This window comes from Vicugna pacos, chromosome 16, assembly GCF_048564905.1.
Source record: "Vicugna pacos chromosome 16, VicPac4, whole genome shotgun sequence".
Taxonomy (NCBI): Eukaryota; Metazoa; Chordata; class Mammalia; order Artiodactyla; family Camelidae; genus Vicugna; species Vicugna pacos.
Window position 1 is genome coordinate 40,880,061 of NC_133002.1, and position 271,550 is coordinate 41,151,610.

A 271,550-nucleotide genomic window follows, 5' to 3' on the forward strand; every position below is an offset into this window, starting at 1 on the left:
GTTCACTAGGATACAGAATATGAAAGATGGAGCAGCTTTGGGAGAGAGAAGGATGTTTTCAGTTTTCACACGTCAAGCTTTACTGTAAATATTTGAATATGTAACTTTGAAGCACAAGAGAGAAGTTAGGTCTGGACTTCAGAGTCTTCACGTAGAGCTGGCGGTTAAACTCCAAAGAGAGGTTATCACCCAGGGAGAGCATGGAAGGAGAAAAAAAGTTGTGGAAAATCTCAGCTTTATGGGACAGGCAGGGGATAAGACAGCCATTCAAATTTGACATTAAAATAGCAAATATAGGTATGAAATGCCAGGTATATATTTGCTTCTCAAGCTAGGGTTCTTTTATGGGAGACAAGGCAGCACAGAAGTAGGGGAGAGCAGTCAGACAAGTTTGGGTGCAAACCTAGAACTTTGTCACTTAGGAGCTCTGTGACTATTGTCAAGTTACTGTCTTTAAAACATGAATGATTAACACACAACTCATACTGCTGTGGGTGTTAAACGAGTTCATCCACAAAAGCACTTATATGGCACAGTGCCCAACGTAGCATGGACCCAATAAATATTAGATATGATCACTAAAGAGCACACAAATATAAAATATTTTTCATTCCATTGTCATATTTTGCCAATTGAGAAAACGGTCAGGAAGTCTGCTGGCTAGCAGTAATAAACTACAATGGAATTAAACAATTGTATGAAAAAGCCACCAAAATAATTCACCCTCAAGTACTGGTATTTTCCGTGAATCTGTATCGCATCGTACACGTAAACAGAGGTAACAGCGGCTGGTTGTAAGAATCAACACAGACTGATAGAAATGTTGGTATTTGAGCTACAAGACTGCAATCAAAATTCTTTTGTTTTACCCTAAATATTCAACAACTAGCCCCAGTGGATGGCACAGAATAAGCCATCAATAACTATGTTGACTTAAGGTAACAAAACGATTTCAAAAAAGGGGGGGGGATGATTTCTTGTACCTGCTATGAAACATTTCACTATCGGAAGAATTATCACTCAGGCAAAGATGAAGCAGCCACGCCGTACTTGTCATTTGAGAGCTCTCAAAGGAGTTTGGCTATGCAATTCCTCTCCCATCAGTATCTGCTGCATATTTGAAATTCCCAGTCTTAGATGTCCTCCCTTGGAATAAGGCTTAGAGTCCACAGAAGAGCCCATTAAAATGTAAATATGTTATCAGTTAAGAACCAACTTGGCTTCTGGCAGACCCTGATACGTTTATCAGCCCTGCTGTGTGATGAGCTAGCTGCCTCCCAGAGGCCTAGACCTCGGTTGGGTGCAGGAAGGGCTGCTTCTGAGCAGATACGGTGGGGTCCGCCTTGGCTAGGGGCCGGGACACTGCTGACCGCCAGGCAGGACAAAAGCAGCCCCGGGAGGTCTTGTGGTGGGGCCGGGCCGGACGCCATCATGCCCGGGTCTCCCTGTTCCTCACGCCGGGTCACCTCGGCCCTTCCAAAAACCGGCTGGCTCACGTCAAAACTACCGCGGCCGGACGTGTGGAGCATAGCAATGTCCATTGTTATCTCATTGTTTTCATCAGCGAATCCACCAGTTCCCCAGCACGGAGTGTGGGGAGATGGCCACATCGAGTTCAAATTTGAAATGTCTTTTTTGTTCTTTTTAGTTCAGTCAGTTTAAATTCCATGCACTCTTTGCTGTGGGCTAATGTGTATTGTACAATTCTCCGCTTGCCTTTTCAAAGGCTGCTTCAACTTATAAACACCATGCCTGGGCCCCGGTCGGGAAAACGAGACGGAGTTCAATGCACAGTCAGTAGGTTCCAACCCAGCGTTCCGGCCAGAGCTGGGCTGGGCTGGGCTGGGCTGGGCTGGGCTGGGGCTGCAGCCCTCCTCCTCCGCCCCCGCGCTCTTCCTGCTCTGGCGGGTCGAGTCCCCAGGACAACGCCCTCGCGCCCCCGGCGGGAGGGCGGGGCGCGAGCTGAGCCCGTCACGTCCCGAGCGTCGGGAGGCGGGGTATCGAGCGTGACGTCCGTGACGTCACGATGCCCCGCCCCTCGGCCCTGATATTCACGGCGCGGCCCGCCATTTTGTCTCCAGTGTCTCGTTTGCCGTCTGCAGTGTGGAGGGAAGTGTCTTGGTCCGTAGGCGTGAAGCAAGGAACAGAGTCCATTGTCTGTGTTTGGCTCCGTAGTTTGGTCCGAGGCCTCTCGGAGCTTTCCCGGGGCAGTCGGCAGAAGCCGCCGCGACCGCCCCGCCCCTCCCCTCCGTCCCCGGGATCGGGAGGGACCCAGCCCGCGTCACGCCCCTCGGTGCTCGCCGTTCCCTTCTCGGTCGTTGCGTCCGCATCGCACCCCCGGAATCAGACGGTGCCCCATAGATGGCCAGCTTTCCCCCGAGGGTCAACGAGAAAGAGATCGGTGAGGAATGGGACGGTGGGTGAGGGGTGCTGGTGAGCGGGCGGGGTCTGCGGTGAGGCAGGGACTTCCCCGGGGAGGCTCGGGGGGAAGAGCGTCTCTGAGTCTGAGGGAAGAACAGCCGGGGCTAAGCCCGGGAGCGAAGAGGAAGGAAGCGGCTCCGCGGGGGGGTGTCGCCAACGGGTAAATGGGATCACCGTAGATGGGGTTCCTACTGTACGCCTGGCACGGAGGGAGGCAGTGCGCGGATCTTAGGGGCAAAGAGAACCTGTGCGCCTAGTGGCGAGGGCTCCAGTGATCGTGTGGCCGAGGATGGACACGCACCCCTGAGGACTCGAGTTCCCTCTTCGGAGATCCGCGCAGGGCCATTCTCTTGGGATTCTCTTGGTTCAGGGGCTGAGGTGTCGAGTGGCCAGCGGAGGGCTGGGCAAGTCTCTAGGACTCTTAAAGTTTACGATCGGGAAAAGTAAATTTGTGTGTTCTGAGCTGTAATGAAAGGATGAGTTTTATTGTATACCAACCAGTCAAAGGAGAAATGCAGCCGAAGAGGTGCCATCAGCCTGGAAAAAGCAAGATTAAAAAAAATAGGCGTTAAAGGCAGCGGTTCTGGGGCGGAGACTCAAGTTATCTTTACTACGCTTAGGAGCAGGGAGGAGCAGGGTAGCTGGGTGGAGTGACCGAAGAAAAGCTGAAGCTGAAGCTGAAAGGCTGTCTAGAAACTGGTTTAGTGGCCAGCCCTGCCACGCTGAAGACAGGCCAATAGATAGATATTGAAGGACCTGCTTCAGGACCTACTCAGTGGCTCAGTTGAAAGCGCCTCACGTTATTTAAATCCTCTCTCAAGGTAAAATAACTGGAACAGCTTTTGGGGGAGTTGGAGTTGCTGCGCATTCGTTGATATGCTTAGTAAAACGTTGAACTTATCAAGTCATGCTATACACTTTATTTACATATATACAGTTTTTATTTTTAAAAAACCGATTTAGCATCTCCCCACTCCTCCCCAAAGCCCAGCACTGAACTTACTGTTTTAATTAGATGAAAATTGGAGGTAGCTACTGAGCTACCTGAGCAGAGAGCCTTTGCATTTCCTTGTTCTTCAGCCAAATGTGTCCCTTTGTTAAATACACTTGAAAGAGGTATTTCTAGAGAAAGTAAGAGGCTGAAGTAGCCAAAAGGCCATCTATCCAGTATGTGGGTGAATTTTTATATCTAGAGACAGCTATCATAGAATTCTGGACTTTTGTTAGAATTCTGTTAAATGGCACATTAGGATGGGGACTTTAACCATGGTTTTATTTAACTGTGGAGCATAAAACTCAAAAGTTCTTATTTTCAGCCCAGTGGATTATTTTTCCTTCTCAGTAATATCACAGATGAGTGATCTGCCTTTCATTGATATGTATTTTACTTCATCTTTATGAACCATTTTGAAAACTTTCCAGGCCCCTTCTAAGGGCTGGATAGAGCTTAGCATACCTGCATAAGGTAGAGCCATCCCCCAAGTAGCCTTTAAATTTTTTCTTTTTTGCATATTTAGATTCCAGTGTTATTTCCTGGATATGGTATAAAGTCACTAGTTACTTGCCAAATATCTAAAAGAACTTTGGCCTTTTGTAAGCTTTTTAAAAACCCCAGGTTTTTGTTTGTTTCTTTTTTAAAGATATTATTTGGATACACAGTTAAACACTAATATCTCTTTAGCTTTGTATCTATCAGTAAGGACTTCCCTTTTTTCTTAGGTATTAATAATAGCTGTTTGGTTTCTCAAGTACTGACTGAAAGAGGAGGCAAGATTCCATGAGTGATTAAAGAAGTCTGTGACTGGGAGTTACTACCTAGAGCTACTGCCCTTTTTCACAAGGCACTGCCACAGATCCTCCCTTCCCAGTTATGAAATTGCAGGGAAGAATGTGAAGAAGGAGCTAAATCTGGTTTGCTTGGTTGAGCAGTGACTCAGATGATGTGTTACTACTGTCTGGATATTAATAATGTAGTTCTTTGTCTTATGGCCAAGTTCCCATGGCAGGCAGCTTTTCCCTTATACAAGGTCATTAAATCATGCATTTCTTAGGACACTAACCGTAAGCAGTTGCAAGTAGTATAATAAAGATTCAATTAAATTTTTTTATTTATTATAAGCCTTGTGCTAGTTTATGATATTGTACCAGTATTCAAGTGAGTGTGTAAATCATTTGATTAAAATGTGAGGGTCCTTTACTATGCCTGTTAAAAAACAAAGAAACACAAGGTAATTATAAATGCAATACTTGTATTTATTTATTTGCCAAATTTTTTAGGGTGACCCTATTTCTTAAAAATATATGTATATTCAAGAATAAATTAGCTTAAAAAAAGAATAAACTGGTTTATTATTTCATGGTCTTTGTTATCTGAACCAGTTTTTTTTTTTTTTATGTTAATTTATTACCACCCTTTACACAAGAGGAGTTTTGTGATTGTGGCCAAGGTAAAAGAAGAAAAATACAAAGTGATCCTGAAATACATATGAAAAAATGAGTCTTCTGTAGGAAAGTTAGTCTTAGTTATGCTTACTAAAGGAGAAATGAATTCTTGTCTAATTTACCAGGTGTTTTAGAAGTTGAATGCAAGGGCCAGTCCTTTTTTGAGATAGAAGTTAACATAGTATACTCATCTAGTTTAACCAGGGGCTTTCTCTTTTTGAGATAATGTTTGCATTTTTCAATTGAATTTAAGACTTACTTTCCTTATTTGTGAACTTTGGTTCTTTTTTTCCTCCTAAAATTTGTGGATTTTTAAAAATAGATGTGGTGAAACAGAAACCCGTGTTTAAAAAAAAAAAAAAAGGTAGGCAGAGCTTGCGAATTCAGGGGCCAGGCACATAAAATTACCTTAGTGAAATGACCATGTAAGACTGGGCTTGGAGGAATGTAAGGAAACATGGAGCAGCAAGCCCTTTCAAAAATCATTTGCATATTTAAAAAATCATTCTACAGGAGTAAGAGGGTCACCGGTTTGTGAACTTTTAATGTCATGTTACTGCCAGTAAAGTTAATGTCACTTTAAGCTGTATTAGTACAAGTAGGGCAGGGGGAGGTAGGGGGTTCTACTGCTTTGATTAAACCACACTTGAAGTGTCTTGTTTAGTTCTAGGTGCCTCTTTTATGAGGGTCAGTACTAACTGGAGTTTGTCCAGAAAAGTACGGTGAAGGTAGAACACATAATCTAAGGAATGATTGAGAATTCACCAGATTTTATCCTGGTGAAAAGATTTAGTCGCTCATGTCATGGCCATCTTCAATAAATGAATGCCATGTGAGAGCAGGATTAGGCTTATTCTCTTAGATCAGACTCAGGACTGAATGGGTAGACAGGCAAGGGGGAAGATTTTGAGTCATCAGAAGGAAAAACTCTGATAATCTCAGCTGTGCCAAAATAGATTATGAACCTATTTTTCATGTTTATGAATATCACAGAAAAAACATTTCAGTTTTGCTTTGTTTTACTTTTAAACCATAGCTCATTTGTTAAAGAATTGGGCGAGGAAATATTTAAATCAGTCAAGAACGGGAGCTTATACATTTTTTTTAAATTTTTTATTTTTGGGGGGGTTAATTAGGTTTAATTATTTTTTAGAGGAGGTACTGGGGATTGAACCTAGGACCTCATGCATGCTAAGCATGCATTCTACCACTTGAGCTATACTCTTCCTCCTACATGTGTTTTCATATTCATTCAATAAGTATTTACTGAATTCTGTCACATGTCAGGTGCTACACTAACAGCACACGAGACTGAAAGTGTCACTGAATAAGTACATTTTGGGGGTTTATGTATGTATATATGTTTGCTCTGGGAATAGGAGTATAAGTGGTTCTCATTTGAACTGCAATATGTAGGATATGTTGAAGTTTAGTTGTTGGAAAGTTTAAGCCAAAAACATAAAAATACACTGTAGAGTTGGCCACAGAACTGACCACAAGCTAGGTAATAGAGAAACTAAACTGAAAGTGACTTACAACTAAAAAGGAAGACTAGAAAAATTTGTAATCAAGACAGACATAAGACAGCAGTGCTGATAGACTGATAAAAGAAGACCCTTTCCCAGAACTGAGGAAGTGCCAGCTGCGTTTGCCTGCGCACATGTACAGTAGGAGCTTGATGATGCTGCTTGTTAAATGCAGGAGAAGAACTCTCTGTACACTTTAATATACCGGGTTTTGTTATGAATGTTAGATTTAGTCACTTAACTAAACTTAAAATGTATGAAATTTGCTTAAAAATAAAAAGAATTACTTCATCTTGGTCAGTTTGTGACCCATTGGGAAGATGCTTGAGGCCCACTAGTCTTCAAGAGTCACAAATATAATGCATTTTAGAGCACTGGTTGGGAAGGTTGGACTAACTAACCTTTAAGTTTTTATGATTTTTGTGATCTGGGCATAAGAAAGATAAGAATATTGGTGTTTGACTAGACTTTTATAGTACTTTCATTGAATAATGATGTAGTACTCTATTTATGGTTTTTGAAAGCTACAAAATTTTTGGAAGACTTTTCTTGCAGACCAACTTTTTAGTTTCTTGCATTTTAAATAGTAGTCATTTGACGAAAACATAAGGTGTTGCAAAAGGCAGGGAGGAATTTAGTAACTGCTAGCCCTGATCGATCATGGATTATTGTTGTTTGACGAAGTTTTTAATTGAAACTTTCTTTAAAAAACTTTTGCTTAAAGGTATTTATTATCAGTAATAGGGGGTCTTCACACCATATATCTTCCCTCAAAGGGTAGAATGCAGAACTCATTATACCTTGTTTGTATAGATAAAGGAGAAACTGGGTGGAGTTGAGGGGATTCCAAAGTAGTATGAATGCAGTCTCAGATTCTTTTTTTTTTTTTTAATTCTTTTGGTGGGGGTTAGTTTATTTACTTTTTTAATGGCTGTACTGGGGATCGAACCCAAGACCTCGTGTATGCTAAGCACTCTCATTCTACTAGTGAGCACTATACCCTCCCCCAAAGACTTTTTTTTTTTTAATTTAGGGTTTTTTGAGGGGGGGAGGGGTAGATAATTGGGTTCATTTACTTATTTATCTTTGGAGGAGGTACTGAGGTATTCTTGGTTATATATGGTATCTTACATTTTTAATTTTTCCTTTTAGTGAGATCACGTACTATAGGTGAACTTTTAGCTCCAGCAGCTCCTTTCGACAAGAAATGTGGTCGTGAAAATTGGACTGTTGCTTTTGCTCCAGATGGTTCGTACTTTGCTTGGTCACAAGGACATCGTACAGTAAAGCTTGTTCCGTGGTCCCAGTGCCTGAAGAACTTGTAAGACTCTTTTTTTTTTAATTTTCTGTCTATCTGTTCATAGAATTTACTTTTTCTTTGTGTAGAATAATAAGATTTTGATATTTAAGTTTTTTCTTTTATGGACTGTTGTAACTATGTTTTAGTCATAAGCTAAATATATTTATTGGAAGGTTTGTGGTAAGAATTATCTGGCCTTTATACATTATAGAATACTTTCTCAGATACTTGGATGTCTTTTAAGTTTCTCCTTTTCCATATATAAAAAGGCAGATTAATTGTACCTTGGTAGTGTATGCATTGTGTTGTGCCAGGTTAGGTGACTTTTGTTACGGGATGCTTTTTGGATTTCACAACATTTTGTTAGGTAACAGTGGTACATAGATCATGTAATTATTTTTTATGTACTTAACAGTCCTTCTGCTTGGGTTTAATTGAGTTTAGATATATGTTGAAAGTTTTTCTAAAATTTATCATCTACTAAATTTAATCTTGCCCTGCTTTTTGTGTCTAGTCCGCCTTCATGGTATTATTCATTAACGTCCTTATTATATACTCCTTTAGGACTACAAAATGTGGGAAACTACTGATTATTATGGGGTGTAAGAGAGTTTTCTGATGTCTATCGTCACAATATCTTGTGTTCTTTGGGTTTTTTGTTTTTGTTTTTTGCTTGTTTTTACTTCTTTTTGGTTAATTAAAGGAGTCCTAGTTGATACAGGCTACCTATATCAATTAGGGTATATTGGAACAAATGTATTTGTTTGAAATTTTGAAATGAATGAATTATAAATTGCTTTATTGTTGAATTTATGTTCTCTTTCTCAGCCACTGAGGATTTCTTTTAGTCTAAATAATAAATCCCTGGATCAAACCAAAATTTTTCTGAAGTTAAAAAAAAAAAAGGAGACATAAACTTACTTACAAACCAGAAATAGACTCACAGACGTAGACAACAAAGTATGGTTACCAAAGGGGAAAGGGGTGGGGGGAAGGGATAAATTAGGAGTTTGGGATTAGCAGATACAAACTACTGTATATAAAATACAATACTGTGTTCAGTATCTTGTGGTGACCTGTGACAGAGGGGAATCTGAAGGAGAGTATTTATGTGTATATGTGTGGCTGAGTCACTGTACACCTGAAATGAACAGAACATTGTGGATCAACTATGCTTCAATAAAAATAAATTTTTAAAAAAAAGTCACTGCCACATAGCTAATAGCAACTTTTCCCTTCCTGTAAGGATTCTGTTATTCATTATATCACTATAATGATATTCAAGATATTTTAACAAACATTTATCATTGTTTATTATCCATAGGAGTTTAGAGTAAATAGTAACTAGATTTCAATCTGACCTTTTATTTCCCACTCAGTCTCTTGCATGGCACCAAGAATATCACCAACTCAAGCAGTTTAAGATTGTCAAGACAAAACAGTGATGGTGGTCAGAAAAATAAGCCTCGTGAACATATTATAGACTGTGGTGATATAGTTTGGAGTCTTGCTTTTGGATCTTCCGTTCCAGAAAAACAAAGTCGCTGTGTAAATATAGAATGGCATCGATTCAAATTTGGACAAGATCAGCTACTCCTTGCCACCGGGTTAAACAATGGGCGTATCAAAATATGGGATGTATATACAGGTATAGAGTCATAGTTTTAAAAGCAAACCTTACAAAATGACTATAACTCAATAAAAAATGTTTAAAAAAAAGCAAACCTGATTATTCTATGATGCAAGCATCGCTCACAGGCGCTAGAATACGTGATTTGAGGATTTTAACTTAATGAAAAGCAAGAATTGATGCTGTGAATGTATCTTTATGATTGGCCTGAATAGCATCTTCAGCTCATAGTTTTATTTAGGAAAATATAGTTCACATTGCCTGATCTTTCTTCAAGGACTATTATAGCAAGAAGGGCATGTCTTAGGAATGCTTAGTTAATTGTCACTTATAAACTAGTAGTTTAGTTTAGTTTATGACTCAGATTGTAAGGTGTTTTACTTTTTCAGTGATTGATAGCTTAGCTTTCAAGGTAAATCTGGTTTTCAGCAATCATTATCTAACCTCTGTAAGGTTTAGTGACATTTTATCTAAAGTTTAACCAGATAGGTTGAGAAGTTAAAATTCTTTGGGCAATAAAAAGTAAATGTGTTCTAAAATTATCTCTGGCTGATAGTATGTACTCAGAAATTTAAAGGGTTTTTAAAAAATGAGCATTAAAACAATATGTAACATTAAAATACAAGTGATACTAACATTAGGGATAATGAGTCAGAAAATTTGAATTTTTCAAAAAAAATTTAAGATAAGCACATAGATTTTCGTAGAAAAACAAAATTTATAATATTAAGTGAATAAAGTACATTTTCTCATTAAGATTATGTTTGAAAATTTAGGCTGTTGTCAGATAACATGTATTTTGGGGGGAATTTGACAGTCTGTTCATTATCTAGGCCAAAGAAAAGGAAAGGAAAAATTTGATTTAAATTTTAAAATCATACTATACAAAAATTTTACAGTGATGTAGATTTTCTTGATATTAAATTGACTTGATCCAAAAATTTGTCCACATTTCAAGAATTCCCTTTTAATTTTTCCAATAAATTTAGGCTCTGCTATCTTGGAAATAATCCATTTTAAAACAACGTAAATAGTGAATCTTTAAAGATAATAGTAAAAGCACTAATAAATAAGTCATTTTATACTTGGTAAACTGAGGAGGTACTCGTATTTCTATTCTTTTTTTTTTTTTTTAAATGGTGAAGAACCTTATTTTTTTTTAAATGGAAGCTGATAAAAATTACTGTCTTTTCTTTTAACCCCCTTTCATTGCATTTAGGAAAACTCCTCCTTAACTTGGTGGATCATACTGAACTGGTCAGAGATTTAACTTTTGCTCCAGATGGGAGCTTGATCCTGGTATCAGCTTCAAGAGACAAAACTCTGAGAGTGTGGGACCTGAAAGATGATGGTATGCCTTTTTTCTTTTCCCAGGCTGTGAAAGAGTTTCTTGATGTTACTACTGAGAGGTATTGTGATCACCTGGGGGCATTTGACATTAAAAGTGGCATGTGATCAAAGTTTCCATGTTTTAGTCCTTTGGTCCCTTTCCCTGTGAAAAGCAAACAAAACCATAAATGTGACCCAGAGTAGGAGCCAGCAGTTACTCTAAGTAAACAATCTGACATTATTCAGAAACTAACCACACAGATCTGTATCGACTGTTAGAGGACAAACTGGATCGTTTACAGGGTTTTATCTGAGCTTGTCTGTGCTGATTTATTTATTCTATATTAGGGAGACTTATTAACTTCCTTCATTTGCTTAGTGAAAATTTAAGTAGATTTTGACATAATGAAATATATAACTTAGTAATTAATACAATGTAAATTAAAACATGATTTATATACCAGAATTTATATTTAAATGCTAATCATAATAAGTTGGAGAGGTTAAGTAAGAAATTATAAAAAATAGGAGATTTGTCCTCCAATATAGTGAAAGGTAAGTCAGTGTCAAGTACTTAGTTTTTTCTGAAACATTCATAATTGTGATGCTCTTAGAAAGTTTTGGAGACTACCTTGTTTGAGAGGACTGAGATGAGCATCTCTTCCCTTCTTAGCCTCTAATGAAAGTGTTTACGTGTTTAAGTAAAACTGTATATTTAATTAGGATTTGCTAGTGCTCTACCAGCCTCAGGCTGGAAGTTGGCAGACTTGTTTGGGGAAATGTAGCTTAAATTAACTATAGTAGGAAAAACTCCTCAGATTTGGAGACTTGTTCCAGCTTATGGGTAGTAACCATTGCCTGATAAAATAATACGCTAATACCGTTACCAAACCATGAGGTACCTCCGTGTTTTGTCAGTTGTCTAATTGCTCAGCTATTGAGGGGTGAAGGAATCCCAACAGTTAAAACAGTTCAATCAGTAAATTTTTGTTTTCACTTGCATATCAAATGGTGCTCACTCTCTGAACGTATTTTCAGTCGTGTGCACATGTTTTAAGAAGGTAGACTCAGGAAAATGTAAGCTCCAACAGTAAGGACTTTGTCTTATTCACAACCATATCTTCAGTGCCAGGCATTTAGTAGATATTCAGTAAGTGTTTGTAAAATTAAGAGTTGAAGTATACTTAGGCACAGTTGTATGCTTTGGGGCCTTGGAGTGAAATGTAAGTTACCAAAAAGGAAAAAGGATGAAAAGGCATTCTGAAGATGTCCATGAGGTCTCAGCCTAGTGGTATTCCAGTTCCTGCATTTGTAGAATAAGAATTAGATAATCTATCATCTGTAAAAGTCAGCTGACTTTTTCTTAAAGGGCCAGGTGGTGAATATTTTAGCCTTGTAGACCATGCTATCTTTGTGGTAGTTACTCAGCTCTGTTGTAGCACAACAGTGGGCATGCTTGCTTCAGTAAAAACTAAGGAACAAAAATAAGTAACTTGTATATTGCCAACCTCTGTAGATAAATTGCTGCCTCTGCAGAAGTTTATTATTCTATGATTCTGCCAGTTTTGAAATGCTACTCATTTGAAGTGGGTTCTAGGGTTAAGACAAGTATTTTCTTTTCCAGGAAACATGATGAAAGTATTGAGGGGCCATCAGAACTGGGTGTACAGCTGTGCGTTCTCTCCTGACTCTTCTATGCTGTGTTCAGTGGGAGCCAGTAAAGCAGTATGTGTCAAAGTTCTTGTACATTTATTGTGAATTGGATTATAATAATGTATGCGTAATCATTTAAAATCTAAGTAACCTATTAAGTATGTGCTCGGTGTCTTGAATATCTTAAATGTTTTATTTCATGATGGGGGAGAATTTGCATGAGGGAAATTAAGTAAATATAGTTATTGATTGTGAAGTGAGAAATTGGATTGCTTTTAGTTAGAGATGATGTTCATAAAATAAGGGGTTTGTCAAATTTATTTTTTCTAAGATCTAGGAAAGTTTATGTGCTATAGAAGAGTTCTGGTCCAAATGTTAAGATATTCCCTTGCTAATTTTCTTCTCTGTTGTTCTATTTTTTTTTGTCCAGTTTGCTGTTTAAAAAGTTTTGAGTCCCAGCTGGTCCTGGACATTTAACTGAAAAAAAGTAACTTAAAAATCTAAGAGGAGTAAAAATAGCAGTCATGTATGACCTGCAGTGAATTAATAGATGAAATTTGATATGATCTGTCTTGCATAGCATACCTGTAGACAGATTAAGTATAAAGTGACTCTTAAGAGGGTTATACTTAGATGACCTCTCCTTCTGTTGTCTACCAGCTCTGAGTTAGTATAGTTAAAGAGATCTTATTAGCTCCAAGTATTTATGAAAATGGTTGAAGTCCAGATACATGTGATGATCACAGTACACTTTGAATTAATGGAGGGGTGGGTGGGAGGCTGGTTAAAATGCATTTTATTTAGCCAAGAAGTATGTTAAAATGATAGTTGCAAATGTTGGCAGTTTAGAAGAAAATACTCAGTTTAGTTCTTTAAAAATCATAAGAAGAGCAAAGCTAGATGTTGACATTGCTATTTTAGGCTGTGTGTTTTCCATATGCTTCTTGCTTTCCCTGTCACAGGTGGTGGCAGCAATATTGGTGTGATTGAGGTTATGCTGGCACCACTCGCACACAGGCGCACAATGGTGTTAGCTGGGCAGAAAGAGTGGCATCTCTGGCTACCGGGCTGGGGGCGACCTTTACCATAGGATGAAGTAACCTTGCATTCGGCTGCAAGGTGTACTGTACGTACACAGGTGCTGGTCGACGTCCACTTTCTGCTTTTCTTTCTTTCTTTTTTTTCTTTTTAAAAATAATTTCCCCTACAGTGAAACCAACTGACTCCACTGAGTAAATTGGTCTTCCAGTCTGGTGGAATTGGGAGTCTTGACATGTGAAACCAATTTAATGTAATACAAATTGACTTTAGAATGGTTTCTCTGTGCTATTTTTTGGAATTCTTTGAGATACTAGAGATACCTTTAAGCCTTTGATCCTATTTAAAATTTGTATTTATTTTTCTTTGGAAATAATATATTGTGTCTGTGCAGAAAAAAAGTAGCAAAAGGATTGCTTTACTCCAAGAGGAGGAGAGATTGTCTTATTAGGACATTTAAAATAACAGACTGAAGTAAACGTTAGAATCCTGTTTAGAGCTATTCTGCACAGTCTTAAGTACTGATCTTTAGAATCTAAAACTATGTGTGAACATGTACTAAAGTAATTTAAATGTTTTATGCTTAAAATGACTAATGATTGTGGTCGGATTGGGAAAAGTAAGATTGGCAAATCTTGATTCACAGAAATGTTGTTAATTATATTATTTTCATAAATGAGCATTTTCATTTTGTAATATGGTTTAACATCCTTGTTTGCCAAAGAAATTTCATTTGGCTGTGAAAATTCTCTTTGCTTGCAGTATCTGTTTCTCTTCCTAGGCTCACGTTGGTGACCCAAGCCTATTGTAAACAAGTGATTATCTCAAAGGGAGATGCCAATGGAGTAACAATTTGTTAACCTTACATTTTCTGTCTGTATATTTTTTAAAAATTCGGTAGTTTCTGGAAAAAAAAAAAAGAAGGGTTTGTAGTACTTAACCCTATTTATTTCTGTATATTATATAGTTAATTAGTTTTTGGAATAAATGAATTTCAGTATAACTTTGTGGTTAAATTGCATTGCCTTTTGTGTTTAGGCTTTTTTTTTAAATTAACATTTAACAGAAACATTTGAAATAGAATTTGCATGTCTACTTTAATTAACTTAAAGACTGATTTTAATCTGACTATGACACTGAGCATATTCTTTTAATTACTCATAATTTATCATGTTTAATTTAATATTATAATTAAATTTAGCAGTTATAGTTTAAGATGTGCCATTTTGTCCTCTGTGTGTCTGAATGAAGCTATAACATTTGCCTTTTTTTGCAGGTTTTTCTTTGGAATATGGATAAATATACCATGATTCGGAAACTAGAAGGACATCACCATGATGTTGTAGCTTGTGACTTTTCTCCTGATGGAGCATTACTGGCTACTGCATCTTATGATACTCGAGTATATATCTGGGATCCACACACTGGAGACATTCTGATGGAATTTGGGTGGGTACAGCATGAATTATTATAGTCTATAATTCATCTCTATCGTCAGCATAGCTTTTAAGAAGTTACAGGAATGATTAGAAATCTAAAATTGAAATCTAAAATTACATGTGAAATCTGAAATTACAGTCTATGATCATTTAAAATTTTGGTATTATTTAGGCCCTTGAATAATGCATATAATTTCTATAAATCACCCTCTTGATAGAGATCATGTTACTGCTATTTAATGACAGTACATGACCCTATAGAAGTGGTCATTATATTTAGGTTTCATGTTAGGGAAGCATAGTTAAAAAGTGAAGTTGGACTTAATCTTAGTGTCATCACCCACTCTGTGAAAAGGAGGTTAGTAATTAGGTGAAATGACTTCATTTAACTTGAGTAGATCAGCTCTACTCAGTCTTCTCAGTTGCATTCATTAAGGCCACTTTAAACGTTATTCAAAGACGGATGTACTTTGTACCTGGGTAGTTTTGTTTCTTGAAGTGACTGATTTCCACATGTCTTTGACCTCAGGCACCTGTTTCCCCCGCCCACTCCAATATTTGCTGGAGGAGCAAATGACCGATGGGTACGATCTGTATCCTTTAGTCATGATGGACTGCATGTTGCAAGCCTTGCTGATGATAAGTAAGTGCATGAATTACAGCTTGACCTATTTATTATTGTCTTTTAAAGATTTCCTTTTATTCTTCCACATAATAAAGACATTCTTAAGGCTGGGGGGAAAAGGCCTTTCTGTAGTTTGGGTTTTAATGTCTCTCTGTCTAGACAAGACCTTGAGAGATGCTGGTGTGTCTTAAAGAATTGTGGCCTGAACAGTATTTATGTAAACTTAAGAAGATAATGCATGCCTTTCCCTGTGTTCTTTGTTTGTTAACTAGTTTAGGCAAACTGGGTAGATTTTTTAGTTAGCTTTCAGCTCAGCTGACAGATTTTTTTTCAGTAATACAAAGAAAGGTTCAAGCAGAAGGACATTTTCAATAATGCTAAAAAATGATCATTTGTATCCACTGAAATTGAGACTTTAAGATGAAATTTTACATAAGAGAGAGATGCTGCTTATTGGTGAGAAGCAGAAATTAGCTGTAGCCATTCCTTTTTCTCATACTTTAAATCATACAGTGTGCATGGATCACGTAAGCAATTTGGTCACATCAATTCAGAAGGCAACTCTTTACTCAGTGTTAGCAAACATGAGGAGAGTTCTTTATTTGCCAGCAATCATTGTTCTCCTGTTTGCTCAGATAGGCTCTGAATATAAGTTCTCTGCTGTTCTTTGACATACTATGTGTAAGTGGAAAGGATTTATAAACATCTGGCAAGGAATCAAAACAGATCAGATAACTGATTTTTAAGTGTAAGAAAGTAAGGAGAAAGCTGGTTGTGAGCATTATAGATCTGAACACTGGGAAGTGAAGGCAACTGTGCCTTGTAGTTTCTTAAGTGTGAGTTGATCCAAATTACCCAGTTGGTATAGACTAGAAAATGTTTTATAAAAGCAAGTTACAGTAATGGCTGCAGTGGTGTGTGTGTGTGTGTGTGTGTGTGTGTGTGTGTTTTGTGACTCAGCATGACGTGGTATTTCTTTCTGAATTTTAAAAGTTGGCTTTTAATTTAAATTTCCTACTAGATATTTACTGGAAAATTTATTTCTTTTCCAGAATGGTGAGGTTCTGGAGAATTGATGAGGATTATCCAGTGCAAGTTGCACCTTTGAGCAATGGTCTTTGCTGTGCCTTTTCTACTGATGGCAGTGTTTTAGCTGCTGGGTAAATGATTTTTCTGTTTTCTTTTAAGAGGCAATTTAAGGTGACTTTTAGTCAAAGCAGCCAGTATTTTATTGTCAGTAAACCGTCCAGAAGGGCTCTTTACAGTACTGTTACTTTGTCAGAGAGGAGATCATTGGGTACGTCTCCTTATTAGGTTTTAATGTGCAGTTTGTGGCTCCACTGCAGAGCCTTGGTGATAGTTGTTTGAACTGTGTGGATGTTGAAATCCATGGATTTGGGTGACTCGGCTTGTGTTTTTTGTTTCTGTTTAGGACACATGATGGAAGTGTATATTTTTGGGCCACTCCAAGGCAAGTCCCTAGCCTTCAACATTTATGTCGCATGTCAATCCGGAGAGTGATGCCCACCCGAGAAGTCCAGGAGCTGCCGATTCCTTCCAAAGTTTTAGAGTTTCTCTCCTACCGCACTTAGAGGACACTGCCTTCCCTAGTAGTAGGGACTGACAACACACCTTTACAAAAACCTCAAGCTTTACTGACTTCAAGGTTTAGGAGATTTATTTAATTTGATACATCCTTCTACTGCATTAGTTGAGCTTTTAAAATATTATTTATAGACTGTAGGAGAAATACTTCTGAACATATCAAATGTAAATGTTTTTCTAAAATTTAACTGTGAAAACATATACATACATGTATATATTTAGATATAAGCTGCTATGTGTTGAATGGACCCTCTTGCTTTTCTAATGATTAGTTCCAACGTGTATATATTGCTTCAGTAGAGCCATGATACTGTATCTTTGCTGTAAAGTGGAAGGACCTTTTTAATTCTGGGACACTGCGTTAGGTGGTAAATACTAACTTAAGAAAGATGAATTGCCTCCTACAAAATGTGTATTTGGTTTAGGGGTGAGGGGTGGTCAGACAACTGACCTACCGGTAAAACACAGTTTTTGTCTAGGGAAGGAAATTTTGTTTTCCTTAGGAGCAGGATCTGAGAGGTAGAATTTGAATGTGACATTATTAAATAAAAAACAACCAGGATATAACTAGAAAAAAGTTTTCCCCTAACTACTGCTGCAAGCCTTAATTTTGGAAAGCAGCTTGCTACTTTAACCTCTGTGGTATAAAGTGTTATGAATTGTAGTCAATTTGAAAAATCCATCTACTGTATTATTGCTAAATATTTTGTTGTTTGTACTAAGGGACAATTATTTTAAGACCATTGGCTTTTTTTTTTTTTTTTGGCTCATTGTTTTACACATACTCTATATTTCTGCAGGGGATAATATTGGTGACTTGCCAAAGAGAAGCAATACAGTATATCTGCTTTTACCTTCTGTTATTTATCTTACCTGCAGATATTAAGAATGTATGCATTATGTAAAATGCTTGATTATATATTTTTGTTGAGTTTTTTAATTAAAGGCTTAAAAAAACAGTATCGCAAATGTTTCATCTCGGAAGGTTTCATGTTTTTTGGTCTATCTCCATTGTAAGATTGATGGAACACCACAAGCAAATTTATAAAGAAGGGTAATGAAATAACACAAGTAAAAGGCACTGCTTTAGAGTGAATGCTTCATGAATGCAGCCACTTACATTGGTTTGTTCTGGGAGAACTGTTACAGAAATGCCCACTTTAAAAGCGTAGGATTGCTTCTCAGCCTTTTGGCTAAGAACAAGCGTAGTATCTGTTCTTACCAGTTTAATATCTGATACGTCCTCTATGCGAGGACAATGTATTAAATGGATTTTTGGAGCAGGGAGTTGGAATAGGTGCTTGCTCCGTCCGCGACACATGTCAGCCTGGTATTGCAGTACTTTCAGGAACGGTGCACCCCTCTGGGGAAATAAAGCTGTTGTTAAAAAAAAAAAAAAAGCATAGGAAAGGAAAATAACAACTGAAGAAAAGAAAATTATGATCTTTTGGGGGAATGGGCTTATAGTAAACCTTTCTGGTTAAAGTAACCGTTAGGAAACAAATGTGGTGTGGGCCTTTTGAGGAGGCAAAATAAGCAAAACTTCTATAAGCCAGGTGCGTCTTGAAGGCTTGTCTCCTCTGAGAAATTCATTTGGAAGTTCTGAGAGTTGGCTCTTTTCAGAGTGTCCAGACAATAAATTTAAAAGTCAGTGGAAAATCTGCCCAAGTTACTTCTTGAGAATCGCCTGTATTTTACAAACAGAATCACAAAAACATCATTTATCTTTAAACCTGTTACTATTTTTTTCATTTTACCTTGTTACATATCTGCTTTATAATTTTGAAATAATAAGATAATACCCTTCATACCATTAAATTATTTACTCTTCAACCAACATGTCCAGTTAAGATTTTGTCTTTGGAAGATACATTCTTTGAGAAGGCCAGAATTGTTTGCTGTCTCCCCATGAAAAACCATAGTGCAAAGTGAAAGGAAGACTGTAGAATATAAGTCAAGTAGAAACATACTTAAATGTTCCATTTATTTAGCAGGAAGAAGGAACAAACAGGATGATCATGCTTTAGACTGATTGACCAAAGGAAGGTAGGGGGAAGACATGGTTGGGATCCTAATGTGGGTCAGATGCTAGCTACATGATTTTGAAATGGTACTGCTGCTTTCATGTCACGTCGTTTGGAGAACAGGCAGGAGATCCTTTATGCTCAGATTTCACTTCCTATTTTAGGACTCCCTAGGGGTACATGTGAACATAAGAAAATACCTCTCATTCTCAGTAGCCAAGCCATCTTTTAACAATTTCTGATGATTTCAAATGTCTTTTAGACCTGTGACTTGACCTTAGGTTAGCAAATCTTAAATTTATGATCCTTGAAATTCCCTGCCTGCTTGTGACTGAGGTAAAGTTGGATTCAACTGGTTTGCACTGCCCTCGGGGCAGCAAGACCAAAAAAGGCCGGACCACAACTGTAGCATGCTTATGGGTTGAGGCAGTGTCTGATGCGTGCAGAGGCCTTGGCTGTTGGCCAGCCGGTAGCAGGGCAAGAAAATACAAAGTACGAGAAGTAAAACATTGTCTCACAAGCCAGAAACCACAGAGACAGTGAATCCAACCTCCAGTCCAAGCTCCAGATTAATCAGAGTAAAGGTTTGTGGTGACAAACATCTTGTGCAAGTAATTTTGACAAGGTTCTGGCCTAAGATGATACATTTGAACTGTAGAATGTATAGATTATAAAACAAGCAATATCTACAGTAGAGTGATTTATGAGTACTGTTGTATGTTGGTTTCAAAATCTTAAGTAAAGCATCAGTTGGTGTATACTGGTTTTTGTTGTAAAATCCTTTCCTCTCAAAAGTGAGCTGTTGGTAGTGAGCAATGAAGTTCAACCAGGAGCAATGGTCATCATAACCATGGCTTAAGTTTACAGTAGGATGTTTGGAAGGAGTGAAGATTAGTTAGCCATCTCTACCTGCTCTTTCCTCTGTAAAGTTTGCCTTTAGCCAAAAGCAAAACGTCTGGTCAAAACCAGGTATAAAGTGACCTATTTGTATTACAGGTGTTTGGGTAGCCTCGTGAGGTTGTGATACGGCATTTTTACAGGTTTATTTCAACAGTTGAAGAATCCAGGGGCGGAAAAAAAGATTGAATGAGGCTAGGATTTGGGCAGGAAAAATGAGCTAATTCAGTTCTGATGAACTCCAGCATCATTTCCCCCTTTAAAGACTGCAACTATGATTATCCTCGTGGTTTCTCTTAGAGATCTTATAGAAAACTAGGAACTTTTCTCCACCTGTGATACCACAGAGAAGTTGCCCTTTTGGTCTCAGTAAACCCTAGACTTTGTTTAGGAAAATCTAATACGGTGATGATGGTGATCTTTGTTGTTTTGTTTTAAAGGAGACTGAAGCACTAATGGCTCTTTAAGAATTGTTCTCCAAAAATAAAGTGTGGATATAGAAATTATCTAGTGTGGGTCAGGAAATAAGAGATGAATGACTTGAAGTGAAGACAGATAAAGTGGTGACTTCAATAAGTTGTTTTCTGTATAAGTTTCCCAATTATTGATTAATAATAAAATGTTCTTACAGGAAAAAAATAAAGATGATGAATATTAAAAGATACCTGAGAAGGGGGGAGGGTGTAACTCAGTGGTAGAGTGCCTGCTTAGCATGCACGAGGTCCTGGGTTCAATCCCTAGTACCTCCAATTAAAAAAATAAATAAACCTAATTACCCCCCACCCCCACAAGAAGAAAAAAAAAAGTCAACTTTTTTGGGGAAAAAGTTAACTAAAAAAAAATACCCGAGAAAGCTGATGCTGTAAAGTAAAGCCAGGAATGAGGCGAATATAAAATGGAAACCATAAAGATGGACATTTGCCCTAGGTGAGTGCACAGATACTCATTTCTATGTCTTCCTCAACTGTCTCCCCACCCCTCAGATCCCTAGATGATTTGGCAGGAATTACATAGGTTTCTCTCTTCAGTGATACCTGTTGAGCTTAGAAAACAACAGGAACTGTGGGCCAACTGTATTGCAGGGTCTGCAGACACCCAAAGGTGTCCCCACCATCCCCTATTTTATGACACGAGCCTGTTTCAGTTGCATGACTTACCCAAATCTTGTAGATACATTAGTTTGTAACCTAGATGGCCTCTTTTTGGTGTCACAGAGAAGCTGCCCCAGCCCAAAGCAGTCTTACCCCTTTCCTGAATTCCACCAGTCTTAACTTCCATAACATTTGCTTGGCCTTTGAAACATGCCTGGTTGCTGGTTGCTCCTCTTGGTGCCCCATTTAGAAGACAGATGCCTCACATGTTGTAGGGTGGAGGGTTGCTCAGCTTTCTCCCACAGGGCTCTGCCCTTGGTTGGCATTTGGGTCACAGTGGCAGGTTGTTGGCCCATGGGATGGAGAGACTGGACCCCGGTCAGCAGGCGTGGAAGTGCCCCTGGATTGGGGAGTTTGGATGAGAGGCCCAGCGCCAGCGCATCCTGCTTGTGCCTGGCAGAGAAAGCAGTTCCCTCAGACTGGGTCATGCTATCAACACCTGGCGAAGACCCAGCCTTCATAGGCTTGGCCCCATTTAGCCTCAGATCAGGAGGATGATCATATAGCAGGTTGGCCTAGTTTCTCCCTCCAGGGCCTGCTGCCCAGAGGACTTCACAGAAGTGCTGGCTGAGGCTGCAACTCAAGAAAGACTTGGGTGATCACTGGCTTGACTGCTTAACAGCCTACAACTTCTGAATCTCTGATATTAAAAAAAAAAAAAGCTGTCATAATACCTCCCCTCCATGAGCGGTGTTTAGCTTCTCTTTGTTGTCTGCACAGTGTTGAGTACATGGCAGGCATCCGGCATGTGTTACTACCATTTGTTGAGCAGTGGCTGTGTGCTCATTGCTATTCCTGGTGCTTCCCAACAACTCAGAAGTATTATTACCCCCGTTTTGTAGCTGTGGAGGTTCAGAGAGACCAACTCACTCCCCAGTGTCATAACAGCTAAGAAATGACATCTGGGACTTAAAAGTCCAGTGACTCTGTCTCCAGAGCCCTGTTTCTCTCCAAAATGGCCATGAATGGGCCCAAGACTTTAGGGAAAGCGCTCACTCGGTCAACCTCAGACTCCTAAGTTAGTCCCTGCCTGTGTCTGCCAACCCCTTGGGGTTATCTCTGAGGTCAAGCTTAACCCTTCCCAACACACTCCTCCTTTCCCTGGATGGTGGAAAACAGTAGAAGGAATGACTCCAAATATAATTTGGTGATTGAAACCCATGCAGACAAGAAAATGACTCTTGAGCTCTGTCCTTTGCCTACTGCTTGGGGATAGTACACTGCACGTTGGTTTGGTTTTACCCCCCACACTGCTCTTCTTAGGAACTTCTCTCAAAACAAATAATTTTTATTGCATGTGGGGACAGTGCAACTCAGACCCAAGCAGGAAGCAGCAAAGCAGTCACTGGATGTGAGAAAGTCAGCTGACCTTGAAGCCGCTGGCTTCAAAGATGCACATCAGGTTGTTACAAACTGCCAAATCCAGGGGAAGCCTGAGCCCCTGTGTGGACACCAGCTGTGTGGACAGAGTTACACTTGCTTGCCTGGAGCCGACCTAGCACGAATACCAGCCTCCAGGGTGGCCCTGGGCCAGATGGAAGAGCTACCCAGCTCAACTGTTACATACAGATGCCATTGAAGGAGCAGGGACAGTTCACAGCCAGAGAGGGCCACGTCAGGAATAAAGGAGCAGATCATTCTTACCGTATTCATAGATTAAAAGCTATGCTTTTATCCCTCCACATTTGAACATCTGAAATTGGGATGTATTTTATTTTAATTTTATTTTTTTCCATTTTTTAAAGGTGGAATTATAAGCAGTTTACAACGTGTCAATTTCTGGTGTACCACGTTTCAGTCGTATATATACATACATATATTCCTTTCCATAGGGATGTATTTTATTTTAATTTTTCATAGGGATGTATTTTAGAATTCATTGTGTCTTTAAATTTTTTTCTTGAGAAGTCCACACTAATGGTACAGATTATAATCAGTGGCATCTAGGATTGAATGAAATACAAGTCAGTGTAATTTACATACAATTAAAAGGTCAGTGGGATGGGACAGATAATGTCAGGAGGAGAAGACACCAGAAACAGGTGGTAAATGAAGTGTGAGACACTGAGACAAGAGGGGAGGGGGCAGGGCCCAACCATTCAAGGAATGACAGCAATTGACACCAAAATGATAGAAGATTCAACTCCCAGTAGGCCTTGAGGATTAAGATAGTGGGAGATTTGACTTCTAGTAGACCTTGAGCTTCATTATACACTCATTGTAATATATTAGCGTGGTAAATAACATGCCCACAGGCACCATGACAGTCCCAAGGGTAACCACAAAAGATCAAAGAGTGGGCAGTGGCCCCATTCCTGGGAATCCCAGCCCCTTACCCAGGGTAGTTGGAATAGTCCTCCCACTTGTAGTCATGTGAAGTTACCATGCCCATAAAAACTGGCAATACCACGCCTGGTGGCCGCCTCTCTGGCTCCCTCCTCTTCAGAGACGGTCCTCACTCTATCTATGGAGTTTGTACCTACTTTTACGTTAACCCGAGCACCCAATTCCCACATCTTTCTCTTGCCTTCTGAAACAACCTTCACTCTATGCAGTAGGTATCTCTCTAAATAAATCTACCTTTACTCAACTGTGGCTCGCTCTTGAATTCTTTCCTGAGTGAAGCCAAGGACCCACACTTGGCGGGGCACGTCCCAGGGGCTCCACCGAGACCTGGGGCACGGCCCTTCTCATGCCCTGCATCCGTTTTTCCTGCATAAACATGACAAGGCAAGTGAAGGTATCTGTGAGTCCTTCCTGAAAAAACAGCATGACAATGAAATCCAGCCGACAAAAATCTACTAAAATCACAAAATAGTGAACATTTATAAACATTTACTATGATCCAGGCACTGTCCTAAGTGCTTAACCTGTATAATTTAATCCTCACAACAACCTGATGAAGGAACTATTCTTGCCTGTGTTTTCTAAGTGGAGAAACTGAGGCACAGAGGAGTCAACTAACTAAAGTCAAGCTATATGGACAAATACAAAAATGACAAAAACTGCATGCTGTTCCTCTTCCCTCCCAGAAACAGTGCGGAAGGGCCTACACTTGGTTTCTCATTTTGTAAAAAGGGAGGAGGGGAGGTACGTGTTAGGGGGGTTGGAGGGAGGGTATCGTGGGTGGGAGGTGTCCATCTGGGACTTTTCTGTGGAAAGTGGTGGTCACAATGGCCCGTTTTCTAGGCTCTAAATAATTACTGAGAGGACAGGGACACATCCCCAGATGAGACCAAGACAGTCTGGTTATAGGGTTATAAGCTTCAGAGTCAGGAAATACTTGATTTAAAATCTTTGCTCTAACTACTACTTAGTTGTGTTACCTTGGGTAAGTCCTTTAATGTCTCTGAACCTCCTCTTCCTCCATGGTGAAATTAGACATCATTATAGTACCTAAGGCCCAGGGTTATCAGGATTAAATCAGAGCAAGCCCCAAAAGCATTCAGCATGGGCCCTGGCCTGAGGTTAATATTATGATTATCTTGACACAGCACTTGTCCACAGCAGGGGAAGAGGGGGCCTTGGTTGTTTAGGGTTAGCCCCTTCCCTCAGGCAAATCAGAGAATTTTTTTTAAGTGTGTTGAGCCATTGTTTTAAGTGTTTTTTTTTCTTTCCTTCTTTTGCCCTGAGAGAAATGCCAAAAGCCTTAAAAGCAGCCACACCCCACACTGGGCCTCGTGTGAATGGTCAGATGATCCGGGGGATGGGACTGGAGGCAGGGAAGTGGAGCTTGGCTTCCTGCGCATGCCCTGGAGCCTGGGGAGGAGCCTCCTTCCACTGGCCCAGGGTTTTGCTGGAACTAGTACTTGGGCTGTGGGCAGAGACTGTCAAGGAGGCAGTTTAGCTGCCCTTGGGTGTGACTGATCAGAGCACAAAAGCCCCCTCTCAGGTAGTGGTTGTCCTACCCTGACCTCTGCATCCCGTGCCTCCTCCTATCCTCACACCTGTCATCCATGTACTCATTCCTTCCTTCCTTTGTGCATTCACTCACTCAGGGTGTTCCGAGCATTTGCCATATGCCAGACCCTGCTGGTGCTGGGGAGACCTAGACCCAATTCTTGCCCTCAAAGCATCCAAGGCTAGAAAGCAGGCTAAAACAAACCTGCCAAACTAAACAGCTGTGGAAACAAAAAACAAACAAAATCCCACCTCATAATGGCTGTAATGGGCCACATGCAGGATCACTATTCAAGGCCTTATTTGCTGGGTTTATCATGGGAAGAAAAAGAGAGTTGATTGACGGCAGAGTCTATAGCCAAACTGCCAGGGCAGGCACCCCAGGGCCACACAGAAGTATGTTCCCAGTTGAAAACCGTGAATCTGGTTCAAACCCCTTAATTTTGCTGAAGTCAGTCAACACGATCAAGACAAAGTGAAGTCAGCAGCAGAGCCCAGACTGGGAAAGTGAGGGGCTGTTTCCTTTCACTCCTGTTATTGGAACCACAGCCCCAGCAGTACCCGTAGCAAATGGGACCCTCAAAAGGAGGGGCTGTGGGGGGACCAGAAAGCAGGGAGGATGGAGGGAGACAGCACGAGGTGGGGGAGGGTGGAGGGGAGGGGGAACTGTGCTGTTGTCCTTCCCATGGCCGCCCTACCTGGCTCGTCTTAAGTTCAAAGAACACTCTGGCCCCCTCCTGCTGTGCACACCTCTCCAGGCTCAGTCCTTAGATGGCAGTGGTGCCTGCCCAAGGGCAGAGACAGCAGCCAGTCAATGGCTAAAGAATGGATGAGAGAGATCAAGGGACCAGAAAGGCTTTGATGGTACAGATCTTCCAATCCACTACCCTCCTGATAAATGCATTGTAAATTGAAAACATTCTAAAGAAAATGCATTTAATACACCTAAACCACTGACATCATGGCTGAATCTAGCCCACCTTAAATGTTCTCAAAACACATCAGCCTACAGTTGGGCAAAATCATCGAACACAGCCTGTTTTATAATAAAATGTTAAATATCTCATGTAATTTATTGAAAACTGTACTAAAAGTGACAAACAGAATGGTTGTCTGGGTTCAGGATGGTTGTAAACATATCAGTTATTGATCTTTTTGATCACATGGCTGACCAGGAGCTGTGGCTGCCCTGCCCAGCATCAAAGGAGAGCATCAGACCTTGTATTGCTAGCCTGGGAAAAGGTCAAAATTCAAAATTCGAAGTACAGTTTCTACTAAATGCATATCGCTTTCACCCCATTGTAAAGTGAAAAACTCTTAAGTGGAACCATACAAGTTGGAGACTGTCTGTATTTGTGTACCTGGCTGGAGTCCAGACCAAGACAGACAGGGCCAGTAGCCTTTTCATTTTTCTCCATCCAACTGTTACCATTCAGAGAGGGGGAGCTAAGGTGTTTCGAGGAAGGAAGGCTTTAGATGCAACGCTAAGTTTGGAGGATAGGTTGGCATTCACCAGACTGGGTGAAGGGGGCTGTAAAGGTGTAGAGGTGTGAAACAGCTTCTAGGCATTTTAGGGGATCTGAAACACAAAAGCCCAGCAGTGTGGTTACAGGGTTAGTTCTGCTTGTCAGCTTTGTGACAGCCATAGAAGAAGGTACCAGAGAGGTCAAGGAGGACAGAGGGAAGCCAATGACATCATTAAGATTTTTTCTGCTTTGCATCATAGAATTCGTTATCGTTTAGTATCACCACAGGATATTTCAGAATGGTTTATCTAGTGATACTAATAATAGCTAATATTTACTCTCACTTACACTTCCTATATTTTACCTTTCTTAATTCTTACAATAATCTTGTGGGAATGGTCCAACTCTCATCATCATTGTTATTTTACAGAAGAGGAAACTGAGGCATGGAGAGGGTCACAACTTTCTCGAGGCAGCACAGCTAGTACATGGCAGAGCTGGGACTTGGGCAGGCAGGCTCTCGGAGCTGCACCTCTGACTGCTGTGCCGCTGGCCCTTTGACGACTTCGGAGGACTAGCTATGAGCTTCAGCATGGGAAGAAGTCCCTGTATCGAGGGAGCTTTCAGTCTAATGGGACATTTAAGGTTGCTCCCTCTTTTCTCCTGTTAAAAATAGCTCCCAGACAAAAAAAGCTGTGATAACCCCAAAGATGGACTGATGGATCAAAATTTTACTTTGCAGCTCTTTTGCATGCTGCCAGCTTGCTTTCCAAAAGTGTCGAGTCCATTTAAATTGCAGCGGCTGCGTGTGTGTGGGTGTGATGACTTCACTGCAGCCTCCCCAGCACTGGGTATGATCTTATGAAAGGAACATTTGGTACCCAGCTTGCTCAACAGGCAGCTGCCTCCTCCTTGTGTTTTACATCCCCAACCCAGGTCTTGAATGAAGGGAAAAGCTGGCGAAACATGGATGAAATATTATGCTGTGGAGAGGACAGAGGACCCAGGCAGGCTTGTCAGGTCAGCTAGGGTCATGGAGTTTTTGCGTTTAGACTGTGAAAGCTACTATCTCTCCTTTGTCTATTAGAAAAGTGTTTCCTTGAGGCAATGGAATTTCAAAAGCCAGAGGTACAGGTAGAGAACATACAATCTCGAATAAAAATGTGCAAGTGAAAAAGGAAAGAAGGTGGATGGACAAATGTCCCATTCCCCCCAAAATATTTCACTGACAGTAAATGTTCCCTGTCATCATTTAGTGCTACCAACCTCCCTCTTTGTACCCACATCTCTTCTGGCATCTGTCTCATTGTATTGTGATTGTTTATGCTTCTGTCTTCGAGAGCAGACCATGAGGCTGGACCAAAGTGCAGGGACACCTTTCCATTTAGTTTCTTAGGGTAGACAGGGACACATAGTGTGTGGCTCAAGGGACCACAGAAGGTTCTGTGAGGATGCTCTGTGAACTGGTCTGAACACTCCCCCCACAGATAGAAGATGCTAGTTACTAATGCTCGTGGTGCAGTCATTCTGAGGAAGAAGAATCACCCATACTCATTTTTGTTGGGAGGGGATGGGCAGGAGGAAGACAAGCTCTTTAAAGCCACCTTGGGCTGTAACAGGGTTCCAACTCTAAGAAGCCCTGTGTGCATGGTGCTGAGGAGAAAGGGGACCCAGTTCCTGTCCTCTGTTTCTCTTCTCACCCCGCCACCCTGTGCCTGGTCCAGAGCTAAGGGGCTTGACTGACCCCTACCACTCACTGGAAACCAGTCGAATGGACCCAGCACCCTGCATTTAGAGCATCAGCAGACACACTCCCATCTGAGCCCTGTGGCAGTGGAGGTGGCCTGATGTGCATTTGGAGAGAATTGTTTCTCTACCTTTGTCTCTGCCTATAAAAGGAGGTAAAGGGAAGTATGTTTCCAAAGCCAGTCAGCAGGGCTGCGAGGCTGCCAAAGAGAGGCTTTGTGAGTCCCTGGCTGCCTGGTGGTCCCCCAGGGTGGGACAAGTGTCAGTTCTGATGGCCAGAGGGTGGTGGAGGTGTTTGATGGCAAATAAGGAATTTTTGGGGGGTCAGATGAGCCAGCAGGACCCCAGGGGCTGGGCACAAAGGCAGAAGCTTTAGACCGGGCTGCTTTCTGGTTGGGGGAGGTGAGGGGCAGGCCAGGGGGGCAGGGGAGCAGGGGGCGAGACAGGGATAATGGGAGGCTGACATCTGGAACTGCTCCATGCATTGGCCGCTGCAGCCCGCCCTGCGCCCGTCAGCCCTTTGCCATCACAAGCCTTTAAAGGGAGTAGCAGAAGAGTGCATTTCCTTTGCTGTTACAGTTCCACTTTGAGAAAAAAATTATTCCCCAGAGATGTTCCCACAGTGAACGCTGGATGTGTACTGTAAAGGTAAAACCAGAAACTCCCTAACTGTCCATCTGAAAGGACCGTGTTAACCATATGTGGGTGTTAGGGGCCTTCACAAGGAAATACAACTGAAGGAAGAGAATAGAGCAAGTTCTAGAATAGAATGCTAACAGTATAGTTGAAAAACCTTGGAAGGATTTATACTGAGCTGTTAACAGTGAGAGTAGGGAGAGAACTGAACTTTCAGTTCCAATTTTATTTTGTTCATTTCAATCTTGTTTGGATCTTTTACAGTAAATATTTAAAAAAATTAAACAAATGCTAAAGACACACAACAAGTTTCTTTTGTATAGCACAGGGGTCTATATTCAATATCTTGGTAACCTATAATGAAAAAGAATATGAAAAGGAATATATGTATGTGCATGTATGACTGAAACATTATGCTGTATACCAGAAATTCACACCACATTGTAAAATGACTGTACTTCAGTTAAAAAAAAATCCTAAAGACAAATTGATGCTCTCAAATCTGTAACCAAGTTATCCCAGGAAGGGCACCTGCTTCCCTCTTTATTCTGGCCACATGCTCTTCGGTGGGGACTTGTGAGTTGTCCCTCTACCACTCTGCTGTGTTTCTCGGAAGTTAGCCCTTCTGAGCTTCAGTGTGTCCACCAATACAACACAGGCAGAGCCACCTCTGATGCTCTGGGGCCTCTGGGAAGTGGGATGGGAGGTGGATAAGGTGACACCACGTTAGCAAAACAGCAAAGAGAGGCCTTGCAGCAGCCTGGCTCCGTGGCCACCCAGATGTGGGTTCAGAGTCAGACACGGCCTGGAGGTGGAGGAGGGGGAGAGGAAGGAAAGAGAGTAGGAGAGGAGAGCTAGTTTCTTTTGAACTCAGCCCCTCCTCCATCTGACCCTCTCACTGACCTTCCTACTGGCTCCTGACATCTTCATGTCACTCAGGCCCACTGCTTCCTTCCCTGACGCTGCTCCCTCCTTCTCTGGAGCCCCGTATTCCTGGGTCTCTCCGGCTACCTCCAGCCCAACAAACCTGGGCTGTACAGGCTGCTTGTAGCTTCTCTGAGACCATGCCACTCACACCTTTGGACCAGGTGACAAAAGTGTCCCCTTTATCAGCAAAAAGTGAGAATTTTGGAGAGACAAAGAAATGCAGTCCACAGACATCCCAGGGCCAATTCAGAAGCTGAGAGAAGACTGGATGGGCTTGAATGGGCATGGGAGGCTGGTGGCCTCTGCGACCCGGGATACCAGTACAGGCCCCAGGCCGCAGTGAGTAGGATGTGGGGTGTGAGTGGGGATGGTTGGGGGAGGGGTCAGAGAGTTGGATCCCAGGGCAATCCAGTGCCAGGATGAGGTGTCCCAAATTGGGCAGCTGAACTTGAGATGCCCCAGGGAGACCAGTGGTCTCAGGGCTGCCCAGGCAAGCCCAGCCACCAGGGACCTGAGCTCACACATTCTGAACTCCTGTGGTCAGGGCTTTAGAGGTTCCTAGACACTGCCTGTCAGACGTGTCCTGACCGCCTGGCACTCAGTGACTCCTCAGATACTTGCCACGTGAGTGAGCCAGGAAAGAAATCCAGATGCCCTTCGCACTCGCATCCTGCGATGGGCCACTGCTGCAGAACAGGCCACTGGCCTGATCCGGTCTCCCCACGCGCAGGCCCAGCCGGAGGAGCCGCAGATGCGGCGCGAGCGGGCGTCCAGGGTGACTCCCAGGCGCCGCCCTGCGGCCCCGCTCCCGTTCTCAGCCGTCGCCGGGGATCGCCGGCGGCGTCTCTGACTTTGGCCTCGGCTCTGACTGCTGTGACTCATCTCCGGGAGGAGAAGAAAGGGGCCTTTGTGGTCCCCGCGCTGGCCAGAGGCTGGCGGGTCTCTTGAGCAGCACCGCCCCCCGGTGGCCGCGGCGCCCCAGAGGCCTTGTCGATGGATCGCCACCTCCCAGAGGGTGTGCGTGGTCGGCCTCCTTTGGTGAAGCCTCAACAAAGGATGGGATTGTTCGTCCAACCCGCCCAGGGAAAGGGCAAATTCGGGCACCGGGACCGCGCTCCTGGGGAGGCCTCTCACTGCCCCACGGCTGCGAAGAGGGGCACGCCTTTTCTGGTGGAAGCCTGGCTCGGGTTCCTGCTTTCCGCATCCCCGAGACCACGTGTCTGCTGCGTTTTAAAAATAGAGGCGAACATCTGCTCTTCCCCTTTTGTGAGTGGCCTATTCATATCGCTTGTCCGTTTTTCTCTTTTCTCTTTTTCCCCCTTATTGATGTTTAGAAGCTCTGGAACACATCCAGTTCGTCATATGTGCTGCAAATATTTTTCTAAGATTCGAATTTACCTCGATTTTGGTTTTGGTGATTTTGGACACATACACTTTACGTTTTTCATGTGGTCTGACCTTTTGATGTTTTGCTTTAGTCGTTCCCCCTTTGCTTTCTGCGTATAGGACTGTTTCCATCCTAGTATCAAAGATTTCCCCAATTTTCTTCTAGATCTCTATTTTTTTTCTTTTCTTCCCCACCCCACCCTCCTCTTTTTCCTTCTCCTCCTCCTCCGTTAGATTTTAAATCCTGGAATTATTTTTGATATAAGGTGCGATGTAAAGATCTAAGCTAATTTTTTCTTTTTTCCAAGTAGTTAGTGAATTTCCCAAATACTATCATTCAGCCTTTCTCCTTTAGGAGAGTATTTCCTTACTGGTTTGAAATACCACCTGGATTAGGGACTAAATGCTTGGGCCTATTTCTGACCAGGACCCCGACCTTATACACTGTGTCAAAGAGCATAAACTTCTTCTTCTTTTTAAAAATAATGTATTAGGCCACTGATCATGGATTTAGGAAATATTTTCAATTCACATTCTTTAAGGTCCAGCTAAAAATGCAGTCTTGAGTGAAACATCTGCACATGAAAACTGGATGGGAAATATTTCATTTAGAAGGACATGAACATTTTAAATTCTTATAGTACAAAATGCCAAACCTTCCTCCAGAATGGCTAGACTAATTTATATTCCACCAGAAGAAAATGAGAATGCCTTTTCAGTATACTCATACCAAGGTTGAGTATTATTTGTAAAAACAGGTTCCAATTTGAAAGACAAAAAATACTACTTCTGTTACGGAAACAACAGGCCAGCCAAGAAACAAGCACCACTTGGAGGGTTGGATTACTCAGATGTATTACGCCGGCAGGCTCAGAGGGGCTTCTTCTCTGAAGTTCTGAGCACCTCCAAGATGTGTGCATGAGGTTTTATAGGGTTAAGTACAAGCTTGGGGTATTCGGCCAATAGGCATGGAACAGCTTTAGCAGCATCATTATCACAAAAGTGGAGGCAGGGAGGCAGCAAACCAACATTCCAAAGCCAGATATATCTCTTTGAAAATCCAGCTGGCTAGGAAAAAAACATGAACAGCAAACCAACACTAATTAACTTAGATTTACGAGTTAGTCCAGCAGGACTCAGATCAGTATTCCGATACTTAGATTTGTGAGTTATCTTGTTAGCCCAGACCGGCTTTTCCTTCACACTTCGTTGTTCTCAATTAATTTGCAGTTCTTTGGTGCTGGGGAACCCCTTTTGGCAGGACTACCTGGGTCAGGGTGGCAGCTGACCTGTTTCCTGTGCATCTAACCTGAGACTTGCCTTTATCACTTCTCTCTACTCCTGATGAATAGATGTGACCATGATTTTTTTTTTCACCATGATTTGTTTTTTACTTTTACAACTTTATTGTAACTGTGGGAGACTGGTGGTAAAACATATGGTTTAAAAAACAGTATGTTGCTGCACTTAAATTCACGTAAAAACAGTATTTTTACAGCCATATTGAAATTTAATCCTTTTACACAGGTTACAAAATGTATCACAAGAAAAACTAAACATTAGGTTTAACAAAAGCAGTAATTTTGAAAGTGGAACCATGAAAAACTTTTTTTTCAAATTTTTTATAAACGGTCACCTCTAGGTCAATTTACCACACTAGGGGAACAAAGGTGTTAAAATACAGCTGAGCTCAACTGAGCTGCTTATCTGCACTATAGCACAGTACTTGAAATCAATCCTAAAGTCAAGATTTAAAACCATTTTAGTAGTCAAGACCCTAAGTGTTTTACAGCCACCTTAGGAACAGGTACTTTTCCTTCCCCAAACAGTCAAAGCTTAATTAAAAGATTGACTATACACAAGTTTTGTTTCCTAACCATATCTTCAGTTCAAAATACGACTATCATTGGTAATACAGTCTGTATCTTGTCTGATCTGGATGATGTGGTCCAGGAAGTGGGCTTTGAGAATGCAGACCCTGCATTTATGGAGGAAGAGGTGGCCCTCTTGGTGCAGGCCATATACCAGAGCTCATTCCCACTGGTTGTGTAAATGGAGGTCTCAGAGCTCCCTGATCTTCAGTGAACTGGGTTAGAGAGTTGGATTATACTGGTGAGGAGTGGGTACAGTTATGAGTGACCACCATATTGAGATGGGGGAGGTCCAGGAGAAGGATGATTCATATAAGTTGGCGTCTGGGCAATAATATGTCCAGGGGGAGGGGTTTTTGGTGGTGGAGCAGGGGTCATTGGTGGAGGTAGAGCTTGGTTACAAACCAAGTGAGGAGTACCTGTAGCCTGGGGAGGATGTGGTATGGGATGGCTTATTGATGGTGGAGGAGTGGGGGGGGGTGCATAACGTTGCCAGGAAGGCATAATACGATGAGAGTGGGATACCACTGGTTGACCCTGATACTCAGGATGATGGTGAGCAGGTGCTGGGGTAGGAGGTGGTGAATCTGAGTCATCCTGAATAGGGACAGTTATTAAATTGGTGTGTTTTCTTGTAGAAATACCAAAGGTTTCCTGACTGACCGAAGGAGGTAGGGGTGGAGCCATGGCCAATTCTGCTAGAAGAGCACACATATCCTCATGTGGCTGATTATAGTGCTCGAGTGGCATGTGTTACAAAGGAGGTGGTGGCATCATGATGTGCTGTTTTGGCAAACTGTGGCTAATGTGGTGCTTGTCTGGCGGCAGTATAAACCGATCCTGGATTTCAGCTGGTGGTGGGGCAATAGGATGATGAACATTCTCTAGTGAAGCACGGGGAACAGGTTTTCCAGCTCTCATATGGCAGTGGTTGATATGAACTTGTAAGTCTCTCTGAGACAAATACGTTCTCTTGCACCCTTGAAGAATGCTACACAAGAAGAGAGAATCGCATTCTCTCACTGCTCAGTTCGTTGCATGGGATCACTACGGCCTGGACACATCTTATCTCCCTTTTTTTCATGTAAAATAGCACAGTCATAGCAAACACACATGCTTGCATGGAATTATTTGCCCATAGATTTTAATAGACAATCCACATTTGTCACAGAAATGAACTGGTGTATCATCCTCTCACCTAAAATGTTTAGTTGAAAGTCCCCCCCAAAAAGTGTCCGGGAAGTCGATGATTTCCAAATACTTCGCCCCCTTTACAATCATACCGTTCTTCTTCATTATAATCAAATCCTTCTTCATCACCAGGTGGACCCTTTCCTGGCATTCTGTTTATAGTCCTTGGAATTCCAGATGAAGCTTTGGCTTTGTTTCCTTGTTTGGAGATGAGTTTTATAGGAATTCATCTTCGAACATCAAGACCATACACTGATCCAGAACTATTACTGCCTCGTAACTCAGTGTAAGCGTGATCCATGATTCGCTTCGGCTCGCAGGGCACAGTGGGAGCGGAAGTCAACAACGCCGGAGTCTCAGGGAGCGCATGCGCGCTATCTTCCGGAGCCCGGGAGGCGGAAGTGCGATCCGGTTGTCCGGGTTGGGGTCGCCAAAAGCTTCTTTCTGTCGCGTCACGTCGGCTACCCGACCCCACTGAGGGAGTCAGGCATAGTTCAGGCAGAGGGAGAAAGAGCGAGTATGCAGAGAGTTTCCATGTCGAGGTGGCTAAGGCAGGAGGAAGTAGCCTTTAACTATTGAGAGGAGACCGACAGGAACAGGGGAGAGGGAGAGCGGCAGTAGTGGGAGGACTAAGCTCACGGCAGGTAAGGCGGCCACCTCTTTTTTTTTTTATTGAAGTGAAATTCACATAACATTAAATTAGTCATTTAAGTGAACAATTCATTGGCATTTAGCATATTCACAGTGTTGTGCAACCATCACCTTTATTTAGTTTCAAAACATTTTCATCGTCCCCGAAGGAGACCCTGTATCCATTAAGCGGTCATTGTCCATTCCTCTCTACCCACAGCCTGGCAACCATGAATCAGCTTTCTGTCTCAGTGGATTTAACTATTCTGGATATTTTATGTAAATGGAATCATACATGATGTGACCTTTCTGTTTGGTTTCCTTCTCTTAGCATAATGTTTTTGAGGTTCATCTGTGTGTAGCATATATCAGTACTTCATTCCTTTTTATTACTGAATAAAAAGGAATGGACCACAACTTGGTTATCGATTCCTCCATTGATGGACCTTTGGGTTGTTTCCACCTTTCGGCTGTTGTGAATAGTGCTGCTATGAACAGTCATAGAGACTGATTCTTAGGAAGTCATGATTGGGTAGTAATGATCTGACAAAACAAGTTTTCTAACCGGTGAATTTTTTAATATGAACATTTCATGGTGTTATAAAAGCAAATCAGAGTTTGACATACACTTAATGAAATCGATTTTATTGATTTCCAGGAACATCTTGTTAACCAAAAAACAAACAAACAAAGAAACAAACAAACGAACAAAACAAGAGTCCCTGTAGAGAGTAGAGAAGAGAATGAGCATTTGTTGAGCACTGATGTATTGGACCTAATTCACGGTAGCAGATGCTATTCCTGGCCCACCAGGAGTCACCTGCAGATAACAGCTTCTTGTATCTCTGCTTCAGGACATTCCTTGGATGTGAAGCCCACACAGGGGCAGCTCAGAAGTACCTAGGGGTGTCCAGTACCCGAGGTGTGATCCTTAACCAACGAGGAGCATCTCCTCACCCCTCTGCTGAATCCTGACATGTGTTCTGTGCAGTAGGTAACCCCATTTGCCCACAGTGGTCACTTGCTTATGAATGCAGACTTCAGTGGCTTTCCTCCCTTCTCCTCCCTCCCTGCATGTTGGATTTCTGACTCCTCCCTTTGGTTGGTTGGTTGTTTCTTACCCTGAGCAACTCACTTACACCCTGGGCCTTAGGGACCTCATTTGTAACATAGGGATAGTCATAGTACTTGCTACGATGAGGACAAGATGACATATGTGGTGTCTAGAAAGTGCCTGGCATGTAGCATGTGCTCCAAGTGTCAATCATGAGTATATAAATAGAATGAGCACAGGCTGCGGGAAATAAAACACACCTGCTTCAGTTTCCTCATTTGAAATGTGGATGAAAATACCTCTTTTGGAAGATGACTGTGAGGGGTACATGGGACGACATCACTTATGTAAACTACAAAGCACGGGGTTGGCCCCAGGTGAGGACCAGCGCTGGGCATGCCAATGGCGCCATCTTCATCCGGTGGCTGTGGCATAGTGAGACCCCCAACAAGCAGGAGGGGACGGTGCCCGGGTGCAGGTGAGACCGGTTCAGGGCCCCAAGCCACATTCTCCTTTATCTGTGGAATGGTGTGACCTCAGGAGAGTCGTGTCCCTAAGGCCTTTGTTTCCACATTACCGAAAATAGGTGGTTGGATTTAGGGGATGGCTAAATGCCCTACTGGCTCTAAAGATCTAGGGAGTGTCCTGTCCTGGGATGGACACACACACTGGCTGCAGAGAGGAAGCATCTGCATTATCTGCTGGGCCACTTGAGTCATCACCTCCTGGAGCCTTAGGCCCCAGGCGCTGTTGGCCTTGAAAACCACCCCAGATAAGAAAAATGAGCCTAGAAAACGTTTCCAGGCATTTTCCTGTGTGAAAGTTGTTTTCTTTTGAGGCCTCTCCTTCCTTTTTGTCACTTTGCAAATGTCCCTGGCAGCCCTGCCAAGTCTTGGGATCTGGCCGTGTCTCCCTGTGTAGGGCTGGGTTGAGGGGCATGGGGAGCCTCGAAAGATCAGCCTGCCCCCTTTCTCACTGCCCTCTCCTCAGCTCCTGTAAGAATCTTAGTAACCCAGAGGAAGAAGTAAACAGCCCACAATGTTTTATACAGGTCAGAAAACGTGGCTCCACCCTCCAAAGGAAGCCAAAGCTGGGCAGTAACCGCAGAACAGATGGGGCCTGGCGCGGGGGCAGCACTAAGCGCAGTGGCTCAAAAGAGAGCAGCCGGAGGACTGCGGAGCATGCGCGGCGGAGGGCAGCAGGAGGGACGGCGGGAGCATGCGCGGCCTGTCCTCTGGGCCCTGGGCAGCGGAGCAGCGGAGGGTTGAGTCTTCTCTCCACGCCCAGGCGCCTCAGGAAGGCGAGACAGAACTTTCTTTGTTTTCTGTAACCCTGTCTGATTTCTGAGTTCCTTATCCATCAGGCTGATGGGGAACTTCTTCCAGGAGTTATGACCTAGATCTAAGGTCTTGATGCAGTAATGCGCGGTAGGAGGGTGGCGTTTTGGTGAAACAATCCCCGTGTCACTTCTTAGTCTGTCCTTGTGCATCCGCAGGTCCCCATCCTTCAGGTCCGACGATTTCCTGTGACTTCTTAACAGTCACAGTCACAGCCCAAAGGCATCCCCAGACCACTCCCTTCAGGCTCCCGCTCTGTCATTCTTCTCCAGGCCAGGGGCTCCTGGTTCTGCACTGGGTTGGGAGGGACCCCTCTCCACACTGCTTCTGGCCAAGGTGTCCAGAACATTTGCGTGAATCCTCTTTCCCCCTTTTATCTCCTCTACAAACCAGCTCGGTTCACCTAAGACTTAGGTTCTTAAAGAAGATGTTTTTGTTATTTCTGCTGCCCTGTTTCTTCCTCTCTGCTCTACTACAACCTGCAAAACTGCCTGAATGTGGGAAAGGAAACAGGAATATACAGGGAGAAGACAGAACATCAGTGAGGTTGTCAAATCACATCCAGCCCCGAACGGATATATCCCATGCAATCTTACCATGTCTTCTGTTATCCTCATTTTATGGAGGAGGAAACTAGGCCTTAATGAGGTCACGTACCTAATGTGTCCTTCCCATGTGCATACCCAAACCACTTCATGAAAAGGGGTGCAAGGGTTCGGTGAACTCAGTCCCAAACTTTGTTGTCGTTGCTACACAAACAGACTCTATTTGAACAGAACTTCCCTGGGAATCTGAAAGTGTTTCTGCTCTGGTTGAAGTCACCTGGGCTGAGGGCTCCATATGCAGCCTCCTCCTCCCCCTCACTCCTGGGGGGCACCTGGGGCACTTCTGCAATGTCCCAGGTCCAGGAGCCCTCTGGTCTGTGTGGGCCCCCAGGCTGGCTCTGCAGCCAACCCCCCAGACCTGGATGGGGTCACTTCTTGGTGGATTTCCTTGGAAGACATCAACTTAGTGGCCCACAGAATCAAAACTTCCCGCTTGGTTCTTCCTTTGAGGTTGCTGGACCCCACGCCTGTACACCATATCAAGGCCAGATCCATGAGCTTCTGAGAGGATTTGGAGGCTGGTCCACCCCCTGCTGCCCAGTTTCTCCACAGCATCCAACACAATCAGCCAGGGCTGCATGGGGCCAATTGCTTTAAATGAATGTTAATCCTGCTCAGAGCTAGATTGATGGGGCCCTTGGGAAGGGCCAGAAGGAACAGGGCTACAATTTGTCCCTTGAGACAGATTTTTTTTTTCCTTTTTGGCAGATCTCTTTATCGAGGCTGCTGCTATCTCATCCCCTTTTATTCATAAAATTGGTGTTTTAAGAAATACTAATAGCCTTTGGGCTTCTGTAACTGGTCATATCATCTGTTCACTCACCAGATAAACATTAGGTCAGTACCTACTAAGTACGAGGTGCTGGGGTAAGCACCAGGGATGCAAAGGTGAGGAAGATGCATCTCCTTCACAGCCCACAGGTCGTAGGTCATAGGTCACAGGTCACAATTCATGCCTCTGTGCTTTTCTAGCCCTGGGAAATCGTAGTGGATGCTTGCTGGCTTTTTGCCACTCCGCATTCATTTCCCCTAACAGCTTGCTGGTTTCCTTTCCCATGACCTGCCCCCAACGAGCATAGCTTCGCTGAGACAATGAATCAGGGAACCTTGCCCTCCTCTCATGGAAACCAACAGTGTGTCTGGAGGTTTTCTCAGCCGCAATTCTTCCTCTCTCTGCCCAAGTGTAACCAAAGCCTGGAGACATGACCCAAGTCCTTCCAGTCAGACCCTTTCCTGGGACTCAGAAACAAGTTTGGGAGGGATAGTTGGCATGTGCATCCCAGCAGCATAACCTAATGAGTAAGGAACTTCTGTTTCCCATGCTTCTTCCAAGTCTAGTTCTTCAACCTTCCTGTGGGTTCTAAGGATCTCGCAAGTTTTCTTTTCCTTAAGACAGAATTGGTTTCTGTTGCTTGTAGTCGAAGAACCCTAAACCAACATGCCAGGTTCTACCTGTTATGTCAGTTGAATTTAACATGCTTGCCCCATCTGTTGCTGAGCTCTTGTTCTGAGCCAGGTGTTGTGGATACATCAACCTGGATGAAGACAGACAAGCAAACAACAAGCGCTTAAACTATGAGAGATGTCATGGAAGCACAGGGAACAAGGGAGGAAGAGGTCAGCTCTGCCTGAGGGCAGGAGGGAGCCAGGAAAGCAGGTCATCCAAACAGAGTTTCCTGCTTTTGCTCTCCTCCCTTACTACCTCTCCCCCCAAGCATTCTCATCACAGCAGACGAAGGGATCTTTTACAAATCAGGCCATGTTACTGCTGGTATCAAGACCCTCTAAAGGCTCCCTGTCTCAGAGTATAAGCCAAGTTCTACAGTGGCCTACAGGCCCTCTGTGACCTGGTGCCCCAGCAAAGGTCTGTGTCTCCCAGTCCTGTGCAGCAGGATGGGACCATAGGGTCATGCTCTCTCCAACTGGAAGACACTGCAGCCCGGCCACAGCTAGGGCATCCTGGAAGCCACAGGGTGAAGGTGGTTCCTAAATGACTAGGTGAAGCCCAGCTGCCTTCTGTTTCTAAAATGCATAGTCATGCCTCCAAGATTCTGGGAGTGAGTGGCTCCGCTCTGCTGCTCTCTTGTATTCCCATATACATTTCTGAGAGTTATTTAGGCTTTTCTGTCTTTGTCAGACTTAGTTATCAACATACTTTCCTCTCTGCATCTCCTCTTCTAAGTTGAAGCTTTTAACTTGCTGTAGGCTAAGAAACCAGGCAATCAAGTTTCTTAGAATCGTTTCTTAGAACTTTTTTTTTCTATGAAAACAGAGGAGTTTCCCTTTAATGTATATTAGAAAGTAAAGGGCCAAGAACAATTAAGACCCTATTGAAGAAGAATAAGGAGGGAGGGGTTTGTCCTACCAGATTTAAAGATTTACTATTAGCAAAGATAGACAAGGAGACCTCGGGACTGAATAGAGGACCCAGAGATGGATCACATATTGATGAGGACTATGACAGGGTTGGCATTACTATAACTCAGTGGGAAAAGAAGAGACCAAATGATCATTATAGCAGAGGACTGGCTAATGTATGCAGAATATAAAATTTTAGATCCCTTCCTCACACCATATGCAGAGATAGATTCCATATATATTTTTTAAAACGAAATATAAGAAGCCAAACTTTAAAACTTAAAAGAAAAATCTACAAAAGAATATATTCATGAACTTGAAGTGGTGAAGAGTTTCTTAAATAAGACTAAAAGTGTTCAAATCATAATGGAGAATATTGATACATTCAATGATCATAGGATTTTAAACTTCTTTATGACAAAAGGTGCTATAACAATGAAAAGGCAAGATACTCCAATTCTTTGCAACTTGTTTGCAGCCAGAAACATAAAGAATTCATATAAATTAGTAAAAGAAGAAGAATTTAAGAGAAACATGAAATTCACAGAAGAGGAAACCAGAATAGCTATAAACAAATGCAAAATGCTCGACCTCACTAGTAATCATGGGAATTCAGATTAAAAATAATGAGACCCCATTTCATGCCCATCAGATTGGCAAAAATTAAAAAGCATGATAACACCATGTTGGTGAAGATAAGGGGAAATAAGAACTCATACATTTCTAGTGGGAATATAAATTTGTACAAGTCTACCATCCTTATCCACAATTCCAAAATCAAAATAACTCTGAAAACTAAAAGTTCCCACCTCACCTTCAACAAATTTGGTTTAAACTCACTTCATGACAAAGCCTGATTTGGAACTGAAAGCAGGGTCTTGAAGAGATATTTGTACCTCAAGTTCATAGCAGAATTATTCACAGTAGCTAAAACGTGTAAGCAAGCCAAATATCCATGGACAGATGAGTGGTTAAGCAAAATGTGGTATAGCCATAAAATGGAATATTATTCAGCCTTTAGAAAGAAGGAAATCCTGCAGTACACTGCAACATAGATGAAACTTGAAGACATTATGCTACATGAACTAAGCCAGTCAAAAAGATACTATGTGATTCCACTTATATGAGGTATATTAGGGCAGTCAAAATCATAAAGACAGAAATTATAATGGTGTTTGCCAGGGGCTGGGAGGAGGGCAGAATGGGGAGTTATTGTTTAATGGGTACAGAATTTCAGTTTTACAAGATGAAAAAAAGAGTTCTGTGGGTGGATGATGGTGATGGTTGCACAAAAATGTGAATATATTCCACACCACTGAATGTAGGCTTAAAAATGGTTACAATGGCAAATATTATGTTAGGTGTATTTCACCACAATATTAAAAAAAAAACCTGATGTGAACTTATTTGAGGTTATTTATAGTCTTTTTTTTTTGCTGTAAAAAGCTTTATTGTTTCCATTTGGTCCAAGGCTTGGGAGCAGGCTCCAGGGTGGTTAAAAAGCTGCCCAGTGGCTGCAGAGAGGCTTCAGGCAGAAGCCCTGATGCCAGAGGGGCTTCTCAAAGGCCGTTGGGTCCCAGAAACTCCTAGTCATGTTGGAGGGTGAGCCTTTCGAAGAGATACTGGCTTGGCCCAGCCTGGGGACCAGCCAGCCTGTGGAGATTAGGCAGGTGGTCACCCATCTTCTTGATGACTTTCACCTCCTCATTCAGGAGTGGCTTTCCAGGAAGTCATAGCAGTGGGGGTGGTCTACAAGGGCAGAGTCCAGGACTTGCAGATCCAAAGGGACCTGGTTCTGGTTCTTTTCCAGGAGCAAGGCGGCCTCCATAGCATCCTGGATTTCACTCCACTCATCTGGAGATGGCTTCTGCATGTCCAGGAAGAGGGCTGATTTTGCATTTTCAAGAGATGCTGGGTGTCTTCGTGCTTCTCCTTGGCCAATTTGTGGAAAAAATGACCCACACCCTCCAGAGCCACATAGTCCCCGCAGTGGACATAGAAGCCCAGAGAGAGGTAGGTGTTAGAGGCTTGCAGGTGTACGGTGACCAGGTGGGTGAGGGCAATCTCCACCTTGGTGGAATAATACTGACGAATCTCGGGGCTCACGGTTGATCAGTAATAAGGAGCTAAGCTCAAAAACTGGTGTTGGCTGGTCCTGGAGGCCAGGGGTAGCAGAGTGGCTGGTTCTGAAGGTTGTGACTGGAAAAAAGCTGAACGGTGGTTGGAGGCTGGAGCAAGGGGCGTCCCTGGGTCTGTTCCATCCAAACACTGCTGAACCAAGAGACAGGTCCACAAGACCCCTGAGCATGCTGCCTATTTACAGCCTTAATTTATCCCATTTAGTGTGATTGTTCATATATTTTGCTGACAAAATATTCCTGTTTGATTATGGGGTGCCACTGTCAACCCCACTGGGGGTTTTAGGTAAGATGCAGTATATCTACCATATTACATTTAAACATTTTTATTTTTTAAGTCGTCATTACAGTAAAATGGATTCTTCTTTCCCTTTTGTGTAGTTCTAAGAATTTTAACACATATATAGATTTGTGTAACTGCACAATCAGGATACAGAACAACCTCAAACACTCCCTTCTTCTTTTCCTTTATAATCACCCCCTCCCCACCACCCCTTCTACCCCTGACAACCAGTGATCTGTTTCCCATCCACTGTAGTTTGGTCTTTTCAAGAAGAAATGGAATCATTCAGCATATTACATTGTAAAACCAGAACCACTCTGAAATTTGAAACAATATGGCCCCAAGGTTTTCAGGGAAACTTTGGAGAGGAATTTTCCACCATCTAGTAAAAGCTGAAGATACCCGTGCACTGTGATACAGTGACTATATGCTCAGTAAAAAGCCCCCTGTGTTTGCAGGAGGGACACGTGCAGGAATCCTCATGCAGTGCTGTGTCTGAAAACAAAAAAGGAAACGAGGAACGGTATATCAGAAAGAGAATGGATGAATAAAGGAACATTTAGTTACACAATGGAAAACTATATGAACAGCATTTAACAAGAATTAATCAAGATAAACAATAAGTTTATATTGTATAGAGCAGGGAACTATATTCAATGTCTTGTGTGTCGTATAATGAAAAAGAATATGAAAGTGAATAAATGTGTGTATATGTATGACTGAACTATTATGCTATACACCAGAAATTGACACAACATTGTAAACTGACTATACTTCAATGACAACAACAAAAAGAACCAAAAAAAAAAAAAAGAATTAATCAGATCTACATGTATCAACACAGAGGAATCTGAAAAACATAATAATGAGCAAAAAAGCAAGTTTCAAAGGTTTTACACAGTATGATACTATTTATGAAAACATTGTTAAGATATATATTATTTATATGTAGCTTGTTATATAGTATTTATCTGATATAATTATTAATATCCTATTGTACATATTGATATATAGCCACATAGTAAAAGTATATATAGGCAGATGAGAAGGATCTGTATTAACTTGAGAGTAGTAGTTATTTAAACAGGGGAGGAATGGAAGGACTTTAGATGTATCGGGGTTTTTTTTTAATTTGTAAAAAGAAATCTGGAGCAAATACGGCAAAATGTTAACATTTGTTAAATCTGTGTGGGCAAGTACATGGATGTCTGTCTTAGTATTTTTTTGTAACTTTTGAAATATTGAAAATATTTCATCACTAACTTTAAAAACTGATTAAAGAAAAAAGAAAAAGATGAGATGTAGAACCAGGCACAACCTTGGCATCTTGTCCCTTTCCCACTTTATAGATTGGGACATAGAGGCCCAGGGAGAGTGAGCCGTTTGTCCAAGGTCACAGAGCAAATGCAGAGCTGGGAGAAGAATGCAGGTCTCCGGACTCATTCAGTTTTACTGTGACAGTTGCCAGAGGGAGTATGGGGTATCCCTGGCCTAGGACTCACACTCAAAACTCACGTCCAGGTTTGGAAACTGTGCCAGGCTTTCCACCCCACTGCACCAGGTCAGTGGGCACAGCCTCTTGGCACAGGCTCCCACTCCACTGCAAAGTGCCCAGGATACTGCAGGGGCCCTGTCACACTCTGGGGGCGGCTGTCCTTCTACCCATACATCTGTTAATTCATCCGTCTGTCCATGCATCCACCCACCTGCACATCCACTTACCCTTTCTTTGACCTTCATTCCCCATCCATTTGTGGGTCAAAGCCTTCCTGAATACTCACCCCACTTGTTTATGTGCAGAGGGCACCGAATTAAGTGGTTTTTCACCCTCAAGGAGCCCAGTCTCCATTTAATTCACAATAAATTTGTGAATTACAATAAACAAATGCCAGAACCCCTACAGTGTGGCCCTGTACTTTCCTGGAGGTATTAGGTACAGTGGGAGTAAATAAGGAGGCTTGGTCTGTTCTGGAGGGGGAGGGGAAGCAGGCACTCAGAGGCTGCCACTGAGATGGTTTATTTTTAAATTTGAATTATGGTAAAATACACATAACCTAAAATTTATCAACTTAACCACTTTTAAGTGTACAGTTCATTGGCATTAAGTACACTCACATTGTTGTGCAACATCACCATCATCCATCCACAGAACTCTTCAACTTATAAAATGGAAACTCCATAATATTGTTTCATAACAATAACTCCCACTTCCGGCTTCCCCACTCTGTCCCTGGCAATTCTTCTGCCTCTAAGAACTTGACTCTTCTAGGTACTTCTTATAAGTGAAATCTTACAGTATTTGTCCTTTGGTGACTGGCTTATTTCAGTTAGCATAATGTCTTCACGGTTCATTCATGTCATAGCCTGTTCAGAATTTCTTTCTTTTTTAAAGGCTGAATAATATTCCATTATCTGTATCTACCTCATTTTGTTATCCATTTATCTGTTGATGGATGCTTGGAGAGTTTCCACCTTTTAGCTATTGTGGATAATGCTGCTGTAAAGATGGGGATACACATACCTCTTCGAGAATCTGCTTTCAGTTTTTCCTGTATATCCCCAGAAGTAGAATTGCTGGCTCACAATCCTCATCTTGAGGAACCACCATACTGTTCGTGGCAGCAGCCGCACCATCTTACATTCCCAACAACAGTGCGCAGGGGTTCCAGTTTCTCCACATCCTTTTCAACACTTGCTTTTTGATAGTAACCATCCTAACGGGTGAGGTGGTATCTCATTGTGGTTTTGATGTGCATTTCTTGAGTGATTAGTGATACCGAGCATGTTTTCTTGTGTTTATTGGCCATTTATATACCTTCTTTGGGGAAATGTCTTTGAAGTCCTTTTCCCATTTTCAGCTCATGTTGTGTGTGTTCTTGGTGGATTCATAGGAGTTCTTTATAAATTCTTGATATCAACCCCTTATCATGTGTAGAGTTTGCCAGTGTTTTCTCCTGACCTACCTGTGGGCTACCTTTTCGCTCTGTTGCTTGTGCTTTTTGATATAGCCCATGGAGAAGATTTTAAAGGATTGGTAGAAGCCAGCCAGTTTGGGCAGCAGTGGAGTGAGGGGAAGGTGTTTTCGTCAAAGGAAACAGCCTGTGTAAACACACAGAGGAAAGAAACAGCAGAAAATAAGTAGTTGAGTCCTGCTAGAACAGGTGTGTAGGGGTAGGACGTGGGGAGAGGTGAGGCTGGAGGAACCACTGGCAACGGGCCAGTTAAGTGGCTTGGGCTCTATTCTAATAAGATGGAGCTCTACTCAAGGACCCCGGCTTCATTATCACCTACAAGGAGGTTGTTAAAAATGCACTCCTGTTGCCTCAGCTCTGACCTACTCTGGGGTAGGGCCTGGGGTCTGGGTTTTAACAAGCCTCTGGCATTATTCTGATGTTCATTCAGGTTTGAGCACTGTTCCAGGGGGCAATGGGGAGCCAGCCAGGAGTCCGGCTAGGCTGATGGAAAGATGACCTGGGCTGTTTTTCAGGTTGGGGCGCCCTGGGCGTGGCTCTGACCCCATGGTCCTGCAGCCACCCCAGGTCCACCCCACCCGGCCGCCTCCGGCCGCTCCCTCCCTCCCCCAGCCATCCCCCGCCCGCAAGTCGGCTGCCCTCTGCAGGGACAGGGGTCAGGGGCCGCGGAAGGGGCCGCGCTGCTGCAGCCAGGCCCACATTCCTCTCACTTCCTGCCATTGTCCCAGGTTCCTGTGGCCGCAACTCCGCACTCGCCCCTGGCCGCCCCACTGCCCCGGCGAGCGGTGACTCATTTCCTTTCTTCTTAGTGACATAATCCCACAGCCAGTTTAGCCGGCCGGAGCGGCGGTCCGGCCCCCTCCCTGCCGGCCTGGATCGCGGGCGCCGCATGGCGCTTCTCCGCCCGCAGGGGGCGCCCGAGCCCGCAGCGCCTTCCCCGGGCCCTGGAGTGGAGCCCGCTTCCCTCGGCTGCCCGTACCCACCTCCCCGCGTCCGGCTAGGAGCCGGGGAACCCGAGCAAGGCTTCTGAGCCTGCTCTTCCCCACCCTCTGCCTAGGGTCAGAGCCCTGACGGTCACAGATGGGCCAGATGAGACCTGGGGGAGGGTGGGCGTGCCTTGACCGAGGCAGCGCAGCCCAGCCTGGGAAGGCTAGGACTGGAATTCAGCCCTATTGCCCGCCCCTCTGCCTCCCACCCCGTATCCCCCGGGGCCCTGGCTTTCCCACAGACCCGCGTGTGTTAATTTTATCCTCCTCACCGCCCCCCACGATATTTCTAGCACAAAGTTTGCAGACAATAATATTTCCCAGTTTCTGATCATTTGTGGGTCCTGAAACGCGGCACCTGTGGAACCAGCTGGGGATCCACTTGGAATGCAAGCGTGGCCTGTAGTTACTGGCGGCGCTCCCACTCCCAGCGGACTGAGCACCCAGCTGACTGGCTTTGTCACGAGGTGCCCCTGCCTACAGTGCTGGCACCTCTGGATCCCGTCGTCTCCCTTCTGCTTTCCCTCCAAGCTTCAGGGAGGCAGCAAGACTCACTCCAGTAAAACGCTCCACCCTGCCCCTCATCCCCACCTCATGTCTGATACGGTGAAAGGACTCAAGAAATGGTGGTTATTATTACTGGGTAAGTTACCTACCTCTTGGTGCCTCAGTCTATTCACCTGTAAACTGGGTGTTTAATAGGAAACCTCAAAGAGATATGAGGATGAAATGAGCTCAGACTCAGAAGATGCTTATAGCAGGGCCTGGTGTCTCATAAGCACCAGAGAGCCTTCCAGAACTTGGGCTCCATGAAGGCAGGAATTCTGTCTGTTGTATGTCTTTGGGCACTACTGTATCTCTAGCACCTGGAACACTGTCTGGTACAAAGTAGGGACCCAGTAAATACTTGTTGAATGAATGAATGAGTGAATGAATAAATAGATACTGGCTATTATTATTGCCTAGGCTGATTTTACTCTAGGATTTAGGCCTGTCAGAGCAGGCCTGAAGGACCAGAGGGGAAGATTCTTAAGGGTCTATTTGTATAACGGCTTCCTCCGGGAGAAGTCATCCTAAGGAAAGAGAGTTAAAGAACACAAGTGAAGTTCAAGGACAGGGTGAAGAGAAGAGGGAGATGTGGGGATAGAGGATCCCTGGTACTCACACCTGAGTCCCAGGAGCACCGCACAGAGGAGTGGACAATTTCATGACCATGCCAGAAAGAGCATCACAGTTGACCAGTGGTGGCTTTATGACAGTATGGTGGCTTTATGACAGTATGGTGGCTTCACATTTCTTCTGGACACTGAAGATTGGGTTTTTTTTTAAAAAGTCAGCTTTTTTTAAAGTGGGTAGTTGAGTTCTGGGAAGTGTACATCCAAAGCAGAGCACCGGTAAGACACCTGCAGGGTGTTCCGAGGAAGGTCTGTGGGAACTGCTGGGGACAGAGCCAGAGGAAGCTGAGTCCTATTATGGGTGGCCCAGTGTCTACCAGTGGACTGACGGGGGCTTGGAGGGCTTGAGCTAACACTGCTTGGAAGGGTAGTCCTGTTAAGGATGCTTTCGTGGGGAGTGGGCTTGCCGTCCCTGGAAGTATTCAAGCAGGGAATGGACTACTACTCAGGATGGGAGCTTGGGCTCGATGGACTTCAGGGCTGCTGCTCTGAAGCACAAATAGCAAAGCAAAGGGCATCTCTGAGACTGCCCGCTCCTGGCCCTGCTGCCATGATGCCTTGGAAGCAGAGGCTCATGGGAAATGGAGTTTGCTTCTGAGCATCCCGAAGAATTGTTCCTGGCTGGTCAGGACTTCCTCCTATGGAGCAGGATAGCTCTGACCCAACTGCCATCCCACCCGATGGCCTGGCTGCCCTCTGATGAGACAGTGAATTGTGGAGAAGGAGCCTCCAGGCTCAGGAGTCAACCAGGTCTGAGTTCAGATCCCACCTCCACCACTTCCTCAGCACATCCGCTTACTCCTCTGAACCTCAACTTCTTCTTCTGTAAAGGGAGAATGAAAATATTTACTTCGCAGACTTGTTGCAAGATGATGTGTATACAATGCCTGGTGCATAGTAGGAGCTTAACATCCATTCTCCCTGACTTGCTTTAGTTCAGGGGCCAGGCTGTGCCCTCTTGGGGAGAGACAAGAGCATTTCTGAAAAGAATGGTGAAACTTGAAAGGGTCTACAGATGATTTTTATAAAAAGCCTTCCACTTTTTCCCTCCCCATCTGAAAACCCTTTTTTTTTTAGTACCTTTATTGTGATATGGTTCCTATACAGTGAACTACACATATTTGAGATGTACAATTTGATGAATTTTGATAGATGTATTGAAAACTCTTTTTAATGGTGAACGTGGCTGGAACACAACTATTCTTAGGTCACTCCCTGAACTTTTCCAGTTCATTCACTTTTAATGTGAAGAAAATGGGAAAGGGATTCTCAAACCCCTGCTAGCAGGTCCTGTAGACCTTTTTAGATGTGGAGGAACTTTGTAAACCATCTCAGCTTTAGTTCTCCAAACGAGGTGAGTCTTCCTACCCTGGCAGCCTCCACCCTGCCTGGATTTCTAACATGCCAGCCTTAGTGGGAGGATGTGGGTTTTGGCATCTCACAAAACTCAGAACCCTAGCTTCCCCATTTGCTTGCTCTGTGATGTTGGGCAAGTCTCTGAGTCACAGTTTGCTAACCTCAGAATGAAGACAGTTACAGCTACTTTGCAGGGTTGCTGGGAGAGCTGAATGGGAACGCATATGCCAGGAGCTTGCATTTACATAGTAGGTTCTTCATAAATGGTAATTAATATTTGCATAAAGGGCTTAGAATGCTGCCTGGCACATAGTTAAGTGCCACATAAATGTTTACTAAGGAGCTAGAAATGTGGATAGATTTAAACAGACGCCTATAGATAGGTGCATAAATACGTATAGAGAGAGCAGCTAGCCTAAGTCTTTCCTTCTGCCCCTCCTGGTCTCTGAAAACTTTTCTGACAACCTCCTCCCCTCCTAGGTTTGACCCCCAACTTCCTCTGGCCATGCCAATGAAATTCAAAGTCTGGAGACTATAAAAGTGAAGATACTGGAAGAGATGACCTCTAAGTCCCTTCTGGCACAAACCACCATCTGACTGTCATTACTGGAGACCCCTCCTTTGTGATAGCATCTTTTAAGACATTTACTCACATAAACTCTGTTTTGTTTCTTTGTTTGTTTTTTTTTTAATTTTTTTTTATTTGTCAGGGGAGGTAAGTAGGTTTATTTATTTAATAAGGTACTCAGGATTGAACCCAGGACTTCATGCATGCTAAGCACGCACTCTATCACTGAGCTATACCCTCCCCCCTCACATAAACTCTTATTTGTTTTCCCAATAGCCTCAGGAGGGGTGGTAAGGATAAAGTTTAGTCACTCGATATCACCGAAAGGAACTGGAGGGACATGAAAAGTGCTGGGGTTTCCCCATCCAAGCTCCAACCAGCTGGCCTTGAGCCATGAGGACCAATCAGAATAATCACCACTATTTAATGGATGATCCACACAGCTTAGCTAGTGTCAGTGATCCCTTTAGGTCAGCATTAAACCCGTCTTTTACAGCTGGGGAAACTGAGGTTGATGGGTAGAGTGACTCAAAGTCATGTAGTCTGTAACTGTCAAGAGGGGATTCCAACCAGGTCTGAGAACTCCAAGGCCATTGCCGCTAGACCCTGGCGTCCTGACACTCCGCTGGGGGAGTGAGGCCTGGTGCTTCTTCTGGGTGGGGCTCAGGCCAGATACCACAATGAGAAAGTGAGGAAGGCCCACATGGAGGCACCACACCTTTCCCAAAGTTAAATTCAGCCTGCGCTCTGCCTCTGAGCCTTCAGAGGCTCGAAGGGCCATGTCAGAGCAGCAGAACCACCTTCAGCTCTGTAAAGGAATTTGTTACCACCTTTGATGTAACATATTTAATCATGGAAACAGTCTCTGTGAAGCTGTTGTCTTCATGTCCGATGCTGGAGCTCTGTGTCTGCAGGGCAGACATTCAAGGAGGGAAGATGGATGGAGAGTGGGGGAGGGCGAGGCAGGCTGGAACCTGAGAGCATGGACTGAGACCCCTGCTAGTTCTTCTTACCTCTGACCTGGAGAGGGGAGGTTGCCTGTAGGGGAATCTGACATTCTTTGCGGAGATGCTAAACCCACACCTGGCCCAGGAGTCTCCGATACTGCAGGAGGATCCTGGGAAGGCTGGGCAGTGGTGGCAGTGCCCCTCTCATCAGAACCAGCCAGCAGATAAGTGATAATTTGTATGAGTTACAAAACTGCCTGCCCCGCCCTTCTGGGCATTAAAAAAAGATTTTTTTTTTTTTAGTATTACTTATCTCTTGCTGTGTAACAAATTACCCCAAAACCTAGCAGGTTAAAACAACCTAAGTGCATTATCTCATCATTTCTGTGGGTCAGGTATCTGGCAGTGTTTTATCTGGATGGTTCTGTCTCATGAGGTTACAGTCAAGCTGTCAGCCAGGCCTGTTGTCAACTGAAGGCTTGACTGGGGCTGGAGGACCTACTTTTAATATGGGTTACTCTCATGGCTGTTGGCAGGAGGCCTCAGTTCCTTGCCTCATGGACCTCTCCATAGGGATGCTTGAGTGTCCTGACATGTCCGCTTACTTCCCCTAGAGCAACTGACCCAAGAGAAAGCAAAGCAGAAGCCACAGTTCCTTTTATGATCTAGTCTTGGTTGTCACAAACCATCATTTCTGCCATCTATTATTTGTTACATAGTTCAACCCTATTCTTTATGGGAGAGGACTGTGTAAGGGCATGAATACCAGGAAGTGTAGATCACTGGGGCCACCTTGGAGGCTGGCTGCCATGAGGACATCAGGGTGTTGCTGGAATCAAGAGGCCCCAGGGAGGTTGACCAGGGTGCCCTGCCTTCCTGACTGTCTGGAGAGCACTTTAAATTCATGGACAGCGTCCCACATTCTGACTTCTCCCCACAGCCCCCAGCACCACACTGCCTCAGAATCTCCACCTGGAAATCCAGGAAGTGTCTCAAACTAACATGCCCAACCCTGAGTCTCTGACTTTACCTCTCAGCGTCTCCTCTCATACTTTTATCCATCTCATAAGGGACAACGCCATCCTTCCAGTTTCTCAGCCCCAAACTTTGATTGGCCGTGTCCAATCCATCAGCAAATCCTGTTAGCTCTACTTTCAGAATGTATCTGGGGTCCCACTTCTCAGCACCACTGCTGCTGCAGCCTGGACTGAGCCCCGTTTTCTTTTGCCTGGGTCTGGATGATGGCCTCCTGACCCATCCCCCTGCTCTCACCCCGTAGAGTCTGGCTCCGCATGGCAGCCAGAGTGATCCCTTGAAAAGCAGGTGAGATCATGTCACTCCTGCTCAGACCCCTGCCATGGCTCCCGCCAACTCAGAGGAAAAGCCAGTCTTCACAGTGGCCTGCCAGGCCCCTGGCTCCCCCACCTCCGTGCGGTCACCCGCCTTGTCTCTCCCTCTGCCCCGCACCCCCCTCCCCAGCTGCACTGGCCTCCTCCACCTTAGTGCCTCTGCCATTCCCTCCTTCTGGAGCACTTCCCTCAGAAACAGCCTTCCTCACATCCTCGGGTTTTATCTCGAAAGTCACCTTCTCTGGGGGGCCTTGCCCACCCCCTGTTAAACCCAACAGCCCTCACACCTCCTACACACCCTGCCTGTTCTCCTTGAGTTTGTCTCTTCCTCTGTACTTTGCCTTCGCCATCTATAATCCCTAACTTCCTCTTGGTTTGTTCTCTGTTTCCCCCTCTGGAATTTAAGCTCAACCAGGGCTGGGATTATTGTCTGTTTTGTTCACTGTGGTGTCCCCAGAGCCTGGAGCAGTGGCTGGCAGGTACTCAGAAAGTACTTGTTAAATGAATAGCAAACTGTCAATAACAATTTTGGGGGGAAGGGTATAGCTCAGTGGTAGAACGTGTGCTTAGCATGCCTGGGTTCAATACCCAGTACTACCATAAAAAAAAAATCAGTAGAAAAAAGAAAGAAAGAAAAATTTTGGAAAGACTAAATGGAGGGTGATAATGGATATTGTACTAACTTGCCAGCTGTGTGGCGTTAGATGAATCATCTCCCCTCTCTGAGCCTCAGACCAGACACAGGCTCACGAGTACAGTTGTCTTAGAGCAGGCTGAGGGCTGTTTGAAATCCTAGCTGCAGTGGCTCTGCCGCTTGCCATGGTGAGACCTTGGGCAAGTCATTGACTCTCTCTGCCCCTCTGTTGGATGAGAATAATTTAAAAAACAGCCTAAGATATTGTGATAGAGATGCCATGAGCTTAGGGACTAGCCCCACACTTGGCACATAGTAGGTCTTCCCAGAGAGGAAGCTGCCTCTTCCCACAAATTCCAAAAGTCTTCCTGCCCTGGTCATGGGACAACAGTGCATCCAAGGTTCCTGGCCTCTGGGATTTTCCAGAACCTGGGTCAAGAACTATTATGATTGCTGGTATTTTTCCACAGTAGAAAAAAAAAAATCCCTCTGAGTTCTACCCCTGAGAATCAGGGTGAGCAGCAAAGAGGCTCGCGGGGTGGCGCTGTCCACTGAGAGGCTCTGTCAGGAGACGCAGGAACTCAGAGGATGCTTTGCCCCGTGTGACCGCGTCACCTACACACTAGACTACTGAACTCACTCTTGATATCTGGAGACACCTTGGAGATAAGTTCATCCAGAGGCTGCAAACTGACAGCCATGCTCTGGATGGGCCTCAGGGACCTGACTGTTCGGTTTGGCGCACACCACATTTTGGAAACAACAGAATCTGAATGCTTGTGGACAGTTCAGGAAAGTCAAGGTCTTCCTACTGCCTCACACCCAGCCAGATGCACATATTTACTTTGTTGCCCTGGACCCCTGAGCAGGCCATCTGTTGCACATCCCCGTTAAGACTTGGCAAGAAGCTGACTCCTTGGGAAATCATCTCAGCCTCTTGCTATTGGGATCATTTTGGATTCCCATTCCAGCCAGCAGTTAAGGACACAGAAGCCTGGATCATCTAAAACCATGGACTCGTCCCCAGGTTCCTTCCCTTGGGTTCTTGACCTGCTCCCCTAATGTTTCATACTCACCTCTTACTCATGTCCACTTGGCTGTAGGAGGGGAGCCAGCCTGGCTCTTCTCTCTGCCGGGAGCATCCTTCCTCCATAGTCTGCTGAAGACCCCCAGTCCTGTATCACCTCTTCTGAGAAGCCTTCCCTGCTGTTCCCCTGCCTGGCCCAGGACCCCCTCAGCCTGATCTGGCCATGCTGTTGCCCAGACAGATGCCTATCAGGACCCCTTTCCCTGTAGATTGTACCAGTTTCCCTATGGATCTGCTCCCCCTGCTGGACTGTGAACTCCTTGAGGGCAAGGGCTGTAAATTACTTGGCTTTGTGTACCTAGGGCTTGCCTGATGTGGTTACTCAACAAATGGACCCTGAAATTATGATAAAAGAGTGAAGGAATAAATGAAGAAAGGCAGGATGGAGAGAAGGAAAAAAGGAAGAGCTCCATTAACTAATTTGCTCTTCACCTTCCACACATTTGCCTAGCAGGGTCCTGCTGCTGTCTGCACCCAACCCTGTCTGCCAGGAGTGTGTCAGCCCTCTCATGAGAGGAACCCTGGCTGCCCTTGACCATCTCATCATACCCAGTTTCTGCTTGTTCTAGTTTTTTGTTGTTTTTGTTGTAAATGTCATGATAATCCACCTGCCAAAAAAGGCAAATGATCAGTATACAGTTGGGCGAATTTTCAAAGTGAACACACCCATGCCAGTAGCACCCAGATCAAGAAAGAGAATATAAACAGCTGCCCTTGTGCCCTCTTCCAGTCACTACTGCCCCCAAGGGTAACCATTATACTGGCTCTTATCACCTTTAATTTTCCTGCTTTCTATTTTATATAAATATAGCAATATAATACACATCCTTTTGAGTCTGGCTTCTTTTACTTAGTGCTGTTTATGAGATTTATTCATCTTGTGGTTGATTCATCCTCACTGGTATGTACTATTTTATGGCACAGATATGCTGCAATTCATTTATTCATTCTGCCATTGATGGCCATTTGGATTGTTTCCAGCTTGGGGCTATTCAGACTAGTGCTTTTGTGAGCACTCTTGTACACATCTTGGGGAGCATGTGTGCATCTTCACGTTGGGTGTCTACCTGGGTGTTGAAGACCTGGGTCTCAGGCAAGGTGTATGCTCTGTTGTAGTAGAGACTTGCCGTTTTCCAAAGTGGTAGAGCCCATTTTCACTTCCTCCAGCAAGGCTGCAGAGTTTCAGTCACTCCACATTGGCATTACCTGTCTTTCTTCGTCCAGATATTCTGGTGGGTGGATTATTTCGTTTTGACCACCGGTTCCATCTCACTGGCAGTCTGCTCCAGCCTACGATGGATTCTGGAGAGCCAGCTTCTCTGGTCCTCCACTCTTGCCCTGAAGTTTTGATCTATAGCTCATGTTCACCCCTGCAGATCTCTAACAGACCTTCAGCTGTGTTCCAGGACCCCCTTCCAAAGAGAAACTCTTCACCCTTTGGTGACAGCACCTTATGGAGTGTGGACCACCAGGGACGAGGATGGGAAGGAGGAGGAAAGGCATATAGAAGCTTTTCTTGCAATCCTGCACAGGCCCTTCATACAACTATGGCTTACTTAGTCACTTGTGGACCCTTCTCAGGTGTTAGCATACTCAAAACATTGAGTAGGCATAAAAAATAATTAAATATGGGTGTTGGATATAGCTCAGAGTTTGAGTGCATGCTTAGCATGCACAAGGTCCTGGGTTCAATCCCCAGTACCTCCATTTAAAAAAAAAAGGAAAAGTTTTAAAAAATTAAATATAAGAGCTTAGAAGAAAACATGGACTAAATCCTCATGCTCTTGGAATTGGCAATGGTTAGATATGACACCAAAGTATAAGTGACCAAAAGAAAAAAAATAGATTAACTGCACTACATTAAGATATAAAACTTTTGTGCTTCAGTAGATACTATCAAGAGAGTGAAAGACAATACTTAAAATGGGAGAAAAAATTTACCAGTCATGTGTGATAAGGGGCTTGTGTCTAGAATATACAAAGAAATCTTTGTTCAGTAATAAAAGATAAAAAATGGGAAATGGATCTAAATAGACATTTCTCCAAGGAAACTATACAAATGGCCAAGAAGCACATAAAAAGATACTCAACTTCATTAGTCAACAGGGAAATTCAAATCAAAACCACAATGAGATACCACTTCACACCCACTAGGGTGACTATAATGGAAAAGACAGTAACCAGTGTTGGTGAGGTCTTGGAGAAATCGGAACCCTCATATACTTCTTATGGGAATGTAAGATGGTACAGCCACTTTGGGAAACAATGTGGCAGTTCATCAGTAATTTGAACAGAGAGTTACCATTTGATTCAACAATTCTACTCCTAAATATATGCCTAAGAGAAATGTAAACATATGTCCATATGGAAACTTGGACATGACTGTTCACAGTGGCTTTATTCATAATAGCCAAAAAGTGGAAACAACTCAAATGTCCATCAACTCATGAATGGATAAGCAAATGTGGTCTATCCAAACAGTGAAATTTTACTTGTCTATATGAAATACTGACCGAAATACCGAAACATGCCGCGACATGGATGAACCTTGCAAACATTATGCTTACATGAAAGAAACCAGTCACAAAAGAACACATATGATTCCATTTATATGAAATGTCCAGAATAGGCAAATCTTAGAGACTGAACATAGAACAGTGATTACCTAGGGCTGTGGGAGATGGGGCAATTGAGGAGGACAGCTAAATGGTACCAAAATCCCTTTGCAGGATGATGAAAATGTTCTTAAATTGTGGTGACCATTGCCCAACTCTGTGAATATACTAAAAACCATTGAATTGTACACTTTATGTGTTGAATTATATGTTATATAAATTACATCTTAATAAAACTGTTACCAAAAAATAATTTAAAGGTGATTTGAAATCTTCATTACTGTCCTTTGAGAAAATACTAAAAGGGAAAGCAGTGGGTTAAATGGTGGCCCTCCCACAAGAGATGTCCACATCCTAACCCCTGTGAATGTGACCTGATTTGGAAAAATGGTCTTTGCATATGTAATTAAGCATCTAAAGATGAAATCATTCTGGATTATCCAGGTGGGCTTTAAATCTGAGACTTATCCTTAAAAGAGACATATAGAGGAGAGATACAGGGAGAAGAGATGGCCATGAAGGTGGAGGCAGGGATTGGAAGGATGCAGCCATCAGCCACTTTTTTTTTATTGAAGTATAGTCAATTATAATGTGTCAATTTCTGGTGTACAGCATAATGTTTCAGTGTCTTTTTGAATTATATTTTTCTCTGGGTATATGCCAGGGTTGGGATTGCTGGGATCACATGGGAAGTCTATCTTTACTTATTTTAAGGACCCTCTATACTGTTCTTCATAGTGACTGCACCAATTTACATTCCCACCAACAGTGTAGGAAGGTTCCCTTTTCTCCACACCCTCTCCAACATTTATTATTTGTAAACTCCCAGCTGCCTTTTGACTTCTCCCTTTTCCTCTTCCTCAACATCCTCTCCATCACTGCCTTCCAAACAACCCTGGAATCTGCCTACTTCTCCCCACCCCTTTGCTTCTCCTTGGGTTCAGGCCACCAGCATTTCCCCCTTGACCACTGCCACATCTTGGGTGTATTACCCCCTCAACCCATCGGTCTCAGTCAATTTGGGTTGCTGTAACAAAATACCAGAGAGTGGGTGGCTTATAAACAACAGAATTTCATTTCTCACAGTTCTGGAGGCTGGGAAGTCCAAGATCAAGGGTTTGGCAAATTCAGTGCCTGATAAGGGCCTGCTTCCTGGTTTGTGGATGACTGTATTCTGTGATCTCACATGGTGGAGAGGGCAAGGGAGCTCTGGGGTCTCTAAGGGCACTAATTCCACCGATGAGGGCTCTGCCCCATGAGCTAATCACCTGCCAAAGACCCCCACCTCCTGAAACCATCACACTGGGGGTTAGGATTCAACCATGTGAATTGGGTGGGTGCTACAAACATTCCGTCTGTAGCACCATCCTTCACAAGAAGAAGTATTCCAAGGAGAAGTTGCAACACTACAAGCCTACACGTGCTACGCCCCACCTCACACCCACTCAGTGCCTTCCCTCTGCTCTAAGTCTGTACCCGAAGTCTTCAGTAGGGCTTGTGAGGGCCCCTCCTCCATCCTTACAGCCTCATCAATGCCATACAGTCTAGGCTCGCCCCTCTCAAACCAGGCTGACCCGGGTTCCTTGAATACTTCATTGCTTCTGTGCTGGCTGGCTCCTCTCCCCGGAGTATTCTCCTACTCCACCCCAGTTACCATAGTAACCCCTTCTCAGCATTCAGCCCCCAGCAAGCACTTCCTCAGAGAAGCCTTGTCTAATCTTCTATATCAGGGTTAGCTGCTTCTGCTCTGTCTCCCCACGGCAGTTTATTCATCTCTATAGTAACATTTACACTATTTAGAGTTGCTGGGACTTCACGAGACCAGTTTCTGTGTGTCATTTTTGTTCATCACTGGACTTTTACTGCCCAACCCTGGAACATGCTAGGCCGTCAACAAATATTGCTAATTTAATTATTTAATTAATTGGGGAGGCCAATTGATTCTTGGGGTGGAGGTATTCCATATTGCCACAGGAGAAGGGCAAAAAGGAATAAGAAAAAATGGTGAGATTAACTTTGCTGGGATAATAATATTCATTAACATTTATTAAGAATCTTACCAGGGGCGGAGGGTATAGCTCAAGTGGTAGAGTGCATGCTTAGCTTGCACAAGGTCCTGGGTTCAAGCCCCAGTACCTCCTCTAAAAATAAATAAATAAATAAATAAACAAACAAATAAACCTAATTACCTCTTCCCCCCCAACACCCGCCCCAAAACAAAACAAAAATCTTATAAACTTTAGGGGCATTTAAACACATTTATTCATCCCACAAACATCTGAGAATCTGCTGTGGGTCAGTTACTAAGGACACACATACAGATATGACAGTGCTTGTCTTCAAAAAGCTAATAATCTAGAGATCTAATTTTGTTGAGTCCTACAGTAACCCACTGAAATGAATAGAATTAATCTAAGTTGATTAGGACATTTTTGTTCCGAGTGACACAGGACCCAACTCGAGGCTGGAGCCAAAAAGGGATCGTATTAGGTTATATGACTGAAAAGTCAAGGGGGGGGCAGATCTGGCTTCAGGAGTGGCTGGATCTAGATTGAACAGTGCCTCTTGGACCATGCTGACCTGGCTCTTGGTTCTTCCCGCCTTGAGTTTGGCACCATATTGTCATCCCAGCATCCTTGGGCTATCCTCTCGCAGTCTCCATATGACTGCAGGCTCACACCCCTGGAGCTCTAAGGCCGGTGGGAGAGCAGAGACCTCTTTTGGGAGCTCCTGCAAAAGCCCAGCCAGCCACCCCAACAACTAGCTCAGGTCACTGGTCTGTCCCTGGGCCTATCACTCTAACTAGAGAGGTGTGACGTCCCAAAGGTTGAGGCTTCTACTAAAAGCTCCAAGCCCATCCAAATGCACTCCTAAAATAAGGTGTGGGGCCCTACCAGACCTCGTGGATGAGAGCCAGGGAGGGGTGGACCTTCTAAGTGAAAATCAAGAGGTATTGCTATGAGAAGGGTAGTGGATGCCAGAGAGGCAGACAAAAAATGTTTTCCAGGCTCTGTGTTTCAGAGGTAGGGACATAAGTTACATGGTGAGGTAGGTGACACCTGAGGTCACACAGCTGGCACCTGGCAGAGTTAAGACTTGAGCCCCGGTCTGCCTGGCTTCAAGTGGCTCTTTTCACAAAGCTACCCTGCCCCAGGGATAGCCTTACACACAGGACCTCCTTACTCAGAGGCCTTTCTTTTAAATCATAAGGTATGTTTCTGTCCACATAAACTGGAGTTTGGTGAGTGGCTCTGAAAAACAAAAAACATGGCCCTATTTGCCCTGGGAGTCTTCCTCTATCTCTTTTCTTTTAAGAAAAATTCCTCTACCTCCCAGTCCTTCCAGCCCTTGCCAAGGCTCCTTGGGCCCTAGACTGAATTGCTGCTTTAGCGATGAGGTCAATTCAGTGGCAGCTGGGACCCAGAATGTCTTGCAGAGCAATGCCATGACCCGCCCAAGGTTCACTGCAAATGGTCAGGACAAGCCCGAGAGCTTCTGGCCTCCCCTCCTGGGCTTCCTCCTCTTCCTGCACTGCCATCCTGTCTGCCAGCTGGAGGACAGACAGACAGAGTAGCCAGGAAAAGCACAAGACAGTCTGGTGACCGAGCATAAACCAGGCTCCCGTCTGGAGCGCTGTCCCTGAGCTGGGGGGCAGCTGGGCCTTCTCTACTGGGCCCTGCCTAGCCCATCACCCCTTGAGCATGGACAGCCTACTCTCCACGGATGACAATTTCTGTTCTGCTTCCTCTGCTGAATTCCTTTCTACCAAATTTGGCAGGAGGGGTTTAATTATGTCCCCCAAAAGATAGTCCCCTGATACTTGTGAATGTGACTTTATTTGGAAGTAGGATCTTTGAGGATATAATCAAATTAAGATGAGGTGATATGGGACTAAGTTGGATCCAGTATCCTTACAAGAAGAAGGGATTTAAGAGCAGAGACGTACACAGAGAAAAGACAATGTGAAGACACAGAAGCATAGGGAGTAGCCATGTGAAGACTGAGGCAGGGATTGGGGTGATGCTTCTAAATGCCAAGGGGTGCTGACAGCCGCTGGAAGCTAGGAAGAGGCAAGGAAGGACCCTTCCCCAGGGCCTTCAGAGAGAGCAGGGCTCTGCCGACACCTTGATTTTAGACATCTAGCCTCTGGAACTATGAGATAATAAATTTTTGCAATTTTAAGCCAACCAGTTTGTGGTAATTTGTTACAGCAGCCACAGGAAACTAAGCCAGGGGTAGAGAGAGTGTTAACAAAGACGTGCTGGTAGCTTGGAACCATAGAGAGACCTAGACAATCATGAGTTCAGAGAAACAGTTGTTCACTTCTTAACTGTGTGACCTTGGGGAGGTTACTTCACCTCTCTGAGCCTGGACTGTACATAGTGATTGTCAGTAAAACTTAGGAGCTGGCTAGAGTTCTTGGCCAGGAGAAGAAAAGTGGAGGGGGAAGGGCAGGATAAACATGGTCTTTAAACATTTGAAGGCTGTCATGAGGATAAGGCACTCTATCTCTTCTGTGTGATAGGAACCTCAGGGGAGAAGTGAAACTGAGAAAGAGCAGGCCTGAATCAGGGAAGAACTTTCTATCACGGAGACCTGCCCAGTAGTGTCAGGGGTTGCCGGGAGAGGTAATGAGCTCCCTGTGACTAGAGGAGATGACAAACAGGCCAAACGACTGTCAGTGAGAAAGTTGCTCACCAGCCAGAGTGACCCTGATCTACAACAGAGCCAGGATTTCACCCTGAAAATGTGTGATTTCACACATTTTTCTTAACTATTAGCCTCAGCTTTCTTGCCTATTAAGTGATGGAGACATCATGAAAAGTTAACATTTGAGGTCCTTTCTAGCTCTGAAGTCTTTTTCTTGTAAAATTCTTCATGTTTTCTTTTTCTTTTTTTTTTTTTTAACTTTACAGGGGAACTTTTTTTTTTTTTTTTGAAGTATAGTTGATTTACAATATGGTCTTGGTTTCAGGTGGCATAGTGATTCAGTATTTTTATAGACTGCACTCCATTTAAAGGCATTACAAAGTAATGGCTATATTTCCCTGTGCTGTACAATATATTCTTTTTGCTTATTTATTTTATATATATAGTGTAGCTTTGTAGTATAGTCTGAAGTCTGGAAGTATGATACCTCCAGCTTTGTTCTTTTTTCTCAAGATTCCTTTGGCAACTCGGGGTCTTTTGTGATTCCATATAAATTTTAAGATTATCTGTGAATTATCTAGAAAATGAAAATATATATGAAAAATATAATCGGCATTTTGATAGGAATTGCATTAAATCTGTAGATTGCTTTTGATAGTAGGGACATTTTAACAAAATTAATTCTTCCAAATCAAGAATACAGCATACCTTTCTGTTTCTTTAAATCATTTTCAATTTCCTTCATTAATGTTTTATAGTTTTCAGAGTACAGTTCTTTCACCACCTTGCTTAAGTTTATTACTAGGTATTTTATTCTTTTTGATGCAGTTTTAAATAAGATTTTTTTTTTTTGCTTTAAACTCTTTGTGTTTTAGCATTTTCTAGTTTCTTCCACAGGTCATGGGAGGTTTCTTAAGGTAGAAACTTACATTATTGATTTGAGATCTTTCTTTTTTGTAAAATACAGATTTAATGCTATAAATTTCCCTCAAAGCACTGCTTTTGCTGCATCCAACAAATTTTGATATTTTGCATTTTAGTTTTTACATAGTTCAAAATATTTAAACATTTCTCCTAAGGCTTCTTCTCTGACCTATGTGTTGTTTATCAGTATGTTGTTTAATCTCCAGATACTTTGGAATTTTCCAGCTATCTTCCTGTTATTGATTTCTAGTTTAATTCCACTGTGGTCTGAGAACGTAACTACAAAGGAACTGAATTATATCTTGGACATTGTGCATGTTTTGTTGTAGGGGCTCTGGATTCTGTTATAGTCTCAAAATGTGTTGATATTTTGTTTTATTAGGCAATAAACTTCAAACTCTGCTCTTGGATGGCAGCCCAAATCTCAGTTCAATTTTTTTTTTCACCCTCAGCTGAAGTCATTTCCATGCATATGTGGCTCAGGGATCAACAAGAGATTTGAACTGAGTTTCTACAGAGGATCTGAGGCTTTCTCTCTTTGGCTGAGGCTGCCCCCTTCACTTCCTAGTGCCTATGGTTGATCTGAAATTTGTCTTCTGGCTCTTCAAGCCAAAAAGACTGCAGGTTTTCTATCTGTGCTGTTGTGACTATGGCTTGCTCTCGAGGTCAAAGCCATAAAAGATGGCTAACTTCCCTCTTGTTGTTCCCTTTTGCCAGAGTCTACTTACTTTTATTCACTGTCCAGTGCCTTGAGGGTGTGTGTGCGCACATCTGTTTTGTCAAGAGTTGTTATCTGTGGGAGGGTCAATTCAGTAAGATCTCACTTGGTTCCACTGGAAAAGAAGTCCCCAAAACCAAATCACAGAGAGGTAATATTCCCCGTTCATGACCACCCAACCAGCAAATTGAAGAATCAACATTCAAGCCCCAGCCTAACCCGCTCCAGTCCCTGTGCGTACTTTTTAATTACATGAATCTGTTTCCACCCCTTTTACACCAGCCCAGAGTCCTGGAACTTCTTAATGTTCAGGTGACAGTGGTGGGGCTTTCCAGAGTCTCCTGAGTTTTCCTTGAAATAAAATTGATCCAAGTTAAGAAGGAGAGTTTATTGATGTTGGGGTTTTTTTGGGCGGTGGGGGTTGTACATTTTCTGTCCAGAGAAACGATGGTGCTCAAAGTGTGTCAACTTTGAAATTAGTGCTGTCTGTGTTCCAGTCCTGCCTCTGACTTGCCTGAGACCTTAGGAAGGTCACTTCAGTTTCCTCATCTGTGAAATGGGGGGAAACAATAATATTAACCTCAAAAGCTTGTGGTGAAGAGTAAATGAGATACTTCACATAAAGGTCAAAGCTCAGTGCCTGAAAGACTAATAAGATCTGCTAGGGTTTTTTCCTACCCTGAGGTCGAGGTGGCCACAGTGGGATGCTGTATGGGGTATTTTCCGTAGAGGGGGGCAACAGGGACCTGAGCCCAGGATACTGCTGAGGGGACACTGCTGACGTCCCTGGTCAGGCAGGGCTCTGTCACCCCAACCTGGGTGGCACAGGAGCCTAGATGGGGTGCCTGTGTCCAGGTTTGTGGGAAAAGATGCCCAATCCCAGAAAGATAGCCTCCACCTGGGACCCGGAGCAGAACTGGGAGGTCAGGCCAGCTCCCTGAGCTCTGCTCCCTCAATCAGGGGTGTTTTCACTCCAGTGAGATGCCTGGTCTCCTCACAGGCTGCGCCTGAGGTGGGCGCTGGGTGGGAGGCCTTCTCGGAGTACAGGGGCCCAGGAGGAGCAGGGTGAGCACTGCCACAGCAGAGGAGTCCAAGGAGGAGGAGTCCGTTTGATTCTCCTGTGGCTGAAAGGGTGTCTAGAAACACAAAGAGGGTGGGGGAGTCACAGGAGGAGAAGGAAAGGCCTGGAAGGGGGTGTGGGTGCTGGTGAGAGGGATGGGAAGGTGAGGCAGGAAGAAAGTGAGGGTGGGGCCAGCACAGCGACAGCCAGCCCTTCTTGGGAAGCTGGCACCGCATTGTGACTGGAAGAGAAGCAGGGGAGGGTGTTGGGGGGCAGGTGAGGCTTTGCCCTCCCAGCCCTGCCTTGCCAGGGCAAAGCCCATGCACTGAGCACTGACCACCCTTTTATGCATCTAATTTATTTCATTAAAAAGAAAAACTGCCTCGATAGCTAGTTAGGGTCTTTTTTTGTAGACAGGGATCATGAGGCTCAGAGAGGTTAAATGTGGAACCCGAGGCCACCCAGTGTGTCAGTACAGAGCCGGGATGCTCCTTGCCCTCAGCCAGCTGCCTCTACCATCCCAAGCGGCGGCTTGGCCAGGTGTGGGCCAGGGACAACAGACCAAAGCCTTCTTGGTCTCTTTCCTCTGCCCACACCTGGCAGGCTCTCCCTGAAAACCAACCCCCTCATCATGTATTTGTCCATTCATCATTCCTGAGTTCTAGGCTGTGGGCCAGACCCTGGGGAGACCACACTGAGCAAGCTAGATGTGGTTCTTCCCTCCCAGAGCTGGCAGGCTTGTGGGGCCCCTAAGGAGACTGATTTGCAGTAAATTTTAAATCCAGTACCCCCGCCGCCAACTTACACACATACACACACGAACACATACACATACACGCGCACGCGGAGTCCACCTGTTCTTTAAGTATCATGAGACATTGACCGACTTTAGCCCTCAGCCTGGGCCAAGCATCTGTCCCAGGCCACTCGGCCACCAAGGGGTGCTGGAAAGGGCCGTGAGCAGGATGGAGCCCATTGGTAGTGACACGCCCTCCAGCTCCGTGCACCATCCCTTCAGGGATTTCTCCCACCTGCTCCAGCCCTGTGGGGAGGACCTGTCTGCATTCATGATGCCAGGTCTTGATGTCGCCACAAAGCCGCTTGGAAGCCATGTCTCACCACGGCTGGCAGGAGGCCGTGGATCTGGCCTGGGCCCAACACTCAACAGAGGATGCATTTTCTCCGGGGAGCCTCCCCAGTTCCTCACGCAGGTACCTTCTCCCTGTCCATCCCTCCTCCTCCCAGGCCCAGGTTTCTGCAGTCACTCGGTCTCAAGCTGGAGAGTCTGCTGCCCTGGATGAACAGGCCAGCGCCAGATCAGCAGTTTAGGTGGGGAATCAGCTGAACCTGAGGCCAAGGCTCTCTCCCTCAAGCCAATGCCCTTTTCAGTGGCAAACCTTAGAAATCATGAGGGGGAATGAATTCAACAGTTCCCACCTGCAGTGGTGCAGGGACCAGGTGAGGGGAGGTAAAAGGAAGACAGACACAGCAGTTTCATGCCAGGTACTGTGACTCTGTATCTTCATATTTTACAGGGTAAGAAACATAGGCTCAGAGAGGTTAAGTAACTTGTCCAAGGGCACACAGCTAGGCAGTAGCAGATCTGGGATTCCAGCACCTGTGCTCCTGCCCCTTCATCACTCTGCAGTGGCTACTGGTCCCTCCACCCCGCTCCCTGGCACTGCAGACAGCACGATGTCCTCTTCCCTCAGCCCATCCACTACCCAACCCTCTAAGCTATTAGACATTGCTTCTCATCTCCTCCACTTGCCGGCAGGCAGTCAGGGCCGCCTTCCTCCTTGGTGCTAGGGAGGCTTTGAAAGAGAAACAGAACCTTGAGACCACAAATAGGCCAGGACCTCATGGTCCAGGTGGTTCCAAAACAGTTACAGAGAGAGATGAAATGACCTCTTATTGAACCATGCCACCCAAGCTACAGAGATGCTGGGCCAGAGCCAGGGAAGGAGAAAGAAAGCTAAAGAGATGGTTTGGAAAATGAAATGCTCTGATGGGTGCCAGGGACCTCTGGGGCTGCCCTCATGGTGGGAGGCCAGATTTCTCACTGCTCATTCAGCCCCAGCCACAATTGCTCTAAGGCTGGGTTATAAATAGCTGGGAATATAAATGTTGGGCAAGGAGGACAGAGTCCAGCTCCCTTCTGGGCTGAGAAACATAGAGTGGGGGTGGGGGCTAGTGGCTGGGCTGGAACCAGAATTGAGGTTTGCGGAAAGATCTGTCTCTTCAAGCAGCAGCTGTGAGAGATCGGGGTCCTGAGCGGCCCTGGGCCAGAGGCCTTCAGGGGACTCTGGGATTTACGTGTACCCTGCTCTGGACACCCCAAGGTATGTAACTCCATCCTAGACAACTGTGGACCTTTTGCCAGGGTGAGGATGCCCTGAGGTCTCTGCTGACGAGCGGGAAACTCACACACATTGAGCACCTACTGGGTATTGGGCACTGGGCGTATCATGATGCCGTCACTGTAATGAATCCTCTTTTGGAGTGGCTGCTACATTAGGAAGCACATTAGGCATTGTACCTATAAGGACATTGTTGTATTGTGATTGTTAATGTCAACAGGAACACAGTAACAGTAACTGCGATTTCTTGAGCACCTTTTATGCTTCTGGCTTGGGCATTCCAGATCATTACCATCATCATCATCTTCTTCATCGTCATCATCACGAGACTGCCATTGTTGTCTACTTATAGCTGCTATGTTCAGCATTTATTAAGGACTCTTATCTGTCTATTTTAATGGAATTCTTACATCTACCTTGGGAAGTAGGTATTCTTACCCCTGTTTTGCAAATGAGGAAACTGAGGGACACAGAGATTAAATGACTTGCCCAAAGTCACATGGCTAGTAAGCAGCAGGTGGAGATTTGAATTTGGGTCTCTGACTCCAAAGCCTTAGCTCTCCCCATGACACATCCCTTTCCAAGGGAGCAGATGTAGAGAAATGCTTTTTGGATGAATGGATGAATGAATGAATGAGCAAAGAAACAGGTGTCTGCCATGTGGACTTTCCAAGCCCTGCGAGGTTAAGCAGGCAGTTCAAGGTCACAGAGCGAGGCAGCAGCAGGGTGGGTAAGGGTGTCTGGCTCTGTCTCTAGATATGGGTTTCCTTCGTAAACCTTGTTGCTACTCAGAGCAGAAGCAGCCTCTTCTTGGCAACTGTTTAGCCCTTACTCATGCCTAGGATAACAGTGGATTCTGATTTCCAGACTCCATTCTCACCCTTCAGGGAGCCTGGCAGGAGGCCCAGGGCTGGGCCCACCCCTCCCCACACAAGCAACTAAAGGCAACTTGCCTGCCAGTCACGGAAGAGTCATTTTATTGTCTTTTCTCTATGTTCTTCCAGCTGGAGGGATCAGAGTTCCTGCTGAGTGAGGAGGTGACCTTTGAGGCCTTGAGACTGCCTGGGTATGACCTCCCCACCCAAGCCTCCCGGGATGTCTGCCCCGAGTGTCTGTGCAGCGGTGTGGGGACAGCTTTGTGGCTTTAGGTAAACTAGAGACTCTTCTCCAGGTCTCAGTTTTGACTGGTCCCTCCAAATCGGGGGATTGGGTGAGCTGGCCTTCCACGTCTCACTGTGCTTCCTGGGCTCTTCTGTGCTGAACCATCTGTAGCTCCGCCAGCCTCCCTCTTGCTTGGAAGCGGGGCTCAGGGCAGGGCTTGGGGGGCAGGGAAGGAGTCAGGGCCTCCTGCCAGGCTCCCTGTAGAGTGGGAAATGAGTCCTCAAGGAAATTAGAATTTGCTGTTAATCTAAGCATGAGTAAGGACAAAACGGTTGCCAAAAAGAGGCTATTTCTGTTCCAAGTAGGAAGAAGATTTGCGAGGGTAGCCTGCGCTGAGACGCAGGAGCCAGGCCTCCTTTTCCGCTTTGCTGCCCGGCTCTGCTCCTGTCTCCTCAAAGAACAGACCGCCCCCCGCTTCTCCTCTCTTTCAGTCATACTTTCACAGGGTGCCTATGAACCCCGCCTTCACTTCCTCATCGTTTGCCCTTTCAAACTCTTGCCATAGGATTCCTGCCCCTGCTGCCTGTCCCGTTTCAGGTTCCAGGTTGACCTTTCTGACCACACCATCACTGTGGTAACGCTCCACCCTCCTGTCTTCCTCGGATCTCACTGGCTGCATCTTCTCCATCCCTTCCCAAGAACTCAGGCTTAAGTATTTGCATTCTCCAAGATTGAGAGCTCTCAGCTCTTTCCCAGCACTTCCCACCCTGCCCAAGTCTCTCATTCCCTCCCAAGTCTTAACATGACCTCCAAGACTCTGCATTCAGCCCACGTCTCTCTTCTGAGCCCTGGACCAAAGAAAACTCCAATCTCCCAACATTTTCTTAGGATGGCCCATGGCCCCTCAGATTCAGGAAGTCACAGCTTGAACTCATCCTCTTCCTCCCCAAACCTGATTGCCCTCTGAAGGCGCCGTCATCTACCTAGCTGCACAGGCAGAAACAGTAGATGCTCTGGGTCCTTTCTGTGCCCCCCACTGCATCCCAGCCCCCTCACCCATAGTCAGGAACATTTGAATGCCTCTGCTCCAGCCCCATAGGTGCTCAAACTGTGTATGTTTAGTGACCGAAGAAGAAGCAAATGCATGGACTGGCCGTGGCCTGGCAAGGTCTCCCAAATTGCTGGATTTCTTAGGATTCATGGCATTTCAGCTCATAGAACAGTCCCTCCAGTGGCAGTAGCAGGAGGAGCTGGAACTCTCTCTGACCCACTTCCTTTCAGTTGAGATTCAGAGTTGGCAGCTTCTTTTCAGTCAGTTCACTTTTTTCCCAAGTGTACACCTCAACACACAAATCCCTGGGGTTTCTCTGTGTGATGGACTGTGAGGGAAGTCTGGGAAGCTCTAGGTGAAGTAAAGATGAATGGTTGCCTTTACTGCAGGACTTCTCAGAGCCTTTAATAGGCTAAGGGACATTGTGAATCTCAAAGAGGAATGTAGAGCTGGCATCGCTCTCTAAATTTATTTGAACACAAAACCTTTCCTCAGTCATAATGGCCAAAAGGTGGAAATAACTCAAATGTCCTTCAACCAATGAATACACAATCAAAATGTGGGATACTCATACAATGGAATATTATTTGGCCATAAAAAAAGAATGAAGGATGACACAGGCTACAGCGTGGCTAAACTTCACAAACATTATGCCCAGGGAAAGAAGCCATACTCCAAATACTACATATTATATAATTCTGTTTATATAAAATGCCCAGAATAGGCAAACCTATAGGGACAGAAAGTAGAATAGTGGTTGCCTAGGGCTTGGAAGATGGGGAATTACAGGGAGATAGCTGAAGGGCAGAATTTCTTTTAGAAATGATGGATATGTTCCAAAACTGATTGTGGTGATGGTTGCACAACTTTGGCTATACTAAAAACCATTGAATTCTATACTTTAAATGTGTGAATTGTGTGGTCTGTGAATTATATCCTAATAAAGCTGTTACAAAACACAAAAAAGCAAAACCCTTTTCTTAAGGGACTTTTTGAAGGACTGATGTTCCAAGGAACTTACTTGGGCAACAGAGATCTAAGTCAGGCCAGGTGGGTCCCCCTGGTGGCCTGGAGGACAAGGTTGCAGATCTCAAACTTCCTAGAAGGAAGTTAACGTGGCTTTCTTGGTGACTCTTAGCCAGAGTCAGAGAATGTGCCCTGCTTCTTATTCCCTCCTGAGGGTGCAGGGACAGAGCCAGGGCTCAGTGCCCCCCTTTAGGGACCTGGGCAGAGAGGACTGACCCGTCAATGCTTGTTTACCAGCCTCACCTGGGAGATCACGGGCACTGCCAGGTTGTCCCATAGGCGCCCTCCATTCCCAGTGGGGAAGCCAGCCCAGAATAGCGCAGGCTGGGACACCAGTTGGGAAACCAGATGGGAAAGTCTGGGGCTTGGGAAGGAGCAGATGTGGATTTTGTTCCCAGTTCTGCTGCCTTTCTGTATGACCTTGGGTGCAGTGTTCAGTCTGGGTCTGAGCTTTCCTAGTTTGGAAATGAAGTGAATTTCTGCTCTTCCCCCTCAACGAATCTTCTGGAGGAGTCCAAGCTGAAGACTGTTAAGGTTGGAAGGGACTCTGATCCTTCAGTCTGCTCTCTACTTTTCCCACCAGGCAGACCTGCTTGAAGCCTTCCAGTGCCAGGGAGCTCACTACCTCCCATTTCATTGCTCAGTAGATGTGGCCAGGGCTGCCTTATATTGGCTTGACGTCTTATGCCTCTGCTATGCTACCCAGCAGCTGCCACCTCACTGGGCCCTCTTACCTCCCTAGGTGCCAGGAGGCCACTCCCCACTCAGAAAGCTTACACATTCCTGCCTTGTTCAAGGCCAATGTCCTGCACCATTCCAGTCCCTGGCCTGTCCCTTACATCCTGGCCTGGGCCACCTGTCCCAGCTTCCCATCACCTCTTAAACCTGCTGTATGATGCCCTGGCTGCTCCCCTTCCCTGCTGCACCTTCTCCCAACCTCTGCAAGGAACCCTGAGTGCCCACCTGGCCCCAGGATGCCTCTCCCCACCCCACTGAGCCTGCAGTGGGCATTCTAATGGGGTGTCCCAGCCTCTGCAGACAGAGTCTGACACCCGGACAGCCCACTGACTCTTGGGAGATAGTGACCATGCCCATTTGTCTCTGTTCTTCCTGACAGTGGTGAACCCCAAGTCCATCCACCCCCTCCAAGCTGTCCACCCTCTCCAGGAGTGATCGCAGACCTCTCCCACAGCTTGGCCACAGCAGGGTTAAGTCGGGCAGAGGAGCATTACCTGTCTACCTTCTAGAGCTTACTTTCTTTTATTTATTTTTATTGAAGTATAATCGATTTACAATGTATGAATTCCTGGTGTATCGCATAGTGATTCAATTATATATATATGTGTGTGTATATTTCTTTTCGTATTCTTTTTCATTATAGGCCATTACAAGGTACTGAATATAGTTCCCTGTGCTGTACAGTAGCACCTTGCTGTTTATCTATTTTATATATAGTAGTGTGTGTCTGCCTTCTACTAATGCCTAGATGTGTAAGATCACAGGGAGGGAAACACCCTTGGCATCTAGAAATGCCACTTACCTTAGACGTACCCATGTGGCACCATTGTCTCCCTTAATCCAGGCCCTGATGGGTATGAGGTCCTATCCGATGACATCCCCAGGATGGCTCCCTCCCTCGCTATATGACCTCACCAGGTCTTCCCCTCACTCCTCAGTACCTCCAGGCCTTTGCATCCTTCTCTGTGTCATGAGAAGTTGGGTTCTGTAGCCAACAAGCCTCCCTGGCTCTTCAGGGCAGCCCGGTGCCCCAGCCGTCCTCACCCCTGTGTTGGGGTTCTCAGCCCACCGTGGTCGGTCTTGCATCTGGCTCGTGAGAAGCAGCCACATCCCGCACATGGCTGCCGTCTCTGTGAGTCACTGCACCACGGCGTGTTTATTAGGACGGTGGGAGCTCATTTTGCCAACTTTGGAACCGCAGGAGCTGGCTAAGTTTAGAACAAGCCTCGAGTGTGAGGACGCTGTGTTCCTTCTCCTTCTGGCAAAACACGAGACTTGAGCTATTCTTTTTATCTTCATCCTCCCAGACAAGTCCTAAGCTTCATTTACCACTAGATCTGCCTTCTCCTGACACAAAGTCCTCTGTAATTAAGAGGGGAGGACACCCCCACTCATCCTAAGGTTGAAAAACTTCGGCTTGTTGGAATGTTTCAAGGCATACAACAAAGGCTCTTAAAAATAGGATGCTCTTATACTTAAAGCAGATGTGCTTTGTCCAGTTCCTGTGGATGGGCTTCATGGGCCACAGGATCCCCCTAAATTCTTGAATGAACACGCTTTTTTACCCTGGAGAGATGGTCCATAGCTTTTTTCAGATTCCCAAAGGAGTTCGTGACTCCTGCTAAAAATGACAAATCTCAGGTTTGGGAAAAGATGACCATCTTGTGCTGATGTTGCAGAGTCCTCCCCAGCTTTGGGGTTTTCCAAATAATATTAGATACTAGATGCCCTATCAGGAACTGATCTGGGAGTGAAACCCCCAGAACCCGTGTCAGGCTGGGCTTGCTGAAACAGCACTGCTGGGAGGAGAATCCCAGGTCCGGTGGAGGTGGTGAGAGGTCCGGGAGATTCGATCTGGAGGGTGGTGAAAACACCAGTGGAACTTGGGGAGTAGGTCAGATGGGCCAGGGTGAGTGATTCAGAATTAAGAGGGTCATAAGAGGAAGTGAGATGCTAGCTGGGCTGTTCCACCAGCTAAACCAGACACAGAGATGGCTCCAAATTAGCACTTAAAGGGCCAAACAGTGTTGGTCTGTTCACTTTCATTTATTCCGCTCACAGTGATTTGCTGTTTTCCATCCTGGAGAACTTGTGCTTTGGACTTGATGGAACTTGCTTATTCTCCTGTTGGCTGCCTTAAATCAACTGAGTTCCTTCCTGTTCCCTAAACCCACTACACACATGAAGTACATGGCCTGGACATGAAAATTCATGTGAATGTAACTGAGGTCCTAGATGATTGGGAAGGCAAGTCTGCTGTCAAAAGAAAAGTGATTAAGTGATATATTTAGGCATCAAATGCCTGTGACCCTTAGCTTATCTACACCACCACCACGCCTCTGTCCTCTCCTACAAAATTAATAGTCATATGTATCCTGCCATTAGTCTTCAGGGTGTGAAATTGGAGGATAGGGAGAGTCTACCTGGCTAGTATCCATTAGTGGTCAGCAAATTTGTCCCTGTGTTAACATCTCTGCCTTCCTTTGCATAGTCTGGCCATTTAACTGATGGTTGCTGTCTGCATTAAGGGCTAGACTCAGAATTGAGAGCTGCCATTTGTAGGGTGACCACTAAACCATTCAGAACTTTATTTTCTTAACTTAAAAAATGGGGACGATGATGAATCCATGCCTAGTTACCCTAGAAAAGAATTTGGGAGATACAAGAACTAACATGTATTGACTACCTACTGTGTGTCAAACATTCTGTTTAAAATTATTCTTTTTAAACTTTACGATCGCTAAAAAAAATCTCCCTGGCTTACTGTAAGTGCTTGCTAAGAACAAATACTCAACAAATGTGTAGCGAGTGCTTTATTCCAGGTACTGGGGATACAATGGTGAACAAAACAAAGTGCCAGCCTTGTGAGGCTGATGTGCTAGCAGAGGAGACAGACAAAAAGCAAGTAAGTGTGTACAACGTCAGGGGTTAGTAAGAGTAATAAAGAAAAATGAAGCAGAGGGGAAAGAGAGAAGGAAGGATGTGTGTGTGGTTCCCTGAGAGGGGGCAATTTGAGCAGAGAACTGAGAAAGTGAAGACTCTGGGAGGAGAGACACAGAGAAGAGCAAGTGCAAAGGCCCTGAAATGGGGACATGTCTGGCTTCTTTGAGGATCAATTGGTCCGTGGGGCTGGAGCAGAGGGATCCAGGGGCAGGGGAATTATTGAGGGAAAATGGGTGAGGAAGCACAGACCCCAGTTAAGATTTCGAATACGAGGACCGTGGATACAAAAATGTACAGTCAACCCTTGAACCACACTTGGGTTGGGGCGCCCAACCCCCACCTCCTTCCAGGGCAGTTGAAGATCCTTGTACTGCTGTCTCTGCCTCAAAAACAAAGGAGCTGATAAATGACTCACCCAAAGGCCAGAAGCTGGAACAGTCTGGATAGAGTCAGACTCAAATCCTAGCTCTTTTGGTTCCATATATTGTGATCTCTAACCAAACAAATCGAACACAAACTTTTCTCTACACCTAGTTAACTTAAAAATTAGTTAAGTTGCGGGGAGGGTATAGCTCAGTGGTGAAGCGCATGCTTAGCATGCACCAGGTCCTGGGTGCAACCCCCAGTATCTCCATTAAAAAGATAAAATACACAAATAAACCTAACTGCCTCCTCCCTCCAGCCAAAAAATCTGTGAAGTGAAAATACGGGTAGTGTTTTTGTTGAACGAAATCCGAGTGTAAGTGGACCCATGTTGTTCAAGGGTCAACTGAACTGCAAGTAGTTGGACACTGCATAACCGAGATATCGCTCCATTTATGTGTCTTGGGGGTCTTTAAAACTTTTCAAACTTTTATATATTTTTATAGAGGTTTATTTTTCATACAGTAAACACCACAGATTTTTTAAAGCACCAGCCAATGCAACCATCCTGCAAATCAAGGTATAGAACATTTCTATCACCCCAGAAAGTTCCCAGGTGCCCTTTTTCAGTCAGTATCCTACTCCCCAGAGGCAGCCATTGCTCTGATTTCTATCATGAAGAGATTCATTTTCCCTGTTCTGGAACTTCATGTAAATGGAGTGGATTCATACAGAGTGTACTCTTGCGTAAGACTTCTTTTACTCACCACAAAATGCTTGGGAGATTCACCCATGTAATCACATCTGTCTGTGATTCATTCCTTTTATTTATTTATTTTTTATTGAGGTATAAACAGTTTACAATGTGGTGTCAGTTTCTGGTGTATAGCATAATGTTTCAGTCATATATACACATACATATATTCCTTTTCATGTTCTTTTTCATTATAGGTGACTATAAGATATTGAATATAGTTTCCTGTGCTGTACGGAAGAAACTTCTTGTGTTTTACACATAGTAGTGTGCATCTGCAAATCTCAAGCTCCTAATTTATCCCTTCCCATCCTGTAATTCATTCCTTTGTATTGCTGAATAGTATTCCATCTACCCCAAACCTGGAATTGTTCGTCTTTTTCCTTTGAGTCATTCTCAAGGATATGAAGTGGCAACTCATCATGGTTTTAATTTGCATTTCCCTTGATGACTAAAGATGCCAGCACCCTTTTCATTTGCTTACTGGCCGTTCATGTATCCTCTTTTGAGAAATATCTGTTTAACTCTTCTGTTTATCTTTAAAAAAAAAATTGATTTGTAGGAGTTCTTTATGTGTTCTGGATACGAGCCCTTTGTCAGATTTATCTGTTGTGACTGTTTTCCCCTAGTCTGTGATGCGTCTTTTTACTTTCCTAAGTGTGTCTTTTGATGTTTTAAATTTTAACCATGACAAATTTTTCAATTTTAAAAATGGTTAATGCTTCATTGTCCTGCCTAAAAAAAAACTTTGCCTATCCCAAGAGCAAGAAGATATTCTCCTACTTTTTCTTCTATAAACATTATAGTTTTAGCTTTTACAGGTAGATCTGTGATCCATCCTGAATTCATTTTTGTGTGTGATGCGAGGCGGGGGAAGGTTCGCTTTTCCCCTATGGATATTAATTTGTAGAACATGGGAATCTTTTTGACTGAGTCTCACACATAAATCGTCCTCAGTGAGTTATGCCTGGCATACTCTCTGCCTCCCCAAATTGGTCATCCAGTTTCCTGGAAAGCCCTGCAGTAGGCTTAGAGGATAAAATGATGGTGGTGAAAGAAACAAATCCCATGACAGAGAACGGAAACATCAGAAAAAATACCAGTTGCCCATCTGTAATTGGGTCCAGCCTTTAGCCTTCCTCATTGTCCAAGCTGTGGCCAGAGCCAAAAAGGGCAGAGGTGAAGGGGAAGCAAAGCTTGGAGCAGGAAGAGAGGAAACGCAGGAGCAGTGGTTGAGAAAGTCCCACAGAGCTGAGCCAAGCTGGATTGGAAGCCAGCTGGTTCTCTGGGGCCCTGAGCAGGAATGCTAACTGCCCAGTCTCTCTAAGTCTTTCTCCTGTGATTTGGGAATGCTGCGGATCTTAAATCTTAGAAGTGCAGGGCAGATGAGTGGGCTTGTGGGCCAACCCCTCCTCCTACAAAGCTAGACTAGTCCCTGCAGCATGCACCTTGTGGTCTGGAAGCAGGGCGGCTGGGAGGACCTGATGCTTGTTGAGCGTTGACTGTGCAGCAGTTATCTTCGTACCGGGGGCTTGTGTCTGTTCTCTCACTTGTCTGTTCATTCATTCAATTTGCCCCACCACCTTACTAGAAAGATACTTATCCCAATTTTACAGATGAGGGAGCTGAGGATGCAAGACTTTGAGTATGGCCCCCAGGATTTCTCAGCTCCTAAGTGAGGATCTTAGGATTCTCTTTTCCACTGTCCTCTCCACTGCAGCCCACCTCCACTGTGATCCAGCCTTTCCCAACTACCTACTGCACAAGAAACCAGATGGCTGCACAGTCACCGTCTCTCCTCCTGTGGAACCTGTGAGCAAACAAAAAAGAATTGCATGTGGGGCATTCTCCACAGACATTTTCCTCCAAATCTCCCCAATTTCTTATGGCACAAAAGGGCCTTTCAGGCCCAAGGTGAGGATTTTTTTGTATCAAATAAAATCCAGTATAAACTACTTTGGACATTCCTTTGGACTTCGTTGACTCAACCAACCCTCTTGAGATGGTACTAAAGAATCAGCAAGCTTTCGGCACAGTGCCATATGCCATTTGGGCTACTGTAACAAAAAGACCATGGATTAGGTGGCTTAAACAGCAAACCTTTCTTTCTTTCTTTCTTTCTTTCTTTCTTTCTTTCTTTCTTTCTTTCTTTCTTTCTTTTTGTATTGGGTGGTAATTAAGTTTACTTTTTTCTTTAGTTATTTTAATGGAGGTACTGGAGATTGAACCCAGGACCTTGTGCATGCTAAGTATGTGCTCTACCACAAACATTTATTTCTCATAATTCTGAAGGCTGAGAAATCCAAGATTAAGCTGTTGGCAGACTTAGTGTCTGGAAGGACCTATTTCCTGTTTCCAGGGGACCGTCATCCTGTTGTATCCTCACCTGGTGTAGAACAGAGGCACTGATCCTATGCGTGAGGACTCTGCCCACATGGCCTCTTCTAATCCTGGTTACCTTCCGACTGTCCTACCTCCTAACACCAGCACATGAGGAGGTAGGGTTTTAACATGCAAATTTTCTTGGTTGCCGGGGTGGACAGAGACATTCAGTCCACAGCACCATAACCCACGTGGTGCCTCTTCTAGCAAAGTCCTTCTCTTCTCAGTACCCGGCAAAGTCAGGTCCTCCTTGTTTATGCCTTTCCAGGTTCTAAGGCAGGCTGAGTGTCCTTCCACAGCCCTTTGTCCAAATCCCAAGTTCCAGCAGCTCCTGGACTGTATTATTGTCTTCATGTCCATTTTCCCTGTTAGACTATGAGCCCTTAAAGCCAGAATCTGTTATGTTTCACTTCTGTATCCAAGTAGCTATGACAGTGCCTGGTCAACTTGCCCTCAATAAATGTTTGGTATTGAAAAGATGGGTCAAAAAGTGTCAGAAGATTAGAGAGAAGAGTTGAGTCAGTCTGGGAGAACTTTCTAGAGGAGGAGCTCATGTAGTGGTCTATATGCGTCTGCAAAAAGCTAGGCTTCTTTCCAGTGATGTGGTGCCTCGGTTTCCTCATCTGAAAATAGGGGAAAATAACAGTACCTACTTTGTAGAGACAGTGTGAGGGTTGAACACATGAGCACATCAAAAAGCCCTTAGAGCAGTGTTTGGTATGTTTTACACTCATCATAATCATTATCATTATCATGATTATAATGATAATATCTTATTTTCATGTCATGGTCACAGACACCAGGCTCTAGCCTGAGAGGCTGACCACAGAGGGCCCACATCCCTGGCACCTTGCCCTCTATCTAACCTAGATAGGTCCTGGACCTGGGCAAGGCAGTGGGAGAGATGAGAGGGGTAAGAGGGGATAGCAGCTCATGCTGGGAGGTGCTGAGTGATGCTCGGACAAGTTGGGTAGACTGAGATGGTCTCACCTGAAGGGGGAAATGTGGGACCTATGGTTAGGACAGCCAGAGTCCCACCATTGTGTGCCAGTGGCTCAGAGCTGGTCAGCTGTCCAGTTATGCACCAGCATTCCTTAGCCTTTTTCCCACACTGGGACCATAGGTGGCTTTTAGTTTTCTACTGCCCTGAGTAACACTGGACCCAGCACCTTTGAATATAAAGCTTCCACTCCATATCACATTCTTAAAATAGATTATTTTCTTAAAATAGATTACTTTCTTAAAATAGATTACTAAGAAGTGGAATTACTGAGTCAAAGTTTATGTGCTCTTAAATGACTAAATTATTTTCCAAAAGTTAAAATAGTGTAACCTGAATAGTGTAACCAGCTGTAGACAGCTGTTACTTTTTTTGTCTGCCCTGAATCCCCTCCTTGAGGAAACTAGTGTTTTTCTGTCCATCTGATCCTGGTGCGCTGTCACTCCAACTGCCCACCAAGTTCCCTGTCTCAGGAGTGGACACATCACTCACACTGGCCAATCAGAGAATCTCAAGTGTTTGGACACAGCCATTGGTCTAGAGTAGATATGTGACCTACACAGGGCCAGTCACAATCCTTTTGGGGATATATAAAATAAAGTTTTAAAAAATTTGTAGATTTATAGAAATGTAAGTTCAGAACAGAGAATTTTTTTTGGTTCCTGAACCATTTGAGAGTAAGTTGATGACATGGTGCCCTATCACTTCCATCTGTACTTCAGTGTGTATTTCTTACAATTAAGGACATTCTCACTACATCAGCTCTCAAAATCAGGAAATGAATACTGACACATTACTACCATTGAATGCTCAGATCCTGTTCAAGTTTCACCAGCTGTCCCAATAATATCCTTCATAACGAGAAGATTGGTTCAGAATCACACTTTGCATTTACTTGTTGTGACTCTTTCGTCTCCTTCAGTCTGGAACAGTTTCTTGATCTTTCCTTGACTATCACAACTTTGACCCCCATGAAGATTGCCAGCCAGTTGTTCAGCCATTTGTTTTGTAGAATGTTCCTCAGTTTAGGTTTCTCTGATGTTTCCTTATGATTAGATTCAGATTAAGCATCTTTGGCAGGAATATTACAGAAACGCTGTTGTGTCCTTTTCATGGCATCCTATTAGGAGGTGCAATTTTGGCTTGTCTCATTGCTGGTGATGTTCATTTTTCACTTGATTAGGGTGACGTCAGCCAGGCTTCTCCACTGGGAAGTTACTCCTTTCCACTTTGTAATTAATAAGTATTTTGTGGGGATTTACTTTGAGACAATATAAGTACCTACTTCTCATTAAGCATTCAATTTATTTGTTTACTTACTTATTTATATCAGTATGGACTCAGTTGCTTCCCGTTTAATCCAATGGGTTATAATCTCTTTCCCTCATGATTTATTTTGATGCCCAAATTGTTCCAGATGTGGCTCCTGGGAGCTCCTTCTGGCTAGCTTCTGTGTTCTTTTGACATGTCCCCTTCATTCTTTGAGTGCCTCCTTGCTTTCTGGTTTAATAAGGTGTTTTAGGTTCATTTGTACTTTCCCATCTTGTACTTTTGGCCTCGAAGGAGCCATTTTCTCTATGGAGTTCTAATTCCACTTAGTGTAGAGTTGCATTTAGAAGCCAGGATCTCTGCCCTTGGTGTGCTCAGTGTGGTCGGGGGACACACTCTCTCTATCTCTCTATATTAAGCACCACGAGTTTACATCTTTTTGGAAATTTTTTCATGGACTCTGAAATGGAGGGTCTTTCTCTCTGGAATGAAAACTTCTAAGAACATGTAAGCCCAGTGCTGCTGAGAGACATCTTACCACTGCTGAGTAAGAGCCTGTCAGGGAATGAAATCAAGCAGGGGCAAGTGGATCTGAGAGGCAGAGAGACATAGGTCCCCTTACACTGTTAGATCCAGCCATGCCTAAATCCCTTGAATTTCTTGTTACTTGAGCCACTATGTTTCTTTTTCGTCTAAAGCTAATATGAATCAGGTCCCTTGCAACTAAAGGAGTCCTGATCGATATATGGAACAGCTTAGAAAACACCGCCCCCCCCGTACACACACACACTCACATGCTTACACGTACACACGTACTCTTCTCCGAAGAGCAAACAATTGTCAAAGAAGGGCAGTCCGTACCTATATACCAAGTGAGGTGTTGGTAGAGGTCTTGCTCCCAAAGATAACCATTTAGGAAAAGTTCTCATCTGCACACATTCAAGGCAGCCCTTTGTGGCAGTCCTGGTCCACTTCAGAGTAAGATCTGGTCTAACCCTAGGTCAGCCAAGGCCCACAGAAGTGTTTCTTCCAAAACAAGAGTGGCCTGTGCTCCAAAGGCTAATTTAAGATATTTCCTTCCCCAACACAGGGAACGGGGAAGCTTTGAAGTTTGTATTTCTTTTCGCTTAAGAAAAAGTTTCAAAAGTCTCAGATAAGTGTTTGAGACAAGGCTCAAGGGTAAAGCACAGGGCTTTGGATCCCCTTCCCTTACTTTCCCCTCTAGGGATCTCTGCAGAGGGAAAGGTGTCCCCAAGCCCAGCCTCTCTGAGGGGAAGGCAAAGGAATAGGAGAAACCACTCCCCTTCCCTGGGCAAACCCCAGGGCTTAAGGTTTCTGTTCTTTTATTTGTTATTTTCCTGTTATACCCACTTCTATGCCAGGCTTGATAAAGGATTGTTCTGATTCCAGGTGCCAACAGAAGCTCAGAAGGAGGTACCGCAGGGTCACACAGTTAGTGACAGGACAGGCTGAGCTGGGATTCCAACCCAAGCTGGCTGACCCCAGAGCCTCGATCTCTTATGTTGAACCAGCAGTCTTTCCAATCTGTAAGTCTTCTCATCCACCCAGCCCACTGCTCCCTCTCTCTTGCCCTGAAGGAAGCTTCCCCTAGTCTACCCTAAGTTTCTCCTGCTGTCCCTCTTGCATTGTTTCCTCTGCCCCAGGCAGAGACACTCACTCCTCTGGCACTCTCAGGTCCTCCAGACCACAGCCATCTCTTGACTTCTTTCTCCATCCTCAAGGCCAGCACTTTCAGATAAACCCTTCATGCTAAGCCTTTCCCTGCGATTACTCTGTGTTTCAACACTGGCTTCTCTCCACCTCCTCCCAGTAGCCTCCTTGGTCCTGACTGGTTGCTGGCGTGCCCCCCTGCCCACGGTGGGACTTTCTCCTCCAGCTTAGCAGTTACACAGCCTTCATGGTCTGATGTTCTCAATCTGATTTATGTAAGTCATAGAATTCAACCTGTTCTTTCCAAATGCTCTGTTTCAGGTTCCTGGAGGCCCCTTCGCGGGCCCGTCCTAGAGGTGATCTTTCCTGTCAGTGTAGGGTGATGGTAAGTGCAAGTTCTCAGGCTTGAAAGATGTACACTGACTTCTGCCTCACCACTTACCAAGTCTGTGGCTTTGAGGGAGTTTCTGACTCTCTGACAAGTTTCTGACAAGGAAACAAGACAGTTTCCTTGTCTCTAATGCTCTTCTCTTTGGACTCTTGTGAGGATTAATTGGGATAAGTGTTTCATTCATTCCAAAAATATTTCCCTTTTGACTGAGTGACCTACATTGAATTTCAAGCACTGTGTGCTTACCTTCAGTTTAGTAGCTTACAATTAAGCAGATAAGGCCTCAAGTGGTTGTGCCTGACACACACTAGGTCCTTAGAGAATGTGTGGTCCCTCCTCCCTCTCTAGCCTGGGAAAGATCTCTTTATATTTGTATTTCACTGGAATATTTCCCATTTCTCTGCAGTTTCCCAGGAACAAGAAGTCTCTGGTGTGGTTTTGCAAATGAGTACATCCCTCTGCAGATGGCAGGCCTGAGATCAGAGAAGTACACCCCGGGTACAAAGTCACATGGCAGGCTGGTGGGTGGGTGGGTGACAAGGATGGCACCAAATCAAGTGGGAAGGCTCTGTTTCCCTCCCCTCCCTGTCCCCTTCCATCCTGCTTGGTTGGTTCCAGGCTTCACTAAGCTCCTGGTCAACCCTCTCATCTCCATCCTGGTGGAACTACTTTGCTCCAGCTTAAGTGAAAAAGAGACTTGGTTAACTTGTGTGTCTGGGAAGCCCAAGGGCAGTTCAGGCAAGGCTCAAACAAGGTTTTAGGGCACACTATGTCTTTTCTGCTGCTCTTTTTTTGAGTCCCCAGCTGACCTTCATGTGGCAGAAAAGATGTTCCATGGCTGCCCCGGTTCTGTTTCCTACTCACTTAGCACCTCTGTGGAAAAGACCATCTTTCCCTGTAGAGCACAAAACCCCAGGGAAGGCCTCTGATTGGCCCTGCCTAATGATGTGCCTGGTTGGGACCCACTAGCCGTGCATGTGGGAATGGGTATTCTATCGGGTGTATGTCTACCTGTGGGAGCTGGGGTGAGACAAGGGGAGGGTCAGCTCTGCAGAACCTCAGAGAATGAATTTCCTCCAGAAAAGGGTGGTACATTGGCAGAAAGGAGGAGGGCTGTCAGACAGACAAAGCCAGCAGCTGTTGCCCATCGGTGCCCGGACTTCCAGAGCCTCAGTTCTGTACCCAAGCTGCTGGTGGTGCCTCTGCCTCTTGTTCAGAGAAGCTACAGGGAGAAAAGAGTGTGGTTGTTGGGGGCAGGTGGATCTGGGTAAAGATTGTAGTTGTATACCTAGAACTGTGGGTAGGGAACTGTGTAACATGAGTCACAGTCCTCAATTTCCTCATCTATAAAATGGGGATAACAGTTCCTACTTCACAGACTTACTGGGAGGATTAAACAAGCCAACTACCGAGTCCCACACTTGGCATAGGTGAGATAGTTCATCTCTATCTCATCTCCTTGCCTTTGGTTCTTGACCCCCAGCTTGTCTTCTGGGTCCCAACTCCTGGACCCAGACCAGGGCTGTGTGTACTGGCGGCCCACCTGCTCCTCTTGCCTGGACTGAATTCACAAAGAGGCTCACTCTGATGAAGTGGCAGAAGGTCTTACCAGGGGAGGATGCACATGGTTTTGTGTTTGTTTGTTGTTTCCATCTTGATGAAAAATGTACCAGTTTTATGCTGTCACAGAACAAATAGAACCTTGACATATGGGCCTCTGTTTATGTGTCTGATTTAATTAACATGTTTCATGTTCTATCATCTTTTATTATTACTAAGAATGCTCTGTTTTTCAGGGATGGAACTTTTCCTTCCTTCTTTCCTTGCTTCCTTCCTTCCTTACTTTCTCTTTCAATCAATACGCCCTTAGTGCATGCTCTGTGTCAGGCTCTGGGCTATATGCCGGGGGTCTGCTGGTGAGCAAGATGGCTACAGCCGCACCTTCACAGAACTGACTGTCAAGCAGAGGATTCAGAGGTTAAATGACACAATCATTTAAGTACAACTGTAGTAGGTGCTATGAAGAACAAACACTATGGCCTATAAGAAAGGAGTTTGGTCTTGCCTGGGATATCCAGAAAGGCTTCCTGGAGGAGGTGACATCTGAGCTCAGCTCTTTAGAATAGGTAGGGTTATCCAGTGAAGGGCCTGGTTGTGGAGCTGAATGAGGTGGAAGTTATCTCAGCAAAAACATCATAATGGAGAGGCCAGAAGGGAAGGGGCATCAAGCCTTCTAGGACTGGACAGACACAAGGGTATCTGAAGGAAACAGGGCATTCGAGAGAGTATCTCAAGACCAGGGAGTGGACAGGGGCCAGATCGCGCAGGGCCTGAAGGCCACACTAAGGCTCTTGGTCTTCATTCTAGAACAACAGCACTTGGATAGTTCAAGGACTGCGCTCTACTGTGGAGGTGGGAGGTGGAGGTGGCCTTAAGAGGTTTTGCGTGACATTTCCAACTTGGTAAAATCTTGTCGACTGCTTGCAGTCACAGAGCAGAGAGCGACATAACATGGCAAGTTCATGGTATGGGGGCCGGTGGGCATCTGCTTTTGTCTAGTTTCCCAGGACTCCACCTCCAGGCAACTGACTGATAGTCCCTCTGGTCCCTCCTTCAACCCAGCTGAACCCTCCCTGGCCAGCCCTGCCTGACCAGCTCCAGCTGCCGAAGTCTGTGCTAACCCCACCAACGCCCCCAGATCCTTGGGCCTCACCCCGCGGGTCCCCTCTGCCCCAGCTCAGCACAGCTTTACTGGTGCGTGAGCCAGTCCCTCTTACATCTGCTCTCTGTCCCCTGCCTTCATCCCCTAGGACCTCATGGGCTTGGTGTTTCCTAAGCCTCCTTTTGTTCCAGACTCTTCTCCCACTGGAATCATCAGATCACTGAGTTAGGGGATGCACAAAGGCTATCTAATCCAGCACTTTATGGGAAACTTGTAAAGGCCTTCCTTATGAGGGGCCATCTAACTGCTGTTTGAATGCTCCCCATCTCAGGGAGCTCACCCTCTACTATACCTGTAGCTTGGGCTTGGGCAGCAAAACTTTTAACACGAAGAGGGGGGATAGGGCCCCTTTGTCTGTCTGTCTGGAACTCATTTTGGCTAGCACACCTCACTGCCATCTAAACTCACTTTTCAGAGTCTTCCTAAGATACAACAGAGGGAGAGGCAGCCACTTAGCTTCCCAGAGTGAAATCTAAGTCTGTCCGGATCAGTGATGCTTAAAGACTCATTCTTTAAAAAAAGCCAGCTCCGTATATGCAACAAAGAATATTGACGCTGACAACACTGGACCAAGCTGGGAAGGAGCTTGTTGGTGTTTTTAGTTAAAAAAAGTTGGTCTCTACTTTCTGAGTTCCGTGTAACTGGCAGGTACTGTTTCATGATTAGAAACAATAAAGCACAAGAAAAACTTTGTAGGAAAAAACAGAAAAGCAAATCACATCTATAGTAAAATCCTAGCTTTTTGATAAAATAATGAGAGAAGATGGAAGAGAAATACTTTAAAACATTAATGGTCTCTGTCTCTGAGTCTCTGAGGGCTGGGGCTGTCAGGAGACTTGGCTTTTCTGTTTTCCTAATTTTTTATGTGTTCGGATCCAGAATTTAATGTATTATATGAAGCTGTTCATCTAATAGCTTCCTAACTGGTCTCCCTGCCTGCGTTATACAGCGGCTTACCCTGGCTCTTGTGCTAGAGAAAGCAGGTTGCCCCTAGAAAAAGGCCCCATTCTCTGTGCCTAGTTGTCACCCATCAGTACTTGAGGTCCACTGTGACTTCTTTAGAGAAGACTTGGGTAGTGGATACAGTGGTGTGTCACCCAAAAGTCCCTTTCAGGACTGGAGCCCTCATTCCCCAGCTGCTGGGAGGGTTGGAGGCTGACACTCACAGAGGAGTCTCTCTCTGGAAATGCCTGGGCTGCAAAGAGCTGCTTGGGGGGCAGCCTATATCCATTGCCTAGGGCACCAGAGGAGGGGGGATGGGTAATGAAGGCCAAAACCCCTCGCTTCCAATCAGAGCATTTCTGAGGGTCACTTCCATTCCCAAGCTCCCTATGGGATTGGCTGAGACCTTTGCTGTTAACTACAATACAGTTTTCTCTCTCTGCCGATTTCTGTTACCTTCACTCTCCCATACACTGATCCTGAAAGCATGTCCCAGGAAGCTTCCCTAACCAGTGACATCTTCCTGGAAACCCCCAAGCTAGGACAGCTTTCTTTATTCTATGCCTTCCCAGGGCACATGTCTCCTTTGCAAGTTTTCCATTCCTGTGTGGTATCTGGTTAACGTCTGTCTCCTCCCTTAGCTGTAACAGTCAGCATTCCACCACATCAGCAATCAGTGTTTGTGAAGTGAACAAACAACTTTATCAATCATCTCATCTAAACCCTTAGGAGGCCAACAACTTAACTTAGGACTGCAGAATATCTCACTTATTCCCTCAATAAATATTTACTAAGAGAAACTGGATCTTTATCTCTCAACATCAAAATAAATCCAGATGGTTCCAAGATGTTTACATGTTAGAAAACAAAATCAATAAAATTCTAGGAGAAAGACGACAGTTTTAGAAAATAATTTTGGAAGAGTGAAGGCCTTTAGAAGCATGATGCACAAAATTTGAAAAAGATAAAAAAGATTACTACCTATGATCACATAAAGTTCTAAACCTTTGTAAGACAAAAATGAAGATGAAATAAAGTGAAACAAGTCAATAAAGAGTATTTGCAGCACCTGTATAACAGAGGCGGCTGATTTTTCTAATATACCAAGAATGCTTACAAATCAAAAGGGGGAAAAAAGCCCACAGAAAAATGGGCAAAGTACATGAAAAACTAGGAGAAACCTTATTTCTAGCTTAAGAAATGCAAAGTAACACAATAATACAGTATAATCTTTCTATCAGAATTGACCAAGTCAAAATGATTGAAATACTCAGTCTTGGCAAGAATGTAGGTAAACAAGGAATTTCACTCATGTTTGTTGGTAAACGTTGTCATGAACTCTTTGGAGAGTAGTTTGGTAACATCTATTGAATGAAAAGCACTCACGTCTTTTGACCTCACAATCCTATGTCTAGGAATTTGCTCATCCAAGGGCATGGGTTTGTACAGACTGTACATTGTAGAGCACTGCAGCATTATAATTGCAAAAAAGAAAGTGCGGAGGCGGGGTGGGAAAAGCTTCATTAATGGGGACTAGTTTAAAAAAACTGTCATCAATCCATACAATGAAATTCTAAAATTCTGTTTTAAAGAATGAGGCATCTCTCTAGGTACTGACGTGGGAAGAGTCTGTGATGTATTAAGATAAAAAAGCAAGTTTTAAAGTAGACATTTCCTATTTGAAGGGAGTAGGGAGATGGCGTGTATGTGTGTGTAAAAGAGAGGGCACTAGTAGGTGCACAGAAAACAAATCTGGTAGGATACAGCCCAAATGTTTATTGATGAGGGGTAACAGGCAGTTTTACTTTCCATGTCACTCATTTCCATTGTGTTCGAATTATTGATAATGAGTTTCCATTACTTTGGAAACCCCAGAGAGGGAGCAGCCCGTGCAAAGATCTGAAACAACTGTCTGCATTTGGGGAAATACTGAAATTGGTCCAAAGAAGATGGCAGGATGAGATGAGATTGCCCAGGAGGGGGCGGCAGATGGCCCAGGGCAGCCCATACCCAGTGGAGGAGTGCGGGCTTCTCTCTGGGGCAGCACACTTCTGCACCTTCCCGGGCAGCTCCTCTTAGTCTCCGCTGATGACTCCCCATCCTGCACCCGCCTCCGACTGTGGGAGTTTCCAGGGCTCACTCCTGCTTCCTGGTCTCTTCTCTATTTACATGCTCTCCCACCATGATTTCATCCCTGCTCCTGGGCTGTAAAAACCATCTTTGTGGGGTCCACTCCCATATCTTCTCTCCCGCATGGTCCCCTCCGAGCACAGGCTCAGGTATAGAACTACCTCCATCTAGCAGGCATCTCTGTCTCAATCTGGCAAAAACTGAATTTCTGACTTTTTCCCACCCCCACCATCCTGCTCCTTGTCCAGCCCTCATCTCAGTACACAGTACCTTCATCCATCCAGTCGCCCAGGCTGGACACCTAGGCATCTCCTTGATTTCCTTCTTTCCTTCCCTGCAGCCCTCTCTTCCAACCCATCAGCAAGGTCAGCCTGTTCTATCTCCAGAATAGACCTCATATTGCCTGTTTGTCTCTGTCACTCTTGCTGCCCCTAGTCCAAAGTTGGGGAATAACTGAAGACCATCCAAATGAGAACAGGCAAAGGTGACTTATTTGGAGCTTTTCCCAGGGAGTCAGTCACTGTCACTTGCTTTTGGCAGAGCCTCAAAGGCAGGCAGGTGGGGATGCTTTAGAGTGCAAAGAGGGAAGGCTTCCTTCAGGTGTACCCCAACTGGAGACTGTTGGCAGGGGAAGCTCGAGGGGGGGCGTGTGAGAAGTGGGGCGTGTGATTATTAGGGGAGCACATTTGATTTTCACCGGGTGGTCCTACGTAGGAAGCAGGGGCAAAACAAGGGAAGCTGGCAGTTACTGGTCAAGTCCTGGCTGCATGGGGCCAGATTGCTGCAGGGGCTGTGGTTTGGCTTCCTGGGCTGTTTGCTGCAGGTTGTGGGTCAGAGTTCTATTTTTATATGTGTCCTGGCCCCTGTCCGTTACTATATTCGGTCTCTCAAAGTGACCATCTCTTCTGGCACGGTCAACATCTTCAGCCTTCTGACTGCTCTCCTGTTCCTGTTCGGAGGGCTCTAGGAGAGCGCCTTTTACCTACTCTCAGCCCCTCTCCCATGGCTGCCCATGGCGCTCGTGTTAAATCCTACCATGTCCTGTCTTCTGGCCCCCTGAGAGGTCCCCACACACCCAGCCGGTTTCTGTCCTCGGGGACTGCATGTGTGCTGTTCCCTCTGCCCACACACCCTTGGACCCCCTATCTCCACATGGTGGTCCCTCACCATCCAAGGCTCAGATCAAACGCTACCTGCTTAGACCACCCTGTCTGAATATACCTCCACATAAACCTACCAAACCATCATGTCCTGTTTTCTCCAAAACACTTCTCAGTATCTGAAGTTATCCTGGTGCCTTATTGTTTCCTTAGTTATGACCTATCTTCCCCCACTGGGATGTCATCTCCACGAGGGCAGGGACCATGCCTGTCCCTTTCAACACAGTGGCCCTAGTCCTTGTGCTGAACTTGAAACCTGCTAAATCCTTAGTATATACATCTGTGGAATGTATGATGAATGAATGAATGAAGAGAAAAGGCAGACAGCCCTGGACTTGTAGCCAATTGTTCTCTTGCCCTAATCCCAGGGACACATAGTGGCTTTGGTCACCTCTCAGAACTCTTTGGAACTGAGAAATCTTGTTAGAAAGTTAATGGCAGAGACAGGAAAGGTCCCTGTTTTGTAAGAGAAGGAGATTCAAAGCCATCTTTGGGGTGGGAGGGTAATAAATAACTCACTGGTGGAGTGCATGCTTAGCATGCACGAGGTCCTGGGTTCAGTCCCCAGTACCTCCATTCAAAAAAAAAAAAGACAAAATTTTTTCAAAAGTAGATTTAAAAAAAACCTCTCATCTTTGGGTGACTATTCTTGCGTTCTGAGCCAAACTCCTCCAAGACCCTTTAGCCATGAAAACCTGAAGTAGAGACACTTCTGATTTAGTATCTTCAACAATGCGTCTCTCCTGCAGACGTGCTTTTAAGTTTTTTTCCCTGAGGACCTTTAAAATGCAGATCCTTAGGCACTATCCTCAGAGGCTTCCAATTGGTGGGTCTGGGCAAGGTACAAGAATCTGCTCAAGAATTTTTAATTGTAAAAAGTTGTGCTTGCTCCAAGTCAAGTGAATGAGAGTGGATGTGAAAAACTGAGGTTCCCCAGCCACGGCCCATGCTCCCTCAGTGGATATTTTACCTCTTTTAACTGATTGGACTTTTCTCTCGACAGATTGAACTGACAAGCTTGTAGGACTACTGCATGATTTTTCAGTTTTGGAATTATTTACTGACTTTACACTGTGCAAAATAAGGATCGAATCTTCTAACCTTCCCCTGCCTCCCCACCACAAACCACACAGGACCCTCTGCTCATCCTCTGAGGACCATTATATTCTCATTTTGCCTGGATCAGCATTCAGTATTTACATCTTATGACTGTGGACATGCTAATCACAGCTGAACTGAACAGTGGAAAACTATGATTACTTTTCCTTCCCTGTACCAGTTTGTTTTCTCTGGAGTGCATTATTGCCTCTTTTGTTTGGTTGCTAGCATCTCAGCTTCCCAGAATCCTTTACCGCTGGTCCATAACCTGACTCGCCTCCAAGATTTTGTAGCTGTTGTCCCCTCTCCTGGAGAGAAAGAACATCCCTTTACAGTAGTTCTAGTAGATTTGGGGGAGGCTGTGAAATTAAATGCAAGAATTTTCTCCCAATCTGTGGCTTGTCTTTTCACACTTTCTTAATGGTGTCTTTGAAAGTGCCAAAGTTTTGAATTTTAAAGAAACCCAACTTATCAGATTTTTCTTTTATCATGTCATATTGGTGTGTATGAATATATATATTTTTTCATATATATAGTGTGTGTATATATATCTTTTAAGTGTAGCTGACAGGATTGTACTGGATGTGTGGGGGGGTGAAGAAAGAAGAATTGAGAATGATGCCAATGTTTTTGGCTGAGCAAGTGGCAGAGGGATAGATGGGGGAGGCTGTGGGAGCAGTAAGTTGAGGGCAGGGGAGCTCTGTTTTGGACACAGAGTTTGTCTGTTAGAAATCCACATGGATATGCAGACAGGCAGGTGGAAGCTGGAGGTCGGGGCAAGGTCAACTTCTGGATGGGATGGCTGGGTGAACCCAAAGTTGTGGACTGCCCCAGGCCTCTCGGCTTAGAGATGAAGGACACCAAGCAAGGAGACCCAGAAGGAGCAGCCGAAGAGGTGCAGTCATCTTCCTCAACTTCAGTTTCTTTGTAGAACTAGGCATTAATTGTTAATTGCCCTCCCCTCTTAGCCGGGGTGAGGATCCCGGGCAATGCAGTTAAAGTGCTCAAGACAGTGCGAGTATATGTTAGCTAAAAACAAGCACCTTTTCTCTGAGCCTTCTAAAGAATTGCTAAACCTGCCCTCTGATCTTAGCTGTGAGATGAGAGTGTCTAGGGGAGGGTTGGAGCCCTATTCGACCAGGTGGTCCAGGCACCTGGCACCTAGGGCTGGCCAAGGCACATCTCTGAGCCAGCAGGCTTATGCAACAGGCTTGGCCCCCAAAGAGAAGGCCTGGTCATCCTCGGGGACAGAGCCTGGCTGAAGACTGATTAAGGAGGGTGAGCATTTCAAGTCCCCATAACTGTGCTAGTAAACAGAAATGTGACCTCATTTTACGTTCCTGAGCCCTAAAGCCCTCTCAGATGCCTGGGGCACAGAGAAGAGAGGCATGTTTGCTACATTTCAGCCTCCATAAAAGGGGGCTGATGGTTGCAGGTCTGTAAATAATTGTAAGAACTAGTATCTTTCAGTAGCCCCCTCCCCTCCTAGGCACTCAGCCACCCACCTGCCTCACTCTAGTCCCATCTAGGGGCCTTAGAATGTCAGTAGAAAAAGACAATAACGCTTCTCAAATGGTGGCATTTGGGGGCCCACAGCTTCAGGGTGGGTGTTGTGTTTATGGGGTGGAGGTGGCACAAGGAAACCTTTTCAAGTACTTTGCCTTCTGCCTGGGACTAGGTTAGTGCTGACTCATTTCCAGTAAAATAAGTCCTCCCAGGATATTAAATCCAGCTTGAGGAGGATCTTTGTATTAATTAAATTAGCTCATTTTTTTAAAATTGGCTCATTTAATTCAACAACGAACCACCAACCTTTTGGAGCACTGGGCTATGAGTGAGGGCTGTGGCTGGTCCAGTGCAGGAGGCAGAGGAGGAAACAAAGTGTCTCAAGGCAGGGATGTCTCACGATGCTGGGGGCAAGGACTGAGGACTTTGGCAGCTTGGGAAAAGGGAGCTGGGCTGGTCAGGAGGTGAGGGAGGGCTTCCAGGACAGGCAGCACCCGAGTCCTGAGTGGTGAGTTGGATTGTGTGAATAAAAATAAGTGGTTGGTCTCTGGGCAAAGGATAATTTGGAGGTCGTTTAGTTTGTGAGATGATAGGTCCAGGGACTGAGGCTACATTTCTGGTTATTCTGTGAATGTGGGGGTGACCCCCGACAATCACCTAATTTCCCTGGATTTAAACCCATGGAGCTACCCACCACATCCAGGAAATGTGGAATTCAAACAAGCTAATATAGGTCAGAGAACTCTGAAGAATTCAACAGAGATGGGACAAGAGAAATGAATGCATTAGTGTCATCATTAATTATATTACAGGCATGGGAAGTATCTCTTGGGACTCAAATCCTAAGAATTTTGGAACCTGGGATCAGAGGTGTGCTGGATGACCTGCAGGCAGGCAACACAGGAGGGGAAGTGGGAAAACAAAGAGTTTGGCTTCAATGAATTTATCTAGAATTACGCAATCAGAAAATATAGAAAGAAGCTGTTTTCATTTTATCAGACATCTAGATTTTGTGTCTTATGATTTTTATTTTGATTTTGATTCATGTTTGTGGAAATGAGCACCATCATCTTTTCAATGCTTTGACCCTGGAAAGGATATTATAATATTTTAAATTTCTAGTCACTTCCCACCCCCTTCCTAACAGCCTTCCAGAAACAAACTGCCAGCCCTCAACTCAACTCCCTAACCATGTTCATCACTCTCTTTTGCAGGCTGTGTTCATTGGGAAGCTTCTGGAATCAGAAAATCATACTATAGCTGTGGAAATGATTGGTACTATTACAGAATCCTTAAAGCATGTGCCAGGCTCAGAGGCGGAGAGCTTTGTAAGCATTGTTCCCTTAATCTCTCTGACAGCCCTACCCGGGCAATTTACGCAGGAGAACCTTGAGGCTCAGAGAGATAAGTTGACTTGGTCGAGGTCACATTGTAAATGAGGGTTAGAAATGGAATTTAAACCAGGTTTGCCTCATTCCACAGCACTGGCCCTTGACCATTCCTCCTGCTTCTTCCTGGAGGCTAGAACTGGAGGGGGCAAAGAGGTGACCTCATTCTGAGTGTTCACTTTACAGAATTATATGACATTAACACAGGACTTTGCTTAGTTCCAAATCCATACAGCCAGATTCTCTGCTCAGATTACTTTCACACTGATGTGTGATCTATGTGAGCGTAAATTTAATAGGGAAGGAGGTTTCTTTCAAAAGACCCAGTAGAACACTTAAGTGCCTATCAAGAAATTCAGTCTTGCAACAGCAAAGCAGTGTTCTTAAATTATTGACTTCATCTTGTTAGGTGGCATTTGCAAAGTTCCTAACCATTAATTCGCCAACTATTTATTTAGCGCTTACTGTATAAATACGATGCAGTAAGTCCTGGGGGTACAGGAATGGGCAAGGCTTCTGGGTAGCAAGTGCCTGTATAAACAAGGAGACGAATCCCTAAACCATCCAGGTTGACAAATAATGATAAGGTTGATGAGAGAAGCAAACAGGGCAGCCTGACATAGTGACAAGGGCAGGGAGTGGCTGCTCTGGAGAGTTCAGGTAGGGAAAGAGAGAGGTGGCACCCAAGCTGAGAACTGAAGGATGAGACAGCCCCAGGCATCTGGTCAACCGGAGAGCGCCACCAAGGCCACAGTCCACACAAAGAAGAGGGAGGGGCCCGAGACTGGGCTCTGGAGCGAGACAATGTAGAGGCTGAGGGCCAGCAAGCAAGACTAAGAAAGAGCAGCCCAAGGGGAAGAGGAAAAGCTTCCTTGGGCCAGGAAGCTGAGAGAATCTTTGAAGAAGGAGGGTGTGGCAACCGTGGTGAGCTTGAGAGGAGGAATTTCATTGGGAAGGTTGTCAGGCTGTATAATGGAGACAAAAGCTAGAAGAGTGGGGTGGGAGAAACCATGTGACGTGAAGGCAACTCTTCCAAGAAGTTTTGCTGTGAAGGTTAGCAGAGAAGCAGAGCAGAAGCTGGAAGGACATTTGAGGTCAAGGGAAGGTGTGCTGGTTGATCTCCCATCCAAGATCCCTTCTCTGCCCATGTTCCACCCTGGGCTCTGGGAGAGCGACTTTTTTGTACTGCATCACCTGGACTCTCCTGCTAGGATGCTTCAGGATGGGTTCAGCACAGGGGAGGCAAAGGCAGGAGAGTTGAAGACAGGAAGAAAGGGAGGTCCGTGTTCTGCCCTCCCCCTCGCTGCCTCCACTGCTTCCGCACCTGGTCTCCAGGCAGCAACTGTGACCCCTGTGCCTGCTGGTCCTTGGGGCTGCCCCTCCCCCACGGCTCTCAGAATACTATTTCTTCCCCTGGCCCTTTCTGAACTAGGAGTTACCACTCCTGCCGAGCTTGGTTTGTCTCTGCGCGTTCCCTTAACTTTGTAAGTAGCCCTTTCTTTGAGGTCGGTTGAATCATCTGAGCAACTTCTGTTTCCTGCCAGGACCCCAACTGATGCAGAGATGCTCTTTCCCTTCTTCCCTTCTCTGTCTCTGTCTCTGTTACTCTGTCACGAAGGCGGTTGCTAGAACATGTTTGTGTGCGAATGAGAATAGTAGGGCAAAAGGGAGAGAATGCTGGTGCAGAGAAAAGCCGGATACTGGCTGCAGTGGAGGCCTCAAGCCTGCTGGAGGGGATGAGTCCAGAGTCCAAAAGCAGAAGGTAGTTGGCCTCTGACTGGCCGCAGGGGCAGGGGCAGGGAGTGCAGGCGCAGGGCAGGCAGGCCGGTAGATTTGGTGTGGTGGCTTCTAGTTTCTCAAGGAAGGATGAACTGAGAACGAGTGGAGGAGTGCAGGGCAGTTTATTGAGACAGAATAAAGTATGGAACAGCTGTCTCTGAGAATAGGAAAATGAACTTTCTAGGAAAGGTTGGTAGGTTTGCCAAGCATGAAGAGTGCCAATTTGAGGTTTGTGGTCATGAATTTAAAGAGCAGCCGTCAGCAGGACTGTGATTTTTCCCCCGCATCCTTCAGCTGCCCTGGCACAGGCCTGGAGAAGGTGGAGGGGGGAGTTTTACGAGGGCTGGGACTTAGCCAGGTGCATAGGGTGGAAACAGAAGGGCAGTTTATGGAGAGGGTTAGCCGGTGAGCGATAGTCATGGTGGAGCCTGGAATCTGCATGGGTAAGGAGGGAAGGAAGGCTGTGAACAGGTGACAGTGGAAAAGGTGATAATGAAAAAGGATGGGGGTTTTGACGAAGCATAGGGTAGAGAGGAAGCTGAGGCCCACAACAGAAGACTTGAAGTGATGGAGAGGTTGGTATAAGAAACCACAAGGTGGGGGAGTACGTGGTGTACACTGACGGCATCAGAAGTGCAAGGATTTGGAAGTGGAGGAGGATAAATGGTTTGGACAAGGTAACTGGGAACAAGGAGGGTACCCACATCATCTCCTGGCCTTCCCTCAACCAGTTTCTCCCTGCATCTTCCAGAACAGTCCTCTCCTGCCAGGTGGCCTGAAAAGCCCATGACAACTTGGGTGTCTTCAGTTTCAGGGCTGAAAAGGCCATTTGTCAGCTTGGCTCCAGCTCTGACCCAGTGCTGGTTCTGAGTGGTGGTTTTGGTGGTGTCTCTTCCAACGAGCACCTAAGGCCACACAAGGGTCATTATCTCTGCAGAGAGGCCCTGGTTTCTTCACCTGTCAAATGCAATCCATCTTTTGTTGATTCAAACATGTATTAAGTACTGCTGTGTGCCAGGCCTGTCTCCTTTAGTTCCTTAACATCTCTCAGCCCCCTGGAGGGAGAGATTATTGTACTCGTTTTTTTGCAGATCAGGAAATAAAAGCTCAGAGGTGTGAAAAACTTTCCTAACGTCATATAGAGTCTGTTTGAGTTCAAGAAGGCTCACTTTCCAGTAGGGGAAACAGGCTGGGAAAGAACCAAAGCTATGTGATGTTGCAAAATTCTGTGGGACTATGGAAATTAGAAAGATGGCTTCCATGGTGCGAGAGGGGGTTGGGGGCATGTGAGCTAGAGCTGCAGGGTGAATAGAAATGCATGTGGGGAGACAGAGAGGAAGGACTGCAGGCAGAAGTGACAGCCTGGGCAAAGGCATGGTGACGTGGTACTCCACGCTGTGACCCAAGATTACTGGGTACAGGTAGTGTGGATCAACAGTTAAGCAGGGTGCCTAACCTTGTCTACAGCCCTGGGGTTCAGGAATGTGCTTAAGGGGGCCCACAAACACCCTGAAGTTGTATCACAATTGTGGTTAGGGGTGTGTTATTCTTTTCTGGAGAGGCATTTTTTATTTTCATCAGATTCTTAAATTGGGACATTGACTCAGAAAAACGTTGGGCAGCAGATGAGCTCGAAGAGGTCGGCAGAGCCTGGGAATGAAGGACCTCATGGGCCTTGTTTCAGGAATTCATACTTTGCCCTGAGGTCCACAGGGACCCATGCGGAGCAACATGGGATGGGCCTCCGGAAGACAACACCGGTTACTGTGAGCTCAAATCAAAAGGAAGTCCTTTCATGAACTCTAAAGGGATGTACTGTATATTACTCTATTCCCAAGGTCTAGCACAGTGCTGAACACATACTGAGGGCTCAGTGAATATTTGCTGAACGAATGAATGGATACATGAATGAAAGAGCACAGGTATACATAATAACAGAGTTTACCTCTCCAGGGCGACTCCACCAATATCCTGGGCAATTTAACTGAAGGTGAAATCCAGGAAACCAACATTCTCCCTGCACTGGCTTAGATTCTAAGACAAAACTGCCAGAGTACGGAAATGACGCTGGGGGTGGAGGTAGGGATGGAGGGAGAGATGGTGTGGCATGTGAGGGTGTGGCCTCACTGGACTGCACGGTAGAGCTCCTCCCACAAGCCCTGCAGTATCTTTGGAAGAGTGGAGGATGGCCAGGATGGCCGAAATCATTTCTTCCCTCCTTCTACAGTCAACCCTTCAGCTTGTTCTATCGACTCCATCTCCAAAATGTGTCCTCCGTCCCGTTTCCTCCACCTCTTCGCCTCCCTCTCTGCTCCTGCCCCTGCCCCTGCCCCTCGCCTGAGCCACCATAGCAGTCTCAAATCCAGCATCTCTGCTCCTGCCCCTGCCTCTTTACCATCCACTCGCCACATGGTGGCCAGGGGAATCTTTTAAAACACCTCACAAGGAATGAGGTTTTCTTTCCATGTACTTAAAGAGCTATGCTTCCAAAACTCTAAAATATATTCAAGTCACGGGAGGATCTTGCTAAAATCCAGGTTGTGATTCAGTTGATCTAGGGTGGGGCTCAAGACTGCATTTCTAATAAGCTCCTGGGCGATGCAGTAATCTTGGACCACTTTAGGACTCACAAAGACTTAGAGAAAAATCCAAACTTCCTGCCCATGTCCTACTTTATCTGGCCTCTGCCCAGCAATCCCACGTCATCTCCAGCCCCTGTTTTTCTCTCGCATCATGCTGTAGCCACACTGGCCTTCATTCTGTTCCTGGAGTGTGCCAAGTTGTTCCTGCCTCAGGGCCTTTGCACGTGGTGTTCCCATTGCCTAGAATGCCCCTTTCTGAGAGCTCTAGATGGCTGGCTCCTTTTCTTTATTTAGATCTTAGTTCAATGATCAGTCAGACAGTACTTCTCTGACCACTTCATCTAATGAAGCATCTCTTCCCCTGGGAGCTTGCTATCACTCTTTGCTTTTTCCCCTTTCAGAGCACTTATTCTCTGAATTTATTTGGGGAATATGTTTGTTGACTTGTTAATTATCTGTCTTCACTGTCACATTTGTTCCACATGAAAAAAGACTTGGTTGTCTTCACTCTAGGCCTATCCCAGAGCCTGGCACGTGGTAGGTACCCTTTCCGTGTTTGCTGGATCTATACAGGAACGTGCTTCCATGGCTGCTGCCATGTTGAGATGCAAGTAGGGGAGTCCAAGCTGGAAAAACTTGGAGAGATGCTAACGGGGGTGCCTGGGGCCGGGGGGTGAGCAAACTTTCTGTACTCAGAGTGTCACAGAAGTCTCAAGGGCTGAGCTGAACCTAAAAATCAACATCTGACAGATGAACTCATCTGACTAGAGGAGATTCACTCTGGAAGGTGGGGAGGGAGTTTGTTCTGAATTTATTTACTCAAAAAATAAAAATAAATATGTTGCACCTTTACTTTGTGACCATCAATTCACACCACTATCTCTGTTCATCGTTACAACATATTATCTCCATCTTGTAAATGAGGCGCGGGTCTGTGAGTTAGGAGATGTCCAAGGTCACACAGTGATTCAGAGATGGAGATAAGAACCCCACTCCCTAAGACAGCTCTGAAATGCCACACTCCCTGTCCCCGTCCCGGCTTTACGCTGTGCACAGCACCTGTAACCCCCTAACATACTGTGCATCCTACTTATTTATTTTCTTTTCTCACCAGAATATAAATTCTGGACGGTAAGGATCTTTGATTTATTCACTACTGTCTCCAAGAGCCCCAAACAGGGCTTGCTGCATAAGCAGACACTTAATGAATACTTACTAAATGTTAAAAGGATGAATGAAGGGATTCTTTTAAAATCTTTGCTTTCTTGGTCTCTAAGAGGCAGTTCTGTGAATGAGTGGCCAACAGAATACCCAGACCCAGTTGAGAAGGATGGCGTGCATCTGAGATGAAGGAAAGGAAAGCCATGGCTTACTGAATGCTTTCCACAAACCAGAAGGATGACTGTGTCCACAGAAGAGGGACAGGCTGCATGGCCTGGCGGGAGAGCAGCCAGGAAGCTGGGGTTTGTCCAGTCTCCAGCCCTGACACCATGGCCAGAATGGCATAGCGGGGTGTGGGTGCCATGGGCTGGCAGTGGCCCTTCTCTGGATACAGCTCCCCACATAAAGTGGCTCTTAGGGAAAATGTGTTGACCAGGCCCCGATTACAAGCTTGCTGTAAATGCATAATCAGCATTTATCAGGAAATCTCTTATGAATCAAGTTAGGGTGAGCCAGTCACTCATGCCTGGCAGCTCTGGCTGCTGAACAGAGGTTCTGAACCAGCCAGGCTGCACTATGGATGGTCCCTCGAGATAGTTCTCCTGGTCCATGACCTTCCTCTGTGCCAAGGCTTCTCAAAAAGTTCGGCAGTGTCAGCATCACCTGAGAACTTATTAGAAGGCAAATTCTACAACCTTGTCTTCATCCTACTGAATGGGAACCTCCGTGGTGGGGTTCATCATTCTGCAGCTATACAAACCCTCTAGGAGATTTTGATCCACTCTCAAGTTCGAGAACCACTGTTACCCAGTTTCTCTTTCAGGGCCTGGGACCTGCCTGAAGAACTCATGAATTGGGTTGCACAACTTTACAGAGTCCCTGCTGTGTGCCATGTGCTGTATTTGGTTTTGTGAAGAAGATACAGGGATAAGTTAGCCAGCCGCTTCTGCAGCTACAATGCTCAGGAGAGAGATTTCTTCTGGTTGGCAGATGTTGGAAGTTTGGATGTGCGGAACCTTTGATCAGTCCTGTCTATTCAGTTTAGGCAGATAGTAAAGTGGTAGGAGGTGGGAGGGGAGGGTGGGAGATGGGATGGGGGTTGAATGCTCAGTTACAGGAGGCACAGAAAGGCACAGACAACTACCAGCCCAGGAGCAGGACTTTGCCCTTGCCCACTGCGCAGGTTGGGGGGCATGTTTAGATCTGAGGTTGAATAGTAACAATTGCTAACATTTATCTAGTGATTACACGCAGTGGTAATCAGTCTAGGTGCTGTACATATACGAACTCATTCTTCAGATGAACCCTATCAGTTAGGTACTGTCATCACCCCATTTTTACTGATGGGGAAACTCAGACACTCAGAGGTGAGCTAACTTTGCCTAAAGTTACACAGCTAGATAGTGTGGAGACTTTCTGAACCCAGACTGTCTGCTTGCTCTAGAGCACTCCCAAGCGCACAACACATCAATGTGTCACCCCAAGCGTCTGGCCTGGCCTGCTGGGTTGGGGCGGTGGGGGCATGGGGCCCTTATTTTGGTGGGTAAATCGCATCCAGAAAAAGCCCTTCGTCTTTCCAACCCTGAGCATTTCCTCTGGCGTAGACAATCGGGAGTCCAATGCTTTGCGAACCAGCTACAGGACAAGTACTTTAGGCCCCTTCCCACTAGATGGCGGCCCCTAAACCCACATAGAAACTCTGGAACTTCCACTGTCCCCGTTTTCCAGGGTTCGGCTGCGACAGAGGAACTGCAGGATGCACATCCTCCTCTTGTGCAAGGGGCCGACCGTCGGCCCCGACCTTGCCCCATCCTTGTGGTCGCCGGAAGCCCCCAGCCAGGAGGGGAATGGGGAGGAGGCGGGGGTGGGCGGGGAGACGAGGCTCCCCAGGCTCCAGGCGCCGAGGGAGGAGCCAGCTTGAAGCTGCCACTCTCGCGGCGCAGAGGCGTGGCGCTCCCGCACCGCCTGCGCCCGCGGCAGAGGGGAAGGCCCGGACCGTGGGGCGCGGGCGCCCGCAGGGGTCCCGAGGGCGCGGGCGGTGGCAGGTGCCCGGCCGGACTACAAGTCCCAGCATGCCCAGCTGCTCTGACCCGGCCCCCGCTGCCACTTAAAGGCTCCGGGAGCCGCAGCCGTCGGGTCGCCGCGGCTTTCGCTTTGCAGCCGCGGCTGGGCGGGCGGGAGCGGCCAGCTCCGTGGCCGGCTGTTCTCGCGTCCCGGCTCCGGCAGCGCCGAGGGGCGCTCCTTGTCCAGCCCTCCCGGCTCGGGGATTTCCTTCCGAGGCGTCCGCGTCCCCGGGCTCCCCGCCTCGGCCACCTCGCGGCCCCGATGCCGAGGCATGGATAGAGCGGTGCTGCGCGCGGTGGCGATGGGGGAGAAGAAGGACGGCGGCGGCGGGGGGGCCGCGGCGGCCGCGGATGGGGGCGCCGGGGCCGCAGCTAGCCGGGCGCTGCAGCAGTGCGGGCAGCTCCAGAAGCTCATCGACATCTCCATTGGCAGCCTGCGCGGGCTGCGCACCAAGTGCGCGGTGTCCAACGACCTCACCCAGCAGGAGATCCGGACTCTGGAGGTAAGGGGCCGCGGCGCTGCAGAGTCGGGGGCCTGCGCTGGGTCCGAGGAGGGAGAGGTCGCCGGCCCGAGAAGCGCCCAACACCTCCCTCGCTGCTGCGGTTCACTCTTTCCCCAGTTGCATCCTTGAGCCCGGTCGCCTCCTTTGCGGCTTCCTCTCCTTCCTCCACTTGTTCGCGCGGCCCCTGGAAGACGAGGACCAGCCCCTCACCTTGGGCGGGATTTGGGGGGAGGGACATAGGGGGACCTGGGGTGGAGGCTCGAAGAGTCCGCGGGTGGGACGGGCTGAGCGCGGACATCCCCTGCCGCCCTTCCTCCGCCCCCACCCCATTTCCAGCTTGCCGGGCTGCAGAACTCATTCTCCCACTGAGTCACATGTTGGACTTTTCCCCGGGTGACTGAGCCCAGCAGCTGCGGGCCGGGGTGACTGGGCGGGGGACGGTCCCCCTGAAGTGTGAGCTCAGGCCTGTCGTTCGCTGCCCCTCCTCACGCCCCAGACTGTCTTGTTCCTTCCTTTCCTCTCCTCCAGGTTCTTGTCTGCCGCTTTTCAAAGTGTTTGCTGAAACTGCATTTTTGCCTTCCAGGCATTTGGTGCTTTTCCTTCGCACTGCACTGCCACAGCGTTTCACTGCTCAAAATGTGATTACCCACTGACCGCCCCTCCAACCCCCAACACTGGACTTTGTTTTAGGAACAATTATGCTGGGGACCAAAGGCTTTGGTGGGAAGATGACACTGTTCAAGGGGTTCTGGTGGAGACAGCCTCCAGTGTAAAGAAGCAATAAAATATGTGGGCCCTACTCACTTAAATTTATAGTTAGGAAGTGCAATATTAAAAGGATTTGAAAGAATCAGCAGAAAGGGCTGTTGGGTTCTCAGAAGTGGGAATCTCCCCTTCCCCCACACACAATAGAGGGAAACTAGTTCATTCCCTACTTGCTTTTGTCCAGAGACTGGGAAGGCTGTGAAATTCCAGGCACCACTTAATAGCTACTCTGTTTTGAAAAAGAGGACTCTTTCCACCTGTCATTATCACATCTGGCCTTCTGCAGATCTGGAGATGTTTTGATTTATTAGAACCTTAACTTCTCATCCTAAACCCTCCATGCCCCCCCTATTGCTAACTGCCCATGTCAGCTGTCAAAGGATCAGTGGGTGATTTGTGGCAATTATTACGACACCCAATTCTCTGTGCACACCACAAGGCTGAATCCTCATTTGATCCAAAATGCTCCGGGTGACTTCTTTCCTGCAGTTTTACTTTCTTAAAAGCTACAAAACCAGAGACAGGGGAAGCATCTAATCAGTGTTGGCTATTATTATTTTTGTTACAGTTGCTATAGCAGTACTGACCAGGGCTTTGCTTAGAAAACCAACCAACCAACAAAACCCCGCACAACTGCATCCATGTTGCTGTTTTCTAAGTGCCGAGAGAAACTGGTTTCTTGAACACAGCTGAGTGTGTTTGCCCAGCAAAGTTCAGTTTTGAAACTGACACAATAGGGGGCCTGTGTGGCTTCGTTCCGGGAGGAGGGGGTCGTTGGCCAGCAGCTTGTGTCTGGTTGGACTGCTGTGTTGATGGGAGGGGAGAATGTTCTCTGTGTTGGCCTCTCTCGGATTGTCCCCATGTTGCTCCTGGTTCGCAGAGTGGATCCAGGAGAATCGTTGGCTGCTCTCTGGAAACGGTGCCTTGACTTCTCGGTACCCTGACTTCCAAAGTCGCTCATTTTGACCAAGGTGTGACATCATGACACCCCAGAGCATCTAGCTGTCTAGGCCTCTAGGTTTATTCAGTGGCCTCCTTCTGAGTGTTTATTGGATGATCCAGAAACCCATCTGAGGGCCCAAAGGACATTTGCAGTGTGAATGGGAACCAACTCCCAGTCCCTGTCCTCACTATAATGTGGATTCGGGTCCAGTCTTCTCCCTGAAAAGGCGAGACCTGGGCTGTTTTGGGGGATGGGGCTTTAGACCCCAGGATCTAGTTCCCTAGGCCTCACCCTCCTTACCTGAACAGGGAGACTGGAGGCTGCAGGCTCTTGCAGCTGTAAATTATATGGTTTACTGAAAGGACCTCAGTTAAGTTGAATAGATGTTTGTTATACATATCCCTGTGTAGGAATATCCCTGTTTTAAGAATGGTTCTAAAATCCAGATTTACCAAAAGATAAAATAGGGTGGAAATTTATCACTGAGAGAATCCTGACAATAGATAGCTGCAGTGTGGTAGGTGGAAAGCCCTGACTTAAAATTCGGGTCTGAATTCTGTCTGTCTGATCTTGGGCACGTCCCAGGACTTCTGAATCTCAGGCTTCCCCATCTGTAAAATGGGCACTTGACCACTTAAACCTGCGACCTTGTCATGAGTCCGTAAGTCCACATTCTTTTTACCAGGAGATTTTGCCCATGAACTTTCCTGGTGAGGGTCCAGTGCATTCATGCCACAGACCACGTTTAGGGAAAGGTACAGCTGGCTCCTATTTCCTAGAGGTGGATGACAGGCCTGGAAATGATCCCAGCAGCCTGTGGTGGGGTCAGGCTGGGCAGTGGTGATGTCTACTCTGGCTTTCTTTCCTGTTCTGCAGGCTCCTCTCACATACCAGGCCAGGGCCCCCAGAGACAGGGCTTGCAACATTGGATTCCTGGCTTTTGAACAAGGGGCTGACCAGAGGGCTTGGCTTATGCAACTGCACCGGACTTCTCCCAGAATCTGAGGAACCCTAGCCCACTCTGGCCCTCATTAAATAAGCACTCAGTGAGATGCTCCGGGAAGTCCCTGACCCCGGGCCCACCTGCTGGTGCCTCAGATTGTAGGTTGGATGGTGAGTAGAGGTCAGTGTGTCTGGCTGCTGTGCCCTCCTCCACATGGTGGTCCAGTTTGGATCCAAAAATGTGGAAGAAACCAAGGTTTAATGCCTGCCTCCTGCCTGCCAGTCAAGGTGCTGGACCCTTCTCTGTTTCCTCAGATTTCCTGGAAATCCACCAATCTTCATCATATACATGGTTTTTTCTCTTGACACGAGAAGGGGAGGGAGATAAAATCTGAACCCAGAGCCTGACTCTGTAAACAGAAAGTTGGGAGGCTACTTCATCTCAGCAGAACCTGGTACCCTATCTCCATCAGACCCTCCTTGGGGTCTGAGAATGCCACTGAAGCAAGATAGAATGTTCTTGTTCCCCAGGTGTGCTCACACAGGGACACCTGGCTGGCCTCACAGCTGGGCCTGGAGCCCCATGCCAGTTCCTTCCCTCATTCATGCATCCTCTTTGGGCCGAGTCTATGCTGAGCCGTGGGGAGACAGTGGTGCTTCATGAAGATTCACGTCTTGTGGACATTGTAACTTTGCCCTTTCCTGCCAGCCTCCTAGCACTTTCCAGAGACAGGCCTTTGTTACACCGAGTCTCACCATCTGGTGCTTTAATGGAGAAAAGTCCCTCCTACGCAAGCTGACCTAGAGAAAGGGGTCTCGAAAAGACCTTGACCCTCACTCTGCTTGGTTGTAGCAGAGGTCAGAACCCTGCGGTGTGGAGGACCTGAGCTCCCCGTGCCCTCTCCTGCCCCCGGGAGTATCTGGATGGTGGAGCTGCTGGGAAAGGAGAGGGCTGCTGCTGGAGGTCTTCATAGAGCAGGTCCTTGGGGCGTGCACCGACGTGCATTCACTCAACAAACCTGCCGTGATTACTGATTTGCCTGCTGAGCTTGCTGAAGCTACCCTGGCAAGGATTTTGAGGTAGTTAGGATGCTTTCCCAGACTTTCCGCCTAATGGAGGAGCCAGGCAGGCAAACAGTGGAGACCCCAGTAGCGTGGCTTGCTGAGAGCACCTGGGAATTGGGAATATGACCAGACAGTTGGTCAGTCCAACTCCTTCTTTTATGGGAAATATTCCCGGAGTCTTGATGGTGTCTTGTCCCGAGTCACACGCTCTTTGGCAGAACTGAGAGAGAAGCCTGATTTCTCTCTCCCCACCCTGCCCTCCTGGCAGTGTGACATTTCTCTGCTTCTGCTCTACCCCATCTTTTTAGCTTCCTGCTGGAGGCTTTAACTCCAGCCGGCCCCTGAGGGAGGCAGATCCAGGGCTCTGTCTGTCCCCTTTGGTATCTGCTTTCGCCTTGGCAGATTTATTCCCTGGTGAAACTTGCCGCCAGCATTCCTCTGAGGTGGTCTGGAGAAGGACCTGCAGTTCCCAAGGCTGGGGAGGCCTGTGGGATGCTGGAGGGAGGCCTTATCAGATCTGCAGCCCAGGTGTGCGTGAGTGCCAGGAGGCCTCGGGTTTCCTGCCTGGGGACAGCGATGGGAATGCCTCCCTTCCCGCTGGGTTGGCTCAAAATCCGGGAAAGCTGCATTCCCCACCACAAATGTCCTGGACCTGCCTAGCGGCTGAGGTCTGGAGAGGGCCGGCAAAGGCCCTGGTCCTTGGGGATGGTATCCATAGTGGTGGGGCAAGGAACCAAGCCTGTGGCCAAGTCTCTCTCAGCTGTGCTTTTTGAAAAAGGACATCCTTTCAGAAGAGGCTGATGGGAATCTTCTTCTACATTCAGTTCAAAGGGAAAGCTGCGAAGAGGTGCCTTCAGGGTTATGGTAAGGACCTAGGAACATCGTGAGGGCAGACGTGGAAACCTTCCTATTCGCCTGTTCTTTCTAGGCTCTTGGCATATGTTGCCCCATTTAATGGTCACCAGGACCCTGAGTTAGTAGGTAGTGGAAGCTGGGTTGGCTGGTCTTCAGAACTCATGTACTGAACTTCACAAATGCCTCTTGAAACTTCTAGTTGGTGGGGATTCTGGTCAGAGTCATGACTGCTGAGTCCAAGAAAGTGGCCAGTAACAAAAAGGGCTGGCCTAGGGACCCTTGGTAGCTCAATTCCAGGCCTTCTGGTGGCCACCCCAGGCTGCACAGCCTCTGAGCTCGGGCCGGGGGCTGCTTCCCTAAAGTGCGGCCCAACACATCCTCAAAGACACGTCCCTGTTGGCGAACTGTGAAGTAATCGCTCTGTGTTGGTCTCATTCTGAGAAATGAGAAGCTGCCTAGTGATCAACTTACTCATAATTGTTTTAATGGATACCTGCCTTATTCTCTCTGCATCATTCATCTAGTGAGCACTGCATCCTTTAGCTTTCCAGTTTCATTAAAATACTTTAAAACACACATGGTACATGCTTACTGTTAAAAAGAAAGCACAGATGAATCAGAGAATAAAAATGACTCTTAGAGTCAATGCGTATTGATATTTGTCTGTATATTCTTCCTGTGTTTTTTATCCTCTGCATTTGCCTACAAATGTGCACAGGTGTATTTGTGGAGCTCCCCATGTACATTGCCTTGTACATGTCTTCTGTCTGCAGTGCATCATCACTGTTGGTGGCTGCATCGCGTGGTCATATCGTAAATTCAGTCCCTGCTTGTCGGCCTTTCAGGCTGTTTCCACGTCTTGTTATAAGTCTTGGTGCAATGAGGGCACGAGTGCATTCTTAGAAGTGGAATTTGCTGGGTCAAAGTGTATGAACACATTTAACATCAGCACTATTCTTTGAAATCGTTAGGACCTGATAAAGTGCCCCCTAACTCCTGCACTCCCCCGCAGGTGTGCCGGGAACGTTTATGCATTTACTTCTTTGCCATTGGATCTGTGTCCACCCTGAGGTTGAGAAGGGTGAACAGGAGACAGGACGTGGCCCCCATGGCTGAGTTTCTGGGTTATGTGTCCAAGATTGGGTTCTAGTTTTGCGGTTACCAGTAGTAAAGGGGGGCCCCCAGGGCTGACTGTTTAAAGTGGGACTTTTCCTTGCTCCCAGACTGTAGAGTGGGGGCTGGATGTCTGTCTGTGCCCAGGGGCTGGTCACCTCTGGGCAGTGCACAGCCATGTGGTGAGGTTTTCCTCACTTGAGGCTCATGAAAGATACCTCATTGAACTGTAACCTCGGTTTCATCACCAGCCACAAATAATGATCAGAGCATGGCTTGAGGTACCTTGGCTTTAGGGTTGATTTATCAGAGTCCTGGATTCCTAAAGCAAGAAGGTGACAAAGGATCTTGGCATTTCCATCTGATCCAGCCCTCTTGCCTGCAGATGGGGACACTGAGGGCCCGAAGGGGATGTGACTTGCCAGGGATACATAATAATATGCATACTGTTTATGTATGTTGTTTATTAACCTGAACAAAGAGTGGAGGAGAGATGGGTGGTTATAAAGGAGCACTGAGCTGGGAGTCAGACCTGAGCTCATGCCCTGGAGTGAGACATTATACCACCTTGAATGAAGGCAAACAGCAGCCTGTCATCCCATCCTCCTGGGTGGGTAAGGAGGCGTCCTCAGCCTCAAGGGGTTTTCTGCAAGAGGAAGCAAATAGGTTTGCTTTCCCAGCTCCATCTCAGTGTCTTAGGGACCTTGGGGACTGAAGAGATTCTTGGGGAGCAGTCCAGGGTGTCCAGTGGGTGGGGCCTTTTTTGAAGCCAGTCTGCCCAGTGGGCTGGCTCAGCCTGGCTGGATTATCTGAGTCTTTGAACCTGACCTGACTGTACTTTCAAGGATTTCTCATCTTTCCCCTGAAAGATCCCCTGAGACTTGGTGGGTGAACCTTTACTCCTGTAGGGCCTGATGTTTGTTTTTAATTTGTGCTGATTTTGCATTCTGTACCCTGATACATTGTACAGTGTTTACCATTTTGCTTCCAGATGATATAGCCTTTTAATCCAGTGTCTTTGTGTCCATGTTGGCTTTTCCCCTTGTTCCAGACCCCAGGTGGAGATACAGAGGCGTACCTAGGGGAATGGGTCAAAAATGCTTTGTCGCTTATTCCCAGGCATGATTGTTTCCCACCTGCATTGAAAAAGTCTTAATTCAAACTGCCACCACGTATGAAACCTATATATTTGTATACATCTGTATTTCTCTGTAGTCCTGGCCTTGGTGGGTGACCGTGTGTTTTCAACTGGGCAGATTGCCTTTGATAATGGAGCTGAAGTCATCCTGTTTGCTTGCTGTTTTTCTCTCCCCTCCCCCTTTCAATTTTCCATTTTCAGAATAATTGCAAGAACAAATTAAGGGTTGTGTTTAAAATTTTTTAAAGGGCCAGGGGAGAAAGCATAATGTATTCTGTGGAATAGACCAGCCATGGTTAGGAAAAATGACTTTTCATACAGCATAAACTGTAGACTTGAATCTGCACTGTGTTGATCATGAGGGTTTTGCTTTCTGCAAAGCTGATGAGACACGCTGCTTGTAGAGTGGTGGGGCTCTTCTTTGACAAGGCACCTGGAGGTACTGAGTCCCAATTTAGCCTATTCATTTGGGTTGGGTTTTGATATGTAGTAGCAGGACTGTCTTCACTCATGGTGCACAGAGAGTTTTGCTGGCCAGAAAAAGAAAAATTACTGGTCATATTTAAAGTGACCTGAGTGTCCTCACGCATGGGGCACGATCTTGAGGATCCCCTCCTCCCAGTCTGGGACCCTCAAAAGGGCTTAATGCAGCCTTTTCTATGCCTAATCTGTATTCTGCAAGATGCTCTTGGGAAAGAGGGCTTCAAGTAGATGAGAACGTGCTACATCAGTCATGACTTGCCCAAGATGAAGATTAGTGGGTTGTTTTTTTTTTGAATCACATTAAAACAATTAAAAACATTTTTTTTTTAAACGGAGGTACTAGGGATTGAACCCAGGACCCCATGCACGCTCAGTACAGGCTCTACCACTGAGCTATACCCCTACCTCTGAAGATTAGTGTTTTAAAGGCTCTGAGAAGTCCTGCAGCAAAGGTTCCAAAACATATTTGTCCAGAGGATCTTTTTTCCATTGAACTTAGGCGGGGGGAAAAATTGCCTTAAGCCATGAATAGGGGAAGAGACAAGAAATGGTAGGCTTAGTTTCAGTTACTGTTGTTTTTATGATACTGAGGTCCCCTTTGAGGTTCCAGTTAAAATTGGTTGGGTTGAGGAGAGGCTGGTGACCTCATACACTTACCTAACTGTCCAAGATTGCCTCTTATTGTGGGAGATACTCTCCAAAGGGAGACAGATTGTGCTCTTATGCCACACTAGCACTTAGAGACATATTTCACTTAATCCTCCCAATAAGAGGAGGAAGACCTGCCTGGAGAGGTCTGGATGTCTGGAGTCCTCACATTCTGCCTTCTCCTGGCCCTGCGCGGGCCAGTTAGCCTGACGCCAGGGGCATACTCACGCCGGGTCTGCCAGAAACCTCGTGACCCTCATGGTGGGCAGAAAACAATCCAGGAGAAATGCAGATGTCTGTGGGTGTGTTTTGAGCCTGGGGCTGCTGAGGGCAGGGGAAGGGCTGGGCTGCAGACGAGGAATGCTTTTTAAAACAAAAAAGGAAATGCTGGCTCAGAATGGAAAGGAAAGGAAGCAGCTTCCTGTTTCTGGTGTGGCTTTTTGAAAGGAGGAGCTCTCTCTAGCCCCATGACCAGCGGAGGCCTGGGCCGGCCAGGGCCACTCAGGGTGCGTTAGGCAGACGTGCGGCTCCCATACCACTGCCAGAGGGCTCAGAAATAGAGGGCCTGGCCCACCCCTTTTCTTTCTCCCCAGGTACCTGATCAAATGGATGTGTGGTTTTCAAAATGAATATCTATGCATGTTACAAAATGGATGTATTGCAATAGCTGACTTTTACTGAGGGCTTACTCCACGCCTGGCCCCCTTTTTAGGAGTTTTATAGAGTGTTTACTTCTCACAACGATCTTGGGGAAGGTTCTATTGTTATTCCCTTTTTTAAGATGAAGAAACTGAGGTACAGAGCACAGTTAAGTGACTTGCCCAGAATCATACAGCCAAGGAGAGACTTAATTACCTACGAGCACTGCCTGACTTGTATTTGCAAACTCCTGGAAAATCTGTTAGCACAGAATACTTTTTTTTTAAGGACTGGTGGCCTTAGTCTGGCTCCAGAGGGCACCCCCAAAGCCTGGATCAGGCTCTTGGTGATTCTTAGGTGAAATGCCTACATCTGAGTTTAGATTATTTTTTTAGAGTTTATTATGGAAATAATCAAACATGCACAAAAGCTGAGAGAGTGCTACGACAAACCCCTATGCAGGGATCCTCCAGCTTCAGCGATAACCAGCTCCGGCCAGTCTTGGGTCATCTTGGCAGTTTACACTCGAGGAAGACTGGTTTTGAGAAGGTGGTGGCGCTGGGCAGTGGCGGTCAGGGAAGCAGAGTGACCGGGGGAGACCTTCCAGCCCCGCCCCGTGCCTTCAGTCAGAGCTGCTGGGACCCCAGCCAGCTGGGAGGCATCTCTCTACCTTTTCCCATGCAGTGACCATTTAAAATTTCCCCTGAAGCTGACTCTGGCTTCTGGGAGGAGAGTTGGCAAATACCAGCAGACCGTGTTCTCCAAGAAGCTCCTGGTAAACCCGATCTCAGTGGCTCCTGCCTTGTGAAACAGGGTCCAGGACCCACTAAGGGGCTTCATTGCCTTTTGTGGTTCTTCTCATGGTTCTGCTCAGTCCTCCTGAAGCCCGGTCCTGCTGACCACGGTTTCATTTGTTTCCACTGTGGTCTCGTGTCCCCAACAGAGGTGGTTTTCTGGGTCGCTTTCTGTTTGTTTCATTTTATCTTGTAGACTATCTTCTCACCAGTGTTTCTCGGCGCCGTGTTGCTTTTGGCTAGCCGCTTCAGATCTCCGGGTTTGGCCTCCCAAACACAGTCATGATGTCATTATGGGACAGGACGGTCTGGAGCACTTAGTAGGATGTTGAGGGCCGCAGTGAGGACTTAAGGGTGCGCCTTGGCTCTGGGGGAGTCACCATCCCCTCCTGACTCTGTTTCTTGCCAGCTCTGTGACCTGGGGCAAGGTTTAGCTCTCTGAACCGCTGTTTTCTTGGTAGTTAAAAAGGGATAAGAATAAGTTTATTTTAGACTCTTGTGAGGAGTTGCTGAGTATGGAAAGTATGCTGCACAGTGCCTGGTGCTTAGAAGGAATTCGATATTTCTTTTAACCCCTCTCACTTAGCATTATTCTAAAATTCTTGTCCACGTTTCTCTATTATCTTCCTTTTGGCCATTTTAATTGCTGCATGCTATTTCATCCAGTGGGTCTGCTGTAATTTGCCAAAACATTTCCCCTGTTATTGGACATTTCGGTTGTTTCCAGATTTCTGCCATTATAAACAACGTGACTGGAATCATCTTTGTACAGGCACCTCTTTATTTTTGTTCCTATTCTGAATTCATTTCCTGGGGATAATTCCCAGGAATGGAATTACTGGGTCAAAGAGCATGGAGATTTTTGGTGACAGGAGTTGCAAAACTGTCCTCCATTTTATGCTTTTTGAATGATAGCTATCTTAAAATTTGTACTCCTGGTTGAATAGATTATTTTTTTCTTTGCAGTCCTTTTTGGTCTCTGTGTCTTTCTTCTCTCACCTGATTTTTTTTTTTTTTTGGCCTTGTTCACTCATTTCCTATCTTCCTTCCTTTTTTAAAACAATTTTTATTATAATAAAATAAATAAAATTGTAAGACATCTAAAGTCTGCAAATCATTATAATAAAATAAATTAAATTGTAAGACATTTAAAGCTTGCAAATCATTATAATAAAATAAATAAAACCGTAAGACATTTAAAGCCTGCAAATCATTCCCTGTCTTGAATTTGCTGTTTATTTCTATCTTCTATCCATTCACTCATCGACTGTTTTTTGAGCATCTACTGTGTTGCCTGTTTTAAGTACTAGGAAAAGAGCAGTGAAGAAGACAGAGCAGTTCCTTTAATGGAAAGAGAAAGATTTAAAAAAAAAAAAAAAAAGAAGCCAGCAGGCAGAGAAAAGTGGCTGAGATAAAGCACACTGGAAGTGGGTTAGAGTGATGATGAGGTGGGGAGAAGACTACTGGCTTTAGATCGGGTGGTCAAGAAAGCTTCCTTCTCAGAGAAGGTTTGAGCTGAGTCTTAAAACGTGAGAAGGCAGCAGCTTGTGAAAATTCAGGTGAAGAGTATTCTAGGCAGAGGGACCAGCATGTGCAAGAGTCCTGGGGTAGAAATGAACTTGTTGGATTCAAGGACCAGAAAGGAGGCTGGTGTGGCTGAGACACAGTGAGAAGTAGTGGTCCATGAGGACTGTGATCCATCCTGAGCTCCTGCTGGTAGACTGGGACTGTTTCCCTCTAGCTGGGCCATGGTCAAGACTTGATGCACTGATTCAACAAATATTTGTTGCGCCTTCCAGTTAGGTGCCAGGCACCGCTGTGGGATGTAAGAGAGAAGGAGAAAGTCACCTCAGCAGGGGAGTTTATAGATGAGTAAACCCACAGAAGGTGCTGGTGAGGTGTGAGCGGAGGCCCTTTGTGCCGCACGGCTGACTCATCTCTGCAACCTGAGGTGTGCAGGGACTCGGGAAATGTTTCTTGATTTGAACCAAGCTGTACTTTATGCTGCCAGCCTTCACCGTGGTAACTGAAACTCAGTTGTCTGCTATAAGGCCTGGAGGTCTCAGCCTGCCAGGGAAGGGGCCCTGAGAACTGAGGTTGCCAGCTCAGAAGTGGGGCTGCCAATACCAGATATCAGGCATCACTTATGGGAAACGAGCCTGAGAGGTAGACCTGGGAAAGCCCCCGTTTACTAAGCTGCCCTAGTCTTCTCTGAATGGGGACTCTGATTTGTGAGTCTTGTTGGAAATATAGACCTGAGGACTTTGTGCTTGTCATCGTTTTTTTCTCTTAGGGTGTTGCAAAGAGAAGGGGTGTGAGGTCTGGGCAGTGAGTGCTTCAGGGTGCTCAACTGTGGGACAGCCTAGGTGTATACACCTAGTGAGCTGTGACCCCATGGCAGTTCTGGGAAATGGACCTAGTGGAAGACGCTGGCTGCCATTTTGTTTGGAGGCAGCTGGATGACTCATGAGCTATGGGGTGCTCTGATGCCATTGAGTTGGGGCCAGCTTTGACCAGACTTAACCTGCCCCTTTGGTTCCTTACATAAACCTTGTGACCAAGTGGGAAGAGAAGGCCGGATCCTGATCCTAGGAATATAATAACTCGGACTACCCATGCCCTCCTCCCTCAGTCACGGCCAACCTGAGATAGATGCTCCCAATTTTAACATATAAAGAGTTTTACGGGAGATTTCTCAGCTGGCTTCTCGGTAATGACAACCTTATTAGCCCATTTTGTGGATGAGGAAATAGGGCTCAAGATTACAAGTACTCTGTGGAGCTGGGGTTCAAGTCTAGAACTGTCTGATTTTATACCTGTGTTCATTTCATTGCACCTGTCAGAAACACACTTGACTTCGAGTTCAGAAATCTTCGGTAATGCTCAGCATTTTGGAAGAAATAATGCTGCACAGAAGATGGTGTGAAAATTTCCCTTTCCCCACACTGTTTGAAAGGGATTACCTCCGAGTTATAAACAGGACGAGATGGCCAGAGCATTGGAGTCCAGATTGCACGGACCATGTGCAGAAGGAAGGAGGCAGATGCTCTGGTCGAGAAGGAGGATGGGAGAAAAGCGTGGGGGTGGGGGCCCAGGGGAGGTGGGCTCAGAGCAAAGGCTCTTCTCCGATTCTGTCTCAGAGAACTCAGCTTGGGGTTTGAAGTGCTCTAGTTAGGCGATGCCATTGTTAGCACTGGGCAGCACTGGGGCCTGATGGGGACGGCTTGTGGGCATGGTTGTATTTTAAATGTTGGTGGCGGTCTTAGGAGAGAGAAGGCGACAAGTCCCTGGGGAGAGTCCCCTTGGTGGCCCTGACTCATCCCGGCTGAGGGGACTGCACAGAGCAAGGAAGAATCCATCAGCAAATGGAAACTTGTCTTTTTAGGGGACAGGAAACTTCTTCTGTTGTGGTTGGCCTGATGGTTTATGAGGAGAGGTGAGCATTTGAGACAAAGTGCTGGGCCAGGCTCACAGCTGCATCTTTGACAATTTTGAGACTTTTAGGAAGTAGTTCTAAAAAAATTAAAAAAAAAAAAGATAAAAAGAAACCAAAAGCCAAAGACGTCGTTACTTGTAATAACCTGTGTGCAGAGTAACCACGTGGGCTCTGATTTGCCATGTGACTGACAAATGGAAACTGGCTCATTGGCACCAGTTCATTTTGCACCCCTTCCCCTACTTTGAGCCCCTAAGCTGGAGGGGGCTTCTGACTATTCCCAGAAAAAGACTCAGCTGGCCTCAAATGACCAGACCTTGTCTCGGGCATCTAACAGCTTAAACTAAACTTCCTCTCTGGCCCTGTTTGGTTTAAGCAGTTTCCTGGTCTGGCAGGATTTGTTTTCTTAGCACCCATCTTGTCAAAGCCCCAGTCCCACTTGTCACAGCAAACTGGCCCCAGTCACCCCGTGGCTGCCAATCTAGGCTGTGCTCGTGTTCTGAAAGTCAGACTTGCTGTGCTCCTGGGGAAGTGGGGCTGAGGCGGCCTCCTGGGGTCCACTGTCTGGGTTCACCGCTCCTACCTCCTCTTCCCCATTTCAGTTGCAGGGTGGGTGCTTGGCCTTATTCTGGAAGACTCTGTGGGTTCATGGGCTGCTTCTTTATTTGGATAAAAGACCAGGTGGGTGAGCAGAGCCTTGTAGCAGGTGAGAGCACAGGTTCTGGTGCTTGACCGCCTGGATTCAGACTCCACTCCCTTCCTGGCTAAGCTGTGTGTCATTGGGCAAATTGCTTAACCTGTCTGAGCAACAGTTTCCTCATCTATAAAATGGAGATCATGATAGAATTGTTGTTCATAATGAGATGAGCCGTGTAAAGCACGGCTGGCACAGAGTAAGACTCTTTTTATATATGACATTTACTATTTGATTTTTCAATGAGTATTTAATTAGCACCCACTATGTGTTAGGCACCCACTGTTGGCTGGGCAGTGTTCTAAATGGGGAAGGAACTGAACAGAATGCACAAAAATGTCAGTCCCGTGGAACTTAGGTTTGAGTGTTAGGAGGAGACATTCAGACAATAAGTGAATAATAAAATATGTTGTTTGTTAAATGGTGACTGTACTATGGAAAAAAATGCAAGCAAGAAGAAGGCTGGGCTAAGGAGGGGTATACTTTTAAGTGAGGGGTCAGGATGGCCTTGCAGAAAAGGTAGTATTTGAGGAAAGATCTCAGAAGGGTAAGACGGACTCTGTTTGGGGAAGAACTTTGGAAGCTGAGGACCAGCACGTTCAGAGGCTAAGAGAGTGAGCTTGGATTGTTGGAAAGCTCGGAGGCTGGAGTGCTGGGGCCAGGGGAGGCCGCCACTGGGTGCCCCGGGCCAAACACATAAGGGGCGCAGCTCTCAGGTGCCACCTACACTCAGGTGACCTGGAACCTGCCTCGTATCTAGGAGCACGGGGGAGAGAGTGATGAGAACAGCAGGTTGTGAGAGGTACCAGGGCTACGTGCAGGCTCTTCAGTGGGTCCAGTAAAATCCAAACTCAACCCTCATTTCTTATTGAGAAATGTAGTTTGGGGATTGGTACTCACTCACCTGCTATCAGAATGCCTGTCGCTGACTTACTGACGGTGCACTTTCTGACAACATGGACAGGTGGCGGGGCCCTGGCTGAGGAACCCCATGGCCCTGTCATCCATGAAGGATGCTGATGCTGTTGCACGGGTAAACTGCTTTCCTTCGTTCCACAGCATGGACTGAGCACCCAGGGGACTGGATCTGCCTGCACCTGTTGGTACCATCTCCTCCTCTGTAACCCCAGGACAGTAGCTACTCTTGAAATTGGAGTAGCTTTTCCTAAGGCAATCATTCAGTGGAAGAGAAAAGCAAAATTTAGGGGGGGTTTTGCATTATCTATAATACAGAAAAAAGATGAAAACAAGGTAGATGTCTGGTGGCGAGGGGATGGTTGAACCCAACTGTGGTATATAGCATGGGACGAGTTATTTTACACACAGCCATTCATTATGAAGACTTGGTAGAAACATGACCATATTGACGACCTTACATTTAGTGAGAACATACAGACAGCAAAATTGCATGTATGCAGCCTTTGTAGTTTTGTACTTACATAAAACTGTGTCTACAGGTGGAAAAAACTAGAAATGAGTTGTGTGTGGGGGGAACCGTTTTTGGAAAAATTCCATTATTGTCATTAATATTGTCATTCATTCATTTATTAAAGCAAGGATTATTTGAGTGCTTGCCACACTTGAGGCACTGAGCTGGTGCTCACATACTGGTGGACTTGACCAGAGACCCCTGCCCCCTAGGCTGCACTTTGATGGTTCGGCCTGCCTCCCTTCTCAGGATCAAAAGCTAGCCGTGTGCTATGATACAAAACTCACACCTTCTGGAGTAAAAATGAGACCTGCAGCCTCTCCCCAGGGCCTTTACTGAGCCAGTGCTGGAGTCGGCTGAGAAGTAGAGATGTTTCCGGAGCTACCACTCCTCCTGAGGGAAGTGCTCTCTCTAGCAGACAGGCCTTGTGGGAGCAGAGCCCACCTGGTACCCAGAGGGCTCCCCACGTCTTGGCTGCCTGACTTGAGCAACACTGGGGCACCCAAGTCGAGATACAGCCTTCTAGGGAGCACCCTATCCTTTTGGCCGTGAAACTGCCTGGGTCGGGGGGGCCGTCCCAGAAAGGAGGACCACTGCGGTGGGCTCTCTCTTCTGGGTCAGACACTCAGCAGGAACACTGCCCCTGCTGCCGCCTGGGAAGCTGGGGCTTGGCTCAGAGACCCGAGTGGAGATGCCGGATGACCACCTACAGTCTTGCTGCCCACACCCTGGGAAGAGTCCTCTGGGCATCTGGACGATGGTGGTGGTGGTGGTGGTGAGGAGGATATTTATGACTGGAGCGAACGCTGAGTGCTCTCTGTTCTGGGTTCTCGGACGGCCCTGAGGATGCTGTGCTCACCCGTCCTTCCAGAGCATAGGCCGGAACTGAGGCCCAGAGAGGTGGGTTAGCCTCCTGAGGTCACACCGCGGGGACAGAGGTGACATTCAAATTGGGGTCTGGGTGGTTACAGAGCCCATGCCTTGGCGTTTTCCATGTCACCAGCTGCTCCACCGCGGAGAGGAGCCAAATCTGGCTGTGCAGTGAAAAGTGCAACCAGCAGCTGCACCTCTGCCCCCTACTCCCACTCCCCGGGCACCCCACCCCCTAGAATGCCATAGCCTCTCCCGTGGCAGCCCCTCCGCCTGCCACCCGAATGTTCTGGGGCAGCCTCCTGTTCTCCAAGAAGGGTGACTAGCGCCCTTCTGCTTTAAAGGAAGGATTTCCTGTCTCTCTGAGGACAAAGACTGCGCATGACCTCTTTATCCAGAAGCTCCAGGGTCTCGTCCAGTGCTTGGCACAAAGTAAGTGCTCAGGAATTAAGGAGGGTTTGTTGTGATCAGTGCTGAATGAACCTCAAGACATTCCTGGAGAAATACGTGAAGCAGTGGAAAAGGCCGTCTAGTTGGGAATATGGCCTCTGGGGTCAGACAGCGTGGGTTTGACTTGTTCCTGTGCCCTTGACTGTTTCTAACCTTGGGCAAGTTATTGTACTTTTCTGGTTTCAGTCTCCCCATCTGTACAATGGGGACAATAGTAGGAACCACCAGTGAGGGCTGCTGTGCGGACTGAACGAGTAAGCGTGTAGGGCGCAGGGGACAGGGCTTGACCCTCAGTAAGCACTTGATAAATGCGACTTGTCTTTTTTGCTGTCACTGTTATTGTCACGCATCAGGGTAAGTAGAGCTGGACTTCTTGGGAGACCCCCCAGCTGGGGGTTTGGGTTCTTTCCCTCCCTGTGGCTTCAGAGTCCCTGCCCTTCCTCCACCTGGCCTGGGGCTCCATTGATAATGCGGGTGGGGGCTTAGCTCCCTAGGAAGGTTACATGCATGTGGGAAGGGAGAGTCTTGGGAGAGCCAGGCCTGAGTACCAGCTGTCTTGTCACTCTGTGACCCTGGATGGGTCCCCTCACCTTTGGGGAGCCATTTACTAATGTAGGAGGTGAGGGAGTTACAGGAACATTCCTGGGAGGATGGGACTGGGACTGATGCCATAAGACGCGGGGCACTGCGGGCTCTCAGCAGAGTCCCTCCCTCATCCTGGAGGGCGGGGCCCCTCTCACACGGGTGAGCTCCCCAGAGCCTGTTCCAGTGAGGAGGGGATGGGGACGGCTGGTTTCTCTTCCAGCTGCAGCACCCAAAGCTGAGCCAACCCTTCCTCCCCTACCTCTCTCTGTTGGTCCTGACTCAGGGATGGGAGGTCAGAAGGTGTCTCTCCAAGTGCAGGTGACAGAGATGGCCATTCACCCAGCTTCCTGCTCAGATCTCCTCCCCCTCACAGACCATCACACTGGCCTTCAGGCTTCTCTTCAAAGGAGGTCACCCCAGGCCTCTGCTGGGGGTTCTCCTGCTGGGTTCCTGGGAGGTGGGCTCTGTTTAGTGGGATGTGAACTGCGAGCACAGGTGTGGTGAGGCCCCTACTCGGTCAGGGTGTAGGGCTGGGGCTGATGGACGGGCAGCCGCACCACACTCCCGCTGGCCTGATGTGTAGGGGTAACTGCTGGAATCAGAGATGGACTGTGCTGCTGGGGACATCAGGGTCTCCGCAGGCCACGCAGGCAGAGGATGGTGGGTGTCGTGGAGAGGAACCCAGAGACTAGGAGCCTCTTCACCTTCCTTGGTGTCCGTGTGTGTGTGTATGTGCACGTGTGCGCAGGCCTTCGTGTGGGTAGGTCTCAATGTAAATAGCATCTCGGTGTGAAATTCAGGGGAAGATTTAATGATAAAAGTTTCCTTTAAAAATGTAAGACAACTCCTGTCAGCCCTCTGCTGAGAACCCTCCAGTGACTCTCTCATTCCACTTGGTGTGAAAACCAAAGTCAAGGCCGTGGTTTCTGTCCTCCACATCACACACTCTGACCCAGCCCTACCAGCCTCCTTCCTGTTCCTTCAACACACCAGGCACGTCAAATGTTGCCTTGGAGCCGTGTCCCTCTCAGAAGGCTCGTCCTCCAGGTGCCCACAGCCATCTCCCACCCCCTGAGTGAGTGAGGTCTTCCCTGACCTCTGTCCCCGCTGTTTGTCCCGCTGTCTGTCCCCTGCCCAGCTTCATTTTCCCCATCGACACACACTGTGTGGTTTACCTATTGATTGCCATCTACCCTCTCTAGAATGAAAGTTCCAGAAGGGTAGGGATTTTTATCTGTTTTATTCCCTGATGTATCCTTAATACCTAAATAGAACAGACTGGAATCTTATTATTTAAATGAATGAAAAACAGAACAAAGTAAGTTATAAAGAAAACTGCCAATGCCTAGTGCAGTTTGGCTGTCAGAGCCCAGGGGGATCCTCTGAGTAATTTTCCAATTTTGGAAAATTGGAGTCATTGTAACACTACCAGTCAAGGACGAGAACAGTCTCGTGTGTATGTGTGTGTTTTCTTTGTGTCTACCAGCATAATGCTGGGTGTGTCCCAGGATTCTGCGATTCTGAGGTTGGAATAATCCTCTGATGTCAGTTTACAAAACAAAACGAACTTTGACCAGTACAGTTTTCATCCTGTCTTTGGCTGTGGTTGTTGTTGTAGACATTATATCTCTTGGCTTTTTTGTTTTGTTTTATTTTGGTCAAATATTCCAGAGATATTGGACTAAATCCTTGATCAAAGTCCTGTAGACTAGACATTCAGTTTTGTTGAAAATCCAAGTAGGTTTTTTTTTTTTCTTAAACCAGATATTTTCTTTCAGGGTCTTTAATGGAATTCTCATGCATTTTGTGTTAAACGTGCTGCTGTGAGTTATCTCTTGGACCACTGAGCTGGGAGGCCAGAGACCTGAGTCTGCCATGACTGGCTTTGGGCTCTAGCGTCCTGAGCCCAGTTTCCATATCTGTGTGGTTGAGGGACGTGGCCTGGCTGATTTCCTCTGAGATCCTTTCCACTCTCTCTCATGGGCCAAACTAACAGATCATAATTTAAGTTCATAGCATATATGTGCCTTATTTTAGCCAAGGAAAGCATGCTGCACTTGGTATATATGATACTACTTTTGTCTGGGGCGCCTCCATCTTGGATCAGCCTCGTGCTTTCCTGTTGGTGGAGTTGGGGCCTGTGGAGCTGTGGTCCTCCTGCCTGGCTCCCTGGTACCCGGCAGTGTGATGTACCCAGGTCACCGCATTTGCACAGCTAGCGAACAGCATCCCGCCCTCACTCATCCATGTGGGGGTCTACCTTCAGCTTCCTTCTTCATTGAAAGTGTAGATTTTTATCGCTCAAGCTTGCGTCTAATGACATGGGATTCTGGAGTTGATTTGGTTTGGATCCTGAGTGCTGCTAGCCTTGTGTATTGATTGAATTCCTTATGTTGAACCTCAGTTTTCTCATCTGTCAAATGGGGTCAGTAGTTTCTCTCAGAATGGTTTTGATGGGTCAGTGTGACGAATGCATGCGAACTGCTTAGTAAAAAGTGTAAATATTACTGATGGGGATGATAATAAAGAACTACTCTGATGTGGGGGTAAAGACTGTCTCCAAAAGCTGAAAAGAGATAATGGAAGCTTGGGAAATCTGTCATCTACAAAACTAATTTTTGAATCTGGGAGTCTACTTGGCTATAAAGCAGGTCAAAAGTCAGATGGGATTCCAAAGGAACCTGGGGAAAGCAGTGTTCCTTTGCGTAGGCGGGTGCCTCAGGGCACACACAGGTAATAGGCGAGAAGACACTGGCCTGAGCTGGTTTGGCCCCTCGGCCTGTCCTGGTTTGCAGGAGCAGGTCCTACTGTGGAACATCAGCAAAGAGAAGGCACGTCTCTCCGGGTTGCTGAGGCCAAGAGCAGGCCGGGCACTTCCTTCTGGGCTGGTCATTCTCAGCTGTTATTTGGGTTCCTCAGATGCAAGTTCAGTAAAGTTTTGTGAGTATAGGCACTGGGAATTGGGGTTAAGGACCAATTAGGATTTAAAGAGTTTGGCCCCAAGGATGTGGATTGCAGCCTTATTTATACTGATGAAGAATTGCAGATAACTTAATTATCCACCATCCTAAACATACAACCTTGGGATATTGTGTAAGTAAAACCAGAACATATTTAGAGCTGTTAGCCTTTAAAAACAAAAAAGTTGCTGTGAAGAATTAACACTTGAAAAAGCATTCACAATATACCATTAACAGGAAAAAAAACTATATAATACTAAACAATATGACTCCAATTAATTATTAAGAATGAAATACGTGGAGGAAAGAGAAGGCTGTGCATTTGTTAGTGGTGGGTGACCTCCCCTGAATAGTGGGATAATCATTAACCTAATTTCTTCTTGGTGCTTTGCTTTTCCTTCCCAATTAAAAAAGTTATTTTTTATTTAAAGTGTAGTTGATTTACAATGTTGTGTTAGCTTCCGGTGTACAGCATAGTGATTCAGTCATACCTATATATACATCTTTTTCGTTATAGGCTGTTACAAGATATTGAATACAGTTCCCTGTGCTGCACAGTAGGATTTTATTGTCTGTCTGGTTTCTATACAGTAGTATGTATCTGCTAATCCTGAACTCCCAATTAATCTCTCCTCCCCCTTTCCCCTTTGGTAACCATAAGTTTGTTTTCTATGTCTGTGAGTCTGTTTCTGTTTTGCAATTAAGTTCATTTGTCTCTTTTTTTTTTTTAGATTCCACATATAAGCGATATCATGTGATATTTGTCTTTCTCCCCATTTTTTTTCAGTGAACATGCATTTCTCATATATCTGGGGGAAAATCACATTATAAATACGAAAATATTTTGGATGGATTTTCATGTTCTTTAAAATTGACAAGCGTTTCTCATGCTTTATTTTTAACGCTCTCTGTAAAGTCTTAACCATTTGATGACCCAGACCTTGTCCCGAACTGAATGCAAATATCTGTTCAGATGATGTGACTTGAGCCTCCAGATCAAAAAAATAGACTTTTTTTCCCCCCAAATGTGTGAACTAGTTGCTTGAGAATGAGGAGGGATAAATGGAAAATTCACAGAGCGGCTTGTTGACGGGTTCTTTGAAGTGAAATTATGTGTTCTTAAAAATAATCTAAAACCAGGAAAGAGAATGTTAGATCCTATCAGCTCAGTTATGAGTGACATAAAAATAATAGACAAGTGCTTTTCCTCTGACTTTCTTTGAGTGTCATTTCATGCTGAAGTCAGTGGAATGATCTGTTTGAGGCGAAATTCTTCCTGAGAGAGCCGTTTGAGAAGGTGGAGCGCATCAGAAGGGCTGTGCTGTCTTGTCCAAACCAACCCCCCCTCCCTGCAGAGTTCACACCCTCCTCCGAGGGGTCAGGAGTGATGGCTGCTGACAGCCAAGTCCCTCCCCAGGAATTGTCTTCAGCCACCGAAGGATAGTTTCTCTCTCAAAGTAACAACCCTCCATCCAAAGATGGATGGAGTACAAAGACTAACTCCCTCGCCACGTCTGGGACACCTCAGAGGTTCAGCTCCAGAGTTCCCAGAGGCCTGGCTGATGCCTCTGTGGCAGCCAAGTCGTGCACAGCCCAGGCGTGCAGCCCCGCCTGCAGCCCTCCACTCCAGAGTCTGCTTCTTGAAGCCCCGACGGGACAGTGAGTCGGTTGCAGAGAAGGAAGAGTGGTGCTACTTCAAGCTCCAGCATTCCTGGTCGAACTCGGCTCTCAGGATTGTAGGCTGGTGTCTCCTTGCTCTCTTGCCCTGTTCGGAGCAAGTGGCTTCAATTCTTGGGGGTCCTCAGTGAAAACGAAGGCCGCAGACTTTGGTGGGGGCTGGTGAATCTGCTTACCTCTCCCCTTGTGCCTCCCCACCCTCTACCTCCTGCGCCTGCTGACAGTGGCCGCTCCCAGAGGCCAGCCCTGCCGGCTGGGGACAGGCTGCCTGGCCCCGGTCCGCTTCCAAGGGCTTGTCGGTCTGGACCGGAAGGGCGTCCGCCTGTGCCCAGAACAGACCTGTGCTTCTGCTGAGGCCAGGATCTTGGGCAGCCCTTTGCCTGGGGCTGTCCAAGCGCTGGGCTTTACTGCTGCACAGCTCTTTAAACCAAATCAAGTGGCACCTCTGTTGATAAGCAGACGGGCAAATGGAGGACGGTTGCTTTCTTAGCGTTTGGTTGGGGGCCACTCCTCATGCCTGCAGGACAGAGTTCCATCTCTTCAGCTTGGCACTGCCTGCCTCTTGAGCCTCCGATCTACTCCCTGTCCCCACGCCTTGAATCTGAGTGCACAGTCACGTTGGACTGGGATCTCCCCAGATGCCTTGCTGGTTCATGGCTTCCAGTGTCCTCTCCCTGGAATGCCCGGAATCCCCCCTTGTTGCATGGGTGGCCCCTCATCTGTTTCCTCTTTTCTGGCCTTTCTTTCCCCAACAGGGAACGTGCTGGGCCTTAAGCATCTCTTTTTTGAGACTTCCCCTGTCGTTGTTCCTTTGTGGCCTCCTGCCCTGTGAACTCTGGAAACTTCTCTCCTGCCCTTTCCTCGCTGTAGTGGCGCGGCCCATTTCCTGGCTGGACCTCTGGTCTCCAGACTTGCTCCTGCGTGCCTAGCGGGAAAGAAATATTGATCATGTGTTTCCAACATTGGTATTTTCACATACAAATTATATGCACGCGCTCTGTGCTAATATAGCACATCTACTACGATAATAAGTTTATAAACATAGACACTTGAAAGGATGAGATAAGGGAAGTTTTGTTTTCTTCACACAGCCCCCTCTGAGGGCCTCTGGACTAGAATTCCTAGATTGAGAACTCCTTGGCTGGGGGAGGTCAGGGATCGTGTCTCCCCTGCGTCCTCAGTGCCTGGTACTGATGAGGCAGACTTGACTTTGTGGAGGAAGTTAGTTTTTGGGTGTGAGAAGCACTTGCTGGAAAACAGACAATGCAGGGAGATCTGGGCCTTCTGATGGTCTTGGTCCATCCCAGTGTTGGAGCTTTTGTGGGGTGCCACCGCTCCTGCCCCGAGGATTCTATCCTGTTCACAGAATTCCAGAGTGTGATAATAACAACACTGATACTTTTCATTTACTTGGTAAACATTTATTGAGCACCTAGTGCATGCCAGGCGCTGTTGCACAGATTGTACACAAGGACATCACCTCAAGGAGCCCTGCCCCCCGGGAGAAATTGACCAATAGATGCGCAGTTCCTGTCCGTGGTGACAAGGAGGCACCTGAACAGTGTGGGGTAGCTGTGAGTCAGGAACTGCTTCTCAGAGGGGTTGGTGCTTGATCTGACCCTTGAGGCTTCCCACTTGGAAGACAGGTGGAGGGTGGGCATCCCTGGAGCTGCGTGTTGTTTATCCCGGTGTACCGGGAGTGGCATCTGGCATGTGTAAACTATGTCTCGTGTTCTCAAGATCTTTCAAGAAGTTTATGTGACTGAGCCTCTTTAACAATATCTCCTCCCTGTGGGATTTAGGGATTTACCCCACTTTTTACAGATGTGGAGACATCCCAGAGAGGACAGCGAAAGAGGGCTGGTAGCCTAGGATAGAACCCGCTTTCCTTGGCCAGCCCACTTCCCTAGCCCTGCAGCCCTGCCCCTGCAGCCCCGTCCCTGCCTGCTAGAAGGGCTGGCGTGGCCTCCATAGCGGGGTGTGTGGGGAGAGGGTCTGCGGCTCCCTTGGGCCCTTGCAGAGCTGACAGTGGGGGTTAGTATGCCAAGAACTCCTCGCATGAATCCTTCTGGCCCAGGCTGTCACCTGGCTTGTGTCAACATGTAGGTCACCAAGGCCCTTGGCCTGGACCTGAAGCAAAGAGGGCAGCATCATGGATGGATCCTGGACTCTTGATTTATTTGGAACTCCTAGGGAAATTCTCCCTCTGGGGAGTTGGAGAGGGAGAGGGAAGTAACAGATCTGATCAGCCCCTTACTGGCAGAGTAGATTTAGTAGAAGCCTAGACCCACCCCTCTTTCCTCGCACACACCTGCTTGAGAGAGAGCTCCTGCGGACAGGACTGTGTCTGAATCAATGGGTGGGGAATGGGCTTTGGAGCCTGATAGGCCTCAGTTTGCCATTTGCTAGCTCTGTGACCTTGGACAAGTTACTTACCCTGAAAGCCTTGACTTCCTTCTCTGTAAAATGGGATAACAACAGATTCTCCCACAGAACTGCCATGAGGACTAAATGCAGTTCTGCATAGAGCTTAGCAGCATGCCTGGTAGGTATTAAATTATAGAGTAAACGTCTCCACATGTTAGCTGTTCTAATCACCTTCCGTGCTCCCAGTGTGCCTGGCTTGCAGTGAGGGTACTGTTTGTTGAAAGAATATATGAACTCAGGTTTGTTAGCATTTGTTAAATAAGGAAGTAGTAACATTTGAATGGAGTTGTTTCTGGCCTTCAATAAATGAAGCTGGCCTGGTAGATTTTTACTGCAGGGAAAAGCATCCAGTTTTCCTAACTCCCCTGGCTCTGAGGTTTTATGATTCTTCTGTACCGCCCTTAAGATTTTCTTCAATGTAAACACATGGAGGAAGGTGGTATTTTACAGCCAGAGTCTGGTTTGGCCCCTGGTGTCCACTGCTGGCTTCCATCTGAGAGTCTAAGGCTGTTGATTGAACTGGTTGGTCTGGTGCCTGGTTACTGGCATGAGGACATCAGGGTAAGTGCTTTTTCCCCCCAGATGTGGTTCTGACGGTCAAGTGGCCAGAATGTGGAGCTCCCCCAGCAGGTTTGCTAGGGAGTGGTTTTCCAGGAGGCTGCCTGCTGAGGACACAGGAGTGGCCATGCAGCTGACAGTGCCTGGAGTGTCAGGAAGGGAGCTGGGAGCCCTGAAGCCTGCCTGTGCCCACAGGCTGGAGGCAGCAGCCCAGAGGATGTGGGGTCGGGAGGCTCTAGATCTCAGGGCTCCAACCTCGACTGTGCCCCTCCCATCCCAGGCCCCTCCCCTAATTATCCCTGTCCCATCTGTGACTGAGGGAGGGGAAGGGGCTGCAGAGGGGTGTGACCAGTTCAGGCAGGTGATCCTTGGGTTGGAGCAGCTGAGAGCCCCCAGTTGAGAGAGCAGGGAGTGGGGAACCCAGGCCTGCACCTGGAGACTTGGCTTGGCTGCATGAGTCTGCTGCTCATGCACTGTGTGACCATGAACAGGACATCTGAGCTGCAGTTTCTTTGGCCATAAGATGGGGAAACTGGCCCCTTGGGTACTTTCCCGATTTGTGATGCTGAAACACCCTGGAGAATTGCCAGTGACTGTCGTGGGTTTGTTTTTTTTTTTTTTTAAATAGGCAATTCATGCATGTGGTGAAAGATATTGAAAAGTTATAAAAGGATGTAGTGCCATACCCCATTGCACACCACCCAGTTTCCCTTCTCAGAGGTATTCACTTTGAAGTTTTTAGAGATCTTCTATGCATGTGCACCCAGAAATGTACACACTTGTTCCTGCCTTTAAAAATGTTTAATTGTGAAATAGTATATATCCAAAAGCGTGTATAAAATATGTATGTACCGTCTAAAGAAGGATAAACTGAACACCTGTGTTCCCACCACTCAGGTTGAGAAATAGAAAATTTCCAGTCCATTGGGTAGGAATCCTTCCATTTACTGTGTTCCTCGCTGTTTGTGTCATTCTGTACTTTTTTTTTTTTTAACTTATGATATCTGGGACTTTGGCTCACATCAGGACATATAAAGTTATCTTGTTCTTTGGAATAGCTGTATAGTATTTCCTCTTTGTGGACATGCCATTATTTTGCTTTATTTTTTAAGACAATCCCCTCTTGATGGGTATTCAGGGTGTTTCCAATCTTTGGCCTTTACCAACAAGGCTGCAGTCATTCTTCCGGCTTCCAGGAACTGACATTATTCAAAACATGCTGTGAGAGGTCCAGTTGCATCAGCCTCCCTGACCTGTCATTCGTCTCCAGAACAACCTGGAAACACTCAAAGCAGGGAAGCCCTGTATAGCTCTGGCTTCCTCACACCTGGACATCTTGGGCCCCTCTCCCTGCGCCTCCCCGGAGCCGGCGCGGCCCGTCTGACGCCTGATGCCATGTTTCCCTCCGGAAGCCCCTCGGCCGGGTCCCCTGCTGGGTGTCCCCGGGTGCTGGAGATCCTCTGCTGATGGGAACTCAGTTGCGGGCTTCTCTCCAAGCTGAAAAGTTCCTTCTTCTGATTATGCAACATCCCTGCGAGGGGCCAGAGTCTGTACTTCTGCTTTTCTTCATCTTTCCAACGATGGGAATGAGGCCAAGGAGCTGGTTTGGGGATTCAAGCCCAGGCCACTTGTGTTTCCGAGACAGTCCTCCTCACTTTCCCTTTCCTGCTTCATCTGCCTCTGCCTCATTTCCTTCTTGCCCTTTTCTCTCTCCCTTTGTGTTCTTTTTCCTTTTCCCACATCCCCACACCTTCCCCCTTGGACTGGAACTGCTGGTGAGCGGGCTTGTTCTGTCATCCACACGTGCGAACACGTTCTGACCCTCCTTGCCTTGCTCTTCCGGACCGGCCCCTGCTTAGAAGTTGAGGGGTGGTGGATGCTAAGGTCAGAGGTCAGTGAATTGGGGGCCCTGAGGCCTTGGCTCCTTTTCTGCTCCTTCTTTCTCCTGTTGAGCGGGTCTTCTACCCCTGGTCTCTTGACTTCCACCTTCTTCAGGGTGTGCAGTTGGGAAATGGGGAGGGCAGACCTGCCCTGGAGGAGGCCCTGAAGCGTCAGCAGGATGGATGGGGACGGCCTTTGGGTTTGTGGGGCAAGGGGCTGGGAGGTGGAAGGGTCCTCAGGGAGAAGAGGAGGTGCAGGCACCTTGTCACAGTGACAGTGTTCCCTGGGTTTGCCAGTCCGGGCGGAAAGGTGATGAGCCAGAAGCTTGTCAAATAAAGTTGGTTCAGAGAGGCCAGTTGGCCAACCTCTGGAAGGACATTTGTGTTTGTGGACCTGTGTGTGTCTGTGTGTTCCCCTCTCTGGAAGGTAGTCCAAGAGCTGAGCAAGTGTGTGGACTCCAGAATCAGGTCACCTATGTGTGTCCAGGCTCCACCTCTCATCAGCACACTGGAGAGACCTTATAAAAGTCACTTTTCTACCGGGAGGGTAATAGCTCAGCGGTAGAGCGCATGCTTAGCACGCACGAGATCCCAGTACCTCCATTAAAAACAAACAAAACCTAATTACCTCCCCCCCCAAAAAATTTTTAAAAATCACTTTTCTAAGTCTCAGTTTTCTCATCTGTACAATGGGCTGTTGAAGCATTAAATGAGATTATCCTTGTTGAGCATTAAGCACCTAGTACATGCTGCATCAGTGTTAGCAATTATTAATGTCTTTTAGGTGTTTATCAAACAACTCTGGCAGAGCAATCCTTTCTTTCCCTAGTGAAATCATCCATGGAAAGCCAATATATAAAGAATATGACAGGGGTTTGGGGGCTATAGCACAGTGGTAGAGCACATGCTTAGCATGCAGGAGGGCCCGGGTTCAATCCCCAGTACTGCCATTTAAAAGAGAGAGAGAGAGAGAGAGGAAGATGAAATGGAGCAGCCCTGGTTGAAAGGGTGGTGGAATGTGGGCCACAGAAGCCAGGGGTCTTTCTGCTGGGTTCCTGAGCCTCTTGCCTGTGGTCCAGGGAGCAGCTTGCAGCTTTTAGACATAATCGAGTTGTGCACATTGGTACGAACTTTTTGGATGGTCCTTTGACAGTACTTAGTAAAACTGAAAATTCCTAACCATTCAGCAGTCCAGCTCGTGGGAATCTGACACCTATAGAAACCATGGCCTGTACACTTACAGGTGCGCACACAAGGCTGTGCAGCGTAGCACTGGGAGTAGAAGTTTAGAGACACCTAAGTCTAGCGGTAAGGGAGAAAGTGAATCAATTATGAAATCCTATATAACTGTAAAACAGGCTGTCTCAGAAGGAGTTTCATGATAAATTACATGTAAAAAAGAGTCAGATGCAGAACAATATATATGGTGTATTCCTATTTTTTAAAAGTATATGTGTCTGTATTTATACCTCTAGGCGTAGATATAGATGCACAGACAACCCCATCATTTTACTAGTGCAGGAACCAGCTGGGCAGGGTACCCACCAAACTGCTAACGTGACTTTCAGGGGGTGAAGGGGAAGCTGGTGTTTCTTAATTTATAGAGCTTTTCAAGTCCCCCAGAAGACTAGTATTTTGAGTAAGTTTGCTTTCTAGGTGATGCTTTTCTCCAAATGAAGAAGAGGTCATCCTGGAGGTAAGGCAACAACTCCACACTGGGCAGTGGATTTGCCCGGTGTCATGCAGGTCTTTGTAGGGGGAGCTGGGCTGCGGGGGTGGGTCCTGATATTAGGAAAGCTGGCCTGCGGAACCAGGGCCGCTGGCTCCTGCCTTGTTTTTCCCCTGGGCAGGCTGGCTCTGTGGGCTGCGTTCCTGATACGCTCTGCTCGCCATCTGTTGAGGAAGCAGTTGTGAGGCTGTTGGCGGTCCCTACCCCTCATGTCTAATTTAACAAGCCACCCTTCTCTCCACAAGCCTCACCGAGGTGAGAGGATCACCCTTTAATTATTCACAGGGCTCAGCCCCCTGATGAAACGCCTTAACTGGAGACAGACGCTGCAGACCAGCGGATTCCTCAAAGGTGGGGAGGAGAGAAGAGACTCCCAGCCAACAGTTGCAAGGAGAGGGTGGCCTCCCGATCGAAATGCACGGAGCATCTAGGAAGGTCATTTTAAACACTGATCATCTCGAGGCGGTGGTTCAGGGGGTGACCTGAGCTGCAGACAGCCTGCCTGGCACATGTCAGGTGAGCTTTGCTTTCCTGTTAGTCTGGAGAGGGAGGGGTCTGCTTAGCTTACCTCTGCGTTGCCCTGAGATCTGTTCGGAGCTCCGCCTGCTTGTTTGTGGTGCCGGCTTGGTCCCTTGGGAACCATCTGGCATCCATTGGCAAGATCTTCTCCAGAGTCAGCGCACCTGGAGCCGAATAGCAGCCCTGTCTCTGACCCATCACGTGACCTTGGACAAGCCACTTCCCCTCCCTTGGACTGTTTCTAGCACTCCTAGTCTCTCTCACAGCTCTAGAACGTTCTGTGAGTAATATGCTGCACGTGCTGTTTGCAGGGAGCGAGTCATGAGCTGGACAGGAGGCCCCAGAGGTTGGGGAACTGTGCTTTAGTGCCTGCTGCAGGGAGGACCTAGGTGTGGGTCCTGAGCTGTCCCATCTTCAGAGACCAGCCTGGTGTCGGGAGGAGGTGGGACACGTTCCAAGCCTGAGTTCCCCACCTGAAAACTGGGGCTAACAGGCCTTGCAGGATGATGAGGCTTTGTGAAAATATGGTTAAATTCCTGGCACTTGGTAGGTGGTTATTAAATTGTATTATATACTTAGTACTTGGCATTCCCAACCCTGCTTTTGTCTTAGCTGGAAAATATATTCCATGTAGGGAGGGGCGGAATACGGATTGTCCTGCTTTATAGATGCCACTTTATAGAACACACTGCCCCTGGGCCTTGCTAACCTTTCCCAAAGCGATGCTGTTCCTCCATCGTTGATTATGGTCATATGGAGCGTTTACTGAGTATGATGCACTTGACGCCTCTAATCTCCTTTCGTCCTCGTGAAGCCCTGTGAAGTAATAGGGACATTTATCCTCATTGTATAAGGGAACAAATCGCCACTCTGGGAAGTTAAGTGACGTGCCCAAGGTCACACAGTCAGTAAATGGTGAAGTGGCACTGGAGCCAAATCTTTCAGATCTTGGAGTCCTCGTCCTTAACCATCATGTGTGCTTTTCAGAACAGGGGGATGCATTTGGGGATCAAGAAGAGCTCTTGGACAGTCGGACAGGACGCCATGCACTTGAATTCCTCATGGTGGGAGGATTTTCTAAGTCACAGCCATTAACGATCAGCTCCATCAGCTTCTGGCTTCTCAGACCCTGAGGTGGTGGAGCCCGTGATCCACATGGGCCAGATGATTCAGTTTTCTGTCTTGTTTATTTGCAAATGACCTTGAATTACCTAAATCCCAGAGAAATGTGTTCTTAATTTGCCCTGTTAACAACACTGATTTTTCCCCCTCGAACTCAGATTTAAATAACCCTTTTGTGTTGTCACACACTTAAAAAGCAGCATTGTAAAAAAATCCCCACCCTACACTCTCCGTAATTATGGGGTACAGAGGAGAGGGAGGGTCCCTGGAGAGGAAATAATGGGGTCGTCAGAGCATTCCGAGTTGCTCTTGTTATGTTCAGGAGCAGGGTTGAGGACTTCTGCCTGCTGCTGGGACAGTTAAAAAGCAAAACAGCCCTTGCTTCAGCCAAGATGTTTGCCTGTTGAGGTCACTCCCTTTAATTTGGGGCACCTGAGGGTCCCAATTCTGTGGCGCCATTGCCTGGGTTCTCACTGCCTCTTCCTCTGTCTGGCCGGAGAGAAACCTGGGGCTCTTGAAGAGGTTTGGTTTTGTCCCCACCAGTCTGGGCAGCTGCCATCAGTGTTGGCCTTTGATGTCTGCCAGGGTTTGGAACGGAGGCCTGGAAATGCTCGCGGGTCTCTGTGGACTGGAAACAGGGCTTCTTCTCCCCCTCCTCTGTCTGACAGCGGTGGCTGGGGGTGGGGACAGAGAGCTACCAGGTACAAGTAGGGTTTTTTTTTTTTTTTTGAGGTTTAAACCTCAAAGATTTGAACTCTGAGAGTGGAATTGCCATGGGGTTGTGTGGGGAGTATGGAGGATTATTCCTGGGGAGGGGGGCTTGTTGCCGGGATGAGAGATGTAGGAAGTGCTTTTACCTGGAGGTCTAAGCAGGTGAGCATCGTGCGCCTGGGGGAAGAGAGGGAAGAAAACAGCAGGTGGCAGTAATTTGGATGCTCACCTCTGAGCGAGGTTAACAGGCTGCATCCATCCCAGGAGTTAAAAAAGCAAGTGAAAGGGATGGATTTCACCTGCGTGGGGTCACGTGCCTCGTCAGTGCCTTAACTAGATCCGGGACGCAGGGCCTCCAACCTGCCACTCAGCCAGCTTGCCTCGACTCTGCAGGGTTAATGTTTTCTTAGAGACCTGTTCAGGGACCGATAGATTGGATTCCAGAGACATGAATGGACAGGTCTCTTCATTTACATCTGAAAGCAATCAAGAGCAGGAAGATGTACGGCATTTGCACTGTTTAAAAACCGACTGGATACAAAATCCTCACGGAGCTCTTCCCTCTCAGACTTGTTATCCTCATGATGGAGATGCCTCCTCTGAGGGCACCAGTGGGTGGCGTCCCTCCCAAGTCATCCAGGAAGCCGATTTTGTACCCTGGCCGCTGACTCAGTGTGGCCTGCTGGGTGGCTCCCTGCTCCCGGGAGGCGGCCCTGGCAGTGGCCCTGGGCCCAGCCCACAAGCAAGTGCCCCAGGTGATCCTGCCCAGGCTCCACGATAGGAGAGACAGGGAAGGAGTGTCCGAGGTGGGCGCCACAGGTAAGCGGGTGGCCGGCAGGGAGCAAGGGCTTCCTCTGGGCGGAGGCTCAGGTGTGCGGAGCAGATGTGAGTTTTCTCCAAGTTGAGGAGGTCCGGGGTTGTTTTCTGGCTGTTTCCTTTGTTGGGCAGGGGAAGAAGTTGGAAAAGCTGAGCTGGGTTTTGGAGAGGGTGTCTGCTGGAAACTTGGTGTTAACAGGGCAGAAGCTTCTAGGCTTTTGAAAAGTAAGGCAAAGGGTCTCGGGATGTAATTAGGAGGCACTCCTCTCCCCACCCCTTTCCCTGGCCTGTCCAGTGTCTGGGTTGGCAGAAAAGCAGTCTATATGTGTTTGTGTGACTGTATGTGCCTGAGTATGTTTCTCTAACTTGGGAGACCAGGAAATCCCTCACACAGAGAAGTTGAGATGCAGCGGTCAGCCTGGACCAGGAGTTCAAGGACGTGGAGCCTGTTGTCTGTCCTGATGATGGCTTAGATCTGGTTCCTTGGTCTCCCTGGGTCACAGCCCCCTCCTCTGCCCCCAAGGGTAGAGATGGGCAACGAGAGGGAGGCTTGGCTATAATCTCTAATGCCCTTTCCAGCTCTGAAATCGTGTGTTGTTGTTTGTTTTCGGGGGGGTGGGGTGGGTAATTAGGTTTATGTATTATGTGTTTAATGGTGGTAATTGGGGATTGAATCCAGGACCTCGCGCATGCTAAGCGCTCACTTTCCCACTCGAGCTATACCCTCCCCCCTTAATCCTGTGAACGATGTTGTCCGGTAAGACTGTCTCCACCAGGTAACACATGACTGCCGAGTGGGTATTTTAATCACTGTGACTTCAGAATAACAGGGCTAGTTCTCACGGAGGGTTCATTGCTTCGTCGATCATGCGGTACCCGTGGAACCCGAGTTGGTGGCGGGGCTCCAGTTGGTTCGGTTTTCTTGGAGCTGCCTGAAACTGATCGGGCACATTCTCTTCAAAGCCTAGAATTATTTTATTTTTTAAGGTGGACTCATACTTGCCCATTATGGTTGGTAAAATTTTGTTTCCTCGTGTTGCCTCTCAGAGCCCAGAGGGAAGAGTTTGGAAAATGTGTCCTTTTGGAGATGAGATGCCATTTATGGCTGCGTTTTATGTGGGCAGAGAGATGCTTTTGGAACCTTCCGGGCTCGACCCACTGCCCTGTGAGGAGCCCCAGGCTCTGGCTTGTTGGGACCTCATGGACCAGTGGTCAGGCTTGGCATCTTGCTCCCAGGAGGGGCCTGACTCTCCTTCAGGAACTGCACCGTTCAGAAGGCTTATTTTGGGCGAGAGACTGAGGCCCAAGGATGGTGTTTTATGTTTGCCTGAGAGGATGCCCCGTATCCGACTACCCAGATATGACTGAAAAGAGACAGCCATGATGCTTTTGTCTCCAGTTCTGTTTAATAAGATAGGGGGGTGGGTGGAGAAGGATGCACATAAGAGATACTTCTAGTTAGTGAAACCCCACTTTCTCCTAAAATTAGAAACCCTGACATCCATGAGTTGAATAGAAAAACCCAGATAACTTGCTGCCTTCTTTCTGCTTTGTTGAGCCTTGTGGCTGATTCTGCCTGATGGAAGTCTTTTTAATCTGTCACAGCCAGATTTCCTGGTCCTCCTTCCTTGTGCCCCTGGACAGAGGGGGAGGGCCTGGTGTGGTACGGGTGCTGCCCAGCCTGGGCTCTGGCTGACGGGGCCCCAACAGCAGGAATCCAGGTTGGGACCTCGTGGGCACCATCGTAACCAGCAAGCAAGGCCCTAGGGACCTCAGATTAATGATTAAGCCCTCTGTGCCATTTCAGATGAGTCAGTGACCCTCCACATTCCCAACCCCGAACAAATTTGGGTGCTTTTTACTTTTGGTAGCCTTTGCCACTGAGTGAAGATGAAAAATATCTTGGAGGGATACTTGGAGGTCGGGAACGTGGCTGTCAGTGGGGTCAGTGTGAGTGCTGGTAGCTGCAGCCATGCTGGGTCATCTTCTAAAGGTGAGAGCGCTGGACGCAGCCACCCTGAAGTTCAGCTTCTGTTCAGAGAGTTTTAAAAGCCCATGTGTATTTTCATTTTTCTGTCAACAGGAAGCGTCAGATGTCGACTGATCTCGTATTTTCAGGGGTGGGGGCAGCAGTAAGTGATCCTTTCCTCCCTTCTCTGGGAGAAGAGGATGTGGAACTGCTCACAAGGTCAGCAGATGAGCAGGTATTTGGTCTTCATTTTTATGTGGGGACAGCAGACATTCATCCAAGACTTATGTGCGATTCCACCTGTGCTATTCCACCCATCAGCATCTCCATGGAGGTGAAGGACTGGCAGCCTCCGCAGAATCCTGGAGCTGGGGGAGGTCGAGTACCTGGCAGAGGGTTGGGCGGTGGGCCGCTCTGGCCTGTGGAGGGCATTTGTCCTTTGTCATTATGGGGCCAGCAATCCGAGTGTCTTTCACTTCTCAGCAGGGCTGTCCTGTCTAGAAATCTTCGGCTGAGGGCAAAGTGCAGGGTGGGCACCCCAGATGATTTTAGGGGATGCCCAGTTATGCCATTAATCACCTTAAATCCCATGACAATGAAACTGTTTCCTTGGAGCCCCCTTCCAGCTCTTTGGTGGCGTTCAGAAGGTCTGAACACCATAGGATTCCAGGCAACAGGGTCTGCTAGATTTAGTAACATTGTTTTGCTTTAAGTAGATTTCTTTCTTTCTTCCTTTCTTCCTTTCTTTTCAGAATAGGAACATTTTATTTCAGCTTGACTTTTTTGATGGAAATCTGCCTGGCTCAGATAAATGAGCCTTTACAGCAATGATATTGAGTTAATTTTTTTTAAGTGAACAGATTTAAGAAAAAAACAGACTAGCATGGGTGGTATGTGGCAGAAGTGAACAACATTTGAGCGACTGCTCTTGACTATGACAGCACGGGTGCCAGGAGGAAACTCAGCAGGTGACGGGGAGGGAAATGCGTCTCTCTGGAAAGTTGGGTAGAGTCGACGCACGCACATACACAAAGCTGTCAGGGTGGCAGTGTCTTTCCGGGTTGAGCAGACAGGTCTATGCAGGTTTTGCTGCGAAAAAACAGGGTGTGTGTGTGTGCATGCTGTGTTTTTCCTTCAGCCGGTCAGTATTTGCCCTCCTGACCGGCTGCCTCTACTTACACCCAGCTTGGTGTGATGATTCTATTTGGGTGATTTTAACCACAGGGAAGCAGCCTGGGAATTTCCAAGGAAAAAGCCCAGTTGGCCAAGTCCCATTTTTAAACTGTCTGATGTCCTGTTTTCCAGACAGTCTGGTGGTTCTTAAGCTTTAGTCGTTCCCAGTGTCACCTGGGGACCTTGGTGGGAACGAAGGCTCCAGACTTAGCCTACCTGACCCACCAGGACCTCTGTGTGCCGCAGGTGACCCTGATCGCAGTGTCAGAAACCAGTGTCTGAGCTTGTGGTTTGGTCACAGGCTTCAGGTCCCAGGCCCAGCTCCGGCTGCTTGTCAGGGTCACCTGGAGAGCTATTGAGGCTTTTAAAGCCTGGACCCCACTCCAGAGAAGCCCAGCCAGAATCTGGGGGGGCTAGGGTCTGGCATAGGGTTTTTTTAAAAAATGCTCCCCAGTTGCCTCTTGTGTGGGCAGGGGAGAGACCCACGGGCCTTAGTAGAGACTTTGGGGGGAACTTTAACCACACCTGGGAATGCTCACGGCGAGGGAGCAAAGGGATGCATGAGGCCTTTATAGGAATTAACGTGTCTGCAGAAGAAACCTGCACATCTGAGGTCAGGTTTTGGAGGACTTTGGCCAAAGAATGGAGATAGAAGGCAAGCAAACCAGGGTGAGTGAGAGAGCAGCATCCTCTTGCTAGAACTGGGCCAGTGGGGTTAACAGCCTCCAAAAAAGGAAAAGGCATCTAAGGGCTCCTGAAGCTTTGTTCAGAGCAAGAAGGGCAATGGCACGGTGAGTGGCAGCTCTCCAAGGCAATCATCGGGGAGCCCTGGGAGGTGGCGGGAGCAGGGTGGCCGCTCCTGGGCCTCTCTGTTCTGTTCAGTCCCTGGGCAGCAAGGGTAACCCAACCCAGAGCGAGAGCACTGGGTGGAGACAGGAGTGGAGACAGCCAGGAGCACCAGTGGCTGGAAGTGAGGCTACCCCGTCTTATCCTCAGGACTGACCTCCCTGGGACCTAGTCATTCAAAATTGTTGGTCAGTTTAAGGAGCTTAAAGGGAAGAGCCAGACTCCTGAAGACTAGAGGAGGGCAAAAGTTGTCCTGGCTTTTAAGAATTTAGGAAAAAGTGTGATGTGAGCATCCGTGGACTTCGGTATCTGCTGGTCCTGTAATCAGTCCCCTGTGGATACTGAGGGATGACTGTATGGGGCCGGTAGGCTGATCTGCCTAAGGGAGATTTCCTGTGGTGCCATGGGTGTGAAGCTTGGCACCTGGTCAGAAGGCTCCTGAGAACGGTACCCTTGAAACGTGCCCTTTAGCATTAGTCAGAAGTGGCCCTGGTGATCTTGGAGATGATGAAAGTTGAGGCTGGAGAGGTGAAGTGACATTCTCAAGGCCACCCAGCCAGTAAGTGGCAGCTGTGCAAGGGCACAGGGATCTGTCTGTTTGACAGTGTGAAAAAGACTGATTCGGTTGTCGCTATGTTCCGGAGGCAAGGTGTGTGTGCTGGCCAGCAAAGCAGGGGTGGGGCTTGGGCCCTGCCAGTCAAGGTTTGGAGTTCAGACATCAGAGCTCCATTGACCTGGACCGGCCAGGCCTCATCTGGCATTCATGTTCTGTTTTGGGAACCATGCTTGGTCTTTAACTCATTTGGTTAAATTAGAAATTGTTTTTTTTTTTAAATATTTTTAAAGTCTTAGAAGTAACATTGTAAGAACTGAAATTTTAGGAAAGATTGGGGGCTACATTTAGAAAGATATTGACAGACTGTGAGGTGATGAGGGTATGGAGGTAAGAGAAACAGGAAGAGAAGGCATGGCCTGTCCTTCTGCACAGAGAAGGGGAAAGGGGGCTGCTAGGTCCTGGCTCTGACCCTTCATGTGAGTTTACTCTGAATCCTTGATAAGGTGCAACCTTACCAAGAGGAGATGACACTTACGTGAACCTCCAGGATGCAGAATTCCAATCACAGGGTATGCAAGTTATGTAATGATAGTGTCTAACATTTTTTGAGCCCTTTCTATGTGCCAGACATTGTGCTAAGATGACACTTGTATGAGCTTCGGTATACAGAAGTCAGACCAAAGGCTGTGCGAGTCTGTAATAATCATTGCTGGGGTTTGCTGAGCCCCTCCTAGGATGCTAAGCGTCTCTTGTGCATTATCCTTTCATTAACATTTCATCCTCACTGCAGCCCCACATGGCAGCATTTAGGTTTGTTCTGGTTACTTTGGAGGCAGGGCGTTGACCAAGGCTATAAAGTAATTATCATCATCGTCATCAGGAGTTATTGTAATTTTCATGACAGTGATCACTGAGGACTTTCTGTGCACCAGGCACTGGGAAACACTTGGCTTCATTGTCATTAATCCTCGTAGTAACTCTGGAGATTTGGGGATTATTATCCCCACCTCCAAGTGGAGGAACTGGGTATCAGGCTGGCCACGGTGGCCTATGTGTGTAAGTTTCATGCAGATTACCTAAAGGTGTCCCTCAGGTAGGCCAGGCCTGGTGTTTGGTGAGGTTTTGTGGGCTGAATTCCTGCCATTGGCCTGCCTCCTGGTCTGGCGCCTTTAGTGCAAGGCTCAGACTGCACAGTGTTGGCCACGGCCCTGAAGATGAACAAGGCTGTGGAGCTAGATAAAGCCACACAGGAGGAAATGGCAAAGCTGGAATCCCAAACCTGGGCTGCTGATTCTGTAGCTCCTGCTTCTAGCTGGCACCAAGAAGAGAGAACCTTGGGCCCATCAGAGTCTTCCAGTATGGATGGGACCATCCTCGGGCTGGTCTTTGGACGTGGTCCCGAGAGACAAGGTGGCCATCCGTCAGGGTGGAGGAGGGTGGCCTTAGTGGCTGTGAAGGGTCCCTCTGCCGATTCTGAGGGCCTGTGATGCAAGTAAGGCATTCATATAAACTCAATGTCTTAAAAATCTGACACTTCTCGTTCTCTTCCTTTCCTTTTGCTTAAAATCAACTCTATCCTCTCCTCCTCTCCCCAGCTCCTATGCTGCAGCCTTGGGTGAAACAGCCACTTGACCCAGTGGGGCTGGGTTGTGGATGCTGGGAGGGGTGGGGCTGGCCCTGAGCTGTGCACAGCCTCACAGATGGTCATTGTAGCTGGCGGGTGATCGTGTCGCTGGTCAGGAGCCCTTTTCTGGGCAGACCCAAGTTTATCATCTCTGCGCGTTTCCCGCACCTGAGCATCCACACATCCCACCTTCACCATCTGGCGTAGTCACGTCACAGGTGTGGTTTGACTTTAGGCGTCAGGGGCTAGGATGCAAATGGCAGGAATCCTGCAGCAGCCTTTCAGCTTTGGACTCTGGCCGGGAGCCAGGGATGACCTTGGGCCAAGCGAGTGAGTGGCTTTGCTGCTTTCTTGGGCAGAAATCTTTGCCTGTCCGTTTCCCTGTCTTCTCTGACAGCAATGCCCGCAGCAGCACTGCTGGTGATAGTAACACAGCGAGTCCCTATTACTTGCTGCAGGCAGGACCCCCTGGTCCAGGTGACTCCAGAACAGGAGTTGTGCCAGGCCCCGTGCTGAGTGCCTTACGAGCATTTGCTGGTTTAATCCTCACAACACCTTTGAGGTGGGTGTGGGGACTATTCCTAGCAAATGAGAAACCTGTCTTTTAAGCTAGTTCTGAGTAGGTGTCTTACCAGAAGAGGCTATTATTTTCTCTTTCAAAAAGAGTGTTTGCTTCTTGTAAGTCTAAAGCAGAGGCTCTACCTGGGGGCCATTTGCCTTTCAGGGTATATTTGGCAATGTCTGGAGACATTTTGGGTTGTCACAGTTTAGGAAAGGGTTTGGTACTGTCATCTTATGGGTAGGGACCAGGGATGCTAGCAAACATCCTACAGTGTGCAGGACAGCACCCCCCAACCTCACACCCAGCAAAGAATCATTCATCTCCAATGTCAATGGTAGGACGTTGAGAAACTCTGATCTAAAGAGAATGAAAAACAGTATTCATCCTCCTACCCAGTTGGCGATACTAACTTCTGCTCAAACCCAGCTTGTGGTCATTGGTACAGTTCACCACCTCTTTCTGGTTCTCCCACTGAGCACGTGGTAGGGTTGCACTTTCCTGGCTTCTCTTAGGTGGAGACGTGACTTGCATTGACCAATGAACGGTGCGCAGGAAGTAACATGGCACTTTTGAGGTGGAAATCTTCAAGAGCTCGGGTGTGATATGCCACATTCTTTCCCCACTATGATGGGAACCATCAGTGCTTCTGTCACTGGTAGAGGCTCCATCAGCCAGTGTCCTGGAGTCAAGGGGCCTGGGGTCAACTCACATGGATGTGCTGTGTGAATGAGAAATGACCTTTGTTATTTCAACCACTGAGATTTGGGGCTTGTTTTATTAACCATGGCATAGCCTGTCTAATCCTGACTGATAGATTCTGAATAAAACAAAAATAAGGGGAAGATAGGACTTGCATGAGGCAGGTAGTGTGTGTGTTTGTTTCTCTCTGGATACTGATGGCAGATACTCAAGCATCAAGTACTTATGGATTGCTTACACTAGTGAAGATACCTTGCTCGGCCCTGTGGGAGGCTTAGAGATGCTGGCAGACTCTTCACAGAAGGAATAGAAGGCAATTTAGAAGATCTGGCAGACCCATCTGTACCTCTTTGGGTTCTAAAGAGGTGAAGTGACCTACGTAAACACCTGAGTTTCCTACTGGGCTCAAGGAACCCTGCTCAGACTCCGGCTCTTTGAGGCTGTGCTTACCCAACTCCACAAATGGTTTTCAATCACGGTTACTGGTGTGTAGATGCTTTGGACAGCAAAGTCCATCTTTACCTGCCTCGTGAAGCATCTGGCCCAGTGATGTTTGTGGAGTGAGTTGGGTGGGGGGCGGGGGGTAAACAGGGTAGACAGTGAGCCATGCTGTGATGCTTGGAGGGCTCTGGGGGAAGAGATGGTGTGAAGCGGCCGGCGGGGACACAGAGCTTGCCTTCAGGGGCTGGTACTGAGTAGGATGGGGCCTCAACAGAGAGGAGGGAGGTGCTGGGCGTTTCTCACTCGCTCAGCGTTTCAGATGTGCAGGAAGCACCTGATTCTGGGGTCTCTGTGAAGGAGTACTCCGGGCAGGTGTTCTTGTTGAGCTGTGAGGGCCTCTGGTCTCCCCAGCTTTGCCTGAGCAGCTACTGCCTTATCTGTGCAGCATGAGTCCTGGGAGGGGGTGTCACCTCCAGGAATTGCTCTGAAGGCTCATTAACTGTGCTCGTCTCCCTCAGAGGCTTGGAGAATGATCGTTTAGTGCCAGGAACCGGCTTCTTCTGGCACAGAGCCAGAGCCCTTCCCAGCATCGGAGAACAAAGTCAGCTTGACTCATGCTCCCAGGCACCTCAGTGTTCCCGTCAATCAAAGGGGCAGCATCAAGAGAGCTTGCCCTGTCTGCCCATGTTGGAGGGTTCTGCCCTGTAATGCTGCGGACAAATGCCCTCATGGGTCAGAAGGGGAGGAACGACAGATCAGTCTCTTGCCACTCAGTTCAGCTCTTCAAGGGACTAACTTGTGCATGGAGGGGGATGGGACAGGAGCCTTGGGTCAGCTCTGACAGCACCTGCTGGCTGTGCTGACACTCGTCAGTGGGACTGTCCATGTGGTTGCTCTGGGTGCTGACCAGAGGGGTCTGTCCTTCTGCCTCCTGCAGCCGTAGCCTCTCCACTCTAGGTGCCCCTAGCCCCAGCAGTGGATCCTAACTCATGTGGGTTCCACAGTGCAGCCCACTTGCCCAGCGAGACTGACTTTCCCACAGCGCCTGCAGGTGCACGGGTGTGGCCACTGGCCTCATGAATCCGGGAGGGACTGGCTCTTAATCCGAGAAGGTGCCAGCCGTCTCCACCTCAGCTGAGTGATTCACACAGCTGCAGGCAGCCAGCGGGTCATTCCTGTTATAAGAGAGTCACTCCAGCATGGAGGCCAAGAGCCCTGCTTGGAGCCAGGCTGCCTGGATTTGAATCCCCTGGTTTGCCACTCCCGAGCCATGTGGTCTTGAGAAAGTTATTAATCTCTCCACGACTTAGTCACCATTATCAGCAAAATTGGGTACTAGCTCAGCTGGCCTGTTGCAGGGTTCAGGTGAGTGAGTATATTTAGTATGTGCAAAATGCTTACAAGAGGGCCAGGACACCAAAGGCACGTTAGCTGTTAATGTTTTTGTTGCTGTTTCTCTCATTTGGGGCCAGGTATTGGTGTCACCAAGGGGTTCCCATCAACCACGCCTCGGCCCAGTTCTTTGTTGTAAACAATTGTGTTTTCAGTCTTCGTAGAAGCACCGTGCAACGTAGTTCAAGCTTCAGCCTCACCTGCGCTGGGACTGCAGACTTTGAGGGTGACCGGGACAGCCACCTGCATGGTTTTTTTTGGTATTTCCCTTATTTTTTCCATCTTCCCAAAAGGTAGCTGCCTTTAAAAAAAAAAAAAAGATGCATTGCATAAACAGCGTAATAACGATAAAAGAAATATTGGCTTACTTCCCCCATCTAATACAGACTGTTTTCAAATCTCCATGCTCCCTCCCTGTCCTTGTCTGTAGGCAGATATGCCTCTAATGGTTAATGGAGTTAAAGAGCAAAGACACTTTTTGATGCTGTTTCACCCCTCCTCCTCCCCTCACCCAAAGAAAACACACTGGGAGGCAGTGGAATAGTAATACATTTGCGGTCTGGGGTCTGGTGGGCCTTGGCTGAGTATGGCCATGGCTGGGCCATCTCAGGCAAGTCAATTTGACTTGGGGAGCTGTGCTTTCTCCCTCTCACAGCATGAGAGTAACGCTAACCCGGCTCATGACTTTGCTGCAATAATGGAAAGAAGTAGTGTAGGTAAAAATTCTAGCCTTGTGTGTGGTTTAACAGAGCGTTCTTTTGATAGGAAAGCTGTGCATGTTTAGAGTTTTAATGGCTGCCTGATACTTGGTTGTGTAGATAGAACCAGGTTTATCCCCTCAGCAGGCAGTCTTGGGGGCTGGCATCTGGAAGCCCCCGGGGTCAGACCTCCCCCTTTGCCGTCGTTGGAAACTTGGGCTTTGTCTGGCTAAGACGCTACCCAGAACCATGCTGGGCTTTTGTTTTCTGTGGATTTTTCCCTTCTGTGGTCTGGGTGTTGGCTCAGCTCCCTGGGGGATTCTGCAGGTGTCATGGAAACCCCCCAGCCCTGCCCAAGTCTGAGGAAGAAGGAGGGGAAAACTTTTTCTTAGGCAGACAAACAGGTATTTCCTGTCAGCCCCCAGCTGTCAGAGAAATCAGCCCCCTTGATAATTCAGAGAAGAGCCCCACCCAGGCCACTCCCAGCCCCAAGGGCTGGAGACTCCCTGGATTTAATGAAGGAGGACAGCTGCACTGTCCAGTAGAGCTTTCTGCCATCATGGAAACGCTCTTTCCTATAGGGTATCCACACGTAAACTACATGTGGCTGTTGGGCCTTAAAAATGTGGCCAGTCCGAACTGGGATGTGTTCTAACTAAAAATACATGGCAGACTTAGGAGACAGCACGAACAAAAGAATGGAAAATTATCTCATTAATTTTTAATATTGTGTACATTTTATATTTTATGTGTTGAAGTAATATGTTGGATACGTTTGGTTAAATAAAATACTAGATCGTTAAAATTGATAGCCACTTTCTTGTTATTAATGTGGCTGCTTGAAAATATAAAATTCCACAGGGGACGAGCATTGTACTTTTGTTGGACAGTACTGTTCTGGAGCATAGACTGGCAGCTGCCATCCTGCCCCGCGAAGGGCTGACTTGGCTTAGAGAGGGCTGAGGGCAGAAGTGAAACACACCTGGGCATCACCCACGGCCTCAGTCCCACACGTGCCCAGTGCCTCCTTCTCCCAGATGGGCCGCCTGGGCAAAGAAGGAGCAAGTGTCCTGGGGCAGAGTCCACCATGGCAGCCACCCTGGTAATTCCTCTGGGGTCTTGGTCTTGGGAAATCAGGTCACTGAGGGAACTTCTCAGTAGGGCTGAATGGCTGGCTGAGGGTGGGCTTTGAGAGGTGTGGACATGGGCTCAAGGAGGTCATATTGGACATGATGTGAGCCCGGACTCTGGGCAGTTAGAATAATGGCTCCCATTGACTGAGTGCCTGTGAGGTGCCAAGCCCTGTGCTGGGTGTTTTACCATCTCACCGAATCCTCTCACCTGGCTGGGAGATGTCATGGTGCCCATTTTGCAGATGGGGATCACTGAGGGCCTGAGTAGTAACAATGGCTCAGGGTCCTGCTGTTTGGTAAGTGCCAGAGCTTACAGTGAACCCCCATCTGACTCAGTGTCTTATTCTTTACCCCACACCACTCCTCTCTGAGCTCAGTCCCTCTGGTTCCTCTGACCCTCAGTTTCTTGATGAAAACAAAGAGGTAACCTGCTCATCAGAGGTGGAGGCAGGGTAGGGCAGGGGTAGGATGTGGGCTTTCAGTTATAATTCAGGGTGTGTGTGTGCTTCTGTCCACTGGGCCCTCTTTCCTGTGTTAACTGAGTTTTGGCCTGAATTTTGAACAGACCCATGAGAGAACCCAGGTGCCCAGAGGCGGGGCAGCCTGTCCTGACGCCCCAACACATCTTCTGCAGAGCGAGGTTGTGAAGCCTAGGTTTCTGTGTCCCAGGCACTTGGGGACAATCCTGCTTCCTAGTCATATGCCTTTTAAACACTGAATAAATATTGGTTAAGGAGGCCAGAGCCCACTGTTAGGTGTGTGTTGGGGAGGAGGGGCAGAACCCATCCTTGGCCTCCATCCCCTAGTCCAGGGGCCAGAGATGGGGTGGATTTGGCTCGCAGATAGGGGGTTGTTACCTCATCTGAGCTTAGGAGCCTGAGGAGGTCAGCAGCTCCCCGTATTCCTCTTAGCACCCAGGGAATTGGGTAGTCTGTTTCCCCATAAATCCACCTGGGCCACTTCCTCACTGCCTGTTCCACCCTGACCGGAGATAACCTTGGTGGTTTTTCCTCTTTCCACGGATTTACAGTCCTTCCTTCTGAGAGCTGTGAGCCATGGCAGAACCGACAGTTCACAGTGGGGCAGACTGTCCCTGATTAGACTGTGAAGGTGGCAGGGATTGCTCTCCTTGATCTTAATGACCTTGTGCGAATCACTTCACCTCCCTGAACCTCAGTTTCCTCATCTGTAAAATGGGAGCTTTGGTGGTGATGAAACACCCTCTGGAGAGTTGCAAAGATTAAGTGAGAATGTGTGAAAGGCCTTGGTGAAGTGTGTGGTAGCCATGTGAGGGGTCGGTTTGAGTAGTTTCATGGGCGTTTTTCAGGCAGGATGGAATTGGAAAGAACATGGGAGCCTAGATAAATCTGAGCCCTAACACTGACTAGCTGAGTGGCCTTAGCTTAATGTAACCTCCCAAGCCTCAGTGTCCTGGTCTGTGCAGTGGGGCTGTTGAAGAGGATTTGAATGTGCCCCTGTGTGCTTGGCGTGTGCATGGTGGATGCTCTGTCTCCTCTCCATTTTCCTGAATGCTTGGGTGGTGCTGTGACCTGCTGAGCCAAACAAGAGAGTGCTTGTTTAGTTTCTTTTTAAAGGGCACAAATGCCATTTCCTGGCTCATGTCTTTGCAGGGGATGAGCTTTCATCCTTTGCGCATCCTGCAGTGCTTCCCAAGTGCACTTCTGGGCCATTGTTACCTCTGTATTGACAGCTGCTCTATCCTGGTGACAACACGGCATCTTAAAAATTATAGAGCACCTCTGCGTCCCTGATCTGCACAGCTGTCAGGACAGTGAGCACTACCACCACTGTCTTGTCTTAGAAGACGGCGTCTCTAGAAGGTGGGGGTGATCATACCTGTGCACACACAGCTCTGGGAAGAACAAACTAGAAGCTCAAAAAAAAAAATCTTGCCATTAGCTTTTTTGTTGTTAGTTTCTTTCTTAGAAAAAGTGAGGATAGGTGGGATAGAGGTTTTAGTACATTTTGTGCTTGCAGAATGGTTGGCTGTGAAGAGGTGAGCAAAAGCACTGTGCGGGGACACTTGCTGGGGCTGGAGATTCATCATTAACGAAGCACCTTTAGGGAGCTGACTGCTGGGTATCGACATCATTATGATAGCTCAGAGCCAGGAAGGATCTCTGCTTTTATTTCCCTCCCAGTCTGAGTGCTTTGAAGATTCTGGAGCGCTGGCAGTGACACCTGGGAGTAGCTCTGCTGCAGGGGGTAGTGGAGGGTGTGCCCGGGACTGCCTGTACTCCGCGGGGAAGACGCTTAACACCCATCAGTGGGTGAGGGCATCAGGATGCACTTGGGGACTAGAATTCTGGAAGGAAGGTCAACAGCCTGCACCCTGGAGCTCTGAGATTCCACTCGTGAGGGGCCTGTGGGGGGTTGGGCAAAGTTTTCTGCAGGACCTTGGCAGCGTGAGGGTGGTCCCTGGGCCAGCAGGGCTTGGCTATGGCCAAGTTGAGGTTGAATGTAGGATTTAAAGTTGGCTTGGTCATCCGTGGAAGCTTAGGAAAGGGGAGGGGTCCTGAGTCGACTTGGCAATGCCTAGCAAGGTTGCCCAGGGGAGGGGGCGCCCCAGGCATTAGACTTCTGCCCTTTCCATCACTGTGCCTAGCTGCAAGCATCCTCTTTTTTACCCCTGGACACCACCAAGTGTGGCAGTTCTCACCCTAGGTGCTAGGCGAGGACAAGCTCATCTAGTAGATGTCTGCTTAAGTGTATGTAGTAAGCCTGTCCCCCGGCGGAGGATGCACTGGTTTATGTGGACTTTCCAGGATAGCAGAACCCGAGGTGGCAGTTTCTCACCATAAAGCAGTAAAGCGGCTTTATGCAGGCTTTAGCAGTCTTGTGTGTGGTCAGTTAGCCGGGGCCCGCTCTCAAGGTGGGGGTCAGGCCAGACCTTGGACCCCTGTCTCCTCATTGAGTCCTAAGCACGGACTGGGCTCTAGCCTTTGCTCTGATGACCCAGCACAGTGTCTACCTCCTTTTCCCATAGTGATTTCTCTAGGGCTTTTTGTTTTAGACAGCCATCACTAATGCGGGGGGTCAATGTGTATATCCCAAACTGTTGTCTTCCTCCAAGGAGCTTCCGGTTCTGGTTTGGGGAGATAGAGATGAGAATACTGGAGGCATCTGGGGAAGGATGAAAGGCTGTGCCTTTGCCAATGTCTGAACCAGACGTGAGCACCCCGCCCTCCCTGGCGAGAAGGCTGGGTTTGTCAGCTAGACATCATTCCTTTGCACTTGGAACTATTTATGTTGCACAACATCAGATTTGGAAAGGCACACAGAATGTAAATGTACAGCTCGATGAATTATCACGAAGAGAGCGCCCTTCTAACCACTGCCCAAATCAAGAAATGGAACCCTGCCAGCAGCCTAGATGTCTCCTGATCATAACCCCTTCCCTTACCACCAAATGGGACACGAGCCTGACTTCCCCCACCCCAACTTTTTATTGAAGTGTAGTTAATTTATGCGTTGTGTTATTTCAGGTGTACAGCAAAGTGGTTCAGTTATACATATATATATTCTTTTCTAGATTCTTATCCATTATAGATTATTACAAGATACTGAATATAGTTCCCTGTGCTATGCAGATTATTGTTTATCTACTTTGTATATAGTACTGTATATCTGTTAATCCCAAACTCCTAACTTATGCCTCCCTGCCTTACCCCTTTGGTAACCATACTTTGTTTTCTATGTCTATGAGTCTGCTTCTATTTTGCAAATAAGTTCATTTGTCTTTTTTTTTTTTTGATTTCACAAGTAAGTGATATCACATGATAATTTGTCTTTCTCTGTCTAACTCACTTCACTTAGTATCATAATCTCTAGGTCAACCCACGTTGCTGCAAATGCAAACATACATATATATATAAAAATCTACACATACCACATCTTTATCCATTCACCTGTTGATGGACATTTAGGTTGCTTCCTAAATGTCTTGACTGTTGTAAATTGTGCTGCTGTGAACACTGAGATGCATGTATCTTTTCGAATTAGAGTTTTTGTCTTCTGTGGATATATGCCTGGGAGTGGGATTGCTGGATCATATGGTAACTCTATTTTCAGTTTTTTAAGGAACCTCCATACTGTCCTCCAGAGTGACTATACCAATTTGCATTCCCACCAACAGTGTATGACCATTCTCCTTTCTCCACACCCTCTCCAGCATTTGTCATTTGTCATTTGTAGACTTTTTGATGATGGCCATTCTGACAGGTGTGTAGGTGATTCCTTGTTGTAGTCGTGATTTGCATTTCTCCAGTAACTAGCAATGTTGAGCATCTTTTCATTTGGCCTGACTTTTATAGCAGTGACTTCCTTGCTTTTGAAAACAAATATCTTACCACTAATATGCACCCCTAAGCACTATAATTTAGTTTTGCCTGTTTTTTAAACTTTCTAGGAGAATCATTATGTATTCTTTGGTATCTGGCTTCTTTTTTCTCAACATTTTGTTTGTGAAATTCATGCATTTCTATTGCATGTAGCTGTCATCTGTTCATTTCCATTGCTGTGTGTCACTCCATTGAATGGTTAGCACAATATTTGTGTACATTTTGTTGATGGATATTTGATTTGTTTACTGTTTGGGGATGTTACCCCCAAACGCTGCTGTGGTCATTGTTGGATGTGTCTATTGGTATGCCTGTGGGTGTATGTGCACATGTGTGTGGGCACATGTGTGTGCATGTCCACATACTTTCTGTTGGGTGTACATGGCGGTGGAATCCCAGCATCTCATTTGGTCTCCACATTGGCCTTGGGGAGGGCCCCAGGCATATGAGGAGGGTGGGCTTAGCTCAACAAGTATGGGGAGCTTTGCTCACTGTCCTGCCTCTGCGCCCCTTGGCTTGTCTCTGAGCTCCAGCTGGGCTCCATCACCTTTCCAGGTATTGAGGAATTAGAGCACTAAAGCTTGGGTGTGCGGTGCATGGGTGACCCCAGAGGCAGGAGTGAGTGGCCTGTAGAAGGCTGATCAGGAGGCCGAGTGGGAGCCTGTTCATCCCGGTCCTCCGGGTGGGCCCCAGTGCCCAGCCCTGTAAGCGGTGGTGTCCGCCTGCCGCGTTTCCTCCCGAGTAGCTCTGGCACCCTTTCAGCACACCGGGTGGGGACCGGTCAGGGAGGCCGAGGCCTCAGTTGAGCCTCTTGGCCACTGCTTGTGGTGCAGCTAAGCTCTTGATGTGTTTTTGTAATCAAAGCAGAAAGGTCCCATTGTGGCACTAACGCCTTTGCCATAAAGCGCTTTTTGTTTTCTAACAAAATTCCAAGTTGCAAAAGCAAGTCAGCTTTAGCAAAGACACAATACCAATTAATGGCCATTTGCCACTTGCAGAAGCTCAGCAAACTCCGAGTAAGTAACGGTTGGCCAGCCTGTGTTTTCTTGGGGTACCCAAGGAACCAAAACGCTCTGTGGGCTTCTTGTGGGAGCATAAGATACTAGGAATCATTTTTATCAATGTGGAATTACAGTTGATATTAATGTGTCACTTCGGGTTCTCTCGGCTCCATGTTTAGAAAATCCAAATAACACTGAGTTGAACAAGGGAGGGAATTTCTTCTCATGACAAAAGGAGTCCAGAGGCAGGCAGTCCTAGGCTCCACGTTGATGCCTATCTTTTTGCTCTGTCATCCTCAGCACATGCCCTTTTCCCTCATGCTTTCAAAATGGCTGCTGTATCTGTAGGCTTCCCATCTGCATTCCAGGCAGAAAGAGAGGGAGAGGGAAGCTGGCTTTTGCCAACTGACTCTTACCCATTTTTATGAGGGAAACTAACTTCTTGGAAGAACCAGGCAATAGGCTTCCCCTTACATTTCATTGGCTGGAACTGGATCACTGGGTGCAAGGGAGTCTGGGAGCTGAGCACAGTGGTACTCTGAACAAAATCGGGAATCTCCCCCCAGTTTAGGAAGAAAGGAAGAATGGACACGGGAAGGCAGCTGAGAGCAGGTGCCATGGTTTAGTAGACAGTGTCAGAGAACAAGACATTTCACAGAGTTAGACTTTCCTTTGTAACAAACTGATTCGAGAATGCATTTTCATAATTTTCTTCAAAACAATCTAATGGCATCTTCTCCACTGTGACTGAGAGTCTCAGCACTTCTATTGAAGTGTGGTTTGAAGGGCTGCTTTGACTCTCATAGAATGGTCCCAGAAAATTATGCTTTTTGACTCTTGGTTCTGCTTTATCATTTTTTTCCATTTAAAAATTTTATTTATTTATTTTTCTTTTTTGTTTTGTTTTTTATTGCTATCATGTTCTGTGGTCTCTTTGTGCTTACCTCTGAATACTGTGGTTCTCACCTTCACATTTTCTGCTTTCTGTAGTCTGTGAATGGAGGGCACTAGGTAACCGGACGTGATGGACGGGCACATGGCGGAGAGGTGGCTCTGGGTGAAAGCAAGGAGGACTCTAGGTTAGGTAGGCTGTTGTATTTAGTAGTATATTTTATTTAGGCTCAGGCATTTGATCTCTTCCAGCCTACCAGAGAAGAGAATTAATTATTATGCTTAAAAAAAAAAAGCAAAGGATTTTTCCAATCATACCCTCCAGTCGAGGTGATATTGGATAATTCTGCATGGCTGACTCAATGCTAATTTTCCCATCACCAATCAAAGTAACTCCCTCCTTGCCTTACCTGACCCTGGGAATATAAAGCCCCATTTTATAAGCAAAACATCTATAAGACCTGGTTTTATCTGATTAAGAGACCTCTCACAGCCAGGCAGAAACCAAAGCAGAAAATCAAGGAAAGGTGCCTGTGTGACTTTGGGTAAGTTACCTAACCTCTCTGTGTCCTCATCTGTAAAAGGAGGATAACTGCCTTGGAATCAACTGCCTAAGAGTCCATTAGAATGGGTTTAAAAATTGGCTAGTGCCTAACACAAAGTAAATGCTCAATAAAAACTAGCATTATTAATACTGTCATCATTATCATAAGTGGATTGTGTTTAGGGTGGGGTTGGGCCACCTGGGAAAGTGTTTAGAAAGACACCAGCCTGAACCATATTTACCTGATGACAGAGATAAATTTATTGTTGGGACAACATGGGGAAACCAGGAGCAGATGTCTTAGTGTGTCTGTCCCTTGTTCCCTTCCCATGACAGGGCAGAGTGGAGCTTCTTTCTTTTCCTTTCTTCCAATAATTTTTTTTATCTGATTATAAATTACTGTGTTCACTGTGGAAAATTTGAGGGATGTAAGAACGTAAAAGAAAAGATTTAAGTCACTTTAAACAGTTACGTGTGTGTATGTGTGTGTAGAGGGTTGGGGGAGGATTTAAAAAGGTGAGGCCACCCTGGGCTCTCTGTTCTATAACTCGCTGCTTCAGTTTTCCTGGTGCAGTAAATCACGAGTGGACACTCACCTGTTAAGTGAGGCTGTGTAGCTCCCATCGGGTGGATTTTTTTACCCAGAATTGGAAGAGACCATTGAGAATTGAAGACCTGGCCCTCCTGGGTGATCTCAGGGAAAACCCCTTGGCTCACTTCCATGTTGTAAAACCTGGCTAAGGGGCTGAGTGAATTTTGGTTGGGTCCCCGTGTTCTGTCATGGTGGGTGTTGAGCTCGGATGGTGAGTGGAAGATGTGGGGGCCTGGAATGATTTCAGATGTAGGCAGGAGCATAATTAAGGACGCTAAAACAGTCCTACAATTCAAGCTCTTTATGCATTTAGTCATTATTGAGGACTTGCTACGTGCTTGCACACCAGGCTAGATGCTCTTGATAAGGAAATAAACAAGGCAGGGCCTGGGGCCCTCAAGGAGTTTCCAGTCTTAGGCAGAGTCACAGTCTCTGCGTGAGGACTTAGAAAATCAGTTGGTAAATAAGTTGTTGGGGATGCCCTCTGCCAAGGGATCCCCAAGGATGGGGAGGTCAGTCTTGGCTAGGGGGTGGGGAGGTGGGGGGGATTTCGAGGCACAGAGGCTTGGTACGGAGAGGGGCGTTTCAGGTGAGGGAGCCTTGTGAGACAGGCCCTGGAGGTGTGAGACTGCTTGGATGGATGAAGTTCACAGCACGATGAAGCAATAACTACACCTTTTCATTTCTCAAACCATTTAATGCTGGGCGGGGAAGTTGCACTTGTGAAATTTGGCATGAACTTTAAAATTCTTAAAGTGAAAAGAAGAGACTGGAGGTGCCTGTTTTGAAGGCCCCTGAAGATTTTCTTTCTGTACTTTCTCTGGGGGAGTGACGAGGTTCCCCGAGAACATCAGGAAGCCGTTCCTAGTAATTTTGGTGTTTGCAGTCCGCTCACCCACCCATCCGTCACTCGCGTGCCTCCTCTCTACCTGGCACCGTGCTGGGCGCCCAGAGCCCTCAGTGTGTGGAGGAGGGTGGACGTCTGCGTGAATAATGGACATTCTGAGCTAAGTTCTGTGGGAGAGTGGAGAAGGGGGCAAGAATTCTGTTGTCTGGAGTGGGACAAGTTTAAGGTTGTGATGCTCAAAGTGGGGAAAAATTGTGTCAGAGCCCCCCTCCCAAGAAAAGACATAGTCTTAGCAGTGCTGGTGAGTTTCCACATCTCATTGTCTTTTGTGGAGACTCGCCTTGTTGGGGGACTGTGGCTGGACACATGCAGCGTTTTAGAGTTAAGGACATTGTGTCTCAGGTGTTGGGTGGTTTGTCCAGGGTCACCTTGCCTGGAAGGGGCAGGACTGGCATTTCCCCCAGGCTTACTTGACCCTGAAGCCTTGGGGACAGATCTCAATTCTGGGCCCTGCGAGTGGCTGCAGGAAGTTGGGGTGGGGAGGGGGGAGTAAGGCCCAACCAGAGGCCTCCCCCAGATAATGGCTTGTGGCTGTCAATAAGTGGAAACCTGGGGTTTTGATGCAGAGGAGGCGGTCCTGATGATCAGGACATGAACTTTGTAAAGCTGTAAATTACCTGAATGTACCCTCCCTCCCCCCACCACCTTTAACAATCCCCAGTAGCTCCCCACCCTCCAGACATGGGACTCTGGGAGCCGCTGCCCTCCTCTGCTCCTGGGTTTCCTGCTCTCCACATGCAGGTCCAGGCCTGCCCTGTGGCTCAAGTGTGGGGCAACATGGGGGTTGAATCAGCCACTCCCTGAGGGCTCCAGAAGCAGGAAGACAGGAAGTCCCTTCAAGGTTGTTCAGTTTAGCCACAGGTCTCCCCACGCCCATGTGACAGCTGAAGAAACTGAGACTCTTTTAGCCTCAAGCATTCTGTACAGCGGCCTCTCTGGGTTCCTGGCCCAGGCAAGTTTGACGCTAAGAACAAGTAACTGGGATGGTGACAGTTAGTCTGTGCCACATTGAAAGTCACAGGAGTCCAGCTGTTTCTGGAGTGAGACCCTCCTCTGCACAGCCTTACCTTGGATTCCTGACCCAGGCGAGGACTGAGGTTCCTGCCCTTCAGGAATGTGAATGCCCTTCACCTGCAATGTGAGCGTCTGGAGCTACCAGATTGTTGGGGGGATTAAAACTAAACTGGACCAGCCAGAAAGAGAAAGAAAAATACCATATATCATCACTTATGTGGAATCTAAAAAAAAAAGACAAATGAACTTATTTGCAAAACAGAAACAGACTCTCAGACACAGAGAACAAACTTGTGGTTACCAGGCAGGGAGGGCGGTGGGAGGGGATAAACTGGGGAGTTAGACATTTGCAGATACTAACTGATTTATATAGAATAGATAAACAACAAGTTCATGCTGTATAGTGCAGGGAACTATATTCGATATCTTGTAGTAACTTAATGGTGGAAAAAGAATACGAAAACGAATATACATATGTTCGTGTATGGCTGTAACATTGTGCTGTACACCAGAAAGTGACACACTGTAAACTGACTATACTTCAATAAAAATATACATATACAAAAAACAAAAACAGCAAAACTGAACCAGATCAAATGAGAAAGCAGGGGTGCTACTGAGCTTTCTGGTTGTTTAACCCCTGGACTTGGGTCGGGGTTGGGAACTGTGGGGAGGGACCCAGCGCAAGAGCCAAGTGGGAAATTCTGTGGTACAGGCTTTGCATCTGGGCTCCACTGCCTCGGGAGAAGTTCTTCCTTCAAGGGAAGCCTCAGTTTCCCCATCTGGGAATGGGGATAGTAAGTCAGCTTTGCAGGGCTGCTTGGAGGTGAAGAGTGCAAGGCCGAGTGAAGTCCGGTGGTGACCGGATTGGTGCTTTGTTGATGGGGGAAGGGGAGAACCACAGCTGACGGGAGGCCCTTTGCCAAGCATTTCATACTCAGTTAATCCATTTCACCCCGAAGCCTCCTGTGAAGTAGGCGGCACTGTTCCCATCATACAGACATGGAGACGAGGTTCTGAGAAGTTATGACACTTGCCCAAGTTCATGTGGCAAGAGGAGTTCGTTAGACTTCCCAGTCCTTTCCACCTCATGACAGTTTCCGTTCCTACAGAAAGATGGCCCTGCATTACTGCGGCAAAGGAATTTAGGTCACACTCCGGGATGCAGTGCTAAACCCAAGTGCTGTCAGTGTCTTGTCGCAGGCTGGGCAGTAGCAGAGTGCAGTTGGTAAATCTCATCTTTAGATGGTTCCTGTACCTGTCGAGGAGGGAGAATTAAATTTTTCTCCTCTGGGGACATGGATTTTGGAAAGCTTAAACCTCTGAACTTGTGGCCAACAGTGTGATCAGAAACTGTAATAGGTTAATATTCAGAAGGGCTCTGGACTGCGCTGGGCACCTACTAGGTGCTGTGCCCACTGAGTGTTCGTTGCACAAAATGAAGGTAAATAAATAAATAAGTAAAATGCTAATGCACCCCCGCTGGCCCTACCGTCTCCCTGTCTGGGCTGGCTTTTCCATCGGACGTGCACAGTGGAGCTTTGTTCTTCTGCCCCTTTGTCTGAAAGCAGCCTCTCTGTGGCTGACTCACAGGCAGGAGGCTGGGCTGTCCCTGCCTAAGTCTCCCAGGCTCTGGGCTGCCTCCAACCCCTGCTCTTTTCCTCCAGGGGCTCCCCGAGGGGGAGGTGACCCTCTGTTCAGTGGACGGGAGGGGATGCCACCCACACCCTGTGAAGGCAACCTGTTTCTTCTCCTAACCCACCCCCAGGAGGGGGCATCACCAGCGGGCTGAGAGCAGGTGGAGAGAAGGAGAGCTTTGGAGACGGTGTGATTCCCTGTCTTCCTAACCGGACTCTTAGAGAATCCTGCCTTAAATCCTTACATCCCTGGGAGAAGAGAATAGGCACTTGGGGGCTGCGTAGCCGCTGTCTGCTTCCCGACTTGGGCAAGTTCTGGGTCAGTCTGTGAAATGGGACCCCCAACCCTCAGGCACCACTACCAGAACATCGTTGACCACAGTGGTTCTTAACCCTGTCTGCACATTTGAATCACCTGGGATGCTTTTAAAACATACCGAGGTTGGGGGCGCAGCCCCAGACTGGTTGACTTAATATCTCTGGGGCAGGTCCTGGGCATCTATTCCCTATACTTTCTCCCAGTGAGTCTGACACACAGTAAGGGGTGGGAACTTAGGGTTAGAGGGCTAAAGCTGAGAGGACTGCCCCACCCTTCGGTTTGCCCACAAGAAGGATGATGAGTTGGCGAAGGTGACTCTGGTGTAGGCAGATTGGGTTAGAACCAGGTCTTCCATTGTGGACCTCAGGGCTTTCCCCAGATGCTGACTGCTGTGTGGTTACTCCTCGTGTTCATGGTTACGGGAAAGGAAGGCAGTGGTTGAGATCATGATGCTGATAATAAAATATCTGCTCAACACTCGTGCCAGTAGAGAGACCAAGCTTAGCATCACCTCGTCTAGGCAAGCTTGCCAGAATTTCCCAGGTCGAGTTTAATCTTTCCATTCTCAGTGCCTCCTTTATCTCTCTCACTACGGCCAGCCCTCCACGTCTGAGGGTTCAGCATCTGACTACTACACCGTTTTATATAAGGGGCTTGAGCATCCTCGGATTTTGGCATCTGGGAGTGGGGATGTCCTGGAACCAGTCTCCCACAGGTCCTGAGGGACAACTATATTTACCATTTCATCTTTTCGCATAGCATCACAATTATTTTATCGGCTCTGAGCTTCCGGGGACAGTTTCTGGGTGATAGCCTGGACAGAACAGACGTTCATTAAGTGTTTGTGGAATGTGAGAGTGGATACCTATCCAGGAGCATTCTGTTACTCTGGGTTAAGTGGGTTGAGGCAACTACCTTCTGCATTTGAGGCAAGTCCGGATGAAAAATGCATGGCCAGGCTGAGTCAGGAAAAACAAGACTGGGAGGGGGCTGTGTTGTGTCCTTCACCCCAGGTGACTGGCTTACCTGAAAACAAACAATCGTAGCTCTTCCTGTGCAGCCCCAGCCCTCCCGTCCCCGGCCCTCCCACCCAGCTCCCTTTCCCAGTGAGCAGATGAAGTGTACATGTCATAGCTGGAATCTGGCTGGTGTTTGGAAATAAACAAGTTGGCCCCTCTCTTTGCCTGGAACTTTCCTTTATCAGGAGATACAAGCCACCACCTGAGAGATGAGATGTTTCCTTCCAGCAGCTGAAGAACTCGGAAAGAGAGGGAGGTCTTTGGGTAGCAGACACCTGTAAAATGTCCTCTTCTGTCTTCACGTTGGTACTTGGGGTGGGCTTGATACGAAATGATTTTGGTGGGGAGGTGGATTCGGAGGGCATCCCCTCTTCCCCACATATGCTACAGGAGGGAAAAGAGTCCGATTGCATCTTGCAGGCAGATGTGATCCAGGGAGAGTAAAATGTGTACCTACTCTGAATGTTGGCTTTCCAGCTAGATTGCTTTCTTTTTTTTTTTTTTTTTTGAGCTCAAGTGGAGGGTCTTCCTGTGTAAAGGAATATGTATGGTCACATAACCATTTCTGTAAGTTAATCAAAACAGTGTAGCAAAAGTATCAAATCCTGGACGAGAATACCCACCAGCTTCATCACCGTGGCAGCCTGTCGGGCAGGAGAGGAAGTTAAAAGGCTCTGGGAGGAGTATAAAGGGAATTTTAACCTCATTTATAATGTCTGATTTCTTACTAAAAATGTCTGTTGCAAATGTGATAAAATGTTAACATTTGTTAAATCTGGTGGTGAATGCCTATTATATTACACTTTTTTTTTGATGTTTGAAATATTTAAGAAGTGAGAGACATGTTCTTGTCATTTAGTTGCTTATAATCTAACAGGGAAAACTGACAAATAAGCAGACAGGGCCCCCCAGATATGAATGTTGATATTATTGACCAAGACCACTTTGGATGGAATATAAGTTAAAATTAAGTCCTGCCTGATTCATGACATCAGCAAAGTAAAATAACTGTGTCTCAAACAAGTAAATTTTTCTTACATATTAAAGAAATCTGGAGGTAGGTAGCCCACGGGTGATGTAGTGGATCCACAGTCATAAGCAAGTCAGATTCCTTCCACCCCACTCGTCTGCCATGCCTTGTCCTCATGTTCTAAGATAGCTGCTAAAACTCCAGCAATTACATCAACTTTCCAGGCAGTTGGTCGAATTGAAGGACTAGAGCAAGGATGTGCTCTTTAAATATTCTTTTTGAAATGATCACATGACACTTCCACTGACATGTCATTAGCTAGACATTAGTCATATAGCTACACTTAGCTGTGAGGTGGGCTGGAAATGGGCCCACTAAACCTCAGCATTCTGTTGGGAAGAATGGACAGTGGGAAGTGGGGAGCAACTAAATGATGAAAAGCAAGAGGGCATTCCCAGCCAATGAGATTGGCTCAGATGGTTGAGTTTGGGGTGCCTCTGGGCCGTGCAGGTGGGCCATCCATTTGGGAGTTAGATAGAGGGGCCTGGAGCTTGTGAGAGGGGCAGGGTTCAGAGTCTCTGGTTTAGGAGGCATTGGTGTGTAGATGACGGTAGAAGTCCTCAGAAGGAGGCTGCTGAGCCATCAGAGAGGTAGAAGGACACCTGGGGAGCCAGAGGCAGGTGTTTTGGAGATGGGAGGACCTCCCTGTGCCTGAGGCCCTGGTGAGGTTGAGCAGGGTGTGTGTGGATGTCAGAAGGGTAAGTCTGGGGGCTTCTGCAAGAGCAGGTTCAGTGCAGCGGGGAGACCGAGCCGGATGGAAGGATAAGTAAGGAGGCTGGGGGAATGTTTCCAGGACTTTGGGCCTGAAGGGGAGGAGAGAGAAGGTGGAAACTGGGGAGACGGTCTTTTCTTAAGGCTGGAAAGACTTGAATGAGGGTTTGGGGGCTGAAGAACAGCTAGACCCCACCCCCCAACCCCCGACTGCCTTCTTCAAACGGAAGGAAATGACCATGGGAGGTGATAAGTCCCAACAGGGAGGAGAGGCAAGATGAGGGAGTTCAGGCTGGTGGCCCCCACTGTCTGCATCGGGGCTGGAAGCACGTGAAACCAGTGAGCCCCCCTGGGCAAGAGCAGGCAGTTAGGTGGGAGCAAGTACAAGGAACCGCTAACCCATAGGAAGGAGGTTAAAGCCCCAGACTTTAAGTGGCCTCAGCTCACCTGCACATTCCTTTTTCTCCAGCAGCCGTTACAGAAGCAGAGGAAAATCAGTTACCAAGGATCAGGAGACAAAGTCTGGGGGTCCCTGGACAGGGAGTGGTGGCAGTGGTGTGCCGTTTAGACCAGGTTAAATTATGTTTGGTGCCCTCTGTTTTGAACATTAGAAAAGAATGGGACACGTTTTAAGAATATTCCCACTAACAATGATGAAAAAGCTAAAAATCCTTGGCCTGTGTGCTTGTAAGTGTCAGAGCATTTTCCCACTGTTACTGATGATCTGATCATACTAGACACACAGGGTTGGGTGCTCTCAGTCACCCAAATCAGTGCTTCTGTATGTCTTGGCTTGCATTAATTTGCAGGCCCCTTATTTAATATTACACTATACCTACTTGTTACTTGGGAGCCAGGTGGGCTGGGTTCAGATCTCAGCTCTCCCTCTTATTAGCTGCATGACTTTGGATGGCAGCGTACAGTTAAGCAAGTTGTGTACTGTACAAGGAGGTGAGAGGATGCTGAAATGCAGACTGCTGCCAGTTTCCAGGCATGTGCCCTATATGGGGCTGTGCTGTGTCTCCCCAGAGGAAGGGGCACACTCTTCCAACTTGCACAAAGGCCCTGTATGGGCTAGTTCTGGCCCTGACCTTAGACAAGTTACTTAACCTCTGTATGCCTGTCTCTTCTTCTGTTGGGAGAATAAGTGAGTTACTGGGTGTAAGTGCTCAGAACTGTACCTGGCACTTGGTAACCACCAGGTAAGGATTAGCTGCTGTGAGTATACGTAACTGGGGAGTGAGCTCACCTCCTGGGTCTCCTCTTCTGAAGGCTTATCTTGTTGGGTTTGCCAAAGCCTGGCTGGCATTTGGGAGGGAGGGGTTGGGGCTCTGGATTGTTTAGAGTTTGGTCACTGAGCTTGGATTTCTTTGCAAAGGATTCTTTCCAAACCTTAAGCTTTTCCAAGGAGCAGCTGCTTACCCTTAAGATAGCTGATCTTGGCATTTCTGGCGCCTTCATCTGAAAGATAAGGGTGGTTGGGGTTGGAGACATCCCAAGTAGGCTGGCAAGAGAATTTTGCCTAAATTCTCTCCTTCAGTATCAGACTGGAGAAACCTAGGCAGGTTCCAGAGAGAATGAGAGCAGCGCTGTCCAATCCAGAACTGTTTCCATGGAAGGCAGGGTCTTACTCCTGCGGCATGCAGGTCTGCTTAGAAACCAGAACTTGACTTTCTTGTCCGTTTCCTCCTTTTGGTTACAAATCAGACGGTATAAGCAGCATGGGAACAACATTAATGGTGGAGCCGTAACCAAAGGCTTCATCCTGGTCATCACCATCTTTAGATGTTTTCAGTTTTTGGGTTTTAGGGCAGATATCTTTTCTTAGTTTACTGTTTCTGAAATTGGGATGCGTTATGCACTGGCTTTAATATAACATTTCATAATATAACATGTAATGTCCCTATTACATGGATGGAGTATTCCTACCTCACCCGTGTGCACCCAGAATGGATTTTGTTTCCTGGTCAGTAGAAATGGCTCTAAGTTGATTAACTTCTGAGAGAGAGTTGATGGAGGCCCCTGGCCAGCGTATTAAGTAGGTGCTTTTTGTAAGTTAACACAGGTCGTCTTTGAAGGAGACTGAAACTCAAGAGGGGTTGAGTAATTTGTCAAAGGTCACACAGCTGGAAAATAATGGTTCTAGGATTTGAACCTAGCTCTAACCCTTAAGTTCAGCTGTTTTCCCTCCACAGACAGATCTGTATTTCTTTATTCCCTGACTTCTATTATTTTCTAAGTCTGTGATGCCCCTCTTCCCCCCTCACTGAAATCCCACCTAACATATAATGTTATTCTTTCATTCGGAATAACATTATAAAAATGGTTTTGGAGCAAATACAAAAAAAGTAAAAACATCAAAGTAAGATCTTATATTTCTAGTGTTTAAGCTTTGATGTGCTTATTTTGCTACAGAATGGAAATTGATCTCAATAACGCTGAAAAAAGAAAAATAGTGCTTTAAAATTAAACAAATTGGGGGATTGTACTGTAAATTGGTTTTCTTGTCGTGAGTCGTTGACTTGTGATATCACACTGTCTGTGTCATTAAATATCCTTTGAAAATGGGATTTTTTTTTTAGTTGCTGTATAGTTTTTTTTTTTGCTATATAAACATACCAGAATTTAGTTACTCGCTTCCTCATGGTTGGCTATTTTAAGTTACACTTCCGTGAATAGCCTTCTGCTCACACTTAACTGTTTCTTTAGGATAAAGTTCCTAGAGGTGGACTCGCCGGCTCAAAGCATGTGTGCCCTTTTGCAGAGCTGCTACCGCCATGTCCCGTTTCTCAGCTGCCCTCCAGGAAGGCTGTGCTGCGCCCGCCGCAGCCCAGCAAGGGACCCTCTGGGGTCGCTCTGCCAGCATCGCCAAAACCCCATTTGTTTTCATTTTGCATTTCCCTGATTATTATTAAGGTGGAGAGGTTTGTTTTAATTGCTCACGTCTGTGACGTAAGCGTGTGTATCTCCTTGACTTCTCTTCCTGACCCCGTTACGGACTCCCACTCATTCTCCAAAACCCACTCAAAGCCCACTTTGGCCACGAACCCTTGCCTGCTTTCTCTGAGGCTAGAAGTCATTTTTATTTTCTCACCTCCGAATTCCCACAGCAGCTTATATCTTAGAACGACTTGTCAGATACCCTTTTGCGTCCTTGTACTTTGGCATCTTTGGCCCCTATTAGAGTCTAGTCTTTAGGGTGAGAAAAGGGTCTTAGCTCATTTCTGTAACATCTGTAGGGCCTGGCACAGTGCTGAGTAGTCAGTGGGTACTCAGTATTGATGGATGGACACACACGGTTCTTAACAATGAAATAGAAAAATTTGACAAAATGAATTTAATGCCATCTTACCAAATTATTTTCTTCCTTCCTCTCTCCCTTCTGAATCAGTGAGGTTTTGAACCACCCGAGACCCAGCAGGGAAGGTGGAGTAACCAGTAGTTCCAGCCTTTGTGGGAAGCAGGGCTTCACGTCAAATAGGACATCAAAGTCAGCGACCTACCCAGACTTCTCCCCTTGCTGGAAGAGAAACACCACCTCCCTCCATCTTCCCCTTTTGACAATTTAAAATGTATTATTATTATCAGTCGCCTCATAAAATCAGTACCTGGTAATTATAGAACATTTGGAAAACAGAAAAGTAGAGGGAAGAAAATGATTCCCTATGCAGCCTTCCCACTCCCACGACTCGCTTGCGGCCCACGCCTCTGCCGTTCTCTTTCAGGTACATTTTCTAGGCAAAAATGTTTTGTGTGTGATTTTTTTTCACCTCTGCATCTGTCGTGCAGTTCTTTTCTCCTGCCTTTGTCACTCAATAGAATAACACTAGAAACTTCCCATGTTTTTTGTAAACTTGTTCAATGGTTTTGTAATATTTTAAGTGGTTTTACCATAACCTGCTTCTGTTGTTGCTTCTGTTGTTGGGATTTTGGATTGTTGACACCCTGTCACTCTTGTGAACAGGGGTGGACAAGATCGGGCACGTGTTTCCTCGTGTTTCTTCAGCTGCACCCCCAGGCACACAGATCTACGCCAGCCCCTCCCCCTCAGGCTCCTCCCTTTGGGGCTGGTGCCCTGTGTGCCTCTTGGTTTGTGTTTCTCAGTATTTGTGTGTAGCAACATAATTGAGAAATGGCTTCCTTTTTCAGGAAGAAAACTCAAGTGCTTGAGCCTTGGGGAGGCCACACAAGAGTGCAGAATCATGCCCTGCAGGGGCCAGGGCCTTGGTGCTGCCAGGGGCCCCTCCTCCCCTCTTCGGCCCAAGGTGGCGGAGGGTGCAGGGGAGGGAAGGCTGACCCTTCGGAGGGACTGCGGACCTCAGACCTGGCAAAGCAGCTCTCCCTGACTGTAAGCTCTGGTCACGCTCTCAGGGGCCCCTAGAGTTGGTAGTGAGCACCTGGGTCCATTCTCTGTTCTCTGGCTGGTCCCAGACTTGCATCCTGCACAGCAGGTCTGCTCCCTGCGTTCTCTGGGTGACTCCTAGGGGGGCTGCTGGGATGGACTTGTCTTCGGCCCTGCTCCTGTAAAGAGCAACTGTCCTAAAGCCTGCTGTCCCCCACTCACAAAAGGCAGTGTGGGCCAATGGTCCAGGGCCTGGACGTGGAGTAACACTGTCTGGGTCCATATCCTGCCCCTGACAGTTACTTTATCTCTGTGTCTTACTTTCATCCCCACATAGGGTTGGTAATCACATTTGCCTCCTCCGATGAAATGAATTAACATTTATAAACTTCTTTAAGTAGTCCCTGGTTTGCCAAATAAAAATAGGGACCTGGAGGCCCAGCTTAGCTTCTTGCTCACACAGCAGGTTGAACCCAGGCCTTCTGTTGTCCAGTAAGGGGGCAAGTGCACTGGACGGGGGCCCGGGAACGGGTTCTGTCCTGGAACTGCCTTCTCACTCTCTATGTGACTTTGACCAAGTTACTCTGCCTCCCTGGACCTGAGTTTCTTTGTCGGGTATCATCTATATGTGTGACACGATCTTGAAGGCCCTTCTCAGCATAGAACATTCTTGAATTTTGTGGTTTAGAAGGATTTCAGACATCGCAAGAAGGGTCTGGTCCTGCTGATAGCCCACTCCCTCTTGGCATGGTCCTTGGTCGGGGACCAGACTCGGCAGGTGATCCAGACCCCTGTAGGGTTTTCCCAGACTTTTCTCTGTGCAGCCTCAGCCTGGGCGGTGGAGTAGAATATCTGGGTCACCTGGAAACAGGCCATGGGAGAAGCAGCCTCCTGGGGAACGTGAGACAGGTGCTTTCCTGCCCGGCAGTGTGGGCTGCTGGTGTCTCTGCTCTGCCGGGCCCCAGTGCACCCCGGCCCTCAGAGCTCACCACTGGCCCTCAACGTCTGTGTGTGAACAAAATCGGGCCTTAGGCAAGAGCCTGTGTGTGCCTCTCTGCCTTGAGCTGTTGCATCAGAAGGCTAGATACATGGAGCTCCTGTGATCGGGGACCCAGCAGTAGGCCTTTGTTCTGGTTCTTTCTGTGGACAGGTAGGAAGGAGCAGGATGCAGCTGACTGGGCCCTGAGGAGGAGGCTGGGCTGAGGAAGTGGGTTGCGGTTGGTGGATTCTCTCCTGGGTTCCGCTGGTCCCCCAGGCCTTCTGGACTCGTGGCAGAATCTCGCCTGGATTTGTATCTGCACAGTGGGAAGGGTCCTAGTCTGAACTGTGGGTTTGGAGTAGAGTGGCCTACTCCAAGGTCAAACCCAGCACGGGGCATCCTGCCCTCCTGGGTTTCAGTTGGCTCTGGTGTGACCAGTGCAGTGACCTCGCGCTGGCTCCCTGAGCCTCCGGGTCCTCGTATAAATGAGGGTCCTCATATTGGGGTGGCCAGCGCTGGCCTGGCTCACAATAAGAGCTCCAAACACTTCAGTCACTCATGGAGGTAACATAGCCTTAGGGTAGAGCGTGTCCTTAGCTGTTAAACTGCCTGGCTTCAAGTCCGTGCGCGGCCACTTCCTAGCTGTGTGACTTAGGACGGCTCCTTGTCCTCAGGTTACCCCTCTGGAAGATGGGGATAGTGTTAGGGCCTCTCTCACAGGTTTTTGTGAGGATAAAGTGACTTAATACATATAAAGCCCCTAAAGCAATGCCTGGCACATGGTAAACACCTCATTAGTGTTCGCTATTGTTATCTAATTTCTTCGTTAAGTTGTGGTTAGTTGATTTTTCTTGGAAGGCTGGCAGCTCACTGGCTTTGTTTATTTGGAAACGGGGCCCCTCTTTGTCCATCCAGAGCTTGTCCAGCTGGCAAGTGTGTGTGGGTGTGTGTGTCTTTGAGCCATGTCACCCCTGCCCCGGGCCTGGAGAACAGCTCCTATTACAGCCCTCCTGCCAGACCCAGTGGCTGCTATGGGCTCGCCTCCCGGGCTCTCCTGAGCTGGCTTCCTCGAGCTGCGTGCATCTTCGTAGCTGCCCCAGTTTGTCTTGCTCTGCTGCTTGGTCCACTCACTGGGGCTCGTGTATTGACTTGCTCTTGACCTCCCAGGAATAGATCTAGAAGGCCCTCCCGTGAGGCCCTCCAGCCTCGCCGAGCCTTGTCTGCATTTGAGGAACACGTGACCGTAGCTTGGTGTTTGCCACGTAAATGGATTCACTCAGGAACATGCTCAGGAACCTTAAGGGAATAAACAATGCAGAGTTGAACTGCTTTCAGAGATAACAAGATACTGGAATTCTCATGAGAAAGGTGGCTGACAGTGAGTATCAACAATCTCCTAGGCCTAGTGCTAAGTATTTTACATCTCCCACCTGTGAAGTTAGAACTATTATTCTCCCATTTTATAGATGAGGAAACTGAGACCAGAGGCCCACCCTCTACAGCACATAAAGGTCCGAAGGTACAGGATCTCTCCCCGAGCCCTGTGCAGGCACCTCAGTTGACACAGCTATACCTGGGCTGACGTCACCAACACTGTCATTGGTGGGGAGTGAGAAAGATAACAGAAGTCCCTGTCCTAGGAGCTATCCTAGGAAGGCCAGGTTCAAATCCCAGCTTTACTGCTGTCCAGTTGCCTTAACTTGGGTTAAGTAACAGCAGTAGAGCTTTCCATGTCTCTCCCAGAGCTGACATCACCTCAACCCCACTGCAGTTCTGTACCTGGGTTCTAGGTCTGATCTCTTTCTTGGCAGATCCTTTGTGTAAAGAGGCGTGGGTCCCTTTGTCAAGTGTCCCCCAGCCCCCTTCCCAAGAGGCATCTGATGGTCCCAGCTGGGAGTGGCCCCAGTGGGACACAGTATTTCAAGAGTGCTCGGTTTTAACCTATTAAAATCATTTTGTCCCGCTGGGGGCTTGCGGGAGGGTGAAGAGCACTGACAACTTGACTCAGAAAGCCTGGGTGCAGAGCTGGTGCCACAACACAGTAAGTGTGCGGCCTGAGGCACACCGCTTCCCCCCTGAGCCTTGGTTCCTCGTCTCTGTAAAAGAGGGATGGATGAGATGGTGTCCGTCAACTGTGAAGTGCGGTGACCAGGTGTGAGGCGTCTGCACAAGTACCCATAAGCTCCACGGCCATCTCACTGGCGCACTTCAAGCTAGAATGGATAGTCGTGTCTCCGTGGGGGTGTTCCGGTCTCACCGGGAACTCGGCTTGGAGGCTCAGGGTCAGAGGTGTCGCTTAGACCCTGACGGGACAGATGGGCTATACGGGCAGGGTTAGTGCTGGGCTGCCCTCGTGCTCAGAGCTGTTTCTAGAGCCGTTTCTTCGCCTTGTTCCAGGGGGAGCCTGCAGACACGGCAGCAGATCCGTCAGCTGCCCCTGCATCTGGACACTTGCCTTTCGAGGTCTCCCCTGTCCCCGTCCCGGGCTCCCTGTCAGCCGTCAAAGCCACGGCCCTACCCACTACCAGCGCCCCAGAGAAGGGAGATGGGAGCAGATCCTTGCTGTGCACCAGCAGCACGCCAGATGCTGGGCATGGATTACCATTTTGTCCTCACCAGGATGAAGGCTCAGAGACATTCGTCAGGGGCTCACAGCCCCTTAGCTGGGAGGAGGTGGTGGAGGGTCTTTGAACTTGAGTCTGACAATGGTCCCCATGACCTTCCAGCGAAGATGGGGAGAGCGCTTGCTCTCTCTCTTGCCAGGAAACTGGGGGCCCCTCTCCTATGAGGGGAGGCATGCTCCCCGCTCTGTGTGTGGGTGGGAGGGGGTTGGTGGAAGGAGCCCCTCCTGGGCTCTGCCCAGTGCTGGCTCCCTCCAGCATCTTCTTGTCTGACCTACCTCGGGGGCTTCGGGGAGAGTTGAGAGGGGAATGTTGGAGTGACTTTTGCTCTTGGCAGATACGGGGCGCCCCTCTGCCTGGGAGATGGGGAAGGGGCAGAGCTCACTGGGGCTGAGGTGCCTTTGCCAAATTGGACCGAAAGGCTTCTGACAGGTAGCCAGCCCCCTTCGCCACGAAGTTCCAAGTTCTAGTAAGTCAAACAAATGTTGGCTCATTTCCTGGAGAGACTCAGCTCTCAGGCTGCCTGCATTCCAGGGTGCTGGTATGCCAGAAATTCCCTGGACAAGCAAGCAGGGAAGTCTTGTCTTTATAGTAAAAATGCTAATAAAACATCTCTAGAATCTGCCCCTTCCTTTCCACCCACACTTGCCACTGACTAAATTACCTTTTGTTCTCATTCGCTGAATTGCACTGGCTCCTTAATTGATTTTCCTGTGTCTGGTTTCTTCACACCCACTTCAATCTGTCTTCCACATGGTTTCTAGAATGGTGATCATCCAAAAATGCAAATCGGATCACGTTTCTTCCTTTGCGTCCCTCCCCACGCCTGCCAGATGGAGTGCAGATGCCTTGGCGTGGCCTTCTGGGGCCTTCCAGAACCTTCTGAGACCGGCATGAGCTGGCCCTGCCCCCTGGTTGGCTTTACTGTCCCACCCTTCCCAGTCCCCTCTGTCTCTAGCTACCTACTATATGTACCTTAAAAAAAAAAAAAAAAAAGGATCTTTTCCACTCTGGTCTTGGCTCACACTATGCCCCAACCTGGGTGCTTCCCTGCCCCTTCCCCTCTCTTTTGCCACCCACCCCCCGCCCCTCTATAACCTGTTGAACTCATCTTGGGGGTTCCCTCCTCTGTGCTGCCTTCCTAGGATCCTCAGCCATGCCACCCCACAGTCCCAGTCCCCTTGGGATCCCTCTGCGAGTACACAAACCTCTGTGGCAGCACCAGGATGGCGTGCTCCAGGTGGCACCAGCTGTCCTGGTCCCGAGGCCTGAGGAGGCCCCACTCACATGCCTGGACCCTGGCGGGAACCTCCCTCTCCCTGTGGACTCGGGGCCTCTCCACACGGTCTCTGCATCAGAGGAGTCGGGGCTCCAGGAGACCCTTCAGCAGTTCTGTTGGTCAAAGCAGCCACAGTCCTGCCCAGATTCAAGGTGAGAGGAAAGTAGACCCTAGATGGGAGGAGGCTGAAATTCTTGGCGGTCTTAACCCACTGTAGTAGTCTGCACTTGTATCCTGGCCTCAGTGGACCTGAGACTGTCGAATGAGGAGGAACAGCTCTCACCATCCGCTGCCAGGAACAGGGGCTCCTCTGCCCATGCATCTTCTCTACAAATGCTAGACACCGCCCATCCTGACTCACCCTTACCTTCTTTGCTGTGTGCACGCCTGGGAATCGGGGCACCTTGTGTTTTCTAGGAGTGGGGCTGCCACGGGGGGTTGTATTCCCAAGCACTCTGCATCCACTGCGTCAGGTAGATTATTAGAACAGTTTCATCTCTCTACCTCTCCAGTTATGTTGAAGTGTTCAGTGTTAGTTCAGGTTCTGTGTGATGGACGTGAAGGTGCTATATGGTGTTACATGTGGGTCAGAGTACACTCGGTTCCTTTTTCAAGTACATGTAAATCCCTAAGCCTCAGTTTCATTTGTAAGATGAGATTAATAATAGTCCTTGAGGATTAATGTGGCTATTAGATGATCCAGTGCACATGAAATGCAGTTCCCAGCACATAGGAATTTCCCATTAAAAAACATCAGTGGACAGTCGTGGGAGAAACAGTCCTGGAATACAGAAATTACTTCAGGGTGGTTCATAGATCTAAACAAATGAACAAAACTATAAAACTTCTAGAACATCTTTGTGAATGTGGGCTTGGCAAGGATGTTTTAGCTAGGAAATAAAATTATGAATCAGAAAAAAAAATGGATAAATTGGACTTCATCAATGGAGCTGCTTTGTGAAATTTGGAAAGACTTCGGGAGGAATGCTTCTGGATGGCACATGGTCCCAAGAAGAGTGGAGAGATTTCATTTTTCCTTTTGTAGGTTTTCTGGAAGCCAACAGAAAGCCTTAGGAGGTTTAGAAGGAGGTTCGAGACAGTGCAGGCTTAAGGAATGTTAGCAGAAAGGACTGCTTTTGGTTGCGAGTAACAGAAGATGTGACTTTGACAAACAGGCCTGTATGTTTCTTCTACAGTGAGAAGTTTGGAGTTGGGTGGTTCACGTGTTGGCTCAGCAGCTGAACAGTGGTGTGTCTGTGGTTCTCTGGACAACTCTTGGCAATTGTAATCTTCGAAGCATGAAGAGGGGCTGTGGGAAGCCCCAGAGACTGAGGAAAGCAAACATTTTCCCATCATTTCCAGCTGGGACATGTCCTCATGTCTCATTGACCAGAACTATCACACGAAGTTCATCTCAAGGGAAGCTGGAAGTGGGGCCCGGATCATCACAAGAGTCAGGCTGGGACCCCATCCCAGGTCGATTATGTGGATGTAGAGTCAGGGCTGAGAGCTGCTGACTGAGACTGGTTCATCACTGAACACAGTGCTGCCCCGAACAAAATCGGCCTGTGAGTAAGATGAGGTCAGGGATGGATATCAGGTAGGTAATGAGCAGTGCTTAACACAGCACCATCATGCCAGGGGAGTTCGCCATCGCATGAGTTGACCCCTGATATCTGAGGTCTTTGGCCTCTGAACAGCCCTTTATCCTTTTCTGTGATGGTCTCAGTTGCTAGGCAACAGCCATGTTCCTAGAAAGGAAGACCTTGTATCTCCCGAGCATGTGGCACAACCTTCTCCTCACAGCAGGTGCTTTCACTTCAGAATGTGAAGCAGCACTCTTTCCCCTAACCCTCCCTTCTAGTGGCTTCCAGGGGACTAGGTCTTCAGGGCAGGGAAGGGGGTGGGCCTGTTGGCAGAAATTCACCTTTGCCATTAGATGCAGCCTCTGCCTTTTTTCAAGGCCTCTGCTTGATAAATCACACCCTTCCGGTGTGCAGTGTCAGGAATTCTCTGGGATCACCTCTTGTAACCAAGGGGTTGAGAGCTAAGCTGTGCTCCCTGGGCTGGGGAACTTCAGACAGGCACATGGAGTAAGTGTCTGAACTGGGACAAAGGTTTTGTCGATTAAGGATCTGATGTGTGGGTGACACCACCCCTGTGGTCCTGACACCTGCTCTTCCCCCAGTTTCCCAGCAGCCGCACCAAGCATTGGGACTATCAGGGATGCTCAGAGGATGGGCATACCTGCTCCCTGTATTTGCCTCCCTTGGTCCTCCAGTCGGAATTGTCTGTGGACACATCTGTCACCCCCACTTGTGTGAGTCCCTCAAGCTTACGCACTGGGTTGCTTTTGGCCATGTTGCAGTGCCTCTTGGTGCCTGGCAACAGGAACAGCTTTGCCGACGACTTGAATAGATACAGTGCACAGAGATGTTCTCCTTCCGCCCCTCGGGCCATCACTTTGGGCCCAGGACAGTTCGGGGATAACGTGGGTGTCTTGTTTTCTCATGATTTAGTCCAGTTTGTCCTCACAGCCACTAAGGACTGCTGGTTTTAAAAAACACATGGGGTGTTGGGGGCTCATAGTGTTGAATTGAGGCAGGAAGTAAACCTGGAAAGACAGACCTGAGCCAGTTCATTCACTGACTTTCCAAGGCCAAGATCACTTTCGGAAGAGCACATTCATGTGGCCCACCCTTGGCTTCTCAGATGGGAGCTGTCTTAGGCTATTTAGGTCAGAGGAGTGCCTTCCTCTTGAACACCTTTCTTGCTGAGTCTCAAGACTTAGGTGGAGCATGAGTCAGGATAGTAGGTGTTGCTAAGAAAACTTGGGTCCTTGGCCGTCCACCGTGGCCTGGCTCAAGCTCCATCTTTCCCTGGAAGCCTTGTAAGTCTAAGCCACTTCAGTTCCTCCTTTTCTGCCTTCTCAGACTCAGCACCGGGGCTATTAGAACAGGAGATACTATCTAATCAGGGTGTTACTTGCACAGAGGAAATTAACAAACTTGTTGGTGCTTCTGGGTAGGGTCTCCCGCACCCACTGCCGTGCTGGCCCCAGGCACTCACAGCTATCAGCGAGGCCAAAGACTGATCCTATTTTCTCTCAGCCTGGGTTTGAAGCTCCCATCTGCAGCTAGTTGTCAGGCCCCGGAGTCTGCAGCCCCTGTGGAACCAAGGAAGGAGTGAGGGAGGCCTTGAGTTCCCAGCTGTGGTCCTCTCACCCGCCGGCCTCCTTGGGAACGGCTCCACTTGTGGTCTGGGGCAGACTTGTTTGTTTGTGTTTGAAGTTCCCCGACTCTGAGTTTGACGTCAGGGCAGGGCTGCTGGTGGGAGGCTTGGCGGGGAGATCGGGGAGATCGTCTCTGCACAAATGCACACGTCTGGCAGCTTCCCTGGGCAAGGAATGGGGTTGTGAAATGCCCGGTTGGGAATTGAGGTCACTTTCTCCTCTGCTCGCCCCACTTTCCCTGGCGTGCTTGCTCCCTCTGCCTCTTGTCCGCTGGTGGCAGCCCTACTGGGTGCCCTTGAGAGCTCCGCAAGGCTCGGCAGTACTAGGGCCTGGGGCTGCCACCAGCCCTCTGGGAGCTGAGTGCCGTGGTCGGCTGCCCCCGGGTGGGGAGCCTCATGACCTCCAGAGGCCTTCTTACGATCTCAGAAATCATTGTGCAACACGTTGGCCGTGGCAGCCGGATCAGACTTCTTCACTGGCTGGGTTGGCAGGAAGCCCCCAGAAGTGCACTCCAGCTTTAGGGAGGAGGTGGGAGAAGTTACGGGAGCAGCCCGGTGTCTGGGCCAAGCTTGATGCTGGGGAAGGAGCCACAGCTTCAGGGGCCATCGGGGGAAGTTTGGAGTAAGTCCCGAGAGCTTTGGCGCCTTCCTGATATTTGGGATGAGGTAGGCAGGGACCTGGCACTAGCAAGGATGGCTGTGGATGTCCTCTTACGAATGCAGTGTGGCCCATCTGGGACGAGGGAGTCAGGGTACCATAGACGTGGGTGAGCTGGAGCCTGGTCCAAAAGCTGTGCCTGCCGGCGGAGGCCTAACTGAGCCAAGGAGATGTGGGTGGACATGTGGAGGGGCCATCCAGGTGCCTCACCTCATTCTCCATAGCATGCTGTGGTCTCCTGGAAAGGGGCGGCCCCAGGTACCAGGTAGGGGGTGGCTAGTTTTAATGAATTCAGAGCTGATTTGGAGCCAGGGGGTGGGTGTGGCCCAGAGGGTAGGTTCTCGTACATCAGGAACAGGGGCAGTGGCCCACTGTGTGACTGTACACATTTGGAGAGTATAGGGCAGTCTGTGACTTGTATTCAGAGGATTCACTGCTGGAACCATCTGGACATGGCTGGGTTCAGGGCTTTGGGCCACAAAAGAGGTGGACACTGCCCACTGCCATGCTGCTCACGCCAGTCAGGTTGAGCTTAGATGAGCAGAGGTGGACAGGGGTTGTTATTTGGGGAGGCAGTGTGAAACATAGAAACAGGTCTGAGGTCTGAGAAAGTTACAAAGCTCTCGGTACCTTGGTTTCCTTACCTGTAAGGTTGGAAGAATAAAATACACCTTGACTATTTGTGAGTGACCCTGAGTGACAAGCTCCACTTGTCATCGTGCTGAGGCTGGACTCAAAATCATGTGTTGCTGTTTGCAGACTGGGGGCAGTGGCGGACGGGTGTCCCTCAGCCACTTAGTGAGCCAAGCAGGCTGCCCGGCACCCGCATCTTGGCACAGCTGTCCTTTCCTCCCATCAAGAGTCTGGAAGGACCTGTGACTTTTTTGGTTATATAGAACTGTTCTGTGGGAAAAATGAGATTCTTAGGGCCACTGCCAGCTTTGGGGTTGTCTGAAGTTTGGGACAGCACTCGTGTTGTCAGGAATCTGCTGCAATTCCTACCTCCTGGAATTTTCATTAAGAATCCAGAGACAGAAGGGGAAAAGGTTCTGCATTAATAGAAGAAACTGTTATTATTACAGGGATGGTAATTGAGTATTGACGTGATTTCCATAATTGAGAAAGCCCGCTGCTGGACGTGGGAATCTGGTGTCCATCTCTGCCTGTGCCTGGGATTCTTCGCCCATTTATATTCCACCATCTGTCACTTCTGTCCCCATAGACAGACCTGCCTGCCCTACTTAAGATGCAAAAACCTGGGACTCTGAGAGGGCAGTGATCTGCTCAGGGTCCTGCAGCAGCTGACGGGGTTAAGGTGACAGACGTCTTGGCACCTGGTCACTTTTGTAGCCCAAATCATAGGCTTGGGGTCACCTGTAGAAGGGACCTCCCCATCCGAGACCCTGCGTTTTAGGGTGTGGCTGACTTTGTTTGCAAAACCAGTAGTCTGGAAAGACTTGTTTTTTTCTGCAAAGATGCAAAAGCCTGGGTGAGAAGTCATGCATGTGGCACCGGCATTTCTTCGTCAGGGCCTTGCTTGCGGGCGGAATGGGATGGATACTAACAGCATCCCTTTTGGTGAGCGCTTTGTATGCTCTGGACGTGCATACAGGAGCCCCACAGGGAATTCTCAGCAGTGCTCTGGAGCCTGTATGATTTTCTCCACTCTACAGGTGAAGAAACTAAGATGACGTAAACTAGTCACTGTCACACCGCTGGTAAGTGATAGCGCCAGCGGTGGCATGTAGGTCTGCCTGGCCGCCAAGCCTGGCTTCCCACAGCAGGTGACGGCAAGGTTAATGGTAGGCAGGGCCCCTCAGCAACCAGAACAGGTGCTGGTGGCAAACAGGGGCGTGGGCACACCCATCCTCCGGACGGAATGTGTGCCCCGTCGTTACCACTGCACCTCCCGGCCAGGCCAGCACGACGGCTGGCCCCCGTCCAGCCACCCTGTGGAAGCCTGCCAGAGGTTTCTGCTTAGACGATCATTTCAGCCGGCGTTGCCCTCTCTGGTTTGGAGGCAGCCACCACTCCAGCCGCACTGTGGCTGCCTGCAAAGGGTGTCGGTTCCATGGCTGCAGAGGAGGCTCGTATCTCCAATCAGCCTGGCCATGGGCCTGTGACAGCCATGATGCACTCTGAAGGGTGAACCTGGGGTCTGGGGGTGCTGGCTCCAGGGAGGCAGGTGTGGATCCAATGTGAAGGAAGAGTGATGAGGAAAGAGCCTTCCCCAGGAGAGACCGTGGTCCCTGCACTGGGAAGCTGTGAGCAGAGCTGTCATGTAAGTCCTCCCGTGTTCTGCACCCCTCGTAGTTCTGGGAGCTGCTTCCTTTTCCTGTGAAGTCTCTCTCTTCCGGTGGCATGTTTCTGGGGACATCTGACTGGTGTCTGCCTCTCAGGGATGTCTGACTGGCCTGATCTCAACAGAAGCCATGCTCTTGGCAGCCTTCGTTTGGGAGACCTGTGTTGGAGTCATGCCAGAGCCACTAGGGGTGGCCGATTGATCATACCTGAGGTTGATCAGGTTAGGGGTGTAGGTGCTCATCCAGGCAAGCAACACTCCCAGAGGGATGTAGCTCCACTCTAGACACATCCTCTGGTGCTGGTGATGGAGGTGTGAGTGCTCCAAGGAGAAGGAGGGCTCAGGATCCCTGGAGTCAACCTGTGAGCCAGGTGTTGGCCCTCAAACCTTTAAAGTAAACTTACCTGATCTGTGAGTATCACCAGCATCATCCTGAGGGCCGGCACCAGCGTTTGGGTTTTCTTTTGTGCCATCTCTGAAATGGGCACGACCCCTGTAAGAGGACCTGAGACTTAGCTGGATATAGACACCACCCCCTGCAGCTACCACAGAGCATCCGTGTCCTTGTTCCAGGCATTTTGCTGAACATTTTACATCCATATTTTCTCATGTAAATCTTTACAACAGCACTATGAGGCAGATTAGCCCTATTTGGCAGGTGGGGAAACTGAGGCTGACAGGTTAAATCTGCTTAGCTGCTGAGGGAGTATGTTGGAGAGGGGCTTTGAGGCTGCATCTGTCTGTCTCGAGAGTTCTTCCTCAGAGCTCTGCTGTGTCTTGGATGCGGTTGGAGTAACCAAAGTGATGTACTGGAGCCTGTTTTTTGTTGTTGTTCCAAGCATTTTCATATGTAGTTACTTGGGCCCCAACTTCCCCCTAACTAATACCCTTTACATGGTGAGATTGAAGCTGAACTGAGGGAGGTGTCCCAAGGATCCTTGATCTTAAACATCAGAGTTGGGACCAGAGTGAGATCTTTCAGCCCAGGACACTTAGTGAGTGCCTACTGTATGCCATGTCTCAGTGATACCCACCAGCTGTTTGTGGGCTGACATGATGCTTTTCCTGTAAATCAGGCTGAGTGTCAGGGCAGGATGGGGCCCACATTTGTGAAGCAAAAGCATATGTGGGATGGAAGAAGACTTTAAATCCAGCCCAGGGACCTCCCCTGCAGCCAGAGTGCTAATTGACTGTTTCCCTCTCACCGCTGGTCCCATCACTGAAACCCCAGGTGCTCTTCTGTTCTGGAGAATTTATATCTTGCGGTTTTGTGGTTGAGAGAAAATGACACTCCTGGTGAAAGGCCCCCTTGTAGGCCCCCGGGGCTGGGCTGGCAGGCCCCGCTGTGGTTTGTCTGGGAAAGTAGCCCCTGGGTGCTTCTGCGACTGCATCAGCTTTCTGAAAAGTGAGAGCAGCCTTACTTCACTTGAGCTGCTGCCCACTGCACACCTCCTTCAGCAGGACCCAAATGAGCAGGTGTCTTTCCTTCTGTATGCACTCCAGGAGATGGCAGTGCCAGGACACCAGACTGGCTGGGGGTTGGGTCACAATCATCGTGACACACCCCCTTCCCCTGCCCCAGCTCAGCTGGCCAGGCTTATTCTGGGTTGTTAATGGGGCGCAGTGAGGAACCACGTCATATCTGCACAGTCCTACCCACCGGCCTGCTTTGGACTGTCTAGTGGGGATCTCGAACAGCCTTTTAAAAAAGAAACCGCTCTCTCCTCTTTGGGGGAACTTGCCCTGGTTTTTGAGACTCTCTGGCTCCTGAGTCATCACTTGCCTAATTGGAGTTTGTTTTCCACTGTCTTTTTAATATACGTGTGTGCCTGTCAGGACTACAAAAGGTATTATGCGTTCCTTTGCCCATTCATTCAACAAAGGTTTTACAGTAGTAAACCATGTGCCAGGCGCTGGGCTGGTTCCTGGGGCTCTCATGGTGATCAGGTGATGAAGAGCACAGGCCAGGCCCCTGGCCTCAGAGTTTCCCGCCTAAGGAAGGAAGCAGACAAGTAACATATTAGAACTGCGACCTGTGATCTGGCGGAGGAGCAGGGCTACAGGGCTTGCGGATGTCTTCCTGGGGGATGAATATCTCAGCTGGGTTGTGGAAGCTGAGGGGCCACTGGGCAGAGCCTTCCTGATGGGGAGCCAAGGGCCTCAGACTTTGAGGCTGGAAAGAGCTGGACACATGGGAGGGGCTAAACTAGAGAAAACCCTCAAATACAGGCTCATTGTCAACGCCAGGTTGGCCAATCTTGACGTTGACCTGTGATGGCCCAAGTCTTACACAGAGTGGACGTGTGATTAATCAGCTCCCAGAGGTATGGCCCTCAGAACAGTGAGGCCGGTGACGGGAGACCCCCTTTGCTACTGATGTTGGTGTCAGCAGCCTGACCTCTTTGGTTGATGTGGCAAAGAATGGTTTTGACTTTGCACAGTTAATTGATTTATTGCCCTGTCTTCAGTCAGCAGTTTGGCACTGTGGTTTGAGAGCGGTTTGGAGAGAGAAGGTCTGGCTGTGAGAAACTTTTTAATGTAAGGATAAGGCCCTTGTGTTTCCTTCCCTTCTTCCTTCCTCAGGCATCATTGAGCACATGTTACAGGCCAGCGGCAGTAATAGGAGTGTGAGGACAGTCCAGTGAGGTGGACACAGTCCCTGCTCTGATGGATCATAATGGGGGCTAATCTAATCTTGGCAGGGGTGAGGGTTCCATACTATAGTTCACTCCTCCCAACGGACTGTGAGCTAGTATCATCATTGCTGTTGTACAGATGAGAGAACCAAGACTCAGAAAAATTAACCAGTCTCTCTGAGCTCACACAGCTGGGAAATGGCAGAACCTAGATTTGAACCCAGATTCTGTTCAACTCTGAAGCCCATGCTCTCTGTCTGCTGCCCTGGGAGCGTGCATCTGTCAGGGGAGACCCGGGCAGAGGATTGAACCTAAGGCCCTCTGTGATAGGGGCTACCAGAGAGGGGGAGACAGGAAATTCTACTTAGCCGGGGAAGCCAAGGACACTGGCGGGTGGAGGGAAGGACTTCCGGCCAAAACTGACAGTTTGAGCAGAGGCCCAGGGGATGGAACGTACAGAAAGTATTTGAGGAATAGCTCCGAGGTGAGTGTACACCTAGAGGACTGGGTGGGCCGGGGTGGAGTGAAGTGGAGATAGGCCTGGAAAAGAAAGTTGAGGCCCTGAATTTGGAACTGGCCTCTGGTCACACTGGGAGGGCTGGAGCAGAGCCAGGTGAGCCCAGATGAGGGACGTGAGTGCCTCTACTTAGCCCTGGAGGATAAAAGCAGCACATTTGTCTCCACATTTGTTAGCTTCATGCTCTGAAGATACTCCCAGGGACTTAGGTTCCATAATAGAACAGCAAATAATACACGTCTTGTGTGGCAACCTAGAGTTGCCAGCCTCAGCAGCGTGTTTTCCATTAGCAATGCCTGTCCCCAGTTGGAAAGCCTCAGCAGACAATGTTTGATTAACGATGTCTGCTGTGGGTACCAGAGGGGCATGTGGTGCAGGAACGCCATCGGCTTGGCCTTTGTCTAGTTTTTGCTAAACATCCAAACTGTACAATGAGTGGAATTATTTTTGTTCTGACTCAGTGTTTCCTCTCTAGCAATTTGTCCTCACTTGCTGCTGAGCCCTCTGAGCATCACAGGACTGGACAGAGGTCAGGCCACATGAGGAAGGCTCCTGTCCCTGAGTCTGGCAAATTGTGAGCTGTGAGCCCTGTAACCATAAGGGGTCTTTACCTGGGGTCTGCAGATATAATTCAGGGGGTCTATGAATTTGGAAAGGAAAAAATTGTACCTATTTTTTTTCATTAACTTTAACTGAAATTTAGTGTATTGTTCAATTTGAATGGAGGCAACCAGGCACAGTCATCTTAGCGAATATAGAGTTAGTCACCAGTAGAAATCACAGCTGTTTTCACATCATGTGGCAGTTGTGGGGATAGCTAATAAAGCAGGTTACACTTGTCACAACTTCAAAGTCATGAGACTTACTGCTAGATATTGTTTAATGCTTTAATAAAGAGGCTTTTGGTACTCCTATCACAATTTTAAGTAATATTTTGATAAATGTATTTAAATATAACTGATTTTTTTTGTAATCCTAAGTGTTCTATTTTACGCATTTAAAAGCATTATTCTTTTTTTAGTAAAAGTGTAGTCAATTTGCAATGTGTTAGTTTCTGGTGTACAGCATAGTAATTCAGTTATATATATATATATATATATATATATATATATATATATATATATATTCCTTTTCATATTCTTTTTCATTATAGGCTATTACAAGGTATTGAATATAGTTCCCTGTGCTATACAGTAGGACCTTGTTGTTATCTATTTTATATGTAGTATCGGCAAATCTCAAACTCCCAATTTAACCGTCCACCTCGCCCCCCTGCTTCCCTGCTGGTAACCATAAGCTTGTTTTCTATGTCTGTGAGTCTATTTCTGTTTTGTAAATAAGTTCATTTGTATCATTTTTTTAGATTGCACATATAAGTGATATCATATGGTATTTTTCTTTCTCTTTCTGACTTACTTCACTTAGTATGACAATCTCCAGGCCCATCCATGTTGCTGCTGCACATGGCATTATTTTATTCTTTTTTATGACTGAGTAGTATTCCATTGTGTATATATACTACAACTTTTTTATCCAGGTATCTGTTGAGGGACATTTAGGTTGCTCCTATGTCTTGGCTCTTGTAAATAGTTAAAAGCATTATTCTTAGAAAGGGATCAGGAACCTCCCCAGACTGTCAAAGGGGCCCATGGTTCAAAAATGGTCAAGAGCTCCTGTTTGGAATTTGGAAGCCTTTCTAGACACTTGAGGTTTTAAATTATAAATATTATTTTTTAGGATTGTGACTTCTAACAAAAAGGATCCTTACCCTTTAGAGAAATATGCTGAGATATTTATAAATTAAAGGGGAAAAAAAGGATTGAATTAATGATTGAATTAACAACAACAAAAACCCTTGAGGGATAGCAGGACCTGGGAAGTGGCTCCAAATGCAGGGGGCCTTTGTACAAGACTTTGAAGGTGGTTCTTGAATTTGGGGGAAGCTTCAAAGTCACCATCTCGGCAGCTCTCACAGGGGTCCTGGGTCACTGGGTCGCAGCCAAGGATCCTGGTCCTCTTTGGGTTGTGTGCTCATTTCCGTGTGTTCCAGTCCACTCCCCCTTCTTAATCAGTCCTGGCTGTGCCCTCCCAGCAGGTCTTGCCCCTCCACGTTCCTCAGCGCAGTGCGGGCACCCAGGTGGTTGGAGTCCAGCCTTTGTCAAAGAGAATACTAGTCTGACTTTATTTACACTTATTTTCTTTGAAGTTTTAGCCTCTTGAGAGTCTTTTGAAAGCTGTGGACAGGCTTCCTCTGCAAAATGCACAGACTTGTGGAGTGGGTCTTGAAAGCCTATGGGTGGACCCAAGTCAGGAACCCCTGGCAGTCATGCCACAGCCCACAGGCATGGCCAGCATGCGGTGTGCCGGGCACCCACTGAGTGCTTACTCCTTCTTAGCCTTCCTGAGAGGGAGATTCTCTTATTACCCCATTTTCTAGAGGAGGAAATGGAGACTTTTCTGGGGGCAGAGTGTTAAATAACTTTTTCTAGGTCACAGGGCCAGGATGTGCCTGAGCGCCTGATCCCAGCCCAGGCAATCTGATTTGGGGCTGGAAGTATCCTATGTGGGAGGACTACTCATCCTCCTCAGACCCCCATGTCTTCCATATCATCAGTGACGGACTCCCCCGACTCCACTCCCCCCGACCCATGTCCAAGCAGGAAGCCCTTCTGTTTAACCTTGTTCGCCGTTTTGACCAGTCTTGCCTATTACTCTCTGAAGATCGTGGTCCCGAGGCAGTGTCAGCCAGCCTTGAGGGCTAGGGGGTGAGGATGGTTCTCTAGGTTTCTGTGCTGCTCTCCCAGACCCTCCTGTTTCCTGCTTCACTCTGAATGGCAGCACAGGGGAACCCGGCAGGGCTCTATCCTTATCACATGGCTCGTGTTTGCCGGAGCTCCCCATGTCATGCTCGGGGCTGCCACGTGCACAGGCCCCCAGTGAACCTGCTTTTCTCTCCTGGACCCCCTGCAGGCAAAGCTGGTCCGGTACATTTGCAAGCAGCTGCAGTGCAAGCTGAGTGTGGCTCCGGGCGAGAGGACAGCGGAGCTCAACAGCTACCCTCGGTTCAGTGACTGGCTGTACACCTTCAACGTGAGGCCAGAGGTGGTGCAGGTACGCGGACCGGGGCACTGGGGCTGGGGGCAGGAGGGACCCAGGGTAAACGAGGCTCTCGAGTGTGTCCTCGGTGCCATCACTTTATGAACCAGGCAGCCTGACCACACCACTCAGTGGTTCACCATGAGGACAGTAGCCAACATTTCTGAAAACCTTGGCTGTGCAACAGGCACTGTGTTAAACACTTTGTACAGGTAATCTCACTTAATTCTCATAAAACCCAGTGAAGGAGTTACTGTCATTATTGCTGTTTTATACTTGAGAAAATTAAAGCACAGGATGGTCAGATAGCTTGTTTCAAATCAGACAGCTGGTAAATGATTACTTTGGAATTTGGAAGCAAAGGTCTGAGTTTAGTTTTCTCTTGTAAATGCTGTGCTGTACAGTTTCCCTTCCTTTGTTCCCTCATCTCACCCATCCAACTCACCCACCTACCTGCTAACCAACTAGTCAACCAATGTGCATGGAGAGTGTCAGGGGTCCAGAACAGGTCTCGTGGCCATAAATAAATCAGTGCTTCACAGGTGTGGTTTACCCAGTCAGGTCTTTTAAATCCTTATTTCTATTCTAAAATTAAAAGGATGGACTCTTGCTATTGTTTTCAAAGGAATATGAATTTATTTTAAATAGATCCTTTGAAAACAGAAAAAAGAGGGAAAAAAAATCACATATTCCCACCACTCAGAGAAAATATGTGATCATTAAGATTCTGATATTTCCTTCTAGTCTTTTTTTCCCTAGTACTTAAGTCTTTTAAAAAATCTCTAATAAGTTAGACCTGAGCTGTCTAGTAAGGTAGTTACTAACCGATGTAGCTATTATGATTTCAAAGATGTGCTGAATTCTGAAGACTTGACACAGAACAAAGAAAATAAAATATTAATAATGTTTAATATTTAATCTGTTGAAATGATACTATTTTGGTTATATTAAGCTACATAAAATGTGATAGAAATTAATTTTATGTGTGCTTTTTAAAAAATGGCTGCTCAAAAATTTAAGTATGTGCTTTGCACTATATTTCTATCAGGCAACCCTCATTTAAGCCATCCTGACTAAGCAATTTTATATTTTGCTCTTATCATTTGCCTTGCTAACCAGCATGTTTTCCCTGTATTTCCACACTGAGTAACCCCCGCCCCTTTTTTAACATGGCTGCATAATATTTGGGTGTATGTGACGTAGTTTACCAGGCAGAGGTTAATTCCAGTTGTTGACTGTTATAAATAACATAGTAGTTAATATTATTTATGGAGCTATTGTGTGTTTAAGAATTTTCCCTAGGAGAGATTCCTGGACAGGAGATGACATGAATATAAAAGTTTCATGGGGGAGACTGTAAGAGAAGATGGGTGTGAATGGAGCTGGGGCCTTTTGGACTCTGGGGAGCCCTCTGGTGGTAGCTGGGATAGGGGTCTTCCAGCCCCAAAGCCAGATGTGTTTGGGAGCTAGAATGCTCCCTGGTGTGGAGCCCTGGGGCAGAGTCTGAGCAGAGAGCTCTGAGGAAATGGTGGGGTCAGGGTGACACGGCAGGAACGTCCCCCGCTGCCTAGTGACTTGGAGGTCGTGGAGCGGCTCAGAAGTGAACTTGTTTAAAGTGGAGCTTTTGTTCTTCCCCCTCTACACGTTTTCTTACTCTCCCTGCCATCTTCCCCTCTCAGTAAATGGTAGCTTTATCCACTCAGTTGCTGAAGCCACAAAGCCCAGAGGCCATCCCCGTTTCCTCCCCTGCCTTTACTCACATGTGCGGTCCCCTAACGAGCCCTGTGGGCTCTGCCCCAAGACAGACTGCAGACGCTCACCTCTCTCCACGTCCCCTCCCCCAGCATCGTGGGCCGGGCCACCATCCTCTTGCGCCCCAACTCCTGCAGCAGCCCCCGAACTGTCCCCCTTCATTCCACTCTCCACACAGCAGCCAGACTGCCCACGAAGATACAGAAGTTGGATCACGTCATTTTCCAGTGTTTCCTGGCTCCTTCCGAATCAACACCAGGTGCCTCACGCACTTTGACCTCTGCCCGCCTGTTTCTGATCTCATCTTGCTTACCCTCCCATTCACTCCTTCTGGTCTGACCTTTGCACCTGCTCTTCTGCTCTCTGGAGTGCTGTTTCCTGGGCTCATCCCGTGGATGTCATTCCAGTGTCACCTCCTCTGAGCATTCTTCCCTGATGATATGATCTAAAGATCAGTCCAATTTTCTACCAGCACCCCTTGGCTGATTTTCTCAAGCCTGCCGACCACTTTCTGGAGTTGGTGTAACTGACTTGCTGTGCATGGTCTGTCCTCTTCCTCCCACTGGAGTACGAGCTCTGCGAGACGGGGACCTGCCTGTTCTGTGGCTGTGGCTCCGTGGGCCGCAGACGCCCACTGAGTGGGGCCTGATGTGACCACTGCTTGTTTGAGAGGAAAGAAGGAAGGGAGAATCTCACCATGACATGGTGGATGTCCCCAGGAGTCACGGGTTTGGTCCTGAGAAGGTGATGACACAGTTTACTCCAAGGTCTGGTTTTTCAAGTCCTGTAAGAGAGGCCACTCTTGGGACCAAAGACTCACCCCAGCTCTGCCCAGCTGCCCAGGGGTCAGCCTCTGGAGAGAGCCCTTGGGGCATTGGTGCTCCCGGGGAGAGGGCCTCCTCCTGGAAGGCTGGGACAGACCAGCGCCCCAGGGCGTCCCTCTAACATGCTGACACCCCTTCCTTCATTAAGGGGTTGTACTTCCAGGTGCCCGACCAGCATCTTGCTGGGAGGCCTCTGTGGTCTGATTATTGGCCTGTACTATCACTGCAGGGGGCTCCTGGGGCCCCTCAGAGTCTCCTGCTCACTTCACCTCAAAGCTGACACATGGAGAGCACATCTGGCGTGTAGTACTAAGTGCTCTGCGTGCCTTGAGTTCTCGCTCTCAGCAGCGTCTCTCTCCTGCCTCTCAGAAATGCCTGTGTTCTTGCCTGGCAGTGGGATCCTGGCCAAACCCTTTCACCTCCCTAAGCCTCGGTTCTCTTCTCTGTAAAATGAGGGAGTAACTCACGGGCCACATGGTTGCTGAGGTAGTTGTGAGGGTCAAGCACTTAGAGGCACGGCGGCACTTGCTGGGGTGGAGGAGAGAAAATTCAGATAGTTTCCTCACCCCTCATCCTCAGCTGCTGCTATTCCTGACAGTCGGACCCAACAGAGGCTGTTGGAGGCCTGCATGTGGGGCAGCTCTCAGTAGCCATCAGGGAGTGAATGGAAGGCTAGGAACCAGGGCCAGCCAGGGGCAATTTTCTGAATCAAGAGGCAGTGGGAGTCGGCTGAGGGCTTAAGACGGAGGGCAGCATACACCACCAACTGGAGCTGGGCCCAGTCTCCACCTCCCACCCCCTGCTGGTCCTGGGGGCCACACACTGGCCTTGTCACCACCACCATCACCTGCTGGCTGGAGGAAATGGGGGAGGGCATGTGGCACTTCCGGTCTCTGGTGTAGACTGAGGGACTCTGCGCTCTTCCCCCTCTTCGCACTAGGGTCACATCTCAGCTTCCTGCAGCTCCAGAGCCTGACCTGTGTGACCTCTGATTCCTTCTCTTCTTCCTTCTCCATGGATGGTGAAGATAGACAGCTCGGGAGACACCTTCATCTGTTCACCCAATCCTGACCTTTGTCTGGAATGACACTGTCCAATAGAACTTTCTGTGATGCTAGAAACATTCCATACTGTCCTAGGTACCATGAGAGCCACCAGCCACATGTGGCCGTGGGGCACTTGAAATATGTGTAGTGCGACTGAGAAACTGGCAGTTAAATGTTACTCTGCTGTATCAAATTTTTATCTAAATAGACGTTTGGCTGTTGCTGGAATTGGGCAGTGCCGGTCTGGAGCCCGGGCTGGCGGCGCCCTGTGCTGAGAGCCCAGGTGCTGAAGACACTCTCCCAGGGCCAGGACCTCACAGGCTGCGGGCAGATGTATGGTCAAGAGCTGGCACCGAGTGCCCGGACGGGAGCCAGCCTGGGATCAGTGCGAGTAAGCGCACAAGCTCACTGTGGGAGGTCAGGGAAGGACCAGCACTGGAAGGGCTTCCCTGAGAGCCTGGAGCTAGCCCGGCTGGAAGGGGAAGGGCACACCAGGCAGAGGGAACAGTAATTGCAAAGACCCCAAGGTCTGGGAGGAGACTGGTGAGGAAACAGTGTCAGTTCATGGTAATCTCCATGAGGGGAGTGTAGGGATTGGGGCGGGTAGAGGATGAGACAGAGCTCCTGGCTGGTTGGGGCAGGGGGCACCTGCATGAGCAGGGCTGGAGGGGGAGCCTTGGGGACCAGGGATTGAGAAGGAGAGAGAGTTTAGATGCAGGGCCCCTCCCCAGCTAACCCCTGCTCCTTCCCGTCTGCAGGTTAAACACTAAAGTTGCAGCTTCACGTTCTGGCTGCAGCTGGGGAAATGATTTCAGAGCCCGCTGGCATGGAGCCGTTTTTTTTTTTCCTTCAGCAATTTCCCTATTGGAAATTGTTAAAGGAAGTGGCAAGCGCCGGCTGGGATCAGTGCTGGTGGGGAGAGCGGGTGCTGCAGGCTGGAATCCAGGGCTTCTCCCCTGAAGAAGCTCTCACTGGTGCTGTATTTTGAACCGAAGATGCAGGCGGGTCCGGTAAGGGGTTGGTGTTGTGGCTCCCGCTGGGCAAATTTCTCTTTCCTCTTTCCTCTGTCCATGCCTTCCTATGTTTAAGTCAGGTCTTCCCTTGGGGATGGGGAAGAAGGCTGCCTGGCCATGGCTACCATATTGATTTCCCGTTGGCCAGGAGTGGCTGTGGCTCTGCGGGCCCCAGAACGTAGGCTGTATGAAGCGGGAGGCTGTGTAAGATTAAACCAGTAAAGCGAACTGGTTTGTGGCTCCTAGGTTCAGCTCCAGTTGAATCCTGCTGCCATGCCTCCTCGCCTCTCTTTCCCGTCCCTCTTCCCGTCGTCCCCACCCTCTCCCTTTGGGAGCCAGAGGCCCCGCCATCCGCCAGCGTTGCTCTCTGGCAGCCAGGAGCCTCAGAAAGCAGTGCACACCTGACCCGGCCGTGCTGAGGGGCCTCTGCCGACTGTCAGCCCAGAGGCCCAGGGCTGCCTTGGTTCTGAGAAATTCAGATCTCGGCCATTGATCACAGCACCAGCCCAGGGCGGCTGGACACAGAGCTCTCCCCACTTAGGATGGAGAGATGGAGGCTCGGGTGGTGGGCTGGCAAGCCGGTATCACCCAGCAGGTCAGGAGAGGACCTCAAGTTGGGATGTGGAAGGAAGAGGGCAAACTACAAGGCAGAATTTTATGTATATCATCGGGTCAGGGGAGGGGGAGACACTGATCCTCACTTTATGGCTGAGCAAACTGAGGCTCAGAGACGTTGAGTGACATGTTAATGTCATACAGTGAGCTGATAGCCAGGTCGAGATTCAAACTCACATCCTTATGACTCCAAAGCCAGGCTTCCTTCCCCTGACAGATTTTATCATCTGACATCCAGGCCTGGGGCTACTGTATGTAGTTGTATAATTGAATTAATCTTTATTTCTTCCAGTCATCCTCCCTCTCCTGCTCTCCCACCCTCTCCCTCTCTCTCATCTCTTTCTTTTCTTTCTTCCATCCTCTCCACCCCCCGCCAATATTTTCCTTTTTCTTCCTCCCTCCCTCTGTCCTTCCTCCTTTCTTCAATCCCCTCCTTCCTTCTTTCCTTTACATCCATTGGTCACCTACCTTGTGCCAGGCCCCCAGATTGATTACCACAAGGGGATTCATTGATGAACAAAATGCAGTCGGTCCTGGGGAGCTTACAGGGTGTTGGGCTGTACATGTCTCCAAATAACCACAGTGCAGAGCAGGCTGCTGGATCCCGAGGGAGGGAAGGGTGAGATGTGGCGGGATGCAGAGCAGGAGCCTGCTCACGGTTTCTCCTATTTGTCCACTTGTGCCTTTTTAAGCTTTGAGTGAGGAGGTGCACCTGGTTCCTAGAAATCTGAAATCATGAGGTGACTGTTCTGCTTCGCTCGTGCTGGTTGGCATTTTTGAACAGTGAGCCTGTCTCCTCCATCCTTTAGATTTCTGCGCTGCCAAGTCCAGCAAAAACTGACTAGACCGGAAGTACCAAGTGAGCAGGGACCCAGACGTCTGTCTTGTTCTCTGCTCTGTCACCAGTGCCTGGCGTGTAATGGGTGTTCTTGTTGAATGACTGAGTCTAAATAAGATTATCCAAAGAGTTTCGGTCCTTTAGTTCTCAGGATCTCTCTTATCTGGGCTAGTGAAGGTTGAATTGCGGAGGTCCCTGCAGAGGTCCTTGGGGGCTGCTGATGGCCTGCTGAGACCTGGGGTTCTTGAGCTGCCTCTGGTTTCCATTGGCAATGGGCTGGGCTTGAGCAAGACTGTGTGTGCCTGTAGCCTCCTCCGGGACCACCTGGCTTCTGGGCTGTCAGCTTGGGTTTAGTGCTCCCACCCCTGAGAACTGCCTCAAAGGCAAGATTGCTCTAGAACAGATCTGCCCAGCTAGATGTCGGGAAATTCCTGTGTCAACCACCACACTGTTTTAATTACCGTAAAGCAAAAAGTCTCTTCTTTCATTACCCTTAAAAAAAAAAAACCAGCATATAAATTTCAGTGGCCCCTTCTTCCAGCTGTGTGCCTTTGGGCAGGCAGCAAGATTTGAAAGCAAGATTGCTTAAGAGCATGACCTCTGGAATTAGATAGCCCAGACCCTGGTCCTGGGGGACAGACATAACACTTTGCCACCTGCCAGTGGTATGACCTTGGATAAGTCCCTTACCTCTCTGAGCCTGTTAACTCATCTGTCCGCTGCTCTGGCTAGAAACTGCAGGGTCATTTCTGATTCCTGCTGCTTCCTTAGCCTTTACGCTCGGTTGACTAGCAAATCCCACTAGCTCTTCTTCCAGATTTCTGTCCCCTGTCCACCTATGTGTCTTTTTGACCACTGCCACCTCCCTCACCTTAGCTACTGCATGGACTCTTGCAGTAGCACCTACATTGCTCATTGTATCACTCTTGCCCTCCCCTCCATGATTCATGGGCCAAGAGGAATTCTTATTAAAACCCAAATCTGACCACTTCACTCTTCCAAGTATGGACCTTCCTTGGTGTCTCGTTTGCACTCAGCATAAAATCCAGACCCCTCCTCATTGTGCCTTCAAGGCCCTGACATATTTGGCATCTGCCTCCCTCCGCATCACCTCCCACCCCTCCTCACTCCTCCCCTCATGTTAGAACACGTCAGATTGTTTCCTGTCATAGCCTAGGGCCTTTGTATGTTCTGTTTCCTCTGCCTGGAAACTTCTGTAGTCTCATAGCTAGCACCTTCTCATCCTCCGACAGGAGCTTAGAAGTCGGCTCTTTAGAGAAGTCACCCTGTCTAAAATTAGATGCCCCTATACCCACTGTTTTATCTCAGCATGCTGTTTCCTTTTAGCACTTATTCAGAATCTCAGTTACATGTCTTAGTTATTTTTGAGGCTGTTTTTATTGTGTTTCCTAATAGAATGTAAGCTCCCCAAGGAAAGAGACTGTATATTTTGTTGGTGGTTGTATCCCCTGTGCTGAGTAAGGTGCCTGGCCCACCCTTGGTATTCAGTAGCTGTCTGTTGATTGGATGGATGGATGGATAAATAGGTGGAGGATGCCATGGTATCAGGGTACATAGTAACACTTACTAAGTAAAAGCTACTACATTTTCCTACTACCAGTTCAACTCTTCTATAGCAGGTACCAATACAAACTGGCTTAAACAAAACAGAGGCTTTTACCAGCTTAGGTAATAAAAGTCCAGGGAAGTCTGGATTCAGGGGCTCAGATGATGCTGTTAGGGCACAATTCTCAGATGGACCCACTTCATAGCAGCTCAGCCTCACTATCTTTCAGCACAGAAGTGGTACTTCCTATTGAGAGCTTCCTACCCTAGAACTGTAGCTGAAAAATCCTAGGGAAGGCTCTGATTGGATTGGCTTTGGTCGTGTGCTCATACCAGAACCAATCACAGAGAAAGAGGAGAAAAAATACCCCCAAAAGCCCAAAAGCAATCATTAATTCTGTGTAAGAATATAGATGATTTATCTTCTTTGCCTTTCTATACTTTCTAAAATAAATATTTATTACTTTCATAGTGGAAAAAATGAGAAACATTATTAAAAACAAAAACTGAGGAATAGGCTCACCTATTACATTTTAGAAACATGATCTCTGCAAGCCCTTCACCTCCTACACAGATACAGGAGTTCTGCTCACTGTTGGGAAATGCAGGCATGATGGTCCTTCCAAGACACCTCCCCGACAGGGGAAAGCCAGGTGACCTGCCCCCATCCCCATGGAGAGCCCCTGGTGAGGGTTGGGGGTGGGGAGCTGCAGTCCCATCTCGTTCAGTTCTCCCAGTAAATTCTGAGACATCTTCCTGCCTTTCATCCAGGCTGCTAGGACTTCCATAGAGTGGATTAAGTGGCTTATAAACAAGAGAAATTTATTTCTTATAGTTCTGGCACCTGAGATGTCCATGATCAGGATGCCATGCCAGTGGATTCGATGACTGGTGAGGACACACTTCCCATTCCACAGACAACCATCTTTGTGCTGTGTCTTCACATGGCAGGAGGGGCCAGGCAGCTCTCTGGTGTCTCTTTTATAAGGCATTCATCTCATCTGGAAAAGACCATCCTCATGACGTCCCCAAGGCCCCACCCCTTAATACCATGACCTTGGAATTAGGTTTCAACATGTGAATTTGGAGTGGGGTGGTCACAAATGTTTAGTCTGTAGCAGGAGGCAGTGCTTTTATCTCCAGTATAGGATAGAGATAGAGAAACTGACAGGGTCACTGACCCGAGGTCACCTAGATGGTAAGTGGTGGAGCCAGGATTTATATCCAGGAAGCCTGGCCCCAAAGCTGGGGTCACAACACACACACTCTTAAAATTCTCATGGACAGGTCCATGTTGTATATTCCTTCTGTGATGCCTAAGCATCTTTCCTTTTTTAACATTTCATTTTATTTTTTGGTGGAGGGGGAGATAACTAGGTGTTTTTATTTATTTAATAGAAGTACTGGGGATTGAACTCAGGACTTTATGCATGCTAGGTATGCACTCTACCACTGAGCTATACCCTCACCCCTTAAAGTTTCATTTTGAAGTAACATTTTCTGAATCTAGTTACAACTGTTCATTGTAGGAAAAATTTTAAATGTAGAAGAGCTCAAAAAAAGAAAATAAAACCCTCTACAGCCACGTGACTTTTTACATTCTTTTGTTTTAATCTGTATATATTCAAGTTCACTGTTTTGGGTGTACAGTTCTGTGAGTTTTGATCGGTGGTAGTTTGTATGGCTCTCCCTGTAGGTGTCTAAACCCCCCAGCCCCAAATCTGAGAGAGTTGCAGGGGGACTGGAAGTGGCTGGAGTTCAGTGTGGGTGGGGGGTTCCCCAGACGATTCACTGGGAAGAGGGCGATGATCGTGCTCCTCGTTGACTCAGGTCAGACTCTTTGGAGGGGGGCCGTGAGGCAGGGGAAGGCTCTCTGTCTGTGGCCTGGGAGCCCAGGTATCCTGGGCGCCTCCCCCCCGGCCCCCTGCTGCGTGTCCTGCTGGCGCCTGCGTGTCTTACATGCAGCACCTGCTGCGGGAGGTATGTGCTGACTCCCCAGCTCCCAGGCACAGACTATTTTTGGCCGCAGTGACTGTTCACTACAGTCATGAAAACAAACTCCTCTGCCTACCTCGTCCTTCCCTGGGACACCACACCAGGGGCCAGGGCTGCTGGGGACCCTGGGCGCCGGCCCTCATCATGCATTGCCTGTGGAGCTGGATGACAGCCAAGGCTACGAGAGGCACAGGGACCCCACCGCCTGTGGTGCTGCGAGAAGCCCGAAGCCTGGACCAGCCTGGGCTGGAGGGTCGCGAGGTAGGCACCGGGGTCTGGGATCTGGTGGCCTTTCCATGGGTGCCTGGAATGAGGACGTTTGGCTGGGCTCCGGGTCTTTGCTTTGCTAACCGTCTGTAGAACACGTCTGGAGAAATCTACATTGTTGGGATAGAACATAATTCCAGTTCATTATTTCATTCCCTGTCTTTCTTGTGGTAAAGTGGCTGGGGGGGGGGTCCCGTCAGAATCTGACTCAAGTAGATCCTCCCCATCCTTCTAGTGAATGGTTTTTGGTCCATTCGTGCTTTTGGTTTGAACAGAGCACACACTTGTTTTGAGCCTGCTTCTTCTGCTAGGAGCTTAAGAAACCAGAATTGTGTGGGCAGGCCCAGTGCTGCCTCTCAGTGCTTCTGGTCAACCAGATAAGAGGAGCCAGGCTGTGTAGAGGCCATGAGTGCTAGCTTTGGAGTTCCGTGGACCAGGGGCCAGCCCAGGCTCCACTGCTCACTTACTGTGTCTTACGTGAGTAACCTCATCTCTCTGAACCTCACTTTCCTTAGCAGCTAGGCAGTTGTGTCCAGGTCACTTCACAAGTGACCATAGTACAAGGAGTTACTGTTATGATGACATTGGGTGTGAAAAGAGGAAGCGTGTGGAGAGAAGCTGAGTAAGAATCAATGTGCCCCAGCCCTGGGTGGGTCATAGGGCTCAGCTCAGAACCTGGGTATTTGGGTGTAGCCAGTGCTGTGGGATTTGCTGCTGCTTCACAAACAGTAGAAAAGTGTGTCACCAGAGTGAGTGTGGTTTGAGGTGGGTAAGAACATGGGGCTGAGGATTTCTGCCCATTCACCATCTTTTGAGCCACCAAGACATTAGGGACTTGCCAGGCTCCGGGTAAGGCCAGCAGCCCAGAACCCCACTGCTTCCGGATTCCACAGGGCTCTAGGCCCACGAGGTGAGCATGTGGCGTGGTATTCCTTAGGCCAGCACCTTTGGAGAAGAATCTCAGGGCAGACCTCAGGGAAGTCTCCCCCTTGGCTCACCAATTAGAGCAGCTCAGATACCTGGCAGGAATGAAATCCTTATATCTGGGTGAGGAATGCCCACCATGGAAAACAGTGAACTCTCCCAGGGGTGGGTACATCCTGGTGTTGGTCACTGGCAGGGCCCTGGTCCTAATGCTGATGTTCTGGTAATCCAGGCAGGTCTCCTCCCCTCTCTGAGCCTCGGTTTCCTCCTCCGTAAAATGAATGGTGGCCTTGGTTGTCTCTAAGGGTCCTTTGAACTCTGCCTTTGACCTTGGCAGAGGAAGGGTTTCTCTCTTTCTTCCCGGCCTCAAGAACACCCATCGGCCCCTTTACACCCTCGGCCCCTGGTGGCTCTGGCGATGGCCTCCTTGGCTTGAGTCCTGGCTCCGGGGCGGCTGTGGGGTAGGAGTTGTTTACAGGGTTTCTGGAAAACTACAGAGAGGGGCTGCCTCCCTCCAAGGTCTCCCGAGAGGTCTCAGTCTCCTGCTTGGACATCATGGGGCAGCTCTGAAACAATGGGCCCCTGTCTTCAGCCGAGCAGCCTGGTTCTCAGGTCTCCAGCTCTGGGCTCACTTCCTGCAGCCTGTCTCACCGCCCCCCCCCCCCCACCAGACAGACTGACAGACAGCCCCAAAGACAGACCGCATGCTTAACACTGGGCTGTGCCCCTCTGGTGGAGGGGTCTCTGATTTGTCTCCTGGCCCCACTGGGGGCCCCACCAGACTCTGCTTCTGGGGCCAGGCATGTGCCAGGGCCCTGAGTCAGGTCGCTGTGCCCTGAGGTCTGTTTGCCAGTCTGGGTGCTCTGCCAGGGGTGGGGGCCTCACTGGCTGCACTCAGAGTTCCCATCCATCAGAGCAGATGCAAAGAAGACAGAGGAGACTCGCCTGGGAATCCTCTCTTGAATGGTATGTTTGCACAGGGGAGAATTGGAAGGGGGAGAGGTTGGGGGCCAGCAGGCAACAAAGCCCACTGCAGACATGGCCACTCCTCAGAGCCCCTGTTTATGTCTGTTGGGACCTTTACCCCCAGGAGAGCTAGGGTCCCCCATGGGGAGATGCATTTCAAACCAGACCCCACTCCCTGCACCCTCTGCATTGGATTCCCAGGCAACCCAGCTTGCCAGGACTGTCGTCCTGGGCAGTTACTCACCACCACCCCCTACCCCAAAGTGTCCCTGTTGGGGGCCCTCCTCTCCCCCAGCTGCTTGTCTTCTTCTCATCTGCTATGTGAACAAGGGTCGTCAATGAGGGCCTCTGAGTCTGTGGAAACTGCTGCCCAGGACAGGGCCAGGGTAGGGACAGGCTTCTGACCCCCCAGCTTCCTCAGCTCTGGTCCCTCCTCATGCAGGGTGGGACTCCCCACCTGCCGGCTCCTCAGAAGCCAGGCATCACCCCAGGGCTAGGGGAGCTCTTTGACTGCAGTCAAAGCCTCCCCCTGTCCCACCCTGACCCCCGTCTTACTTCTGAATGTTCTCTTTCTTGTTTGTTTGTTTTAGAGTGTTTTGTTTTTGACTTGAGTTTTACTGTGGAGTCTACTGGACAGTAGTGGGGTTCTTTCCCTCAGTGAACCAGCATCCTGAGGGTAGAGAGCCCCCACCGTAGAAGCCCACCCATCTCCTCTCTCCATGTTGGGAGTAGCATGTATTGGGGAAGCACACAGCCCCGAACCTGGTGGGGGGTGTGTGTGTATGTTTCTCTAACACTGGACATATCTGGCTATTTTCAAACAGCATCTAGGAGTGGTTTTGGAAATGTGTGTTAGTGACACAGAGAAAGGTGACAGAATGTAGGCTGCCTAAGTGGCAGATGTGGGCCTGCCTCGTCTCTCCTCTGTGTCCCCTACTGCTGGTTGTGTGCTGGGGTTGGAAGACACATCATCACAGAGGGAGGCTGGAAGGAAGGAGCAGTGAGATCCAGGGCCACCAGGGGATGGAGCCCAACACAGCTGATGTGTGTTTGTTGAGTGGCTGAATGACCTATGAGATGAGGGGTTTCCAAACAACAGCCTGATCCAGCCCACTGCTGGTTTTTGTACAGCCTTTCAAACTAAGAATGTTTTTTAACTGGTAGGAAAAACAAAACAAAGCAAAACAAGACTATTTTGTGACATGTGAAAATTACATGAAATTCAAGTTGCAGCGTGCATACTTAAAGTTTTATTGGCATACAGCCACACCCGTTTGTTTCCATATTGTGTCTGGCTGTTTTGATGCTCTGATGGAAGAAATGAGTAGTTGTGACAGACCATATGGCCTGCAAAGCTGAAAATATTCCCTCTCTGGTCTGTCCCGGAAAAGTGTGCCAGTTCCTGCACGAGGTACCTTGGGGTTTGTAGGAGGAAGAATGGGGCCTGGGAAGGAGCCACAGACAGGCCTTCCCAGAGTATGGGGGCAGCCCTTGTGTGATGGTGGTGGCTATGGTGAGAGTGGATGCTGTCAGAAGTGGAAATCTGGTCTCAGGCAGAGTTGGAGAGCACCCGTCTCCTCCAGAGGGCAGAAGAAGGACTGAGGGGGCCTGGAAGGCAGGCTGAAGGGATTGAAAAGGTGTGTGGAGAGAAGACCCCCCCACCCCCACCCTAGGAGGCGTCCTACAGTTGCTTTTGCCCCCAGAGTCAGAGCTCACCCCAGCTGGGCATGGGAGTAGAGCATGGTATGGAGCCTGGAAAGCCAGATGTGACATGTGATGCCAGGTAGACTGTCCCGGGAGAAAAGAGGTCGCCTTATAGAACAAAGAAGTGGGCACCAGCACAGGCAGAGCCTGCTGGCTGTGGAGAGGTAGAGATGGCCATGCCTCAGCCTCACTGATCAGGCTGTGTGGCCTTGAGCAAGTTCCTACCCTCTCTGAGCCTTATCACCCATCTCAGGCTGTTATATGGATTGCATGTGCTGACCTCTAGTTCATCTAGCAGAGTGCCTGGCATTCAGGAGATGAGTAATAAATGCTCACCACTCACCCTTTCTTGACCCCCTCCTCATTTGATCTGCATCCCCTACACCCCACCCCACCCCACCCCATCTTTCTGAGGCTTTCAAGCCCAAACATACTAATGTGTAGGCCAGAGATAGCCACTCCCTGAAGAGTCTGCCTGGCTCCCCGGCTCTGCCTTGGGGGAGGGAGAGATGCCCCAGTGTATGGGAGAGCACGTCTCCTGGGACGTCTGTGAGCTTGGGCCTCGTGAGAGGACAGGCGGGAAGGAGATCAAGCCCCAGGGCAGTGGGGTCCCTGGCCAGACCCACCCTCTCAGACCCTTTCTGCCCTGGGCTACTTTGGCCAGACTCAGACCCCCACAGCCTTTCTGCCCTCATGGTCCCCCAGAAATTCTGATTCCATTGGTCTGAGGTGGGACCAAGTCATCAGGATCCTTTTTTAAAAGCCATCAGGGTCGAGAGCCACTGATCTGATCTAGCCAAATCCACTCATTTTATAAATGATGAAACTGAAGTCCAGAGAGGGGCAGGAACTGGCTCGAGGTCAAGAGGGTTCCAAGGACCAAATCTGACCCTTCTTGCGCTATGCTGGCCAGCTGGCTGGGAGGGGCTAGAGAGAAGCCCTTCAGGAAAGGGGCTGACTTCTCTCAGGAGGAACTTTTCTTCATTTCCCAGAGTTGGGATAGTGACTAGGACCAGAACTGGACCACCGACAAAACCAGTATCCCCCAGCTGTCTGCTGATATCCATGGAAACCCCAAGAGGCTGCCTGGCCCAGACCCCTCACTGCCTTAGCCCCTCCGGTGCCTCCCAGAATATCCGACTATTATCCAAGTCTCACCCCTCCCTCTCCCTCAGCTCCAGCAGTGGTGAGAAGGCAGGAAGGAACATCTGTCAGGTGCTCCCTTACCAACTGGAGGCTCCCAGCCTGGGCTGCCTTGGAAACCTTTGCCCTGCCCCTCTGCTGCCCTGTCCCTACTGAGCCCTGGCCTCAGAGGAGTGTACTGGCTCCTACGTCTCCATCCACAGGGTTCTGGGAGTCTACCTCTGGCCTCTCTGGTGTGAAAGCATCTGTTTGAAGGATCCTGGCCCTTGAATTAAGCCCCAACCAGAGATGCCCCTCTGCCCACATGCACCGGAAATCCAGGTTCGGCTGGTGGGCCTTAAATGCTGGCCGTGCTGATTGAGGCAGTTAGGTTACTGACCTCTGCTGTGCTCTAGGACCAGATAGAATGCTAAACACACCAAGTATGGGTTTGCTTCCTTGTTCTTCTGCCCGGGGCTTCCCCTGAATCCTGTCCTGAGCTGCCACGGGTTCTTGTATGTGGTCTACACACAGGTTGTGAAGCCACCTGACTGGTCATGGCAAAAGGGACAGCTCTCTGTTTCTAAGTATAGCTCCCAGGCAGCCCCGTGGCTGCTGGTAAGCCCCGGGATACCATCTGATACCCAGCCTGGCCTGTGACACCAGTGGCTGTCAGCTGCTGGGGGGAGGGACAGCCGTGCTGGCCCAGCCCCGCCTTCTGCTACAGAGAACAGAACCAGCAGTTTAATGATCACACACTGGGAGTCACCTGTGCTCAACCGGCCCTGCCCTCTAATTATTGTCAGAAAGAATAACTTAATGTCACTGGAGAGCATTTAAGTTGTGGCTCGCAGGAACAGGCAGAGGCAGGGAGCCAGTGTGTCTTGTCTCGAGTCCTCGTCGCTCCACTTCCGAGCTCACGTGCTAACCTGGGGCTTGTTGGAGGTGGGGCATCTCCTACAATGGGCTCCCACAAAGGGCCGTGTCTCCCCTTCTTGGTTTCTTCTTTAGACAGAAGCTCGGGTGGGGTGGACTCCCAGCTTTCATCCCTTCTCCAGAGCTCTAGAGTATGGGCCCCCGGCTTTGAGGTACAACTTGGCATCTTCGTGTGCCTCCAGGCAGGTAGGGAGGTCCTCCTGTGGCCTTGGGGCCTCTCAGACCTGAGAGTGTTTCAGAGCAGCTTTACCTGCCAGGTTATCGGCAGCCCTGTGAGTTCACCTTCAGCGGGTGGAGACACTGGCTCCCTAATTTGCCTTTGGTTTAGAGATTATCTGGAAAAGTTGTATGCAAAATGCTCTGGTCCAAAATAACTTCCTAACTCAGACTTGGCTGTGCCTGTGACTGAGGGCAGGAGAATCACATCCATGTGTGAGGTTTGGTGGTGTCGAGCTGCAGGGAGGCATTGCTTGAGTTGTGACAGGAGAAGATGTCAGGGCCGCTCCCGGGGACTGGCCTGGCCTGACTGTTGTGTAGGCAGAGGTGCAGCTGAGGCCGGGGACGGGGGTGGTGGATGCTTTTTCTTCGTATCATGGTTCCCACGGGCCTACCTCATGCATTTTCCTCTGTTGATTGAATTAACTATTGGTCTGAAGTCGCTCATAGGAGTTGGAAGGCCAGGGCTCTTTGCTTCCATGGTGATGGTGGGGTCCTGGTGCTTCCAAGGCCTGGCCACCGGTGCTGTGTTGCCTGCGGCACTTGCTGCTGGGCCGTCTTCACTCCCCATTTGCCTACAGAAGTGAAGCTTCAGAACTCACTGATCAGACAGACCTTCCAATGGCATCGGATTCTTCACATGGGGTCTCCATGCTGTGATCTGGGGGTCCCATGTAACCCACAGATGGAATTGTTTGGTCTGCACAGATTTGCATTAGTTACCACCATGTAAGAATCAGCCATTTTAAAGTAAGAATTCTGATTCCTTTATAAGAAGATCCAGCACCCTCCAGTAGCCTCCACTCATCCCCCAACACTGAGCGAGGGCAGAGGGTGGGTTTCTGATAAGCATCGCCCCTGCTGCTGTCAGATTTCTGTTGTTCAATAAAGAGGCAAGAGAAGTGTTTCTAGGACTTGTATCTCCATGAAAAAGATCAAGGGGCCACATCCCCACTCATTTCTTCCCAAGGCTTGGCCCTGAGGCTTGTGTGTTTGAGACCCTTCCTCTACCAGATAACCTGCTGAGTGGTGGACAGCATCATTGACTGCAGCTTTTAGGCAGAAGGGGTAGGTTAGTCCCTCTCCGCAGGTCACTGATCCAGCCCCACAGGGAGGAGGGATTAGAGAACAGAAGAAACAGTCAGAAATAACAGTGATGATGATGATGATGATGATGATGATGTGCTAAGCACTTGCATTTGAGTGAGGATGTGTGTGGTTCCCACCCTAGGAAGTGATGCTTGGCCTGGGAGAGGCTGGGACAGCTCCTATGTGAGTGGGACCCTGGATTGGCTCTTTTATCCCAGATTCGCTACCCCCACCCCCATTTTGTCTAGCTCACCCATGGTTTGAATTGGAGCATGAAAAGAGGGTCCAGGAGGGACGGGAGAGCAGCCCCTGCTGCTGTATTCCCATGGGGTGGACAGAGATCCCTGAAGCCTCAGGGGAGCAAGAGAAACTTTCCAGCTCATTCAAAGCTATAAGAGGATACCTTTTTTTCATTCTTTTTTTTTTTATTTTTTAAGGGAAATGGATTTGAACATACTGTCTTTCTCTTTTTTTTTTTTTTAGGAGTTTACTTGCTAAAGAATAAAGAATTTCCATTTTACAATATAGTATATTTTTTTTTCAGAAGTCTGGTAGAAATTAACTTCTTTAATTTACTTTGGAAAAAATCATTTTCCCCAGGCGAGCTGCTGCATCCCAAGGCTTTGCCAGGTTTGCGAGTGACAGTGGGGGATAAATGAGGGCGCTTCAGGACCCGGCACACCTGGGTTTCATGTAGCCCCGCCGTTTATTAAGAATTGTTGTGTAAAGTCACTGAGCCTCGATAGAATAGGCTTAAGAGCATCTCCTTGCTGAATTGTCTTGATTGGTGATAGTGTACAAAGCCCTGGACATGCTGTAAAGCACTACCAAATAGTTTATAATAATAAATGTGGTTCTTATGCCTGAGAAACAAACTTGGTGTGGGGAGAAAAGGAACACAAAGAAAGAAAAAAAAATCCCTGTTTGCATTATGGTTAGAGTGAAGATCCGGTTTCTAGGCTCATCATTGTCGTCAGGGACCCCTCCCCCACCCAACCCCCAAAGCAAGCAGATACAGGAATCTCCACTTTCGGGAGATCTGCTGAGTCATCACAGCCTTGGGAAAATGTGCCTCTGGGGATGAGAACTGAAGGCACCCCAGGGAAACGTGGACGGTTGTTAGGTTGTGTGAAGGTCAGTGTTTCTTCCATTTGGTCTCTTCCAAATGGCTCTCCATAGTGAAATGAGGGGAAAAGATGTCAAAATTGTATTTCAATGAAGTATTACTGGGGACAGTAGAGGAAGACACACTGATTGAACACAAACTTCTTGCCCTGGGACCATTATCTAATCAGCCTTCTCTCTCGGAGCTGTTCTTATCAGCGGCTTCCTGTGACGTTCTCATTTTATCATCTGGAAGGATTTCTGACTGCCAAGGGTTTGTCCAAACCCATAATCAGCTTCTTGGTGTTTCTACGTATCTGTTTATTTCTAACTTTTGGTGTGAATCATTCTGAACAGCTATGAGATTCTTGTCCGCAACCCTGGAGATTGAAGAATATGCATACAAGACGCAAAGGTGGGGAGAGGGGGACCTGCTAGACACAGGGGGCCACATACCAGGTCTTAGCTGTGGCCCCATCCCCCAGGAAGCCCGCACACCATTGCCCTGGTGACTCACAGCTGGTACCTTCATCAGGTTCAGTTCTGACACTTAGATTTACAGCACCGTGATTGACTGACCATAAACATTGCTCTCTTGAAATAACATTAGGCAGAGCTGGCTAATAAACATCAATGAAAATCAGCTTCGATTCTCAAGAACTGCAAGCTTTATATGAATCATTTGATGTCAGATGACGGGCCTTCCCTGTTATAGAGCATCTGGAAACTAGAGGCGGGCCAGAGAAAAAGGGACCTCGCCGCTGGTCCCGTAGCTCTTTGAGTTTTCTCTGTGCTAGACCATATCTTACTGCATTGCAATAAGTTATTTTCATGTCAGTCACTCCACAAGCCTCGAGGCCAGGGACGTGCCCCATTGTGCTGTGTGTCTGCTCGTGGCGTGGTGTCACATATGGCTCAAAGTAATCAGAGCTGGAAGGGTTTTCCTCTCTCCTTGATGAGGGGAAAGAGCACAAGCTTTGAAGTCAGTTGGGCCTTGATACAAATAATCGCTCTTTGTATTAGTTTTCCTTGTTCTGTAACAAATTACCCTGAATTTAGTGGCTTAAACCATCCTGAACGTATTAGCTCACAGTTCTATAGGAGGTAGACCAAAGGGAGGGGTCCCGCTGGCTCAGCCAGCTTCCCTGCTTAGCATCTCACCCGGCTGAGGCCACGGTGTCAGCCAGGCGGGCCTCTTACCTGGAAGTTTTGGGGAATCAGCGTATTCAAGTGCGTTCGGGTTGTTGGCAGAATCCACTTTCTGGTGGCCTCAGGCCTGTGGTTGCCTTCTCCTTGCTGGTCAGCCAGGGGCCACCCTGTCCCCTGGAGGGTGACACATTCCTCCCACATGGCCACCTCCTTCCTCAAAGTCTGCACAGGGTCCCTTTCCTACTCCAGGTATCTCACGTCCTGTCCTCTCTGCTACCTGGAAACCTTGCAAGAGTTTGACTGAGAATTAAATAAGGCCAGGCTGCGAGGACCTCCTTGGCGAGGGTTAACTCTTTCTAATCCTTCTCTCATTAAGCCAATTTTATTTTGCTGATTCAGATACAGCAAACTTATAAAGGACCGTCTCTATCTGAAATACTGGTCATTCTAAAAAGGTGTCGTGTGTGATTCATCGTCTTCCCATGTGGAGGAATAAATGAGAGACCAGAAGGGCGGCATGCCCTCATCAAAACTTCCCTGATTTTTTCTTCCTCCCCCTGCCCCCTACGCAAAGTGTTGGCATCTCTGCCTCAGCTGCTGTCTCCGGGAGCGCTGGGGGTGGGGGCTGGCTGCTAGTGTCCTCGGACAAGTGGTGGCCCCTGCTCGGAGGCCGGCCCGCCAGCAGCTGGCCCCTGCCACTCAGCGGAGGCCGAGGCTGGGCGGAGGATGCCTGCTCAACCCACTCCCTGCCTGCCCTGTGCTTCCTCAGGAGATCCTTCGTGAGCTCACGCTGGATGCCCTGCTGGACATGAACGAGGCCAAGGTGAAGGAGACGCTGCGGCGCTGCGGGGCCAACGCCGAGGAGTGCGGCCGCCTGCAGTACGCCCTGACCTGCCTGAGGAAGGTGACCGGCCTAGGTAGGTAGGGCCAGCCCCGTTGGCTCCCTCTCCCTCAACCTCTGCCTGGACACTGGCCTCCTCTCCCAGACCCAGTTCCCTGGGCACCAGGGCTCTTGTTGGGAAGGCTGATAGGCTTTGCCGTTGTGACCCAGGCTTTCTGGGCCAGCTTGGAACTAGCAGGATTGATGCTCAGAAAGGGTGTGATGGGCCTGACCCGAGGCCGAGGACCTCCCCGAGATGGGGGGCTCCCAGATCTCAACTGGCCTGGCCAGTGTGAAGCTTTAGCCTTTGTTAGAGACCCCAGGCCGATCTGCTGGACATGGCCTGCGTGATTCCCTCTCTGCAGAGCGGTCTGTCGGGCTCTATGACCCTTCTGCAACTTCCTGAGTCCCAGCCCCCTCCCCACCCAGCTCACCTCCAGCCCTCTCCCGACCTTCTCTGCCCCATCGCCAGCCGGGCTGTGGGTTCAGAAGGCACACACCAGCGCGGGCTTAGCCTGAGCCAAGCATGATGAGAGGAACTGTACGTGTTTCAGCTGTGAGTGTGGACGTGGCCGCCCCAGGCAAAGCGGGTAACCCTGGCACTATGAATCATGTTCCTCGGGGGTCATTTCCAGGCTTTGTAAATCTTGCCTTGGAAATAGTTTCAAATGCCCTGACTTAACGCTCCCGCTGCCACACAGATAAGGCTTTAAAGTGAGCCTTAATGAATGGAATTAGCTCCATTTTTTAATTACCCGAGCCACTTGTCTTAGCTCTGGCTTCCTGAAGCTTAACGAAGGTGCTGAGGTTTAGATTCCGCTTGATTTTTTTTTTTTCTCCCAGAGAGGATTGGGCTTAATTTCTTTCCTGGCCTTGTACTAAACCTTCCTCTGAACACAGAGCCCAGAGCTTCACTCACTTTGGAAAACCTCAGCACGTTAGGCCCCTGCAGGTGTCAGGGAGTAAACAGGACAGAGACATGGTTAGCATTCTTGTCCCCACATTTTGCAGAGGAGGAGACAGAGCCCAAAGAGGGGAAGGGGAAAGGGAAGGAGCTTAGCCAAGGACACACAGCGTTCGGTGGCAGAGCCGGGATTCAAGCCTCGGTCTCTGATGGTGTTTGAGTTGTTTCCACTTTGTGAATGGGTTTAAAAGTATTTGCCTGCATTGTGAAGAGTTGTGGAGGAGCCAGATGTTGGGTGGTGATGTGTACTAGGAAGGCTGCTGTTTGCCCATCTTTGATGCCAACATAGGGAGATCACTAATTTACGAAGCACCTGTCTTGTGCCTGGCACCCGATATATACCGCAGCATCCTTTGGGAGGTGGTGGTGGTGAGCTCCTTTTGTAGCTAAAGCATCCAAGCATTGGAGGCCCTGGGGTAGTTATCTGGGGTCCAGCACCTGACACTTGGCAGAGCTGGGCTTGGCACTCAGGTGTCTTCCTCAGAGGATGCTTTTTCCACTATGCCCCAGAGGAGACCCTGGGCAGAAGGCCCGCTCCAGGTGCTTCTCTCTCATTCGATCTTAGCTTGTATCCATACATCCCCAAGAGGGACCTTCCACCCCCCAGTCCAGGACGCAGGCAGGTGGGTGGGCCTGCCCAGTGGTGGCTGCCCTTCAGGGGCACCTGCTGGGGTCTGAGTGGTAGCAGTGTTCACTCTGTCCCTCAAGTCATGCAGTCAGAGTCTTCAAGGCACCTAGCAGGACCAGGTGAGAGCAATGTAGTTGCAGTAAAGGTAGACTGTGGAATTAGACTGCCTGGACCCAGCACTCTGCTCAGCCACTTGAAAACCATGGGACCTTGACCAGTTACTTCACCTCACTGTGCCTCAGTTTCCTTATTGTAAAATGGACATGCTAGCAACATTTCTCTCATAAAATTGTTGTGAGGATTAAATGAGTTAAGATCAAGTACTAAGTCTGGAGCGTGGCACCTATTAGATGCCCATTTCAGTGTTAGGCCTGTGGGGTGATAGAAAACGCTGACATCTCTCTTTTTAAGAAAGGTGATGAAGGAAGTTTAAGCCAGTGGCTGGTGAACAGGGGAAGGTCACACTTGCTGATACTTCCTATCCTTCATCTGTAGCAGGCATCACTAATCAGTCCCCGAGCTCTTCCTACTAAATGACTCAAGTCATTCTCAAGCAGCCACTGCCAATTGACTGGTGTTGGCATGCACGGCGAGACCCATCAGCCATCCCTGAGCTGACACAGAGCAGTGGTGATTAAGTAGGCAATTTGAAGAACTTGGGCCTTTCTCCCCGTCCTCACCCCTTCGGTATCTCCCCATCTCCTGTAAGGTCAAACCTCAAGCTCTTGGCAAGACACCCAAGGCCCCTCTGGAGCTGGCCCCGGGTGGGCTGACCCTTCAACTTCCTCTCTCGTCTCTCTCTGGCTTGTCCTGACCTCTCAAGGCACCCGGAACTCTGTAGTTGCCAGAAGGTGCCGTGTGCTCCCTGCCTTTGCACGTGCCACTCCCTCCCCCCTGCCCCCGCGCCCCGTGCACCTTTTCCACTTCTTCCTTAGCTGGCTCAGCCCAGATGCCACCTCTTCCAGGAAGCCCCTGACCACCAGGCTATTTAGGACAGACCCTCCTCTGTCCCCACTCTGTTGCCACGCTTCTCTTCAGGTACCAGGGATGTGTCTTTTTTTATGTCTTGACACCCAGCATTCAGCACATGCTTGAATGAATGGACAGACTGTGTCACTGAGTTGTAGCCCACAGAGTCTCAAGGTCCCAGGGGCCTCCAGCAGAGGGTCACCGTGGGGACAGCTGAAAGTCACTGACAGGCTTCTCTCAAAAGGAAGTAGCTGTTGATCCCTTTCTAGCTGGATCTCTTTTCTAGCAAACTCCCAGGGCAGTTGGCTCTTGGAAGGTCGGAGTAGCGCCCTTTCCTGATGTTTGGGTTTTCTTGGAGTGGAGTTATCCCTTCATGCAGCCCAGCTTCCCTTTCCGGACTCTAAAGCGCAGTCAGCACTTCCCTCTCTGAGGTCACCCCCTTTGGGGGTGGGTTTCCTGACTGGCTCATCACAGACCTGCCAGCAAGAGCCCTGCACAAGCCTTTCCTTCTCTGGGCCTTGTTTCCCCTCCAAGAAATGGGGACAGTGATATCTACACTGGTGCCCCCATAGTCAGCCAGGTAATGCGGAAGGCGGTGTGTGTGACCTTTGTAACATGGGTGAAGGCAGCAGTTGGAGCCTTCCACTGAGGACCCATGCTGCCAGACTCTGGCTGCCTTGCCTGTGAATCCCTCTAGCCCCAACCACCTGTGACTCGACTCCTTGGCCTGCAGGAGGGGAGCACAAAGAGGACTCAGGCTGGAGTTCGTTGGATGCCCAGCGGGAAAGCAGCTCCGGGATTTCAGTGGACACCCTCTCTCCAGCCAGTCCCTGGCCCCTGGGGAGCTCCCAGTTGGGCAGAATGGGCAGTGGTGCCCAGGGCCCACGTTCCATCTCTGTGTCAGCTCTGCCGGTCTCGGACTCCCCAACCCCCGGCCCCGGTGAGGGCCTCTCGGACCCCTGTATCCCCCTGCACGCCGGTGGCCGGCTGAACCCCCGTGCCCTGCACAGCTTCATCACCCCGCCGACCACGCCCCAGCTCCGACGGCACACCAAGCTGAAGCCGCCGCGGACGCCACCCCCGCCCAGCCGCAAGGTCTTCCAGCTGCTGCCCAGCTTCCCCACGCTCACCCGGAGCAAGTCCCACGAGTCTCAGCTGGGGAACCGCATTGATGAGGTCTCCCCGATGAGGTACGTGTTCCTGCCTGGCTGGTGCTGAATGTGCCACCTGCTGAACGTTCTGACTACATACAGTTTTCTCATTGTAAAGGTGATACAGGCTCTATTTAGGAAGGACATTTGTAAAACCAGCCAAAGTAAGAGTGTGAAAAGTAAAAAGTGAAAGATGCCCTTATCTCTCAGTCCACTCTCAGGCTACCTTATCAGTTTGGGCAGATTCCTACTAGATTTCTTTCTATTGTTTTTTTTTAAATTCAAGTACAGTCAGTTACAATGTGTCAGTTTCTGGTGTACAGCACAATGCCCCAGTCATGCATATACATACATGTATTCCTAGACTTCTATTTGTAAACACACATACACACAATAGGAAATGATACTATGTGTTAGCCAGGGATAGACCGGGTTATGCTGCACTAACAAATACCCCCAGATCTCTGGGTCATAAAATAACAAAGAAAGATCCCACTGCTGGTGACTGGGCTTCAGGCCCTGAGATTCTGAGTTGGGGCCCCACAGAGCCACTGAAACTGGCACTGACCTGGGTGCTCAGGCCACCCTGCTGCCCTTGGTGAGCCCTGAGGACAGACTGAATGGCCTGGGTTCCCAGCTGTTTTCGTCCCTGGGTCAGTGGCACCCCAAGGAGGCATCGCTCAGGGCCCGTCCCTGCCTTGCCCTGCTTGGGGGCCACCTCTCTGCTCTTACAAACTGTCCTCCTCGCCTCCTGCCCCAGCCACTTACTCTCAGGCTGACTGAGCCCTCCTCCTGCCTGGACCGAGCACCCCTCCTCCCAGGGTTCTGGGCAGGGCTTCCCCACCTACGGGCCCATGACCTTGGGAAGCTGTGAGCCTGTTTCCTCAGCCATAAAGTGGAGTGAACTCTGATCACCATGCAGGTGGCTGGTGGGGCTTAGAAAAGCGAATGCATTTAAAGAATGCGGCGCAGGGTGTAGCTGCACCGTGGTGACGTAATCCTGCCTTCTCTCTCTTTTGTCTCCTCCAGGTTTGGTAAGAGTGATTCATTTTCATCCCCTCTGCTACCTGGGAGTCCTGTTGGTGTCGCTGTCCCCATCGGGGGTGGATTTCTTCACCCCTTGCATAGTCCTCTGGCCTTTCCATGGTCCAGAGGCAGAGGTGCTGGGATCCACCTCAGGAAATAGCTCTAGGACAGGCAGCCCCAAGTGACAGGGTAGCCTCAATCCAGCCAGCAGCTGCTCTGCGAAGTGGCGACCTTGGGAGCTCCACAGTCCGCGGGTGGCCCTGTGATGGGCCCCACCTGTCCCTTGCCGTCCCCACAGGTGACCTCTGGCAGGGAGCATTTACCTGTTAGGTGCCCCGGCGATGCACCCCTCTAGCCTGTGATCTCTGAAACAGCAGGTCGTAGGCACACGCTGTCCCTGGTGGGGTTCCCTCAGCCCGTCTGACCTGGCCTCTTTCCCTGCAGATCTCCCGCACGGGTCCCCACAGACGGTACGAAGGGACATCGGGCTCTCGGTGACACACAGGTAGGCCCAGCCAGGCCAGGGTGGGGAGGAGGCACAGAGCTGGGCTGGGAACCACGCATGCCAAGGCCCCACTGAGTGGTCTCTCTTCATTGAAGGTGGCAGCTGTCTGTCCAGACCTCTGTGGACACAGCCCTGTACCCACCCAGAGCTGTTTGGACTTGCTGGGCACCCCCTGCCCCTCATTAGGTCTCTTCTAAGTCTGCTGAGGGGAAACGCAGGTCCCAGGAGAGACAGGGTCACAGGCCCAGGGAGAAGGATCTGAGAGTGTCTTCTGAGGCCAGTGTGACATCAGTCATGGGGACATCACTGGCCACACATCAGAGCCCTGTGGAGCTTGTTGAAACTCCAGGCCTTGCCAGTCTGGAGTCCAGCAACTTCTGGTGACTCTGGCGCTCAGGCGGCTGGTGGGCTGATGTGGGCCCGTAACATGGACCGTCCAGAGACCTTGGCCTCAACACTCAGGGAGCTGGTGTGTGCTGCAAACAGCAGGTCTGGGTGGCATCTCCGCCCCTCAGATGACCAGCAGGATGGTGCCTTGGATGCCTGTGCTCTGGCCACCCCTTTAAAGGCTGTTGTGAATACAACAAGGCCCCTTGTCGAGAGCTTTGCGATCTGCCAGGGCCTTTCATTTCCCCCCGAGTGTGAGCTGCACTCCCGCTGATGTGGGAGGCCGGCCTGGAGTCCTCACCCAGGGGGGCAGACCCGGCTTAGAGGGGTTGAGTAATTGCCTGAGGTCATGCCGCCACTGAGACACTGCTCGATTCTGCTGGCTGGTGCCCGGGCACCTCTGGTCGGAGCCTTGGTGGGGCCCAAAAGCTTGCACCCCGGAGCCCTGGGGACCAGAGTCCCCGGCACTGGGAGAAGCCGTTTGAGTGAGGGTCTGAGTGCCTGCCTCGGCCTCACCCAGTGCCAGCAGGTCCTCTCTAGTCAGGAACCCCACCCATGCCTGTTGGCAGTAAGCCTCCCAGCCTCAGTTCCCTCTCTGCAGCTGGGACTTGCTCCCAGCCCCGTCGTGAGGGTAGAATGCGGTGATGTGCACGTGAGCCTCACACATCCAGCACTAGGGAGCCTCTGGCTCTCGCCCGAGAGAGGCCGACATATCCCAGACACCAGGATGAGCAAGTCTCTCTGCTTCATCTTTGTCTTGGCTGCACCTGGTTTCACATGATTTCAGGCTGTGCCATCTTGGCCCCCAGTGTCTCTCAGACTGCCCCTCCTCCCAGCTGGGGCAGCTGGCTCCGGAGGCCGCCCTCCAAGCCGGGCAGCAGCCCCCCCCTTGTCTGGCGTTGCCAACCTGCCCTGCCCAGGTTCTAAGCTTGCATAGGGGACATCACCATCACACTTTCTTGGTTTTTTAAATTCATGATCCAGGCGTCTCTCAACAAGAAAGTCGACAGGTTTTTGGTCCAATCGTAGAGGAAAAGTCTGTTCCGTGACCCTTACCCCACGTCGCACCCATCTCTCTAGCACCTGCCCCTTCTCGGGCCCGGCCCAACTGTCATTTCAACCTGTTTTCAGGATTGCCTATCGGAGATCATCAGGTATCCCTTCCCCCTGTGTTGACATGAGAGGAGATTAAAGGCCAGAGAGAAAGGGAGTGTGGATCCCAGGGAGGCCGGACCTAGGCTCCTTAAAAGGCATTCCACCTTTGTCCTCGCCCCCGGCAGCTCCTGTCTCGGCTGGGTGCTCTGCTCCAGTGGGCCCTCTTACAGAGCCGTGCTCTGACTTCAGAGACCTGGGGTTTGGCCTCCGCTGCACAGCATTCCAACTGTGTGACCTCAGGAAAATCCCCTGACCTCTCTGAGCTCATTTCCTTGCCTGTGTACTAAGAATCCTGGACCTGCCTAACTCCTAGGGATGGTCACTCCTAAGAGTGAGCTAATGTTTATGGATGCATTGCAAACTGCTCTCCAAATACTCTTGTTTTGTTTTGGTGTTACTATGATATACTATGCTTTAAAAAATCTTTTCCTCCAAAAATGTGAGTTCTTTCTGCCCTTAGGCCTCCCCACCCTATGGACAGACCTTGGGCTTTTTCTCTGGAGGACACCACCCACTCAACCCCCATCAGTATATCTTTTGTGGGGTTTTTTAAAATTTAGTTTGCATTGAAATACATTCATAATTCAAACCTCAAGAGCTCTAAAAAGATATATATATAGAAAAGTCCCCTCCCGCTGCTGTCCCCAGCCCCCCAGTTCCCTCTGTAGGCAGATCTCGGCAGTTTGTCGTGTATCCTTCTAGAGATGTTTTTATACAAGCAAATACTTACGTATATCCTTTTACTTCCTTTTTTTATTTTCACACAAATACTGCACATATGACACACACTGTTCTATACTTTGCTTTTTTTTTCTCTTTTTAAAATCGAGGCATAATTTATATAGCGCTAAGTAGAAAAAATAAATTCTTAAGGATGTGTCTACACCCCTGTACACCACCCAGAGGGGGATTCAGGCATCCACACCCCAGAAAGTTAGCTCTGGCCCTTCCCGGTCCACAGTGCTGCCACCTGGAGGTACCCTCCACTTCCGTCACCATGGGTTAGCTTTTCCTGTACTTGAACCTCATACAAATGGAATCACACAGCGTCGTACCTTATACTTTTTTTCCCTGACAACGTAGTTTAGAGATCGTTCCCTATTTGCACAAAAAGAGCTCTCTCATTTTATTTTCCGGCTGCATGGTGTTCAGTTGTGTGGATGGACCACACTCTATGCAGTCAGTCATTTGTGCGCCCAAACAATGTAGGTTGTTGCCAGTCTTTTACCGTCACAAGCATGCTGCGGTGAGTAGCCTTGTCTACATCATTTGACACCCGTGGGAGCATCTGTTGGATGAACTCCTGAGTCTGGCATCGCTTGGTGTGCGCACTTATAATTTTGATGGCTTTTGCCAAATCGCCTGCTGGAGCGATCATCATCAGTGACCACACCAGCTTTGGGATTTTGGCCATGATGATTTTGTGGCTGAGAAACCTCAATGCCCGGGGGAAGCAGTGGCCCCTGGGTGTCCCTGCCCTCCACTTGAGAGGGTGCCTGGGGCTCTAGGATGGAACTGAGTCCCCTGGTTTCTCTGGGGCTTTGTGGGGACCCTTCTCCATCCCAGTCCCTCTGAGACTTTTCGTGTGTCTACCCCCTGCAGGTTCTCCACCAAGTCCTGGCTGTCGCAGGTCTGCCACGTGTGCCAGAAGAGCATGATGTTTGGAGTGAAGTGCAAGCACTGCAGGTGACAGGCGGAGGGTGATGGGGTGGGTGAGGGCAGCAAACCCCGTGCTTGTAGTTCATTAGCAGTCTCGCGACTTGACTCTTGGCCTTAGGTCAAGTCAGAGTTCAGAGGAACTCTTTGGATAGTTCCTCAACCTACCATTCATAATCTCATTCAGTAACCAGGGAATGATCAGCCCTCTCTCAGGGAATTAAGGAAGCATCAGGCAAGGCACTCTCAGAAGAAGGGAACATTTGAGGTGGGCTTTGAGGGATGAGTAGAGGTTTACCAGGTGGACCAAGGAGGAAAGAGAATTCCAGGCCAAGGGAGCATCTTGTACAAAGACTGAGGGGAATGGCAGGACTGTTCTGAAAACTGTAAGGAATTTTGAAGTTTAGCCATACATGTTTGCACATGAGGAATGGGAACAGACAGTGGTAAAAACAGAGAAGTGGCTCGAGGTACTTACAGAGGTGAGTGAGGGGAATATGTAGATTCTATACAAATTGAATCTTTTTCCCTACTGTTGTGGTTCCTGGTCGGAGAAGAGGGCAAGGGCAGTGAGCAATGTGGGCTGAGTCTGTCCTCGGCTGTCCGGCTGCCCTCGCCTTACAGAGGATGGACCTGGAGTCTCTCATCCCAGTTCACTTAACCCCTGCATTGCTGTGCGGCCTCGGGCAGGGTGCTTGCCTTTTCTGGGCATCATTTTTGTCATCTATACATCTGGAAAGATGATTCCAGGTTGCTTTGGCCACCAGGATTGCCCCAAGAATCTGAGCTAGTGTGTGTAGTAAAAACATTTGGGCTCCTACCGGAATGTAGGTGATGGGTCTCGTGTGTTGGTTGGATAAATTGTGTTTTTCTGATGAGACTCCTGACCATCAAGGAGACACCAGAGCTTTCGCACTCGTGGAGGTCTGTGTCTCCTGGCCATTTGGCATTAAATCGGAGAGCTCCGGCTCCCCTCCAAGTAATGCCTTTCCTGTGGAGAGCCCTCCTGCAGTTGCATTGTGAGGTTGTCAGCCCATTTGATCACTGAGAACCCCAAGACATGCTTCAGCAGGCAGAACCAAACCAAGAACCAAGCCACTCCGGTCCTCAGACCACGTGGCCTGTGCTGGAAGGTAGTGTGAGGGGCTGCCCCTTGCTTCCCTGGGATCCTTTGGTAATGCAAACGTTTGCCTTCTAATTCATCTCTTTTAACTTCAGGCTTGTCTCAAGCTTTCTGAATGTGGTGGAGGGTCTCCTTTTCTTTAGAAAAGAGACATAGATGTGTGGCCCACAGCAGGTTAAAACGGGTAGAGTCACACCTGCTTTGCTGTGAAGATGGGGCCAGTGGCAGTGGGAGCATGGTCACGTTCAGCAGATAGCAGCTTATTATTGACATAAGACGTTCACTCTTTTTTTTTTTCATTTTTTTTCATTTTTGATGGGGGAGGTAATTAAGTTTATTCATTTATTTATTTTAATGAAGGTACTGGGGATCAAACCCGGGACCTCATGCATGCTAAGCACGTGCTCTACCACTGAGCTCCACCCTCTCCTGTTCTGCGCTCTTAAGCTAATGTTTGTTGAGACGTTTCTGGACGTTGAGGCTGTCACAGTCAAGTGTTGCACAGAGTTGCCAGGCAGTGCTCCTGAGCCGCTGTGTGTGCCCGGGGCTCCCGCCTGGCCCTCCCGCCTGGTCCGTGCACTGACCCTGCCTTCTTTACCAGGTTGAAGTGTCATAACAAGTGTACAAAAGAAGCCCCCGCCTGTAGAATATCCTTCCTTCCACGTGAGTGTTCTGCCCTTCTCTCCTCTGCCTTCTGGATTTGGGGTGGATCTTTCTTGATCTTGATGGTTCTCCCTCTCTTCTTAAACAGTACCCAGGCTTCGGAGGACAGAATCTGTCCCCTCGGACATCAACAATCCTGTGGACAGAGCAGCTGAGCCTCATTTCGGAACCCTCCCCAAAGCACTGACAAAAAAGGTACACTGTCAGGAGAACCCTCCCCGAGATTCCTTTCTGTGCAGCTCCCCCAGTGTGGAGGTCCAGCAGGGAAGCAGACACCGCTGTCCAGGATCTGTGGCCAGGTGGTGGCCTTCAGGGATCCTGTCTTTAGCCATTTTGTAGACTGCATTTATGACACACCAAAGGCGGTGAGGAAGTATTTGTATTGAACGTTGAACAAATGAACAGCCCCAAGAGGCAGCAGCTGATGCCCCTGTTGTACAGACGACACACTGTGGCTCAGAAGGGTGGCGTGATCTGTCCAAGGTCACGCAGGTGCTGGGATTCAGCCTTGAGCCGCTCCCCTGCCCTGGCTGGCCCAGCCCAGCTGGGGTGGAGGGTCTGGGCCTGGGCGTGTGAGCTGAGAGAGTGAGGGCTCCATGGATGCAGCCCTCTCCCCTATTTAGCTTGGCACCAGGCGGTGTCAGCCGTCGCTGGATGATGAGGCCCACAGCATAGCTTAGGTGGGTTCCACAGTCCACCCAGAGCCTTTAGGCCTGCAGAGGAGAAACCTGCTAAGCCTGGCATTTAACCCAATGCGGCCCCAACTTTTCTGACCAGGGATCCCTCCCCTGCCCCCTGAGGAATTGGCATTCGGTCTGGGAAACACTGGGCAGGTCCAGGGTCCCACCTGACGGAGAGCCAGGCGCTCTGTAGCCCTCTCTCCGATGGCCTTTTGGCCTTGTTAGGGCCCACACCACCGAGTGGTCCTACCCAGCAGGTCCACCTGCTGAGTGGAGGGAGCACTTACTAGGCACCTGCTGTGTACCACACACTTGTCGGAGGCTAAAGTTAATTCATTAAAAGACCCTACTCTGTGGCTGGCCCAGATACAGGCCCTGGCTGTGTGACGAGCAGGTGTTGTCCTTGCTCTCACGGGACATACAATGTGGTGGAGGGACATTCTTCACAAAACCACCAAAGGCGCCTGCCATTGACAAACTGCAGTTCAAGTGCCCTGATGAAAAGTGCTGGGAGCTACCAGAGGATAAGCAGGAGGAGCGTGGTCCCAGCCAGGGCTTGGGAAAGACTCCCGGGAGGAGGGGGTGTTGGAGCTGAAATCAGAAAGGTGAGAGGAGCCCTCTAGGGGGTGGGTGTTGAGATGCGGGTCTTCCTGTGCCGTCTTTCCCTCAAATTTTAGACCAGTGAGGATGCCCTGGGCTGATGCCTTCATTTTTAGGTGGGAAGGGAGGGTGTCGGCGGGGAGGCTGGCTGGGCTGGGCAGTGGCAGCCCCTGCCCACTCCCCGTGTCTTTGGTCCCGCAGGAGCACCCTCCAGCCATGAACCACCTGGACTCCAGCAGCAACCCATCTTCCACCACATCTTCCACGCCCTCCTCGCCGGCACCCTGCCCAGCATCATCCAACCCATCCAGTGCCACCACGCCCCCCAACCCCTCGCCCGGCCAGCGGGACGGCAGGTTCAACTTCCCAGGTACCACACCTCAGGGCTTTCTCAGCCCCTCAGGGATGGGGTTGCGTGTCCCTTCTCTGCAAACCCCTGCAGGCTCCAGGTCAAATCCTGCCACCACCAGGAGCACTTGCTGGGATGCTGTACTGAGCTTAAGTACATCACCGTAGTTAAACGTGCTGTGATTGCACCCATTTTACAGGTGAGGATAGTGAGGTTCAAAGAGAGGAAATGGCTTGTCCCAAGCTACACGGCTTGTCCCAAGCTACACAGCTTGTTAGTGGCAGAGCGAGGACCAAAATCAAGGCTGTCTGATGTAAAGCCTGGGTTATTGACTTAATCCCACGCTGCCTTCCCACGCAGGGGGTAGCTTCTCCTGGCATTGTTCAGTTCTCGGGGCATCTGAGCTCCCAGGAAGCAGGGCAGGCAGTACAGGGTGCTGGGGCAGGCCCAGAGGGCTGCGGAGAGGGAATCTGGGGCTGTGTGGCCCACTTGCTCTGTGATCCGGACAAGCTACTTAAAGGGGAAATTTTATTCCCTTTTACGTAAAACGAGACCACGTGAGGCTGCAGTTAGGTTATCCCAGTTGTATGGATGAATTCCCCCAGGCGCATGTGCTGAAGCTGAGCTGACTTCTGACTCCACCATGGTCATGGCTGCCCCAAGTCTGTAGGGCCAGGGTCCCCGCTGCTCAGCCAGGCCTGGGGTGTCCCACCTCCCTATAGAGCAGAACGAAGCTCACCGGCTAAGTTCAGGACTGAACCTCTGCCTTGGCCTCCCTGGTGGCTCCTTGCAGTCCCTCTCAGCTCTCGGTGTGTCCCAGTCGGCAGCCTGGGGACGGAGGGCAGCTGGGATGCACCAGCTTCATCCTGGGGAGTCTAGGCCCGGCCTCACCTGCCATGGCCCCTGGGGCTCCTGGCCCAGGAGGACAGAGGCACAGGGGACCCCCGGCTGGGGCTGCAGGAGGCCGGGCAGCCTCTCTGGGCCCATCTCATCAGGGTTCCGGGGACTCCTGGGGATGGTGAGAGACGAGATGTTTAGGATTTTTTCTCTTTTGCCTGCCCCTTCGCCTTAACACGCACGTGGCTGGACATCTCCCGACATTAAAGCATCGTCCTGAGCACACCCCTCCCTCCTTGCGACTGAGCGATGGCCCATTTGATTAACCTCCCCTCCCATTCTGCTCTGTTGTGCTCTGAAACCGGGCCTTTTGCTGAACCTTCTAGTTTGGGCTTTTCTGAAAGGAAGGGCCTGTTTGAAAAATAACAGCCACAGAAAAAGTCCTTTGTGTGACGTCAGCCAGAGCTTTTCACTTTCCCCGATGTCCCTGGGCTGGGCCCTCACCCTGCAGGGTCTGCTGTCTCAGGGCTGGGCTGGGCTGGCAATTGACACGGGATGGGAATCCCTCCTTCCGTCCCCCCTGCTCTGTAATGTGCTGGAGCATTTCAGTGCAGCTCTGAGGCTACACCTGAGGAAAGGTGATTTTTTTGGATGGTGGCATCAAGTGGTGGAGGCCTCAGCCCCTCCCGGGTGTGAACGTGGGTGGGGTCGCAGAGGGGGTTTACTTGACTTCTGCACGCAGCACTTGGTCAATGTTTTCAAAATCTTGGTTTTTTGCCCCATTGTATTTTGCCCTCCTGGGCTCATGTGCGTTTCACAGAGGAGAAGGGGGCCTGGGAGGTGAACAGAAGAATTAGCCTGGGCTCTGCAACAAGGTGCCCCTGAGACTGGGTTTCCGAACGCCAGTCCTTAGTGCAAGTCCCTGTACTCTTGGGGGCTCCTGCCGGCACCCACTTTCTCCCAGCTTTTTTCTCCTTCCTGCATGAATCACCCTGTCCTGGCCAGGCCCACCTGGGGCAGGGCAGGTGGGGCAGGACTGCCCGAGCCCGATAACCAGCCCCTCTCCCCCATGCCCATGCCTGTGTCCCCTCTCCCCCTGCTGCATTTGCTGTTCTGTGTGTGACTTACCTCCTCTTCTGTTTAAAGCTGCCTACTTCATTCATCATAGACAGCAGTTTATCTTTCCAGGTGAGTCCTTTGCATGGTTCCACTAACTGCCCCTTGCCGTGATCCCCTCTCAGTCCAGCCCACCTGGCACCCGCCTCTCCCTGGGTGCCTCAGAGGTACCTGAGTCTCACACCCAACTATGTTGAGGATCTACTGTTGAGGCTGGGCAGCGGGGCAGAGTGAGCAACCTTGAGGCTGGCCCTTCACGGGGGCAGTGCCTTATCAGGAGGGTCCTTGGCATCCACCCTCTCCTGCCTCTTGTGCAGAGACTGTAGGCAACTTATCCAGAGTCACAAAGCCAGGAGGTGGTTGAAACTGTTTGCAGAATGAGAGGAGAGGACCTTCTGCTGACGCCTTACGAGCATCAGTCAAGATATCTTCCCCTACATAAAGACAAGGAAACGACTACGCTATCTTAAAGAAGGGGACGGGACGCCAATTTGGGAAGTACAGACAGCCTTCGCTTCCTCAAATGGGCCTCACCTTCCAGAGCCTTGCCATACAGCGCCACCTGCTGGCCACTATTGAAATTGCCTCCTTAGTGCAGAAAGTTGAAAGGAGAAAACGACATTCTCGTTGATTCCCTTCCACAAAAATTGTTTCTTACACCAGCTATGGGCCAGCCTTTTCATTTGACCATATTCCCGTCCCTAGGGTCTATGTACAATGAGTACTTACTTCTGTAGCTGATGGTAACAAGCATTTGTATAAGTAATCTGCCGCTTTAATTTAGCCATATGAAGGTTCTGTTTTAGACGAAGATTGTAGCTCGTTGTGTTTTTTTTCCTGGGTTAAGCAGGCCTGTCTTGAATGGTATTTTGGTTATTCCAGGCTTTTCTATTCTCCAAACCAGCTCCGTTAGGGGAGTGACTGCGAGTTAGTCCTTAAGACCATCCGGCAGTTTTGCAGGCTGTGCAGGCTGGCTGGGGTCAGGGCCAGCCTCCCTGAGCTGCCTCTGTGGTTTCGCATCCATTTTTGCTGTGGTTCCCTCCAGGAGCCCCCCTGGATACTACCCTAGGACGCCATACAGGGGAGTACCCTTGAAAGCATTGGAAAACGTGACTCTTCTTCCAGAAAGGTCCATCTTGCTCTGAAGATATGCATGGGGAAGGGGGTTGAAATACAATTTTATTAGAACAAACATGGACACATTTGGACTGGAATGCAGAATACACTCTTTATGTTTAAGGGGAAGTAAGCTTCGGAGACATTTTGCCTCCCCACCAACTTGGGGTGCTGTTTCTCCCCAGAACCCCACCTCCCCATGTACCCCCATCCCCCACACATGTGTTATCCTTCCCTGGAAACATTTGAGCAGCGTCAGGTGGGTGGAAACATCAGGCTGCCCTTGGCAGTCTGTAGACTCAGTGTGGTGATGCCTAGAGGAGGCCTTAGCAGAGGCTTCCGGGGTCTAGGATTCCCCAGAAATTGTGCACAGGATGGTGGGTGCATGTGTGCATTTCCCTGATAAGAAGGCCCAGGGCCTCTGTCAGGTTCTCAGTCTGTGAGTTCCCAGAGATGTTGAGAAGCCTCAGGAGTAGCCCTGGAGAAAGCCCTAGAGGGAGCTTTGGCCAGTGGGGAGGCTCTCTGTCCTGGAAGACAGGGAGAGGTGCTGATTAGCTTGAGCCACTGCCACCTCCAGGCTCCCTCCTCTGGCTGAAAAGAGAGGAATGAGTGAGGGGCCCACCCAGTCCTGGGGCTGCCAGCCTCCCCCAGTGCGATTAGAAGGAAGTAGAGAGAACAGAAAGAAGCAGGTGGCAGAAGCAGCTGCAGTGGGGCGGGGGGTGGCCTGCAACATGTTGGCTCCACGCTGAGGTGACCATCTGTCTGGCGTCCCTGAATTGTGGGACTTCCAATGCTAAAACTGGGAAAGCCTCAGGTTCAGGGATCGGTGCTAGCTGCTTAATTTCAGGGTCCCCGATGAGTGGACTGTGCATTTCTTCCGTCTTCCTAAGAGCTGTTCCACCAGCCACCCAAACCCGGAAGCCCAGGGGCGGGGCCTCTAGCCGCCACCAGAAGTTCCCTGCAGCTGTGCCAGGCGCCAGATGTCACTAACGAGCCACACACGCATCTGGCCTTTGGCCTCTGCTGGCCTGAGAGTCTCCCTGCTTTCAAGGGTTGTTGCCACCAGTGCCCCCTGCTCCATGCAGAGGAGGAGGGTCTGGCCCACAGGTCCAGGAAATAGTAGCCCCATTTGCTTTGACCACTCACTTGTATCGGGCAGTTTGGCTACAGGGCAATGGTGTTAGCATGTGGATTGCTGTGTCACCCAAAGCTGGGTGACAGCTGTTTCCTCAGGCACTGGATCCCCAGAGGGCGATCAACGTGTTAACTGAGAAATCTCCTCGCCCACCTGTAGTCCCTTCCCAGGACAGAGCTGTGTGGGTAAAACCAAGTGCTGTAGAGCCTTGTGTTTTAGGAAGAGTGCAAAAGGAGTGACCTGGAGAGCCCAGGTGCAGCCCTGGGAGGGGCTGCTGGGAGCCCCCATGTCCTGCGTATGCTGGGTTTGCAGGCACTGTGTCTTTGGCAGGGAGCAGGAAGGCTGATCTTATGCCTCTTATGTTTTTTTTGTTTCCTGCAGACATTTCAGCATTTCCCCCGGCAGCCCCGTTCCCTGACACAGCAGACAGTGCCCGGTAGGTGTCCCCGTGCTTTCCCCTGGAGGACTGGTTGAAGCTGGACCCACATCCCTGACCACCTCCCACCCTCACCTTTAAATCTCTGACCCTCCCATCCCAGACCTTGCTGTGTGCCTGGGCAGCCAGGCGGGGCACTCCTTGGGCTGATTCATTCAGTGGTCCAGTTTACTCAGCCAGAGGTTTTTCTTTGCCTCCTGTGGGTGCAGTCAGCAATGGGTGAGGCAGCCTTATGACCCGGAGGGCCGGGCAGAGGGCAGCATTAGCGAGATCTGATAAAAGTAGCTCCTGTTTATAAAGCCCCTTCTCCATGTCAGGCTGCGCTCACACTTTCTCGTGTGGTTCTCAGCCAGGTGTAGAGTAAGTGTCATCTTACAAGGAAACCAGCCCAGAGACTTGAAGAAATTGCATCAAGTCACACAGCTGGGGAACAACAGAACCAGTTCTCAAGTAGAATTCCAAGTCCTGTACATGTGTACTTGGAACCCTATACTGGTTGTCAGATTTGAAAGAGCCTTGGTGGTCCCTGCCCGCCCTGCAGCCCCCGGCACCCCCAGGTTAGTCTGGAGAAGGCCGAGACTGGAGGAGGGAAATGGGGTCCGGCCCTCGGCCTCCTGTCTGTTTCCACAGCATCTGGACTGCCTTTCCCATGGCCATGCAGGTCAAAGTAAGCATCCTGGCCTGGTGGCCCTCTCTCAGACCTCACGCAGGGAGGCCCCTGTCCAGCTGGGAGCGGAGTGGCCTGGTCTCAGGGGCTCCTCCACAAACCCTGTTCTACCCTTAGGCTTGATGACCCACCAAAAGCAGACGTGTTGGAGGATCACGAAGTGGAGGTGAGTGACAGCCACATGCGAGCTGTAGGCAGTGCATCTCCTCTTTCCCCGTCTCAGCCCACGGAGGGTCCTGGGGAAGCATGCGGGCCCCGGGCCCAGGCATGGGCCGACTCGGGCCCACCCGCTGCCGCAGATGCGGGCGGCCTGCACGGCAGGGATGCCACGAAGCATGTGTTTTCCTGCTTCTCTGGTTTTTGAGGCTAAAGAAAACTCTTAATTCCTGGGGTTCCCACCCCCAGCCTGGGAGACTGGGCTGCAGTCAGCCTGGGGTGGGACCAGCTGTAGATGTTATCTGACTTCCCAGGTGATTGTGATTATAGCCTTGACCCTTGAACAGCATCAGCCGAGCCTGTCCCCGTGCCATGCAGTAGCTTAAAGAATGCTGGCAGACTGATTTACTCCTGCCCAGAGGAGAGTCAGGCTGTATGACTCACCGACAGAAAACAAACTTACAGTTACCAAAGGGGAAGGCGGGGAGGGATAGATTAGGAGTATGGGGTTAATAGATACACCCTACTGCATATGCAATAGATAAACAACAGGGCTTCACTGTACAGCACAGGGAACTATATTCAGTATCTTGTAATAACCTATAATGGAAAATAATCTGAAGAAGTATATATATAAAACTAAGTGACTTTGCTGTACTCCTGAAAAACTAACACAATATTGTACGTCAACTATACTTCAATTGAAAAAAAAAAAGAAGAAACTCTGTGTTTAAACGAAGGCATCCCCAGAAAGGGTGAATGCAGTCAGTTCTTCATGCCAGAGGACGTTCATGCTCTCCCCCAGCGGTTACCTGTTGCTCACAGGCAGGTCTTGGAGGGGCAGGGCCGGGCCCCGCGCTGTGTGGATTAGGACGCTGAGGCCCTGTGGGCTAAGAGACCGGCCCCCTGTCCACAGCAGGTCAGCAGCTAGAGCCCAGGCGTCCTGACCCCCGGGTCTCTGCTCCCTGACCCGGTGGGGCCCTGGGGAGGGGAGGTCGAGCGCCGGCCCACGACTGCCGCCCCCTTCATTCCCTCCTCCCCTCCTTCCAGGCCGAGGAGCCGGAGGCCGGCAAGTCCGAGGCGGAAGACGACGAGGACGAGGTGGACGACTTGCCGAGCTCCCGCCGGCCCTGGCGGGGCCCCATCTCTCGCAAGGCCAGCCAGACCAGCGTGTACCTGCAAGAGTGGGACATCCCCTTCGAGCAGGTGGAGCTGGGCGAGCCCATCGGGCAGGGCCGCTGGGGCCGGGTGCACCGGGGCCGCTGGCACGGCGAGGTGGCCATCCGCCTGCTGGAGATGGACGGCCACAACCAGGACCACCTGAAGCTGTTCAAGAAGGAGGTGATGAACTACCGGCAGACGCGGCACGAGAACGTGGTGCTCTTCATGGGGGCCTGCATGAACCCGCCGCACCTGGCCATCATCACCAGGTAACCGGGGGCCCTGGGATTTGTGTGGACACCCTGGAGGGCGTGGACATCTTAATGTAGAGAGGGACAAAGAAGAAAGCCAAAATGGAGTGTAAGTTTCCCGTCATAGAAGCCCAATGACATTAAAAAGAAAAGAAAATGAAAAAGAAACCTAAGGATTGAGAAAATTCAAATGATCTGGAAAAGTACAAAGAGAAAACCAGTCTCCACCCACCCTAACTGGGTGCTTCTCCCCAGAGGTGGATACTGTAAACAGTTCCTTATGTCTTTCATTAAAGTAAAGAACTATATTTATACTCAGGTTTTTAAAATATTCATCTATTTGTAACTACGTATTTGTAAAAATACACACCAAAGAGCACGCTGATTACCTTGCTTTCTTCATTTGAGTGTATGTCTGAGGTCTAGTGTGATCTTTTTAATACCCGCATAGTATTCCCATCAGCTATGTGCTGGTAAATGTTTAACAACCGGCTCTTGGGTGGAAAGTCCTGATTTGCATCATCTGTCAACTCCTGTGGTGACAAACACTCTCACCGAGGTTGATTTCAAGTTAGCAACATGGTGTCATTGAAAGTGGAGTGGCGTTGGGTTGAGTCGCACAGCTGGGCTCTGGGTTCTCTCTTGAATCTGATCACCGTTCCTCCTCTAATCTGTTTAACCAGTCTTCTTTTGCTGGACACGTCATCGTGAACATCTCTGTTTCCAGATCTTGGTGAATTTCTGAGACTGTGTGTGTGGGGCTGGGTCAGAGTGCACACATGTAACATCTGATGCACCTTGTCCATTTCTACTCCAGAAAGTGTTCACCAGTTTCCTCTCCTGCCATCAGTGCATGGTACCAGAGGGGTGTGAAACTGAAACCTTTTTTGCCTGTGGCATTGAGAAAGTTGTTGTTGGGTGTTTCCTTCTAAATCAGAAAAGCAGTATGAGGTTAGTGAAGAATCTTTGGAACATACATGGAAGTTTCAAGAAAAAACTAAAAATCACTTTAACCCCATCAGCCAAAAGAACCCTCATTAATATTCAGATGGCATTCTCTATAGTTAGACCTTGTGGCTTTGAAAAAACATTTTCTCTTCAAACAAACTGTATTTATTTACTAAGTAAAAAATAATTTCCATCGAAGTAATCCACCAGAACTCCCAAGCAGTGTGAGATCACCAGGTCACCACACGAAGGGGACAAAACGCCAGTGACGCTTCGGGGAATGTGGCTGTGGTTACGCCAGCTCACCATCCCGGGACCCCAGCCGCAGCGCTGCCTGTCCATTCATCCTTCCATCTCTCTTTCATCCACCCTGTCCCATGAGAGATCAGAGTTTACCTGAAGGGAACACATAAAGTAAAAGAATAAAAGAACATTAACAAAAAATTTTAACATGTTTCAGAACGTGCTGAGGGGCCTGGAATACAGATAAGCAACCGGCAGCCACTATTCCAGACTCTCAGGGTCCCAAAGTCTTATCTCCTTGGAGACGGATCCTAAAAACTAGCCTCTTCCTCAGACGGCTGAAGCCACCTCCCTGGAACAGGGGATGAAGCTCCACATTCTCTCCAGGTCCTTCCTGACCCTGGGTTTTAGGCGTCAGTGCAGGTGGAGGCGCCATCACATGAGCCCCTCATCTAATACTCACTCAGATGCCCCAGACAGCCCCGCCCCAGCCCCCTCCTGCATTCTCTGTTGTAATGAAATCCCTGTGATCAGAAAACAACACGATCATGAGAAGCATCACAGTGAACCCCGGCGCCCCTGGTGTTGCCCAGATGTAGCCTGAAAAGGCCAGATTCTTCCTCGGCTGAGATGGAGTGGGCTCTTCCTGCCATGAACCCTCCAAGGGTGGGCTGCTCCGAGTTGCCAGGAGCCTTGGTGAGCTGAGTTTCCTGTTCTGGGTGGACAGGCCCTGCACCTCAGAGAACGTGTGTTCGTCCCATTCAGGCCAGGTCCTGGCAGGAGTGGGCGTCAGGCTGGTGAAGAACGAGGATTCTGGCGCCCACGGTTGGAGGAGACAGAGCCCTCCTGAGGGCTGGTGGGCACAGCTCCCTGCCCCCGCTCCTCCCAGGCTCCACGAGGGCTGGGGTCGGGCTGCACTGGCCCAGCCCTCTGCCTGACCCATCTGTCTCCACAGCTTCTGCAAGGGACGGACGTTGCACTCGTTTGTGAGGGACCCCAAGACGTCTCTGGACATCAACAAGACTAGGCAGATCGCCCAGGAGATCATCAAGGTAAGGGGATGCCTGGCTGGCTCCAGAGCTCCTGGCTGGCCCCTGTGCTGTCTGCTGTATCAGAGTGCTGGTGGCTGCTCTGCCTCTCCCTTTAGCTGGGGCACCTCAAAGGTGGGACCCCATCTCCTTCCCTGTCTGTGTCTCCTCTGCTGGGAGCTGGACACCTGGGAGAAACATGGCAGGCTTTAAAGACAGATGCCCTGAATTTGAATCCTGGTCATGCCAGCTTTGTGACTTCGGGCAGGTCGATTAGCCTCTCTGAGCCTTGGCTGCCTCCCCTATGAAATGGGGGATACCAGCATCACCTTCCTCATTGGATTGGTGCAAAGGTAAAGGGGGACAATCCACAGAGAGAGCAGGGGGCCTCGGGCCAGCTCTTGGGGAGAGGGTGTTAGAACTCATGAAGGTTTGGGGTTCAGTCTTAAAGTTTCCAGATCTGTTTCATGAGCACAGGTCCTCAGGCTCAATTCAGGCGGCCTTTTTTTTTTTTTGGTGGTGGTGGTGGTGGGAAGTTCATCTTTCTAAAGGAATTAAACTGAAATGAAAGAGAAGTTTGTTTATTGCTTTATTTAGCAACAGGCAGGCCCAGAGAAACACTAGATCACTGCTGGATAGGGCTTCCTCTTTCCTCATTCTTGTTTTGGCAGAAAAGCTTTCCCTGACCAAGATTTTGTCCCTTTCCTGTCTTCAGTCTTGCCTTCTTTTCTCGTTTCTCCCTCCTTCTGTCCATTTTGTGTGTGTGTTGTTAGAAAAGAAAAGATAAAAATCTCAGTGACTTTGACAAACACCAAGGTTTCCACGTGATGTTGTCATGTGGCTAAACTAACGCATTGAACATTTGCAGCCCCCAAAGCCAAAGTGCCCCACATAGGCCTTCACTTGCATGCAGTCTGTCTCATCGCAGAGGTCGGAGGGAGCTGCAGGGTCACACCTGCTGCGTGAGGTCCCCAAACCTCCCAGGCCCTGCTCCCCGCTCTCCCTGACTCCCCTTCCTCTCCCGCATTATTCTCCCTCCTTATCATCAGGACACTGGGGGGTCCTGTCTGGTTGCTGAGTTAAGAGGAGTCAGGCTGAGTCAGGATGAAGGAGCCATCTGGTTTTGGAGCTCCGGAGCCGGAAGCTGCCTCTCTGCTGGCTTATTTGGTTTTCACCATCCCTCTTCTTCTGGGACCTTCTAAGCCACTTCCTTTTGTGCTCATCTCTGATGTTTTGAGGCTCAGAATACTAACAAGGGCCTAACCTTTGGTTAGAGGGTTTGCAGGGGGCCACTCTGGAAACATGAAATTATGGGAAGAGAGGAGAGTTTGTGTTCCAGACCCGACACTTCCTGTCTTGTTTCCTTAAGCTGGCCGTTTGAGGCTGTGGCATCTATTTTATACACATGGCTCAGAGAGGTACAGTGACTTGTCCTCAGTCACACAGCTGGTACCTGTTCAACACAATGTGGAGTCTTTGGTTCTCTTTGGTCACCGGGGAAGGCTCGTGCCTTGGTTTGGTTTGCAAAATGGGCAGATATTTTAAGAAGGATTGTCTTACATTCAGGATAGAATTTGGGGAAGGAGCAAGTCACTCTTCCCTGCTTCTGTAGGGGGATGACAGTTCTCAGCAGGCCTGAGGGAAGTGGCCACAGTGGACCCTGCATCCTCCTGTCTTGCAGGAGAGCATCTGCCTTTTTGTAAATTCTTCTCTCGGGCTGAGCTCTGACCTCAGCTGTGTTCACTCTGCTTCTGCCTCACAGCTTCCTAATGTGACTTCTTGTGTACCTCCCTCCCCTGGCCAGTGTTCAGTCCAGTAGAGGGTTGGTTAGAATCATCCACCTCCGTCCTTCCACTTGACGGGTAAGGAAACTGAGTCCCAAAAGTCATGTCCAAGGCCACACAATGAAGAGTCTGGGCTGGATTTCAGTCTTAGCCCTGGACAACTTCTACCACAGCACAGACAGTGGAACCACCTGAACTCGGGGCCTCCCTGTGTGGGAACTCCTCACCGTCCCCCTACCTCACCCCCCGAGCCCTTGCCCAGCCTGAGGTAGAGGCCAGCTGTGCAGAGCCTGATAGGACCCCGACCACTCGAGTCTCCTCAGACTTAACCCGGAGGGTACCATCCCAGTGTGCCTTTATACACTCCCAGACCCCAGCTCCCTACCTGTCACCCTTTCCACACCTCATCCAAGTATGAGGTAGATGCTGGGCAGTGCGGTGACACGGCAGGAGCACAGACCGGCCTGGACCAGATCTCAGCAGTGCTGCTTAACTGCTGTGTGGCCTGGGGCAAGTGACCTCCCCTCTCTGAGGCTTGGTTTCCGCCTCTGAAATGGAGACAGTCACATTACCTAGGGTTGTGACGATTAAATGAAGGCCTTGGGTGAGGGTAGAAGCCTGGACCAGGGTGGAAGCCAAGTCATCGCCACTCCCCCTCCCCCTCCCCCCGCCCCTGATGTGAGGCTCGCTGTCTTCCAGGGAATGGGCTACCTGCACGCCAAGGGCATCGTGCACAAAGATCTCAAATCCAAGAACGTCTTCTACGACAACGGCAAAGTGGTCATCACGGACTTCGGGCTGTTTGGGATCTCGGGTGTGGTCCGAGAGGGACGGTCAGTTGGCCTTGGGAATCTGGGCAGGCTCGGGAGGCACTGGGTGGTGCCGGTGGGCGGAGGTCCAGCTGAGGTCCAGGCACACTGACCACCTGCTGCTGGAGAGCAGCCTCCCCGTAGCAGAGGCCAGGCTGCCTCAGTCCTGCTCCTGTGGTTCTGGTCCAGGATCAGGGTTGGGTGACAGGTGCCTCATAGCCCTTGATTCTTAGGCTGACCCCCTTTGAGGCTGGATCCCCTCACCCCCATCTTTCCGGTATGCTCACCGACTTGGCCAGGGGACCAGGGTTCATGGCCACATTTTGAGGAAGAGTGTCAGGCTCTACTTCCACAAATCTTGAAGGGGTAGGGGCAGGGAGAAAGGCTTCTCCCCACGTATCTGGCCCCTGGGAGAGAGTGCACAGCCAGGCTGGGGCGCCAGCCCCAGACCAGGTTGTGAGACCCACAGGCAGATCTGATTTTAGGCACCTTCAAGTGCAGCTCCCTGTTCTTGGCCTGCTTTCCTGGAACAACCTGGTTGTCACTGCACCGTAACATTCCCCTTGGCAAGTGCAGGCCCAGCATGCTGGGTGGTGGGCCAGCCCCAGGGCAGGGATGTGTCAGGCTGACTGAAAGTCCTTGCCCTTCTTGGCTTCTTGGCTTCCAGGCGGGAGAACCAGCTGAAGCTGTCACATGACTGGCTGTGCTACCTGGCCCCCGAGATCGTGCGGGAGATGACCCCCGGGAAGGACGAGGACCAGCTCCCGTTCTCCAAAGCTGCTGACGTCTATGCGTTTGGGTGAGGAGGCCCCTGGCATCCCTCCTCCTGGGGCTCTGAGGCTGAGAGTGGCCAGAAGAGAGGGTCCCGCTGGCCATTGGGGGCAGGGGAAGGGGTGCTTTTAATCTGGCTCAGCCACTTCTCTGCGCGAGTGACCACATCCTTGCCCTTCTGTTTCCCCTCCTGTACAGTGGAGAGGACAATGGTGCCTTCCTGGTAGGGGTGTTTCATGAGGAGTAAATTAGGTCATCGTTATAAAATGCTTAATTCTGGGTGTCATTCTCCCCTGTTGCCCTGTGAGGACACTCACCAGAGCCACCCAAGAACTGTTCCTCCGGGAGACCGGGGAGTCCCGCCAGCCTGCCTCTAGTGCCCCCCAAAGAGCTGGGGTGCTGACCGATAGAAAAACAGGAATATCAAAATATAATGGGAGCTGGATATATAAAGCTTTCTCTTAGCCGTGTTAAAAAAGAAAAGGAAACAAGTGAACTGAATTTCAATAATATGTTTTACTCAGTATAGCCAAAGTATTATCATTTCAACATGTAATCAAAATAAAAAACTAAGGTGATGGGGAAGGGTAATGGCTCAGTCATAGAGTGTGTGCATGAGGTCCTGGGTTCAATCCCTGGTACCTCTATTAAAAATATAAAAATAAAATTTTTTTTTAATTTAAAAAAAAGAAATTAAGGAGATATTTTATCCCGCAAAACTTTCAAAATCTGGTGTGTGTTTTACCCCTCCAGCACACCTCAGTTCCCCTCTCCACATTCAGTTACTTGTAGCCCCACGTGGTGGGGTCTAATGGAGAAGGTCCTGTCCAGATAAGTCGAGAATGGCGAGGAGACAGAGGGTCTGAGTGAGGGCCTCACCCCATAATCTCTCAGGGTATCCACCCCTCGGGGGTGGTCTCATCCTGCCCTGCCCTTTTACTGTCATTTCCTGAGCACCTGTGTGTGCCAGACCCAGGACTGGGCATTTGTGTCCCTCCTCAGACGACCGTGGACATGGGCGTCAGCCCCACTGAGGTTAGACGGTTGTACCAGGATCTCTGTTCAGAACCCAGGTTGCCTCCGACCTCCCACCACAACGGGAGCGCAGGGCCTTGGGTCCTCGAGCCCTGGGAGGGGTCACGGCATTCCCAGAAGCCTGGCAGGTGAGGAAGGCTGGAGGAGGATCCTGGGTCCCCAGGCGGAGCTCCTGGCACCGCGGAAGCCCAAGCCCCCATGTGTGCTCATGCCGCGTGGATGGTCTCCACAGGACTGTTTGGTATGAGCTGCAAGCAAGAGACTGGCCCTTGAAGAACCAAGCTGCAGAGGCCCTGATCTGGCAGATTGGAAGTGGAGAGGGCATGAGGCGAGTCCTGGCCTCCGTCAGCCTGGGGAAGGAAGTCACGGTGAGCAGCCACCTGCTCCGGGAGAAGGAAGCAGGGCTGGAGGCAGGGGCTGGCACGGCACCTGGCTGCCTTTCAAAGGGTATCCTCTACCACCCCACTGTTAACCTTAAAAAAAAAAAAAAGACAGACAGAAAGGAAATAAAGGTTTGATTGGATTATGAGACGAGAAGATAATAAACCTGTACCTTACTTACAAGAAAGAAGGTAATAATCACTGTACAAAGCACAAACACTGGAGTCACTGTAGTATCAGATCTTTCTCCTTAATGTGTTTTTTGACCGTATGAGAACAAATCAGTTTTCCAAGGCAAATTGTTTTCAGAATGCCAGATCATGATACAGTTGCTGGCCTCACGTGACTGAATACTGTTAATGGTTTCTCTGCAGTGCAGTTTGTCACTTCCCTTCCCCGGCACAGTGACATATAAAGGTATCCAGAGGTCAGGGTTTTCCGTGTGGTCGGTGACAGCCATGTGTTCTGAATCAGAAAGGCCTGGAGTGGATGGGTGCCCGTCAGGGGTTTGCTAAGCAGCTCCAGTAAGTGTCTGGGCAGCATAATCACGGAAGCGTCTGGAGGCTCCACCTGGCACTTGTCCAGCTGAGGAGCTAACTAGGCTGTGAGCTTCCTGTTGAAGTCCTGAGCGGTGCTGGCAGGGTCGCCCTCTGCCCAGTCGCGTGAGCATCTTCTGCCTGGTCGTGTGTACAGGCCTGTCAGGCAGTTCACCCGAATCGCGAGGCTGAGGGATGTGCTGTGTGCTTGCGGACATTGGAGAGGAGGCAGCAGGATGCCAGAGTGAGAAGGGCTCTGCCCTGACTCAGAGCAGTCAGGAGAGCTCGTCCTCCTTGTCGCTCTCAGCCTCCGTTCTTGTAAGGCCGAGCCTCCCGCCTCCGTTGCAGCCCCGCCCTGCACGTGTTCCGAGCATCTTGCGTTTCACCTGTCAACATGCTGTTTTTTACTTTCCACTCTGAACATCAGCAACCCCATTTCTGATCTCTTTCCTGTGATCTGTTTCCTATTTAGCTTTATGACTGTTAATCCAGGGAGGTCAGAGAAGGAAAGAGGGGAGACAGGCCCATACACTTCATTTTAACTAGGAGCATGAGCGCACTTCTGAAATTCAGTTATTTCTCAGCCCTCCTCCAGCCATGGCCAGTCACCTCAATGTCGGCAGGAGGGTCGGGACCACCAGCTGGGGGTTCTGGGGGGGTGCCCAGCTGTGCTCCCCTCGCTCCCCGCCAGGGCTCACAGCTTCCCCCACTGGCTCACTTTGCAGGAGATCCTGTCCGCCTGCTGGGCCTTTGACCTGCAGGAGAGGCCCAGCTTCCCCCTGCTGATGGACATGCTGGAGAAACTGCCCAAGCTGAACCGGCGGCTCTCCCATCCGGGGCACTTCTGGAAGTCTGCTGAGTGAGTACCGCTCGGAGCCGAGCTCCTCAGCCAGGGGTCTTGGAGGGAGGGCACTGTCTGCTCTGTCTGCCTGAGACTTTGACCTGGGAGCCCGCAGAGCAGGTTAGCCAGACTAGTCCCCTCGCCCAAGGGATATTGGGATTCTGTTTACCACATTAATTTTAGGGACTCTTTTATAGGCTAGTGTCTCTACTTTTCCTTTGTGAAAACCTCCACATCACTGTTATCAGCCCAGTGCTGGTGCTGGGCCCAGGCTAGGCCCCAGCAGGAAAGTTCTGCCTCGGAAAGGACCAGGGCCGGGGCAGGGCCAGGTGGAAGTACCAAAACCATCAGAGCAGCTGTTGCTTAAAATGGCGCAGACTCAAGACAGAGCTTTCTAGCCCCAGATCAGCCTCCTGTTACGAGGCCACATCGCCTGCCCTACAAGCCCATCCCCCTTCTGTTTAATCACATAACCCTTTGCACCCCTCGGTGCGGGGTGGCGCCTGCTCATCTCTTCTAAGCTGTCTCATTCCCTTTTCCTTTTGTCCCCTGGCACTCTTGCCGGAACACTCAATAGCAGACCTCAGCCCTGCCTCTGTGAGAATCTGGACAAGTCCTTCCTTGTTCCCGACCTCAGATTCCACAGCTTTACAAAGTAGGCGGTGGGCAAACTTGCCAAGGGTCATGTGGGAAATATTTTAGCTTTGCAGACCAAGGGGGGAACGTGGGTGACGGTTTCTGTCACAGGAATTTGCGGTGCACCCAGCAGTGTGCAGCGCGATGATACCACCACTTACAGTCCCTGTCACGATGGCCCAGCTCTGCTCTTTGGTGCAGGGACAGCCGCAGATCCATACACTCACAAGCTGGCTGGCTCTAGTAAGAGGTTACTTCCGGGCGCTGAAACTGGAATTTCATGTAATTTTCACAGGTCATGAAACAGTCTTCTTTTGGTTTTTTTTTCACCCCCAACCATTTAGAAAGATTAAAAAAAAAAATTCTTAGTTTGTTGATTGTCTAGAAACAAGACGCAGGTCACACCTGGCTGGACTCTTGGACAAAATGAATGGCTTGAAACGTTCTTTTAAGGTGAAAGGCACTTTCTAAAAGTGAAATCTTACACGGACCTCCAGCACATAGAACAGATAATGTCGAGCTGCTCCCAGGAGAAGTGGGGCCGAGGGCCTGTCCACCCCCGATGCCCAGGGTGACCCCTGGAGTAGCACCGGGATCTCACACTCGCCTAGGAGTGTGGTGGTGGCAGCCTCCCTTGTTAGAAAGGGCCAGACAGTCAATATTTCAGACTTGTGGGTCATGTGGTCTCTGCCACATGTCCTTTGTTTTGTTTTTTTACGTTTATTTTTTTTACAACTCTAAAACAGTCCAAACTTCTTTGTGGCCAGATGTGATTTACACCTAGTTTGCCAGCTCATTTTGAAAACAAACCAAACCAGCCATCAAGCTGCAGGTGAGGAGAGGCCCAGCCTGGGCCAACCCAGCAGAGGATGCACACAGGAGAGCTTGTTGAAGAAATGTGACGAATGTGGCAGTTTAGGCCAGTCGCAGGGACAATCTGGAGGAACGGCAGTTTGGGGTGAGGGGGTGCTGAACCTTATCATGGAACATTAGATTCAATATTTTGCACTTAAGATGGGTCAGAGTCCAAGACAGATTGTGGGTAATAGGATGTTGCCATGAGAGGCGTGGGTTTTACCCAGCCATTGCCGACTGCTGCACCACACGTGAGGAGACAGGCCAAGTCACTGTAAGTCCACACAGCAGGACGCTGTCTTGTTACCTCTGATTCTCAGTGCCTAGCGCCATCCCAGGGATGTAGTAATTGCTCAGGAAATATTGGATGGGTGAGGGGATGAAGGAGGGAGTGACTACGGCGTGCTGAGAGCCGGGAAAACACACCTCTTTGGGCGCCCAGACGGGGCTCTCTGTCCACCCGGGAGCTTGAGGAAGGGTCTCCGAAGGAGAGGGTCGTGGGAGCTGGGTGTTGAGAGGAGCTGTCCTGGCCGAGACCGGAGTGGGGGTTCTCCTGGACTCGCAAGAAATTCGAGGATCTGCTTTGTCAGACCTTGGGCAGCTTGTTTAGCAGACCAGGCCCTGGTTTCCTCGTCCACAAAAGAGAGGGGGGTGCTTGGGGAGGGGTGCTGGCCTTCAGGAGGTGACTCCAGATCTCCCGAAGACTGCAGAGTCCCACTTCATTTCACAGGAGGGAAACTGAGTCCCGAATGAAGGCTGTTTCCTGCGCACAGTGTTCAGTTTCAGCCCCTTCAAGGAAGGGATGCCAGCCCACCTGAGTCTGTGTAAAGCTACTGTTCATAATTTTTATTCCACACATTCAAGCCTCTAATTCTCATTTTCTCTTTTCTGTTCCATCGGTCTTGTCGCCTTTCTTTTTTTTTTTAATTTTTGCGGGGGGTGGCGGATGTGCTGTCCTGTCCTGTCATCTCCTCCTGTCCCCTCCATCCTGATTCCTGCGGCCCCTCCTCCCCCCCGTCCACCCTGGTGCCCACCGCCATCACCTGCTGGACTGCGCTCCTCCCACACCCGGTGAAATGGCTGCGGGGCGCTCCCAGTCGCTGGCGGAGCCGCTACTATGGGAAAGGACGTTACGGTCACCTCGACTTTAAGAACAGCTGCCCAGTTCTGGAGGAATAGTGTGTCTTCTGCTGTTTTCCTGATTCTCTGCCTGTTTGTGGTGAACCCTTTGCCCATCCTGCTTCCTGTCCTGTCTCTGCACCCCGCTTCCCCATCTTGGCGTGTTGTATTCCCAGAAACCAAAGTGACATTCTGGCAGCTCACAGGACCACCAGCCAGGGCCCTGCAGGCTCGTGTTTCTCTCACTGGGCTGAGAGCAGACCCACGGCTTGTGGCAGGCCTCCGACCACACACAATGGCTTGTCCGTGGGTGGGAAGGAACTCAGATCACTGGTTCGAGTCCCCAGGGTCCCCTCTGGCCAGAGCTTAAAGAAGAGAATGCAGGGAGCAGAAATAGCTCTGAGGTGATGGTCAGGGGCTGAGGGGCAGTGGGCCTGCTGGTCAGCCTTGATACAGAAGTCTGTGACTGTGTCCTGGGGGGGTCTGGGGGAGGTTCTTTGTGCCAGGCTCCCTTCCAAGTTGGTTCTGCTGCCAAAGCCTGGAATGGAGCAGGGATGGCCTTTTCTCTGTCTGCAGGAAAAGAGGGTCCCCTGCCGTCTGCCCTGGCCGGGCCTCTGCCGCCCCCACCCCCCGCCCCCTTCCCAGGGGATCAGGTTCTGACGCTGCTCTCCCCCCTTCTCTTTCCTTCTGTAGGTTGTAGGCCTGGCTGCCTTGCATGTACCGGGGCTTTCTTCCTCCTAATCCACCCTCGGCACCGCGACTTCTACTCCAGCTCAAACAGCGATGCGGGCACTAACCCAGGGGACGCGATCGCTGCCGCTCGTCTTCTCTCCTGAGACTTCTTTTGCTTTGTTTGTTAAAACTGGCCCTCTCCCCGCTCCGCGGCCCGCGTGTGCCTGAGTAACTGCTCTCCACGGAGGGTCCCCCTAACAGTCCCCCCAGAACCACCTCCCAGGATGCGACTTCATCTCTAGTGCTTCTTCTGGGGGGTGGTGCTGTCCCCTACTAACAGCTCAGTGAGAGAGATCCCCCCACTCCCAGCACACTGGCTCCGTGTGGGGTGTGTCCCTCGGACAGGGGGTGGGGTTTTGCTTGGCTGTTAACCCACGGGGATCTTGTCCAACAAGGAGCGGAATGATTTCAGAGCTGCCCGAGCCAGTTGCCTCTGGAGGGCTGGGTTGCAGTGAAAGACATCAGCTTGGAAGGGCTGTGTCCTCAGCCACATGCTCGGAAAAGTCCCTAAGCAGGGAGGTGGCCTGTCTCCAGACAGTTTCACTGTTGAAAACAAATCTCTGTCCTCTCTCCCTGCCGTGCTGCTCCCCTTCCACCTGCCCAGTGTAGGCAGGAAGTACCAGACCCAAGTAAGCGTTCAGCAGGAGGGTGTCTGGCAGGTCGTTCAGTGCTTACCAAATGCAGATCCCCCTGAAGCCGGGTCTCTGGAGGCAGACACTGAGACCCTGCATTTCAACCTGCTTCTCAGATGGCCCCGAGACACCCCAGCGTTTGAGGACTATTTCTAGGAGCACGCAATGCTGCTCTCAGTGTTGGGGACTGGGTTTCTCTTCCCTCCCAGTTCCACTCAGAGCAAGGCCTTTCCTGGGCTGCAAATGAGAAAGCAGTTCTGATGAGCCCCCTGCAGTTACGGGGTGTGCAGGGCGCTGGTGGTTCCAAGAGGAACAGCGCTACACAGGAGAGAGCGTGGCCGAGACTCAGCCCCCGCGGCCAGGGGTGACCAGCAACCGTCCTGCCGAGGCCTGTGGCCGGGTCATCATTCCCACTTCCTGGTGGGGCTGGCTCCTCTGCTGAGCTTCTGGAACTGGCCTGCTTGGTAGCTAATGTTGCCCTAACTCTGATCGAGACCAGCGGGGCTCTAACCCTTGTTTTTGTTCCCCTTTGCAGCATTAACAGCAGCAAAGTTGTACCCCGGTTTGAAAGGTTTGGCTTGGGCATCCTGGAGTCCAGTAATCCAAAGATGTAGCCAGCTGTGCAGTTTTTCTGCTGACATATTTCTTCCTTAAATGTTTCTAAAACATCCAAACCACCACCATGACAAATAAAACAACACTCTTCGAAGTGCCAGCCACCCTCCTGAGTGCTGCAAACCAGGAGCACAAGTCCTCGATGTAGACTGTTCGTCCACTGAAGCACTTGGGTCCCCAAGATGGAGCCGCACCTGCTGTTTCTTAAAATGACGTCACCAACAACCCAACCTGTCCTGATGGACGGCAAATGTTTACACATATGTTTCTGCGGAGTTGGACTCAATGTACAATAGGTAATAATAAAAACGGTCCGTGCCGAGGTCACTGGCACCGTCGGCCAGGATGGCAGAACTGGCCGTCCCCTCTGGAGGACCCTATAGGCAGTGAGGAGCCCACGCTGGGCCAGAGGAGGAAAAGCATTGTGATTGTGGCTGTTTTCCAGGTAGGACTGGGGACCACAAGGTGTGACCCAGCCGCCTTGTTGGCCCTAAACCCCGTTCATGGGGGATCTCCGTCTGCAGGGTTCTCCCCGTCTGATCGGAGGGATGCTGTCCCTTCCTCCTCTTGCGGAGGAAACCCTGACCAGTAGCTTAGCTGGCTTACGAGGGTCAGGAGTTTGCAGAGAGCTTGGGTTCACTTCTGACCCCTGTAACCAGTCTGTCCCTGCTGGGGAAGCCGAGACAGATAAAACCCAAATAACATCTGGGCTGATCCAGTAGTTAGTTCCTAGTCAGGGTTCCCACTGCCTGTGGAGATGTTCCTTTCACGAAGCCCCCAGAGAGGCACCCAGGAGATGGGACTGAAGGACCTTGGCTCTTTATAGAGACGTCCCAATTCCTTCCTTGGACCCCAGAGCTAAGGCCCCGCCGGGCAGCTACATAGTCCATGATGGTTGGAGGCATGAGGAGAGGGAAAGGTAATGAGGGAGAAGCAGCAGGCAGCAGGTCCCTGAGCCCACCCTCCCAGCCACAGGGTGCCCTGGCCCTTTGGAAACCCATCATCAGTCATGCCATGGTTTGGGAGCTGCCCGCCTCTTCTGCCCCACCTTTTCTGTCCCCCAGCCCCTGCCCTGTTGAAATCCCTTAGCCCACTCCTGACGCCTCCACTGCCCGCTTTCGGAGCTCTTGGCGAGGGTGGGAGGCATGAGCCCCCACTTTATTTAGACCCACCAGCAAGCCCGCAACCTTCAGAGCCTTCTCGGGCCGAGTCAGGCCGTCTGCTTGTGTCCATCTGAGCCGGGGTGGGGGGGCTGGGTATGGAAGTGTCCTGTCTGTCCTCAGTAGAAGCTGGCACCTCAACAGGAAAGTTCCAAATGGCAGAGAAGCCCTCCCTTCAGTGGACATTTTGTTGTATCAGGCTCCAAAGCCAGAAATGACCGAGGGAGGTGAAGGTGCAGAGGAAGTCAGCTTCAGATCTCACATCCATGCTGAGCCAAGACAGGAGGCATGTGGCCCTCCCACGCCCTTCATCTGACCCAGCTAGCCAGGCTCCCCATCTCCCAAGCCTTCCCTGGAGTCCGGCCAAATCGTCACATGGGATGGGCCGCTCTGCCAGGAAGCTATGGGGCCACCTTCCCGGCTCCAGGCCAGGCACCCCTCAGCCAGGCCCCACTGGGTGGGAGGGCACCGCCAGGCAGCAGCGCAGGGTCCCCGGGCCTCCTGGTCAGGGTGCGGGGAGGAGGACAGAGGAGCTGTAAGCCAGCTGGACTTTGCTGAGGGGCTTTTCTCCTCTGTGGGATGTTTCTCCCCATCAGCCTCTCTGGTGACCTCCCCCCAAAAGCCACATGGTGTGCGACCCCGCCTCTGGCTGTCAGCTCCTCCCCCACATGGTGATGCCTTCCCAGAGGTCTGTTTGTGCCTCTCACCTGTCCCTTGTGAACCCCAGCACATGCAGGTGGGCCCAGCAGTGGGACGGCAGCCGAGCAAGTCGAGTTGGGCTCAGCTCTCAGAAAGTCAGTCTGGGTTTTGCTGTTTCTTGTGCACGTCACACTGTTGGGTCTGTTCGGGAAGCTTTCACTGTCTTGTGCAAGTGCTGGGGGCCGGTGGTGGGGGCGGTCACAGTGCCCGCTCCGAGGGAACCCTGAGGGTGGAGCTGAGGGACTGGGGGACACCCCCGCCCTCTCCAGGGCACTGGGATGCCTTCTGCTCTCAGCCTGAGCCTCTGCACTGCCTGTTGTGTAAGAGTAACGCTTGAGGAACGCCCCCCAGGTGGTCCCCCTCGCCCCGTCTGTTTAAGTGACTGTGAATCAAGACGTGCTCGCCCTTCCATGTGCTCTCCGCGTCTGCCTTGGAAACACAGGAAGGTCGGCAGATACTGTGAATTCAGCCCTCACAGCCAGCTGTGAAAGGGATGGAGAAGCTGGGAGGCCTCCCAGGTGGGAGCCTGGGGGCTGCGTAAGTCCCCACGGGGTCTGAGAGTGGAGCCCAGGGTTCAGCCCATCAGCACCCCATCTGTACTCTCCAGCTTCGCCTCTAAAGCCCTCGGGTCTGTCCCCATTGTTTTTAGCCACCAGAGCCGCAACCCGTGTGTCTCCATCCAACTCGAGGTATTGAATCCTAGTGACTTCCCGGTCAGTCATGAGTGCATGGAGCTACATTGACCCCTCCCTGTCACCAAATCAGGGACGTGTGCAGAGCCTGGAATCCCTCTGCCCTCTTGTGGCATTTCTTTCTGTGATCCCCAAGGGAAATGGTGTGCCTTGTCAGCCTAAGGCGGTGGCATTCTGTGTGGATTTGGGGGCCAGGTGGAGATGTAAATGTGAAACCAGTTAGAGAGCTCATGCGATGCTCCCGCATCAGCCAGGATTTCCTGTGTGTGTGCAAACCCAACGTCTTCTGTGGCCATGAGGCACACACTTGCTTTTTTGAATGTGATGTAAAATTTGTACAGTAAAAGTTTTTATATTTTCTATCAACTGCATTTGTCTTCCAGAAATGCTATTAATTTAAATTAAAATGGTTAGTATTAACAGACGTGCGCTATCAGTTTGGGTTTTTTTTTGCCACCGGCAAGAACATATCCTCTGTGCCTGGCCCAGCCTGGGCGTCTGGAACCTGTGAATAAAATTGTACCATGGTGTCTGGGGCTTGTATCTGCTTGGGTCAACTCCAGATGAGTCTGGGGGACCACTCGGATGGATGGCATGGGAGACTAGGAGGGGAGGGGGCAGGGTGTTTGGACATCTTCTGGGAGCTCCTTCCAAAGACAAAAGTTTTACCTGGACTTCGAAGGCATTTCTAAGCAGATGGAGGACTGGAGACAGAAGAGCATCAAAGCCCATGACGCATGGAGGGAGGCCTTCCAGCCTTCAACAGTGACGGCCGGTGAGCAGACCCAGAAGTGGTCAGTATCTCTGCTGCCTCATGGAAACCTTGGGGGAGTGGGGAGGAGTCACGTATCTACATCTTATTTCTAGGAGCCTTTCCCTGCTGGGTATAGAGAGAAAGGTACTTGGGCGATTGGGGTGAGCAGAACACATGGAGGCAAAGGGAAACCAGCATTCTCTGAGCCAGGGAGGTGCTAAAATCTACGCACCATCTCACCTTAATCAGGTCCCCACAGTAGCACCGCAAGGTAGGAGCTGTTCTGATCTTTCAGCTGAGGAAAATGAGGCACAGAGAAGTTAAGGTGTTCGCCCAAGCTGACAGCTGGTGAGTGGCTAGCCCAGGACTTGGCCCACAGCTTGACTCCAGAACGTCCCTCTCATCAGAAGCCAGGGAACTTACCAGCCAGACATTTATTGAGCACGTACTGTGTTCAGAAGATGGTGCTAAGTGCTGGGAACAGATTCACAAGGTGGAGACCTTACCTTTAGCTGCGAGCCAGTGAGTGGCCCAAGGAAGGGGTCCAATAGTCTGCCTGGCAGGCTTCATGGAGGAGGTGAGCTTGGAGCTGACTTGAAGGTGAGCAACATGCCTGGTGCATATAAGCAAGAGGAGATCATTTTGCTTTGAGCAAAGGCTATGAGGTTTGGGAATAACGGTGTGCCTGGAATCATGAGCATTTCACCTGTTTGTTGTGAAATGGGACCTGGGGAGTGGATCGAATCTGGAGAGGACCCTGTAGGTACCAAACCAAGGAGTTCAGGCTTTAACATGGCAGCCCTGGGGAGCCATCAAAAGTCCCTGAGCAGGGGAAGGCCATAATCAGATTTATGTTTTAGGTATGCAGGATGGATAGAGGCAGGAGGGAAAAGGAACACAGCTTTGATCAGATGTGCAGGAGAGGTGAGCGTCTGGGATAATTCCCCAGTCACTGAGTGCCTGGCGCATAAAAACCTCCACAAGCACATCTCATCCTCTCTCCCTCTTGGCTGGCAGGACGGAGAACCCCAAGGCAACTTGGGAAGCCACGTGTTGAGGACGGCAGCGTCCCATCAGCCTGGGTGTTTAAGTGAATGTGGAAGAGGCCGCCCTGCGACCTGCCATACCTGCCTGGGACCGGTATGTGAGCAAGAGGAGAACGCCTGGGCCTGAGCCATTTTGGGGTCCATTGTGGTTGGCCTACACTGAAATTCTATTCGGTAAAAGTAAAAGCACGTCAATGTTGAGACATTTCTGGACGTTGTGCTGATCTTAAGACAGATTTTTTTTTCTTTTTTTTTTTTAAACTTTTTTTTGAGTTATAGTCATTTTACAATGTTGTGTCGAACTGCAGTGTAGAGCACAATTTCTCAGTTATACATGAACATAAATACATTCATTGTCACATTCTCTTCCGCTGTGAGCCACAAGATCCTGTATTTATTTCCCTGTGCTACACAGTGCAATTTTGTTCTACATTTTGAAATCCCAGTCTGTCCCTTCCCACCCTCCATCCTCCTGGCAACCAAGACAGATATTTAATCCTCATAATAACTCTAGGAAGTAGGTGCTCTTATTAACCCATTTTATAGTGGGACAAGCCCAGAGAAGTTGTATCACTTGGCCAAGGTCACACAGGTAGTAAGTGGGAGAGCACAGACAGGGGAGGGGGAGGTAATCCAGTGATTAGCATGGTTCCCATGATAACCAAGAGCACAAGGGGGTGGGAGACGGGAGACACACTGGCGATCCAGGCAGTAATGGAGGTCTGTGTTGGGGGAGTGGAGAGAGACTTGTGACAGGCAGACGGGGCAAAAGAAAGGCCAGAGAAGAGGTGAGAATGGGTGGGGCCAGGGTGGTCTGGGAGATGCTACAGGTAAAGAGCAAAGGGCAAGGGTGAAGTGAAGCCAGCCCAGAGGTCCTGGTCCCCAACTCACCTGCCCCCACAACCCTGGCCCAATGAAGACTATCCACCTTAAGCAGAAAGAGGATGCTAGTGTGGCTGGACTTCATGTGCCTAATGGTGCAAGGTGAGGCCAAACAGAAACGTTGGAGTTTAGAGCATAGGAAGGTTTACTGCAGGGCCAAGCAAGGAGGATGGGTGCCTTGTGCTCAGGAGCTCTGACCTCACTGATGGCTTTCAAGGAAGAGTTTTGAAAGGCAACATTTGGGGGTGAGAGCTGAGGGTGCATGACTCTCCTGATTGGTTGGTGGGGAGGTAACAGGGTGGTGGTTCAGGAATCTGTTATCAACCTTCTGGTTCCAACCAGTCTAGGTGTCTCTGCATGCAGTTACCACCCCCGACTTGGGGCAGGGGGCTCAGTTCCTGCAGAACAACTCAAAGATAGTATCAGACACATGTCTATCCCTTAATGCGGAGCCAGGACTCCGTTTTATATTGTTTTATCGCTGAACTATTATTTCTTGACTGCTTTATTTTCATTTCTGCATTCCCTCATTTCCCTAGTTAGTTATCTGCTCTTTGGAACCAAGAGAAGGTGTAGTAGGATAACAACAACAACAAAAAAAAAGCCTTTTTCTACAAACAAGAAATAGGGGACACAGGTGCTTCTGTACCTGGGAGGGCCCTACAGGGTCCTGCTCAGTTTCACCTTGATAAAAAGGTGAAAAAGACTTCAATCATCAATTTACCTTTCGAATTTGTTAGAGGTTTCCACCTGCAAGAATAAGGATATCTCACGGGGAAGGAGTGGCTTATATGGGTGTGTCTGCTAAGTAGGAGGTAAAACTGAGGCCCAGGCAGGCAGAGGCAAAACTGACCATGAGGAGCAAACACACGGAAGAGGGCACAACCCGTCCCCAAGCAAAGCTGGACTGTGCAGCCGTGAAGGTCACTGGGCACGTGGCACGATTACCTGTGTGGCAGAGGCTAGTGAGTAAGCATCCCCTGGCAGCATGCCTGCAAGATTAGTTTGCTGTAGAAATGAGTGAGCCAGGGTGGGAACCAGGAAATCTAAGCTTTGATTCCACTTTCACTGGACACATTTCTCCACCTGGATGAAGGATTGATTTGGCAGGCTTAACTTGGATGAGAAGAAAATGTCTTGCCAAATCTAATTGTTCTGTGGGACTTACAATGTTCAGGGGTTCCTGTGGGCAGATGTAGCATTTGCAAAGGTTTGTACATTTTCCCTTAAACGGCAGTGGGATGTACTAAGGCAAGTCCATTACCTTTTCATTGTGGTCTGTGTTTTCTGCTTCTGTGTCTGTGGGTTTTGTGGCCTCGAGGGTCCCCAGTTTTGGAGACTTGGAGGGGACCTTGTTTCTAACTGTGACCTTCGGGATATTTTCCCCAATGATTTTTGATACGACATCTGGTAGCAGGATTTTTTTCTTCCTGGATAGGCCATTTTTATCTTTTGAGGAAGTGCTCAACAGAAGCAATGGAAATCTGTTTACCCAGGGCCTGAGTGGAGGTGGGTGAGCCTGAAGATTAACCAGGGCAATGTGAGGTCTTGGTGGGAGTCCCTCTGTCCCCTCTCTCATCTAAGCTTCCAGAGTGTCTCAGAAAGCAGCAGGGAGAGGGAGCATTTGGCAGACGGGGGCTCTGTCTTCAGCCCAGTTTCACATTTGAAAACCCCTCATTACCTCCACACCCTGAAATCACATTGCTATATGCTATTCCATTCCAGCGGGCCCAGGGCCTCTGCAGGAGTAGATGGTTTGGCACAGGAGAGAGGACCTTCCTGGGATATGCTGGTGAGTGGGGGCGGTGCTGGCAAGTGCTGTGGGCTGGTCTGTGGAGAAGGGAGAAAGGGAAATACCAGCTGCTAAGATGAAAAGGACAACTGTTAAAAACCAAAATTCCACCAAGCAAATTAAAGATCTAATTGGCTTTGTTCAATGATTCATGAGTCAGGCGACATCCCAGGGTATAAACAGAAAGAAACCAATGGGTTGTTAAAAAATATATATATATATGGGTGGAAGGAGGGTGGGACAAGGGAGCTATTAGCAAAAGAAGAGGATTGTTTCAGGCCCAGTCACCTTCCAGGAGGAAGGGCAGGGGTCTCCCGTGCAGAATACTTCTTCCTCCCCAAGGATGGAAAGGACCTAGGAGACAGATTACCTTGTGGGTGTTGCCCAGAAAATTCCAGACTGTCTGATTAAGACTGCATTTCTGGGGAAGGTCAAAACCACACTTAGGCCAGGTCAGGTATGAAGTCCAGGTGCGGTATCCTGGGCTTCAGGGCAAGTGACAGCAATTGGAGCCTGTGGGTTTCTCCTTAACTAGTCCCCACTTTTGATCAAACTCAGCCAGGCTAACCAAGAGATGCAATCAGAATTTAAGGTGTCAGTGTTACTCCCAGCTGCCACTCTGCAGTCCTCACAGCTTTGCTGAACCTTGATGTGGTACCCAGACGTCATGTGTTTTTGCTTCATCCTCATGACATTTTTAACTGAGCAGGACCCTACAGGGCCTTCTCAGGACAGTTCCCCTCCCCCCACCATGTCCTCCACCTGCCTCTTGTTTATAGAAAAACTTAAGCCTCCTAGGCCTTCCCCGAGTTCCAAAGAGCACATTTAATCAGAGAAGTGAGGAAATGCAGAAACAAAAGTAAACAGTCAAGCAAGACAAAATAATAGTAGTTTAGCCATTAGACAAAATAATAGTAGTTTAGCCATTAAACAAAGCCAAGGGCCTTTAGTTCCTCCTCAAGGGCTAGAGATGGTATTAAGCCAAATCCTTTAAGCTGTTTATTTTGCAGATACTGAAACCCCCTCCAGGTAGAAAGAGGTTAACTGTATGCTCCCCACAGCACGTAGATCCCAGACTGATTGTACCAAGTAGGTCGATGGTGTTGACGCCCGATTACCTCACCACCAATGAATCACAAGCTGGCCACACACCCCTATGACCCTGTCCCTCACGCTGCCTTTAAAAACCTTTTCCTGAAAGCCATCTGGGAGTTTTTAAGCACTAGCTGCCTGGACTCCTTGCTTGGTGCCCTACAATAAACACCGCACTGTCCTTCACCACAAGCCGGTGTCAGCAGACTGGCTTTACTGTGTGCAGACAAGCTCTTGGTGGAGGCAAACCTGATCGAAATAGTTATGAACAGATTGGAGTCTCTGGTGACAAAATCAATTTGACAAAGACAATTGGGAGGAACAGGTGAAGTTTGAGGCATTGGCAATAAAAAAGACATGAACTTTTGAACTTCTAGAGCCACACCTTTGGCCCTTTAAAAGGTTTCATTTGTGAAACAAAGACAGCTGGGTTTGTTTGGTTTTCTTTTAATGTTCCTCTTTGTCTCTGGTTACATTTAGCTTGGGGAGAAGACCTAAAAAAATTCCTACCAGACTGAATAATTTCAGTTTCCCCTGCCTGCTTAAGGGAGTAACACAGCAGTTTTACAAAAAGTTTTATCAACTCTGGGAGGGGCCTGTACAGGGGCATTCAATTGATACTGAAAAACCTGTTTAGGACCTTTGAAGACTCTTTTCCAGGTGATTACAGCTGACACACTGATCTTTGGACCTACGTGTTTCGAAGTAGGCGTTGTTTTAGATGCCTTTTGTGTCTCTGACCGTTCATTAGCCTTTTGCAATGAATCTTTCAAACTATTCTGGAATTTTGAAACCTTTTGTAAGTTTATACGTACCCATTAAAATACATGTCCTCTTCTGTTCACTTATTTCAGGAACTTTACTCTCAAGTCCACATCTTAAACGAATGATCCTAACATCTCTTATAATGGCCGTTGTATTTCTAGGTTGTTTTTTAGTAAAACTTAGCCATTTTGCTAAATGTCGGCAGCTTCAAGGACTAAAGTTCTTAAACAGAAAATAAGCAGATGTGCCAGAAGGGGGGCGCCTTCCACTCTTTGGATGTAAAAGAAAGATCCTGTTCTTTTAGCTAGGCCTTGGTTCCCTCAGAAGCCAAACTAAATATCTAAGAGGGATGGGCCATGAGGTTGGAAATCATACGGTGTTTTAACAGCATACTTCACAGCATGGAAATTTCCTTTACCTATTGTCAACCTAACCTAATCCGTGACCAACTTATTCTGACGTGAGAGTCCGTGGGCTAGGTGGTGAGTGCTCCAACAACTTTTAAATGCCCAACTCGTGCCCAACAATTTTTGCTGATTTTTGGCTTCTAAGAGTTCCACTAGCAATGGCCTTGACCTCACGTGTCCATTAACATACGAGTAGTAACCCATGAACTAGAGACTAGGGAAAGGATTGAACCAGCAAACCCCAAGAATGCGGGCTGCGGACTTATCTCCCAAACAAATGGAGAACTGCAGCGGCCACCAGCACTTTGTGTGACAACACAGTCTTGAGGTTGCTTTCCTGCCTCTAGCCTGGAAGTCTGCAGCACCAGTGAACAGCTGTTTCTGTTCAGTCCAATAGCTCAAAGTAGATGTGACTGAGCATATGCTACATGCCAGGCAAATAAAGGGATATTTACTATTCAAAAAACATCAGGGAACACTGAGCAGGATTCACATCACAGCCCTTTCCCTTCTGGGCTGTGTGACCCAGTGCAAGTTCCTGCACCTCCTGAAACCTCTGTCTCATTGATTAAAAAAAAAAAGTGGGCACTTGCTCCCTGGCACAGCTGTTGTGACGACAAGATAAACGATGTGTTTATCGGCACAGGGTGAATGCTCGAAGCCCAGGGGCTGTCATCCAGCCAGAATATGCACCCCTTACTTTCCAGAACCCCAAGCCTGTTCCCTGGAAGGGGGCTTTGCATTGATTTCCCCAGTGACTTCCCTCTCTCCAGCCCGAGCAGACACCAGCCAAGGATCATCTCCAATGTTTGGATCATGTAGGTGGCACGCTCTAGCCTCCAATGCAGGTTTCTACCTCCCACCCCCATCCCACCTCTAAATTTTAAAAATGTCGGTCATTCCAGTAAGTTTCTAGGCTGGGAGGCGGAGCAGCATTGGAGAAGTTATCACATGTGGGTTTAGGAAGTGAAGGGTTCACTGCAAAGCTTGTGCATGTTATCTTTTTTTTCAGTTGAAGTATACAGTCAGTTTACAATGTTGTGTCAATTTCTGGTGTACAGCACAATGCTTCAGTCATACAGAAACATTTGTTTTCATATTTTTCACCATGAGTTACAAGATACTGAATATAGTTCCTTATGCTACACAGTATAAATTTGTTCTATTTTATATATATTAGTTAATATTTGCAAATCTCGAACTCCCAGTTTATCCCTTCTCACCTCCTTCACCCCCTGGGAACCATTAGTTTGTTTTCTATGTCTGTTGAGTCTGTTTTTGTTTCGTAAATAAGTTCGTTTGTCCTTTTTCAGACTTCACATGTAAGTGATGTCATATGGTATTTGTCTTTCTCTTTCTTGCTTACTTAGAATGCCAATCTCCAGGTCCATCAATGTTGCTGTTATTTTATGACATGTAACTTTTCGAATTAAGAGTTCCCTCTGGATATATGCCCAGGACTGGGATTACTGGATCATGTGGTAAGTCTATTTTGAGTTTTTTGAGGAATCTCCATACTTTTCTATAATGGCTGCCCCAGACTACATCCCCACCAGCAGTGTAGGAGGGCTCCCTTTTCTCCATATCCTCTCCCACATTTATCGTGGACTTTTTAATGATGGCCATTCTGACTGGTGTGAGGTGATACCTCATTGTAGTTTTGATTTGCATTTCTCTGATAATTGGTGATAGTGAGCATTTTTTCTGTTGAATTTTATTCTTTAACAACATCTATGATCCAATTCTAGTTTATTTTTTATGTGGTATGAGATATGGATCAAGGCTCATTTTTTCCCCATATACATAGCTAGTTTGTCTAGCACCCTTTGTTAAAAAGAATTTCATTTCCATATTTAATTGCTGTGGTGCTTTCTTGAAAATCAACTGACAAGGTAAGTGTGGGTCAATTTTGAGACTTTCTATTCTGTGTGATCTACTTGTCTATCTTTACAACGGGACCTTACTGTCCTGATTATGCTAGCATTATAGTAAGTCATGAAATCAAGATAGTGTAAATCATGTTTTTCCTTTGCAAGATTGTTTTGACTTATCTGGATTATCTGTCTTTTCATATAAACTTTAGAATCAACTTGTTAATTACCTCCACTCCCCAAAAAGTCCACTGGGATTCTGACTTGGTTTTGATGCGTACTTGGGAAATAAAATATCCCGCTAGTGTTGAGAGTACTGTTCCATAAGTGACAGGTTGCACTGACATCATTTAAATCTTCTCTCTCTTTAGTGGTTTGCTGCCTTTGTTCCATAAAATAAGTGAGCAAGGAAATTTCCAACTGTAATTGTAGGTTTATCTATTCCTACTTTCGGTTCTTTCAAGTTTTGCTTCATGTATATTGAAGCTTCATTATTAGATACATAAGAACCTAGGATGATTAGATCTTGTTGATTTGACCCCTTTATCACTAGGAAATATTCCTCTTTATCTCTGTAGTGTTTTTTACCCTTAAGTCTATTTTATCTGATGTAATATAACTATTCTGGCTTGCTTTCTTATGCTTAGAATTTACGTGGGATCTCTTTTCCATCTTTTTGCTTTTAATATACATGTCCTTTATATTTAAAGTGTTTCTTGTGAACAGCATATAGCTGGGAGTAGAAGTCAGAGTTTAGACAGAGAAGCAGAACCATTTAAAAAAATTATGTAGTTAAAAAAATTATGTAATATTTATACATACCATATATTACATTGTTATATTATATATATATATTTCTAAGAATTTGACTACGTGCAGTCGTGGAAGCTTGTTAAGTTCTGCATCTGGTGTCAGTCTGAAGTCAGCAGGGCAGGCAGGAAGGGGAGAGGGATGTGAAGGGGGCTATGTATGGAGCAAGATCAATCTGGAACCCATGAGAGTGGAACCCCCAAGGATACAGCACACGTGGCTCTCACTGCCCCCAAGCCTCTATCTGATGTTAAGTGTGTTCTGCAACGGAAGCAGGTGCCCTTGGACACAGCTAAACATGCACCTGGGACAGAATTAGAAGTTAAAGGAGGAGATTCAGCAGTAAGAGGAGTTGCCCTGGGCCCAGCTGCTACCCCTCCCCAACAAGACAGCAATAAGGAACAACAGAGAAGCTCCAACCTCCCCGGAGAGAAAACAATACGGATGCAACTTCAGTTTCTCCTTCCAAATTGCATACAAAAGATCTGTTTGGGGAGGGAGAAATTTTCCTCTACTCTTCTAGGTTCTTTTGGCTGGTTTAGGAATTAAATTGACATGAAACAGATTAACAGGAGAAAATCAAGCAAAACTTTAAGAACACATATACATGGGAGAGACCCAGGAAAACTAACTTGCCAAAATGGTTGAAGCTCTCACCTTAATACTATCATCTCCAGCTAAAAATTAAAGAGAATGTTGAGGGTGGAGAGAGTCAGTTATCAGAAGTTACCAGGATAAGCTCAGCAAACAAAGGTAAGGTGGTTAGGCGGGTCTGTCATTGCTTTCATAGATAAGACTTTCTAGAGATTTAGTCCTTCTCCTCCTTCTGGTACAGAAGAGGGAGACATCCTTAACAAATGGAGATTTCCTTTACAGATGTAAATGTTTCTTCCCAGAGGGTAACTCCTGCTTGGTTTTCAGAGTTTTTCCCACATCTGCTGTTTCTTAGAAAATAACCAGCTTAAAATAATATGCCAAAGAGACATATTTTGGGGTGGCAAATTCTGCTCCCCTACAACTGTCTTACCCATTTAGAAGTGTACAGTTCAGTGGCATTAAGTGCATCCACACTGTTGTGCTACCAGCACCACCATCCACGGAACTTTTTTCATCTTGTAAAACAAACTCTATACCTGTTAAACATTAACTCTTCTCCTTCCCCTAACCCCTGGCAACTATCATTCTACTTTCTGTCTCCATGAATTTAACTATTCCAAGGACCTCATACACGCGGAATTACACAGTATCTCGCCTTATTTCACTTAGCATCGTGTCCTTGCAGGGGAGCAAACTTTGCCACCCCAAAATGTGTCTCTTAGGCATGAGGATTTTTTTAAGCTGGTTGTTTTTAAGAAACATACAAAGCAGAATGATGTTGCCAGGGGTTAGGGGAAGTGAGTCTCTTGTAGGCAGCAAACAGTTCAATGCTGTTTTCTTAATTCATTCAGCCAATCTTATTTCTTTTGATTGGGGAGTTTAATTTATTTACATTTAGAGCAATTACTAACAGGGAATGATTGTTGCCCTTTTTTACCTGTGCTCTGTGTACCTTAGAGCTTTTGGTCCCTCCTTTTTTCTTGTACTGCCTTCTTTCTTTCATGTTTCACTGATTTTTTTTTTTTTGTAGTGATATACTTTCATCTACTTCTCATTTCCTTTTGTGTATACTCCAGATATTTTCTTTGCAGTTACCACTGCAATTACAAAGTCAAAAGTCTTTTAAAGTATAAACTTCAGTTACATATCAAAATACTATGTTACAGCTCCACCACCCTACCTGTATTATCGATGTCACAAATTACGTCTTTATACTTTGTACAACTCATTAGCACAGATTTACAATTATTTTTTATACTTTTGTCTTTTAAATTCTATGCAAGAATTAAAAGTGGACTTATGCACCAAAATTACAATACTGGTTACTGTATTTGCCCATGTATTTCCCTTTACTGAAGAACTCTATAATACAGCTTCATGTAGCTGTTTGGTGTGCTTTCATTTCAAACTGCAGGACTCTATTAACATTTCTCACAGGGCCGTCTATTAGTCATGAACTCACTGAACATTTGTTTATATAGCAAAGTCTTAATCTCACCTTCATTTCTGAAGGACAATTCTGCAGATACTGTATCATGATTGGTACATCATCCCACTGCCTCCAGGCCTGCAAAGTTTCCGCTAAGAAACCCACTGACATAGGTAGACCTCGTTTTATCGTGCTTTGCTTTACTGTACATAGCAGACATGGCAGTTTTTACAAACTGAAGGTTTGTGACAATCCTGCACTGAGCAAGTCTACTGGCACCATTTTTCCAACAGCATTTCAAATCCTCCACCAGCAAAAAGATTACAACTCATTGAAGGCTCAGGTACAGCATTTCTTAAGGTATTTACATTGTTTTTTGACATAATGCTATTGCACACTTAACAGACTACAGTACAGTGTAAACGTCACTTTTATATGAACTGGGAAACCATACCATTAATCTGACTCATTTTACTGCAGTGGTTTGGAACCAAACCCGCAAAATCTCCAAGGTGTTTTTAGAAAAGCTCACTTGTATGTGAAAAATCACTTTTCTCCTGATGATTACCAGTCTGTCTTTGACTTTCAGAAGTTTAATTACAATGTGTCCCAGAATGAGTTTTGGGGGGGGGGTATCCTAGTTGGAGTTTGTTGAGCTTCTTGAATTGTATGTCCATTTATTTCCTCAGTCTTGGGAAGTTTTCGGCCATCATTTATTCAAATAATCTCTGCCCCTTTCTCTTCTCTTTCTGGTCTCCCATAATGCATACGTTAGTCCACTCAGTCCACCTGATGATGTTCTGCAAGTCCCTCAGGCTCTCTTCAGTTTCCCCCACTTTTTGCTCCTGACTTAATGACTTCTATAACCTATCTTCATCTTTGCTGAGTCTTTCTTCTGCCTGATGAAGTCTGCTGTTGAGCCTCTGTAATGAAGTTTTTCAGTTAAAATTATTGTATTCTTTAGCTCCCAGAGTCATTTGGTTCTTTCTTAGAATTTCTATCTTTTCGTGATATTTTCAATTTGCTCACACACTGTTTTCCTGATTTTGCTTAGTTGTCTATCTGTGTTCTCTTTTATTTAGCTCACTGAACATCTTTAAGAGAGTTTTAAAATTCTCTGCCTGGAAGTTCGGAGATCTGCATTTCTTTACGGTTGGTTCTGGAGTTTGTTTTGTTCCTTTGACTGAGCCATATGTCTTTCTTTCCTTTTTTTATTTTTACTTTGGCATGTGGTAAAAACCACTGCCTCTCCTAGTCCTTATGAGTGGCTTTGTGGAGAGGAAGACCTTCAACACCGGTCCAGCTTGTGGTTCAGGGACCTCTCAAAACTTTTCTAGGGAGGTGTCTTCTCTGGCCTTATGTGTGTGTGCTTTAACTGTCTCAATTTCCAACGTGGCTTACCTGTTTTCTTCTCGGGAGCCTGTACTCCTTCTCCCCTGGCATCTGCCTGGAGAAGTGTAGATCTGTGCAGCTCTAATGCACTGCAGCATTCACGACTATTTTCTGAAGCTTCCAAATAATGTCACCATTCTCGTCAGTACCTAGTCAAGTAAAACAGAAACCAGTCCTGCAGCCAGTACCCGACAAGGTAAAATGTTGGACACACAGTCCTCGCCTGTTTCTGTCCCCAGGGAGGAGCCATGGTTACAGGAGTGTGTCCTCCTGACTGCACTGGGCTACAATGAAAGGGACACAGGCATCCCAAATGTCACAAACTTTCCTTCCCTTCGATGGAGCCTCTTCCTGGTTACATGTTGGCTTGGGTGCTGCAGTTTCTCAACTGGTCTCTAGAATTCTCACAAACATATGTCTGGTCAGTACCCTGTTGTTACCTCAGCATCTCCACTAGGGAACAAGGGCCTGGAGCTCCCCAATCTGCCATATTGGTCACATCAATCTTCTTTCTACAGGTATTTTTCCAATCATCAGTGTAACTTCAGGTTGCAACTTCAAGCAGCCGATTCCACTTTAAGTTATACTGAATTACTTATTTTGCCGTTTCTTTGAAAATATTCCACCGATCTGTTTTTGAGCCACACAAGGAAAACTGATCTTATTAAGGCGGTTTCTTATGCGGTTTGATCTTCTACTTAAAATATACCATATTTAGTCCCCAATAGCTGTTTGTGTTTTAAAATATTAAATCGCTCTTCAAATGATAATGAATCATGGCTGTGATAAAATATACAACAAAATGTGTCAGAAGTCCCCAAAAGTAATTTGTAGAGCCATGATTCTGCGCTATTTTCCATTACACTAGTATTCTTAAACATAGGGGCCATCAAAGTGATTCATACAATAATGTCACAAAAAAAGACTACCTTATTTTAAATCAGGAATTGTACATACACCTAAAAATATCTGAATACTCGCTGCTTTTGGCCACATGTATATTCAATTAAGTAATTAATAAATTTGGTGCTATTTATCCTTCTCTTTTTCTATGAAGAAGACTATTAATAAGCTTTAACATTATTCTACCTTTACTAATATACTAGGAACCATAAATTGAAAATATTTTAAAGATCAAGGCTCACCAAAAACTAAATCTAGAATAAGTCAATAAGTAATGATCCTTATTTAAGGATGACAAAAAGAACCCTTTTCCAAACACATGCTAAATATTCCCTATGCCAGTAATCTAATGTAAAAACAGATTATGTGACCCATACACTATCTGCTAAAATTATCAACTGTTAGCCTTAATATCCTAGTTCAGTTCTAACAAACAGTATTTCTCTACAGAACTTTAATACTGGAGGCCCTCCTAGTCAGCAGCTAATTCTAAAGTGAGGCTAGATATAAACAGAATAGTTGACGGAGGTGCTAAAAGAGAAATTCTAAACAAAGGTGCATTTGTTTCCCATTCCTGCCATAACAAATTATGGATTCTCACCAGCTAAAATCCAGGTGTGAGCAGAGCTGGGCTCCTTTCTGGAGACCAGGGGGCCACAAGCTGCTCCTCCAGCTGCTGACTACACTCACTGTCTTGTGCTTGTAGGACTGAGATCCTTGCTGGCTGTCAGCGGAGGGTAACTCCTGGCTTCCAGAAGCAACTCCCACTCCTTGGGTGTGACCCTCTTCCTCCACCTTCAAAACCAGCAAGGATGAGCCGAGTCTCTGACCTCCTCTTCTGTCCCTTCTGTCTGGTTTGAAGCAGTCCTGTGATTAATGGACCCACCCAGATAATCCTGACTGGTTTGAAGGGTCAGCTGATCAACAACCTTAATTTACTTGTAACCTACTGACAGGTTCCAGGGATTAGGTTACGAACATCTGGGGCATTATCCTATCTAGCACAAAAGGCATTTAGAAGAAACTTTTTAGGCCAGGATGAAACTGGAAATGATATCCTAAAATGAAACCCTGGCCTGTTTAATAATTATGAAACCGTTTCTGAAAATGTTAAATCAAACAAACAACTTTAGATATCCACCCTTCAGAGTTTTAATGTATTTCTCGTGGAATACAAATGAATCTCTAATGACAATTCATACTGACTGGAAACCGTGAGTATCAATATCCAAATTAACATCTGTAATTTAAGAAAACAGTCATTTCTCTTTGTTAATGAGAAGCCCCTTGAAAATACTTTTTATCCCTTCATGACAAAAAGCAAAATAAAATTATTTTAGTGGGATCTGAATCCTAAAATGATATGTATCAGAAATTGTTTATATCACTGATTAACTGCCTAACTCTAATATAGTTACTTTGCAATTTTTGGAGTAGGTTTTCAATTTCTGGTCTGTTTTTAAAATGAAATTTCCATCATGTTAATAAAAATGTAAGTACGAGGGGAGGGTGTAGCTCAGTGGTAGAGCGTGTGCTTAGCATGCACAAGGTCCTGCGTTCAATCCCCAGTACCTCCATTAATTATTCAAATTAACTCATTTTTCTTTTTGGGGGGGGGAGGTAATTAGGTTTAACTAAGTCTGAAATGAATCTTTTTAGAACTGACTATTGGAATGATTAATTTGCTATCAAAAATACTTTCAATATTTTTTTCTCATGTAAAATATACCACTAAATGCCTTTTTCACTGTTCATGTCCACTGAGTCATACATTTCAAACTCAAAAGCAAACCTTCACACACTTCTCCTGAATGTCATATCTCTGAGAAGCAAGTCCAAGTGCTGGTTTCTCACTGTCCACCCCAGATTCTTCGTGTTTCAACTTGCTGAGGTGATGAAATGAAATCCAGTCTATGAAGACAGTTAAGAGCTCATAAACCTTAGTCCATTAAGTGGTACCTATATGCAAAAAATTAAATCAAACTTTTACTTAAATTCACAGCCTCCTAAAACTTCAAAGGCAAGTTTTAAATTTGGCAAGTGATTACAGCATAATTTACCTTAAAAAAATATTTCACTGAAATATGTACTGAATGATAAATCTCCATATGAAAGAAATTCCAAATCAAGTATCTCCAGTTAACATTAGAAACACATTAAACGCTGACTGACAGAAGGGGAGAAAACCCATCATAAGGCGCAGGTCTTTTAGTTCCTTTATTATTATCAAAACAGAATTCTCATTAAAATTCTCTACCCAAGTTTGGTAACAGAAAAGTAAAACTGGCCTTAACTCGAGCATGAAACCACATAACTAACAAATTTTAATAAGTTTAAAGGTTTCAAAAGCTAAACCCTTTCTACCATGGAACTTCCTATCTTCTTCCCAAAAAAGTAGGTTTTCTTTACATTATAACACTATAAACAAGAGTATGGAAAAATTTTCCTGGAAATCCTATTCTCTGGAAGTCTACAAAAATGGGAGGAAAATAAGGACAAAATGCCACAAAAAATTATAAATTCAACTAGACTGATTTAGTATTCCTTCACATCACTTTGTCAATTAAATTTAACATTTATCACCTTAAGCAGGGAACTATGCTAGATTTAATTTTGGACAGAAATATAAAAGTTAATAAAAAGGCAAAATTAAGCAGATAGCTATCCACAAAAACAGAATCAGATGGATGAAAACAAAGTTACCACATTATTCAGAACAAGAGTAATTTTTAACCTCCATTTTCTTCAAATAGGAACTTTTGATGAAAACTGCCATCATCTTGAGTACCTGTGTATAAAATCTCCACTTTTTCCAATTTAATTTTTTTTAATTAAAAAAATATTTTTCACAAAAAGTATCCCTCTAATAAAACATGGAAGGCTGTATGACAGGAAAAAGGGAGGGGGGAGTAAAATATGACCATTTGCAACCACAAAATCCTCTCTAAGTTTCTGGTGCCCCGCAGAGGGGAAAACAGGCAGGGCAGCCCCGCCTGGAGCAGAGATCATAGGGACCAGGCAGGTTAGAAGGCAGACCCTGGCCTAGAGCCCTCAGGAAAGATGTACGGTTGGTGCTGCTGCCCTGGCTGTGGTCCCCATGCTCCTCCTGGATGCAACGCAGAGGCCTGGGCCCGCCTGACACTGTGGATGTTGCTGTTCTGGTCCCAGGCCTCCACCTCCTGCTGGCAGAACTCCCGGACAGCCCGCCCCGGGACAAGTCCAGGCCCAGGACCTCTGGCTATGGAAGGTCTGCTTCCCTGACCTGCTCTAGCAGGTCCATGAAAGCTCAAGATGAGAAAGAACACCAAGTGACAGCAAAGCGGTGGAGCAACCAGAACACACTGGTATATTCCTGCTGGCAGGAATATAAATGGTACAAACACTAGAAAACTGGCAATTTCCCCAAAAGTTAAACACACATCTACCTCGTGACCCAGAAATTCCAATCTCAGTTATATTTACAAGAGGAATGAAAACACATGTCCACAAAAAGCCTTTGTAAGTAAATATCCTTAGCAGCTTTGTTCATGAAGAGGCAAAAACTAGAAACAGCCCAAGTGTCTATCAACTGAAGGACGGATAAACAAACTGCAACAGTCACACAACAGAGTACACACAATACAATGCCACTAACTCGAGTTTTACCTAAAATAGGTAAAATTAACTCATGGCGACAGAAATCAGATCAACAACTACTTCTTGCAGGGAAGGAACATGAGGGAATTTTCCAGGTGTAGGTTACATAAGGGTAGGCATTTGTCAAAGCTGATCCAACTGTACACTTAAGGATCTGCACATAGAGTTACTGTAGGCTACTTATAGCTCCAAGTAAAAAAAAGAAGAAAGAAACCTTAGCAAAAAGAAATCAGCGGAGCTCACTCAGGGTGGACTGTAGTCCTGAGAGAAAAGTAACACTGAGAGTTTGTAGATTCCAAAACAGGATGAATAACAAAGCCATTATTAAGCTTAAGTTCCTGTGATTTGTCTGTGTTACTAGGCCTAAAACACTACTGAAATATTTTGTTTTTGCAAATAAAAGCATATTTGAAATATAGAGATATTTCTCTATAAAGGACTTATTATGGTGAATCCTTCCATACCAATGTTTGCTAAATGGGAAAAAAAAAAACCCAGAAAATTTCAATCATATCACACGATACAAGGTTCTGAAACTGGTGCTTTTTCTTGTTTGAAACTTTTCACTTTTTGAGCAGCATGGGAATTTCCTTTCAATCTCTGTATTGTCATAAACTCATACTTCCTCTGCAACAGTACATACCCATGAATTAAAGAAAAATTATATTATAAGTGAGAAACTCCAAAGGCCTTACTACTTCCTGAACTCCCATGTTAAACCTTCTAACTATGTCCCACATATCTCTCATGAATTTTCCATTCCTTCTCCCCTCAGTGTTTTCACCTCGAGACTTTTTATGAAACTACCTTCCAGTTCACACGAATCCCATCTTCTGCTGTGCCTCGTCTGCTGTTACGACCAGTCACTGGAGTTGTGAAATACAATTAAGTGTATTCTTCGGTTTTTGAATTCCACTTTCACTTCCTTTTATAGGCTTTAGTTCTCTAAGGAAGTTCTCAATCTTTTTTCCTACTTCCTTGAGCATATTAATCATTATTTTAAAGTTACTGCCTATATTAACTCCAATATCCAGATCATCTACATATTGTCTGGGTTTTAGTCTCTTCATATTTAGACACATCGTTCTGTCTTTTAATGTGCTTATTAATTCTGTACAGATGACAGAAAAAAACTTATAATTTTTTATACATACAATATCTTCTTTCAGAAAGAGCTCATCCTTTTCTCTGCCAGGTATTTAAAACACAGACAGAGCACCTTAGCCTGATTTGGAACTGAAATCAATTAAAGCCAGGTTTCAGTCTGAGGAGGGTTCAGTTTACCTCTAATTGGCCTCCCCTCAGGGTGCAACCCTACTGCTCCCGACTGAGAGCCTAGGGTGCCCACTGGTCTCCCTCCCCCGATGAGTCTGGAACATTAACCCTTGTCTCCTCAGCTTGGTGAGACTTAATGGGAAATGTTTCATTAACATTAATAATAAATTATTATTAAAGCAAACTGACATATACCCAGTGCTATCACAAATTACTATGTAAGTTGGTCACAGAAATAATTTACCTTTTTATTTAACAATTTCAAAGTACATACATTCTTCATGCTAGAAGTTGGCAAACTATGGCCCACAGGCCATGTGATCACTGACTGTTTTAATAACTAAAGTCTTATTAAGAGCAAAGCACTGATCACTCCCTTGCTTGTTGCCTACAGCTGCTTTTACGCTACAATGGTAGAGTTAACTGTGACGGAGATCATATGGTCCACAGAGCCCAAAATATTTACTATCTGGTCCTTAACAACAATAAAAATTTGCTAACCCTTGAGCTACACTAAACAGAGTAACCATAAAAAAGCATTCTTCCACTGGGCAACAAAGAGTTTCTCCCAAGTTCTTTCAGTTTGGACACACTGGGGAATACACCCAATTATCAACAGGTTCAATCACTTAATGATGCATAAATCCACTTCAGTCCCCACACATGCATGCAAACACAGGTTATATTAACCTAAGAGATAGGTATGGGCAACAACGTGCCTAACCTAGCAGTTAAAGAAACACTTGTCAAAAAAGAGTGCCAGACCGAGACTGTGATGGGAAACAGCAGTCTTCTCCAGGGATAAAGCAGGTTTCCAGACAACAGTGAGTCAAGGTCATATTCTAATTGTGGGAGGCTAACACATGAATTCAGGGATGCCAAAGAATTAGATCAAGTGAGAAATGGCGTACTTAGTCATCACTGCCAAGGAGAAAGGTTGTAACAAGCAGTGACTACAGAAAACCAAAAACAGAAACAGAGAAGAACACACAGCTAAGGAATTCCAGGAAGAATTACCTCTGAGAGTTGAAGCTTAGCTACATTTTAGAATCCATGGAATTTTCCAGCCCAACGCCTTCACTGCTAATGTGTCTAGGTTTACCCCAGTTTCTGCTCATCTACTCCTTCCTCCACACACATGATCATTCTCCTGTCCCTCTTCCACATATCCCTTCACTTTCATACCTTTCAGTCAAAAACTAGCAAAGGGAAGTAAAAATAAATTTAAAAAATATAACTCACAAAAATTTGGTGCACCTTTAGTACTAGTGAGGACCGACCTAAATAAACCATACCACTTATGTACATAATTACAGTTCCTGCGACCCCAGCCTGTACTCATGACAGAAGCTCATGCTCCTTCAAGCACAAGCTCTGCATACAACAGACACTCCAAAGTGTGATGTGTAACAGCAGTTACAAGGAGAAGCACTAAAGCTAGAAATCAGTGCCTAAACCTCCCCAGGTTAGCAGGTTTTCCTTTTCCTTGTTTTCATTCTAGTAATTGCTCTTATATTTAAAAAAAAATTTTAAGTTGCCAAACATCTCAGCTGGTGAAGAATACCTCATTTATATTTGGAAATATTTTATAATAAAGCTAACAAAGATAATCAAGATTTTCTCTAGCCAAAATATATTCTAAGATGTTCACTTATAATTTGTTACTCTATATAGTTCTAAGAATGTATTACAATCTAATACAGATAAAATAGGTCTTACCTGTTTTTTGAAGCTATCATTCAGTTCTTTCAATGCATCAAAAGAGGACCTTAACCTCTTGCTTTTTTTCTTTCTTTCCTTCTTTAAGAACTTCAGTTAAGTGCTCAACTTCTGCATCATGTCGCTAGGAGAGAAAAAATATGATCTAAAAATAAGGTACAGATTCCATGTCACTAACGCTACTGAACATAAATTATTTAAAAGTTAAAACTCCTTGAATCACAAAGACTTTAATCAGTGTGTTTAAGCATAACGACTAATATTGCAAACAATTTATAAAACTGTATAATCAAACTAATAACAAAGCATTAAATGCTTTTCTAAAATACTGATTAAAACATATTATACAAATTAATTAGAAATAAGGCTATTTTCTGCTTCTGCTCAGAAAAATTCATCACAGAAACTCACTGAAATTTCTATTTGACATCACGGAATGATGAAACAATGAAGGATTTCTGAATCTTTTTAAGAGACTAGTTAGTTATTCATAGCTTGCAGATTAAAATTTAAGGTTTAAATTATCCCTGGAGTAGAAGTATTCCATAGGTATAACTGATTTCTTCTCATAAATCAGCTAAAATTGTTTTATATCTCAAAAAACTTAAATACATAAGAAAATTTTCTAAGCCCCAAACTCTCCTTAATCAGTTTTATAAATGACTGAAATGAATTTCCCTTATTTAAATGACAGCACATTTTAGACTTAAGTATGAATACTTATATAATTTATTTCATCTTTTACTTTCAGATTTATTCATAATGTATTAAAACAAGCAAGTTTCCATAAGAAATCAAGAAGCTGAATTAATCTCCTTCTTCCAAGTAATCATATAGGCACCATTTAAATAAAACAGTTAACTTTATACTTAATATAAATAGGAGACAGACAAACTCAAAGAGGAAAAAAATCAAGACTAAAACTAGGATAGAGTGCTGAGAATCCAAGCATTCATTCTTTTGTCCTGTTTAAAAATCCAATCATGTGGGGAAAAAATCAGCTTTATGAAATCTTGTTATTACATTAAATGACCCCTTAAATAACTTAAGATATGGGTACAAATATTATAGTTATTTTAAAAATTAGATTAATATTCTCACCATACAAATTTTTCCACATTGAGAAAACATTAAAAACATATGACATAGGGGGAGGGTATAGCTCAGTGGTAAATTCTGTGCTTGGCATGCATGAAGTTGTGGGTTCAATCCCCAATACTCCATTAAAAAATTAAAATTAAAAAACAAAACAAACCACATACAACATGGGTTCCGTTTCCAGGAGGGCAGGATAAGCCCATGCACTCTAATCTTACTGATTACAACTAAGAAATCATACACAAAACACAAAAAGCAACTACCTTAGGAATGTCAAAGGGAAACAAAAGCAGGGAATTGGAGAAAGGAGGGAAAACTTAGAGAAGCAACCCTCACGGGGCTGAAGTTCCCTGGGTTTTGCTTTCCCTTTTCTCTAGCAGGCTTGCGCAGACAGGCCCCAGACACTGCTAAATGGAGAGAAACTCTGATTTTCAGGCTGGGAATCCAGGAAGAGGGGCCCCCATGAGCCAAAGAATGTGCTCAAATCCGACTCAGCCCTCAGCTGGCAAAGGGGCAGAGACAAAGGGCAGAGGCAGGAGCGCAGTTTAAAAACAGGTTCCCCCACCCCCCACAGGGGACGTGTGAGAACGTCCTCGTTCCTAGGAGATGCAGGTGAGTTAGAGACCCAGAGCATCACAGCAAAGGCTGAGAACCCTGAGGCTCAGGCTTCCCCCAAGCAGTGCCTACAGCACACACTCCAGATCAACACTACAGGCTTTGGAAACCCATCGAGGGGCACACGGACCACATGGTGAGATATGACTCCGCCCAAACCCAACTGGGCTCACTGTTTAAGAAATCAATAAAGACAACCAGCATTCTCCAGGGGATTACAAAAGGGTCCAGAATCTACACAACATAATACCCAAAAGGTCCCAAAGATTACCCAAAAGTCACGGAACATACAAAAACCAGAAAAAAGGGACCAGGTTTCAAGGAAAATGCCAATCCTTGGCCGATCTAGAGTGGGATTTTGAACTGAATTCCATGAGGTAAATGCAAATGAATGCACATGGAAAGATACAAATTCTCATTAGAAAAACTAAAAGTAATTTTGGAAGTTGTAGAACTTTAAAATATCAGAAATTGTAAAATTCTCTAAATGAGCTCAACAGCAACATGGAACTGAAAGGGGGAACTGTGATCACACTGTCAACTCTGAAGGACACACCGGAAATGGACAATGAGACCAACAGCAAAAGACCTAACACAAGACACCAGAGACCCAGAAGGGGAGGAGAAAGCAAGTGTTAGAGAAAAAGTATCTGACGGGGTATCAGTTGAACATGTCTAAAATTTGGTGAAACACATAGTTTACTAGTTCAAGATGTTCAGTGAAGCCCAACAGGAGAAACTTAAAGAGCAGTATGCAGAGATATATCATGACTCCATCGCCACTGGAACAAGAGGTGAAATGGTTGTACTAATGTGACGGTCCTGGGGAGGCAGGACTACGGGCCAGGCCACAGGTGGGTGGTTGCTCTCAGCTGATAGTGGGAAAGGGATCACGACAAAGGGGTGCTGGAATCACTCTCTATCTTGACTATAGTGCTGATTATAAGACTGCATGCATTTTTCAAAACAAACAATGAATTCTACTCTATGTAAGTTATACACACAGTAACACATCACTTGATATGAAATAAAGAACGATATCATACCACCCATGACATATTCTCCACAAAAATATTTAATCTGACTATAAACATTAAGAAACAATCAGGTAAATACAGAATACGACATAATCTACAAGACTGCTGGCCAAGAGTTTTCAAAGAAAAGCCTCACGAAAGGCAAAAATGGTAAAGCTGACTGCTCTAGATCCAAAGAAACCAAAGAGATTTGCATGAACTTTGCCTAGTTCCCTGATCAGAGAACAAAACAAAGCAGTAAAAGACAATCTGGGACCAACTGGGAAAGTGAGTGTAGACTGTATATATTTATTAAGTTAAATTATTTAATTAGCACTCATTTCCTGTTTGGTAATAGTATGGAGAACGTCCTCATTCCTAGGAGATGCACACTCCTAAGAGTAAGTATTCATGATAATGAGGAAAGACTTAGGGTGCCAGGTCTTGACTTTTGCAACTTACTTTCAAATGGTTCAGAAAAATGTATGCATGGGAGAGGGGAGGAGAGGGAAGGGGAAACAGCAGATGTGGGGGATACTAACAACTAGTGAGTCCAAACTGAGCAGAAAAGGGGAATCACTTAACTCTAAGGTCAAGACTATGTAGTTACCTCCTTTCTAATCTGCAATCTTGGAAGAACCTCTTCTGTGACACCTTTAATTTTACTCAAGACAGTTTCATCTCTGAAAAGCAGCTGTTCTCTTTCAACCAGAAGACATTCTTGCTTCTGAAGTTATTCAGCAAATTCCTGCTGTGCTGGGTCTTACACTGTATCATAAGGCCAGAGTTAAGTGTTAACACTCACAAAGTGCACACATCATCTTTTTACTTCTTAATCAAGCAGTGTTCAGGACCACAAGAGTAATCGGTGAGACCAGGTTACAGTAACAGCTAGACTAATGCTGCAGGGAAACTCGCAAAGAAACTCTGTCCTACTGCAAAAAGAAACTCGCAAAGAAACTCTGTCCTACTGCAAAAAGACAGGATGCGACATGAGATCCACTAGTCTCTCCACACTCGCTTTGCTTGGTTCCATCCACTCCAGAGATAAAACCACCAAGTCCATGCCCACTGCTTCCAGTGCTCAGCTCTTTCTCCCAAGGTTCACACTCAAGTCCAAACTGCCTACTTACATCTCCAGCTGTGTGCTGTCCAGAAGCACAAAATAAACATGTCCAAAATTCAATTCAATTAGCCATCAGGGAATGCAAATCAAAACTATGAGACAGCACCCCATAACCACTAGGATGGCCAGAATAAAAAAGACAGACAATAACAAATGTTGTTGAGGATGGGGAGAAACCAGAACCATCGTGTAGTGCTGGTGGGGATGTAAAATGGTGTAGTCATTTCAGAAAGCAGCCTGATAGCTCCTCAGAAAGTTAGACACACAGGGCTATCGTATGACCCAGCAAATTCACTCCCACCAATTTCATCCCAGGAAAGATGAAAGCATATGTCCACACAAAATTTATACATGAATGTCTACAGCAGCATTAGTCATAACAGCCAAAAAGTGGAAACAACCCAAATGGCCACCCACTGATGAATGAATAAAGTAAACATGGTGTACCCTTATAATGGAACATTATTGAACAATAAAAAGAAAGTACGGATATATGCTGCAACATGGATGAACCTTGAAGACACCATGCTAAGTGAAAGAAGCCGGTCACTTCACACTCATACGAAACATGCTTTCATGTTTATACAAAAAGTCCAGACTAGGAAATCCACAGAGACAGTAAGTAGATCAGTGGTTGCCAGGGGCTGAGGCAAGTAAAGGGAGAAATGGGAGAGATACCTAACAGATAAGGGGGTTTCTTACTGGGATGATGAAAATATTCTAAATTGGCCATGGTGATGGCCAGCCTAACTCTTTAAATACACTAAAAATAGTTGAACTGCACAGTTTAATAAAAATTAAAGAGGCCCTTCCAATATGTGATGACACAGCAAAAAGATGTCTGTCTATGAAGCAGGAAGTTGGCTCTCATCAGATACTGACTTCGCCAGAGCCCTAACCTTGGACATCCTAGCCCCAGAACTATGCGATGTGTGCACTGTCTCCTGCAGGGCCTGGCAGGCCACCGTGAAGGTACACTACCTCCTCTCTTTTCCTGAGATGGCTCAAGATTCAGTAGGCCCTTCTTCTGATTACCAGTTTTTGGATGCAGAAGCTTTCTGTATAATAGGACCAGTCTCCACTTGAAAACCCAGCAAGACACCTGCCCTCAGTCGCCTCATTTTCAACAGTTCCTGAGACAGATGTATGAGGCCTTCTTGATGTATGAACTTGGTGGAATCTTTTTATCTTCGCATATGAAAGCCAAAGAATTCTAATACGGTGCTTATGTTGCTTGATTAACAAAGAACCACAGAATTCTGGAGAATTGACATTTAACTCCTGGACACAGGGTTGTTACCTCGTATACTTTCAACATTCAGCTGGTCATCTTACTCAAGGTCTTTGGGTATAAACCTCCAGATTACTATCCTGGTTTGTTTAAAATATGGTTTTATCATTAGTGTCCGAACTGAGAGAGAATCACCTTCGTGGATTCAACATTCAAAAGCAGAAAATGCAAACTACAACCTCACTGAGACACCCATCAGATCATGGGGAAAAGAGAACTCCAGGATGCCACTGATGGGAACATCGGTAACAGGCACAACCTCTCTGGAGGACACTGGTGGCACGTGCTACTGTCCCTCCTTACAGGTTAGGGAGACTTACAAAGAGTGTCTGTAAAGGGTACACTCCATCTCACTGTATTTACCCAGAAATAAATAAAGCACTGATGGTTTATTTATAGGCTGAAATGCAATATGGCAATTAAAATTAACTAATCACTATGCTGTATACCAGAAACTAACACAACACTGTAAACCAACTATACTTCAAAAAGATAAAGAAAAACTAGATCTACATTTTCCACATACATAAATCTCAAAAACATAATACTGAAGCAAGGAAGTTGCAAAAAGATATTCACAATACGTCATTCATTATGAAAAATTTTAAAACGCCCTCAACAATACATACATATGAAAACACAGAAGGGTTAAAACATGACAGAAAGGACCTACACCAACTTCAGGGGAGCCCTTAATCCTGAAAAGAGAGCAAACGGGATGGGAGAACGGTGCTTCAACTATAATTGAGAATTTTTATTTAAAAATATCAAAGAGAAATATTAATATTAGTATTTAAAATATAGGCAATGAGCACACAGTTGATGTTGTAACTCTGTTTTTCTATGTCGTAAGTATTTTATAAATTGAACTTTTAAAAACTAAAATACAGTGTTACCTAGTAAAATAAGTTAAAAGAAGACACTCATAACAAAGGCATTACTTTCTGCAAAAAAAAAGTTAGCATTGTGAATTTTTTAAAAAAACAGACTTGATTAATCCTCTCCTCTTCCAGTTTTGTCCCTACCTCAGCAAAAAACAGCCCATTCCCAACAGCCAAAAACTGGCCTGCATTTCCCCCTTAACTGAAACCCTACTGCACATCTCCCATGTTAAAACAACCTCCAAGACCTACTAATCCCATCTCTTAACTACCCACTTTCTCCCTCAGGGCCGTCATCCTAACACAGGGCACCATAAAACAACAGCTTTGCTTCACACCCTAATTGCTCTCCAGACCTCAACTACTGCCCACGGCTTTAAATATCCACAAATGAATGATGCCCAAACTTAGACACAGGATCTATTTTCTGATTGCCAGGCTGATACAACTACTTTCACTGCATCTCCATCTAACTCTCAAACCTAATACATTCCAGATGAAAATCTCCATCTTTCTCCCTAAATCCACTCTTTCTCCAAGTGGTACAAACTAGAAATGCGGGAAATCAGCCTAGACACCTTACTCTCTCTGTACCACACACAATACATTATGCCAAGTCCAAAGTAAATCTCCAGTCTACTCACTTCTATTTCTCTGCCACCACTCCAGTCCACGTGATCTCTCACCTGGACTCCTGCAGTAGAATATCTTGACTGGGCTACCAACTTCCACACCTGTCCCCTCCAATCCATTTATCTCAGCTCACATTTATTCAAGCAACTCCTCAGAGTTACCCACTACATTTCCCTTTAACGAGTATGTTACCAGGCCTCAGGGGCTTCCCATACTAGAATGTCTGTCTACAATGTACCCTTTTCACTGGGCAAACCCTACCCATCCTTCAGCATTTGACTTTAATGTTATTTTCTTAGAAATACCTTGCCCAGTCTCTCAATCCACTCCAATCAGTTGTTTACATTATAACTGTATTATACACTTAAATTTATAAAACTGTATATGGGTACTTACAATTCACTTCTGATAAACTATTCATGGCAAAGATCATATATAATCTATTTACTTCTATATACACAGCACTTAGCATGAAAAAGCATATTAACTGCTGTTCAAATATTTGTTGAATGAATGAAATCATACAGCATAACAAGAATACATATATTTAACGGCAACTAACGCAACAGAAGAACACAAAGTAATTTTCAAAGTCAGGGTAAACTACAGATTAATTAAACCAGATTAATCCACTGTACTTCATTTTTTAAATTAAATATTTACACTTTATTGTGTTTGCTGAAGATGACAGATAAGTCCTTAGGACCCTTAATTCTTTCTTATCCTATAAAACATTATCAAAGCCATCTCCCTACTGCACTATTTTTCACTCTGGCACTCCTTTGCCTGAATTTTCGGTATCTTCTTTCCCCAGACAGGCTGATAAATTCACAATCTGATAAATCACTCTCTTCCAAAAATTTCTCACCTCCAATTCCTTGTACCTAGAATGTCCTCTCCACTCCTTTCCTCTTTCAATTTTACCTCTAAGTCAAGCTACCAAGCAAGGTCTCTCCTTGAATTTTTCCCGTTATTTTAGGCCAAAATAATCTTCCAAAATGCTATGGTAATTATAACTGAATTTTTTAGACAAAATGAGTTATTGATTTTTAAAAATTGTATTTCATGTGTATAAAAATTTACTTTCAACTAGAAGACTCTCCAACAAAAATTGTTATTACATACACTTTTGCTTCCCTTTGTACTCCCTGGACACTTGATAAATACATGAATTACATCCTTTAGAAAGAAACAAACAAAAAATCCCAAAGAAGATGAAGTTAGGTGGATAAAGACAGATAAAGGCACTGCTTTGAAATGAATTTTGACTAGCTGACAAGAGACCTTTTTACATATAGGTATTTAAAACAATGAATCTAGAATACCTACTTCAAAAAGCACATTTTACCAGCAAATTTTATTTCTTGAGCAAGGATGGAATAGGATGGGATGAAAATAAACATAAAACGCAAGACAGTCCAAAATCTCAGAAACACATCAACACATAAAAAACACCGTTTACGCTTTCCTCTCAGCCACACATTTTCCTACTCCACAGGGAGTTATGATGCACTGTGCTTGCTCCCTTCCGACCTTGTCTGGGCATACTGATCTAAAATAATTAAAATGAAACACCTCATTCATATTTTCGAAATGTTCACTGCTTATAACATAAATATTTCAGAATTCTCAATTCAGCACTGAGTGCCCACCTGCAGTTTCTGATGGATTTGAACAGTTCATAGTGTATTTGGTTGATCTGATATGGAAGCACTCTGCCTGTTTGATGCTTTGGACGCCGGGGAAGGGACCCATCTCGCAGGAGAGTCACTTGCATCCCTAAAACAGTCAGTCCAATTTCTTGAATTTGAGACCAAATTAGTTGGCCAGGAAAGTGCTAACAAAATAAAATTTAAATTAACAACTCCCTTAATTTAGTTTAAAATGTCCTCAGATGGAGTAATCTTCAGGAAGAATTATTTTAAATATAAATTGCAGTACTGTTTAGAAGTTTCAAGTATTATACGCAGAAAGAAAGAATGATATAGCGAAACTTTGGGTGAAGGCTACAGGAATTCTTTGTGTCTTCTGGCAGCGTCTCTGTAAATGTGAAATTATTTTAAAAAATGAGTACATGACAACACTCATGGATTAACACTCGTGGCCTCGGCCAAGAACTGGAAAGTTACCTACAAACCCCTGACCACATTCCCTTCTATTCCTTAAGCCAAATTAACCACTAACTCAAATACAGTGTTTATCATTGTTTTACTTCTTTTTAATTTTTACTATTTATGTTAAAAAAGTTATTTGCCTGTTTTTAAACTTTATATAATGTCTGTAATTAAATAATCATATAATTATGATATGCTATAACCTCCTCTGTTAAATAATACATTCCTAATGACAGAATCAGGGACACAAATCCTCCTGGCTTCACCTGCTTGTGGTTTACACGTCAGCACAGGTGCAGACGGGTATCGCTGTCTGCACAGATGCCACACGGACTTGCACCTGGCTCCTGGTCAAGGGTTCCTCTGGGCTATGTGACTGTAGCCACACTGCAGCACCACAGGGTACAGGCATAGGTTCAACCGTATTAGTGATGCCAAACTGGTTCCCAAAGTGCAGTGGAGGAGCGAGCTCCCCCTGCTTCATTACTCCACCAACACTGTACTGTCAGAACTCACACTCTGCTAATACCAAGCCATGGTTTTAACTTGTGTTAGCCTCCAGCTAAGGGGCCCCAGCTTCAAGGACGGAGGTCTCCGACCATGCTCCCCATCTTGGACAGACCGAAGGAGCCAAAATAAAAAATATGAATTTTTTAAAAAGAACAAAGTTTCCCTTCACTCAGTTCAGTCCTTAAAGAGAAAGACACTTTCAGTGCTCTGCCACCTCTCTGGATTCCCATCCCACCAATCCCTGGTCTGAATATTCCCTAGTTTTGTCAATGTTTAAACACATCCAACACTTTCTGTCATAGGTTATCCTTTATTTTCAATTGCCTTCAAAAGGAAAATCTACCATGTGGCAAGAAGCACAAGTCCAGCAGAACTGCTCATGTTCCACATGTGCTGAGATGAATGACAACAAGGTGGACAGCAGGACGGGAGAGGTGTGTTGTGTGCAGAAGAGATGCCCCGGGAGAGGTATGTTGTGTACAGAAGAGATGCCCCGAGGCTCCTAACGGGACAACCGGATCCTGCAGCCAAGGCAGGGAGGGCACCACCCCTGGTTACCTCTTTCCCTGAAATGCTGACAAAATTAGGACACGCAGCCAGCTACAGAGAGCAACTGCTTGTTCAGGGCAAAGGAAGCCAGACCTCAAGGGGTCTGGACCATTTTCCTACAGTGTTTAAGGATTAACCACATCCCGCCACAACCTTATCACTTCCTAACAAACACTGACATGAAAGAGAACTGAAGAAATTACAAAAATATTCGGTTGATTATATTAACTTATTTTGATGAGCTCTGAGAGTGTAAAACTTCTAACTCAGTTTATTTTTCCCTTTTCCTTTGGCTTAATGACAAGCACACTAACCATCTCATGGCTTACAAAAATGTTGAACACAGAAATACACAGAACCCAGAAATTCCCTGAGAACCGTGCTATTAGTACAAGGCAAGCTTTATGTGCTCTACTTGACAAAATTACTATTTGAATGATTGTGGGAAGTAAGCAGAGGCGGTACCTTTAACCCTATTCTGAAGGTTAGGAACCTAAAGGCCAGAGATGTTAGGTGAACTTTCCCAAGCAACACAGAAAGTAGAAAGACTAAAACTTAGAATCCAGCCTTCTTTCTACCTCATAGCAATTTCCCGCCACTCCTCAAACGTTCAACACTTTATTTTTTTCCTTTATGTGTTTCAAACATTAAACACATCTGGATAATCAATTAAACACATTGGATATCAACCACATCCGATGCAATGAAAGAAAGAGCGAGCACCTCTCTGCTAAAACACTGAGATATTATCTGAGCGCGCGCCCTTCCCAGCGGAGCGCGGACACCTGGGGCCCGTCGCTCTACCTGGGGTGCGGGGAGGCCGCTTCTGATGCTCGCTCCGCGCGGTCCGACCGCCAACGCCCCGGCTGAAAAGAGAGTGACACGCCCCGTGAACGTGTGCTGCCCGACCCCAGCGCAGCCCAGCCAGCACAGCAGACCCCCTTCCAGAACAGCCATCCTCGTCCCCGCCCCGGCTGCCCAGACACGCGCGCCCGGTCCGCGGACCGAGGCGGCCACCGAGAATCCCCCGGGCTGCGCGCCCGCACCTTCCGGCGTGACACCGACTCGGACTACCCGTTTTGGACGGAGACCGAGGCAATTCTGTCCCGTACGCAAGTCTCACGCCGGGAACCCACTCCCCGCACGCGCATGCGCACGCCGCCGCCGCCGCCCCCAGGGAGTCCGCCTCGCGCCCCCGCACCCTCACGCCCCGACTCGGCGACCCGCGAACCTGGCGTGGACCGGCAGGCAAGGCAAGGCCTCACCTCGACGGGGCAGCCGCCCCCCAGTCCGTAGCGACTTTTGAGGCGCTCCACCACCAAGTCCTGCCCAAGCAGGTTCACGACGCTGGGTTTCATAGCCGCCGCCGCAGTCTTCTCCCTGGCAACAGCGCTTTGACTTGCGGCGGGACGGACGCAGCGGATCGCGTCACGACGCACGCACGCCACGCTCCGCCCCGCCTCCGGCGCCGTCGTCTGTGCTCGTGGGCTCTGGCTGCGTTAGGCGGACAGTCGCGCGGTGCTTCGTTTTCCTTTCCTTTTCTTTTCCAGGACCGCGTGCCTGACGCTCCTCAGCTGCTCCGCGTCCCTCCAGGATCAGGCCGGGGCGCCGTCCTTGGAAGCCCCTGTGAAACACTAGTAATGGGGAGTCTTTCATATTTACCTCTAGTAGTGACACTGTCAGTTCAGAGTGGACGTCTTCATTATGAACCACCTGTTCATCATTGCCATCTTCATCTTCACCGACCTTCCACTGGCTGCCTTTGCTCCAAACATGAACGCTCTAGTATTTGCTGGAAGTTTTTTTGTGTGTGTGGTTGTTGTTGAAGTATAGTCAGTTACAATGTGTCAATTTCTGGTGTACAGCGTAATGTTTCAGTCATACATACACATAAATTTGTTTTCCTATTCTTTTTCATTATATATTACTACAAGATATTGAATATAGTTCCCTGTGCTATACAGAAGAAATTTGTTTTTTATTTACTTTATATATAGTAGTTACTATGTGCACATCTCAAATTATCAATTTTCCACTCCCCCAACCATAAGTTTATTTACTAAATCTGAGTGTTTCGAAGTTTTTATCTGACAAATGAATTCGGATATTTCAACAGTAGTATGTACTTTCATAAGCTTTTAATCCCTGTTACATTAGTTTATCAACGAATCCAATTTCCAATGATGTGACATACTTCTAGTAAAAATGTTCAAAATTGTATTCTTCTGCAAGTCAGTTAAACTCGTGTGAGCACACAGGACACGTGGTAATGTTTAAGCCTGGATGTACCCAGATAGGCTTCCTGATATTAATAAACTATACAAGAACAGTAATGAAGCAGGTTCTTCATTAGAATTTGAAAACCCAGCTCAGCTCCAAAGGTAGTTCATGTCATAAAACATTCTATCACATGAAAAAAAAAAAAACTTTGAGGTTGGGGGAAGGGTATAGCTCAGTGGTAGAGTGTGCTTAGCATGCACAAGGTCCTATGTTCAATCCCCAGTACCTCCATTAAGAAAGAAAGAAAGAAACCAACCCCCTCCCCAACCTCCCAGAATAAAAAATTTAAAAAGAATTTTTAAGGAAAAAAAACTTGTGAACCTAAAAATGTCCTCAAAGAGGCCAAATCAGCTACTTCCAAATTAGCCAAAGCAGACTAAGCACCTGTTTTGACTTCTCTCCCTCACCTTCCTTCTCAGGGAAATAGTGTGCTCAGACTTCTTGGCCAGGTGGTACTGACAGGCTTGGGAGAATCACACTGACCCCACTGTCCTCAAGCGATAGGCTGTTAGGAGTGAAAGGATTCCCCATTCCCACTCTCCCTCACCCCTCAGAGGAGGTGAAGACTAAAAGCTGCTTCATCCTCATCTCAACTGAGATGAGCCAACCTGCTAACACATTCCCCACTATCTTACAGGGCAGAAAGCTCTCAACTCTTCATCACTTGCTGAGGAATCCCTTCCATAGAGAACCGTACACCTGATGTTAAAAACTTGGGAGAAGGCAAAAATGTCACGAATCAGTTCAAAAGTAACTCATCATCTTGGAGAAAGAACAAAATGAGTGACTAAAACAGTTAATTCCTTCTAAGCCAGGTTTAATGGGGAGGGGAAAAAAAACAGGAAAAAAAAAGACAAAAATTCTTAAGAAGATACTGCAAAAGAATGCTCTGGAACAAGAAAAGCACAATCTCTGGTTGTTTGGGGGCTTCCTGAGAATAGACCCACAGGTGCCAGGGCTCAAAAATAACTGGTTCAGGAACTCCCAAGCAGGAAAAAATTTTAATTAACTCAAATATCCTGGGAGGTATGGCAGAAAATCTCAAAATTCCTCTAGAGCAATGGTTCTTAACACCGGATACATATTAGAATCGCACCAAAAGCTTCTGTAAAATACGAATGCCTGGGTACCATACCCAACGAGCACAATACAACTGTCGGGTGTTTTTTTCTTTAAAAAGCTCCCCCCGGGGGAGGGGGCAGAGCTCCCAGGAAATTCTAATATGAAGCCAAGAGCTGAAAACCACTGCTCTATGTGGAACAGGAGGATGAATTTATACAGTAGAAGTATAAAGATATGCATGTCAGTAATATCAATTTCACAATAACAGTTCTAGGTAACAGAACCTAGGAAGCTTCCACTCTGTCTGAGTTTAACGAAAGCACTACAAACTAGGAAGGAAATATAATAAAATGCAAATCACCGACAATGGCGGGCAGCAGATAACAGGTGTTCCTTATTTTCCCTTAGTTTCTGTATGAAATATTACATAACAGACAAGGAATGACTGATAGACCTATGTGTGAACAGGACTTTAAGGAGAAAATAGGGGAAAAAAAGAACAAAAGAAAACAAAGTAAAACAAAAATAAAATTAAGGAAATGAACAACAACAAAAATGAACAGATGAGGAAAAAGTCATCACTACAGAAATCAATCCGTAATAGAAAGAGGGGGCCTCCTCTGAGCTTAAAACCAACCAAAATGAAAAGTTTAAGATTGAAAAGGTCCACACAATGCCAGAAATAAGTTAAAAAAAAATCCTGGTGGAACTGATGACCTGAAAAAAAATTAAATCCTACAAGCTCTTATCAAAGAAGACAAGACTGAAATTCTAAATTATTTTTTAAAAATTTACGAAAGTGTGAAAATTCCCCATGAAAACCTATGAAATTGATTCCGGGGGATTTACAGTTTCAAAAAACTACTTCGTACTTGTTAGAACAAACTAAATTTACTTAAATAAAGCAAGCAGTCAACACACAAGAAAAATAATTTCAAGGAAAGTAATGACAACATCTGAAGGTAAATAAAAAACACAAACAAAAAAAGAAGCGATAAAACCAAAAACTGCTTCTTTGAAAAGACAAAGCACAAATTCCTGTCAGATCTAAGAATAAAGCAATGTAAGAGATGCAGTTTAAAAATGAGTTTTTCCTCACTGAAAAATGATAAATGGCAGCAAGGAGTGAATGTCAGAGGGCAAATAAATCTCAGGGCAAGCCTCCCACATGGGATCTGAGTCGTGCCTACTTGACACTTTACTGTACAGCACTGACGGAATACTCTGAAAAAGTTACACCGAGTATTAAGCAACCTAACATCAGTTTCTATTTGGCTTTCTTTTTGTGGATAATTCTACCCACTATACTGCTATATTTGCTGACATGATCCCGTGACTTGCGGCTACTTTAATAAATTAAAAATAAAGCAACTTGACATCAGCAAAGCTATGAATGTCAACATAACGTAATATCTGAAGGTAATTTTTTTAAAGTTTTACATGTGCTTCAGTAAGTGGCAGGAACTGTGAAACAAGTGAAAATATGTAAGAGGGAAGAACACTATTCTGAATTAGATTAATCACGTAGGTATATATCTTCAGTAAAATGTATTCCACAAATTAAGCATCTTGTCCAATTTAGGTGATGCTATAATCAGATATATGAAAGACATTATGAGAATGAGAAAATATAATATGCCAATACACTTGAAACAATCAAGGAAAAGGATTCTTTCCACAAATAATAACAAAATGGACCAAAACCAGAAAAATCACTGGAAAAGATGGGAAAGCTTGCCAGTTATAAATTGGCTCAATGCTTATATTAAAAGATACAATCAAGGATATTGCAAAAATAGAAAACTGCAAAATTATCTCCTTAAAAATTATAGATGCACAAGTCTTGAAATATTACTAAGTCAAAGTATAATTAAAAGAACAATGTGAGAGGAGGGTATAGCTCAGTGGTAGAGCACATGCTTAGCATGCACAAGGTCCTGGGTTCAATCCCTAATAACTCCTCTAAAAAGATAAATAAATAAACAAACTGAATTACTCCCCCTCCCATAAGTAAATAATACATACATATTTAAATAAAAAAAAAGAAGAGAGAACTATAAAAAAAAGTTTTAAAAATTTTATCAGAAACGTATAGGGGGAAGGTCTTATTAAAAACAATATACACTTAAAATTATGTTTACCTAGCACATTTGGAAATTCGCTCTCCAAAAGAATCACTAAGTAAACTATATTTTACTCAGTAAAGAATAACCATCAGAATCAGTTAATACATTAGCAACAACTATCTATCCTTTTTAGTAACTGCCTATAACCTACTAGAGAAGCTGTCTTTAAAGTTTCACTTGGGGTGCGAAGGGACAGACTGGGATTTCAAAATGTAGAATAGATAAACAAGATTATACTATATAGCACAGGGAAATATATACAAGATCTTATGGTAGCTCACAGTGAAAAAAATGTGACAATGAATACATATATGTTCATGTATAGCTGAAAAATTGTGCTTTACACTGGAATTTGACACAACATTGTAAAATGACTATAACTCAATAAAAAAATGTAAAAAAAAAACAAAATAAAGTTTCACTTAAAAACCTCACTCTCCCATAAACAGTGCTTTCCATTTTCAGATAATAATTCTTTAAAAACTTTATAATAACTCTAAACTGTCATCCTATGGGTAACTTTCACCCCATGAAGCAAAAATTTTATCAGATACAGCTCATTTTAAATCGTATCTCCACTATCTAGCTACGAAACAGTAAAATCCCTAAAATAGTCATCATTCTGTAAGGGTAAAGGAGATGCTATTTGTAAAGCAAATTAGTGCCTAACGAAACAGTATATTGTGACCTATGTGTATATTGTGAAATGACTTCCACGGTACTTTAACATCCATCACCTCACACAGTTACGAATTATTTTTCTTGTGATGAAAGCTTTTTAAGATCTACTCTCTTAGCAACTTTCAGACGTACAGTCTGGTATTTTTAACTATAGTAACATGCTATAATATACATTACCTCCCAAGAACTTATTTATCTATAACTAAAAGTTTGTACTTTCCTGTTCCCCTTCACCCATTTCCCACCAACCCCCTATCGCCCATTTAAGATTTGCTACTGAAAAGTCATTTAAACTCCAAATATTAGAAATAGTTGTGTAGGGTGGGGCAAAAGAAAAAAGAAATACTTGTGTCTTAAATTCTCTCCAACTGCTTTTATTGTATGTTTGGTTCTGCTCAGCTTTTTTATCTTCAGTTTATAAATTGAGGGACTTTCCAGAAAAAGTTTAGCTGCTCTTTCAACCCAGAATATTTTGCTCTTCTGTCACTAACACCATTTTTTACAGAGCAATTCTACAATCTTCAACACAACATCTTTTTGTGGTGGGCTTAATTCCACTGAACGCTGACATCAGAAAAGAAAGAATGAATTACTAGGATTCCTAAAGTCCATACATTCATACATGAAAGTTAAAACATTTATTGAATGACCCCATTAAAAACTCTATTTCTAAATGACAGCATGTTATTTCAAAGTTGTTAAAATTAAAGTATCTGGAAGCTTTTTGAAGATGAATTAAATAAAAATTAAGTTTTTACTAGGTAAATGCAAAAAACAAGAAAAGAAAGGAAGGAAAGATAGAAGGAGGGAGGGAGGAAGGAAACCCTGCATTAAAGAACAGCCTTTCTGACCATGGTAGACTTAAAATTCATAGGTGTTAATCTTCTATTACAAATGCTAAGCTCTTAATGATAAAATACTGCATACTTTGGGCAAAAAATTAAAAACTGAGGGTAGTGAGTATATTTCAGTGGTAGAGCACATGCTTAGCATGCATGAGGTCCCAGGTTCAATCCCCAGTACATCCATTAAATAAATAAATAAGATATATTATCCCCCCTGCCAAAACAAACAAACAAAAATTAAAAAGACATCCAAATAAATAAAATCTGTCCCACACTATATCACTTCAGAGTACTATGATACCAGTGTTTATTTTCAAGACAGCCATAAAACGTATTTGAATTATTTATCATATAGATTAATCTGGGCATTATGCATGTTCAGCTGTGCAAAGGCTAAGTTAAAATCTTACAAAGTTTACCTTGTAACATTCAACAGCTTTGTCTGTTTTCCTCTGCTTCCTAAAGACTGAGAAATCTGTGAGCTTTGGGATTGCTTTCTTGCACATTAATATATGTAGATAGTCATCTGTTTTAAAATAATAATATAAAAACAAGTCAAAGACCTAGAATTGCCAAAGTGTTACTGAAGAGAAAGAAAGAGGCTGGAGGAATAACTCTCCCAGACTTCAGGCAATACTATAGAGCTACTGTCATCAAGACAGCATGGTATTGGTACAAAAACAGACATATAGACCAATGGAACAGAATAGAGAGCCCAGGAATGAACCCACAAACTTGTGGTCAACTAATGTTCGACAAAGGACGCAAGAATATACAATGGAATAAAGACAGTCTCTTCAGCAAATGGTGTTGGGAAAACTGGACAGCAGCATGTAAAACAATGAAGCTAGAACATTCCCTTATACCATACATAAAAATCAACTCAAGATGGATCAAAGACTTAAACATAAGACAAGATACAATAAACCTCCTAGAGGAAAACATAGGCAAAACATTATCTGACATACATCTCAAAAAATTTTTCCTAGAAGGAATAAAAGCAAGAATAAACAAATGGGACTTAATGAAACTTACAAGCTTCTGCACGGCAAAGGAAACCATAAGTAAAACAAAAAGACAACCTACAGAATGGGAAAAAATATTTGCAAATGAAACTGACAAAGGCTTTATCTCCAGAATATATAAGCAGTTCATATGACTCAATAAGAAAAAATAAACAACCCAATCCAAAAATGGGCAGAAGACCTAAACAAGCAATTCTCTAAGGAAGACATACAAATGATCAAAAGGCATATGAAAAAATGCTCAATATCACTAATTATCAGAGAAATGCAAATCAAAACTACAATGAGGTATCACCTCACACCAGTCAGAATGGCCGTCATTCAAAAATCCACATATGACAAATGCTGGAGAGGCTGTGGAGGAAGGGGAACCCTCCTACACTGCTGGTGGGAATGCAGTTTGGTGCAGCCACTGTGGAAAACAGTATGGAGATTCCTCAAAAGACTAGGAATAGACTTACCATATGACCCAGGAATCCCACTCCTGGGCATATATCCAGAAGGAACCCTACTTCAGGATGATACCTGCACCCCAATGTTCATAGCAGCATTCTTTACAATAGCCAAGACATGGAAACAGCCTAAATGTCCATCAACAGATGACTGGATAAAGAAGATGTGGTATATTTATACAATGGAATACTACTCAGCCATAAAAACTGACAACATAACGCCATTTGCAGCAACATGGATGCTCCTGGGGAATGTCATTCTAAGTGAAGTAAGCCAGAAAGAGAAAGAAAAATACTGTATGAGATCACTCATATGTGGAATCTAAAAAAAAAAAAACAAAAGCATAAATACAAAACAGAAATAGACTCACAGACATAGAATATAAACTTGTGGTTGCCAAGGAGGCGGGGGGTGGGAAAAGATAGACTGGGATTTCAAAATTGTAGAATAGATAAACAAGATTATACTGTATAGCACAGGGAAATATATACAAGATCTTATGGTAGCTCACAGAGAAAAAAATGTGACAATGAATATATATATGTTCATGTATAACTGAAAAATTGTGCTCTACACTGGAATTTGACACAACATTGTAAAATGATTATAAATCAATAAAAAATGTTAAAAAAAAAGTCATCTTTAAATTACCACATTTAGAACTGTATTAAATGCTAACTAATATTATATCTTAAGCGAAAGCGACCACTAAACTAACTTATATTGTTATTCTAATTGTTGACTACCTTGATTCTAATAAAAGTAGAATATGCTGATAACTCAATGGTGAGGCTGTGATGAGAAAAGCCGTTAGGAAATGCATGTTTTCATTGGAGAGGTAGATATTTGACTTTATTTCAAT

General features: G+C 47.4%; 2 protein-coding genes, 2 long non-coding RNA genes, 1 other non-coding gene and 2 pseudogenes across 7 annotated transcripts; 4 read left to right on the forward strand and 3 right to left on the reverse strand.

The window, feature by feature from the left end:
* Positions 1-2,079: 2,079 nt before the first annotated feature.
* Positions 2,080-17,579, forward strand: WSB1 (WD repeat and SOCS box containing 1). Its single transcript, XM_006211975.4, has 9 exons — positions 2,080-2,401; positions 7,542-7,710; positions 9,069-9,337; positions 10,539-10,670; positions 12,273-12,373; positions 14,616-14,788; positions 15,308-15,421; positions 16,456-16,563; positions 16,836-17,579. The coding sequence occupies exons 1-9, from the start codon at positions 2,362-2,364 to the stop codon at positions 16,993-16,995; spliced, it is 1,266 nt and encodes a 421-aa protein (XP_006212037.1). The 5' UTR covers positions 2,080-2,361; the 3' UTR covers positions 16,996-17,579.
* Positions 17,580-18,181: 602 nt separating this feature from the next.
* On the forward strand, positions 18,182-18,372 carry LOC116283749 (U2 spliceosomal RNA). Its single transcript, XR_004193460.1, has one exon. It is a non-coding gene; the product is annotated as a U2 spliceosomal RNA (small nuclear RNA).
* Positions 18,373-33,044: 14,672 nt separating this feature from the next.
* Positions 33,045-34,588, reverse strand: LOC102535185 (E3 ubiquitin-protein ligase Hakai pseudogene; annotated as a pseudogene).
* An 8,301-nt stretch (positions 34,589-42,889) lies between these two features.
* Positions 42,890-47,708, reverse strand: LOC140686134 (uncharacterized). Of its 2 annotated transcripts, none has more exons than XR_012059676.1 (3): positions 47,247-47,708; positions 44,724-45,707; positions 42,890-43,103 (listed from the first exon to the last, which is right to left on the reverse strand). It is a non-coding gene; the product is annotated as an uncharacterized lncRNA (long non-coding RNA). The 2 variants fall into 2 exon arrangements; XR_012059677.1 differs by lacking the exon at positions 47,247-47,708 and adding an exon at positions 46,291-46,355.
* LOC116283665 (uncharacterized) lies at positions 46,505-49,769 on the forward strand. The gene is made up of 2 exons (XR_004193308.2): positions 46,505-47,209; positions 49,578-49,769. It is a non-coding gene; the product is annotated as an uncharacterized lncRNA (long non-coding RNA).
* A 49,570-nt stretch (positions 49,770-99,339) lies between these two features.
* Positions 99,340-232,437, forward strand: KSR1 (kinase suppressor of ras 1). 2 transcript variants are annotated; one of them, XM_072938968.1, is made up of 21 exons: positions 99,340-99,732; positions 177,635-177,775; positions 197,656-197,803; positions 201,061-201,517; positions 202,508-202,512; positions 202,949-203,009; positions 206,154-206,237; positions 207,932-207,993; positions 208,082-208,188; positions 209,475-209,643; positions 211,606-211,647; positions 214,208-214,262; positions 215,047-215,095; positions 216,136-216,515; positions 218,644-218,740; positions 221,200-221,333; positions 221,977-222,108; positions 223,348-223,483; positions 224,758-224,891; positions 227,462-227,542; positions 229,383-232,437. In XM_072938968.1, exons 1-21 carry the CDS (start codon positions 99,502-99,504, stop codon positions 229,459-229,461), a joined length of 2,784 nt encoding a protein of 927 aa, XP_072795069.1. In that variant the 5' UTR covers positions 99,340-99,501; the 3' UTR covers positions 229,462-232,437. The 2 variants fall into 2 exon arrangements, with proteins under 2 accessions (XP_072795069.1, XP_072795068.1); XM_072938967.1 differs by lacking the exon at positions 227,462-227,542.
* An 11,201-nt stretch (positions 232,438-243,638) lies between these two features.
* LOC102544974 (coiled-coil domain-containing protein 138-like) lies at positions 243,639-263,574 on the reverse strand (annotated as a pseudogene).
* Positions 263,575-271,550: the final 7,976 nt, after the last annotated feature.

Coding starts and splice junctions, on each gene's coding strand:
- WSB1 (XM_006211975.4), top strand. CDS start 2,362: ATGGCCAGCTTTCCCCCGAGGGTCAACGAGAAAGAGATCG. Junction 9,338..10,538: donor AATATGGGATGTATATACAG/GTATAGAGTCAT, acceptor CATTGCATTTAG/GAAAACTCCTCCTTAACTTG. Junction 12,374..14,615: donor CAGTGGGAGCCAGTAAAGCA/GTATGTGTCAAA, acceptor CTTTTTTTGCAG/GTTTTTCTTTGGAATATGGA.
- KSR1 (XM_072938968.1), top strand. CDS start 99,502: ATGGATAGAGCGGTGCTGCGCGCGGTGGCGATGGGGGAGAAGAAGGAC. Junction 99,733..177,634: donor AGGAGATCCGGACTCTGGAG/GTAAGGGGCCGC, acceptor GACCCCCTGCAG/GCAAAGCTGGTCCGGTACAT. Junction 223,484..224,757: donor GCCTGGGGAAGGAAGTCACG/GTGAGCAGCCAC, acceptor CTCACTTTGCAG/GAGATCCTGTCCGCCTGCTG.